The 288,358-nt window shown below is 42.8% G+C and overlaps 3 protein-coding genes across 11 annotated transcripts; 1 reads left to right on the top strand and 2 right to left on the bottom strand.

The window, feature by feature from the left end:
• Positions 1 to 76,755: 76,755 nt before the first annotated feature.
• TEX29 (testis expressed 29) lies at positions 76,756 to 87,548 on the bottom strand. The gene is made up of 6 exons (XM_033104780.1): positions 87,192 to 87,548; positions 84,622 to 84,732; positions 79,281 to 79,350; positions 78,248 to 78,411; positions 77,030 to 77,187; positions 76,756 to 76,830 (listed from the first exon to the last, which is right to left on the bottom strand). The coding sequence occupies exons 1-5, from the start codon at positions 87,247 to 87,249 to the stop codon at positions 77,147 to 77,149; spliced, it is 444 nt and encodes a 147-aa protein (XP_032960671.1). The 5' UTR covers positions 87,250 to 87,548; the 3' UTR covers positions 76,756 to 76,830; positions 77,030 to 77,146.
• A 9,290-nt stretch (positions 87,549 to 96,838) lies between these two features.
• ARHGEF7 (Rho guanine nucleotide exchange factor 7) lies at positions 96,839 to 227,424 on the bottom strand. 9 transcript variants are annotated; one of them, XM_033103994.1, is made up of 22 exons: positions 227,128 to 227,292; positions 197,113 to 197,199; positions 177,424 to 177,508; positions 175,582 to 175,712; positions 168,400 to 168,601; positions 160,631 to 160,719; positions 145,509 to 145,603; positions 145,231 to 145,326; positions 138,483 to 138,605; positions 132,443 to 132,581; positions 131,437 to 131,496; positions 130,606 to 130,752; positions 128,457 to 128,543; positions 126,698 to 126,776; positions 126,363 to 126,502; positions 123,662 to 123,886; positions 120,285 to 120,378; positions 113,908 to 113,997; positions 110,628 to 110,804; positions 102,268 to 102,367; positions 101,871 to 101,925; positions 96,839 to 100,760 (listed from the first exon to the last, which is right to left on the bottom strand). In XM_033103994.1, exons 1-22 carry the CDS (start codon positions 227,290 to 227,292, stop codon positions 100,638 to 100,640), a joined length of 2,589 nt encoding a protein of 862 aa, XP_032959885.1. In that variant the 3' UTR covers positions 96,839 to 100,637. The 9 variants fall into 9 exon arrangements, with proteins under 9 accessions (XP_032959885.1, XP_032959890.1, XP_032959892.1 ...); XM_033104001.1 differs by lacking the exon at positions 227,128 to 227,292 and adding an exon at positions 197,379 to 197,441 and having other exon boundaries at positions 100,638 to 100,760; XM_033103996.1 differs by lacking the exon at positions 110,628 to 110,804 and having other exon boundaries at positions 100,638 to 100,760.
• On the top strand, positions 114,962 to 115,360 carry LOC117021148 (molybdopterin synthase sulfur carrier subunit). Its single transcript, XM_033104004.1, has one exon. It carries the CDS (start codon positions 114,968 to 114,970, stop codon positions 115,232 to 115,234), a length of 267 nt encoding a protein of 88 aa, XP_032959895.1. The 5' UTR covers positions 114,962 to 114,967; the 3' UTR covers positions 115,235 to 115,360.
• Positions 227,425 to 288,358: the final 60,934 nt, after the last annotated feature.

Raw genomic sequence — 288,358 nt, 5'->3', positions numbered from 1 at the left:
GCCACCTGGCCCAAAACATTCGGGAATTAAGGGTAACAAGAGTGGAGGCATCAGGAGAGAGGCTCATTGGCATTTAACCTGCCAAAATCACCATTCCACCATCACTGTCATATGCATGTCTAAATCACCTTAAAATTCAGTGCTACTTGGGGGGAAAGAGTTACTTAACAGTGGAGAAAGCTGGCAGATTTCACCTTAACCAATTGTTCAAGATCAACATTACCAATATTGGAACAAATAGGTAATTTGTGCCTCCTGATATGACATACTGAGGACACAGCATTACTTTATGGTGTTCCGGCCCAAAATGCATAACTGGAATCTAATCATGAGGAAACATCAGACACACCCAAACTGAGGGACGTTCTACAAAATAATTGGCTTGTTCTCTTCAAAAATATCAAGAAAAACAAAGAAAGTTTGAAGCACTGTTCCAGATCTATAGATATGACTCTGGATGAGAAAAAGGATCCTACAGAGGATATGATAAGGACAAGTGACAAAATTTGAATATGTGCTGTCTAATAAGTAATATTATTAATAAAAATTAAATGTGTTGATTTTGAATTACCGTTTACCATGATGGCATGTGTGACACATATACACACAGATTGGAGAACACCATGTAAAGGCAGAGATTGGAGTAATCCATCTACAAACCAAGGAATGCCAAAGATCACCAGCAAACCACCACGAGCTGGGGGGAGAGGCGTGGAATAGAGTCTCCCTCACAGCCTCCGGGGGCTCCAAACCTGCTGACACTTGATCTTGGATTTCTATCCTCCACAACTATGACAAGTGAACATTGTTTGTCATCCATTCAGTCTCTGGTACTTTGTTAATGTAGCACAAGCTAAGACAGTGACAATCAACTGGGAAGATGGAGATGCCTTCAACACAGTCAGGCAGATCTGCTAGGGGCAGATTTGGAGAGGAGTGCATTTGGACAAGAGGAGTTGCGATGGCCATGAATATCCAAGTGGAGTTGTCAACCAGGCAATTGGTTGTACTTGCCTTGGTTTGGGAAAGGCGATTCAAGTTCATGAGTCACTAGCAGGGAGGTGGAATATAGCATCATGGATAGGGTCCCCAAGGGAGCAAGTGTAGGAGGAGGATTCCCGTGGGACACCCCAGCTGCAAGAACATGCAATGAAGGAGAGAGTACAGGTCAACGAGGGCTAGCGGTTCTAATAAATGGTGCCAATGTCTATGGCTTAAGTCAATGAAATTTAGGTTTCATTTACACGCCGTGAGTTGTGAGATTTCTCAGCACTCCTGTGGGGGCTCTGTGGCAACAGGAATTAACTCCCTGCTTCTGTGTCTTGACTTCCTTTCACTCAGCTCTTCCCGCACTGATTCTGTGTGCTTTGGGGCAACTGGCAGTCTGCAGACATCAACCTCAGGTGAGGGGCTGGGCTTTGAAGACCATTCCCTCTTTCATGCCTCTCACCACCTTAATCCGTTCCACCTCACTTCCCACCCCATTCAAGAGAGCCACAGTCACTTGTCAGGCATCCCACCAGCCTCAAATTTGTGCTACTGTCTCCTATGGGGTTCTGAAGGAAAAGAGGGGCGAAGAAACAGCCATCAATCCCGTCTAACCACTCCCCTACAAAAGGTGCCACCACTGGGCCTATCATGTCTTCCCCCCCCCTTTTTCCACCTCCCCCCCACACACACTCTGTTGTTTTTCTCAGTCTAGTTGTATAGGACACACCTTCCTGGCCCATGCTGGTATTATGAGCCTTGTGCTCCCCCCGGGCTGTGGCAGTCGGTCGCCAGTCATCAGTCGGTCACAGTCACTCACTGCAGCTCTCGCCGGCTGACGGCCGTGGCTCATGGCCCACGGCCCGTGGCTCATGGCCCACACCCCGTGGCTCATGGCCCACGGCCCGTGGCTCATGGCCCACACCCCGTGGCTCATGGCCCACAGCCCGTGGCTCATGGCCCACGGCAGTCCACGGCAGCTCACACCGACCTCCGACTGCTGACCTCAGCCCAGCTCCAGGGAGAGCCGTTGTTCACAATCTTAGCTGTAGAGGACGCAGCTCACTGGCCTATGTGGGAATTGAACCGGTGACCTTGTGGTTAGGAACACGGTGCCCAGCCACCGGGCCGGCCTGTCATGTCTTAAGGATCTTTCTTTGCTTATTTGACTGGTCCCTCCTACAGAAGTTGGGAGGGAAAGGAAAGCAAGAACAGTTGCCCAATAGATTGTTTATACACACTTTATACACATTCTCTCCCAATACGCTCACTATACTGGGCTGATAAGCCAAGTCAGTATGAAGGGGGCAGCCAGGCCTCCCACACATGGGATAGGTGGTAGGAGAGGAAGAGTGTCTCAGAAAACCTATTCCCCACACAAATCAAGCACCATGCCACACACAGTGGGCCCCAGAAAACACCTTTTTTTATAACATAAGCCTGAGCTAAGCCATGCGCCTCCCCCAGCGACCTCTTGCAAAATGTCAAAACTTCAGAAACTGAGAATTGCATAATCTCTATGCATAAGGAAAAAGAATCAGAAATCCAGCAAAGTGCCTTCCCCCAGGTGGGAAGTAGATTGAATATTGGAAGAAAGAGGAAAACAAAATATCTGTGTGGAGAGAACATTTTTCCTGAGAACAATTTATCATCAACAGGGGAAGTACAATTTAGAGAAATATGAATAAATGGAGAATTTGTTTATAATTAGCAATTAATATGGGCTCATTATGCTAATCCAAGAGTTAAGAGGAGGCCAGGATTGTCTTTAATGACTTTAAATTGGGTTAATTTGAGGCTGCTAGTTCGTTTCCCATAGAGCAGAACTGCAGTCAGGGGCACACACTGTACAAATCCCATTGGGGGTGGGGAGCCTTCACCTTAATGACAGAAGGACAGAATGGGGATGGGAACACGCTGTCCCATGACTTTGGCCAACACCCTGAGCCCTCCAGAACTAGCACTCAGCCCAGGGCAGAGGAGCCCATAACTGCTTATGGCAACAGCCCCACGGAGCCCCATTGCATGACGGAGGTGGGGAATCGAGGAGCTGGTATACACAAGCCCCTCGACAGGCCTTTCGCTACTGGGTTTTTAAGTGACAGGCACTTGTGTCTGCATGTAAACTTTGTCGTTCTCTGGAAACTGCCTCTCGCAATGTCAGTTTTATTAAAATCATTGGTTTGAATGACTAAAATTTGCAGGTCTCCCAAACACATGTTATAGGTACCTACCAGTCCCATCCATACATCAACAACATGGAGCCTCAGTAAGGGCAGTCTGGATGGAGGACTCTGTTACTGCATCACACAACCATCTTACCATCCCCCACAACAGCCATACAATTATTACCATTTGAAAGATGAGAAAAATGAGGTCCAGCCAAAGTCTCAGCGTTAGTCAGTTCCTAAGCCAGGATGGCCTGGCCCCTTGGCTACTAAGCCTCCCACTGCCTAGAGAGTGATACACACACACACACACACACACACACTATAAATATATACACATTCCCAAGCTCAGAGGCCAGGTGTTCCTGCCATCTTGCCTTCTGACCTATTGACCTAGGAGCTGCTTGCCTGGCCCTGACCCACCGTGTAAATCAGGGAAGTGAGAGTATAGTGTGGGGCTCCAGTTGTGCCCCAGAGCCATCCATCCTGTCCCCAGAGACATGATGGCTACAGCAGGGATAACAGCTTTTCCTTTCGTGAGAAGCAGGAATGCACAGGCTTAGTGACTGGCAACCCCAGGAGGAACAAGAAGGCTGAGTGGTATTGAGAGGGGCACATCCCAGCACCTTCTATTCATGTTCTGAGAACAGGCTTGGGATGAACTGGGGCATCAAAGAAATGAAGGCCAGGTGAGACATGCTCAGTTTGGACTGCCCAAATTTCGGAACATTCAGCTGAATACATCAAATAAGCAGTAGACCTCTAATAAGCAGAGAGGTCTGAAGGTTAGCAAGAAAAGTGAGTCTAGTGCTAACAATTCAGGGTGAACTAAGGCGTAAATCATAGTTGAAGGCATGGGAACATAAAGCAAAATATAAAGAAGGCCAAAGACAGAACCTGGGGAAGAAGACAGTCAAATGTTTTCTATGAACGAGACTTGGAGGCCAACTAGTCTCTAAATAACTTAAAAACCTGACCCTGGTCTTTGTTCTTCATTACTAACATAGATCCTTACATTTGCAATAATACATAAGTGATATTTTTCCTACTCAAATCATAGATTTTGAAAAGGACATTAATGGGAGCAAGGAAAATTGTCATCTTTAAAATGAAAACTTAAAATCTGGGATTGCATTAAATAAAAAGGCAATGGTGTGTAATGATTATATATCCCCTCTCAAATCCATGAGAAAAACAAAATAAAGACTTCAAAGTAAACAGAAAGAGAAGGCATGGACAAAGGCCACCCCCACTGCTCCCTTCCCCCTAGAGCAGAAGTGACACCAAACTACACGCCCATCTCCCCATGGTAATCAGTAATTGCTGTGTGCTGGGAGTTAGGGAAAGAGCCTAAATTTGGAAAATGAAGTAATGATAGCCCCTCAGTATTTAAGGGAAAGGGGGAGCTCTAGCCTGTTAACTCCCATGCCACAAATATTAGATGTCTCATACAAGCCATAGCTAGAGTCACCAACAGTCCCCTTGCTTCTACGTCCAGCAGCCTGTTTACACACTTGATTTGATTCTTAACAGCATTTTGTACTATCCACACTCCCTTCAGCTGTCTGGGTGTTCCTCCTTTGTGACTTTGGTCGGTTTCTTCCTTCTACCCATGGCCTCCATATCAGTGTCCTTGGAACACTTCATGCTCTCCCTGGCTGAGGAAGTCACTCTTGACTCTCCCTCAATCACTCAATCTCCCCCCACACTCAATCAATCACTAAGTCCTGTCAATTTTAGTTTCTAAACATTCCTCAGATCTGATCACTTCTCCCCATCCCAACTATTGCCCTATATTAGATCACCAACATATTTCCTCTGTTTCTGCAGCAGTCTTGTCACTCATATTATCTCCAACCTGGCAGCTCCATTCCACACCTCCCCATCCACCCATTCATGTATGTATGTATGCATCCAGCCAGCCAGCCATCCAGCCAGCCACATATCCACCCATCCTTCCATCAGTACATACATACATACTTATCCATCCATCTATCCATCCATCCATCCCTCCACCCATATACCCACACATCCATCCACCCGCCCGCCCACTCATTCATCCATCATCCATGCTCGCATACACCCATCTGGTGGTCAGACCATGGTCAGTGCGCCCTACCTAGAGAGGTTTGCATCTTTTTCTGCAATAGCTCTTCACTACTCTTAGAGCACAAACCTCCCAATGTGACAATGTCCTCTGTGGTTCGTCCTTGCTTATTCTCCTGACCTCCTGTCTTCCCATCCACCCACTTCCACAGTTGCTCTCTAAGTTCCACGTAAGGAGTTCATCTCATTCCCAAGCAGGTCACCCTCTGAGTCTCTCCCCTCCATCCAGTCCTCAGCACAATCTGTTATAAGCTACTATCTTTACCACCCCCAAGCCCTTAACGTCAGCTACAGGAAGGAAAAGAGGGAGGGAAGGTGGGAGGGAAAGTGGGCGGGGAAGGAAAATAAATCTTAAGATCAGATTGATGATGTCCTTAAATGTAAAACTAGTAGGTAGTTCAAATGAACTACCTAAACCTTGTTTATGTAATTTCAGACATCTAAACTCTATTTTTTCCAATAACCGACAATGTATTACAGTAAGCATATACATGAAAGACTTCCACAGTGCAGTTTTGGTGTTAAAGCACCTATTTGTGGAGCAATTCCAAACATACAGCGAGGACGTTCAGTAAACGTGTCTCCACTAGTTTTTTGCCTAGCCTTGGAAGCTTCCCTGGCCGTGAGGCACGGCACCGTCCAAAAGTACACCTTTGGAGAGGAGTGAATGGACAAATAAAAGCAGTTACATCTGTGCCAGATGCTCTTTTCCATAACACTTCATCCAGGGAACACAATGAAGAGAACGCCTGTTACAGACTGTTTTCTACATTTCCAAAGGGGAACTCATTTCAATGACCTGACTGTGGTGTGACATTAAAATGTGTGGCATGACCACTGGCAGAGTACAGATGAATCAAGCTCCCTTTGGCTCTATCTGACCCAACCTAAACAACGCCCTTACCTCTCTCCCTATTACTGAGCATGCCCTGCAAGGCTGATGTTCTCCACTTCTTTATTAATGCATGTAATGATGACGCCTGAATGTCTAGGAGAACTTATTCCGTTCCTAACTTCACTTCTCTTTTCAAGACTCACTTCAAATTCAGTATTTTCAATAACTCATTTTAATAATTAATGAGATCAAAAATGGCTAACTCATTGAAAACATTATTTCCATCAGCACTAAAGATTCCCCATGGGGTCCAATTCCGTATTTCTAACATGACTCAAAAAGATATTCCCTAAAGACTCACAAAAACATTTCAGCTTCAAGTGGTAGCAAACTGTCTATGAAAAACAAACAAAACTCAACAAAAAGCATGCTCAGGCTTAGTGGTGGTGGTGGTTATAAACTATTTAAATATGCAGAAGTGCGTGAGTCATAAAACCAAGTAAATCACAGAACAACCTCTCCTCCATTGGAGGTGATTTATATGGGGACCTCCATAACTATAGGAGAATGAATATTTTAAAGTACTCTTAAAGTAGTTGATTTTCTAATGACAGCTGTCATTCAGTGGACATTTTCTGTGTTCAGTCCCATTGTATAATTCTTTCAATCATGCTAGTGGGTCATTAAGTTTTCATCCAGCAAAGCCTTGTTGAACATCAGCTGTGTGCCAGGTACTAATCTGGGTGGCACAGTTTTAAAGATGATGAAAAGATCATGACAATCTCTCAAGTTGCTAAGTCTACTAGGGAACACCTAATGAAAACAAGTAATTAAAAGTCTAGTGAGATGCATAACCTAATAGAGATTCATTTCATGAAGTGGTCAGTGGTTGTGGAGGAGGACAGACAGGGAAGCAGTCAGTCACAAAAAAGCTTGGCCTGGAAGTGGCCATTTGGGACACTAGGTATTCATAGGCAGATGGGGAGAGACAGGCATGGACAGAGAAAAAGGAGGAAGGAAGAGGTCTGTTACCTTGGGGAATAATAACTACTGCAATGCAGATAGATCATGGTAGGTAGCATTTGAAAGAACAAAGGAGATGGAGTTGGGAAAGCCAATGGAGAGCTCTTGATATCAACCCAAACAACCCAGCTTGCACCTTCTGGTTAGACACAAAAGAGTTTTCAACGGAGGGGTAAAGTAGGTAGGTTTGCATTGGATAGTCACTCCAGCAGCAGAGTAGAAGACGGACTGCGGTAGGTGAGAAGCACACCAGACCCAGAGAGTCAAATTAGGAGTCCAGTAGAACTGCTACAGCTAGAGAGGAAAAAACATACGGCAGCAGCTGTGAGGAGAGCTACGATAAACATTAAGAACACAGGGAATTGTTGAGATGCAGCTAAACTTGAATTGGCATGGCTTTTTAACAAACAAACCCGTAAAAACAAGGCTTATTGCAAACAGGTTTTTAAAGATAGCTGAAGACAAGATCTTGATACCGCAAAAGAGGGAAAACAAAATAAAGCTCAGTGGAGCCAAAGGTATTGAGTTAATTATCACAAAGTTGACCAATAAAATCTACCTCTGATAACAAAGATAATTTTTAATTAAAATGAACTCTATTTTCTGCAACAAATATTTTAAGAAAAATGGATTTCTAAAACAAATATTTCTCAAGGTTGCATTTCAACAGATTTCAGAACTCGTAAAACAAGACTTTCAATAAATGTAGGTAAGTGCTCTTCTCTTCTTCATAAACAGATTTAGAAACTCAACTTCACGATAGTAAGACATGGAATACACACGGTTGTAACTTGCATTTTTAAAACGACTATTGTGTAAATAATCACCAGCTTCTTCCCTATCCCCCTAACAACATACAATGGCTCTCCCAAGATTAGTTCTCTCTAGGCTACAGTTTTCCACTATTTCAATGAGCCCCATCAAACTCAAATTAAAACTATAACTGCTAACCAGCACTGAATTAGATTCTAGGATTTCAGATATTATGTCCGCAAGAGAATACAAAAACCGAAAGAGAGGGAAGAGTCTAGAATGCCTCTGGCTTGGGTAACCAGGTAAATGGCAGTACCATTAACTGAGAGACTAGAACATTAGTTGGTAAGGGAGTAACAGGTAATCCCTGTTAGGCGCTGGTGTATATTCAAGTGGAGAAGGTAGGTAAGCCATTGTGACATTCAATCTGAAGTTTCAGAAATCTGGCTTAAAGATATCTATTTGGAAGATATTAACCTAGTCGTAGCAACTAAAGACATAGAAGTGAGGAAGTTCGTGGTACACGTAACATGAGAACAGAAGAAGATGGCAAGATTATCCAGGACCTTAAATAAGAGCCTGGAAGGTGGAGAATCATCCCTCAGAGGAGCTGGGAAACAGTAGTGAGAGGGCAGGAGTAGGACCAGAGAGTCATATCACAGAGGACAAGGGAGGAGGAGTTCCAAAGAGGGTGTTGTCAACAGGCTGAAAGGTCTAGGGGGGAACAAACACGAGAATGGGGAAAGTCCCCATCAAATACGGTGATTAGCAGGGTGTTAGTGACAGTAGCAACATACTTACAGCTAAATTCATCAAAATATACTGTCCTGAGGTCATGTTCTAGGTTTCTGAGCAAGTGACCAGAACTAGAGAACAGCAGCTTCAGTTCCGGGCTGCCAGAAGATCTCATGACCATAAGGTTGTACAACAACAAAACAAGTTTCATGGACCTCCCAGTGGCCAAATTCGGAACAACTTGAGTGTCAAAATAATAATACTAATGAATTGCAACTTACTGACTGAAACAAGATTTAAAGAGTCTGTATAGATGTAAATAAATAATAAATAAATGGGGGAGAAGAGGAAGCTCTTCTGATAGAATGCCTATGTCTCTCGGTATGATATGATGATATATGATATACGATAGGATATATATTTTATGTTGTATTATATCATGTATCTATATGTTTTAATATCTAAATAATAGATATAGAAGAAATTAGAAGGTTAAAAAATTACCAACAGATGTTAAAATTAATGGATAAAAGTTGAGGAACAGCATATTTCTAGCCTCAATGTGTATCTTCACAAGTTCCTAATTAAATAGGGCAAAATGTAACTTTACAGTAAAGAAGCCTGATAAACCCCACCTTAACCAAGTGTCAAAGCCAGTGTCACCAAGGTTGGAACAACCAACATCAGTGTCTCCTAAAGGAAGACACAACACGCTTCCGTCACAGCCCCGTCCCAAGTGCAGAGCTTGAATCCAACTGTTGGGAAGCACCACATAAATTTAAATAACGGGCCTGTCCTCTTCAAAAACAAGAGAGTCAATCAAAGTCAAGAATGACTGGGAAAAGCTGAGAAATTGTTCCAAATTGTAAAGCACTAAAGAGATATGATGACTAAATGTAATCCATGATCCTGGATCAAATTCTGGGTGAGAAAAAGAATCGCTATAAAGAATGTTACTGAGTCAATAACATATGACCATTGCCTGCGAATTCGACCAGAGGTTCTAAAACCCTCTCTGTGTCAGACATACGTGAGGGTTTGTCAAAATAAAGCTTTTGGAGCCCCATCACTGGGGTTTCTGATGCAGAAAGGTCTGGGATGGAGCTGAGAATTTGCTTTTCTAACAAGCTCCCAGGAAATGCTGATGCCGGGACCTCACTTGGAGAACCACTAGATTAATTATATGACGAGGTCCGTGTTCAATCTCCCAGTCTTGATAATTAAATTGCACATGTGTGAAAGAATGTTTTGTTCATAGTAAATACACACTGGGGTAGAGGGACTTGACTTAATCTCAACCTCACGTGGTTTGAAAAGTGTGTGTGTGTGGGTGTGTGTGTGTGTGTGTTGAGAGTGCGTGCACAAATAAACAAATGGTGCAAAATGTAAATGATGAGCCTAGCTAAAGGGTATATGGAAGTTTATTAGACTACTTTTGCAGTTTTATTTAAGATTGAAATTATATCAAAGTAAAAATTGGCCCAAATATCTGAAAATAAACCATCATCCCTCTGCAGTGCTTCGCAGTAGGGAAAGCTAACTGCTATTACTGACTCCACTAATGTGGACTCTATCACCTGCAAGGGAGGTAAGAGAATTTGCTTCTGCATCTCACACTCCAGTGCAGATAAAGTGCTCTGTGATAGCTGAGAACTTCAGTGAGACTATAAACCCCAAGTTTGTGAGAAAAGCTGGGTGTGTGCATAAACTAAGAACACTTCAGTATTTAAACAAATATTGCACTACAGAAAATACTGTAAAATCTTAGCAAAAAGCAAGCCTGTCGTGCACTCTTAACTCGGTTCAGTAAGACCTGGCTGGAAGGGCTGATGATGATCGAGAAGCCTCTGTACCGGTGTTCACTGAGGTCATCCCTTCTGGCTAGTGGGTGCCCAGGCCCTCCCTACTGGTTGCTAAGTATTTAGAATATCACCCCAGCACGTAGGTTGCCAATTGTGCGCCCAAGGCAAAAAGCAAAACACTTCCTTTCCAGACATAAAAGTCCAAATAGATAAGCAAAGTTTAGTTCATGACAAGTACCCAAGACCCAGGGTGAGAGTCGGCCGCCCTGTGGAGTCAGGCAGGTCACAGGATCTGAACACAACGACATTTTTCAAAGTCCTTCCTCTGAGGTTCTCTCCATCATTCCTTAAAAGGCACAGGAAGGGACAAACCTGTCATTAACGCCTCTGCATTTTTGTCTCTTTAGGCGGATGCACAGACCAGACTGTTCTGTAATTATTTGGGAAAGAAAGGGATTGCAACTGCCTAAAAGATTCCGTTTCTTCAATAACGCCTTTAACACCCCCAGAGCAGTACATTACAAAGGCCTTCGCACACACAAAGAAAGCATTTCTATAACCATTTACAGCATCACACATCACAATGGCTGCCTCTCCTGATGTGGTACCTGCCAGCAACAGGCAGAAAGAGGGAACTCAGAGGAGCTCGTTTCCATAATGAGAGGCCACTTAGTGCTCTGAGAGCCTGGCAGTTTTAAACCAGTTGGAGTGGACACTTGGGAGTGCAAGTTCTCAGTCTAGCGTCGATTTACACTTTACATTGCACCCCCTTCAAATAATTATGTAACACCATTAATTACCAGCCCTGTTATTTTGCTGGCAATAAACGAGAAGAGAAATACTGCTATTTTTATATGAACAAACTACCTGGTCCCCAGGCCCTGTGGCGGGGTAAATTCTGCCACTTTCTCTCTGCTACTGATATCACAGAGGCACTGAGCAGGCTGAGATGGCTTTTTTATTAAACATGGGGGAAATGTGCAGCAGAAATAGTGGCATATCAAAAATTTGATGTTAACAAAAGCTGTGGGAGAGCGTCCTGGGCTGAAAGCCTGGGCCCAAAGATCCAAATAATTCTCTCATGGGGTCCCTTAACTTCCCAGGAGAGGCATGTGTATGGTTCCAAACATTTTATTGTGCTTGGGGAACGAAGCTTGAGGGCTGTTCTTAAATGGGCCCTCTCCAACATGAGCAGCTCTGTCCTTCAAAATTTAAAGACACCTTTCAACATATTATTTAAGCCCTATTTTTGATACCCACCACAGTTATATGTCACAGGGCAGGTGTTTTTCTCACCTACCCTTTTCTTCAGTTTGATTGATAACAGAAGAGAAAAACTGAGGTTGAAAAATCTTTCCAAAATGCCTCTTTCCTATAATGGGAGGAGAATGCAGGTTTTAGAGAAGTGTGACTTTAGCACACAAAAGAGAGCTGTTGGCTGGGACACGCCACAGTCACTTCAATCAGAAAACCCTGTGGGACCCTAAGAGCAGGTGTTAACCATGATTCCAGCACTTACCGGTGGTGAGACCTCGGGCAAGTTCAGGATCTCACTCAGCCTCGATCTCCTGTCCACAAAATGCAGGTGACAAACAGCACTTTCACCAGTTAGTTGTGTGGATTAAAGGGAATAGCATTTAGCAAAAGGCCAGCAGGACATTAAGCACTCAATAAATGTTAGCTAATTTTTTTTTAACGGGGCAAGGCTGACCATGTATCTCTCCATTCCTGTTGACTTCAACCACATCTCTTTCTACAGCTGTGTAGGTAAAGTATCCTACAGCAATCAGAAGGCCTATCTACCTCTGACAGACTCGCTACTTCCCTGGGTCAGAAAGTCTGAAATCTTAACAACTGAGGCTTCATTTGGGATAAAAGAGTTCTTTTTCAAGTGCCGTTGTAGAGAGAGAGGCACTTCCAGGTTCTGGAGTGGTTGTCTTGGGAGAGGAGGTGCCAGGAAGGACCAACTTCCAGAGAGCAGATCCCCTGCTCTCAAGGCTGATCCCCTCAAGGCTGCAAGGACTTGAGGGAGGGGACCAGCAGAAAGTGCCATCAGCCAGGGAACTGCAGACACACTGCTTCAGGTGACAGGGAACTGGAGGAAGAAGTTTGGGGAGATCGGAGAAAACTGAAGCAAAGTGAGAAGCATCACAGACTGACAGCCCGGTCTCACTCTCTCATCCGTGACCAGCCCTTCCTGTTCCAACTTGTTTCAAGCCTGTAACCCATTCCTCATGTAACTTACACCATTCTATTGAGGTTTGGGGTTCGTTAGTGGAGAACACAACACACACTAATCAGGGACCAGACCTGAGAAATATGTCCAATATGGTAGCCACCAGCCACATGTGACCCATTAAATTTGAATAAATTAAAATTAAAAATTCAGTTCCTCAGTCACACCAGCCACATTTTAAGTGCTCAATAGCCACATGTAACCCATGGCTACTGTGGTGGGCAGCACATGTAAGAACATGTCCATCATCACAGAAAGTTCGATTGGATGGCACAGTTACAGATCCATAAAATGACACAAAACCAAATGGGAAACAATGCCCAGCTGGAGTGATTGGAGGATACAGGGGGAAGGGTAACAGATGGAACAAGATATGGCAGGCAGAATAATGGTTTACTTCGATTTTTCTTTTTTCTTCTTCCTCTTCCTTCTCTCAGGAGTTAGATTTTATGCACAAGTTAATTTCTATAGGGTCAGCAAAATCACGGAACATAAAAACAATCTTTTGAGTGTCTACCACAGGTCAGGTACTTTCATATATAGCTGATTCTCTTTATTTGTGATAATCGCGTTCTATCAAGTTGCCTTGAAAACTGAACTGGTGAACACTACACTATTACCCTTAGGGGAAACGCAGGGTTCTGTTCTCTCGGAGCCTCTGGTCATAGCACATTCATCAACAGATCAACACATAGCCACGTGTTATGTGTGTTTCTTTCTAAAGACACTGATGGCTAACTTTATGTGTCAACTTGACTGGGCCAGGGGTGCCCAGATACTTGGCCAAACACTAATGTGGGTGTGTCTGTGAGGGTTTCCTGATGACATTAGCATTTGAACCAGTGGACTCAGTAAAGCAGATTGCCATCCCCCATGTGGATGTGGTTCATCCAATCAGATGAAGGCCTGAATAGAACAAAAAGGCTGGGTGAGACGAAACTCCTGCCTGGGTTGGGACACTCGTCTTTTCCAGCCTTCAAATGTGAACTGAAGTACCAGCTCTTCCTGGGTCTCCAGCTTGTAAGCACTCAGATGGGAATTTACACGATCGGCTCTCCGGGGTCTCCACTGGCCATCTTGGGACTGCTCAGCCTCCCTAACCACATGCGCCTATTCCTTATAATAAACCTTTACCCATCCCATCAGTTCTGTTTCTCTGGAGAATCCTGACTACTTCAGACACCTTATTTAGTGTCTGATATTGATTCATGAACATGGAACTCACAGCCAACACCACCCTAATGACTTAACGAAGCATTTTTAATACATGTGTTTTCTCTGTAAGGCACCTCAGCCTTCTTATGCTTCAGAACACTGTAACACTATACTTGGAGAATAACTGAAATGACGAAATCACCAACGAAATTCACAAACATGCAAACTATATGGCACTAAACAGACAACAAAAAGGGCATTTGTTCACAGTAGGACCATTCCTATAGCAAACACTCAGTGATGGCAACAGCACATATCTCACCTCACCGATTTGAAATCATTAGTCTCCTGGGTCCTGCTTGTTTACTTTTTTCCTTGGAAAGCAACAAGCAAGAATGCAAGCTAGTAAATATTGATCGGACGCCTACTGTGAGCAGGGTACTGTGCTCAATGCAGTGGCAGACTGCAATCTATTCCAAACGGCTGGCATTTGTCTCAGTGCTCATTTCTGCATGTGAAGGGGAGTTCAAACATTCACTCAAGCCTGGTTGGTGTTCACTGTGACATTCTGAGAACTTGTTACTAATGGTGACCTCTGATGATTTGCATTCAACAAAAGCCATTGTTGCAAACCTGGCTACCTTAGAAAGCTGTAAGATGAATGGTTTGGACTTGGAGGACCCATGTTGACCACATCCAGTTCTACCAGTCTATAGTTGTGTCGCTCTCGAGTGAGGGAGTGAGCTCCTCCCAGCCTGTTCCTTTATATAATGAGGAAATCAAAACCTGCTTCCTAAGGCATTTATTAAGGCATTAGTCCAATAAGTAATCTATGACACAGGCACTAAACTGTTCCCTAAGGCACAGCTGCTTTCTGGGAGAGTGCCAACCCACATATGGAATGCAAGGCTCTTTGGGTCTGCAGAGCCCTGGAGGATAGGTCTGCTGGCTTGAGACTGGGGCCAGAACAGAGCTAATGGGAGTAGCTTTGGATCTGGACTTGCAGCAAGGAGATCAACATTGAGGCTGGACAGAGGAGCCCCTGGCTGTGTGTTTGCTGACAGCCTGGGAGAGAGGTGGCAGAGGGGCGGGAGGGGTCCTGGTCCTAACCTGGACGTCCAGGTGTTTGTGCTTTGCAGCGCAAAGCCCTCATTCTCCACAAACTTTCAGCAGTGTCCACACCCCAAGTGCCTTGTGAGCACTTTGTTTCATAGCCTTTATGGAAGCGAGCTGGTTCTCCTGCTGGACCCATGAGCACCACTGAACCTGGGCCAATGCAATAAAGGTCCTAAGAGTAACTGGACAGGCATCTGCACTGGGGCCCCTCCTAAAAGGCCCCAGAACCAACGTACTTGGAGTTTGGTTCCAGACCACAGCAGAGCACCTCGCAATTAGCCCCACAAGTGGCACACACAAAGGGCGGTCTCAACAGGCACCGGGGCCCAAGTGAGGCTGGGGTCCTTCACTCCTCTGGGGGAACTTCTGTGGCTGAGAGACCCGTCCTGATTCTCAATCACCACACCGAGGTTTGGGGCCCATTTCACGTGTCAGCCCCTTCTATCAGTTGTGACGTGGGTTCTTCTTTATATTCTTAGTTATAAAACTTCTGTGGGGTCAGGAAACCACAGCAGAGACCTGGAATTGGGGGGATGGGATTGGATGGGATACCTTTGTGCCTACACAGAGACCGTGCTGACTTCTGAGTGCCATTTGAAAGTGCTTAGCAGAGTTCCTGGAACATATTAGGTAGACAACCTATTTTATTTGCATTGGTTTGAGTAAAACAAACTCTTAGAAGATCCTCACTGCCTTCAGCTACACATAGGCCACCACAATTCAGGCTCTATGCTGATCCCCATCTCACAAGTTCCCTCACTGAGTAGTACAGACACCACCTTCAGCCCTACATCCCCAGTTCTATTAAGGCCAGGGATATATGAAACACTGGGAAAGCACGTTTGCCAAAAGGATACATGACAAAGTTTAATTCACTCTAAAAAGAGCCTTTGATGCACACACCCAACAGTGAGCAGTCACAGAGGTGCCTGCGAAGCAGCCCAAGCCCGGGAGTCCACAGACCTGCTCCCCTCCACACCTCAGGGTTTCACTCCTTTGCTTGGGTACCTGATACCTCAGCATGTTCAGCCTCCAGAACTTCCGAGCACTCCACCCTTGCTAAGCATTCTGGAATGCCACTGGTGCCCCCGGCTCACTCTGCCTCAGTCTCCCCTCCTCTCTGCCTGAGCAGCCACACTTAGACACAAGGACCAAAAACCCCCTTTCCCTGGCAAAGTCCCTCTTACCTTTATATCCTTTGTCCTCGATTTTCAGAGTGCTTTGCCCAGCATATCCCCTCCGTAATTCATCCTTACATCACAGAAATATTGCTAAGGCCATTGCTAAGGTTAGCTAAGGCCAAGTGCAGAGTCCCAAAATGAAAAAGAATGTCTAGTACTTATCCACAGTTCTTGAGCACCCCTCTCCCTGGTCTGAGTGATGCTGCCAACCCTGACCCCACGCCCCACCGTCACCCTGCATTTTATCCAGAACAGCTGGGTCTCATGAGAATTAGAAATTCTTCATTCCATTAGAAATTGCAGAGCTCCCGTTATAGAAGTTGAGTCATAAATACAAATTGTATGTTTTATGCACGTTAAGTGAATTTCACCATGAGCCTCTGCCAAGTGATGCTGGTGGAGATATATGGGCCACAGTTGGTGGTAACAGCTGTATGTTGTCCCTTCAGGGTGGAGGTCACATGAGGAGAGTGACCCCACTCACCCAGGCTCAGGCCATCACTGGCACCACTCAGATGCAGGGACATGGTCCCCAGAGAAGGAGTCTCTGTCCCTCCTTCCTAGTGACACTTCAGAGCAGAGGGACCAGCTATCTGCGAAACTCACCACCACTGAGTGCAGGAAGATGATAAAATGGATCCCAGCTATTACTGTTACACGGACGTACAATGTGTAACTACACAAACGTACCAGTGCAATGAAGGCAGGCAATGAAGAATCACAGTCCCATTCACATTCCTCTTGAGGACCAGAATAGGAAAAGGGACAAACTGACAGACCAGGTGCGTACTCAGACTCTGGCTGTGGAGCACAGTGCAGGTGTGTCAGGCTCCAGGAGGCACCACTGAGACCTGAGATGCAGGCCAGCCTGCTGATCAAACCCAGACGCACAGAGGTCCATGCTGGCCTCGCCAGCCTCCTTCCCCTGTCTCTTTCCTGTCAGTGTTGGATTGCAAACTGGCCTCATACACAGAGGGCAGAGGAGATGGCAGAGGCAGGCCATTCCAGATAGGTAGGTGGCAGGTAGGTGTAAAAGCAAGGGAACTTAGGCACGAGGCTTGTCATGGGCAGCCCATAAGACAAGCAGACTTCTGCACCTGCCTGCCAGAATCTTAAACGCTGATCGAGAGGCCTTAATTGGGTTCAGTCCTGGCTCCATTCCAGGTGGTCACCAACACATAACTCTCTCAAGGCTGCATCCTGGAAACGGCTCCCCCTGTGGGCATGGTGGACGGAATGCACGTTCCTAGGACAGGGAAGGGGGTGCGGAGCCTGAGTACAGATGCAGCTCGTGGGGTGGTGGTGTCCTTTCAATGACCTCCTCAGACAGTCACAACATCTTTTACCTTCTGCATCCATTCCCTGTGACCTCACTTTCCCCTTATGCAAAAGCAGCTCTATTTGCAAAGGTGTAGTGTACTGATCACACAAATGTATAAGTGACGGCTAAGGCTGAGGCCAAAGGAACAAAGCTCTAAGTGCAGAATTTCAGTTCTCAACAAAAAGGTGAGAGGGATGCTTTTCTTCTGGCTGGGGTTGGGAGAGCTTCTCCCGTTCTTAAACCTGGCCAGGCAGGGAAGCATTCTACCACTCAACAGTATACAGTAAGGTAATATCTGACTTTAAAAAAAAACAAAACAATGAAACTGGTGGTTTTATTTTTGTCACTCAGATTCCAACCTACATTGTTTCTTGTGCCACCTTGTTAATCCTGTTTGAATAAATTTGACCAAATAAATGCCCCATGCTATAGACATAAGTAAACTAACCATATATTTGAGAAGATCTGACAGGAACTTGTCAGAATGCCATCAGCTCCAGGTGATGGACTCTTTCGACATTTGATCATGGGGAGAATCGCCAGGTTTGGGATGGTGGGGTTGGAGGTGGGGTCTCAGAACCTTCCCAGTGCCACCCTCCTCCCAATGCATCCTCCGTTCTCTCCCCATACTCCCTTAGAGTGCCCCGAGACACAGAAAGAGAATCAAGGGCCTGTCCCTTTCTCTGCTTACTCAGCTGACATCAGCTGAGATTGATAAAGCCCAAAACTTATTCTATTCGAATTCACTTCATTATCTTTTTTTTTTTGTTAACTCCCTGTTTTGAAGGGTTGTTGTCTAATGAGCCCTGTGCTGGGTCTTCTCAGCCTGTCCCTCTCTCTGTACTCCTGCCCTCTCCACTTTGTCTGGGCCTGCGAAGCTGCCATCCACAAACTCCGCCATCCAGTTTTCTTGCTTCTGGTTGATTCTTGAGAGTGGGAGACATGTGTAGAAAATTAGAGTATTCCAGAAAAGAGAGAGTGGAGTATGTATTTAGTAAGCCAGGCTGTGGCTGCATTCCTCCACCTAAGACCCAAGTTTCAGAAGGGCAGCCCACAACTGTTCCTTCCAGTGGTCGGTGGGCCTGCGGGCAGAGGCCAGAAGGAAGGGGCTGCCCCATCACTCCCCAGGCCCTCGACCCCTGCCTACTTCTTTACAGAGAATTCTTTTCCTTGAACTCTTTTTTTTACCCCTTTCGAATATGCCATGTGTTTCCTCCTGGGACCCTCTCCTATAAATGTGTGTGATATGTTAGAACAGAAATACCTGAGCTATTTATAAGAATAAATAGACATACATTGGGAGAGTATGCAAATCCTTTTCTATGCAGAGACCAGAGCTCCAGAACGCCCCTTCTTGTTCAGTATTAATGTAAATGCCCTTCTGAGGGGACTTGAAAGTTTCTAAGTATTTATAGTTAAGAGTGTGCAAAAGGGCACACATGGACAACCTGGCACACCAGGAAAGGTTGGAGATCTGGCTTCCACACACCCTCCAGGCCATCTTTCCAATATCCAAGAGACCTGGGTCTCCTCAGTCTCTACCCCTTACGTCAAATACCACCCCAGTGAGGATGGGCCCTGCAGTCCATCCAGCATCGCAGGCCAAGCTCAGAGTGTTGCTCAAAATTCTTAAGGGGCTGCCATTCTCTTTTCTCAGTTACTGGCCCCAGAGCACCTATTTCTCATTTCCTGTGGAAAGCATTTTTTGGAGTCTCCTCAGTTACAGAAGCTGGCTCTTTGAAGGGAAGGAACTGGCTTCTCTGATTGTGCCAGGGCAGCAGGAGCAAAAACCAGACAAGCCTTGTAAAGTGAACACTGATTTCTGGTCAGAGACGAAGAGCACACAGGTGCTAAGGGTACTGCTTTGAAGGGGTTTAGTGTGGGCGAGTACAGTTAGCAACTCTCCGGAGCGCTGCATCCTAAAATAAGGGGAGGTGGATGGGAGGGGCTACCCTGGAGGTCTGGCCTGTGCTGTCGCGTGTTTGGAAGTGACTTAGGACACAAGGCCCTTTACAAAACTAATGGGGAAGATGATGGTTCTTAGAGAATTTTTGCTTTGTATGTAATGCTGCATCCTGAATATAGTTGATCTCCTTCCAAGGGAAGGGTGAAAGGTTTCAAGTTAATTATTTTCTTTTTGTAAAGTCTGTTTGTACCCAGGATAGAAGACAAAATGTTTCGTCCCTTTCAAAACAGAGTAATCTGTGTCCTCCTGAATATCAAATGTTCTGGTGATGATTGTGCGGCTTATTCCTTCAAGATGCTGTTTGTTCTACATCTCAGTTTTAACAATTTGACCATCATAAATCTAAACACTAACTCCATGGTTCCTCTTTACCTGAGTATTTCAGGGAAATGGGCTTTGGAAGTCAGATTTCAACAATTATCATTCAGCTATCCTTCCCTTCTCAAAAATCCAATAAATTCGCAGATTAAGGAATTCATTCATTGTTGAACAGTCAAATTGATTACTGTATTTCAGCAAATCCATGCTATTACAAGAGACATCCCGATTTCAAAAATATTAAAATGTAAAACAGTTCATGTTAGAATCAATGAGATACAGCAATAACAATAGCCAACATTTGAGAGCTTATCATGTGCTAACTGTAATTCTAAGCACTTTACATATATTAGTTCATTTAAACCTCAGCCCAACATCCAAATTGGGAATGAAGAAGTTAAATTGTCACTCTTTGCAGATGACATGATGCTATATAGAGAAAACCCTAAAAACTCCACCAAAAACGTATTAGAAACAATAAATGAATACAGTAAAGTTGCCAGCTACAAAAATCAATGTACAAAAGTCCATTGCATCCCTATATACTCACAGTGAAATCTCAGAAAAAGAAATTAAAAAAACAATTCCTTTTGCAATTGCAACAAAAAGAATAAAATACCTAGGAATAAACTTAACCAAGGATGTGAAAGACCTATATGCTGACAACCATAAGACATTTTTAAAATAAATTGAAGACAAAAACATGGAAAGACATTCCGTGCTCATGGATTGGAAGAATCAACACAGTTAAAATGGCCGTATTACCAAAAATAATATACAGATTTAATGCAATCCCCATCAAAATCCCAATGGCATTTTTTAAAGAAATAGAACAAAAAAAATCATCAAATTTGTATCGAACTACAAAAGACCCCGAATAGCCAAAGCAATCCTAAGAAAAAAGAACAATGCTGGAGGTATCACACTCCCTGACTTTAGCTTGTACTACAGGGCAACAATAATCAAAACAGCATGGTACTGGCACAAAAACAGACACATAGACCTATGGAATAGAACTGAGAACACAGAAATAAAACCATATAAATATGGACAGATAATGTTTGACAAAGAAACAAAAAACACACAATGGAGAAAAGACAACTTCTTCAATAAATGGTGCTGGCAGAATTGGAAAGCCACGTACAATGGAATGAAACTGGGCTGCTATCTGTCACCACGTACCAAAATTAATTCCAAATGGATCAAAGACCTAAGCATAAGACCTGAAACAATAAACTGCATAGAAGAAAACATAGGTACTAAACTTATGGACCTTGGGCTCAAAGAGCATTTTATGAATTTGACTCCAAAGGCAAGGGAGGCAAAAGCTAAAATAAATGAATGGGACTATACCAAATTTAAAACCTTCTGCACAGCAAAAGAAACCATAGACAAAATAAAGAGGCAACCAACTGAATGGGAGAAGATTTTTGCAAACAGCACCTCCAATAAGGGACTAATATCCAAAATATACAAGGAACTCATACAACTCAACAACAACAAAACAAACAACCCAATTGAAAAATGGGCAGAGTACCTGAAGAGACATTTCTCTAAAGAGGACATACAAATCGCAAATAGACATATGAAAAAAATGATCACTAATCATCCGAGAAATGCAAATAAAAACATAATGAGATATCACCTCACCCCAGTTAGAATGGCTATCATCAACAAGACAAATAGTAACAAATGTTGGAGAGGCTGTGGAGAAAAAGGAACCCTCATACACTGTTGGTGGGAATGCAGATTGTTGCAGCCGCTGTGGAAGGCAGTGTGGAGGTTCCTCAAAAAATTACAAATAGAACTACCATATGACCTAGCAATCCCTCTCCTGGGTATCTACCCAAAAAAATCTGAAAACATTTATCCATAAAGACGTGTGCTCCAATGTTCATTGCAGCCTTATTTACGGTGGCCAAGACATGGAAACAATCAAAATGTCCTTCGATAAATGAATGGATAAAGAATTGTGGGATACATACACAATGGAATACTATTCGGTGGTAAGATGAAATAGTACCATTTGTGACAACATGGATGGATCTTGAGATTATAATTCTAAGCAAAATAAGTCAGACAGAAAAAGTAGAGAACCATATGATTTCACTGATATGTGGTATATAAAATTGAAAACAACAAAAGAACAAGACAAATGAAGGAACAAAAACTCATAGACACAGACCATAGTCTAGTGGTTACCAGAGGGTAAGGAGAGAGGGCGGCTCTAGAAGAAGGTAAATGGAGTCTAATATATGGTGATGGAAAGAGAACTGACTCTGGGTGGTGAATACACAATGTGAGATATAATGTATTACAGAATTGTACACCTGAAATCTATGTAACTTTATTAACAATTGTCACCCCAATAAACTTTAATTTAAAAAACAAACAAACAAAAAACCTCAGCCCAAGCCTATGAGTTAGATCATATTATCATATATTAATTTCATAGAAGCAGAAAAGCAGGCTTAGAGAGGTAAAGGTGACAGAGCCTGGACATACCCAGGCATTGGACTCCAGGGTCTCAGGTCCATTGTTTTCCTATCAATTATTCCTGCTACCTACTAAAGGGAAGTTCTCTGTGGGCAGTGTCATGCTTAAATTCCAGCATCTACCATCTTTCCCCAAAAATAAGACCTAACCGGAAAATAAGCCCTAGCATGATTTTTCAGGATGACATCCCCTGAACATAAGCGCTAATGCGTCTTTTGGAGCAAAAATTAATATAAGACCCAGTCTTATTTTGGGAGAAACATGGTAGTTAACATTCAACAAAGTCCAATTGTTTGCTAAATAAAACAAATACCATTTTAAAGATGAACAGCCTTTAATGAGAACAGTACTTGCCAAGAATTATGTAAATAACCATAATATTAAGACCTCATCGCCCAAGAGACATACAGCCCACAGGTTCTATAATCTGACCCATTTTCTGGAGAATTGTACAGCCCAGGGGACCACTGATTACTCCATCCTTAGATCAAGGAAAGAGGGTGTTTCCTGCTCTAGCCACCCCCTGGTCAACCCCACACCAATAAACAGTGACCAAGGGAACGTGCTCACTCAGATTGGACCCCCATTCCACACTAGGGCTGCCAGAGCCTCAGAATTCTCTGTCAGATAGTCCATGCAGGCCCAGGAAGCAGGCTTGCATCCATTTCCCCTACCCATCTTCCTACGGAGGGATTATGACACAGCTGCTTGTGGGGTGTAGACATAGCTGAGATTCATGAGGCAGGAATGGGGTACTTGGCTATGGCTCTGGAACCAATTTGCCTGCAACTACCAGGCTTCTGTGCCAAGTCCCCAAAGGTTCAAATTCTATGTTCAAACCAGGTTATCATGAAGGCACGTTCGTCTAGGTGGGAGGCAGAACCCTATATTTGTTAGCTTGATTTGTAACTGAAAGATTGATATGTGGGCCTCCATTTGTACTTTTGCTTTGGGCCCACACATATTAGGGATGAGAACATAATTCTGCATGCTTTGGAGTTTGTGTGTTGGGTGTGTGTTCCTTGAAAATAGCACTGTGAGAATTTAAATGACCCCAGGGACCAGTGCAAATAACTCCTTTATTTTCAGCTGAAGGACATAAGGCCCAAGAGAAGCAGCTAATGTCAGGAATGGAAAAGATGGGTGGTTTCAAATAACCAACAAATTCAAAAGAAGCAAAATTATACATTTACAAGCAAAGTTAATAAATTACTTTTAAAGAATTAAAATGACCCAAGGTGAAGGGACAGTCATGCTGCCAGACACTGCAAACTGCACTGCTTCTACTTAATGCTCAGTGGTGTCAACTGTGGGCATTGTTAGGTTTCCGTTTATTATTTTTCCTTTAAATTTATGTTTTTAAATCTTTACTTCAAATCTACGGTTGATAGCAAAAATGTTTTCTAGCAGAACTCAACTATAATTATTCAAATAAAACCAACTGGATAGATGATGAATGTTATAAAATGTAACCTTATTATACACTTTCTTTAAAATGAAAGCTACCTGCAATGGAATACTTGAGAAAAGAATGAAAATTAACTCTAATAATAATTCCAACCATTGTCTCCAGAAATAAGCATGCCTGTAAGTCCTTAAACATCAATTCTAAAGGATACCCAAAACACGATGTAGAAAATAACTGTTCATGTTGGAAATACACACTAGATATTTTTAGAATGATAAAAAATAAGAATCCTTTAACTGAATGCTTTCTCCCAGGGGCCAGGAATTTACACGACTTTAATGTAACAAGTATGTCCTAAAACATTCTTTTAACTTAACTTTTCAAAAAGAAAAGAAATGTAATTTTTTGAGAATGTATCGAATACCTTCCAAAGAAAGCCAGCGTCATTTTTTTTTTCCACTTTTAAGATAAAACATCCCGGAAACCTGATGGATGCCATTCTTAATAATATAGACTGAGGCAAAACTAAAACTGGGGTAAACTAGATAATTGTATATTTTCAGGTTTGTCTCTCAGTAACCTGTAATTTTTCAGAAATCGCTGGAGGAAGATTCAGCCATTAAGTTTATGAAATGTATGCTTGGGGTGAGAACACAAAAAATAAAGTGAGATTTGTAAATCTTATGTGTTGGCAGTGTACAAGAAGCAATCATCTGTAAATAAGCTCTGAATTTTCCATAGCAAGGAAATCTTCAAAGTCATGACAGGCTTTGTACCAGATCTTTGACCTTTACCTTTGGAGATGTGATTTGCATAGAGCAGTAAAAAAGCATTTAACTTAAGTCCTGAAAGTTTGAGAGGCGAAGTAGTGCAGATTAAAACAGGGAGAAAAAAAAAAAAAGGAACACCGTAATGCAATTTTTGACAGATTATCTGCATAATGTCCTTTAAAATTGTTAACATTGGCTGCCAGCATTAAACAAAAACTGCTTATTTTGTACCCAATTTTTATATCTAACCTTTTTCTAATGGTCAAAAGTCATTAGTTTTAATCTACATTCTGATTCCTTAAAAAAATAAAAATATGCATTCAAACACCCCTATCACATAGTTAATACACTTCCTTGTCTTGTAGAAAAGCTAGTCTGGCCAAGGTCATCAATCCCAAATCAGCTGGTAAATCAAGGATTAAAAGGTTTAAGTGATGTTAATGGGAGAAGAGAGGTCCACAAAAATAAATAATGAAACGACGTTCACCTGACACAAATTCACGGCATTCGTTTACAGGATCGGGTCACCTTGTGTTAGGCAACAGTAGTAAGATGAGATGAGTCACAATGGAACATTTCAATGTTTTGCTCTGTGAATTTTTACCCCTTTTTTTTTATTCCTCTCTCTCCACTACCTTGAAAGTCAATTCTACATTTAAAATAAAAACCAGTACAGAAAACTAAGTCAGTCAATCTCACCTCTCTCAGAAACTGCCACGATCTGATCCCCTCAGCTATGGTATTCACACCAGGAGAAGCACTCAAGTCCCTCGGTGCTTATCTAAGTCACCTGCGCAGTGTGAGAGGTGAGTGACTGCCTGTGTTCCACGGAAGTGCTGGCTCCTGGGGCAAGCTTGCCGTGGTCGGGAGTCAGCCCCCTCGCTTCATGGAAACCAAAGAAGCTGCGACCACCCACACTGGTCTCAACAGCCAGCAGTCCAGAGCATGAGAGGAGACTTGAGGTGTTGGTGGATACTCGGCCCTAATGGGCCCCCAGGCTGGAGGTCAAAGACTTGGTGTCACCATACAAGGTGAAATGAACACAACACTGTTGTGATGCATGAGCTGGGCTGGTTCTGGTGGAGTTGGCAGAATCTAGAGCAGGGACCTCAACCAGCATGTGGAGGGTTTAATCAAGATCCTCCAAAAAGTTTCTTTTCTTAAGCACACCATTTCAAACACAGGTTGCTGGACCTTACCTGGCAGCTCTCGAGTAAGACCCTGCCTTACTGGCACGTCTGCCCCTCCTCTGGAGTCCCTGAACCAGTCATTTCCACTCACTTCCCTCACCCCATGTGCACTGGGAACCCCAAATCCTCAGAAACAAATGAATGGCTCCTCTTCCAACAGAGACGGACACTCATCTCTGGGGTTTGAGGCCGCCACAGCCCAAGGAGGGAGCACTACACTCTCTTCATCACCACCCGAGGCTGAAACCAGAGCAAGGACAGGAGTGTGGGAGCAGCATGCAGCTGGGGAGTGAGAACTGACCTCAGTGGTCAGCAGAGATGAAGAAAGGGTGCCTTTACACTCTTCTCTGCCATTACAATTTTCATAGGCAACACTATGCATCCAACTTATCTGGTAGAAGACTCGCCTTCCATGGCAACACCCAGTCTTTGATTCCAGTCTGAAGGCCTGCTTGGGTGGAATGTCCACCATGCTCCTAAATACAGCCTGTCATGTGTTCTGGGGCTGATGGAAGGGCCGTGTAGGGACTGGTAGTGAATATGGACGCCATCCCCTGTAGCAGCTTATGCCATGACGTCATTCACTCCTGAGAGTGGCATGAAGAGAAAATAATGCACTTGGTCATCCAAAACAGGGGACAGTAAGCAAAATTTGCTTTTCTCTTTTTTAAATAACTAGAGAGAAAAAAATCAGGCACAAAACCAGAGAGTCCCAAGCACCAATGTTCTCCTTTCCAAACACCTGCCCACTGACGGGGCTCCCCTTTTGGGATTGTTGAATCCCCATAACCACCCAACAGAAACCTTTACTCTTCCCCTCTCTTTACCACACATCTCAGGTACAAAAAACGCAAAGCCAATGCAGGTTAAAACAGGAATTATTAAAAGGAGAACTTTCCATCAAGAGCACCAAATAGTTAATATGAAGAAAATTATCATTTTCAGGTTGAAAATGGGCTGTGATACTTGATCAATGGTTTCCGTAATGAATAAACTGTTTCTTCCACAGTGAAAATACGCCACGAACTTTTCTTTGTCGTTTCCTTTACATGAAGTTGAAAGCTAATTCTTTGACAATTAGCAATCTTTTCTTTCATATCGATTCAACTTTAAGAATAAAGCCACCATGCAATGCAGCTCTGCCAGTGGGAGAAAGTAAGAAGGAACTGTCAGGGGGTTTTTCTGACAAAATATATAATGAAAGCCAAAAGAATCCTGGCTTTTTTCCCAAAAAATGAATGTGAAATAGATTTAAAAATCAAAATTTATTAAGGTGCTCATGATATTGAAAAGCACAGAAGACTAACTGCAGTTGAGTAAAATATATACAATTAGAATCCTCGTTTTGAAAGACTTTAATGAAAGTCATATTTGTTAGAGTTGAAAACACATAGAGAGGTATATTAAGTAAAGCATAAAGCATACACTCATGTAAACTAATTGGATAATGACATATATTACCACAACTGTCAGCTTCCACTGTGCCTTTAAAAGTTTCTTTTGTTAAGCACACAATTTCATTGTTAAAATACCAAAACACCAAAAAAATACCTGTTATACATTAAACCTAGCACACATCCTTGCCACATCTGAGTGAAAATAAGCACTCTGCTATTTTCTCATTTTCTGTTTTCTGGTCGTTTCCATGGGGTATATTCACTGTTTGTTGATTCAGCTTTGCTGAAACTGTCAAAGTTTAGTAGTTTAAAATTGCACACTGTGGTATTCATTTCAATTTCTCCATTCTTCAGTTCTGAACCAAGATTGCAGTTTGCAGAGCCACTAGGCTAAGCCAGAAAACTATCCATTATTTCGTAGGACCCTCACAAAAAAGGTAACCCAGAGTGAAACTACCAAGGGGACAAAAAGGGCCGTTGTCTGCCAAACAATCAAAATCCAGTGAGAATGACATTATTGTAACCAGCGCTAACACTGCCCATGCCAGCCTATACAATTCTCAGACTCAAAAGCTTTTTCCCTTCTTTTTTTTTTTTGCTTGTCCATTGAACTATTTTTAGATCCAAGAAATTAGAACTTAAAAGGCAACCAAAAATGATTCCCAAATGAACATCTAGAGCATTCTATCAGAAGGAACCTCAATGGATGAATTAATGCTTCATTATTCTTACAGCTCTGTTAAATGGTAATAGAACAGCACCTCCAAGGAACATCCCCTTTATCTGGCTGGCCCTGGCCCCCTAGATCTGGGTCCAAGAACACCGCAGCTATTTTCACAATCCAACATAAAGGGGCTGGCACACAATTTGCAATCACCAGAACATAACTTTTTACCAACTTGAGAGAGAACAAAAGTCGCTGTTTCCCAAGTAGCAACAGTCAGTGATGAAACCATAGCTGGCAATTCCAGCCCCACCTAAATCCTAACAGCATGTTACTCCTGTACAGGGGGGTTCCAAGCTGAGTTCAGCAACCACAGATACCACGAGAAGAAACAATCATTCTGCCTCCGGGTCACACAGTATCTTGTACCCAGGTACCACCGATTCCTCAAGGACACCAAGCAGAGCCCCAGGGGCCAGCAGACATGCCCCCTGGGCTCCCACAAAAACGTCCCACACCATCTCAACCACCCTGGCTCCACCTGTGATCCAGATGGAAGTCACAGCAGTTCAGACAACCAGTCACTCCCCCGCCCTCAATGTCCCCCAACTCAGTAAAAAAGCACAGCAAATTGTCCCCCCAACATTCACCCCTCTCCCCATGGAGCCCAAGAATGTCTCCTCCTCCTGCAAGGGAGAGCCAGCAGCCTACCTCCTGTGCCCACATCCAGCTGCCTGTCTGGTCCAGAGCTCTGGGACTCCAGCCCTCTGGGTGCTGAGAGCCAGCTCCTGCGAATCACGAACGTCCTGTGGCAGCAGGCTGGGTCTCCGGCAGCCGCGGCAGCCGTGGCAGTGATGCGCACAGCTTGAGACCATCCACAATTAACCAAATATTGTATGGCAGCAACAAATCAACAACGAAAACCAGAGCGCAAATCAAGCAAAGTACCATTTCAGAGGGATGCTGAAAGCTGAAGTCACCGAATGCTACATTTCTTCTTCAAGATCATTCCAGCCAGCTCCTTCTGCTATTTTTACTGTACCATAATGCACTAGGTCTGGCTTTTACCCTATTGAAAGAACATGAATATATTATTATCCACACAAAAGAGCAGGTTATTGTTTATGAATTACCAGCCTTCCCAGCAACAAAGGCTATTTTCATAAGAAAACTCAATTTCATTTTAGCTCCAATTTGATTACCAGCTGAAGAAAAGAAGCTCTGCTCCTAACCCTCAAAGGATTTTTATTCATACCATTGAATGGGCTTTATTGCTTCCTTTTCAAAACTGACGTAGAAAGCTTTTAGAGTAAAACATTGACAAAAAATTATTGCGCTGCTATTTTGTGCAATAACAGAGCTGAAGAGGGCAATGATTTCTCAGACATCCTTCACTGTACTTCAGAATAGCAAAGGCTGGAATTAATGACAGACCAGAGAGAGGAGGCAAGCTCAGGTCTCACAATGCACGTCAAATCTAAATGATCACTATACATTGAAAAGCCCCCAAAAAAGCCCACAGCTGATTGATTCACGGCTTTCACAAGAAAGACAGGCTTGAAGAGTTTATTGCACCACAATTTACTCGGAATTATCATAAAAATAAATGTAGAAGCTGAATGTCACCCTGGCACGCTCCAAAAACACACACCCAGGGACAAAGTTCATGCAGGCATTGTCACAGCGCACACTCTCGCAGCCAAAGCTGAGGCTGTCAGGGTATCCATGATCAGGGCTTAACTTGCTACTGACATGTTGGGCCAGGCTTGACTTGGGCTCCATGGAGAATTCCACCCCCGACACACACACGCGCGCGCGCAGGAATATTTTTCCATCTTCACAATTTAAAATGGGAAAAATCCACAGCTGGGAACAATGGCCTAGCAGTCCAGAGGCCGAACCTGCTCGCTTCACACCTGAATTGTCCTGGAATTGCCCTGGACAGTGTGTGTCTGTCCCTTTGTTTGTTTGCATTCCCCAAGGAAGCTTAAGTTTGCAAGGACTCAAATGCCCACAAGAAGAGTTTGGAGATAAATGTTTAAATAATACAGGTAGTTGTCATGAAAATGACTTTCTCCACATGCGCAGCACTTCTTTTTTCACTAAACTGTGAGCAATAATGGCTAAGCTAGTGGCATTGCCAAAGGAACCTGCACTTGATATTATGCAAATAAAGTCTACTGTGTAATAACTTGGTGTTCCAGGTGCTCCAACCAATTGCCTGATCACATAGACGCCTCAGGCAAGATGGAACCAACCAAAACTGAAACGATGCTCCTAAAATCTATTAGCCAAGAGGTCAATTCTTCTACTTACTTATATGTATGGCACAATTTGGACTTACAAGTGAAGAATGTGCCATCTTCTATGTTGTATTGGCAAAGCAACATTTATATTTAAAAACAAACCAACGAAAGGCAAAACCACCTCAGCTGGCCATGACATTTTTTAAAGGGTGTTGAATTCAAAAGTGCTGGTGTGTTTGCACTCCTCTGTCATTCAGGTGATTTGAACTTCACTGTTTAATAGCAAACAGAAAGATTTCCAGTTGTAATACATTGTTTTCCACGACTCTCCTCCTTCCCCTGTCCCTGAACGGCCACTGTGCTTTAACCACTAGCACTGTACGTCGACAATGTCAAAGTTGATATTTAAAAAGCCAAACTTCCATCAAGCACTCATATGCTTACAGATTTTAAATGTTCAGCATTGAGTTGACAGCAAAAAGCCAAAAACTAAGGCCTATTGCACTTTCCATTGGGTTTCCTGGCATTCTGCACATACAGTTTATTCAATTAATAATACATAACAGATTCTACAGTCGAATCTTCACAGTAGTCACATTCTATAAAGTTATCGTAAACGCTGAATTAGTAAAGACTAACCATGGCCCCTGGAGAAATACAGGGTTGGGTTCCTGCGAGAATCTGGTCACAACATGTTCATCAACCGATCACTTCATAACTTTTACATGTTTCTGTTTAAAGACACTTTAATATACGGTGTTATTTATTAACATTGAACTCACAGCCAACAGCGAGCACTGTAAGTCACACCTGAAGGAAGTTTATCTAACACACACATTTTTTCCATGAGACATTATCAGAGCCTTTTTGACTTAAGCACACCAGACAGCACTTAAGCACTATGCTTGGATACCATTTTGAACAACAAAATCACCCCCGAGGAAAGCACAGACATTTGAAAAACAAAGCACTAAGACTGCAAAAAAAACATGTTTCTAGTACTAGAACTGAAACAGGAAGAGGAGGTATTGTCTTGTTCCACCTCAGCTTGCAACATGGTCGACTCAAATGTTTTGCCACACTGCCTGTCTTTGAATGACCTCTAAAAAGCTTTACAAGTATTGATGTGGGGTGGCAAATAAATTTTAGCAAATAGGCGAATTTGCAAATACAGAATCCACGAATAATAAGGGTCAACTTTATTCTTTTTTTTACTTAAGGCCATTTGATATTGTGTCTAGAAAGCTGCTATGGGCTGAACTGCGTCCCCAAAAACGTATATGTTATAGCCCTAACCCAATTGTGACTATTTGGAGACAGGTCCTTTAGGAGGTAACTGAGGTTACATGAGGTTATTGGGGCAGGGCCCTCATCAGGAATGCACTGAGAAAAGGAAAAGGCCTTGTGAGGACACAGCAAGAAGAAAGCCGTCTACAAGCAACGAGAGAGCCCACATTAGACACCAACTCTGCCAGCACATCCACCCTCCACAACTGTGAGAAATAAATGTCTGTTGTTTAAGCCACCCAGGGTATGGTATTTTGTTACAGAGGCCCAAGCTAAGACAAAAGCAAAAAATGGAACAGAGATACGGCATTTTAAATCAACCAATAATCGTTAGTTGAACTACTGTTTATCAGCTGGCGTCCACAATGAATAGGACAGGAGCAGATTAGAGGGGGATAGAGATGTGGATCATACCTTGACCTTGGAGAACGCTGGGCCTATGTTTGGAGGAACGGTGACACTCAGGCTGGTATGAAGGAGCAGCGGCTCTGAGAAAAGAAAGAACAGCAGTTCCCCAGGTCAGAGGGAGGTCTGGCTAGAGCGGGAAGCCAGGAGACACGGCTGCAGATAAGGAGTCACTGGGTGTCAGTCAGGCCTGAATACCCACCCGACAGAGTCACTTTTTCAAAATATAGGCCTTGGACCCCTGACTTCACAATTACCTGGGAGTCTATAAGAAATAGAAGTTCCTGGATCCACCTTGTTGGAGGGCCCTGGGAATCTGATCTTCTAACCCACCACCCTAGGGGACCCCTAATCCTCCTTAAGTTAAAAAAAAAAAAAAATGCTGTCACCAGCTGAGCAGATAAAAAGAGTCAACTTACCTAGAGAAGTGACTGGTATTGAACAAACTTGCACAACAGGTAAACTATAGGCCTATAAATGAGGCCCCTCTCAGCAACACCAGCTCATCTCTCACCCGACCCAGGCGCACTGGCGTTTGCAGACGCTCAGCGTTTCTAGTCATTCTCATCTCAGAAAAGTACTCTCTGCTGTGCTTGTTGAAAGCTTAATTGGGAAGGCAGGATGTTCTTAGCCTTTCACAAGGGTTAACTTGGAGGGCAAAGGCAGATACAAAATAGCCAGGCGCTATACTCCCTGATCAATTACTTTATGCTCAAAATAAATACAAAGGAAACAGTGACAATGGAAGAAAACTGTTACAAGTTGCTATGGGTCCAGAGAGCAAAAAAAGAGCAGCTTTTGTCATCAGGCAGACCTGCAATTTGCTTGGGGGCCAATTTGTTCCGCCTCTTGGTTAAACTATGAACTCAAGCACCAGGAGCTCCTCTCATTTGTCTATGATTTGTAGAACCTGGCACACAACAGGTGCTCAGTCAAAGTATTAAAATGAAATGTTTTCAGGCATTCTGGATCAGCTAGAGATCTAATAAAGATAAAAATCCTGAGTATTGCCTCATATGTCGACTAGGGCCAAATGCTAAAAATTAATGTAATTAGAAAAGATGACCATGAGTTCAAATACTACGAGTTTGTTTACCTAAAAAAAAAGAGAGAGATTTGAAAGTATAAGGTCCCGCTTAACATTTTCAAATAGTTTAGAACTCTTTTTGGTCACTTGTTTTTTTTTCCTCCCTCCTCATCCTCCATACATATATAAACCTCCATTCAACTGAAAACTTTCATCTGACGTATAGAATTTGGAAGAAAAGACACAGAAGCTCTGATCAATGAGAAAATTCCTTATCCTGTAAGCAGTTCTTCAACTATTTGAAATCAATAGTCATAGAATTTGGGTTCCAGAAAGTCAAATTGGATCTTTCAGAGGTTCAGAATGTCCTGCTTTTTCTATCCTTATGTTGCATCCCTTCAAACAAAGTCAACTCCCCCGAAACCTAAATTCTGCAACAGATTATAAGTAAGGAGGCTCAGGAGATGGGATAGCCAAATTATCACAAGCAATAAAGTCCCTATAAACCCACCCCTTGAATGGCCCCATTCATCCTAACTGACAGTGAGAGGCATTAATGCCATTATTGGAACATGACATAACAAATCTCTTTCCTCTGAGTCGCCACGTTAGCTTGAGAAGATATTTTCTATAAGTCTGATGGTATCATAGGAGACATACAATAGTCAGTACACATCACAACAGATGAAACTTGTAAAACTTGTTACTCATCCGCTGCTCAAGAAGAATATCCAAAAATTACACCAGGATAAAAATCACTTTTCATTTTTTATTGGTTGTCCAGATTTTATTTTATTCCACTTTATGTTTCAAAATTATGATCTAGATGCTTTAAGTCTGTGATATGATTATGAACTTACTCTCTCTATTCTCCTCTTTTTCTCCCTCCTCCAATTATCGAAAGACAGAGATTCTGGCCTCATATATAATCAGCTCACAAACTCTTACAATAAATGCACATCCGAAAATTAGAATCCAGATGGGTATAAGCCACTTTAGCCTCTATTTCCATATACAAAACAGTAAGAAAAATGAGCCAGATTCAAGCCAGAGTATAAATTTAGGAAATTTCCATTTAAAAATCCTTCTGGATTTTGACAAAAATCGGCTGAACTTGGTCCATTGATGTTGAATCAATGACGGGCTCCAAGTCTTCTCATCCACTGTGGTACCTGGGAACAGGTATGGCTATCCTATGCTCCTCCAACTGTACACCAGTTGTACAGAACTGCAACCTGAAGGGAGAATTCATGCCCTAAAACATGCATTGGATTTATCCTCATTCTACTTTTCCCCCAGAAGATGCATCCAAAGATCCTAGAGAGTGACCTCTGAAGTCTTAGGAAGGAAATGTGTGCTCGATCACCCACTTCCACTCAACCCCTCAGGAACCTTCCTGCTGAATTAAACCCTAGCTTGACCTACTGATGGGTTTCAGGACAAGCATAATTTTAATATGAAGAACACACATGACTTTGGAACTAGCAACACCTGGTATTAACCAGCCATGGAATAGTCAGATGTTTGCCTAGTATGTTCTAATGGCGATTCTCCAACACCAACTGGGTATCGTATAATTCTATGCAATTCTGACACTAACTACACAGAATTTGATTATACCCCAGAGGTTAAGGGCTCAGCCCCACAAGTCTGCCCCAACGTTAGATGCCAGTCTCAAGTTCTGCGTCTCCAGTTCACCAGTATTTCTGTCCAACCAGCTACAAATTTAGGGGTTCCCTCAATCCCCCTTTAGGTTCAATAATCCAGTAGAACAATTCATATAACTCAGGAAAACACTACACTTAGGATTACCGTTTTTTTATGAAGGATACAAATGAATAGCCAAATTAACAGACACACAAGGTGGCAAGGTCTGAGGGAAAGAGAAGGCAAAGAGCTTCCAGGCCCAGTGCCCTCTCAACCCCTCAATGTATTTACCCATCGGGAAGCTCTCAGAATCTCAGGGGTCCAGGGTTTTACATGGAGCTTCGTTACACAGGCATGATGGATTGCACTCAATTTCAGTCTTTCTCCCATCCCTGGAGTTCAGGTTGTGGCGCTGAAAGTCTTAACCCTTCTATTGTCTCATCTATGATTGGGGGGAGGGGGCGGTGAGTGGGGGTTGGGATAGGGAGGAACATGAGTCATCTCGTTCGCATAAATTCAGGTCAAAGAGGCTCACTATGAATAACAAAAGACACTCCTATCACTCAGGAAATTGCTAGGGTTTTAGAAGCTCTGTGCCAGAAACTGGAGCAAAGACCAAATACCACACTAGGGGAGTGTTTTACATGCTTAGGGGAGTAGTTGAGTCCTTAGAATATCTCCCAAGTATACAGTAGATTTGTGGTCTTGTGTGAGCATTCTAACAAGGCTGGCCCAAGCTTGGGGATTTCAGTAACATGACGTCAAGAAAATGAAAAACACAAGTAGCTCAAGTGAATAATTTGGGGTAGGAGCCACTTTGCCTTGTGGGGGGAAGGGGCCATCCTTTTCATTGCCTGTTTTCTCCTAGGTCACAGGCCCTGTCCCATCAGCACTTCCAGACCCAGCTGACCCAGGACTGGTCACCTGTGTCTCAACTCATGCTCCTCCCTCCTCCAGTTCACACCCAAGGGCACAAGAATGAGAACTGGCCTCTGTGATGGGTATGGCGGCAGGAGACCCAGAGTCCCCTCTACATGCAAATACCAGCTAACATGTCTTCATCTTATTGGTCATTCTTGTCATGTAGTGGTCAGAATGGAGTGGAGCTATTTGGAGCTAAGGCCAAATACTTACAGAATAGTAATCCTCACCAATATTGTAGGGTGAGTCCTATAGTGTATTAGTCAAGATTCAATAGGATATAGATATACAGAGACTTAGTATAAAGTATTAGCTCACACGACTATGGAAGCTGAGAGGTCCCACCATCTGCCATCTGCAGGCTGGAGACCCAGGAAGTCTGGTGGTGTGCTGAGGACAGGAGAAGATATTGTCCCAGATCCACAGTCAGGCAGAGAGAGAATTCAACCTTCCACCTGCCTTTGTTCTTTTCAGGCCCTCTACAGATTAGAGGCCCACCCTTCCTGGGGAGGGCAATCCACTTCACTCAGACCTACTGATTCAAATGCTAATCTCATCTAGAAACACCCGCAGAGACAAGCCCTAGAACACTGTCTAACTGGCTAGCTGGTCAGCCCGTGGCCCAGTCGGGCTGACGTGTAAAATCAGCCATGACCCACATGCTATGCTGTGCTGTAAGTGTTTTACATGCCTTAATTCGTCACTCTTCATTGTGGAATAGGTGCTACTATTCCCCTATTTTACGGATAAGACTCTAGGCCCAGAGGGTTAGCTGTGCCACTAAGAAGTGGCTGCTGTGGGATTCCCAAGAGAGCAACCCTACAACTTGCTCTATTCATACACTAGCTTGGAAATTCCTCCTGGGCGTCGGTGCTCCCCTAATGCACCGGACTCTCACCAGCAGGTTAATCTTGAAGGTTAATCTTACTTCACTCTTCTCCCTTCTCCCCAATACCTCCCATTGCCTTTTGTGTTTGCTGGGAACTACCTTAGCCAAGGTGGCTCCTCACACTCGTGAGGTTTCTTGCAGCAGCGCTCAGCAGCCTCCAGAGATGAGAAAAAGGCACAGACCCAGGTGTCATGCTCTACAACCTACACCTGCTCCAGGAGGCCGGTTGCATATCCAGGTATTAATGAGAAGTCTGGCTGCAGACAACTGCCTGGTCTGGGGCTCAGTGAAGGCCCAGATCTCGGTCACTCAGAGTCTCCAGGTGCTTTGCATGGCACTCTCACTCCAAGTAGACGGGACAATAGTCAAGTTCAGTCTCATCAAGACCTCTGTCTGGTAAGTGTGGGAACTAGAGCCAGGGACCGAGACCTTCACTGACTCACACACCAGAACCCACGCCTCCTCTGGACCTGGTGCTCCCTAAGTTGCCTTTAAAGTTTACACCTATTTAAACTGTGCAAACGAAGTGATGCTCTGTATTATCGTGAGCTAAAGGGCACTGGGAGGTGAGGTCTCGTGACCTCAAACACTTTCCCCACCGTCCTCCCAGGGGTGTGCCCCATAAAGTCTTACTGCAGTTAGAACCCTGCACAGTCTGTGCCTGTGTCCCACCTCGGCCTGGTAAGGCTGGTGTTCTTGAGAGCCTATCATGAAGACCAAGTCTGGACAGGAAAGAGTTATGCAAGGTGCTCTGTGGACTGCTGGGGTGGACAGCCAGGTAGGGGGAGGAGCCAGGAAAACCAAGACTCAGAGGGTACTTGGTCACAATGGAGGAGAGGAAGCCGCGATGGCTGAGAGGCAAGGAAGCAGTCTGGGGCAAGCTGAGGTCAGGTCCAGCATCCAGAGATGTCCGCAGGCTTCAGGGGCATGAGACACAGGTCAGTGTCTCTGATGGTGAAGTCTGGTTTGTGCTTCAAGCCAGGGTCACCTGCTTCAACTACGTAAACAGGCCCTGGGCTGGCCAGTCAGGTGCCCCTTTCCCAGAGCATGGTGGATGGGGGCAGAGGCATGGGGCACAGACGAACTGGCCTTGAATCTGGCTCTGTGGCCACTGCATATCCACAAGCCAGGGGTCCTCAACAGCGCCATGATCAGCTGTGGTTCCCTCATGGTTCACCACGTCCACTGTTCCTGCGGTGGAGTCCCAGGGATGTTACTCAACACGTTATCTATTTTTCCTCACCTACTTCAACTAGAACAATTTGAGTGCACAGTCTACTCACCCTTGAGCCTTCCATGTGGAAGAAGCCAAGGGTGGTCCATGTATCAGTGGACCTTCACAGTCCTCCAAAAACGTGAAACGCGATAGGCATGCCCGGGTGACCTCATCTTGCATACACCTGGCCCTGCGGATCCCATCTGAGTTCAGATATCTGGGTACAAATCAATCTGAAAATAGTCAGCTAGTACATCAAGAGTAGCTACTAGCAGTTTTTTTTACTAAGAAAAAAAAAACAAAGCTAGAAAAAGTCTACAGAAGGACTAAAAAACAGGGAAACAAACAAAAAAAAACACTAGGCAAACAGAAGAAGTAAGGATTTGGAAAGAAGAGGCAAAGGGAAATAAAGGTCAGATATAAGAAAACATTGGCATGGCACGGGAGGACAGGGGAAATATGTGAGAGGTGAAGGAGCAGAGAAAGATGGGGAAGCTCAGGGGACTGAGGACCTAGGAGAAGGGTCAGAGGGAAGACAGGACAATGCAGTGTGATGATCTCCTAAGGGATGTAGGCTACCTATATCCCATCAAGCATAGGAGAGGACAGCAGTCCAAAATAAAAACACCTTTTCTTTTAAGAAATCAAAATATTACCACAAAAGTCAAAATCACCCTTGTAAGGCAGGCTTACAATAAGAAAAATCTTGAGTTAATGGTTAGCTAGCAGAGAAATAGCTGAAACAATGTGTTGATGCCAAGTTCATTTTCAACACACACACACACACACACACACACACACACACACACACACAAACACACGGCTTAGGGAAAAAGTACCAGAGTTACTCCTGTGTATCCAAATCAAAGAAAGGAAATAAATATTGCTGAAGGTTTTCTAATGGGGCGGCAAAGCTGTTAGTGAGAGTCAAATGGCAGAAGCACAAAGCCTCTTCACAATCTAGAAAAAGAGTAGCTGTCAGTGGGAGGAATATTCTAGGGGAAAAAAAGGAAGAAAAAGGCAAAGGGAAGGTTGGTTCAAAGGAGGGCTATGGTAAGTGATGGCCTGAAACAAATGTGCATTGTGGAAAGTGTCTTTTAGAATAATAGAGAAGAGGTGGCTTCTACAAAGGCCTCAAAGCAGAGTTAGGGAGAAGCATAGCCAAGCCCTGCCTGCAGAGTGGTTCCAAGATAATTTGGGCAAAACTGGTGTCATAGTGGCTGGGTACCTAGGAAGCTGAATGAAGGACAACTGAGATGGCCAACTGGTGGCTGAGTGGGAGGTGGCTGGACCCCACGTTGTCAGCCTCCCGCAGGAGAGCCTGGGTGTGTTCTCAGGGTGGCAGCTGCTTTCCAGGAGGGGAAGGAACGCAAGAACTCTCGGGGCCTGGGCTCAGGGCTGGGAAGAGGACAATGCTACCACATTCTATTAGCTGCAGAAAACGGCAGGGTCAGCCCAGAGGCAAGGACGCAGAAACAGGCCCAGCTTTTGTGCGAGGAGTGTAATGTGAGCTCTGACAATTAAGTTCGTGAACTTGTTGCAACGATGTTGCTAAACTTTTTTGAGACCAGAGGGATTATTCATTATGAATTTGTACCAACCAGACAAACAGTTAACCAAGTTTACTATTTGGAAGTGCTGAAAAGACTGCGTGAAAAACTTAGACGAAAATGACCTGAACTTTTCGCCAACAATTCATGGTTCTTGCCTCTTGACAATGCACCAGCTCACACGGCACTGTCTGTGAGGGAGTTTTTAGCCAGTAAACAAATCACTGTATTGGAACACCCTCCCTACTCACCTCATCTGGCCCCCAATGACTTTTCTTTACCTGAAGATAAAGGAAATATTGAAAGGAAGACATGTTGATGACATTCAGGACATCAAGGGTAATATGACGACAGCTCTGATGGCCATTCCAGAAAAAGAGTTCCAAAATTGCTTTGAAGGGTGAACTAGGTGCTGGCATTGGTGCATAGTTTCCCAGGCGGAGTACTTCGAAGGTGACCACAGTGATATTCAGCAATGAGGTATGTAGCCCTTTCTCTAGGATGAGTTTGCAAACTTAGTTGTCCGACCTCGTAGAGGGAGGAGAAGGGCCATTTTTGCTATCCACCACAAGGTGCGAGAAACAAATGATGCCACTGCAGCCTCTAGACTTAGTAGGGCCAGAGAGGGGGTGGAGGGCAGGGCCTGATCTGGAGAGCTATGCAATTTTCAATTTAAAATGTTAGAAGGAGTTGGGAGGAAGTGGTTCTTCTGGATATTTTTGCCTGGAGACCAAGAATAAACGCTTAGGCCAGTGGAGTCAATTTTTGTTTAGTGTGGTTAAGTTATTTTTTCTTCTATTTATTTATGAAATCAACTGAGTCTGGGAGTAATTTTCCTCTGTGTTTCCAAATAAGGCTTTAAAAGGTTGTGCCCTGGGCTTTGCATTTTCTTGGCAGAGCTACTGAACACAGCTTTGTAGACCATTGAGGGAGGATGTATTTATATTTAATGCAGTCACATTTGATGGGTATTTGGGTGAAGGTTTTCTAAACAGAAAAAAAGGCCTGGGTGTACAAAAGATCAGAGGAGACACACATAGCAAAGGCTGAGAGAGGCACAAAGGAAGCCTGGCATTCCACGTTTGTTCTTTAAATGCATGAAAGCCATTAGAGCACAAGGAAGGGAGTTAACTGCTCTCTGTTCACCTTAATGAAACCAGAAACTCTCGACAGTGGACAAAGCTATGTTTTTTCTTAGATAAAACAAAATTCTTCTATTGATTTGTTTTACATTTAATCTGAATAGATCAGATGTTTTAAAATGCATTTAATATGATGAAAGAGTCACCATTTCACGTAGAAAACAGGTCACAGGCAGCTGGGATCCTGTTGGCATGCCAGGGAAGCAGTTTTTTATTAGTGTTTTAATGACCCCCAATTAAAGACTATGGCACTTCCCGATTGCCAAGCAAAATGCCAAAAACCAGAGAAGTCCCCAAGTCCCAGAAAATGTACCCACCCGCTGGTGTTGCATGCAGGCATGACGTGTGTGTGCTTTCTTTCCCGTCACTGCTCTGCCCAATTCCATGGCCAGCACGAAGAACACCGTGACAGGTCACCTCAGCGAATGTCACCAAACAACATTTGTTTTTTCTATCAGTTTGGTTCCATGAGGTGACTATCATAAAATTCTATCCGGGCTGGCTGTGTCCGTGTACAGTGTTCTGCCCGGAAACGGAGACTCCACAGCTGGGGAGTTAGCCCAGCATCCCCCCCAGACAGCTCTCAGTGAGCCCACACTCCAGGAAGGGACACTGCGCCTGACCAGCACCCAGTGGATCTGAGTTACCGGGGTCTCTGGCTTCACCAATGACGAGTTGCAGATTGAGTTAGGGGAAGTCATTCTCTGTGTCTGGGTCCACATTCTTGCTAAGATGAGGGGCAGGCAAAGAACGCCCTCTCAATCCCATTATTACTCTGCGGGTTTTCTCCCCTGGCCCTTGATGCCCGTCCCGACTATCCTCTTGTGAAATTATTAGATGCAGTGAAACACTTCATCTCTCAAAGCATTTGTCTTAAACTCCAGAGCTGAAAGGGTTTGTGGACATGGTCGTATCCAACACCCTCTCCCATCTCAGGCAGAAAAAAGGAGGCTCAGAGAGGTGACATGACTTAGTAAAGTGGTCCAGTTCCTCAGACAAGAGCTTGGAAGAGTCTGGCCAGTTGTTTACTCTTCAGTAGAACCCCTGCCCCAGCCGGCATGGGGGTGGGCTTGTCTGACATTTTGGTTTTCCCACAGTGGTTGCCCACATGAAGTGCAGAGCTGTCTCTGGGCACGAAGAGCAGAACCGTCAGACCCTGGCTTATGAAATAGGGATTTTATTGGGAAGTGACCACGGGGGTGAGCCTGAAGCTTAAATAATGTAGGGGGCCAAAGAATCCACAAAATGCAGACCCAAAATCAGGCCTAGGTCTTGGAAGGGGCCTGGAGCATTACGTGTCCTTAGTTTCGTGGTAAATCCATCTCTGTAAGTAGCTCAAGAAGACAGCAAGAGAATTGGACCAGGAGACACATCTGTCATCTGAATATGAAGAGTAATCATCTTTAGATATAAGTCCCTAAACCCTGAGGAAGGAAAGAAAAAATCAGCCCCGACAGCGGGATTGGCCGATGTGTGGCCAGGCAGGCGTTCCCCTGCTGAGCAAACATACAGGCACTTAGAACATCAGACAAGCCCGTCTGGGATGTGATGGGTCAAGACAGAACCTGAACCGCTCCATGCTTGTGTCTGAGCCCAGACAAAACATGAACATGGTCCAAAAGTGGCCCGACAATGACAACACATCCTCCCATCCTGGCTAACATGAGCGATGCTGCTTCTTCACCAATCATAGCTTCAGCTGGCTCTGGATTTCCCTCCTCACTGACCAGATTTACAAAAGTTATTCCTGCTCCCTGACAGGATCCAATCCAGAGCAAAGCATTTCCCTCTGATGAGTACCTCTAACCTCTCTCCCTGAGACACCCCACAATTCCCCACAGTGTGCGCTCTCTGCAAAGAGGACTAACTAACCCAAACTGCTCCACCTCAGGTGCGTCCTGGGGTCTTTGCCGAAAGTACTGATAACTCCGCAACCACTATTGCCAAAGCCAGGAGGGGATACCCTGTCCCTTCCCAATTATAGCCTATGTTCATTTTAGCCTTATCCCACACTCTCAGAATGAAAAGAAAAGAAAAAAGGAAGAGGAGGGGAAGGAATGGGGAGGGGAGGGCGGGGAAGGGAGGGGGAGAAAAAGGGAGGGAAAGGGAGGGGAGGGAGGGGAAAGGAGGGGCGGGAAGGGAAAGAGGAAGGAAGAGTATTTCAAGGGAGGGCGTACAACTGGCCCTGGGCACTGTTCCACCCTATCCACTTCCTGTCCAGCACCACCCACACCCAGAGATGACCCCAGGGCATGCCTCTCCCCACTCTGACAGACAGCCCTGAACTTCCCCCTCAGCCTTGGCACCTTAAGGCCGACCCAATTCTTGTGAACCCACGGTATGACTGGGAAGGCTGCCTGATCCCAGGGCTTTGGGAGACTCCGAGGCTAGCCCCAGCTCCCTGTCCTCTCTACTATCCCTCAGCTGTCAGGCTGCCCACGACCCAATTCTCCCTGCCCAGCCTCTCTGGGTGCGGCTTTACTCAGACCTTCTTCTGGATTTCTCAAGCATGTCTTTCTCACTAGACACCAAGTCCAGTTTCCCTCGGCCACCCCTATCTCAGATCAGCCACAGCAACCAGAACTCCAGCTGAAGTTAGAGCCTGGACGCTCTGCTTGCCTGCACACCTGGGGTGTGTTTCCAACTAGTCTGATTCAGAAGTCAAATAGCAGAGGGGTGTAGAGGGTGCACCTCAGAGACCGCTAAGATTAGAATCGTGAACTGTTGGGAAGTTCCTTAGCCTCTCTGTTCCTTAACGCTCCTATTGGGAAGTGGGTGGTTGCTGTACCTTTTCTCAAGGGCTTGTTGTGTGGATTACATGAAATAATAAAAGGGGAATGCTTAGGACGGGGTCTGGGGTTGAGGAAGCACCCTCAATGTGCTGGTGGTTGGTACTGTTAGGAAGACTATTGCCAGCCATTGTGCGTCCCATCACAGCTACTTGTAAGGAAATAGCTTTGAAGATCACGTAGGGCTGAGGCTTTGTCTTCTGTCTCATCTTTGCCTGATTTTCTCCATAATCTCATCATTGCATTCTTCAGGACTCATCCTGCCCTGTTCAGTTTCTACTGCTCCCAGGGGGCTGTCATGGACAGATTCAGTCCATCCAGATTCTGGACGTCCTGTTTCCAATTTCAATTCTGCCATACGGATGAGCACAATTCATCCTCACTTCTTTATGTCCCAAATTTTCCATCTGTGAAAGAAATGTCATTCCTGCCAAATACCTGTCCTCCCAGAGATGGGGCCAGAATGAAATGTGTCTGCTCCGCAGCGTGACATTTGGGAACGAAAGGAGCCACAGAAGCAGAAAGTATTGTTTGTATGCGCAATGGGTATGGGTTTTTGTTTTTAACAGGATGGATGTAACCTGCAAATACAATGAGAACAGCAGTCTTTTTACTACCATCTCATCCCCATGGGAGAACCCTGGCCCAATTCTAGCCTCTCTCCTCATGAACCCTCCATCCATGACTTAGACTGGGGTATGCCGTCAGTCCCACAGAATAGACGCTGGCGGCAGATCCCCCAGTTGGCTACTCTCATCAATCTTGGCCATGAGACGATATGGATGATACTGAGAACATGGTTGAAAGTGCCTATCCTACTCTCAGCCATCCTTAGTGTCATCTTCACATGGACTCATAGCCCTTACATCATGACATCTCACACAGGCTTCACCTGCACATTCTGAAATTCTAAAACCACTAAACTTTTCTGTTACAAATTCAGTGCGGAGCATATTGCACATTTCCATTCCAGGAGATAGAAAAATTCAGGGTGAGTAACCTTGATTCTCTAGAGATGGAAAGGTATGCGGGGCCAGATCCCACAAGTCCTGGGTTACATTTTCTACAGTTTAAAATGTGCTTGCCAATTTGTCATCTGATTATCCTGAGGTCAATGAAGAATCATTCAAAAACTATCCACTTTTTTTTGTTTTGTTTTGTTTTGATTTTATTGGGGAAGGGGAACAGGACTTTATTGGGGAACAGTGTGTACTTCCAGGCCTGTTTTCCAAGTCAAGTTGTTGTCCTTTCAGTCTTAGTTGTGTCGGGCGCAGCTCAGCTCCAGGTCCAGTTGCCGTTGCTAGTAGCAGGGGCACAGCCCACCATCCCTTGCGGGAGTTGAACCGGCAACCTTGTGGTTGAGAGGATGCACTCCAACCAACTGAGCCATCCAGGAGCTCAGCAGCAGCTCAGCTCAAGGTGCCATGTTCAATCTTAGTTGCAGGGGGCACAGTGCACCATCCCTTGCGGGAGTGAGGAATTGAACTGGCAACCTTGTGGTTGAGAGCCCACTGGCCCATGTGGGAATCAAAACGGCAGCCTTCGGAGTTAGGAGCATGGAGCTCTAACTGCCTGAGCCACCGGGCCGGCCCCTGTTTTGTTTTGTTTTGTTTTGTTTTGTTTTGTTTTGTTTTTTTATGGTTAGACAAATAGACTAACTATTGCCCTGACCTCCCCCACCTTAAGCTCTTTCACGTAGCAACCCACTTCTTGTTATTTCACAAAGTGAATCTAATCAGAAAGAAACAGAGCCCCAAAGTCTCTAATTTTCATGGACACATGTTTGTTATTGGAGGGGCAGATTCAGTGAACATAAACAGCACCAACATCTGCTGAGGGGAGCGCCCCTCATCTTCAGTGGGGTGCACTACAGTGCCACCGAGTAAATGATGGTTGTTGGCCCAGCAGTTAATCCCACAAAAGCAGAGCCTACCACCTTCATTCAGAGGGTGTCTGGGCTACATGAACTTCCATTTCTGAGAGGCGAGGCTCTCCTGCCTGCAGCGGTAGGAGTGAGCAGGAGATTTGTAGTTCGCAATTATTCTAGAAATCACTTTACAAGAAGATAAAGCAGCACATATGGAAAGAGCAGAACGGTTTCCTCCAGCTACGCTGTTCACGATTCTGGATTGAAAACAGGTAACTTTGAGGTACATCCTCCAGTGTGTCTCTGGAATTTACACAACTTGAGCTGGTTTCACTCAGATGAACGCCACACAGCTGGACTGAACTGATGAGAGAAATCAAATAAAGGCAATGAGGAACGAAAGGGGGAAAAGGAAAGGAGAAATCAAGTAGATGAAGAGTAGAAAATGGGAAGGAATGAGAAGTGTATACTCCTTTTGTTATAGCAAATAAAACTCATTCCGCCTAAGAACTTAAATCTGGGGCCCATATAGAAGTTTGAAAAGGGCCCCCTGGCTCTTAGATCAGCAGCAGACTTAGCAGCTCCACTGGAAGCATCTCAGGTCCCTCACCCTGAAGTGCTTTCATGCCTACCTTTCTAGGTTCTTGTCACCCCTTATTATTGATACCTCTTAGTCACAAAAGCATGCTATCTGGCAATGGTGGGAAATAAATCTGTTAATGGATTAAGAATTGAGAGTGTATTTTGTTCCAACCCTCTAAAAATCAATACAGGGAATATAGTAATATCTATTAATGTCATTCATGGTGTATTAAGAGTAGCCTTTTGTTTTGTTTTGGTTTTTTTGTTAGAAGCCCTGTGTTTTATGGGACTTCTGATGGGATTCCCTTACCTGCAAATTAGAGATTATTAATTTTTTTTCCCCGCTTCACACACATTTTACACCTTGCAGGGACTGGGGATGAAAAAGAGAACAAACCATGATTCCTGATCCCAACCAGCTTGGAAAGCAGATGTTGGAAAGCTTATGTCCAGGGCACTATTTTTCACACAAGATATTGCCCTGGAATATAAATAAACAAGAAAGTACATGAGTAAGGGGGAAGGTGAGGGGATTAGAAAACAGTCAGTAACCACAAGATGGCCATGGGGTTTTGAAAATTAATCTGGGGAACGTAATCAATAATGTTGTAAAGATTTTGTAGGGTATCCAATGGACACGTGTCCCATTTGGGGGACCACCTCAGGGAAGATGTAGATGCCTGGTCACTGCACTGTACACCTGAAGCTGAACAATAATGAATGCCAACTATAATATTATATATATATATATATGTATGTATATATAGGTATGTATACACTTACAAGAGGCGGAGTACAGCATTGGGAGTGGAGACAGTGGAAATGGGATGGCTCGGTGCGATGTCAGAGAGATAGTGGATGGGGGGCGGGGGGTCCACAGTGTGAGGGATACAAATGATAAACGTCTAAGTATTACTTTGTCTTGTGCACCTGAAACTAATAATAAAAAAAAATGGACAAGAAAGTACATGAGAGCGAAGCTGCTGAAACAGGGGGGCAGCCAGACCTCCAACTTGGGCAGTGGGGTTCCCCTCCTCTCTCCAACTCCTTTAGGATTTCCTAGGAGCAGTTTGCAAACCACCAGTCTGTTGACAACAGTGCTTTGGAACTGGCATTATTTCTTGTCTTCGTTAGGAATCTCAGCTTTGCCCTCACCAGGTATGTGCTGTCAAAACACCAATCGTCTTCACTGCCCTCGTTTGTAGAATGAGATCGTTGGATTAATCAATCTCCTAGATCCTATGTCTTTCATTTGCAAGTGACTGAAACCTCATCAAATATCTCAAGCAAAAGAAAACAAACAAGCAAGATGGGGGGAGACTTATTGGTTCATGTGCCTAATAAAACCCAATTTAACAAGCATATGACTTTGTTAAATTAATATTTGTTTATGTATATATTAATATTTGTATATATGTATATGTATATTCGTACATATTTGGATTTGTATATATCTGTATATGTATGTTGTTAGATAACATGTAGTTAATACTTAATATTGAAATTGAAAAATTTCCAACTGTAGAACAACCCTGTACCACCAACAACCCAGACTGCAGCAGTTTCTTCTGACTTTGCCCAAGGAGGCACTATATAGATAGAACATACCAGAAGAGAACCCTCACATGACAAGTGTCTTCACCTTGACTCATCTCAGAATGCTCCAGAACGCCTGTCCTATCAAACAAGAATTGCAATTGTAGAGGTTCCCTGGCCATCAGATACCTCTGAACCCCCAGCTCTTACACTGAAAGACCCTCACTCATGACTTTGGGTCTCAGCTTCTCTTGGCCCCAGTCCCAACACTAACCCTACAGGGTGGTCCCCAGAAGCCATCAGAGGTGAGCATGATTGTGCCCAGGCGCTCACACAGGAGTTCTTGCACAGACAACTTGAGTGCCAGGCAGCACCACACACAAGGAAAAGCCCCACTCTGGCTTCCCATACCTGGTCATTGTCACCACCCATGAGGTCAGACCCTGACCCAGCCACAGAGTCAGGGAGAGCGGGGACACAGAGTCAGAGAGAGCGGGGCTGAGTGGCAAACCCACCATCTCCACCATGTGCTACGCTCTTGGTAGTTCAATCCTTTGTAAACGTGAGTTGTGAACTCTTCCTTAGAGGATTATTCTGAGAATGTGAAAGAGCGTGTGTAGTGTGTGTGAAACAGATCACACTCAGTAATTGATGGTACATGGGAGGATGGATCCTTTTCCTCCCAATTCCAGGAAAATGTCTGCTTCAAAACCCTCTCCAAAAGTGGATCTCAGCTCAGCCTCAAATATTTCCCTAAGCCTGTGGGTGTCTGGACTAGCAGCATCAGGATCACCGGGGATCCTGGTAGAAATGCAGGTTCCCCGGGGCCTCCTCAGACCTGCTGAGCGGGTGGGGCCCCACCATCAGGTTTTAGCAAACTCAAGGTGATCTCAAGTTTGAGAACCTCTACACCCCAAGCACCCTCTTATAATTCATACAAATTCTAGGAGCTGGAAGAATGTCTTTCCAAGGGCATCTGCTCTGCTTGTCTGTGGATACCTGTCATTTCTTTCTCTGTCTTCCTGCAGAAACTACAGAAGGCAGCCGTCATCACGAGGCCACAAGCAGGATAAGCAAGGCTCCAAAAAGTCCCTTGCTCACTTTTCATCAGCATGGACCACCTTGGGCCTTGTATCCAAGGAAAGTTTAAACTGTTTATTTACATTTATAAAGCATTCATCTCCATAGTACTTGGCATTGTAAAAGCAACACAATCATACTTGAATGAAAATCTGTTCCTCAATGTTTTAAGCCTCCCTAGGAGTTGGGTCAACATTATTTCATAAATAAAAGATTAATCCGCTTTCCAGAAACCCTCCCAAGAATAGTCAGAGCTGAGATAAACATACTTTGGTTTCTGGATCCACAGCAGTGGGTCCTGCCTGGTGGTGCCCCCGCAGCAGGTGGTATGGGGCCACAAGTTTGCTGGGAACCTTGTCTTTTTGTTAGCTTGGGCAATGCTGTCTATCAGCAAACAACCAGTCAATTATATTCCTGTAGGGAATATTAAACTGCCTCCCTGGTTTTGTCTTCTCCACACACTATATGACAAGAGAGGAAGCAGACAAGGAAAGGCTTCTCCCTGTATCTGCAGCCAGAGACTCGTGAACTGAGGGCTGACATGTTCTCATCTCACTGCAAAGCAGCTGCCCTGTCCCCATGGAGCTGCCTGGGATCCAACACCACCACTGAGCACTCCCACTACCTGGCAGTCACTGTCCCTCAGAGGTACAGGGACTCCTTACTGGGGCCAGGGCCCCCCACCATCTCTGTTGTCCTTATAAAAACTGAGCTCACTACCCTCCTTGCCCTATGAGTGTTGCGGAGAAGCGGTGGGGACCGAGAAACTCAAGCAGCACGCAGAGATCAGGGAGAACACAGCTTTTCCGCAACATTTTTGGTTCCCTGACCGAGAAACCCAACCGCGCTGGCCCCTTGCGCCACCGGTGTGGGGCGAGAGGTGGGCTGCGGGGCGACGAGAAGCCCAAGAAGGGTGTAGGCGCACCTCGCCGATTTTAGCGGACCCCGCACCGGACCTTCCCCAGGTAGCCACAGCCCGTGTTTCCCCAGCTGGACCCGCTGAGAGAGAGAGACCCGGAACAACCAGCCGGATCCTCCCATTGGACCAGGTAAGCCCCGAGCCATTGTCCGAGTCAGTCCTGCCCCATGTGGCAGAAGGGGAGCCTGATCATCTCCCGGTAGGTTCTTATAACCTACCCAGGCAGGGACGTCCTTGGGAGGGTGTCTCCCCGGTATGATTGTGTGAATCCCTGATTGTGTGCCTGATTGTTTGGTTCCACCGCTTTTAGCTACGGAACCTGAGTGGGCTCCACCCTGATTCTCGCGGAGCGTCCTACGGCATAACGGTCATCCACTCCACGGAGTGGCCTGGTCTGGGGCTTATATGGATAGACCTTAGTCAAGATGCTCCTAAGCTCCCGCGAGGGACGCGAGCAGGGCAGCACCTGAGTGAATCCCCCGCCCCACCGTCTGCTATGGGACACTATGGGAGAGAAGCAGAGTAAGCCCACAGTCCTAGACTGCATGTTAAAAATTTTAAGAGGGGTTTTGGTGGAGATTATGGAGTCTGCATGACCCCAGGAAAGTTAAGAACCCTCTGTGAATTGGAATGGCCCACTTTTAGCATCGGCTGGCCGTCAGAGGGGACCCTGGAGCTGGCCATCGTCCAATGCGTCTATATTGTGGTGACCGGCAATCCTGGTCACCTGGATCAGTTTCCATACATCAACTCCTGGTTGGAAACTGCCAGGACCCTTCCACCTTGGGTACGGTTCTGCTCTAGTAAAAAGGGACAGTGCAGGATTCTCATAACACAGGCTCTGAAAAGAACTCCTAACGCCCCTCCGGCAAAGCCCATTCACCAAGGAGACACAAGAAAACTCCACTAAATGTTTGGGGACAGACGTCTGAGTGCCAGAAAAACATTCCTGGAAAGCTGTGCGTCGCTGGGGATCCACTGTGTTTAGGATGCGGACAGGAGTGCCCACCCTGGGACGCAAGCGCAGGCAGCGCTGGCTGGGAGTACGGAGCTCGCAGCAGGGAGTGTGCCCGGGGCAATACTGTCCCTTTCTTTTGCCTCTTCAACACCGAGAGCATTTCTGAGGTGGAAGCTCAGCGGGCATCGGGGTGGAGGGAAAAACCCAAGCCTTAAGGCAGCGACAGGGGTGCTGCTCCCCGGGCGATCCGGGGTCCCTGCTCCCTGCTCGGCCACCTCTGAGAAGGCCAGCGGGCTCCCCGCTGTGGCCACGCCCCACGCGTTCCTGTGCTGCAAACCTAGACAAAGCTGTGGCCTGACTGCTGCCGCAGGCAGGCTCATCCCCAGCTAGGCTTGGAGACCCGGGAGCACACCCAGCAGCCATCCCAGCCGCCCCTGCGCTCTGCGAGCGCAGCCTGGGCCTTGTCCAGTCCCCAAACTACAGTGAAACCAATTTTGTTTGGGTAATGCGAAAGAGAAAAGGAAATAGGGAGAGACACAGGAAAGGCCTTCATGGAACTCAGAGATTTGCTCGGAAGAGCCCCGGCTTTAGGCCTACCCGATATGGAAAAACCTTTCTGCCTATTTATCCATGAAAAAGACAAAACTGCATTGGGGCTCCTAACTCAAACAGTTGGGCCCTAAAAAGACCTATCGCATACCTGTCCAAAAGACTGGACCCAGTCGCTTCTGGATGGCCCCCATGCCTGCGGGCCTTAGCCACTACAGTACTCTTCATCAGGGAAGCTGACAAGCTCACCCTCGGGCAACAACTCACAGTCAAGTTTCCCCATTCTGTAATTACGCTCATAAACTGTCAGGGTCCACAATGGCTCTTCAACGCCAGGCTCACCCAATACCAGGGACTCCCTCTGGAAATCCTCGCATAAGCCTGTAGACTGTTCAAGCCTTAAACCCAGCGACCTTCCGCCCACAGCCGAAGGCGAGCCAGAACACGACTGCCTAGAAGTCATCACTGAGGTTCATGCCACACGGCCTGACCTACAGAACTCCCCTCGGCGGGAGACAGAGGTTACACTCTATACTGATAGCAGCAGTTTTCTACAGGATGGGCTGCATAGAGCTGGCTACACCGTAACTACAGCCTCAGAGATTCTAGAGGCAAAGATACTCCCTGCCGGTGGTCAGCCCAACAGGCCGAACTCTGGGCTCTCATACAGGCACTGCAGCTTTCAAGAGACAAAAAGGTCAATATTTACACAGACTCCAAGTACGCTTTTGCCGCCGTGCACATACATGGGGCCATCTACAAAGAACGTGGCCTCCTCATGTCTGAAGGGAAGACCATCAAAAACAAAGACAAAATCCTACAGCTATTGGAAGCTGTTTGGGCATTGCAGCGCTTAGCTATCATCCACTGCCGAGGGCACCAGAAAGGGAACGATGAGCCAGCTGCTGGCAACTGCCTCACCAATCAAGCCGCGAGGGCAGCCGCCCAGGACACAGACGCAGCCATCAATGCTTCCACCATCCCAGGCTCGCCAAGCCCTACCTACACCGCAGCGGAAGACAGCTGGGCACAGAATGGGGGGACCACCCGACATCCTCAGGGTTGGTGGATACTGCGTGATGGCCGCGTGTTTATCTCGGCCACCCTCGCTCCCCGCATCATCTCAGAACATCACTCTACTTCCCACCTAGGGAAGACTGGACTTTAAGGACTGCTAGCCAAAAACTTCTACATAGCCAGACTCACAGCCTTATGCTGCTCCATCACGGAGCGCGATGCTACCTGTGCTGAGCACAATCCCAAGACCGAATTGTTGGGGATCCCCCACCACCTGGGGTCCAACGGACAGGATCTGCCCCTTTAAGGATATCGAGGTTGACTTCACAGAAATGACCCCTCACCGAGGGACAAAATACCTTCTTGTCTTAGTCTGTACCTTCTCGGGCTGGGTAGAAGCCTTTCCCACCTGAACTGAAAAAGCCAGAGAAGTCACCAAAGTTCCCCTCCGCGAAATCATCCCACGGTATGGGCTTCCCCTCACCATTCACAGCGACAACGGACCAGCCTTTGTCTCAGATGTTCTACAGATTCTGGCCTCGGCCCTCAATGTCTCCTGGAAGCTTCACACGACCTACCAACCTCAGAGATCAGGGAAAGTAGAGTGCATGAACCGTACCCTGAAAGAAACATTGTCTAAGCTATGCCAAGAAACCTCCCTGGGATAGATGGATCTGCTCCCCTTAGCCGTCCTCCGCTCCCGGCATACTAAAGGATGGCTTCTCCCCATTTAAAAGTCTCTATGGCCGGCCTCCCTCGTTACTATCATCCATCTCAGGCAACCTCAGAGTAGTAGGTGACTCCCACCTCCAAGGTCAGCTTATTGCCCTAGGAAAGATCCTTACAGGCCTACACTCACATCTGCTAGAAAGAACTCCTGTCTCATTAGGGACCCCCGTCCATCCCCACCTTCCAAGTGACAGGGTCTGAGTCAAAGATTCAGATATGGACGGGCCCACACACAGTAATCCTTGTCACTCCCACTGCCCTTAAGGTCTCCGATATCACACCGTGGATCCACCATTCTCGCGTCAAGCGAGCAGAATCGGACCAGCCTGCCTGGACCCCACACCTGGTACCTGATGAACCATTGAAGATTACTCTTAAGAAGACCACCTGAATGACAGTTCTCATTTGTGCCCCCCTAACCATTGTCACCTTCTGCCTGCTGACCCTTCTGGCCTCTCTTTTGCTCATCTCGGTGACCCCGCCTGATTGGACCCCCACCCAGAGGGGTCTCCTCCTGTTCGGATTTCTGCTATGGGTTTCTCCTCTGCTCATGCTGACCTGCCTGCGGCCCTCTGGCTCGAGTCTCCTTTGCCTTTTCCCCTTAAGTCTCTCCTCAAAATGTCCCTGCTTCCGGGGGTCTGGAACAAGAGCCTACTTCCAATTCTACATGCTCATGCCCCAGGAATGCTACCGGGGAACCACGCCGACCACCTACACAGAATCCGGCCACACCTATTGGACCGCCACTCTGACTCAGACCTCCTGGTCCCCCTGCAATCTCCTCTCCTGAGGATCTGTCTGCTGGACCTACTTAGCCCAAGCCGGGTCCTCCGATGGCGGTGGAGTCCAGGACACTGCCCTCTGTGACATTGCGGCAACCCGGCTTGTTGCGATAGTTCAGGCTACTCTGCCCCAGCCCCGCTATGGTGGCCTCAATCTAACTTCCCTCCGCAGGCCCACACTCCCAGATACCCAGGGCCTTACCCGGCAGCTCAACACCTTCATTATCTCCGGCCCAACTGGCGGCCTGACCCCTAGCTCCTGCCTCAAACTTAATCTGTTATCTGCCCCCCGGCCTCGCACAGGTCCCTGACCCCCGCTGCTTTACCTTCACTAAGCCACTACCCTACTGTGCCCCTCCCGGCATTTTCCTCTCCTACGAAGGTGGCTTACTTTTCAGATGCCGAGGGGCCAATGACACTGACACTGGCTGCATCCTCACCTTTGTATTCCCCTCCGCCTCTCTGTACACTGACTGGCAGTTCCAGTGGCAGGTCCCCCTTCCCTTCACACCCGTCGGGCAGCTTTCATCCCTTTCCTCATAGGTGCTGGCATCTTTACAGGGGTCGCTGCTGGTGCCTCCAGCCTTGGGACTTCCATCGACTTTTACTACAAACTTTCTCAAGAACTCAATGATGACAGAGCGGGTCGCAGACTCACTCGTGTCACTCCAGACCCAACTCTCCAGCCTGGCGGCGGTCGCCCTCCAGAACCGGCGAGCTCTAGACCTGCTCACGGCCGAAAAAGGTGGGACCTGTCTCTTCCTCCAAGAAGAATGTTGTTACTACGTAAACCAGTCTGGGATCGTCGTCACCAAGGTCCGTGAGCTCCGGGATCGCATACAGCGCCCCCGTGAGGAACTCGCCTCCTGGGGGTTTGGCTCTCAGTCCTGGACTTCCTGGCTCCTCCCTTTGGCGGGTCCCTTACTCTCCATTCTCCTCCTTGCTACCATCGGCCCGGCCCGTGCATCTTCACTGCCCTTGTCTGCTTCATTGAAAACACCGTCTCCCGTCAGACCACCGCCTGCATCCTTGCCCTACGGAGCTATCACCCTCTCAGTTTAAATGATGATCTTTAGGGTTCCCCTTCCGATCATCATCAGGAGGGACATGTCAGAGCAGTTTTTTCCCTGTGAGCACAGCCGTTAGGAGCTTTCCCGTCCCCCTTCCTCCTCTGATATCTTGTAAAAACAGTTTTCCTGCGGACACAGCCCTTAGGGGGTTTTCTGCCAGAGCAGTACATAACGATCACAGCTGTTAGGGACTGACTTCCCGGCACCCCGGCCAGCTTTAACCAATCTCTTAGTGCCACAATAGCAATGGCGTGAATCCCCCCAAACCCGGAAGCCTAACGCTATAAAACAAAACACCCAATCCCAGCGAGTGGTCAGTCTTTTGGGAACGATCCCACTGAGCCCGCCGGCGAAATAAGGCTGTGTTCCCCCTGATCTCTGCGTGCTGCTTGAGTTTCTCGGTCCCCGCCGCTTTTCCGCAACAGGAGGCCCCGAGTCTGACCCCACGGGGTGACCCCCAGAGGGGAGCTCACTGCAGAGCTGCCATGATAGCTGTCTCAGTAGCTATTTCCTCTGCTCATCTCCAGGAGTCCGAAGTGCCACCTCCTTTTCTGTACTAGAACGAGGTGGCCTAGGAACACAGTGGCCCCAGGTTACATCCTCTTCTTCACCAGCTCTGAGAAGCTGGGGTCCTGTAGCACCCCCCCCCCAGAATTCCGAAGTGGACAACGTCCTTTTCCCACGTGCCAAGCCACCCTCACCCAAACTAAAATTGCTCCAACAGAGAGAACATGCTGCTTCTCAAGCCCCCCGGTCCAGCCACACGGATTCCATGCCCGCCTGTGCCAGTCTCATTCCACATGCCTCTAGCTCTTCAAGGAATACGTCGTAAAAGATTATCTTTGCTGCATTCCCAACGCGATGTCCCCTGACAGTGCCAGGTTGGAGGCAGAAGCCGAGACCAGTGCCGTGTGGGTTCTGGTGGTTCACGGCTATGAAAATGCAGCAAAAACAGTACCTTGGAAATTAGGTTTTCTGCTTTTCCTCGCGGTCACTCTCCCCACTGCACCTTTGGAAACGAGGATTAAACACCTCTTCACCACAGATGCCTCCTCTGCTCTTCTCCTGGTTTGGAATTGGGCACCCCGGTTGAGGGTGTCCACAGCCCAGGCCAAGACCCCACCCCCCGGGCCTGGAAAGAGGGTCAGAAACACCAGCAGCAGCACACATCCGGTCTTGTCCAGTTTGCTTTGCTCCCTGAACGGAAGCCCAGTTCTTTCATTAAGAAAAACTTCCCTTAAAAGCAAAAAGCTCCTCTTCACCGGGGCAAACAGAGAAAAGGAACCAGTGAACAGTGCAGGGTTCGCTGCGTCATCCAGCTGACAGCAGGTCTTTCAACCGTGCTCCCCACTTCCCGCTTACCTCTCCTCCCGACCCTCTGCTCATCACAAGTGCCGCTGATGTCCTTCTGCATGTTCCAGTCTGTCCCTGCATCCTGGCGCTCCCACGCGGGCCAGGCCTGGCCCCGAGTGTTGGTCAGTCCTTCACACTCACATGCTCTGCTTCCCCAACACACACTCACACTCATGCACACATACGCATACACACATATACACATTCACACACACACATACTTGTACACATACACACATCCTCTTTCTCATATACATCTAAGAGTTAAGATAAAAGGATCACCTCACACAGTAGAGAATAGATATGGCATCTGTGTCTGCAGTGTCAGGATTGTGGATAGAGAGAATTTGGGAAGCAGGGATGGACAGTCCCTCCAGGTCATGTTGGTTTAAACAGAGGGGAAAAAGTGAGGTTGGAGCCCCCTCTATTCCCTAAGTGAGGGGCATTATGGCTGGAAGAGGAATGAGAAGTAGCCTTTCAGATTCCTGGGTCTATTCTATTCTTATGTGAATGAACTTGTGTGCAGGCAGACCCTGGACGGGATGTGGGGCTGGAATGGAGGTCTGGCAGCAGTACAGACAGGTGTGGACATTCATCAACAGCCACAAGTAGTCATATGTACCCACAGCCCTTGATCTGTGCTACGAAGAAAAGCTGAAGGCCATGACAAGTGGCAAGCAGGGAACCCACCCCAAACTTGGTGTCAGGACTTGGTGGTCCCCTAATTAAACAAGCTGATCTTTATCCTGGGATCAATGGGACATTACTGAAGGTTGGAACCAGAGTGAGGTGTGATCGGCTCTGCATTTGGGAGAGATGTGTCCAGCCACCGTGGGCAATGAAGAAAGGCAGTGGGAGAAATGGAGACTCCACCGGGAGGCTATTTCAACATGCCAGGGAGTGATAGAGGCAGAAGCGCAAGATGGGGAGAAGCAGGGAGACCCAGAGCCATCTGGGGATCCTCTCCCTCCTTTCTTCACTGCAAATCTGAACAGAAGGATCAAATACACATTGTTTCCTAATGAAACTGAGGGCAAATATGTAGGTGTTTCCAGTTCTTCTAAAGTTGAATTTTAGAATCATAACGTTTTAGACATGAAACACCATCTAGAAGTGGTTCTCTACCCAACTGACCAATGTCCCTTTTTTATGACAATACTTAGTAATGACCCCTTTACTGTCTTGAAATGAAAGTTAAAAATATAGCATGTTCCTACAGCTATAATTTAAGAAATATATAATACTATAATATAAATTAAAAAATGAAAGTAATCCACAGTAAGATAACATGTGTACCCAGACCCACGTGTGCTAAAGACATGAAGAAGTTGCACAAGTCTGTGTGTGGAATCACTGTGGATGCACTGACAGCCGTGCAGGAGCCACTCTGCTCCCACTAATGTTCTGCAGTGATGAGTGACAGCTCTTAAATCCCAAACAAAGTACATCTCAATTTCTAACGCAGCTGCATTCTTGGGGAGAAAAAAATGAGTGTATATTAAAAGTGTGCAAAGATGCCTTGTGTGCGTGTGTAAGGTGGGGCTACGTTTTAAGTTCAGCTAATGACCCACTGTTTCTACATGAATGTCTGGCAGGATATTCAAAAGTCATGCGGGATGCAGAGCAAATCTGCTTTTCAACAGTGCTCTACACTTTATCAGAGTTCTGGCCCTGCTGCACTCCACCCACTATATGCCATTTCAGCTCACCCCACAATCTTTAGGACCCCCCCGACATGCCCCCTTCAGTAAGAACGACTGGTGTAGCCCAAGCCTGTCATTGACATGTCAGGACATGGATGTCCAGAAAGTGTGTGGTTTTTCAGGGACATGCAGCTGCTCAGTGGCAGTGCTGAGATTGGAACGCAGATCTGTCTTCCTTCCCAGCTCCTCCCATGAAATGAACCTTCCCGTTCCGCAGTGCTGACATCTCCAGTGGACACATCCGGGAAGAGGAGGAGCTCCCTGGTGGCGAAGGGGAAAATGTCAAGCACTCAAATGTATCACTATTGAACATGATCCTAGAAATACCAAGAGTCAAGTGGATTTCACACAGTAGATTTGGGATTCAAGATTTTTAAAAACATATATATTTTGTTATATTGTGTCTCATTGAAAATAAAATGTGCTCATTGCAAAAACAATGAACAAACGCAAATGTACGTTTGTGTCAACTTGGCTAGACCATGGCGCCCAGGTGTCCAGTCAAAAGTCAGTCAGTTTGGAAGTCTCTATGAAGGTAATTTTTAGATATGATTAATATTGAAATCAGTAGACTTTGAGTAAAGCAGGTCCCCCTCCCTAATGTGGGTGGGCCTCATTCAATCAGTTGAAAGTCTTAAAAGAAAAAGACTGAGGACTCCCAAAGTAGAGGGAATCCTGCCTCCAGATGGATTTTGGAGTTGAACTGCAACATCAGCTCCTCCCTGGGTCTCCAGTCTACCAGCTGCCCTGCAAATTTCATACTTGCCAGTCTCCACAGTCAATCAATCTCTCTTTCTCTCTCTCAGATATATGTGCGTATGTGTGTGTGTACATATATATTTATCTATAAACAAATATACACATACACACACACATTTTACTGGTTCTGTTTCTCCAGAAAACTGGAGAAAATTAGTTTCCTAATCACACACACACACATTTTAATAAAAATAGGATGTTATTGTGCCTATTGAAGTAAAACTTGCTCTATTCATTTGAGAGTAATGTAGATATATTTGCTCATCATGAAAAGTTCTCCCCACCTGGCTCATTTTCAATACTGCATAGAATTCAATTGTATGGATATGCCAGAGCTATTTAACCAAGGCTTTGCTGATTTTGCAGATAAATCTTCTTTCCTATTTCTCTCCAACAATTTCTTTGAATCCCCCTTTCAAAGGTGACTAAGAGAAAGCTAGCCAGGGCCCTGGGTGTGAATTAGCCTCTCCAAGGCTCCTCCCTGCCTAACGCTGAGATCTCAGAGCCCATGGCTACCCTGCCCTTCATTGGCTTCGGAGGTGCAGGAGAGGGCGGGGTGAGGAGACCAGGCCCTCTGTGGGGACCCAACCTCCCATTCACGAAGCGCCTCAGGCCTGCTCCTTGACAGGGCTCCCCAGGTAAGTGGCTGTGCCCCCCAGGCATAGTCTACACCTGGGCTGTGCCCTCACTGATAATGTAATTATCAGGAGAGTCATATTGCTGCACACACAGCATTTTCAACCATTTATCACAATGTTGATCTTTATTTTAAATATAAATCAGGCAATCATTTATGTCTTTTATGCTCTTTGTATTTATTCAAGAATATTTAACTGTAGACAAAAGGTGACTTATTCATTATTCATCCTGAACAAGGCAAGTATGGCAATTTGAAAAGGCTGACATTTGAGCTTTTTGCCAACACTAGCAAAATTATATCCTTCCCATTGTAAATCAATGAAGTAGAATCATTGTGCACAAAGGAATTAAATTGCCTTGTCACTTTAATAAGGCCACCTTATATACAACCTTCAACCAATGCCATTGTGCAGAGAGAGGGTGCACCCTCGTCCTCGGCTGCCTCAGATCTCAGCTGGCTTTCCAATTACATGGGCATCCTCTAGTCCTTCTCTTTCCTGAGAGACCGTGTCAGCATGTCACGGGCACAACTTGCTATCAGTGACATGCACGCCTCAGAGCAAATTAGCATCCCAGCCACAGCCTGGCTTCTGGCATTTTGTAAACTTGTTCATTAGGTCTTCCTCTACTTGGACCCCTCCTTTAGCATTCTGTCTACCGCTTCTTCCACTCACGTATCTCTCTCTCTCTCTCTCTCTCTCTCTCTCTCTCTCTCTCTCTCACAGACACACACAGACACAGACATACACACACACACATCTTGAAAAATACTATTAACTAATTTTTGCTTTCATTGACAAAGGTCCAATTTTTCCAGACAGGAAACATTTTTGTAACAACAAATGACAACCTTTCCAGTTTAAACATATTAAGTAGAGAGTCTAAAAAAAGTGGGGGGCTAGGGGGACAGAAGGGTCGAGGAGCAAGGCAAAAATATAAAATAAAGAAAACTTGTCAGCAGTGTAGAAAGAAGCTTGCAGTTGAACACAAGAGCAGAAATATCCTTTGTCTCGACATTAAATTCATCACAACAGAAAAGATGTGCTCTTCAAGGACAAGTAGAATGGAAAAGGCAATGACAGCAGACACATGAATTTTTGGAAGATGAAAATCAGATAGACGATGGCAACTGACATAGAAAAATAGACAGTGGTGAAATCTGAGTGCCTACAGGGTATAAAAGGCAACAAAAGCTAGCTGAGTCACCACCACAAGACCACCAAAAGGCTCAGGAACTGGAGGCAACTGTGTTTCTCAAAGTAGATATGTGAGAAGGTATTGAGAACGAAGATTTGTTGAAATTCTGATGAGACATATTTAGACCCCCAGATTCCTTTCCCTAGCTTTCAGCCGGGAAACAGACCCCGCTTCATTCCAGCAGAGGACAAGAAGTTCTCTGATTCAGTCTCTGAGGAGGTTGAATCAATAAACTCTAGGATGAAGGACAAGACAAACAGCTGAGTGTGAAGGTGAGATGCCAGCCTGCAAACAGAGACTGAGTACTGGTCGGCGTACCAAACAGTGAGCTGCCAGCATCCCTCCCAGTCAGTTCTCAGAATACCAGCGGCCAGGAGTTGGGCACCATCAACAAGCAGGACAGTTATGTTTGGTAAAACTGACATGGCAAAGAGAGAAGATAATGTATGTTTAGGGGTCTCCCGAACAGAACAGCAGGGTCCCCACACAATCACCTACCAGCCAACAAGCCTCCTCCATGAAAACAGAGCATCCAGACCTACGTCCAGTGTCAAGAAACTCCAGGCACCTGATGCAAGTCCCAGCATAAAATCCAGAGGCAGAAAGGTAGGAAAGAAGAAAAACAGAATTAACTCAGAGGAAATAGAAATAATAAAGGGAACAGAGGAAACTTTTGTTAACAAGTATAATTAACATCAACGAGAGAAGAGATGTTAAGTTTATGAAACAAGAAGAGGATGTGATAAAAGACATATTGTTTAGAAAACAAAAGAGAAAATGTGAGACTTTTTTCAAATCAATTGGAGGAATAAAAATAGAGAAAAGCATTCAGATAATGGAAAACAAAGAAAGACATGGGAGTTCAGAGAGAAAAAGTTGAAGGATTAACCCAGGAATGTTAATATCTGTTGTTAATTAGAATTAAAAAGAAAAGAAAAAAAGCAGAGAAAGGGGTAGTGAGATTGTCCTCATCCCAGAGAGCTGGGGCCTGAATCTCTCCTGGTTTCTGAGTCCCAGGAAATTGCATCCTGGGCTGTGGCTTCTGCACCCCAGGCCAGAGCTAGGCTGTGCTGGGGGCCAATTCTGCACCCTATGAACTCCCTATATGGTGGCCCTGGGCATCCAAACTCCCTGTCTGGGCCTCAAGTGTCCCAAAGCTGGGGTCATGGTGCCACCCCCACACCTAACAAATGAGCAGCAATGTGCCCAGGAAAGGAAAGATTCCCCTGGGAGGGCTGGAGGGCACAGGACTGTTTTCTCTGAGAGGAAGAATTTCCCTTTAGAACCAGGCCAGGTGTGGGGATAGTGGGTCGAGTCACACCTGCTGGATGGATGACCTTACTCCAGGACACAAAATGACCTGCTCTGGTCACCCAGTAGTTCAGACAGATAGGAATCAGAAGATATTATTTAAAGCTAATTAAAGAAAAATAGAGGACACCATAATAAGAGGAAAAAGACTAAAGGCAGTATAAAAGGTATTAGTATAGAGGTAACTGTTAGCATAAAGAAACAAACCTTCTAATTACCAAAAGAAAATTTAAAAGGCAACAAAATATAAAAAAAGAAATAAATAGAATTAATTATATACCATAAAGCACAGAGTAAATACAACATTTAATAATATAACACAGTTGAGATCAAACATAACATTGGAAACTCAAGATTTTCAAATTGGTTCACAAAGTGAAACCCAACCCTATGTATACAAGAGACAATGTGTTTTCCTATTGCTAAATCAGCAAAGAGTTACCAGAACATGCTACTAATAGAAAAGCAGGAATGTGAACAGTCAGTGTAAGGTTCAAGCACAAAAAAAGCACTAACATAGAAAAAACATGGCACTTATGATGCTTAAAGCAAGAATTCATAATGAAGACATCTCTGTTATAAATACCTATGTAGTAACAAATAACACAGTAACCATCTTCATCATGCACAAACTTCAAGAGATGTAATGAAAAGGAAAATTCCATTAAACTACAGGAGATGACATCTACTCTAGAAGAGATACCATCTACTCGAGGTCAAAGGGACAAAACATGAAAAAAGAAGTGGAATACCCAATAAGGTAAATATTATGCTGACATATTAAACTTTACCTCTGAAAATAGAGAAAATAGTCCTGCTCAAAAGCTCATGGACTATTCACAAAAACTTACCACATTTTAGTCACAAATAAAATTTTAATAATAAAATATATACAAATAAAAATACTAAAAAGTTAGAAATTAATTCAGAATCAAAATACCAAAAGGCTCTTTCTCTTGAAAATGAAACAAAACTAACTCTGTATTAAACAGCAACTGACCAAAGACAAAAATACAAATAAAAATAGCAGAATTACTAGAAGTTAATGTGATAAAAATATTATGTGTCAGAAGCTATGAAATACAATTAAAACATTGATCAGGGGAAAGTTTGTAACTTTAAATAATTATACTAATATGATAAAAGAATAAAAATAAAGTAAGTTCCAACTCAAAAAGTTGGAAAAATAACAAGAAAAAGCAGAAGGAAGAACATAATAAGGCTAAAAGCAAATGTAACACAAAATAGAAACTGAATTAATATTTATTAAGTAATATTAAATGGACATAATAGAATAACTAGAGCTATTAAATAAATCAAAATGCTGTTTCTTTTAAAAGATATGAACACTTTCATAATTTGCCTGATCAAGAAACTAATGAAAAAAAGAAATAACCAGGGAAAATAACCATGAAAAAGATGAACATAAGAACTATTTTGTACAACTCTATGCAAATTTATTTAAAAACCTAGATGAAGCGAATAATTTCCTAGGAGAATACACTTTGCTAAAATGCCCAAACAAAGGTAGAAAGCTTAAACAGACTTACTTCCCCAGCCAGAATACAGAAAATTATAAAAGAACTGTCACATAAAAAAGTATCTGACCTAGATGGTTTCACAGGGAATCTACTAAACAAACACAAGGTGATCTTAACATTATATAAACTGTCCCAGAGTATACAAAAAAGGCAACTTCCAAATTCTTTCTTGAAGCAAGTATAACATTGATATCTAAACCACTAAAGAGCACCTAAAAGCAAGCTACAGACCCACATTTCTTATAAATATCAATGCAAAAAATCCTAAATAAAATATTAGCATACAGAATCCAAAAACACATTAAAAAATATTATATCATATCCAAGTAGAATTTATTTTAGGAGTGTAAGATTGAATCAATATTGGAAAATTCATTATATAATTTGCCATACTAATAAAAGCCATAATAAAAAGACTATGATTTTCTCTAGAATACAAAAAAAAAAAAAACCTTCAACAAAATTCAACGATAATTCCTGATAAAAAATACTCAATAAGAGTTCATGGATACTTCTCTAAATACATACACATGTACCTATACGCCAGTCTGCCAATTAAGTTCGTGAATTCATCCTAGAAAAACTGCTATATACCTCATTGCTGAATATCACTACGGTCACCTTCGAAGTACTCCCCTTGGGAAGCTATGCACCAACGCCAGCGCCTACTCCACCCTTCAAAGCAATTCTGGAACTCTTTTTCTGGAATGGCCATCAGAGCTGTCATCGTATTACCCTTGATGGCCTGAATGTCATCAAAATGTCTTCCTTTCAATATTTCCTTTATCTTCGGGTAAACAAAGAAGTCATTGGGGGCCAGATCAGGTGAGTAGGGAGGGTGTTCCAATACAGTGATTTGTTTACTGGCTAAAAACTCCCTCAGACAGTGCCGTGTGAGCTGGTGCATTGTCGTGATGCAAGAGCCATGAATTGTTGGTGAAAAGTTCAAGTTGTCTAATTTTTCCATGCAGCCTTTCAGCACTTTCAAATAGTAAACTCGGTTAACTGTTTGTCCACTTAGTACAAATTCATAATGAATAATCCCTTTGATATCAAAAAAGGTTAGCAACATCATTGCAACAAGTTCGCGAATTTAATTGGCAGAACTCATATACATATACACATATGCACATACATATGCACATTTATACACACACACACACACACACACACACGGGAAGATAAACCTGAAACTAATAAAAAGCTATTACCCTAGAGGCTGGTGGATGGGAAATAAATGAGAGAAATGTGGATGAGAATAAGAATTCTCCGACTATACTTTTTCATATAGTTTTGTCTTTTGAGCATGTAAAAGCTTAATATTCAAAAAGTAAGCCACATATGATGATAAATGGCATACTCTAAAACTGGAAACCCATAGAAACAAATGAAGTTAATGACATGTCAAATTAATAACCACACAAAAAGAAGCATTTATACAAGTAAATTTTTAACTCAGTTCTCTGACTATTCATTCTTCATGTTATATATTCTAAGGACAAAAATTATTGCAAAGAAACCTTGAATTTTTCTTTACAAGTTTGTTGTAAGGAGTGGTGTTGGTATAGTAACTCTGAAATGAGTTTGTGCACACTACTGCATTGAGCAAACAGGTGAAATACACCGGAGGTGCCAAAAAAACGTATACACATGACTTGTATTCCTCTTTTGTTATCGGTGTATATAGAGTATTAGAATTTTAATACAATTTTTTCCTTTCTGAAAACGTGTATACATTTTTTTGGCATCCTCTGTATTAAGCTTCAGAAAACCCAGAGTCTTACTGCAAGAGAAGGGAAATATAAATATGGAACAAGGGACAACCCTGCAGTGCTGGACATGAATTGCAGTATCAGTATAAATATATAACTTCTAGCTCTGTCCACCCAAAGGGCCAGAAGCAATGACACCCCAGTTGCAATTAGCACACCTATTTGGTCTTTGTTTATGAAACCACTCCCCACAGAAAGTATCGAAGGCTCCTTAGAAAATTAGCTCATTCCAGGTCTTAGGCAGAGAAAGTACAGACTGAATTTGGACCATCTTTTGTGTCAGAAAGCAGAGAAGCATTTAAAGATGAATGGTTAATGAGAAAAAGATACAAGAACCTGATTGAAGAGGCTCTTACTGGCCAAACTTGGAACAGTTTGATCAAAAAGAATAATGATAGTAATAGATTATAATACATTGAATTAAAAAGAATAATTGAGTTTATAGTGAATTATTTTTAAAAGACCAGAAAGATAAAGTTATTCTTTACAAAAGAAAGCCAGTTAATAAATGTGGGAGGAATGGTAGAATTAGACTATCACTATTCTGCAACCACAATTGATATAAGCAAAAAACACTGGGTAAAAAGTTACAGGGGAACAGAATATTCATAGAGCTTCAATTTATCATCCCACAGATTTCTTACCAATTACAAAAAGGAAAATGTTCTTACACTAGATAAATCTGGTAGTTACCTTAAACAAATGATTAAATTTAACAAATTGTTATACACTCCTCATGCAATGAAACAGGGAGTACACAGCATCACCAATGTAGCAGTCTTGCCACAATGTTTGATCTGAATCAAATCATGAGGACACAACCAGAAAATCTATATGAATCAAGACAACTCTCCTGGACTCCAGGGTATTGACGGCTTGAAAGGGGACGGGGAAAAAAGGCACGGAAGTTAGACAGACATTATGTCTCTCCATAATGTGTGATCTTTAATTACACCTAGATTGAAAAAGTATGTAAAAGACATTTCGGGGACAACTGGGTAAACTGGAATATGGAGTGTCTCTGATTTGGGGGGGATGAGAATAGTACTGTAAGGTTGGAAAATATTGTTCTTAGCAGATACAGGCTGAAGTACTTTCAAATGATTCAAGACTCACGTGTGAGTGTGGACAGAGAGAGCCGGAGACAGAGACCGAGAGATACAGAGACAGAGAGAGTGTGCACAAAAATGCACCAGTGAATGTTTTAGATAGGAAAAATACATTGAAGGAAAATAGGGGAATGGAGGGTATGAGAGTAAATCATGACCTCCTATGATAGGTAGTCAATACATAATATACAAAACTGATAAATCAAGAACACTGGCGCCAGAAAGGCAAGGTTCAAATCCCATCTCCACCTTTTCCTTACACTGTGTGGGCCACCTACTTAACTTATCTGTGCCTCAGTTTTCTCATAAGGCTCATGATAGTCCCTACCGAGTTGGGTTGTGGAAAAAATTAATAGTTGGAATATGTAAAGCACTTCAAAGAGTGCCTGGAACAAAGGAACCACTGGTGAAACAGCTACTTAAGTAGATCTAAGCTACTTAAGCTATTCAAGGAGATTGTTTAGAAATATGGAGACAAGTACCGGAAGTCGCCATAGAAATAATTAGCAGTGGCTGCCTCAGGGGAACAGGATCTGGGATGGGAAGGAATAGGGCAGGGGACAGCCATTTCTCATTATAAACTACATAGGACCATTTACCTGTTAAACTATGCTCATGTATGAATATGATGGAGTGTAATTCTTAAGAAAGCAGCAGATCAGGAGTACAGGTGCCGCTTCCAACACCATCTGGATAGAAATTAGCTCTGAGATGCAGACACCTCTGTGCTTCTGTTTCTTCCCCTGGAGAATAAAAGGGTGAAAGATCTGAACAACCGGAACACAGCTTAAATGGGTTTTGTTCTGAGAAATAAAACCCCACATCCAATAAAAATTATATAAAAACCTTAAGGTTAAATGGAAAAACAACAGCAACAAAAAAATGTTCTATTGTCTGACCCACCACAGGCTCTATTATAACGCCCAGAGTTGGCTAGTCTGCTCACCCTTCACCTATTGGTGTGGCTCTGTAGAAGTTGGCACCTCTGGCAGCCACTCTACCCTCAGGGTCATCTTTCCCCTTAGCTCCAGGTACCTTCCAGGTCTGACAAGAGCAGGTGTCTCTCTCAAGCTCAACCCACACTGGGATCGAGGAAACTGCAAAATGTCATCATCAAAAGCCAATAAAGTTTGCCCCGCAATCACAAGAACCAAAATAAATACTATTTTTTTCAAATTTAAAAACACACATACACATGTGTTGTAGCATTAGAACTATTTCTACTCTCAATATTTAGTCTTGAGAGTTTCCTGAAGTTACGTGACTAACGACATAGACACACAGAAGAACCACGTGTGGTGACAATGTTCTTAACCACATAACATTGCTAGTTTCAGTTGGAAAATGTTAATGCCGAATGACCTTTTTCTGCAGGGTATTTTAAGGAGACAGAGCAATTTTCTGTAATATGGTTACCATAGTGATTGGTTCTCTAAAAAGGCTGGGGGAGAAATGTCTCTGTAATCAATAGCTACTGCCATAACAAATGGTTTGATAAAGCAACATTTGGGGATTAATTTGAAGCAGACTAGAGAAGTAGATTTTTAAAAAGTCAACCAAAAAAAACACAAAAACAAACCAGAACTCTGCAGTGCTGCACAAGCAGGGTTTTGGTAACTGGCATGGACCTTTGCTCAGGAAGAAAGGGTAGCTGCTCATGGACCCAGGAAAAGACTCACTGAGGCATAAAGGCCCAGCAGGTTCCCAGAAGTGACACTACAGTAGCCGCCTCCCTGAGGACTGAGGACAGAGCCTCCTGCCCCCTCTCTGGCTGACGTTCACGGGAGCTGGTGCCTCAAATTTCAGAATAAAGGAGACACCACTAAAAGGAACCAGGGCTCCTTGGAGAAATGGCTGATCCCAGGGCTGGGGCAGAGAAGGTACCAGAGGAGCCTGAAATATTGTGTGTGTCAGAAAGCAGGAAAATTCTCAAAGAATGATGCCAAAGAGACACAGGAGCTAGCTTCCAGGGGCTGCCTCTGGCCAAACTTGAGAGAATTTAAGCATCAAAATAAATAATGATGGTAACAGATTATAGTCTATTAAACCATTGCACCATGAGTCCATACAGATATGAATGAATGAATGAATGAATGAATGAATGAATGAATGAATAGAATGGGAAGTTTAATGAGGATACTTACACAATTTCAAAGTACCTACACACAAAATATTAATTAAAAAGGAGAAAACAGTAACATATAATGGATAAGCCTGGGAGATGCCATCTTGATCAAGTTACTAAAATTACCATTACCAGCAATGGGGCTACTTAAAAGTGACACCTGATAGATGCAATGATTAGCCCCAGTACCTCCTCTGGAATATTCACCACAAAGATGCGTAGCCTAAATGTATTCATAAGGAAACATCAGACAAACCCAAAGTAAGAAACAGCCTGCTAAGTAACTGATCGATAGTCTTCAAAAGTGACTTTCCATGATAGTCCAGGGAAGCCTGAGGAATGTTCCAGACTGAAGAAGTCTAAAGGGAACTGATAACTAAATAAATGATGTATTGAACCAGACCATTTTGATATAAAGGGTATTATTGGAAGAAATGACAATATTTGAATGGAGGCCACGGACTAGATAGTAGTGAATATCAATGTTAATTTCCTGATATTGATAATTGGATTGTGGTTTTATAAGAGAATATCTTTATTTATTGGAAATACACATTAGAATATTTGGGAGAAGGGCATTATGCAGGCAATTTATTTTGAAATGGTTCAGTGGAGAAAAAGAATTTATACTATAATTTTCAACTTTTCTGGAAGTTGGAGAATGTTTCATAAAATAAAACTTTTTAAAAAGGCAAATTACTAACATCAAAGATACAAGATAGGATACCATTACAGATCCCAAGGACACTAAAAGGATAATAAAGGAATATTATGAATAACTTTATGCCCACAAATTTAATAACTTAGGTGAAATAGACCAATTTCTTGAAACACACAATTTGCCAAAACTCACACAAGAAGAAGTAGACAATTTGAATAACCTATATACACTAAAAAATTAAATCAATAATTAATACCTTCCAAAACAGAAAACACTGAACAGACTGGGTTGACTGGTGAATTCTACCAAAACTTTGAGAAAGAAATTATACCAATTTTCTACAGTCTCTTTCAGAGGATGGAAATAGAGAAAACACTTCCTAACTCATTCGATGAGGCCAGGATTACCCTAATATTAAAACCAGGCAAAGACATTACCAGAAGAGAAAACTACAGACTAATATCTCTCATAAATATAGATGCAAAAATCCTCAATAAAATATTACCAAATTGAACCCAAAAAAGTGTAAAAAGAATTATACACGATGACCAAGTAAGTGGGATTTATCCCAGGTATACAAAGCTGGGTGGTTTAACAACTGAAAATCAATCAATGTAATTAATAATCCATCACATCAACAAGCTAAAACAAACAAAAATCACATGATCTTACCAATAGATGCAGAAAAAGCTTTTGAGAAGACCAAAACCCATTCATGATAAAAACTCTCAGTAAAGTAGGAAAGAGGGGAACTTCCTCAACTTGATAAAGAAAACTACAAAAAGCCTTCAACTAACATCATACTTAATGGTGAGAAACTCAAAGCTTTCCCATTCAAGGCAAAAATGTCCCCTCTCACCACTTCTTGTCAATGGCATACTGGAAGTTTTAGCTAATGCAATAAAACAAGAAAAGGAAATAAAAGTATACAGATTGGGAAAAAACAAAGCTGTCTTTGGTTGCAGATGATATGATAGTCTATATAGAAAATCTAAAAGAATTGACAAAATCACTCCTAGAACTAATAGGCAATTAACTATAGCAAGGTTGCAGGAGACAGTTAATACTTGTACACAAAATTCAATCGTTTTCCCATATATCAGCAATGAACAAATGGAATTTGAAATTAAAAACACAATAAATACCATTTACATTAGTATCCCCCAAAATGAAACACTTAGGTATAAATCTAACAAAATATGTACAAACCTATATGAGGAAAACTAAAAAACTCTGATGGAACAAAATCAAACTAAATAAATGGAGATGTTCATGGATAGGAAGACTGAATATTGTGAAGATCTCAGTTCTTCCCAACTTGACTTCAGTGCAATCCCAATCAAAATCCCAGCAAGTAATTTTGTAGATATTGCCAATCTGATTGTAAAGTTTATATAGAGAGGCAAAAGACCCAAAGTAGCCAACACAATATTGAAGGAGAAGAGCAAAGTTGGAGGACTAACACTACCTAAATTCAAGATTTACTATAGAACTACAGTAATCAAGACAGTGTGGTATTGCTAAAAAGAATAGACAAAAAAATCTATGGAATAGAGAGCCTAAAAATAGACACACGTAAATATAGTCAACTGATCTTTGCCAAAGGAGCAAAGGCAATACAGTGGAGCAAAATAATCTTTTCCACAAATGGTGCTGGAAAAACTGGCATCCACATGCAAAAAGTGAATCTAGATACAGACCTTACATCTTTCACAAAAATTAGCTCAAAATGGATCACAGACCTAAATGTAAAATGCAAAACTATAAAATTATTATTTTCCAAGTTCCTTTTATTAGAACTTCCTTTTATACACGCTTAGCCCCCCAACTCTTGCCCATCATCATACTTGATTTGCTAAACTACAACCCTGCTTAATCCAGTTCTCCATTGTGTCCACACCTGCACCCACAAGGCTGAACGAGCTGATGAAACCTGCAGCTGTCCTGACTAGTCTCACCTTAAATTCACAACCACTTACCTCATGGGTGCTCAGAGCTACTAGTAGGTCCGACCTGTCTCTATCTACTCAGTCCCTACTTTTCTCGGTCCAAGCAGGCAGTTGCTGGGGACACTTGTAAATGCACATTCTTACCTAGTCTGTCTGGTGTGGTCACCAGGGTCCTGCATTTCTAACAAGCTCCCAGATGATGCTGACGCAGCTGGACCCAGGAAACAGTCATAGTTTTCTATTGTTGCCTTAATACATTTGTGGGGACAGAGCCCCAGAAAGCAGTTTCCAGGCTCTCGGCCTCACATAGAAAGGTGCTGGCTCAGGTAGTAAATGGCCAACGACTGTGATCAAATGGCCATCAGCTGTGGCTAGTTGGCCGTCAGCTGTAACCAGTGAGCCCTTGGCCATAAATATAACTGCTGTGGCTACGCTAGCAGAAAATGGGGGCTAGCGAGAGTATGATGGCTGAGCCTGCAAGAGGCGCAGTGAGGGTTGAGAATTGTGCGGCTCCTGTTCCCTGTTTCTCCAACCCAGCCGCCAGCGAGAGTATAGTAGTATGACTTCCCTACCTATGGCTCCGTGGGTGTTCCTTTTTGGCCTAGCCATATCCTGCGTTCTTACGTGGGGAGCGGGAACAGAGACCCTGCAGGCCGCCCCACACGACAAATGGCGCAGCGAGCAAGCAAGGTCCCCTGCACGACATTACCACAGACTGAGTGGCACAATATAACACAAATATGTTATCTTACCGTCCTGCAGGTTAGAAGTGTAATGCAGTCTCACTGGGCCAAGGTCAAGGTGTCATCAGGGCTGCGTTCCTGCTAGAGATTCTGGAGAGCATCTGCCTGTAGCCTTTTTCCAGCTTTTAAAGGTGCCTACATGCCTTGGCACCTGGCCCCTCCTCTGTCTTTGAAGCCTGCGACATGTCATCCCTGTGCGTTCCTCCCCTGGTCACATCTCCCTCTGACTCCCCACCGGGAGAGTGCTCCACTTTTCATGACTCATGTGATTAGTTGGAGCCCACCCAGATAATCTCCCCACCTCAAGGTCTCTAACCGTCATCACATCTGTGAAGTGATTTACATATCCATGGGTTCTGGGGATTAGGAGGTGGACACCTGCGGGCAATTATTCTGCCTGTTTCCTGTCCTCTCTCCCAGCTGAGGATGGTGGTTCACCCTCAGGATCTAGGCAGTTTCACTCTCACCCCTGCAGACCTGGGTGTGCTCTGTGTTTCACATGGATCTCACCTAGAATTTGGCAAATACAGACGCTTCATCAGAGCTGGCTCCCTTATTCATCCAAAAGGGTTGATTATGTGCTGCTCTCAAACCAGCACTCTGCTCTCAGGGCCAGAGAAAGGGCTCCACTCCACCTCAGCCCCCACACCCCCGAGACCTTGTTCCTGCCCTCCTGTGATGCCACAAACAACATCCCAGACCAGGAGGTTCCACACTGAGCGTCCCCATGACCCACGCTCATCCCATGCCTTGACCATTTTCTTAGGTCTCTCTTTCTATTTAAAGGTATCTCCATAGACATGAAAACACAATTGTGCTCATTCGGCTTTCCAGCAACTCTCCAGAAACAGAAAAGCCTCCATGTGAACGGAAGACAAACGCTTCCCAGCACAGAGACTTCTGGTGATCTTTATTCTAAGCACCCACATTTAATTTTTAAACCCTCTCTATGAAGTCAAGATGTTGAGATTCATATTGTAAAATCTATTTGCTTGCAACCTAGAAACAAGCAAAAAGGAAGACTCTAGAAACCATCATGGGAGGGAAGGGAGAGTTTTCAGCCAAAGAAAATGCTCGGACTTTTATTTTTCTTCTTTGTGAAGAATCAGTAGCAGCTTCTGTGTGAATTAGACCCAAAAGTGCCGTGTCCCCATGTGGTGACATGTCAATACACATGTACACAGAGAATTGGGGAACTTGCTGAACTGCCTCAGGCAGTTAAATGTACTGGATCCAAATTAGGACTTATCAGCAAGTTCATTATCTAAAAATAAATCGGCTTTTCTTTGCTTCATCAGAAGATCAGCTTATAGTGTATGTCTTACTTTCAGAATAAAATGTTTTCATTCTTAGACAAGTGAAGACAATGAAAATTATTACATAATCTGCCAGGTACTGCAGCAGCCAATCATGAAAGGGTATTATTGTTCCTCCACAATGAGGGTTGTCTGGTAGTTTCCCCCATTGTAAAGATACAACAGACTTCAACAGTTAAGGACAGAAACAATTCCTGAATTCAGTATGTAAAACTGAAAACATCAATTGCCAGCATCTCAGGTGGGATGCTCTCAGCTAGGACTGCAGGTTTCCTTCAGGTACAGAATGGCTCTGGCACCCCAAGGTCGAAACTTTGGTCCTCTCCCACTTTCTGCATTACCTTGGCTAAGTCCCTTCTTCCTTTTGTTCATTTATAAAACTGAGGTGACAATACCCGGGCCTGTCCCCTCACAGTAGGATGACAGTAAAAAAGAAGGTGGGTCTGTTCTCCTGCAGGGCGAGCACCAGAGCAGATCTTTGCATGAGCATGTAAGTCTACCTCCAGCCCCAGCCAATGGGTGAGATCAGGCTGTAAAATTGCTGCAGTGAGAGAGGGTACAAGGGAGTTTAGCCTAACTGCACAATCTGAGGGACCAGTTTCCATAAGACTGCTCTCACTTCAAGTGCCAGCCACAAGTCAGGGGGTCCCCAGATCACCCACACTTCAGATCAGCTGGCTGCAAATTCAGAGGTCTTCACAACCACCTTCATCTTCCATAATTTGGTGGAACAACTCACAGAACTCAGGGAAGTGCTATAACTATGATTACAGTTTTATACAACAATGGGTGCAAATTGGAACCAGCCAAAGGAAGAGATACATAGGGTGAGCTGAGAGGGTCTCACAGGTGAAGCTCCCATGTGCCAGGCCATATGCCCTTCCTGGCACATGGATGTAGATCACCAAGTAGGGACGCTCAGCCCAGCCTCAGTGTCCAGAGTATTTACTGGGGCTTCATTCTAGAGACATGATTGAGTGAATCGCTGCCCATGTGGTTGAACTCCATCTCCAACCCTCTTCCTTCCCAGAGTTTGGTCTCTCTGGTGTGACCAGCCCCATCCTGAGTCATCTCGTTAGCATAAACTATCTAGGGGCCCACTAAGAGTCACAAAGACCGTCCTATCACATGGGAAACTCCAAGGGCTTAGAGGTTATCTCTCAGGCTTGGGGGACAAAGGCCATACCTCTCTTTGGGCTGAGGACAACTTCTTTATTACACAGGGGTTGTTTCGGTCAAGGTTCTCCAGGAAAAGAACCAACAGGAGACCTACTTACTTACTTACTTACTTATTATAGGAAATTGACTCACACAATTATGGAGGCTACCATGTCCCGTCTGCAGTCAGCACACTGGAGACCCTGGGAGCCGATGGTGTAAGTTCCGGGCTACAGGCTGGCAGTCACAAGATGCAAAAGAGCCCATGTTTCAGTTCAAATCCAAAGGCAAGAAAAAGCTGATGTTACAGTTCAAAGGCCATCAGGCAGGAGGAGTTCCCTCTTATTCAAAGGAGTGTCAGCCTTTTTGTCCTATCCAGGCCTTTGACTGATTGGATGAGGCTCCCCCATACGGGTAGGACAATCTGCTTTACTCCGTCTACCAATTTAAATGTCAATCTCATCCAGAAATGTCTTCATAGAAATGTCTAGAATTAGGTTCAACTAAATATCTGGGCTCCTCTTGGTCCAGTTAAGTTGACAAGTAAAACTAACCATCACTGGGGGCAAATACAAGTGTTTATTATTGTCCCACAGGACAGAATGTACTCAAAATACTGTGCAGTTAGGGAAAGAATGAGAAGGAAATACCATCTAAAATCAAACACTAGCTATGATCATTTGGGGTCATAGGAACAATTTATTTTTAGCTTCTGTGTTTTTCATATTCTTTTCTTGTTGAGCATTATGCGAAGTGAAATAAGTCAGACAGAAAAAGATAAATACCGCATGATCTCACTTGTATGTGGAATGTAAAACAAACAAGCAAACAAATAAAAAAGAGCTCATGAATATAGAGAACATATTGGTGATTGCCTGAGGCATAAGGTGAGGGGGTGGGTGAAATGGGTAAAGGGAGTCAAAAGGCACAAATTTCCAGTTACAAAATGAATAAGTCATGGGAACGTAAAAAGTATTCTTCTGTCCTCTTCGTTTGGTTGTAAGTTCAAAAAAGGCAAGAACTTTGTCTTAACTTTATCCTGTCCATTATGGTATTTTCCATTCACTCCATGCCACATTCTACTGCCAATTTGAATATAAATATTCTATATAATCTTAATAATAATTTTAACTTAATTTAAAAATTAAATTAATTTAAAAATTTAAATTATGGGAAATATTCCAAATTGAAAACATTGCTTCCTCTCTGTATCAGAAACATCTTTCCCACTGAGCACATTGTAATCATTCTTTCCGTGTGTTTTGTGTGATATTGCTTTACAGACTTGAGTATTTAAGGCCAACAATGTAATCCAATCTTGACACCTCTCAGATCTCTGGTGTTCATGTTATGAAAAGAGCATATTAAGGTTCCTGAAGGTGGCCTGTAAGAGCTCACATCACATTCCAGAATTAAATTGACCTTGTTCTTTTCATCAGAGAAAGACAAGAAGAGTAGGCTATTGTTTTCCAAAAGACTCACCCTCCTCAACAAGCCACTTCATTCTTCATGTAGCTGATGTCTCTGTCGAATTTGAGTGAATTTCAAGCAAAGCAATCTGGCAATAAAACACTGCAAGATATTTCCAACCTTCGAGAGGAACCACTGCAGTTCCCAGCCCTAGAGGAGCGTTGAAGCGACCCTTGGAGCTACTGCTGATGTTCGACACTCCAGAATCCAGTGTGAGCAAGGCCCCACTCAATCTGGAGATCTCTGAGGTCAGCTTCACAGCCATGCCACTGTCAAGAAAACATAATCCAGCCAATTTCCTTCTAGTCTAAAGATTTGCAAAACTCTCAGAGACTCACTCCCCAAACACCCAAAAACTGCTATGCACAGTATTTCTTCAAAGTAGCCTCCTTCTCCAATCATTGGATAGCTCTTAAGCATGATCAAGTTCCAACTATCTGTAACTCCTTGGGAAGTGTCTTGCATTCTAACAGGTTTTCTCGGATAATAAGGCTGCAGGCTGTTGTAAGCTCTACCCTTCTTCCTCTCCTACTACCCACAAGGAAAGTTGTGCGTTTCCTTGTTAATAATTCTTTGATCATTATTGTATAAATTCCCACATTACAAACTTCTATATCAGTGTGTACACCTAACCAAATTGTTAACCAAATGGGGGCGAAATCTCTTGCCCCCATATTTATTGATATTTTCTTCTGATACAATGCCAATTTACAAACTACTTTTTTTGGATAAACAAATATGTTTTGCCATCACTTTATAGCTCTTAGTTTGCAAGGTTAAACAAAGCACTTTCTTCACAAAGAACTGACCGTGAAAGTCCACTTATTCTGAAGTATTAGGGAATAATTTTTGGAAACTGGGAAATATAAATCACCTAAGTTGGCATTAGAGTGAATATGCTTCTAGACATTGGAGAGAGGGGATCAACTCTACAGGTAAGTTTGTGTTATGAACTCACAGGTCACAGTCCAAGAAAGGAGAGAGAAATAATCAACATTTAATGCACCAAGCCAAGTTTGATATTTTAATCAGAAATTGAGTAAAAGCAGAGTCAAGGTAAGGACACAGAGGTATATTATTACAGAGGTGACATAGAAGAAAATAAAGACAATTTGGGGGGAAAAGGATATGCAAGATTTTTCTGTCGGTTAATAAGCAAGTGGAACAGAAAAGCCATAAGACCAAGAACTTTCACACAGTGGTTCTGATATGTTTTATAAAAGAGTCTTTTAAAATTTTCTCTTTTTTTATCAGCCTCATCAATATGAAAAGATAGCTCAAGTATACTAATACAATAGTCATAAATGTGCAAAGACTTTTTACTTTTTCTTTTTTTTTTTATTTTTTTTTGCAAAATTAGGTCATACTGAAAACAGAAAAAATGATGCAGGTTAATTAAGGAACCATGAACTACTGCAGGAAGCTCAGTGTCTTGTTAAGGATTTCTTGTTGATTTTTAAAAAATAAAAGATTGTGTGGGTAGAGTGAAAAATCAGAACTCTGTGCCAGGAAACACAAAAGATATATCAAAAGTTTCACAAAATTTTTAAAGGTACAATGGTCATTATTATTTAAAAATATTATTTATTAACCAGAATTATTACATTGAAGACAAAGTTTAAGACTGAAAATTTAAATATTCCCTAACTTCCTTTGCTCCTACTGAATTCTCCAGGGATTTTACAACTAACCTTGGTTATCTCTGTTCTTATAGAGACTGCCTCAATCTATACCTATTGGAAATGCTCATAAGAAAAATTACAACAAAGAAAGTATAGCCTAGAAACATGAATCGTATTTTCATGCATCAGCTTGAGGCAAAAGTCCTGTAAGAGCTGACTGAATCCCAAAATCAGGACTCTCTAGTAAAAAGGTTTCCTATAGTAATCTCATTCAGAGCAAAACCATGTGAGGATTCTAATGAAAGTATTTGAAAAGTTAAAAAAAAAAAACAAAGAAAACCCACAAGATTCTCCCAGACGAGGGACTTCCCTGGGCTGGCTTGCATCACCCTTGGCTCACACTGTCACTCTGGAAACTCCATGCATTCTGCACTGGAAGACGTACTTTGAGGGAAGCTGCTGCAGAGGGTTCCGGGCCTCTCAGAAATGAATGCTGCTTCTCTCCTTAGCACAGCTTACTGCTGGGGAAGTCCTGAACTTCCTGCGACTCTGAGTGCCAATCCCACCCTGTAAAAGTGCAGCCAGAAAAGGGGCCGTCAGTGACAATCGCCTGTAAACGGCCTTCATTCCAGGATCGGTGACAAACAGCGCCATTGAAAATTCAAAGCTTCTAGGTAATGTTCTCCCCCTCCAAAAGCTTTCTCTCTCCTAAGATAAAAATACAGCATTGAATAAAACAACAGGAAACAAGAAGCATTTAAAATACCTTTATTTCTTTTTCTCATTGGGTGGTCATTCCATCACACATTTTAACCGTTATTCACTAGCTGCACCATTTCATTTGGCTACTTATGCTAATCTTCATATTTTCTTTTCATAGTTTTCAATCCTCAATTTCTTCATCATCCATTATTGTCACTGTTGCTGAATATAAAACAAAAATAAGTGGTGTTTTTGAGTGGACTCTCTCAGCAATGTCAAGAAAATGTCATCAAGGTCTGTGAACACCTCTGCATGGCATCCAACTGGCCATGGGTCACTCAAAAATAAATGTGGTAGATGGGTCTGTGCTGCCCTCCTCTCCACTCGTTCCTGGGAGAGAAACAGCTTCCTGAGGAGAGAAGGGTCTCCACCTCTCATAGCTGTAGCCTTACTCTTCAGAAAGCACCCTGAGAACGTGACAGCGTGCCCTGCGGAAAAAGTCTCCTTGCACAGACACAGCGTCGGTTAGGGGCGAGCATGCACAGAGGTTTGGGCAGGCTGCTTCTCCCTGCCTCCTCCTTTTCCCGACTACTCCAGGTAAACCAAGTCTTTGTAACTAATGGATAATAAGAGACCTAAAGAGTGTTCCCATACAAACATCACCTAAGATTGAGCTGATCATTTGGGATATTTCTTTCTCTACCTGGCAAGTTGCTGACTTCGGAAAAGCATCAAGCAACTGCTAAGGCTTCCTAAGAGAGTTACAACATGCAAGCAACTTTGCTTCCTAGAAACCAGAGGCGTTGGAAGACCTAGCTGTGGGTCACATCTCTTTAGCCACAACCACCAGGCTATCAGGGAGCCACAACAGGAAGTGGTGTTATTAGGCACCATTGCCAGGAACCACCTTGATTAAATCTGCAAGTGTCACAGATACACCCCAGCACTACCACTGCTCCTTACGCTTACACACACATGGCCAGCCCAGCTAGAGAGGGTGGATGACAGAGAGGCAAAGAGAGGGGGAGGAAAAAGTAGAAGATGGAAGATGGTATTTATGGAAAGAAATGAGCTTTTAGAGCAGGAAACCCATGCTGAGGGCAGAAACCACCTTACAAACCAGACCCTCCTACTTGGAAAATATAGATTATTGTCCAACTAAGAAAATGTGTAATTTTTGTTGAAGAGCCAATACAGCTGCTGAGTGTCTTTCACAGACAAGATCGCTCCAGGGAATAACGCTGTGCCATGCCCCAAAGCCAGGTCAATCCCCTCGTCTTACTATCCTGCCCTTCAGTCTCCCCGCTCTTCTGTGATGTTTTGGCAGTCGAAACTTTCGATGCCGCCTTCCCACTGGAGGAGGCGGCCTCCTCTTTATCACCGGACTTGGATGACAAAGGTTTTTCTGTAGAGACTCCCTTTTCTCTCCTCTTCTCTTGAACAAGCCTGAGGGGAAGAGCATTTTTATCACAATCAGAGAAATCAAAGATGGAAAACTCTATGGGCCACCCAGTCCTCCACCAGGACGTCACCCCTAAAAACATAGGGTTCATTATCATGAATGTAAAATTTGTCAAGGTAAATGCTTTGCCTTAAGAAGAGTTCCCATTTTAGTTTCTCATATATGCCATGAACAGACCATCCATATGTGGCATCCAGACTCCCAAGGACAGAAACAGGAGTGGGGAAGGTATATGCTGTGTGCAGGTTACAGCCAGGTCAGTCACTCACGATGCCACCTAGCAGCACTCAGAGTAGGAAAATGGTTTCTCTTGTTGCTGGACCAAGTGCTTCAACTAATATCAGTGGCTTTTACTCATGTCACAGGGAGAGGCTTGTGGTGGAAGACTCCCAAGTAAGAACGCTGAAATCCAGTCCTGCCCTTGGGTAGCAGCCAGCTGCCATGGCCTCGCCGGGTGTGCACGTCCTCACCATTGAAACAAGAAGGTGAGACAATGTCCACGACATGACTGTATCACAGGATGGAGGGACATGATCAGCGTGGATTGGGAATGTTGGCCAGGGCTCTGGAGACACAACTGGCGTGGAAGGCCCCTCTTGCTGGTTCTGGGAGGGCTGTGGGGTGAAATGGGACGAGCAGAGCACTGACAGCATTAGGTGCTCATCACGTGCTGGCTGGTGTTATTATCACGCTCTGGAAGATAAGCTAGGTCCTTTGGGCTAGCTGGCTCTCATCCATGGCAGGCGCTCCTTGTTGCCCCGACAACACTGAGCCAAGAAGCGGAGTCCTCCCGAATCTCATTCCTCTCCCATAAAAGTTCTGAATGTGAGTTTAAAAGAACAAAACGACTGACCTGTAAATAATGGTGATGATAAAGGCCCCAGAGATGATCACGATCAAGGCAGAAAACACCTGCACGTAAGCTGAAACACAATTTTCGGTTATCGTCATTTGGACCCAAGTTATTTACAAAAGGGCGGTCCTCCTCCCCCTAAGTCAGGCCCCGGCCCTCCACCCTGCCCCTGCTGCCCTTATCAGGCCCAGCTCAGCCCTGAGCACCAGCCTCTCCACCATCACTTCCCTCCTGGGAGCACTTCCTTCCATGGGATTCAAATCACCCAGAGATGGATGAAGGCTCGCACGAAAGGAACTCAGGGTGGTGGCCATGGCTACCCACATGACACCTGAGGACTATCCCCAGAGGGGAGCCGTGCAGAGATGGCTCCTTCCTCGGTTCTCCAGGAAACAGCAGCACTGGGCCTCCTGCGATCTGGGTACCTCACCCTGCCCCTAACTCCCTGAAAATGGTCCCTCAATACTCAGGTCAGTTACCCCAAAATGAGTATAAGGAAAATGCTTTTTCGATGATAGACAAATGCCATGGGTCTGATCTCAAATTTTGTTGACTGAGTTTTTCTTTATTATCAACTCAATGCCCTGGGTTGCCCCCATTTTCTCTAAACCACCCCCAACTAAAAAGCCAGAGTCTCCAAGGTGATGGTTAGGAGGTGGTGGCCTCTATTCCCATGTTCCCCTGAATAGGAGCATCAGGTGGTATAAATTCCCGGCCCCTCTCCACTCCTGGGGAAGGAGTGGGAAGGAGGAGCTGCGTGTGGCCCACCCCATACCCAGGTCTTCTCCTGGGGGATGCAGCATAGGGTTTGAGAAAGTCCACTTTAAATGATGTTGAATGAATTGAATTGAAATGAACAAATAAAGTTCGTTTTATTAGAAAGAGTGTATTAGGAGCTTTTAAGGGACAAGAAGATGAACCTCGAATTCTTGAATTCCAGGGAATGTGTATTCCTTAGGTGATCTTGTGTCTTGGTTCATGAAATTAATTCAGAATTTATATGTGAGTGAAGTCCTGTTAGAGAGAGACACATATTTAGACAATGTTTTAGTATTCAATTGTCAGAATATCTTCTCTATCTTTATATGTGCAAGTATTTTTGGTCCTTGATGGGAAGCTCCTGGAGGCGGAGACTGAACCTCTGTGATTCTCTCTGTACAGTATCTGGCTAGAACACTATTTGTTAGAAACAATACGTATGGTTTATCCTAAACCATATATGATGATGGATCATTCAGAAATGGCAGGAAAGAAGAAAGCGTTATTTTCTTTAAGGACTATCTTGGGAAATTCTCCCCCAAATATAGTTAAACAAAAGTTTGGAAATCATCTCAGCAAGCCCCGTGAAGAAACTGAAGTCAAACACTTAGAAGAAATGACATGTTACATAATGTACCCTAAGTCAAGACTGAAAAATGAAGGCAAGTCATTCTCTTTGAATTCCCAATTCTTTCTCAAAGATCTAATGCTAATTCCCCAAGTTCATATTCTTAATAATACAGATTATGCCATAACACAATGTGCACTTCAAACCAGCCAATTTAAGTAGTTGGTGAAAGGTTTTCATAACATGGAATTATGTGCACAAAGAACTCATAATACCCTGTCACTGAATACTACAACTTACACAGCACAAAGATTCATTCGCCGTCTTGAATGAGAAAGATGTCAAGGAAATGAAAAATAATTTGAGGGCACAGCGAGAACCCACATGTAGGGCTCACTGCCCAGACTCTTCCCGCAGATGGCCCAACCTCTCAAGCTTGAAAGAAGTCAGAAGTTAAGAAAAAGCCTAGCCCACACAATTTATTTATTAAAATTGGAAGGATATGAGGTGGCCAGTTAGCTCAGTTGGTTAAAGCATGGTGCTATTATACTACCAAGGTTGCTGGTTGGATCCCTGCCTGGGCCACTGTGAGCTGCGCCCTCCTTAAAAAAAAAAAAGAAAGAAAATGGAAGGATGGAAAGAGGATTAATACTTGCCTCTATGCAAAAATGTCATACCCACTTGTAAAACAGTGGGCCCTCTTCAAGTGCAGAAAAATTCTTGAGAGTTTGTGGGGGTTTTTGGGGGTGGCAAGGGATCCTTAAAGACACTAATAGTTAAGTTACTATAAAGAGTAAGACTCATTTTTCAAATGAATGACAGGCATAAGGTGATTATATTAATTTAAGCAATGTTTGTTATACATACGAACATTTACAAAATGGCCAACTCCATTCTGATGAGAAGGTGCTCAGGGGATGAGACAGACGAGGGAGAAAAAGCAGTTTGGATTTGCATTCTCTTGCTAACTGCAATCTTCCATGAATGGCCTATTTCACCACGTCACACTGTTAAGTCTCCATTTCATTGGGATATGAGAAAACTGGGATAATTAATTGCTAAAGACTGTGATCAGTTCTGTGACTTGACTGGGGAATTGAATGTCCTTTACATCTTTATATGTAAAACATTGAAAGAACAAAGTCAATACCTTCGGATTTGAATGTTTTGGGCTTTTAGAAATGGTAAAAGTCTCAGAAAAACTAAGTTGCATAAGTGCTTAGGACACTGGAGTCCTCTAAGAAGCAAAATCCTATGATGGAAATGAAGTAAGCTAGATTGTAACCATCGGCTGCTTTCCAAATAGTAAAATGTATGTGTCAAATCACCAGTAGCACAAAACAGCAACAAAAAGATGACAAGTGCAAAAAATAGCGAATTATGTCCAAATTACCACCCCGTGCCATGAACTTAGCTCAGGAGTACGTGTCATATATCCCAGAGAATGAGCTGCTGGAATGCAGCAATATGATAGGCCATTTAACAGGGGAAGACCTGGGACTCAAAAAAAATGTCAAGTAAGATTCTGGCTAAGGTTGTAGGTTTTATGATGGATTGGTGAAGGATAATTAACTCCTTTATGGAAAAAGCACTATGTCTTACTCCAACTCTCACTACCCTCAGTACAAATGAACTAGATGTCCATTAAAGCCCAGAATTAACTTTCAGGGTGACATCAACAAAAATACATCAGCAAAAATAAAGGAAGTCCTTTAGGATAAAAGGAAAGGACACTAGACAACAAACCCACATGAGCAATAATGTGATAAAATCCAACATACTTCCATGATAAAAACACTTAAGAAACTAGGAAGAGAAGGAAACTTTCTCAACCTGATAAATGGTATCTAGTAAAACCCATATCTGCCATTATACATAATGGTGAAACATTTAAAAACTCCCCCCAAGATCAGGAATAAGATGAGGATATCCACTCACTCTGCTTCTATTCCCCATTGGAGTGGTGGTTCTAGCCAGGGCAACTAGGCAAGACAATGAAATAAAACCATCTAGATTCGTAAGGAAGAAGGAAAACTATTGCTATATGCTAATGATAGATTCTGTATGTATAAAATGCTAAATAATGAAAAAAAAAATGAGCAAAACTAAAAATGAGTCCAAGAAGGTTGCAGGATATAATATCAATATACAAAAATCAATTGTGTTTCTATAGACTAGCAAACTTTCAATTCTCTTGGCTATACCTAGGATTCTATACACAACCTGAAAATGAAATTAAGAAGACAATTCCATTTATAATAACATCAGAAAGAGTAAAATACTTGGGAATAAACTTAATAAAATAAACAGAAGATTGGTACACTAAAAACTACAAAATGTTTAAAGAAACTAAAGAAGACCTAAGTAAATGGAAAGACATCCCCTCTTCATAGATCAGAATACTCAATATTATTAAGATGGCAATACCCCTCAAATTATCTGCAGATTCAATACAATCCCTGTTAAAAATACAAGATAGCTCTTTGCAGAAATTAAAAAACTGATGTTAACATTCTTATGGAAATGCAAAGGACCTGTAATAACCAAACAATCATGAAAAAGAACAAAATTGAAGAACTCAGAGTTCTTAATTTCAATATTTATTACAAAGCTAAAGCAATCAAAACAGTGTGAGAGTTCAGAAATAAACCCTCACATTTATGGGCAATTGATTTTCAACAAGTTTGCCAAGACAATTCAACAAAAAAAAGAATAGTCTTTTCAACAAATGATGCTCAGATACCTGGATAGTACATATAAAACAATGCGGTTGCATCCCTGCCTCACACCATATACAAAACTCAACTCAAAATAGATGAAAGACCTAAACATATGAGCAAAAACTATAAAACTCTAAATGTAAATCTTTGGATTTGGCAATGTTTTCTTAGATATAACCAAAAGCACAAACAACCAAAGAACAAATAGGTAAACTGGACGTCATCAAAACTAAAAACTTTTGTGCTTCAAAGGAGAATGTCAAGGAAGTGAAAAAGTGAACAGACAACCAACAGATTAGGAGAAAGTAGTTGCAAATCATATATTTGAAAAGGGTCTACTATCCAGAATGCAAAGTTCTTACAACTACACAATAAAGACAACTAACCCAATTAAAAATCGGGCAAGGGATTTTAATAGACTTTTCTCCAGAGAACATATACAAATAGTCAACAAGCACATGCAAAGTTGCTCAACATCATTACTCATTAGAGAAATACAAATCAAAACCAAGAGATACAATTCATACCCATTACAAAAGATATAATAAAAAAGAAAGACAACAACAAGTGTTGGTGAGGATATGGAGAAATTGGAATCCTCATACACTGCTGGTTAGACTGTAAAATGGTGCAATCACTTTGGAAAATAGTTTGGCAGTTCCTTAAAAATTCAAAAATAGAGTTAATATATAATCCAGCAATTCCACTCCTAGATAAATAGCCAAGAGAATTGAAAACATATGTTCATAAAAAATGTGCACACGTATGTTCATAGTAGCATTATTCATAATAGCTAAAAAGTAGAAATAATCCAAATTTCCATTAACTGATAAATAGATAAATAAAAGGTGGCATATTCATACAACAGAGTATTATTCAGCCATTAAAGGAATGAAGCACTGACATATGCTACAACATGATGAGCCTTGAAAACATTATGTAGTGAAAGAAGCCAGATACAAGAGGCCACATACTGTATAATTCCATTTATATGAAATGTCCAGAATAGGTAAACCCATAGAGACAGAGCCATGGCTGCCAGGGGATGGAAGGAGAAGGGAATAGAACAACTAAATGGGATAGCAAGTCTATCCCAACTGGGAGTGAAATTTCTCTGCCGGCCTAAATTCCAGCCACAGACCCTCAAAGCCCTCTGCTCCCCCTACTGCAGAGATGTGACTGGGGCACAATACAAAAGGCACATCCAGCACTGGAGACCCAGGGGAAGAAAGCAAGCCATTCCCAGGCCTCCATGGCTTCGTCTATACAGGGCAGGCCTGGCCGGGATACTTACTGGGAACTGCTTTTTCATAGCAGACGCCTTTATAAATGCAGCACCCGAGTTCCTTGCACCGATCTCTGGTGACATTGTAGTCACATATGTCGTACAGAGGAATGTCACACACTGCAAAGCACAGACACACACAGAGCTGTTATTACCAAGAACACAGCCACCCGCTGGAAATTCTACAGAATGGGGACTTGAAGGGGAAACTTCTGGGTTTGTGTTGCGGGTTTTGTCATGTTTTTAACTATGCATCATACAAATCTTACTTTGAAACTGAGATCTGCAATGAATTAGGTTTCTGAACAAAATAATGTCAAGTTAATTACACAGAATAATGCAGGGTCCTGTGATGATGAAGGAGATAAGACATCCCAGCGGAGCCCTCGCCAGGCTCGGCGCTCTACAAAGAAAACAGGAAACAAAGATCTGATACAATGGATATTTAGGAGTTTGGGTTATAATGTGTAATTAATTCACATTTAAGAAGACAGTGAATTATAATTATCAACATGGGCTGAGGATTATTTCAGAATTTAAAAACGGAATCAAAAGGACATAAAGTTTAATGCCAGTTTTGACGAAAAAACAAAAGGAAAAATAAAGAATATGCAGCCACAGGAGGTGGCAAGTGACCGTCTTCAGCACAGTGAGCTACTTAACACCTTGCACACTTTCAGCTCTGACATGATTCTCCTGACTGGCAACAAGCAATCACCCTGCTGACTGGGGTCTCCTGCCACAAGGAGCCCAGCCCACTTTCCTGACCTTCCAGTGAATTCCAGTCTTTTTCCTAGGATTGATTTAATCTTTCAGACTAAGGGATTCCAGAGGAACCCGTCCCTCTCACACGGCCCTCCCTTTCCCAAAACACACCCACCCCATGTTTGCCAAATACTGTCGCCATGGCCTCCCCTGCCAATCAGAGACGCAATGGACCTATGGTGGCCCCTGCTGTTGGAATGCCATTGGCGCCGCAGGAGCACACAGCCAGACACTTTGAGCAGGGCAGGCAGAGGGTGAACGACATCCCACTGTGAACCTCCTGCACCAACGCCCTGTCCTAAAGCTGGATCCTAGAAGCAAGAGCCCGACTTGCCCACCCGGAGGGGCAGAGGGAGGCGGGGCAGCTGGAGGGGCCTGTCCTTGGCACAGCTGAACTAGAGTGGCTCAGAGACTGGTCCCAGGTGGCCTGTGGTCACTGAGCTCTCAGTCACTCTGCACAGTGGCCCTCAGTTTAAGGGAATGGGAACTGTGCTGGATTTTGCTTCCAGTGTGGTCTGGGCTGCAGAGGGTCCCACCTACGTCCCCGTCAGGCAGCGAGAATGAGGAGTGCCGCCGTGCTTGCCTGTGGCTCCCACAGAATTTAGAGTGGATCTGCTGGTGATCCACTGCTCCTTTATGCTCAGGTTGCTCTACATCATCCAGAAAGATCCAGGGGACCAGAGACCACACCGCTGGCAGGCAGAGCGGGGATCCCCACCACTCCTGCTATTTCCACTCTTGTCCCAGGAATGCAGCTCAGTAGTGTCCTTCACATAGTCGAGGGGATGGGGGTTCCCAGAATTGCTCCAGGTAATGGCAACCAGCACGGGCAGGAAATAATTCATTGAGTGCAGCATACGTTTTGTTTACACTGATTGCTCTCTTTAACGTCACTACACAGGTGAGAAAATCTTGGTACGTATTTCCCATTTTGGCTGTCTTAATGGAATATTCTGGAATAGCAGCTGGTCCTCTACCCCCACCTTTGTGGAAGCTCAGTCTCCCCATCACATCGGAGACCCCTGTGGGCCTCTCTTGCCCTCTTCCTCCTCCTCTCCAGTACTGTGTATTTGTCTGGACCTCCCATGATGTCTCAACGCATTGCTAGTTGCCACACAGAAGAGTCTCCCACGTCTCCAACCCTGGCCAGCCCAGGAACCCCCCGAGTCAGTCCCTGTTCCAAGCCAAACAAAAAAACCCAAATTTCTATTCTTTTTCTTCCATTTTTCTTGTCTTTTGTTTCTTACTAAAGTCATGTATGAATAAAAGCTCAGTTGGGAAAAAAATTCAAGTAACATACAAATATGCACAGTGGAAGGGACACTTCCGCCTTCTCACCCAGTCCCCAATGGTCTCGCGTATCTAGAATTTTTCTCTGAGTGGCTATAAGTGACGGCAATCACACTGTATGTACACACTAACCATGTGCCTGGTTAGTATCCAACTTCACATCCCGGGCACCCAGGACAGAAGTGGGGAAAGGTGACTTTTACTGTTGAGAAACATTTTCTTAACGACAAAAGAAATCACTCCTGCCATACAAATTATCAAGTAGCTGAAGTGTATGTTTGGCTCCTCATATGAAAATATCTTTAACCCTATAGCCACCTGGGAAATAGTTAAATATATTTCTTATGCTGAAAACCTCAGTTTCAGCAGCTTTTGTAATAACATTTTAAGAAAACGAAGACTTCACAGTACTTTTCTACATTATTTAAAAAAGACAAATTTCTTTGCCTTCTCTTCTAAACCTCGTAACTAATCCTTAATGCCTTGGGTTGAAACAGGCCCCTACAGTAGTTTTTTCTCATTACCTGCAAATTTCTTCAGGATATGCGAGGGGGACTTTTTGAATTCTGGAGCATATCTCATTGTAGCAGTTGAAAGACAGGGAGGGATCAAGAGAAGCTGGGAGACAGCAGTTAGCACCTCCAGGGCAGCCTGCAGTCTCAGTTCGTGCCAGGAATGCAGGTGGCAGGCGACAGCCGACTGGGTCTCACCTGTCAATCGTGTCCCCAGCTCAGTCCCCCTGCTTCACGTCTCCACTGACACTCCAAGTGGACAACTTTTGAATCAAACAAGAAACCTGGCCACCTCCTCCCTCCAGCTGCTCCTGGTCAGTGAAGTGTGGAGCCAGTGGCAGGCCCGCCCTGCCTGCTGTGATGTCACACAGCCCTGTGATGTCACACAGAGGGCAGAGCTCCAATGCTGGATGTTGTAGGGCACACAGGATGCTCACAGGGCTAGCATGGTGGGAGAACCTGGTGGGAGAACATCAAAAACCTGCCCTCCAGACCCTGCACCCCAGCCCCGTTCCTGTGGGACACCTGCCCCTGTTGCCCAGCCAGGCCCAGCTTTGGAACCAGATGTCTGAGTCCTGCCACTCCCATCCTCACTCCACAGTTCTTGGAGAGTCCACTTTTGCTGGCACTGCTGGGACACAACCGTGAGCACAGCAGATAGAAGTCCCCACCGTCAGGGACTTATATTCCTGTGACAGGAGACAGAACATAAATGTCAGGTCAGACACAGGCTGTGCAGGAAAGGAAAGCAGAGCACACTGATCTAAGGAACGAACATCTGGAGCAAGGAGTGGCTTTCTGTTTTACACAGGGTGAGCAGGTGGCCTCTGAATTAGACGGCCTCTGAGCAGGTCCGGAAGGAAGGGAGGGAGGGGGATATGTGGCCATCCAGGAAACAGGCACAGGCTGAAGGAGCAGCAAGTGCAAAGGCCCTGGGGGAGGCAGGCATGGCAAAGCTGAGAGTCCAGGAGACCAGTGTGGCTACAGCGAAGACAGAGACATCACAGAGACTAAATCATGAGCAAATGTGTAGGTTACTGTTTGGACTTTGGCCTTCCCGCTAAGTGAAATAGGGGAGGATTTTGTGCAGAGGAGAAACTAAATTATATTTTAATGGCATCATCTGGCTGTGTTGAAAATCGACGGTAAGGAGACAAGAGTAAACTCAGAGAATAACATAATGATCCAGGAGGAAAATAAGGGGCGATCAGGGTAGTAACCGGTTGAATGTTCTTTGTACGGCATTTTAGAGTCACTAAGATGGGGTGACAGATTTGTGAGACGAACAAGTAGTGACGAACCCAAGGACTTTGCCTGAGAGGACGCAGAGTGGAGCTGCCGCATTTAATTAAGATGGATACTCAAGTTCAAGTGGCCTGGCCAAGCAGACGTATCACTTGCGGATCTGGCTGGGGTTGAGGACCTGGCGGGGCGTGCACAGCGGGCAGCTGGAATGCAGAGCCATCAGCATGTGGGAGAGCACCCAGGGCAGCCTGCGTTGGAGGGGGAGCCCTGGGCTGGCGGGGCCCGAGAGCCTGCAAACAGGAAAGGGCAGGTGGGAGACGGGGTGTTGGGAAGCACAGCGTGGTGTGGTGTTCCAGAAGGTGAGAGAAGGAAGCATTAGTCTTCGGGAAGAGGACCTGTGCAACCTGGACCAGGTGAGGATGAGAAAGCAAGGCGGCGAGATGGCCCCTGTACTTGTCGGAACAGTGGGATGAAGTGCACGGACACGGGACTTGATCAGGGCTGAGGTTTCTGCAGGAGGTGAGGAGGTTGCGCTAGCAGGACTTACGCTGGGAAGGAGACGTGAGGACAGAGCAGGCGAGGAAGGAGGAATTCGTGAGAGGGGCTGTAGAGAGGAGAGAAGAGAGGAACACCCAGCCCCAATGGGTGGACGGACTCACACCGACGGCGAGAGCGGTGAGCCCACAGCAGGAAGCTGTGGTCGGATGGGACGGTCAGAGTGGAACTTGTGGCAGGGATTGGGTTTTGGTGTGACTGAAAGAGCAGGTGGCTGAGGCCGGGAAAGATCAACGACATGAGCTGCAGGGAGGCCATTGGAAGAGAGGCCTGTGGGGAGGGCAAAGCAGAACCCACCAGGCTGCAGTGAAGCCCAGGGCAAAGGAAACAAGAACTCGAGGACACTGGTGGAATGCCCATGTGGGAGGTGGGAGCCAGGAGATGGCATCAGCGAAAGGGATACTCAGAGCCTGTGGGACTGAAGCACCAACCACGAGAGTGACCTGGAAATCTTGCTTCTGGTGGTGGAACACGCAGGTCCTTCAGTGTCCCTCTACTGCTCTTGTAAGATGGAAGCGGGCTTTGGCCCCCCTTCATTAGCCATGGGACTCAACCCCATGGGGCCTCAACTCTGGTCTGTAACACGAAGGTGACGAAGCATTCTCACTGGCACAGTGATCAATATATGGCTGATGCCAGTAAATGGTACTGCCCCTATTCAAAGGCCTTTGAGGGTCAGGATGGGTTTCCAACAGCCTCCTGGGCCAGCCTGTCATCCACTGTCGGGGAGCTTTGGGCTAGTCAATTGTCCACTGTCCAATGGTGCCCTGGGCTGCACTGTCACCACTGCATATAATTCATGGACCATACACTTCACCCATTTAAAATGTACAATTCCATGGTGTTCAGTGTATTCACATTTTGCAACCATCACCACAATCCATTTTAGAACATTTTCATCAGCCCAGACAGAAACCTTGCACCATTATCAGTGATTCCCCATCTCCTCCCATCATCCATCCCTCCCTAAGCAACCATTCATCGGGCTCCTGTCTCCATGGATTTGTCTCTCTGGACGTTTCATATCAATGGAATCATATAACGTGTTCTTATGTATCGGCTACTTTCACTCACATGTTTTGAAGTTTCGTTCACAAACTAGCATGTGTCAAAACTTCATTCCTTTTATGGCTGAATCATATTCCAATTGCATGGATGGATCATTTTTTATTTATCCATTTATCTGTTGATGGACATTTGGGTTGTTTCTACTCTTCGGCTATTATGAGTAGTGCTGCTATGGCCTTTCACTTACAAGGTTTTGTGTGGATGTGTTTTCACTTCTCCTGGGTACACACCTATGAGTGGAACTTTTGGGTCACGTGGTAACTCAAGGTTAACCTTTTGAGGAACAGCCACATTATTATCCCAAGTGGCTGCACCTGTTTATGTTCCCAAACTAAGGGATTCAGGTTCTCTCTCCTGGGAATTTTAACCTACAGCAGGCACAGACCTGGCAGAATTAGGTTGTTTCATTTCTCAACAAGCTTCCAGAGAATTCAGAAACAGTGAGTAAAGTATGGGCATTTGAAGGCTGGGGTTCACACGAGGAGGCTGAGAAAGCCCTCGGGGAGGAGGGTACTCACGACAGGTGTCCAGAGAGAAGCAAACGAGGACCTGAGATTCCAAAGGATTTATTCAAGTGGAGAAACATGACACGGCAGCTAGGAGGACTGTGTGAGCCACTGCACTGGGGCAGGGAGGTCTGGCTGCCCCTCAGGAGAGGCCGTCACAGTGGTGTTGGTAGGACCAAAAGAAGAAAAAGAAAGAGATGACTCCCCCTCCGCCAACAGGAGGCCACAGGAGGATGTCACTTCACCCCCACCTAGATGGCCAGAACCCGTAGAGGGCCGCCGTTTGGGGAGACCCTCCCAGGTATGTCAGGATGATGGCTGGTACTGCTGGGCCACCCTCCTGGGCCCCCTGAAGCCACTGTTCACTGTGCCCACCCACCAGGCCAGGCCTGTGGGAGATGGATGCTTAACAGTCCACAGGAAGGAGAGCCATTATTAGCCCGAAGTCCTGCTCCTGTGTGATAACCAGCGACTGCACTTACTGGCTTAATTGTAGCAAAGTGCAAGACATTTGCTGTGTGGACTGTGCAGTCTTCCCAGGGGAAAATGTAGGTGGTGGTGTGGGTTTTCTGAAATAGGAAAAGGACCATTGGGATCCATGACAACCTTGCAGGATTCCTTCAATAACTCTTTATTAGCACTATAATGGGATTTAGCTAACAACCTGTAGCAACACTGAGACCCAGTTTCTGGAAGGGCAGGTACCCAGGTCAGAGTCAGGGGATCAGGCCAACACCTAGAGATGCGAGTCCACTTTCCTTACTGTTATGAGTTGAATAGTGACGCCCCCCCTCCCAAAAAAATAAGACATGTTGAAGTCTTCGTCCACAGTACCTGTGAATATGACCTAATTTGGAAATAGGGTCTTTGCAGCTGTCATCAGGTTAAATGAGGTCACACTCAGTTAGGGGGACCTAATCCAATATGACGGGTGTCCTATTAAGAAAACAGAAACACACAGAGAGGCCATGTGAATACACAGACACATGTGAAGACAGCCATGTGCTGATGGACGCAGAGACTGGAGCCACAAGGCCACAGGCCAGGAATACCAGGGAAGGACGCAACCACAGGAGCTGGCAAAGGCAGGCAGGATCACGCCCTAGAGCCTCCGGAGGGAGTACAGCTCTGCCAATGCCTTGGTTTCCGACTGCTGGCCTCAGAACTGGGAGAGAAGGAAGTTCTGCTGTTACAGCTGACCAGTTTTGTTCCGGCAGCCACGGGAAATTAACCCGTGTTAACCATTTTGCTGGGACAATAACGAGAGAAGAAATAGTCTTCAAAATCCTAAGAAACACCTGTCAGATATGCTATAAGAAAAGGCGACTCAAAGCATGCAGATTAAAGGTGGGTCTGGGTCACACCAGGATGTGTGGGCCCTGGTCCCTTCGGGCGCTGTGGGCCACACCTGAGACTGGCACCCCCAGGCCAGCGTGGTCTAAGGCCTGATTCCCGCCCCCCCCCACCCTCCCTTCCGTGTCCTGCCACCAGCCATACATCACAAGACAGCCAGTTACACTTGCACCCAATTCACCAGCCGTAATGTCAAGTGACGGCTGATCACAAGCTATGTCGACAGATGTCATGCGCCGCGGTGACAGAGCGGGACTTCCCTGAGTAATTAATTCCCTCATATTATGAAGCCGCCACCTTTTACTTTTGTAGCATCGCCACATTCAGCAGAGTTGCCACTTGCACACCTCCTTTCAGCTATTAAATGACAACGCCTTTTGTTTACAAATAATATCAAGTTAATTAAATACTGTGTCTGAGGAAGAAATTAAAAAGGCACCCATTTCGGCCCAGGCAGAGCCCAGATGATTAGCATCCAGCAATGTGTTACAGAAAAGGCGTCCTTGCATAATCTGTACAGAAGGTAACTTTTCAGAAGGGCAACACTTCATGCTGCCCTGTGCCGCCGGCAGAGCATCCTAAGAGACTGCAGAGTCTCGCCCTGCGGCCCCCTGGAGAGCTGACAAGCTGACGAGGGAGCCTCCTGGCGGAGCTTCGGTCCCATAGGCTTGGAAACACTCCTCGCTGGTGTGGGCAGGCACACAGGCCTCCTGGCAGGCCTGCCCTCCGCCCACCCGCCCAACCGCCACCCTCACGGTGATAGGGGAGGGAGGTAGGTAGAAACGAGGAGAAACTTAGCCCCCGTTAGAAAGCCCCTTGCTGCCGCTCCTACCTGGGTCGAGACCCCTGGCTGCTGCCCAGCAGGACTCCAGGCTCACACATCAGAGACGTGTTAAGTTACAGAAGAGGAGACACACACTGTCAGGACCATCAATACTGTACTAGCCCAAGAGGATTCCACGCTTATACATACCCTTAATGGATGTGTCTATACATCCCCCCGAATCAAGGGGATGTGTTTACACATGCCCCTAAATAGAAGAAATGCGTTAGAAGAGATGACATCCTGCTTATCAGGGGACCCATCCTATTTGTCACCAGTACCTCACTAGCCCAACAGGATTCCAGGTTTTCACACACCCCAAAGAGATGTGTTTACACCTCCCCGAAAACCAAGGAGTATGTTCACACATGCCCCTAAATCAAAGAAATGCATTGCTAAATGCCAGAGGACTAGGCACCTTGGGAAGAGAGAGGGAGGTGGGGGAGGAAATTCTACCCATAGAAATAAAGCCTTCACGCAACACGAGGTGAGGCTGCTTCCCTCCCTTGGGTCAGCTGGCTCCACGTCTCAGAGTGTATTTTTTTTTACTAATAAACTTCTGCTGTTCTTGCTGCATACATTTGTTTTGTGATTGAAGTCTTTCCTTCAGGAACACAAGAGCTGAGGTTTCAATGTCATTTCTCCCATAACAATGGGAAGGACAATAGCACCACTTAACACATTCCAGCATCAGGTGTGCAGAGCACACAGAGATAATTGTAAAGCTAAAAGAGCTCAAAAGGGGAGATAGACTGAACCCCTTGGCAAGAGTACACACACATCATTTGCAGGTATGTACAGGTGCTCCTGACGACCTGCTCACTCAGTCCTTCACCAGGCAGCTGTGAGCAACTACGGAGGCATGGCAAGTAGGGGCTGGGACTCCCGTAGGGAGGTAAGCAGGTGCCACCCAGACCTCAGGTGGGAAGGCGGGAACCCATAAAATCATCGCAGGCAGGTGTGTGTAAACACCACTGGGAAGGAGGCTGCAATGCTGGGAGGGAGGGAGGGACGCAACAAGAGAGGATGGATACAAAGGCATCAGCCAGCCAGGCACTGGGGACTCAGAGGGCCCCCAAAGGCAGGGCGGAGCAAGGCAGGCTCAGAGAACACACGCGTGAGCACAGTTGGGTGGCAGGGTGAACCAGGAACCCAGGGAGCAGGAGTGGCTGCAGACACAGGTCTGTGTCATTTGGAAGCACAAGCAGTCACCTGATGAGCAGCAGAACAGCAGCGTCTCTTCTCGGGCAGATGAGAGGGGCAGGACCGGAAAGTGTACACAACTCTTGAGAGGTCTGTTGAGGGGAAAACATCAAATTAAAGCAGCTTTATATAAGCATGTTTCAATGCCAATGGATGCCATTTGCTGTGTTTACAAAAAGGAAACCAAGGCTTCCCTGGCACCTGAGGGACCAGCGGCTGGGGCCCACGGGTCTGTCCTCCCAGCACCTGCAGTCACAATGACAGCGCTGTAATAGTCATCGGCTCTAGACCAGACCAGGGGGCCCCACTGGAGCACGTTGCCTGGAATGTTGACTCTTGCAGGGCACTCATCATTCATCATTCCACTTTTTTATGTGCTTGACATTTTCCACGGTAAAAAGTTAAAAAAAGAAAAAAAGAAAAGGAAAAAAAGCAGGGGCCAAGAGAAGGACCTTGTCGAGTGGTTTCGTTCAGGAAAGAGGAGTAACGGGGACTGTGAGGTTCCTGGGAAAGTCAGGAGGTGTCATGATGGGCACTAGCGACGCTGAGGGCTCCCTCTTCTACTAAAACGAGAACGGTTCGGGGTGGCAGGCAGAGGCAGTGGCATACTGGCGGCTTCTTTATTGGAAGCAGTGCAAAATCTGGTGAGAGATGGGTCATATTTGAGAAAGTGAGATTTTTAAGTAGCCACTGAGGAAAACTGGAGACAGAACGACCCCCAAAAAAGCCCTATTTCATCTCATCTTCCCCTTTCCCGCTATTTAAACCATTTTAACACCTTGCAAACTTGGACACATCTGGGAACTGATAACCCTCTACAGTTGCAATGGGTAGCAACTGTTCTGAGTGGAACAGCATGAGCTGAGGACACGCAGGCCAGCTGTTCAGTCTTCTTGCACGTGCTTATCTGGGTACTGAACACTATTCACACACAGAAACGTGGGAGACCTGGGCAGATCAGCCAGCCTGTCTGCCTGAGGCCCGCGTCCTCCTCCCAGGCACCCCGGATTATTCCTCGGCTCTCACAGGACACTGGGTATTTCCCAGATGACACCCTCAGCAGTGTGCCCTCCACCTGGGGCTGGGCACTGGCATTTTCCATCGACACCCAGGAGCTGGGGAGGAAGGCAGCCCACCCATCCCTCCACGTGCTGAAAACCTGTCTTGGAGGACATTGGAGAGGGGAGGGGCAAGGCTAGAGATGAGGTCATGGCGATACTGAGCCTTGTTGTATTTGCTTTATAATTATTGCAGCATGAAAGATACAGCTGATGAGACTGGGGACAAAAACATACATGTCACAGAGACAGATGGGTGTGTGTCACCATAACCTCCTCCCGACGGCATGTTCATTAGTCAATGGCATTGACGTGAAGGTTTCGGGGATGAAGAAAAGGTTTCAGATGGCACGGCATTTACACCTCGGTGCCTCCTTTGAAAAATTACGAATGTGAAATTGTCAGTGCTGTCATTTCCAAAACTTCCAGGAATTTGGAAAACTCTTATCAAAATCTAAAAAACACAGACCATTCCTAGGAGTTAATCATATACCTACACTCACACAGTTGTATATATAAGGTACAATAAAAAAATAGTGAATGTTTAAATTTTTAAAAATTGCTACAGTAAGACACATTGTCATTAATTCCCCTCAAAATACTCCCCCTTGTTTCAAACACTCATCCCATTCTTCTTGCCACTTTCTGAAGCAGCTCTGGAAGTCCTCTTTCGGGTCTTTTGTTGCACTGTCGTGGCTGCCTCGATGTCCTGAATCGATTCAAAATGTTTACCTTTCATGGTCATTTTGACTTTGGGGAAGAGCCAGAAGTCACACGGTGCCAGATCCTGTGACTAAGGTGGATGAGGACACACTGTAATGTTTTTGACAGAAATTGCCGTATACCAGAAGTGATGTGTGACAAAGAGCCTTTCCGTTGGGATCAAGAAATCTGGTGAATGCTGCAGCCGAGTGCCATCCAACAGAAAGGCAGGGATCTTCAATACGGGAAGCGGCACGCCGAATCTTAGTAAACATGTGTCACAAGTTTCAACTTGTTCAGTGTAGTCAGTCGTTGTGAGCTACAGTTGAGAGAAGGTGTGTTTTAAAGTGCGCTGTAAATCATCCTCCATGACAACGCTCCGTGTCACACATCGCTTCTGGTGGCAATTTCTGTCAAAAACATTATGGTGTGTCCTCATCCACCGCATCTGGAACTTCCCCAAAGTCAAAATGATTCAGGACATCGAGACAGCCATGATAGCACAACTAAAGATTCACAAAGGAGGACTTTCAGAACTGCTTTAGAAAGTGGCAAGAACGATGGGATGTATTCGAAGCGAGGGGGAGTATTTTGAGGGGAATTAATGGCAATGTGTCTTTTACTGTAACAATACAGTTTTTAATTTAAACATTCACCTTATTGTTTGATCACACCTCGTACTAGGATATTCAGTGGAGCATTTTTGCAATAGCAATAGCCCCTGCCAAATATCTAAGAAGTGACCAAAATAAACTGTGACCCATTCAATCAAATATTTAGGTAGTTGTCAAAAAAATAAGTCAACCTACATATTCTTATATGAAAAGGCATCTGTGTTAAAAACAAGAGGCAATCCTAGCAGATTATAAAAATTCTGTATTTCTAAAATTTTCAAGTTTTGTTTTTCATATGTAGGTCTTTAATATATCTGGAATTAATTTTTATTTTTGATATAGTATATGGATCTATTATTTTTTCCCACATGGATTTTAAAAAAAGGCAAGTTAGAGAAGTGTGATCTCATTTGAGGAGAACAAATCTCTAACACACACAAATACCACATATTTGCAATTCCCCAATAGAACAAACAATACATAAAGCACATTGCATTGGTTACTTTTGTGGAGAGGGTATTGAGAAGGAGATACCTGCTTTTTATTTTATATCCTTGTGTAGTTTGTATGTTCCTTATGAACAAGTATTTTACAATTAAAGACTAGCAAGAAAAATATGAATGCCTCAACTGCTTCCTTAAGATGAGCCAAATTAGAGGTGTCTAATGTATCACACACTCTATTCACAACGCAATTCAACACAAATGATTTTTTGAATGCCTTCTCACTTTAGCCTGAAATAATGGAAATCCTCTAAACTTTAGACATCAGCTGCATTTGGGTTCTGGGTGGCCAGGCGCCCTGTTCTACAGTCACTCCACCTGGCAGAGGCTACTTCATCCTACTCTCAGCGCCCTTCCAGAGACACCCCATCACCCCACATCTGGCGGGGACTCCAGGCTTCCCGCTTCGGGCTCCCCTGTCCTCGTGGGCACTCTCAATCGGGATGCACCAGCATTCACAGCTGCAGGCGTGGCCTTGACATCTGTCCTCACCACCTCGTAGGCTTGTCTTCTGCAGGGGGGGAGTATTAAGGGACTATGAAAAATGTGAACCACCACACAGATGGAAGCATCAAACCAGACTGGTTTTTCTACGAGATATACATACCATCCTATGTCTCCCTACAATTTGGTAGAAAGATGACAAAATAGTGGTTACTAAGTTATTGAACAGAAAATCATAGTGACTAAGATCAGCTCAATTCCTTAGGTTTAAAGGTTGAAATTCTGAAAGGGAAGGAGACACACCAAGGGAACTGTCCACACTCCCACCGTGGTGGTCTAACTCGTGGCTTGTTTTCTTCCCTATATACTGTTTTCCAGCCGTCTTAACAGGATCTGGAGGGGCCACCTGGAGGGAAGGTCAGGGAAGGACAAGGCTGGTATAGACAAGCCACGTTCGTTGTCACGGCATTCCTGTGAGGACGCACAGTACTCATGAAAACTACTTTCACTTATTCAACCCCGCAACATGCTTGACTGAGCACCTTCCAAAATGAAAGTCATGACTCTACAATGGCAGACAGAGGCCACATCGAACAGTGTCAGCTTTCCCTTTGGTTTCCGTCCCTAAAACTTCCCATTTTCTAATCTTATTTATCTTCAAATATGCCGAAACCCTAGATTTTAAAGGCAAACATGATTATTTTCCAGTGTCAAAAATTCACCCAGCATTAATAAAAAACTGTCAAAATAAAGTGTAAAGGTAACAACACACACACACACACACACACACACACACACACATAAAACACATCATGGAAAATAGTGACATATTTGTAACATAAGGAAAATAACCAGTTTAATAATTACAACAACGTAGCATGAGTAGTCAATGCCAGGGCAGTCTGTGGCGTCTATGTGAAGTGTCCCGACTGCTATGAATGGGGAAATGAAGAAGTGACGGACAGCAGGATGTCCACACGAAGCCAGGTGGCTTTCAACATTCTGGCCGCACTGGCACACGTGGACAGGCAGGCACCGAGAAGCACAACGGACAGAGCTCCAATGCCACATCGTGTGGCACTCAAAGTGCTTCACATCTCAGGACAGGAATGGATTCGTCTCCTCGTCCATCAAAGGGGAGAGTAGAGAAGTAACCGATGAGGCAAACAGTGCCCTTCTACCTACCGCTCCCATCAGTTCCCAACCCTTCAGAAGGTCACACGGAAAAACATAGTCTATTTACAAAATAGTGCAGTTCGGTAAGAATTACTCTCAGACACATTCTCTGCTCCCTAAAAAATTGAGTAAAATATTGGATCCATGGGAAGAAAAGGTAATGCATGACAGAAGCATCTCAACTGTTACCCCATCAGAGACAGGGACAGTAAAAACACAAGTGTTCTCACTTGACGCGTCCATCAACAGTTTAAGGCAGGTTCTGCACGAGACCCGTCCTGGGGTGCTGTCGGCAACACTGCCTGTCACACAGCGGTGGAGAGATCAGGTGATGAATGTTGTTCCTGAGTTAAATTTGCCTAAGACAGCAAATTTCAATACACTCAAATTTGTTTTTCACTGCAATGTCTTATGCATCACCAAAAATACGACTGTAAAAACAGGGTTTACAAAAAAACAATCTTTTCGCATCCTATTACTAATGAACAAAATGCTAAATACAAGAAGTTGGCAATTCTAGTTGAAAGATCAAGTGTAGGCAGGTCAACGCTGGCCCCAAACACACCTGCGGAGTTTGCAGCCACAAGGGCATGGCCCAAGGGACTGCCCTCCAGTGGGAAATGGCCGGGCACAGGGACTGAACAGCGAGGACGGAACCAGGGCCATGGACAACCAGAAAACCAACTCGTTTCATAGGCATCAGAAGATTCCAATGCACTTAAAGGGTCACTTCACCAGTAAACAGATCGCAACTCTGTCACATCTGATGCCAGGTGGGTATTTCTGAGAAGTGTCTAATGCACAATGCTGCGATTTTGGGTTTCTAAAGATATCCCACTTGTTCCAGGAAGACGTTGTCTTGCTTTAAAACCAACCTCTTTAGAAGAGGGGGAAAGGAAAGCACAGTTCCTGTAATACCGTGACCCTACCTCTGAGGCAGAGGGCCAAGCAGGGTGGGCTCCAAGGCTGCGCTTCCCAGAACCCCTGGCCCAGAGCTCAGTGGAGCTAGGGCTAGGATCCACTTCCTCCCGTCTGCTTTACTGCGGGAAGGAGGGAGGGAATGGACCCACATTTAAACTTTCATTGTTAGGTGGAATTTAAGATGTATATTGCTTTATTCTTGCTGAAAGAGAGAAACACTTCTTTTCCCCGTGAGCACTGAGGTAACACCGGCTGTACCCTGCTGGTAAAACAAAGCTCAGGGCTTAGCCTGGCCTGACAAAGCAATCCTACCCGTCCAGGTCGGCTCACGGCAGCACCTCAATTCGCCTTCTGCACTGACAGGTAATAAATAACACATTTTATTTACAGGTTCTAGTGAAGCTTCCTCTTTTGGGGGTAGGACGAAACAGCACACTTTGTCCAAGTGTTTCAACTAGCTGACAGAAGTCTGTACGACTGTTGCAGCTGCAGTGAATACTGATGACCATAGTATCCACACATGCAGACCGGGGTGACGCCTGCTGCTGGACACGTGGCGTGCGGGATTTCCTCAGATCCGTGGCTGGGGCCCAGGCTCACCCTCATTCAGCCAGGGCGCCGTACTGGGGCCCACCACACGTCGGTGACAGCAGCACTGCTTTCCCAGAAGACTTTCAAATGGCAGTGAAGCATCTGTGCAGCTATAAATAAGGTTAGTGAGGCAGACCGAGGTGGGATGTCTTTTTAGAGCACTGCGGGGACTATCGTGGTGAACGGTCGGGCAACTCCCAAGAGCCAGCGGCCACCCTCCACGCCCCCACTTTCCATGCGCGCTGGGACACTTCTAGTTCACGGGACCAGAGGTGAGTGGGAAGGAAATTTGAGCACGAGTATCAGCCCAGATCTAACTATCATGGATATGCATTCAAAATGGAGCATTTACAAGAAACATGTATATATAATATTTATGTATAGTCAATAAAAGCCTGAAAGAGCAGGATTTGTAGTCAGTCACTGCACTTATTGCAAAATGAGGTAATTGAGATGTTACCAGAGTAAGATTAATACAGTTCAGCCCTCAGTGACTACACCTCATGTTTGGATTTCTCAGGAACAGTGTGACCGTTCCTATTCGTGTGATAAAAACTCCAGCTTTTCTATGCACAGAAAGCAAGACGACGTTCATCCAGCCCTGTCCTGTGGTCCTGAATGTCACACCGGCTGGTCATAAGCGCCCAGCGTGGTCTTATAACTGGTCTTTGAACAAAAACCAAGGACGTTCGTTCCTTAGAGGTTGGTCTCGTCCCAAGCAGGGTCGTTCATGTTCTTTAGAACTTTCCTCACCAGCTTTTCTAGGTCTTTGCGGGCTCTCTGTTCTTCCTCCAGAGATTTCTTCATCTTTTTGTTATCCTGTAAATGAAGCAGAGCACATGACATTCACTGCCTTTGGCGTGAAGACGACTTTCTTTTCCCCAGGAGACCTGGCTGAATGAAATCCTGGGCTGGACTCCCCCGTGCTGCAGTCCTGGGTGTACTCAGCACGACGGCCTACATGTCTAAGTAGGCACTTGGGACTCCTGACTGCACAGTTGCTCCTGGAGCCAAGACAAATCACAGACGGAAAAACAGTCCTAGTGTCTCTTACAACTTAAGTCTCTAACTACTGAATGAGAGAATTTCTGTATAACATACCATATAAGGAAATGGCTGAAAACAGCAAAAGGAACAACTTGCATCCCACCTACTCTTTTGTTTGTAATGATCTTCAAGTTACGTAAGAATGAAAGTTAACAGCAACTGAATGAGCACGCAAGTGAGTGAGTAAGCGCCTGCTTCCACAGTGTGCAGTGCAGCCAATCACTCCTCTGCATGGAGAAGACGCATGCACAAAGGTGTGTCCCATTCCAAGGGGGAAGCAGGAACCCGGACGCCCCTGACAGGAAGACAGGTACCTGGAAGCTGCCTCGGACGGCTGAGAGCAGCAGCTCTGCGTGACCCAACCCCGAATCACGCTGTGCTCGGGCTTCTCCTCAGTCTCCCCTCTAACCTCCTCTCTTGCTGGGAAGCACTTACCACTCCCTCCTCGGGGACCAAAGCCATTTGTACAAATGACATACAAATACACAAAACATATACTACATTTAACTGACTTGTGATTTGGCTTCTCACAAAAAAGAGCCACATGTTTGTTATACCAGCAAGTGGCAGATAATAGTCACAGCAGGTATTTACTAAAATTTTTAACTAGACGGATTTTTAGATTTTTTTAAAATAATTATTCTAACACAATTTGAGATGGTTTCTGATGTCAAAAACAGTACAAAGAGTTTAAACAAGTCTCTCTGAAGATTCATTTCTGGTCTATCACATTTACAAAAGACCCAATTATTTGCTCTGCTGGAATTTGGAAAAGCAGGATCTCCTTTCTGTATTATTTTGCTTATGGTCAACCAGCTTCATTTTTCATAGTGTTCTTCTTTCCCCCCATTTAAAAAAACATTAAAAACTGATATGACTCACCTGCCTTAATTCTTGGACTTCATCCTTCAGTGCATAGACAGTATCAACAAGACTCCTGGAATAGAAAACGGAATGAACACCTGAACAAAGACGAGGAATGAAGAGGAGACAGAACTGTTTTACCAGGAGACACGACAACGCCAGGCGAGATAAACACTGGTGCTCTGCCCTACTCACTAGGTATCTAAATTCCTACACGTTAGAACAACTTCTGTATGCAACTTAGAGCCCGGTCAAAGTTCTCCATTCTACGAGGAAACAAAGCAGCGTGGCTGAAGCCATACCCCAGCCCTCCCAGAATTGTTCTGACTCCTGCTCCTCCCCTCCTGCTATCCCAACCCCTCCCCTCCCCTCCACACACCCATATGCCTAATTAAAAAACTGGAATACATCTTACTTTTCTTCTATCACTGTCTGACCATTACTTTTAGTTTCTTCGACTATAATTTTTTCTTCTTCTGGAAGCAAAACTTGTGGAGCAGATTCTTTGCGTGAACCTATTATCATTAAAAAACAACAACAAAAAAACAAAAACCCACAGGTGAATACCATGGCAGGACTAAAAAGGACTATACAACACAACTTAAACATTAATATTAAGTTCCAGGGAGTGTGCATTAAAAAAAAATTACTTGCTAGATAAAATAGGGAGGGGCAACTTTTACCAACTTTCTCTACCTCTATTGAATTCAATCGTTTTCATGCCTAAAGCATTATAGAGGAAAGAAAATTAGCCTTTGTCTAATTTATTAAGCTTCAGTTTCTAAATCTGGATTACAGATATTTAAAAGCCTGAATTTTTTCCACAGATAGAAAATTAAAGGTTCTGATCACAGTGCCCTGGGTATTTTGGAGTATCTATTTTTTAAAAAATAAATATCCAAATCAACCAAACTTTGAGACATATTATTCCAGGAATCTTAGAAAGATGTGTCAGACTTATATAGCACATATACGCTGAGTGTTTATAAATTTAAAACTGGCAATTAAAATATTTAACTCTAGAGTGATATTAAAAATAAAGGTATTATGGCACATGGTTTAAAAAAAGTGAAATTTATTACTTGGTTCTCTTATGAAAACTTTATTCCACATTCCCTGCAATATAAACATTTTGCCAAATGGAAGGAAACTGTTCACAATGTCAGAGAGAAGTTTATGCCATTGAACCAACTCCCAGCACAACAGTTTGCCTAGGACAGTGCCAATAAATATTTGCCACAGAATAGGTACTTTAGATATTAACTGAGAAACCCAAATATTTATTTGAAAAGGTGAGAAAAGAGAATCAAATCTTATTTAAGCACACAAGGAAGAAAATCATCTTTCCTTAAAGAAAATATTATTGTCTTAAAGGTTACATGGCACTACCACACGTATTGATGTTTTTGAAAAATTATTATCAGATGCAAATTTGAGGAAGGATATAGTCTACCAGAGAACACAAACACTTGCAAGTGGTATTGTGATAAAATTAACATTTCTCTATTAAAAAAATATACTTGGGATGTTTACTATATGCTAATCCATCATGGAGATGGCAGCTCAACTTGCTTGATCTTGTTTTTTCTGGTTTATCTTTAACTTCCTTCCTCAAACTTCATGAAATTATAAGATGGCATTTGTGCACCCTCGTATCATGGGTATGTTCAGCATAATACCAATGTTTCAACAGTTTGATTTTAAAGAATAGTTTCACGAGCATTTTACTATAAGCTTTTACTCCTCTGAATGGAACAAGATTAACAATTACTATCAAAGCTTGAGGAGAAAAGGGCTAATAAAATGTTACGGACATCCATGGAGTGCCTCCATCATTTCCACGGCAGCACGCTACAGGGAAAGGGACGGGGTTAACCAGCCACGGGGCCGTGGCCAAGTCTGTCCCTGCTGCCGTTTGGATACCTGCAACACCTGCTCTGTCCCAGTCTCACAGCCTGGGGAGGGTATCAAATACAAGCACGCTGGGAAACCGTTACGTGCGGAACTGAACCAAATGAAGATGCTGACCTCCTTTGTTATCTCAGGTGCAAGAAAATTAACCTCTGGGTAGGCAATACAATTCTATGTTACACAGCACAAGCCTCAACATACATACATCCATCCATCCATCCATACATACATATTTTTATGCCAATAAAGGGAAGGGCCTTTATGTGTACTGAGAATAACCTTAGTATTATCATCACATGTGGTCCTTGGAATTTTGTCACAGCCGAAATGAGCTGGTGTACAGGCATGAGTGTGTACACAGATCTGTCAAGTACTAGTTCAAGACAAGCCTCAGCTAGTGGTTGTGTCCACACCGTGCTGTACACCTTGGGCCAGCAGGTCTTGTCACTAATGTGTTGCGGGAGGTACCCCACTGAGGCCACACTCCACTTAGTCACACAGTGACTTGCACAGCCAGGAAATTACTTTTCAGACAGAGGGTAATATCCTTCAAGACATGGTCCCAGAGAGGGACACATTTTTAGACATCATTATGCCTCCCCAGAGTACTGCCTGCTCTAGGTGTCATGGCACTGCGAGGGGCTGCGGGCATGTCTTCTTCTGGGCTTTTCTGGGTTGATGGGGAATGCTACCGGGATCTCTGGGCTGCCTGGGAAAACACTGCTTACAAGGGCTATTGGTATGTGCAACAAACTATCAAGAAAGCACAGGGATGCGACTATGTTTCCCCAAAAATAAGACCTAACTGGAAAATAAGCCCTAGCATGATTTTTCAGGATGACGTCCCCTGAACATAAGCCCTAATGCACCTTTTGGAGCAAAAATTAATATAAGATCCGGTCTTATTTTCGGGGAATCACGGTAGCTAGGTTAAAAATTCTGCAGGCTGAGGAAAATCCTGTCCTTCAGATACAAACACAAATGTTACCCACATTTTTCTAAGAATAGTTAATTCTTGTGCTATTTTCCTGGGAAAACAGAAAAGGATTCATAAAGATTCAGATGTGTATATCACATGTGTAGAAAACAAATGGCTTTACTTAATTTGAGCTGTGAAGAGAAGCAAACTGATGACATCAGACAATTTAGTGAGCTCCTAAGTTTTCCCACTGTTATCCGCTTTGAGCTCAAACAGTTGTTGACTGTGTTGTGTAGTCAAATCAAAAAAGTTATCCACTGCGCATCTGTCACATTCAGTTTGTAATACATTCTTCAAATGGGTTAATGAAACTGAAAATATTTTTATTTTAACAGCACTTGAGGGAATATTAAATTCTATGCATTTCAATTACGTTGGCATCTTTTCAGCTTCCTGGGCAACCTATTTACATGATGTTTCCAGCGTGAATATGTGCAAATGACATATAAAATAGAATCACAAGGGATGTCTACTTTGTAAAGAAATGGGTCAGATAGCAGTCCACGGTTCTGCAGCGGGGCGGAGGCCACCTGAACTCATGCTCACACCCCGTCGGCGGGGCTGTCTGTCTTCCACAAACTCTGGCCCGTCACTTAACCACGGAGCCTCAACTTCATGACTCGTAAAACAGAGGAACAAAACTAACCATCTCTGCAGAGATGTTCCAAGGATTCATTTAAAAGTTACATTTTATAAATATCTTTACCAGATGACCTCATAAAGATAAAAAAGCCTTAAATTCCATGATATAACATCACTAAATCAGAGAAACTAAAACCTATAAGACTGGTACAACAGTTGCACATGCATGACATGGTTCTTATTTTTGCAAATACACTTACAGCACACAAGAATTTAACAATATATTATAAAAATGTTAAGTTTGAGAATATTATAGACAGAATGTATTAACTGCTTGAATCCTAAAACATGCCAATGTGAAAAACGCCGTTTATGGATTCGATGGTGAGCCAGGAGGTTTGTAAATGAAGATTATTTAGTTCCTGCATAGAAATCCATGGGATTCTAATAATCTGTCTAGTTTCAATATAACATTTCTAAAATGACTGAAAAAAATGTTAAATCTTTCAACAAAACAACAAAGGAATGGTCTCCAGTCATGTTTAAAAATAAGTTGACTACTTCTATAAGTACAAAGTTTTAGAAAGTAAACAGATTTAACTAGTTATCTCAAAGATTACAGAAGTATTTTTAGAGGTACCACAGTACGTTTTCAACTACTTAGTTTGGAAAAACAATTTAACAGCGGAACTCCCAGAAACTATTCTATCGTTTTATTTAAAATCCTCTAAAAGCAGCTGAGACACAGATGAACAGATAGGTTCATGAGGAATGAACTAAGATCTGTGTTTCCCAAACTTGGACAAAGTTTTGTGTTTCCAGGAGATAAGTAGGGTTCTGCAACACAATTTGGGAAAATGCTAAATGCTATAGCCACTTCTTAGAGAGTCACAGTGCACCTGTAGCATTTTTAAGGTTTTCAGAAGGTAGCATTTTTAAGGTTTTCAGAAGGTTTGCAGTAAAAATATCCGTTGAACTTTATTTCAGCATTTCCTAAATTTGTCTGAGTGTTGAACTTTTTTCCCCAGCATCAATATTAACTTTTTGCAGTTTTCTGGATAATATTTTGAAGAATGCTAGACTAGCCTATAATCCTATCTACAAATACATACACATAAATGCTGGTTTGTTTTGCTATTGATGCTCATTGTAGAGGTGAGTACAGTGAAACAATAACTTATACTTAGCACAAATCCAGCATTTCTCAAACCTGAGGACTCCCAGAATGGGTCTGCAGAGGCTTGGGATCCAGCCACTAATGACCCTGACAAAGAGGCAATGACGTTTCCACATTGCCATCAGCAGGGGTCACTCTGCACCACGCAGCTGGAGAGACAGCAGGCCCCTGGGGGTACCACAGAAGTGTGATCCAGAAGCTGAGACACGCGTAGAACCCTGACTCTAACACACTCACAGACCCCCAGAGGACTGTGGGCCTTAGTTTGAGAAACACAGATTGACTGAACATTTCCACGTTACAGACAGATGACTCGGCCCGGCAGCAACAGGAGGGCTCCCACACCAGGGCACCGCTGTCCTTTGGTGCTTGATTGGACTTGGCGGTTGGAACGCCACTGCCGTGCCTGATCTGACAACACACGACTCTGTCAAATCCAGGGCACACGTGGTGTGTGTGTACAGATGAGTGAGTTGGCTTCCACCAAAAGCCTAGAAACAGTTTGTCAGTAGATATCTGCTTATCTGGCCAGCAGTCACTATATTTGTAGCAAAACTCACGACTTCTTAAATTCATAATCTTTCTAAAATCTGTAATTATACTCAACTGAAACTGAAATAACTTTCAGAATAAAGCAAAACATTACATTTCAGAAAATCTACTGAATAAAATCTCTTCAAAAGGCCACTTTGCTATTTATGGCTATGATAAGATTCTAATTTATTTCTTTTAGGAAAAGAAAATGTGAGGTTTCTCTTTAGAGAGTGATTTGCATTTGTTTATCATTTGCACCTGTACTGGCACAGGCAGTTCTTTTCCTTTCCTTTTATTTTGTTTTTCCTAGTCAGCTTGCCATGCACTTTATAGAAAAATCAAAACTGACTTTAGTCTAAATAAAAACCTATTAAAGTTGGGCTCCACCCCCATTTATGCACACACACATACCAAAAAAGAACAAAACAAAACAAAACACGAGAATGCTTCACTCTGAAGACAAAACTCCCAGTGATTGAAAACGTGTTCATAAAATTAGAGGGAAATAAATGAAATAAAAATGTACAAGGAGTGACCTTGTATTGCTTAGAACATATTTAACCTAAGAAAGTGCAAGCTTTTCTATCAAGGCAGATAGAAAGTGTTCTATCACCCAGCCTTCCTTTGGAAGACAACGTTCAGGAGAACAGCCAAATCATAGTAAACTGCAAACTATGCTACTCCCCCGCCCCCGTGTAACAAATATTAAAAGCCACAGGCTAGCAAATGCAAAATTTATTTCAACTGTACATAACAGATGTCTTTTTTATATAAAACAAACACTTCATTGCCATATGCAACCACAAACAATTATATGCATACTGTACAATACAATGCAACATTCAGGTATACATCCAACGAGGCTTCAAGTGGCAGTCATCCACTAAAAATGGCTTTCCCATTCACAGATAAAAAGCACAATATATAAATTTTTTCCAGGTCTTATACCACTATATACACATTACTGTGTTTTGGCAATTTTATGCAAAACACTATATAGCTTATATACTTGTGGCAAGTGTTAATTCAATGGGGACACCATTTAGGCCATTTACAAAGGGCCTGGTAATGGCTTTAACCTACCTTCTAGTTCAGATTCTTCATCCTTCCATTATAATACTAACTGTACACACAGATATTACAGAATTGCATAAACATAAAATACTATTTCAGCATGACTAAATTCCACAGAAGTAGAAACACAGCCCTTTGGACGCCATATCACCACTGCCACACAAGAACTGTTTTCAGGCCGGTGGCACTAATACTTCCAACCAGGTCACAAGAGCTAATGGTGCCAGACATTCAAAACAAATCCAACAAACAAAATGCCAGGTTGTTATTCTGCAGTGATCTTAGCATCAACAAAAATCATCATCAAAATGGCTTTAACTGGTGCAAAAAGGAATGATGGGAAAGTGTCAAAATTTTGGTGTATAGAAAATGAAAATGTCTCATTAAGACAACCCAAATGATACTTGGTGTTAAAGGAAAATCCAAGTGCAGCAACTGTACTCAATGCTGTGGTATATACAGCACATGACATAGGAAACCCAAGTTTACTAAGGCATGGCAAAGGCACCTAAGCCAATGCACCAATTATTATAGTTTCAAAGCAAACAAAAAGATGTTCTATTATTACTATCAGAAAAGGTAACGACTCTACGTAATATAAAACAAAATCACTGCTAAATTCCTTGCATGGTACTGAGTAAGTATATGAACTTTGTAGTTAAATTTCTCCAAAACTTCCACTTGTTATTTGGCTGAACATACATAAACGCCATCTCTACCGTGGGTTAATACTGGGCCATGACTAATGTTAAAAGACTGCTCTTCAACTTTCTCATTTATACTAATGCATACAAAACTATGAAATCTCCGGATGGCATAAAGCTTGGCAACAGACAGCTATGTGGTGTTATCAGTTTTCCTAATGGCCTCGCTGCATGCAGTCCTGAAGCTGTCTGACATTCTAAGCAATACGCTACAGCAGGAGTTCACTAGCACCTCCGGGCTTGTGAGCCACGGGACCCAGCTGCCAGGAAACAATGGCGCAGCGCATCAGAGTGTCTCTGTGCAAACAAGATCAGAACACTGAATACATGGGTTTGGCGAAGGAGGTGTGGTGAGAGAAGAGAGAATTCACAGCCACTTGGAATTACAGCCACCCTGAAGAAAGGAAAAAATGTTATTCCCAGTTTATTATGGCATCTTGTTTTCTGAAGCTGGTTTCAATGAATACTTAAAACACAACCTTAAGGTTCCATTTTAACACCAAATATAGCATGCATGGGAGAGAACACAGTTCTTCCCCGCTAGCAAATGACCAGATGTGGATTTGGATGCTACAACTGAATGCAACACTTTACATTCAGTTCATTTTGAAGCAGAAATTAGTCTGAGTGAGGCCAGTGAAATCTCCTTACAACAAATCCCAGCAAAGTGGGGGAGTTCCCCCCAATCTGAGATTTTCTTATAAGTGAGTTACATGGCAACTGAATGAAGTCTTCAATAGACTCAGATATGCCCATTACAATCAAGAAGGAGGATTACGCAGAAGGGGGTTGCTGTAAATGGAGTTTCACTGCAGCGAGTTGCTGAAAACAAACAATGTGTCCATTGCAGGCAGCATCATATGGATGTCAGGGTGCAGCCAGGCTGTGACTGAAGCCAAAGCACTCGCCTTGCTAAGTATACCAAACGTCTCTCTCTGAAAGCAGTCGAACCCCTACTTTCAGAGGCTGAATGCTTCAGTTTGGACTTTAAACCTTCAGTGGAGTGATTGCGAAGTGCCATTTAAGAAAAATTACTCCAATTAAGGAAAGTTTGGTATGATAATGAGTGTCTGAGCTCTGACAGTAAGTAACCTGGCCTTCAGAGAGAACTCCCACCCCACAGAGGGGGGCACAGAGAAGACCGTATGTGGTACAGAGCTGTGGGGGTGCAGACAGCTCTTCTGTGCTCCCGCCAAGGCCCAAGGCCCACACCTACACATGGCTCATGTCACCAAGCGCCCTGAGGAGCCTGCAGAACACGGCTGTCTGAACTGGACTCAGTACTTTTGTTGCATGTTATTTTCTTATCTCTCCACAACTACTTGATCAGCGTGTCCATCATACATAAAAATGTTAGATCCCTACATATAAGGCCAGAGTCTCCTCCGTGCTGCTGGCACTTAAAACACAAACCTGCATGGTTTCAGTATAAAATATAAAAGTGTTCATACAGCTGTATCCAAAAATAAATGAGACAGTTGCTACACTGAGAATAAAAAATCCAAACCATTTGGAGCTATAAAACCACCACTACCCATTGAGAAAAGAACCCTCGGGTGTAGGCTGTGTGAATATACCATCTCTTTCAACAGTCAGTAACTTCAGTGGATACTCGAATTGGTAATTAAGCCTCCACAAAATACAATGGGAAATATCAGAAACGCTCTCAAAAGTTGTTAAAATATCACATAAAAGAGACAAGGAACAGCAAGAAAACATCTAAGAAAAGCAGGCTGCGATACAACAAGCATTTGTTAAGAAAAGCTCAGAAGTGCATTAGTTCTGGTGAGAGATATATGAGCAACAGCTCTTACGAGATGTAGAACCCATTCTGTAACTATGGGCTGTCCATATACTGTCATAGTCAGAGTCTTCCGAGAGGTCTGAAGGCTCCAAACGAGAAAGGCTACTGCGACGACCCAAGGAGTCTAGACTTGATTGGTCATCATCAGCCAAGACGTGATTATGCATCAGGTCAGTGCCTTGCCATGCTAAGACGGGGGGTGGGATGGAGTGACAGGTGTGACAGGCAAAGGTGGGATGAGGAGGAGGACGGACAGGAAGAGCCACAACCAAAAACATGAAAACAAAAGCAAAAGGTGATGGGAAGAGAAGGAAAAGAGAAAATATTGTTAAAAACGGCAATAATGTTCATTTCTCCTTATTTATGGCTGGGTTTTAATAACAAACTTAGTACAACCCTTAGAATAAAACCAGATCAATTATTATTTAAATAAGCCTAAATCACGATATTGTTTCCAAATCGTTCCTTTTGAAAGATACTGCTAGTAAGCCCTCACTTACATCTTTTACAAATTAAGCCCATGCCCACAAACGAATTCTATAAACATTTGACAAGTAACCAATTCTATTCCACATTCTGTTAACAAATAATCTCATTTAGGACATTATTTGTAAAAGGAACAATTTATGTGGTTAATTAAAAATCGCTTCCCATTCATTAAGTGGGTATTGAATGCAAAATAGTTTCAAAGGATTTTTGACTTACTTCTTCAGCTATCTCTTTGCCAGACTATAAATCACCAGAAGTCATCTTAATGATGGGGGGTCTAAAAAAACTTACCTTACCAAACTATAACCACTGTAAAAATTTCAGAATGGAGAAAGGGATTAAATAGGGTCCACTTCCCTCTCATTTCCCATTTCCCATCACCCCACATCTCCACTCCTTAGAGCGCTCACCAGAGCTCAGCCAGTAGATATGGAGAAAGTGGGAAGCCATGTCTGTTCAAATGTTATCAACCCTGATGGCAGACCCCTTTACTGGCAGGAAGAGAGACGTGAACTGGTAATGCCACTATGTTAAAAAAAAAAAGGACAACAGAAAAAAGTAGGTACAAAATGGTAGCAGAAATAAGCCATGAGTTTTCGGCAACTGTATGCAATGGTACAGGCCAGGCGGCCGTGCAAGAGACATGCAGGCTGGAATGGGCCAGGGGCGGAGGATGCTGGAAGGATACTCAGTGGGAACCAAGGGCCCCTCCGTGATGGGGAGTGGCACAGCAACCACTGGTTCCATCCTGCTCCTGCTTCTGATCAAAGTTAATTTCATTCCCAATCCATAACAAGAACAAGCAGTGGACTAGCTTGGCTTTCTTCAACTAAATCCCTACAGTCTATGAAGGTCATTATCTCTTTGAGATAGAAATCAATACCAAAGATGTTTGGTTTATAAAGTCTTCTTGGCATCTAAATGGATACTGAACAGAGCTGAATTTTAGGTAGATACATTATCCTGTTTCACTAAACATTTAATATGAAGAGCTGCTTTCAGTCTGATTCCACTTCTAAGTTTATTAAGGACATCACCTTTACAGCATAAAAGATCAATTTCTGACTTGTTCTTAAGAATGTTAGGTTTAAGGCCGTATATGATTGTATATATGAGGCCCCAGAGTGCTCAGCTCATAGTATCGGTTAAAAAAAATTACTGTATTGTCCGAAGCTTTTCTTGCACAGCAGAAATGGAAACACATAATACAGACAATGTGATACGAAAAGATCTGCACCAACTATGGGCCATTCCTTTCAGGCAGCCAGAAGCAGCGAGGCCACAGCACATCACAAGGAGGGCACTGTCCTTGGATGAAGAAATGCAGCTCTCATAAAAATACACACAAAGCTCATACTACCGGCTCTGTTAACCTGACACTGCCAGGTTAAAATTTTATTTCAAACAACTGAAGTTGAGATAAGAAATTTTTTTAAATCCCACATTCAAAACCCAAAAAACTATGGCCACATTTTACAGCCTATTACTTAAAAATACAATCACTTATCAAATACATGAAACTACAATATCTTAAATGACAATAATCTGTATTCGCAAATTATTGCTTGACTTTATGCATACTCATTCTACATTCCATTTTTCTCCTACTCTGCTGACTAGTCACTACAAAAGGCATTTTCACCAGAGTACAAAGAAGTGTTAGTGTGGGATATATAAAATACTGGCCATAGGGAAGTTTCTAGATTATCTGCAGATTCCACCAGGGGTTTAAGCCTGTACGCCCTATCTTCATCTTTAACAAAAGCTAAAGCAGTTGAAATTCCTTTTCCCACCTTTTCTTTCTGTGGTTTTTCTTCCCCAGCATTAGTTTAAAAACAGGATAGGACACAGATTCAAACCACCATATTGCAGGTGGTAAAAATGAAGTTGACGTAAGTGATTTGCCAAACGTCAGGGTGGAAAGGGAACCCAAAACACAAAATCTAATAGAAACCAGTTTTTATGCCAGAAAGAATATGTAAGTCATCCAGTTCTCAAAAATAAATAAATAAATAAATAAAAAGAAAATAAAAAAAAGCCCACCTAAGAAACAACAGCACAAAATAATGACACCCTGTGATGCCTGTGGCCCTGCCCGGCCCCAGCAAAGGGAAACTCAGCCCTTTCTTCTGAACAAACCACACGCACTACTCCACCCGCCCCACAGTGCTGCACTCCACTCAAATGCTGGAGAAGTTAAAAAAAAAAAACCCCCACAAAAAAACCCCTTTTTATTGTTCATATAATAGATTAAGATTTTTCATTTAAGACATTACACATAACATGCAGGTAAATTCAGTGGTACTGAAATCTACCTAATAAATTAATTGGTGTCTACTTCCAAAAATTTTAAAAAATGCCATCATTTAAAATAAACGGGGGACTCAAAGCCTTGCTCTAAGTTTATTTTCTGACAACTCTAAGAAGGAAAAAAAATTAATATATAAAATCCCACTACCACACTAATAGTTTGGACAGTTTAAATAAGTGAATTGACTGAATCTTCTGCTGATGTCTAAACACATCTTCTCTAAGCAAAAGAAAGCTTTATAAATTCTGGCAGTACCTTACACGTAAAGGTTTCCCAATAGAACGTATTCTAGGAATCAGTTGTTTTACTGACAGCTCAGACCCTTTTCAATGATTCAGGGACATCAGGCTCAAGTTGTTCTAAACCTGGCCAGGCCACCAAAGCATCACGTCGAGAAGCCATGCACAGGGCGGGCCCAAAGCGGTTTCCTTCAGACTGTGATGTCAAACAAAACGAACCACAATTCACAGTACATTACTGTGAAACTTACTTGAATTGAGTGTTTGCCGTGTTTTGGCGCTTGTGCAGTAAGCTTCGATGACTTTCAGAATCTGCGCATCTTCTTCCAAAGCAGCTGTGCCTGTCAAGAGACACACAACACAACGCGTCATGACTGAGCTAAAAATGATGAGCACAACACGTCACCATCTAAAAATACCTAGTACAATTAACTAGATTAAGGTGAAGTCATCAACTCAACCAAGAATGACAATCAAGACAATCTCTTATTTTCTTGTCGGACAATTGTTTTCCAATATTTATGAAATAGTTACATTCAAAGGGATTTTAGTTTTTCAGAAAGTATTTTTTACCTGCAACATATCTGGCAAAGGGGCAATACCCTAAATATATACAACCTGTCTTCCTAATCCATAAGGAAAACAGTAGCCCCCATCCTGAAATGGAAAAAAGAGCAAGAACTAGGAACAAGCAATTCACACAAAAAGAAAATTTTGTTACAGTTAGTAACAAAAGATATTCAATCACACCAAGAAATTAAATGAAAATTAAAGTATCAGGTTTTCACATAGCAGCCTGGCAAAAATAAAACAGCCTGATAATTCTCCATATCAATGTGGACAGCAGAAAGGAAAAGTCTTCCCTCCACCCACAGCTGGTAGGAATGAAGACAAGTAAAACCCTCCGGAGAGGCTCCCTGACCATATTGATCAAAGGCTTTGAAAAGAACATTTCCTCTGATCCACAAATTCCTACTAGAGATTTCATCTAAGAAACATATAAGGCACAACCTAAAGCTTGAAGGTGTCATTCCAGAGCTCTTCCTGAAACTATGCACTATTCCAGATACTGGTTTCATACTCAAGAGAGAACAGGCACAGACAACAGAATCTTCCAGACTAACAGCGTCCAATGGTGTTAATACTGGGCACTGAGCCTCACACCCAGCTTACTTCATATGATCCTATGACTAAACTGTTTCTCTGTATGTTTTTCTGTATTTTCTGTATTTTTTAAGATATTACTTGGATACATTTTAAAAGGTTCACCCTACTGTAGTTAAAAAAAAAAAAAAGTGGAGCTCCGGAAGGATGGTTCTGCGGTGCCAGGTTGAAGTGTTGTATTTTGCAAAAAGCGCTGAAATAACAGGAATTTGTTCCGAGACCATTTCTGTGCCACAGGAAATAAAAGCATTGCAGCTGTGGAATGAGATAGAAACACGACATCCCATATTGGCTGACGTCAGAAATCAGGTGATATTTGCTGTTCGTCAAGAATATGTCGAGCTTGGAGATCAGCTCCTCCTGCTTCAATCAGGAGACGAAGTTGCCATTATCCCCCCCATTAGTGGAGGGTAGTGCTTTTGAGCCACTTGAGAAAGATATGAATGAAGTTGAAGAGAAACCTAAAGATATCATAAAATTCACTGCTGAGAAACTTTCAGTAGATGAAGTCTCACAGTTGGTGACTTCTCCACTCTGTGGTGCAATATCCCTGTTTGTAGGGACTACACGAAATAATTTTGAAGGGAAAAAAGTCATTAGCTTAGAATATGAAGCATATCTACTAATGGCAGAAAATGAAATCAGAAAAATTTGTAGTGACCTTAGGCAGAAACGGCCAGTCAGACACATAGCGGTGTTCCATAGACTTGGCTTAGTTCCAGTGTCAGAAGCAAGCATTGTCATTGCTGTATCGTCAGCGCACAGGGCGGCATCCCTCGAAGCTGTGAGTTATGCCATTGATACTTTAAAAGCCAAGGTACCCACATGGAAAAAGGAAATGTATGAAGAATCATCGTCATCTTGGAAAAGAAACAAAGAATGCTTTTGGGCAACAAGTGAGTAAATCACTTAGGTTTTTAGTCTGCATTTTAAGTTTGGTAACCTTATCTTTGATTACATTTTGATTTTTTTCTCCGGAAGTTAAGATAGTTTACTGAAGCACGATTTCTTATGTTATACCGGTGAGACAAGGAGGAGGAAAAACAGCAAAGTAAGTGGGTGTCTAACACTGGAACTAGAGATAGAGGAAAGCCTTTAATAAAAAAAATGGAATAATAATTTAAACGTGAGGAAAGATGCTTGTGGCAGCCCTTCTATTCTATGCCTAAGTGCTAATTGTAACTCGACTCACTGACGTGTGGCCCCTCCTCCCTGACTTTGTCTCAGCACCTGTCCCCCCCCCCCGACCCCCACCTGCATATCCAGTGATGTCACTTATTGGGCAAGCATTATGGGAATGTTGGCAGAACTGGAAAGTATAAAAAGTCATTATCAGACAGTCATGATATGATATATTTTTAGAATTGATATATTTAAAAGATAAGCCAAATAAAAACATGATTTAAAAAGTTAAAAAAAAAAAAAAGGTGGAAAAAATGGAAGGCTGAAATATTTGTAAGTTACACAGTAAAGCCTCAATGTCATTTTACGATAGTCAGGCCGAGACATATACAAGACCAGCCAAATATTTCTTACTGAAAAATAAATTTCAGTATCAAGAGTTTAAGAGCAACTGAGAAACTGACTCAGATTTCACTAACTGGAACCAGTCATTTAACTGGTTTCCCATAATTAGTTCCTCCTTTAGGAGTATAAAAATAACAACGTTTAACTAACTTAATTTCAGGACTTGTTGCAAGGTAACTTCCAGGGGCAGGCCGTTCCCTCTTAGCCAACAGGAGAATGATCTGTCCAGCTGATGCAACTGGATCGCTCTTTTCAGACGTGGGTAAGCGCACTGGCATCATCCTAAGTGCAGAGAAAGCATTATGACGCCAGAAAGGGCACCAGCTTCCCCAGGATGTAGTGTTAGCCATCACTGAGGTACCATCTTTCATTATAAAGGTTGAGAAGGTAAATTAACGATAGCACAGCACACATTTTCTATGGAGCACAGACTGCTCCATGAACTAGAAAAATTTCTAGGATTCTGAATGTAACAAAAGCTAAAATAGCTAATGAACTGACAATGTGATTTTTTTTTTTTTTTTTTTATTGGGGGAACAGTGTGTACTTCCAGGACTTTTTTTCCAAGTCAAGTTGTTGTCCTTTCAATCTTAGTTGTGGAGGGTGCTGTTCAGCTTCAAGTTGTTGTCCTTCCAATCTTAGTTGTGGAGGACACAGCTCAGCGCCAGGTGCAGTTGCCATTGCTAGTTGCAGGGGGCACAGCCCACCATCCCTTGCAGGAGTCGAACCGGCAACCTTGTGGTTGAGAAGACACGCTTCAATCAACTGAGCCATCCGGGAGCTCAGCGGCCGCTCAGCTCAAGGTGCTGTGTTCAATTTTAGTTGCAGGGGGCACAGCGCACCATCCCTTGTGGGACTCAAGGAATCGAACTGGCAACCTTGTGGTTGAGAGCCCATGCTCCAACCAACTGAGCCATCCAGGGGGCAGCTCAGCTCAAGGTGCCCTGTTCAATCTTAGTTGCAGGGGGTGGAGCCCACCATCCCATGAGGGACTCGAGGAGTTGAACTGGCAACCTTGTGGTTGAGAGCCCACTGGCCCATGTGGGAATCGAACCGGCAGCCTTCGGAGTTAGGAGCACGGAGCTCTAACTGCCTGAGCCACCGGGCCGGCCCTACAATGTGACCTTAAAGCTGTCAAGTTTACTAAGTACTTTCTATGCACAGGCACTAGTAACACAGAGGTCACACAGATAAAATTTCTCCTCCAATTCACACGAAAACCCTTGGTTCTCTTATTACGTCCTGGTCTCTCCTTCAAAGTTCCCTGTGCTAGCTCCTTATTTCCCTCATTTCCTAAGACTCAGACTCTCTCTTTCTTCTTCTGTGTCTATCACTCGCACAGCTTGAGAAACCATCTAAGCACAGAGAACTACTCTGAAATTCTCACCACCTGCCCAGACATTCCACTGGGCTTCAGAATCTTGTTAACTTGCTGCCCCATCGCAGTACCTGTATCTCGTCCTTCAGGTATTCAGGCCCAAAGCCTTGCTCTCACACACCTGAGTCCAATCCAACAGCACCTCCGCGGGCTTGTGTCTCTCAACCATGGCACTACTGACATTTGGGGTCAGATACATTAAGTCCTCAATGCTGTTGATAGGTTCTGTGACTTTAAATGAAAACGACGTATCCGAAACCAGTTTTACCACGGGCTGCCTGATATAAACAAGAGTTAAGTTCCTCTGGCATCTCATCAATGGTAATGATTCGAGGACCTGCTGTAATTCTTCGCTGTAGGGCTGTCTTGTGTGTTGTAGGGTGTTTAGCAGCATCCCTGACCTTTACCTAGTTGTGACAACCAAAAATGTCTCCAAACATCACCACGTGTCCCCTGGGGGGGGAGGGGCAGGGATACCCCGAGTAGAGAACCACTGCTATAGGCTCCATTTTCAAAGAAATCTGAAATGTGAACTCTGCACACGCTTTACCTCTACGTTGTCATCCCATGGCCCAGGCCACCGTCGTCACGCTCACCTGGACTGCTGCATAGCCTCCTACCTGGTCTGCCTGTTCTCACCTCTGCCCCATCTGTTCTCAAAACACAGTGACCACTGGTCCTATTAAAACCCAAGTCCCATTAAGTCCTATGTTCACAACTGGACTGTGGCTGCCCATTCACTCCAAGCATCTTTCATTACCTCCCTGTCACCTGAGCCCCAGGGGCTCCTTGCTGTCCGTTGAATATACCACCACCACAGAGGTTCCTACCCCAGGGGCTCTGGAGCCAGTGCCTGGAAAGCTCTCCCCCAGACATCTGCTCGGCTGGCTTCTTCAACCCCTGCAAGTTGCTTATTCAGACACTGCCCCCTCACCCACCCATGCCTCCCCAACCACCCTGTTTAAAATACCACCCCCAACCCGCATCTCCCTCCCTGCACTTCACACCCACACACTACCGTCTGCCTATTTGGTTTCCCATCTGTATCTTTCCACTAAACGGAGCTGTACGGGGACCTGGTTTTCATTTGTTTACTGTCGTGCACCTGCACACAGAAGGTGCTGAGTAATTCTGTGAAGGGAGTGGGTCCTTATCTGCCGCCCCAATGCCCAGCACAGCGCCTTCATAGACGGTGCTCGACAAAGGCCTGGAGATGAAGGGGCCGCCGCACATGCCCCGTCACAGCCAAGTGCAGCGCAGGTGTTCGGTCCCACATCCGAGCTCCTCACTACAGGGCATGGCCTATCACTCCATTTCATTAGCTCCTGGAGTGCGGCACTGCTTCACACGCTCAAAATGAGGCCAATGACCGCCACGGTGGCACAATGCGCGGTACCCACCGTAGTGCACGTCAGGGGTCGGGGGCAGAGCGAGAGCTCATGCACAGAGCGGCCTCTAGGCCTGTCACTGCACTCGCTTCTTCCAGCTTCTTAGCATCCCCATACTAAGGATGGGGGGTCCCACAATGACGAGGGGCAATGCAGGCTGCCAGCCTCCGTGGATCACACGCAGCCCCTGCACCAAGCTGCCCCTTTCCTCTAGGAGATGTCATGTTCCCAGGAGTCTTCTTTTGGAGACGAGTCCCTGACGGGTCCCAAATGGGTAGGTGGAAATGAGGAGCGACGCTTCAAGACACCAGGAAGACCTGCGGCAGATCCCAGGGTACATGGAGGTGCAGAGGCGGGAGGCCGAGCAGGGCCGGAGGGACCCAGGAGCCGGAGGCAGAGCCCTTTCACACAGACCCCACAACTTCCTTCAGGCTGCTCCCAGGTGGGCCATCTCCTCCTCCTCAAGGCTCTCCTGCACTGCCAGACAGCCCCCAACCATGGGTGCACACGGAACCTTTCCTGCCTGTGACACTGGGAAACGGACCCAACACTGGAAAGCAGCACACAAGCATGAGAGCGCGTGCTGAGTTGCTCCCATCGCTCGCTCCTGGAAACAGCTTATTCATAAGCTGTCCACTGAACATCTCCTGTGTGTGAAGCTCTCCCTATGAGAAGCTGAGAAATCCAGAACTAAATTTCATATTGCCTCTGGCATTGCACAAGTTTACAGTAGAGGTTGTCTAAGCACACAGCTCTGGGGGAAACGAGCCCTACAGCGATTGACCAGTGTGGGGTGTGACCCCGACATATGGGAACCACAGGGCAAAGGGGGATGGGAAGAGCAGGTGGTCCCAGGTCACCTGCTGTACCCCTGGCCTGGGTGCCCCGATGAAGTGAGCAGCACAGAGGCCGAGACAGTCAACAATTCCATCCAGGGGAAAACCACGCATGTGCTTCATCACTGGCGCCAGGTAACTCTCCCACTCGTGGATGTCTACACTGAAGTGGCTTGTGCTCTACTGTTGCTCAAACCCTTCCGTGTAGAAGTGACACTAAGGCTCAGACCCCAGCTTGTGTTTGAAGTCTGTGAAAAGCCATCTCCCTGCCCCGTGAACGCTGTACCTGTGTGAGACAGACCTGGGTCCTCACCCACATGTGCACATGTACTCACTTTTCCTCAGTGCAAACTCTTCATCCGAAGGCTTCCGCTCAGGTTTGCGCTTCGGTAGCAGTTTTTTCATGGTCTTGGGACTTTTACTAAGATCCTAAGGAAAGAAAAAGGGGGAAAAGAGGGTGACAATTTCCACAGTGATTTTTATTGGCGTATCAGTAAGGGTCGCTGTGAAAGTGTGAAATATTGCATTACAGCCACTCACTGTTAAGAGCTGCCTAGTTCTCTCATACTTTTGATTTTTCTTTGCCATCTGCTGAGCATTAATTTAAAATCAATAGGGCACCGTCTGATAAAAACCCTCATATTACTTAGACCCACCAGCACTGGGACACACACAGAAGAGGTGATACAGATTTGCAGGCAGGCTGACAGCTTCTGGAGAAGAGAGAAAGGACAGCTGGCGACACGTGCACAGATCCATGCATGCTGCTAATTCTGGAGCAGACCCGTCTGCTGCAGCTAACTAGAAAGCGATGAGGAAACGAAGGCTATTTTTAAAGGGAAAGGGTAAAGGATGATTCTTTTAGGAAAATATTTGAAACCTCAAGGGAGAAGAGAAGGGAGTAGGATCAGCCTATCAGCCTTGAGCGCAGATGCATACAAAAGACAGAGCACTGGCTCGTTCTCTATGGCGTGTTCACACTATTTCAGAGCTATGTTCAGTGTAATGGTCTGCCTCTTACCTCTGTCACACAACTTCTAAAAGCTGTGCAGAAGATGAAGGTGGGAAACTGAGAGCAGGATGAAGTCCAAGAGAGTGGGTACGGTTTCCATTGTCAAGCACGTAGTAAACATCAGTACTAAAAAAGGCTAACTTCTGCATCACTTAAATTACAGAAAACATTTGTGCATCTTATAATGAGAAACCAAGATTCAAAAGGGGGTATGTGCTATGGGATGAATCAGAATGGAAGCACACGAGGAACAAAGGTTGATTTTTGAAGGTCTCTCTTTAAAATATTTTCTGTAAAAATAAATACTTAAAAAGCTCTTAGGAACGCAGCAGAAATCAGTTCCCCAAGAAATGAACACAGCATGTGTCCTGTGGCTTCTCTAATTCAAGCGCAGAGAGAGGAGGCCCGGGCAGTGCCCCACACACGGCACCACACACACGTGCAGAGGGCACACGTCCACACACACGGTGCCCCGACTCCTGAACCTGGGCAGAGATGGCTGCCCCATTTTGTGCCACTCTCACTTTGTAAGAACACTTTTCACCAAGTGTTTTGAGGTGCTCAGTAATACTGGACAATACGTAACGTGTGAAACCTTTTCTCCAACACGGGCTCCAGTCCAGCAGAGCAACTGCAGCCATTTACCAAAAACAGATGCCCCTGTTCGGCCACGCCTCTTCCCTTACCCTCTCTGCTCCTTTGCTTAACTCTTTACCCCGATTTTCCTCCCCAGTAATGAAATCTCCACCAGGGCTTGCCTGCACCACCTGTACACACTAAAGTAGGAAATCCAAAACACCGACATTTTTTAAGTAGCTGCTCATGATAAAATTTCTGACTTGGGCATATGATCACAAGCAAGACTATCTGTCATAAAAAAACAAAATTCATTAAGAACAAAAAATGTAAAGGAATAATCACTATTTATGTGTACTTTTCCATGTGCTTTAAAATACTTAGGGCTTTTGATAGCATAGTGCAGTGTCGGGTGGTTGCTAGACTTTTCATGGTGATCATTTTAGGTATAAATACTGAATAACTATGGTGTACACTTGAAACTAATATGATATTGTATGTTAGCCATATTGTTAATAAGTCTTAAGTAAATAAGTAAATGCATATATACATACATAAAATGGGACAAAACAGTAACAGACTCATAGATACAAAGAACTGATGGTTTCTAGATGGGAGGGAGTCAGGAGGGGTTTGGGTGAAAAAGGTGAAGCATTAAGAAATACAAATTGGTAGTTACAAAATAATCACGGGGACGTAAAGTAAAGCATAGGGAATGTACATAGTCGGCAATGCTGCAACAACAATGTATGGTGCCAGATGGGTACTAGACTAGTCAGGGGATCACTGCATAACTTACATAAATGTCTAACCACTATGCTGTACACCTGAAACTAATATAAAATAATACTAAATGTCAACTGTAAGTGAAAAAAAAAACGTTTTTAAGAAAAAAAATACATAGGGCTACCAGCAAGGATGGAGGGAGGGTCTGCTCCAGATGCTTTGACAAACATGGCTCTTGGCTGGACGTAGAGACTGGGACCAGGCACCAGTGCTTCACTATGCGCACATCCACAGCCATGAGAAGCATACGCACACTCATAACCATGTTCACTCATGCTCACTCACGATAACCACTCACACTTGCGTTCACACAATGACCATAATCACACTCATGATAACCATACCCACACACAACCACACTCACGCATAACCATGCTCGTGTGCTCACAGAATAACCCTGTTCATGCTCACTCGTGATAACTAGTCGCACTCATGCTAATACAATAACCACACTCACTCATAACCATACTCACTCTTGCATGCACACACGGTTACCATGCTCACAGTCACGATGACCATATTCCCAACTCACTCAAGATCAGTCATGATAATCACACTCATCATTTTAACTATCAGTTTCCTCAAGCACTAGTAATTATTAGAACATATTTCTCAAGACACTTCCTTTCCTCATCGAAGCAGGTTTAGAGTATAAAACCTAGCATGAAACTGTAGGAAACTGTGAACATTTATGGGTAGAAATCATATATTAACTGTACACGACACATATAAAAACAGTGGGTTAGAATGGAAAAGAGCAGAGTGCACGGTGATTTCTTAAACAAAGAGTAGAGCTGTCAAACTTTTCATTTTTATTTGTAAACGTTTTCTTCTCAGATAGCTTCTGGTAACACAATGTAGGGTTCCTGGGCAAGATCTCAAACTTGAAAAAGGCTCATAAGGCAAAGCAGAAGAACATGCAGAAACAAAGTGAGAGCCATCACGACCTGGAAGTTCAGTATTATTTCAGGCTCAGCTCGAGGCCCACAGGGAGCCCATCTGAAGCCTTCCAATCCCTCAGCCTCCAGGTGGCAGCAACAAGGCAGGACCACAGTGAGCACAGAAAGGCCCCTCTGGGAAGGGCAGAGAAAAGGTCCAATGCTTCACGAGCCCCCCCATGAGGGTTCTCAAGGACCTCCCAGACCCCCAAAGTAGCAGAAGGGCATGACAAAAGAATAAAGGCACACCCTTCACAGTTCTGAAGAAGCCGATCTGTATTTTTTTGGTCAGATAGAAATGCGTGACTTTCTGTATTTCTGAATTTCTGGAACAAAGTACAGAATGACCAACCGAACACATCCCACTGCGAAGTCACGCTCGCTTTCACATGGACCTCACCTCCTTGTAGCAGAGAGCAGCCGAGGGCCGGAGGGGAGGTGCGGGTCGCAGACAGCTCAGGCTCCAGGGCTTGGGGGTTTTCGGAGGCTCCAGGGGCCCCCAACTGATGGTGGTATGTGGGGTGCCGTGGTGGGAGGGGTGGGGCAGCGTGTGATAGGCTGGTGTCAGTGGCACAGGCTTGCTGTCCGCATGCTTGCTGGATGGAGTGATCGAATGGGAGGGGAGCTGCCCAGGGAAAAGAGCAAGAAAGAACAAAATCAGAACCTGCACCATCAAAGGAACCTCGACCAAATACACTTAATTCTACACTGATTTTGAAAAGCAGACCAAGTGAAGTAACCCCCAGGGTATCATTTCTCTTGCTTCTCTGACTGCAAGCGGTTGGTTTTGGGATGCCTGGGCCAACCACAGAGCTCCTCCCAAGGTTCTGCTTCAGGCCAGAGCCAGAGCTGGATCAGGAGGCAGCAGGACGTGGGGGTCTGAGAGCTGGACTCTCCACCACCACTTTTACTCCATGGAGTAACATTTACAAAGAGGTATTTCATTGAGTATAGATATCAGAATTTTATAAAAGAGTAGGCATTCCCCTTATGGGGGAGGGCAATCCTGCCCAGTCAAGTATTACTCACTGTCTGGTGATTTAGGGGTGGGCAAAGCTAGGACCTGACCCCGTTTTTGTTTTTGTTTTTTAGAAAAGGACAGAGTCAGGCCCATTCCTGTTGATAGCTGCTTTTGAGTTAAAAAAGAAAAAAAACAACTGCAACAGAGACCATATTGTCTGTAAAGCTGAAAGTACTTACTATCTATTTCTTTACACAAAAATTTTGCCAACCCCTGGGATCAAACAAGTTATTTTCTCAGGAAAAAAATCAGCTTTAATCAAAACAAAGTTATGGAAATCTAATTCGTCTGACAATGTTATTAATGGGATCTACATTCCTGGAAAACCCATCACACTGACAATTAGAGGAGAAAATGTTACATAAATTCAGTTAATTCAAAATTAGCCAATGACCTCAAATTAGCCCAAAGCAGTAAGGTGTGCCTAACAGGAGAAAAGAGCTGAATGGTTCTGTGAGCGGGAAACCTGAGTGAGATCATCATTACCAAGAACTGCACAACATTTTAAACACATGCTTAAAATAAGGAAACCCTGGCACCAGCTGACGGCACAGTATTCAAGAACAGAAGCAATCAGCTTTCTGCAATAACCACATGGTGGGTGCTGTGTGTCTTGTAATATGCTGCATGACAACTACAGAAAAAGTTTTTCAAACGAAATAATTCACAAAAGGAGAAAACTATGCAAAACATCCCTTCTAGCAAAAATGTCACAGTAATATTTGGTGTTTTTCCTTACTTGAAAAAGTCAAAAGAGGTATGCTTTATGCTAAAATTAGAATATGATTCCAGCTGGATACAGCCAGGTCACAGGAGAATACACAATTCCCCCCAAAGAAACTCCCTAAGAAGAATGCACAACATTTCAAAAGCCTGTGTGTGAGCAACAGTGCCCTCCACACGGTGGGGACGTGCAACTCCCTGATGATGGGGGCCCTCCCTTGCCACTGGGTGACATGAAAAGGAACATGAGAGGCCAGGGTCCAAATATAGAGCACGCTTTTATTTGATATAAAATTTTATAATGTTTAGTTTCAGGCTGTTACTGACATTTGGAATGAAAAGCACATCCGTTTTTCTTTATAAACACACAAGTACATACACGTCTTTGGAATAAATTTAGTCCTATGAAAGTTAAGCATGTTTAGTATTTTTAAAGTATGGAGAAGTTTCAAACGGCTGAGCCATTCAAAGTGAAACATCAGCTAAAGCAAGTGAGTAGTTTTAGCTTCCAACCTGTTGAGAGAATTCGAGTAAGATGATACTGTGATCACGATGTTACCCTTTCTAAGCTAAAACTTTAATGCTAAGAATAACAAAAGCGGAAGTGAACAATGTGACAGGAAAAGTCCTAATAAAAATCATAAAAACCTAACAAGGATGTGAGAAAAACCTACCAACTGGAAATGCTATGTAATAGTTAAGTCATTTGTAAAAAGCTGTGCCTGGTTCTTCAATATTGTTTGATAAAGATGGTAAATGTTAAACGATTCACTATCTTAAGCAACAAACACCAATAAAGAGAAGTTTTAAACACTGACACTTTGGCTGATCTATTTTGAAATGTTTAAGTATCTAAAAAGTCAAAGACCTGTTGAGCTTTTCTAAGCACGAGACTAATCGATTTAAAATAAAAACAATGAAACAAAAATTACACATTAATGCCTTCAGTATGAATCTCGTCCTTTCCATCACCATAAATATTTGTTTTTGTTCTTTGATGAAACAGAATAAATATAGTTAAAATTCTCGGGAAAAAGCATCTATGGAGCAAAGGCCCTTGAGGTCTCCGTTGAAAAGCCCCCCTAAGTTGGTCCTCGAGGCCAACTCTGAGCACAGAAGCAGCCTCCTACCTGAGGCTGAACTGTGTGAGGAAGCACAACTTAGGGCTGTTTCACTAGCGTGATCACTGTGAAGCGATTCACTATTTGATGGAAACAAGAAAACTTTTGCAGAGAAATACCAGACAAGTATCATGCATTCTTGATCCAGATATTGATTATGTTTTAATTTACTTGATCACTTGCTGGTAAGTCAACCAAAAGCTACCCCTGGAGTTTAGAAGTATCGGGGTCCTTACGGTATGAGACGGCACAGAATGAGGTTTAATAGGGGGGTTGCCGACAGATGTCACTTTTGTTTGCTTCTGTAGATGGTCCACCCATTCATGGAGATCCTGCTGGTTGTTGCATGACACCAATATCCGCTCAATCATGCTCCCTAGAAGAGATGAAAAAAACAGGCTGAAATGGGAAAACAGGTAGAAAGCACACACATGCACATGCGCACACCCAGAGTACAATTTCACAACGCTTAAGCCGCAGCCCTCTGAAAGAGTCCACACAAATTTGCACACAAATGGCAAGCTGTCTCATCACCGTGACAGACAGCTTTCACAAAGTTTGTGCCCGTCACCTGATATTTCAAATGCATTCCTATGATTTTCGCTGTCTTCAAGCTTTGTGATTGTCATTCCTGTCGTTGGTAGCTTTCCCTAAAAAAGACACACCCCACAAAAAAAAAAGTTAGTGCTTTTGTAGTAAAGAAGGTACCATTATTAAAGTAAATATTAAATGATTTTAGAAATGGCAGAACTGCATTTGTAAACCACAAAAGCTCTTTTGTTTGTACCAGATGCACATATAATTCAAAAACCTCTATCTCAAATAAGAAATCGTAATACTATAATCAAGAAATTGAGCCAGCAAATGGGTACAGAGCAGCAAACTAAAACAAAAATAAATCCCATCTTACAAGTTACTCTAAACATACACATAAGGACACAAAAACATTACACTTTATGATTAAAACAAAAAATAAGAGTCTACGGTAGCTATTTTCAATGATGTGTTTGTGGAAAGGAAGACTGATTTGCCTCAGAGAAATGCAGAGGAAGTTCCATGCTTGAAGACAAAATAAGGGGGGAAAATTGGAGCAAGAGGAACAGTACAACAGTTATTCTTGGTTGTCCAGCAGATGGGGAGTCAGCCAGTACTTGTGCAGACGCTGCACAAAATACAGACAACAGCAGCCAACCTGCCCGTTCTGAAACGGAGGACCCTGGAACCGAAGTGGAAAATGTTGATGGAGATACCAAAAAGGGGCTGCAAACGGCCTTGCAGGACATTTGGTTCTGTCCAAAATGTCCACCGAGACATTCGGTTCACGCCAAAAGGTACCTGATATTTGGTCCTGTCGAAAACGTCCAACCTTAAGAAAACATCATCCCCAGGTTCAAACAGCCCGTGACATTTATTTTTAATGTTGGATTACAGGATTAAAACATAAAAACTACAATCAGGCTTTCCTGGTCCAATGATTGTGTTGTGGCTATATTGCCAGTGACAATCCTTCTTGCCTCAGTAGCCTAGCTGATCACGGCGCCTGGGGTTAGGTAGACGGGTCAGCGTGGACCAAATGTCTCCATGGATACACCATGGTACCCAGTGGCCAACCAAGTCTGTCAGTGTTTGGGGCCAAGCTGCGAAGAAGCAGGGCTCTCTCGGTACCTCCGACAGTGGCAGTTCCCAGCAAGGTGAGGCGCAAGTGCTGCCCTGCAGAGGACACTGGCAATGTTACAGAGAGGAGAGCTCCTGATACCTGTTGGGCAGAAGGCCAGAGCTGCTGCTGAACATCCTACAGCACAGGACTGGAATGATCCAGTCCAGCAGGGCAGCAGAGCCCAGGCGGGGGGATATTAGACAGTCCCTGGGCCTTCTGTGGTCAGATGAATGCTGTGGTCAGAACGCCGCATACTGCACACTTCTTTCCGAGAGTCAGAGTATACAAAAGTATATCAGTTGCTTTGAGAAGTCCTACAGAAATAAAGCTGTCTGACTGTATTTAACCTAGCAAAGCAACACCAGTGGATAGAACATTTTGGTTGTTGATGGATTTAATGCTTTTTAATGTCCCTCAAAGCCAGAAATAAATCTTGACGATACACAGACTGCGTCACAGCACTCAGGAAATTGTGCAGAGCGGGAAAACAGGATATACTTGTGGCCTGAGCGGCTATATGTGCGTATTTCAATGTATAACACTGTACACACAACACTACACACAACACATGAACAGATACATGTAGTATTTAATGCAAAAATTCAAAATATTCCTGGAAATGATTCTTAGATCCAAAATAAACAATGAAATATAAATTTAAAATGTGTTTTACCTGATAGATAAAGCCACTCATCCTAGGACTGGCAGACAACATTAGCAAAATATTCGGGAAAAGTAGAAGGTATCTTTCATTCTTGTCCTAATATAAAAGAACAGAGAAACCTAAATAATTTTTTTAAAAATATATACTTAAAGATGTGAGAATAAATATTTATATTAGGCTTTATGAAACATTAGACTTTCTTTATTTCTGGCTTAGGTATTTCTCTTTACCAAATTTTATTAGCTAAATTAAATGGAAACAAAATTACAGTGAATTCTTAGACCCACAAGTAGCCCATGTAACACCTTTTTTAAAAATGTGGTTAAGGAGTTCAGCTCTGTCACTAACTCTTTTTAATTAGTCTAAAATTTTCTTTTTGTGATTGAGAGAAAATAGAAGAACTTGTAAAAGTTTAGTGGAGTGGGGGGTAACAGGTGGACCCTTCACGCTAAAAGATAGGCCGGATAAAATGTTAAAATCAATTTTGGTCTCTTAATAACTTCTGGCACTTCCTTAAAACTCCTGATACATCAATTCAGTGTTGTTTGTATCCATGCCATAAACTTTATCTAGTTTACATGAAAGAGTTAAAAACCATTATTTATGTATTATTAAAACTCATTCGCTTCAATAAGGTGAAGAGAGACCAGAACTGAAGGACAAAAATTCCCAACCTCAAAGGAGACTCAAAAAGAGAAACAAACGCACATAGCCCTTATCACAAGCTGCCGTTGCCCACTGCCCACAAAAGTGAAATAACGTTAGGAAGCAGTGTCCCCAAGCAGACTCCTCAGAACATTAGCCATTTCCAAAGTGCCTTGAAAAGGAGGTTCTATATCTTAAAGAAGTTGTTGAAAACTACTTATTATATTCCCCTCTTGAAGATGCATAACATACACTGAATATTCAGAGCACAGGTTCTGAGAAGCCCTGTCAAAAAGCAATCTTTGCAACTGATTACAACCTTTTCAGTCATGATCATTATTTGAGCAGCACCTATTCATGTTTTGTAGATCTAGTATTACAAAGAAAACACTTTGGGAAATGCTTCCATAGATTTTTAAATAAAAATTGAAAGTGCATAAATTAAAAACAATCTGGAAAATATGAGTTTTTTGATCCAGGTAGTCTATTAAAGAGTCATGATTTCTAATGGTACCCAAATTTGTACCTTAGAGGGGTCATATATCTTTTTTAAATTTTATAGGCAAAAAAGGATATATATTAAAGTGTAAGTTTCAGTTTTCTTACTGCCCTAAGAATTTCATGTTTGATATGGGTCATTAGCATATTTTGATCATGTTAATTATTTTTTTTACAGGTAGAATAAAATTCAAAAAGAGGTACTAGCTTAGTGACCCAATGAACATACAACTCATGTAAATACTGAAACACAAACTGCTCAATTTTCACTGTGAGGGGATATCACAAGAATCTGGTTTAATCTCACTTAAACCTGTAAGATAACTGTGATTCTCATAAGCAAATGCCAATTAGTATACATAATAGAAAAGTATGAGGACCTAACCATTGAAAACACATTTCCTAGAATGGCAGTGTTAGTACTGAGCCCGTGCCCAGACAGACACATACTTCTATGGTAGACATTTGTAAAACTGGACTCCGAATGAGGGAACTGAAGTCCTGACTGGGCACCATCTTTCAGTTGATACAGATTTTGATCATAACTGATCTTGGCTAAACCTAAACTGCTCAAGTAGTACACAATCAGCTAACGCTCTCTAATACACTGGAAGCCACATTTATATTTGGCAAAGGACAAAAGGTAGACAATAAATTATGATATAAAATAGTTCCATTAAATACTGTCATCATTTAATATTCCTTTATAATCTTGTATTACATGACCATGAAAATACAACATTCTAAAGTATCTACAATCTTGACTATCACTGAGGAAACGTAAAAAGCATTTAGAAAACATATATTTAATACAAATTATGTACAGCTCTTAACTCAATTTTTATCCAAGGCATTTTAATGGTTTCAGGGAAAACAATTGAGAGACTGAAATAAGAACAGGTTAGTCCAGGAGTACATGGCTGGTGTCCCTTTCATGTGTGTCTTGCAACATAGTTCCTATCTACTCTCCGCATAGTGGAACAGAAACCATCATGGCACACACATGCTGCAGTACCTCACTTCCGGCACACTGAATCATGACCTGGGACATGTAAATGACGTTGCCCAGGGTCTTAATGTCATCTCCCTCCCAGCTTCGGATAGCTTCTGTCAGGATCTGCAGCTCCAGCTCTTTCCTTTTCCGTACGTCTTGACACTGGGCCTGAGAGAAACAGAAGAACACTGTTGTGACAGACAGAAACTTCCAAAATTGTCATATTGCTTCATATGTTACTTCTTTTCTTAAGACAGATAATCTACTGAACGATTTATTTAATTCACAAATATGAAATAAAGTCAAGAGAGGAAAAACACACAACCGCTTTGGAATTAGAAATGCTGTTTTAGAAAAATATGGCAGATCTTGCCAATTTTAGAAGAAATGTAGCCTGGATAAGAAAAATATTTTCTGATTTTATTAGTGTCTGCCAACATAGAAGACTGAGAAGAGAGGGGAAAAAAGAGTATCACGCTATAAATAAGGAACATATTTCAGAAACATTGACAATGTAACAACAGATAAAATGGAACCACCAGTATGCCATTTCACACTCTAGCACTAATAGGTTTAAATCATTTTTAAGTAGCTATAGCATCAATTACATGGTGCCTTTTAAAAATTTAAACAATTACTATTTCATTTTTCTGGTGTCCACAGCCCAGTAAAGCATGAGAATTTACTAGCCAAGAAATTACTATATATTTATTTTTATTCCATTAAACTCAAATTATACTTCACAATTTTTCTAATATCATCTCGCTTTTTTAGGGAATAAACAATTTTTTCTACATTCACTTGCCATGATAATGTCTGAGAAAAATCTCCATAATGTGCTTAACTACTTACTGAAAGGTTTTTGAAGGCAGTCATGGATTTTTGAATATCTTGTCTATCTGGATGATAATCCTTTGAATAAAAGAAACATACCATTAGCTTTATCATAAAGAAAAGTTTTTTTCTTAAAAAGGCACTATGTAGACTAGCTTGGCTCTTCCAATAATTTTCAACTTGAAACGTGTCCTATTTTTTCCAGCATTAAAGTGTCACTTCTTATTTTTTAAGGGAATCATGGAGCCAGTAGCCTTAGGGGAAACGATAACTTGGAAGAGAGAAGTCGAGAGCAGGAGTGAGGAAATCACTGTCTGCTGTGGCGAATGAAGATGGCACACACCATGCCTCTCCTTACGCACAGCCTCTGCTACTCAGGCAGAACGGCAGAGGTGAGCAGCTGTGAGAAGAACGGATGGCCTGCCCTTTATACAAAAAGTTCACTATAACCCCTAGACAAGACAATCACTTGAACCCAAATTTCTGCCAGGCCCACGGCCTATTATTCAGAAATAAGATAAATACAGCTCATTAATTAAATGATGCTCTCACTATATTACCCTACAACTTATGCACTTAATACAGAGGGTGTCAAAAATATATATACACATTTTAAGAAAGGAAACCTGTATTAAAATTGCAATGATATATACCGATAACAAAAGATAAACACAAGTCACGTGTATACATGACTTGTAGACCCTATATTTGGCACCCCCGATATCTGTAGCTGAACATTCCTGATATGACACCACAATGCTATTAGCATTTTCTACATTTTGGGACTTCTATCAGCAGCAGTGGGTGAGAGTGGAGATAAAGGAGCAAATGCTTTTGTATAGAGCTGGGATAAGGATAAGGGGGGAAAAAACAATATGTAACAAAATCATTCTGAAAATCCACTGAATTAAAAACCCTTGGTAAACTCTTTTGGTTGGTTCTGGCCTCTAAAATAAGTCATTAATTATAATTTCTTTGACAGCGGCTAATGAACTCTAAGTGGCAGACACGTGACAAGCAGTACCTCCATGTGCCTCTCGAGCTCCTTGAGCAGCGTGGGGTACTTATCCAGGCGCATGAACGGTTTGCTGAGGCCGGTGGTCAACACGAGAATCCCGGGGCTGCTGGCACCTTTCATCTCCATGAACTCTCCCAGCTCCTCACTGAGCAACAAGCAGCCACGCAATGAAAGAGGACACCACTGTTAGAGTGCAGCCTGGTGACGTGCTCTCATCCCCACTGGCTCTCACCAGGATTATGAAATATAATGGAGTATCTTTGATACTTCGAAGGCTACAGCTTTTCCAGCCGAACGTGTGCTGGTGATTTCAATATGCCACACAAGGAACCCCCAAAAGGTCCATGTTATTTCTCTCATTATAGACAAAAACAACTGTGCATAATATAGAATACATGTGGTTTCCTATGCAGTTCCACTCATAAAAGGCCATTGCAGCAAATGAATTTCATATAGAAATGTTCAATTGTAGGCATGCATTCTTAGACCTAGAATAGATTTCAATTATCTGGAAACTTCGAGATGGCAAAAAGCATAAGAAGCAAAAGATGCTTTAAAATTACAACAAACTGAATCAGGGCGTTAACACTCCAGATGCTTCTCAGTCCACCAAACACCCCCTGAACGGCGACCATACCCTAAAGCATTCTGTGGGAGAAACAAGCCATGTTTCCCAACCTTCAGAGTGTACAATGTAGCACAATAAAATAGTACTTATTTAGGATTTAGAATTTCAAAAGCATTTTCACATCACCATTTCATTTAATCCTCACAACAAGGAAAAAAGGAAATTATCCCCATTTATAGTTGGGGAAACTTACGGATTTTTTCAAAATTAAAGAAGTTCATTATTTTACCACTCCTCTTTCACCATCCACTTCATTATTCACGACCCCTTTACAACCACCAACGCCCTCCTGAGGCCTGTGCCGTCATGCACACTGTGTGTGCCCTGAGTTCCAATCAGCAGCCGCGCGAGTCAGCCTCCGCCACTGACGCACTCATGACTCACATCATGGCTGAAACGCTATGTTTCTGTGTGTCTACTGCAGGACAGATGACGTCTGGGGTCCATGTGAGGACCTAGGTCTGTGTCCTCGCTGGTGCTGCACCTGTCATTCCAGACATCAGGAACTGAGGGATGGAACAGCTGGGAGACAAGGGGCACCTGCTCAGGTCACCCACAGGGAAGAGCAGGGTCACCTCTGAGTCCCATGTCACCTCTGGGAGGAGCACTATAGATGACGTCTTAATATATAAAAACCCTTCAGAACAACTGAATGTATGAGTCCCGTGCAGGTCGTCTGAATCTGCCGCCAGGGACCCAGCCACTGCCTCACCTCCTCCATCTCCCCTTTCCCCCCGCACCACCCAGCTATACTTGGCACCCTGCCCAAGATTCTTGGTACCACCAGCCACACTGACGTTCCTGGTAAAAATATATATGATATTTAGGCTAAACTATTGAAAACTGCTACCTCAAAAGTGGTGAATGTAACAGTTTCCTATAGTTCAACCTACAACGACCTCACGTGGAGAGGCTGCGAGAACAGCCCTGGTGGCCGCGCTCTCCACCTCTCATCCCGTCCTCCACTGGTTTCACACTGACCCTGCTACTGCATCTAAGGGGGAAACCATCTTCCTTAACTACACCAACTTAGAAATAGAAGGTTCCAGATAGCAGGTTGAAAACGAATGACTCACAAGGAAATTAGCCTCACATTTCTTAAGCATGTAAGACCTCTTTCTAAGAGTACTTCTACCTAAATTCAGGTTTATGAACACTCAGGTGGCCTGCATTTGAAATCAGAGTGTAAAAAATACAGTAATGATTTTGCTAATAGTACCTACTATCTAATTACTTACATCTCTACATACATATGCATACACACCTATTTTTTAAAATCAGCCATTTAAATGAACAAATACACACACATTTAGGAGATATTATCAAAATCAAAGCAAATTACAAAAAAGGGGAAATTCACATAATCCTAGTTATAAAAACATAACACATATAATAAACATGTTTTCATTTCTGTAAGAAATAAGACTTCATGATTTTCTTCCTGTAAGACAACCATCATGGTGAAGCAATTTCAAGTATGTTACTACAGAAGCTGTCAAACTACTTCTAGGGGTGGGGTGGGGTGGGGTGGGGTGGGGTGGTGTGTGTGTGTGTGTGTGTGTGTGTGTGTGTGTGTGTGTTGCTTTCATAAGTAACACACAATTCGGCATCTCCGGAGATGTGCCTTTGTGCTTTTTCAGAAAGGTTTTCTCAGGGAAATTACAGGGCTGGGATTGCTGACACCAGGAACAGTGGTCTTTTCGAGCCTTGCTGTGGGGGAGTCCAGTGTGTGCCCAGAGACTGTGGTGATTTCAAAGCCATGAGCAGTATCCTCGAGTACCTGTTTGAAGTTACCCATTTTATCATGATTTCGCCTTTTCCCTTCCTCAGCCTCCTCCCCCACCTCCCTCCAGCCTCTCTCCTCTGCTCAGCTCAGGCAGAAGTGAGAGCGGCAGGCAGGAGAACCGTCAGGAAGGAGGACAGAGAGAAGGGAGCAGTGCTAGTGGACAAGCTCTCTGTGCCGGGCATCAGAGCAGAGGCTTCTGTATATGATTCTCATAAACATCACCCGGGCCTGCGACCCCGCTGTTACTATGCGTGTTTACAGGTGACGCCCAGTGAAGGCCACTGCCTGCGTCCTCACAGCTGGCGGACGGCTGAGCCCCAGGGGCCCCGGAACCTGGGGGAACACACCGTGTCTGGTCTAGCCCCTCCAACCACACTAACACTGCTTTGTCTTTCACACTCACCGTGCCCCCCCCCAACTCCTATAAATCCTTCCTCCGAAACGCTCATCTCCTGAAACGACTCCAGCTGTCAATTCCTAAAGCATGACTAGAGTAAAATGATGGCTTTAAAGAGGAGCGATTTATATTTTACCAGCATTTCTCTAGGTGTTGAACAAATGATTAAATACAGTCCCACAAAAATAAAATTTTTTTTTGTGGTACTAGAAATATATTTTAACTCCTTTAAATATAATCCACACAGGGCCTTTTCTACCACAAGAAAAAGCACAGAGAAGTCTATTCAAATCATTTTTGATATTTCAGGGTTATATCTGAAATTCCCTAACTACAGTTATAGCCGAGAAAAATGAACAAAACTAAGCAAGGCATCCTCATCACTGCCCCCCCGCGCCCCCCGCCAAAGTCCCTACAACTTAAAACATAAGTGAAAATTTTTTGCAGGCAAAAAATTTAATATTCACATGACGTTCTTGTCAGAACATGTACAGTTAAGAAAGGAAACAGAACTTTATGAATCTTTACAGGTCACTATTTTTTTAGGCTTTTTTAAAACACAGTACCATAATAAAACAAAACTGCTGGTTACAGCTATTTTGACGAAACAAAGGCTCTTTCAGCTTAATTTCTACTGATTCTAGCAATCCTTACACAGTGTATCTCCTCTGTATTTACTGAAATGACACTGTGGGCTGCAAGAGAGCAACAAAAGGAACACACATAAAGGGAACTATCATGTAGCCAAGCAAAAGTAACAAAGTACTGAAAAAAACAGAACTCATTTTACAGACTAAATCATGAAACCCCTAATTCATTCAACATAGGCAACCATGAACATATAATGTCTATGACCATGAGAATGCAAAAGGTACATATCAGCCATAATTCTAGAACTGGTGGTTCGGTAAATGCATTTACAAGATTCACACTCAGAATTTAAACTAACACAATACAAGGATCATAAGACTGCAAATAAGACTTTAAAACTTCAGAGCACTACACTTAAATCAATCCTTAAAAAATATATTCAAACATAAACATAGATTAAGCTACCCATCAGTGTGACAGTTTCAAGACTTCAACAAATGTAGGGAAGCAGGAAAGAGGTCACAAGTTAAGACCCCACAATCAAAAGTGGTGAACACTGACAGAAGCTACCAGCCTTCCTCATCTCAATTCAGAGACTTACGCTTCAGAAGTGGGGTCTGCCTTGGGGACAGAGTGGGGACTCTCGCTGCTCAGAGACCTCAGGAGGGCACACAGGCAGTGCATCCTGCCACGTCCCCTCTCAAGGCTCACACTCCCCAAGCATGACCTCAGTGCACACCCACTCCCAGCTCTGAGACAGGCCACACACCACAAGGAGGAAGAAGTTTCCCCACTCAGAAATGTAACTGTATTCTTTCCCTGTTATTGTGGGAAAATGCTACTTACATTTCAGCTCTGACACAGTCATTAAAGTAACAGTACAGAAGAGAAGATAAACAGCACAGACTTGCAAGCATTTCCCTTCAATGGAAACTTTATTATTTTAGGAAACTTTAACAGTCTGAGTTGCTTTAAATGTCATCTTCAGGACAGATCCTCACTTCCAGGGGAGAAATATTTAGTTAGAATCTTTCCCTAAAATTGTTCACCCCCTGTCCCATACCTCCAACCCAATCCTAGAGGATCGACCCCCCCAAAAAATGGGGAGAGCAAAAATAAAAAAAGCTGTATAATTTTGCCCTAACATTCTATTTGCTTTCTGTTTCTCTCTCCCATTGCTGCATCAATAATTCTTACAAAAAATTTTCAGAAATACCAATTTAATCCTTGCATTTCACTTTTGTGGAAATTTCATTTAATTTGTAGTCCCAGGAGTTGACAGCAAAGATCATAACTGAATACACGCTTCATGGTTTTAGGAAGGTGCATGCTAACAAAGCAGACCCTCCTAGAAAGGCGGGGTGGGGGTGGGGGGGCATCCTTTGGGTTTTTCGTTCCTATTGGACACTGTATAACCCTAATCTTCCTTCTTTTCATCACCATGTCAAAGACTGCTGCTTCATTTCTGGACTAGAAATGCTTTAATATGGAGGTTAAACAAATTTTTAATCCTTTAATATTTAAGTGCACAGTAAAAACAGTAAATGCCCAGTCTTCATTTTTTTTTTTTTTGACAGAAGATTGAGACAACAACGTAAGTAGCATTTATCGTGTTCACTCAGCTCTGATCAGTTTATACATGTGTTGCTTAATGTTTACGATAACGTTACAACACGGGCACTTTCACTGAAACGAGGAGACCCAGGCCCACCAGCTTTTGAAAGCAAGTAGCTGGGGCTCAAACCAGGTCTGACTGACCCAGGGGCCCCGCCACCACTTCCACACAATCGAGCCACATTCACAGGGACACCACACCTGAGCCGCAATCTAATCTCTAAACAGCTCAGCAGTGCTTGTTTACCAAAAGAATTGCTAAGTTTTAAACTGAAATATTTAGTTAAAAATTGAAATTAAATACTAGAATTAGAAGCACAGTAGCATTTATCTTAAAGCTACTAAAACTATTTTTCCATTTATGATTTAACATTTTTTTGAACTGTTTTCAAAAGAAACTGTAAACATTCTTCTAAAACACTTACTAATAAAAATGTGTGCCTTGTTCAGAAGCAGAAACGGAGCCTCTGCGCTCCGAGACATCTGCTAATGCCTGCAATATTCCTTCGTCGTCTTCCAATTCTCAGGAAACACACATGGCCTTCCTTGTCTTAACAAAGGAGCAGAAAATCTGTACATTGTTTCACTTGTTTTCATTTTGTTTCAGGTTGAAAAGCTAAAGCTAATGGTTTCCAATTTGATGTTCTACCTATAAAACCCAATCCTAATTTTAAATGGGACATTTTCTCTTACATCAAATCTAATTCAGTCTCATGTATTTCCAGATTTATGATCTGAGAAATATGATTCCGGTAGCCCAGATTTAACTTGCAGCTACATTCTAGAATACTTACCAGCTCCTTCAACCCACTGTCCAAAGGGCTCTAGGCTGATGGGGAGACTCCAAAAAAACATCTACAAAAAAGGCTACTTGGCATTTCAAAGACTTTGTATCAGTACTTTTCAGGCACTAATTTTGAGAATGAAAATAAAATTTTCACTGTTGAATAATCAAGTGAATATTAGCACTGTTTTGGAGGATATTCCAACAAGTCCTTTTCTTTCAGGTAAGACGTCTCAGTGAACCCACCTGTGCTCCGTGAGAACGTTCACTGCAGATGGGTGATTGGCACAATACGTAAGGTACAAGGTTTTCATTTGTGGCATCAGATTTAGAAAGCAGCCTCCAACTCTCTGCTGAGCTTCAGGCAACCTGGAGACAAGCAACACAGAGGAAATAACCCTAAATTTTACAGACAAACGGAAAATTGCTAAGTAGTGAACACAGAGTATTTTGAGTTAAGAAAGACCTCCTTGTATACCACCTGTATGGAAACAAAATACACAAATCTCAGAATATATCTGTTCATACCCGCATACAGCAGGGAGAAAATACCTACCTTGAAAGCCACTCTGCTACAAAACCGTGAACTAACCCCACCCTTTTCTCTCCAGCATCCAGATACCAGGACGTGTGCACAGAGGACCTACAAACCCACACGGTCAGGCTTCTTTGGGCGGTGAGAAAAACAGACGTCATGAAGCCTTCCATTTTGCATAAAACAAGAATTATAAAATGTGGCTGTTTGGTTAGTAAGGTTTTCTACCCACGTAGATGAAGACAAGCACACACACAAATACAAAAGCCACCTTTCCCTTCGGGTGAAGGAGCCCCCTCCTCCCCAAACCCACACGATCATGCCAGTTACCATGCTTCCTTAGAAGGCATAAGCTCACGAGAAGAAAAAGAACAGAAAAAGAGAATCAGAATCAACTTCGGAAGGGGGAACGCAGATGATGAACAGTCATGACTGGGCAGGCAAATCCAACCCCCAGACCACAGCTGAGCCCCAGCACTAAGGCCTTTGGGCGGTGGGACCACAAACCCAGGTGTGGGAAGGTCTGCGAGGCAACAAGACATTGTCTCCCTGGGTCGGGAGGTTCCTGCCTGGGGTACCAGCAGCGCCTGGGGGCGGGGGTCCTCGCACTGAACACAGGGTGTGAGAGGACATTGATAATCCTCCCTGCACCCCAACTATGGTCTGCCCACCAGAACCCAAGAGAACCGACAGGAAGGATTACACCCTCTGAGGCAGGAAACCAGAAGAGCCTTCTCTTCTCCCTAGCGAATCTGACCCAGAGAAAAAGTGACCCAAAAGGAGTAACACAAGGGGTTCTCCAACAAAACAACAGTCAGCAAGTATTCAACGCACGGTCAGCACTTCCACTCAAGTGTTTTAGTGCACCAATCCTAATTATAAGACACAGAAGCCTCACCAAACACGTCTAACAAGAACGACAGAGGACAAAATGTGCAGAGGTATGAAGGGTGAAAAGAAATATGATAGTTACTCTTCAGGGAACAGAAAAATATTCAGAAGAATTATACTTAATCCTGAGAGGAATAACAGAAGACACTGTATCCGTAAAATAGTATGTGTGGGGGGATGCTTTTAAAATAAGAACATTCAGGACAAAAAAACAAAAGCTTTTGAAAATTAAAATGACAGCACAATTTAAAGTCAGTAGGAAATCTGAGAAATGAAGTTCTGATCTCTCTCAGAGTAATGGGAACGAAAGAGAAGATCAGAAGACCAGGGTAAGCAGTTTCACATCAGGACAAAAGTTCCAGATACAGAAAACAAACAAGATACATAGAAGTAAATCGGAGAAAGGATCACAAAACTCAGCCGACTAAAAGAGTGTCCAGATGGAAAGAGTCCAAGTACCAGCCCCAGGGATGCAAAGAGACCCAAACCAAACACATCGGAGCCAATGTTCAGAGTTCTAGAAACAAAGACAATGACAGCTTTGAGGGAAAAACAAGTTTCCAATGAAGAATCAGGAATTCGAATGGCCTGGGACTTCACAACACTGAACCCTGAAACAATGGATGAAAACAACTTCCTACACTTCTGTCTCCATCTGAGTCATAATTAAGTATGAACACAGATGAACTGCTGTCCATGCACAGTTTCCTCAGGACGTTCCCAGGAAACGAGGGACTAAGCGACAACACAGAGGAGGTGGACAGAGGGATGATGGTCAGGGGAGACCCCGCGCCCGCACAACAGGGCTAGAGATGAAAACCAAAGGCTCCACAACGTAACATTAGTAAGTACCTCATGTATGTGAATACATTAAAACAAATGAACACAAACCAGCAGTAAATCAGTGCCAGGTAGAGAGAAAGAAGCAAGCAAACAAATGCAGACAACTACCATCACTGTTACACCAGGACAGGCACAGCCGTCCTGGCACAGAACGTGGCTCAGCTGTCAATACGCGCTGCAGTAACCCGCCGGCCCCGTGGTAACCAGCCGGCCCCGCAGTAACCTGCTAGCCCTGAAGGGGCATGTGCTTCTGAGCAGGGCATTTACTGTTCATTCATCCTTATCTGAAGTCAAAGTCAGCTAGACTCTGCACGGCTAGCACCCTTTTCCAAGTGTGCTGACACCCCGAATAGCCTTCAGGGATTAGCCACCGTTCTCTCTGCAGGACAGTCACGGACAAACAAATGAACTCCAATGATTTATTCAGACACTGGAAACAGAATTAGAAAGAGAAAGAAATCCTCTCTACCTTAAAAGTGACTGCAATCTTTTGGGGGAACATGACACAAGAATATAAAGTTTACATAACAACATAGTTAATAAACAGCACATAAGACAGTTGCTGATGGCTCCGTTTTATGAGACACATCATTGGCCAGCCCACAGGGACGTGCACACCCCTCTGGGAGAAGGAGCCAGGCCAGCCTCCTTTCTCAGTCACCACACACCAGCAAGGACGCTGCACCAGAAGCACGTGTGGCCACCTGCTCTCTGTCAGGACCCAGACACCTAAGACACATCTTTTTTGAGACTATCACACACTAACACGTGAGCAGGTGAGGTTCACCCTCAGGGACACAGTGACAGAGGAGGAGCCGGCTTCTAGAATGAGAGCACGCCAGCAAGGAAACGCCAACGCCTGGCTGAGGGGACTGCAGGTAACGAATGATGGGGTGCCCAAGTTTTATGAACAGGAAAAGAATACTGTCAGAGATGAGCACATGAAAATGACTGAATGATTATGGTGGCGTAAATACCGCTCAGTGTTGTGCCATGTACTATATTATGACTTCATTTCCCACCTGGTCCAGTACCACAGCCTGGTACATTCAAAGAAGAATGTACCTAAAATCTAGATCGATGGATTTTCATTTTTTGTATTTCATCCACTGATTAAAATTGTCATATTTTTGTATGGCTTATGCATGGACAATTATTTCATTACACAGGTTTTGTTTCTTTTTCTGGTCCCACTGAGCATGGCCCCAGAGTTTTATACCTCAACCTAATTCTGTAAGAATTCGTCACCACATGAATGGCTTTACAGTTTATAAAGCCCTCATGATCCGTATTCACCACATGGTACCAGCAGAGCTCAGGAAAGTTACATGAGTCATCCTAAGAGGGAGCCCAGGTCATGTGTCAACACATCCCACATCCCACACGTAACACCATTGAGATCACGGAATTAACGGAACAAACAAGCAAAACACACAAAGACCATCAATCCAAGAATATGACTGAAGAATTAAAACAGTAGATGTCCATTTTGGTTCTCTTGTGCTTCCAGAGGCTGTAGCTCAGAGTATGATCACATGTAGGCGAGGCACCGGCACGGTGTCAAGGCCAGGTGTGAAGGAACAAGTGGTGCCTGGGGCTGCTCATGTCAGCCACGTCAGGCAGCCGATAACGGGTGGGTGTTGCCATGGTGTAACACAGGGGAGGTGTTATCAATGATGCATAATATCAGGGAGGGTGTTATCAACGATCTGATGGGGGGGTGTTATCAGTGGACTGGTAACAGTTGTGTTGATACAAACAATCCAGTCTTTGCTATAAGAGCAACAGCAAAAGGTAAAGGGGGACACCGAAAGTTTTCTCCTTTTTCAGAGTGAAAAATGAGTGAATCCCAGGAAAAAACTTTTACAAAGTCATAAAACTGCTTAACAATTTTTTCCCATAATACATTTATTCTTGTTGCTATTTCTAGCTAGAGAAAAGGTTCACCATTCACTAACTACAGATTTCAGAGAGGAGAGTGAGACCAACATGAAGGTGATCTCTGTGCACCTGGGTGTAACTACGAGCGGGATGAACCTCACCACACTTGGCCGTTCTCTACGACGCCCCCAGTCTGCCCATGAGCCACAGGCAACTTCAAGAGATGAGACTACGCAAGCAGCCTCAGGCTCCCACTCAGGGGGCTCTCGGGGGACGGTACCCATGGAGATCACAGCCACACAGACACCAGAGCTGCAGGTCCTCAAGGGGTAACTCAACCTCTCTGTGCCCTGATTTTCTCACCTTTTTAAACGTTAATACAGCAAGCTGCATGAGCATGTTTTAAGGGAGCCTACAGCTTGCCTTGTTTTGAATTGTGAGCACAGACAAGTAGTACAGAAAACACACTTCCAAGGAGCCTGCACGGCTGAGGGCAGAGCCATGACTTGAGTGGGTTCTTTACCCTAGGAGTAAAGAACCCACTCAAGGAGGTTCCATTTCTGGCTGTAGCCAAGTGATTCCTATCAAACTGACTCTCCTGCAGATAAAACAAAGAAACTTTGAATAAAATATAAAATGGACTACCTGAAGGCACCAGACAGCCATCAGAAGTAGACAGATTGTGGAAGAGGGCTGGCATTTGGAGAAGGGGCACAGAGCATGTCTCCTGTTTTCTCTGCTTTTAGGCCAGTGTTATGTGGGACAGCTAAACCCCAAGAGAAAACTACAGGGCTTCATTCAACCTGAGCTTCTGGGAAGTTGGCGGGGTGGTGTGGGGGGTGGGGATAACCAGGAACAAGAGTTGGAGAATGCAACCCTGAACTCTGTCTTAGTTTTCAGAGATTTGGACAGAATTCAGAAAATTCTGAATTCTGAGATTTGGGCAGAATATTCATGATATAAAAAGAGAAGGGAAATGGTTGGTAAGGAAAGCTGGTCTCAAAACACTCCATTTTACCATGAAAAATCCAACACCTCCTATCCGTGTACCATAACCTCAAGGAATTTGACCAAAATAATACCTAAGTCATACCAAATTCAGATACAACATTAAGGACTGAAGCCTGACTAGAAATTTGACTTAAAACATTATTACTTTACCACCCTGAACTTCAGTTTTTAAATCCCACGTTTCCTTGAAAATAAGACCTAGCCAGACAATCAGCTCTAATGCGTCTTTTGGAGCAAAAATTAATATAAGAACCAGTCTATATTATATCATATTACATTATATTATATTATGCTATATTATATTATACCCGGTCTTATACTATATTATGTAAGACCCAGTATTTATTATATTATATTACATTATATTAGACCCGGTCTTACGTTATAGAAAAATAAGACCGGGTCTTACATTAATTTTTGCTCCAGAAGACGCATTAGAGCTGATTGTCCAGCTAGGTCTTATTTTCGAGGAAACGGTCTATACTGTGAGTAGTATCTGCCCTATTTTACAGAGCTGACATGAGGCTCACAAGAGGTATTGCAAAATGATATAAATATCAGTTTATTTAGTCTACATGATCTACAGGCAGTGGGAAAAGCAGAAGCAAGCATTTACTGCCATGTTCTGCACAGCAGGGCTGGCCTCTTGCATAGACCCCAAATTGCTGGCAAATGACCTTCATTCACCAAAATGAAAGCACAGTGATTCTCAAACTACTCTTTTCATGGTCACATAAGTAATGTCACTTTATGCAAACCAAAAACAGTGCAAAAGGAAAAACAGTATGAATTTCTGTTTGAAAGACAGTATTTAGTTACACGGGCATTCAGCTTTCCTTGCCACACCTTCCAATAGGAAATACCTTGATGAAAACTTGAAGCCAAAGTTAAGGGGCCAAACCTTCTTTCAGCATGGCAAACTGTTACCAACTTAAAGAGCTGCTAGCACAGAAGGCAGGCCACCTCTCACCACTTGCAAGATTGAGGAAGACCCATGCAAAAAACTGGAAGGAAAATCAGAGGCCAAGCAGAATCCCAGAGAAAAAGGTTTTCTGTCCTTCTGGTGGCTACAAAATTAAAGATAATGCAAAAAATGTGTCACCTTCCTTTATCAAGCCCACAAGTAAACAACAAATATCATCTGGTGGAGTAAAATCTCACAGCTTTTCATGTGCATTATGATTTTAAGTCATCTAACACCTAGCAAGCACTTAATAAATATCCGTTAATGTCTGATGTTAACAAAGAACATAAAATAGTCACAGAGAAAAAACCTGATGGCCGATCATCCAGAATATGCCTTCCTCCCCACCCCCACCAAAAATAAAAATCTTGGAAAAGTGACAAAACGAAGTCCTTTATACATCAGAACAGCATGTTACGTATGTGGTGCTTTACAATTTCTCCACTTCCTGACAGCCTGGGAAGACGTGGCCTTCAGGGTAGGGGCACACTGCCTCCCCAGGTGGCACGCAAGCAGCACGGAGGACCTAAGCCATTGGTGCCTCCACACTCTCTCACATGCTATTCTCTCCTCTTCTCCAGGGTTCTTCATCCCCGACTTTCCGCCTCCCCCAACATCTGAAAACTCACCACTCACATGAAGCCCTTCTCCTTTCTCTGAATAGTCAGTAGATCCTTCCTTCAAATACAACTACTATAAAATTTAGGTAGTCTAAAACAGCTTTTATTATGAAAGTTGGTATACCCAAAAGATTCAAAATAACCTAGTTTCCGTCTTTAGAAATGTAAATTCCAGAATTATGTTAAACTTGGTCCTGTAAATACCAGTTATACCAATCTGAATTTTGTAAATTTTGGCATCTTACTTACTTGGTGCACTCTTCTAAAGACTGTACAAGCATTTGCTGGAAAGAACATATTTCTTCAAGATTTCCCATTAAATACGAAGTATTTGCTGAACTTAACCTAGAGCCAAGAAAAATGACAGTAAAAATATGTAACCAGTTTTACTTATATTCCTTTCCTCTCCCATCCCAATGCCCTATTAAAGTCTTAACCTAATAAACAAATTGCTTATGTCTAAGGCAATTGTTCCAGTATTTCACCCTCTATTTTCTACAGTTAACACAATTTATCATCTAACTTACTTCTCACTGGTCTGCAATGGCCGTAGATAGTTTGAAAGCACAGTCTGAAGTTCTTTAGAATATTCATTTTCTGTTTCCAAAATATTCTGTAGCACCTACAATAAACGATGAATAAGTGTTATTTGACATTAAGATTTATAAGCTTTGGAAAGTTCATTACCATTGTTCAATTCACACTGGTGCTTCTACGTAATACCAATGAGTTTAACATCACCAATCCCTGTGATTAACTTCTAAATCCACGTAATAACTGTTAGTAAGTCTATACCGCTGACTTCATCTTACCGCCAAGCACATGTGACACAGGTATACCTAGAATGAGGCTAGAATGAATTCCATCATCAGATAATTAATGGCAGGTCTATTTAGATAAAAAGGAGGAACCACTCATAATTACAAAAGCACAGATGCATGGATGAATCTCCAAACACTGTGTTGTCCAAAAGAAGCCATTCACAAAAAGTACATCCTGCATATTCCATTTATAACAAGTCTAAGAACAGGCAAAACTAATCTACAATGGCAGAAATCAACGGGGGAAGGGGTGTGGGAGTAACAATGGGAAAAGGGGCATGAGATAAACTTCTGGGGTGATGGACATGGTCTATATTGTGACTTGGATGGTTGATACACAGATACATATATACTTGTCAAAACTCACTGAACTATACCCTTAAAATCGATGCATTTTAACACATGTAAAGTATATTTCAACTTTTAAAAACATGAAATTTTCTCTTTAGATTGCATCTAGCAAGCCTAAATCAATTTCTGGGAACTACAGACCTTCATTAGAGAATCCGATAGTCTCAGATCATCCTACACACATTTATTAAAAATTAAAGTTCCTCCAGCGTAAGACAAGCACTACACAGCCACTACAGGCATACCTCATTTTATTGTACTTCACTTTACTGCACGACTCGCTCTACTGTGGTGGTTTGGACCCAAACCCACAGTATCTCCGAGGTATGCCTGTACTTTATTTAAAGACAACAGAATAATTATAAATCAACCTTAAAAATAAATGTTTCCTGATATTCTATACTAGTGTAGCAAGTTTAGCAAAAATAACAACTCCTAAAAACTGAGAGATAAACATAAAGTGCAAAAGAGCTGAACTAAAACATGAGTCTCTTTCCATCAGTCATCGCCAAGAACAACTGCTCCTCCCAGGCCAGGCGAGAAGGCGCCAGGTCTGCAGGGGGAGCCGGGATGCACAGGCAGGCCTGAAACTAATTACCCGTGCTTACTATACTCCCGGCACTGAGCAGGGCGCTCTACACACAGGACCTCTAATCCTCACAAAACCTTCTCCTTTTACAGAGGAAAAGACATGAAGGAACTTATCCAAAATCAAACAGCTAGTGAACAACAGAGCCAGAATGTGAGGCTAGCTAGTCCTCTCCGACATTGCACTACCCAATACTGTCTTCTCCAGCTACCAGACTAAGGATAGGAGTCAGGGCTTCTATGGCACCTGACAGGAGTAAAGTGGATAAAGTGAAATCCCTTCTTCAACTACCTTTTTCATCCCACTGTGTCAGAGAACCAGCACGCTCTTTAATCACAAAATTACATTGCATGTGTTTTCTGAGGATTTACTACATGTATTAACATGTGCTATGTCTTCCAAAACTAACCAATTACCCCAAATTAATCATACAAAAGAAATCGCACAAAATAAAGCTATCAAACACAGTTTTGATTTTTGATAACCAAAATGCATGTTTAAACATTTAAGAAAACATTTAAGCTAAAAACTTAGATTACAGCATTAATAAAAGCAACATGGATTATTCTGTTCACTACTGTTTTCTGTGTACTAGGGGAGAGAGTCCAGTCATTCAGGAGTAAATGCAAACCTGATTAAGTAACTTACATACTACACTATTTAAGTTGAAGAGAGTCAGAGGTTCTTTCACTGTGACACTGAACACTGGCTTTGCCCTGAATGGGTCTATTCATGGCAGACTGGTGGAGTCAGAGGGAGGAGGGGCCACTCCAGAGTTCATTCCTTTGTGGGGGAATCTGGGTGCTGATCCTATGATTACAATGTCTTCCTTCGAAGAAATACGCAGCAGACACAAATGTCAAAGGGCTGGTGGACAGAGGACACAGTGTGACGCCAACCCCTGCATCATCAGAGAACTGTACTGTAAACCAGATCTCATCCTTCAAAAACAACGCAAAGTCAACAAAGTATAATGGGTTCTTGAACTAAAAATAAAAATAAAACATCACAGGTATATAATATGAAGAGTCCTCTTTTAATTTTAAAATGAAGGTTAAACTATACGATTTCATGTCTAATTACAAATATTAGGAACTATTAGCAGCACTGGTTAGAGCATGCTTGAAAACTCCAACACCTATTTTATAAAACAGAAACGACAGTTCCTAGGTACCGTGAAAGGAAAACTGTGAGAAAGCATCCCTAGTATGATGGAAGAATAAAACGGCGTTTTGTCAATGGGAGCATTAACATGGCATGCAGGTATAAAAGCTTCCGGTAAGAATGTACCAAACACAATCCTCTGCCAAAAAGCTATGTTTATTAAGGCAGTTCAATTGCTTCATTTCAACTAGAATTGTAAACATTACCTGCAAATAAGTGCTAAAGACAAATTCTATAATCTCCCATGTAAACAATCCAAGTTACACTTAGCTTTTCCACCAACGCTGGGCAGGACCGAGACGTGGCTACCTCAGTCCTGCTGAGGCGGGCTGTCCACTCTGCCAGCAGGTCACGCGGCCCCTCCCTAAGCCCCCGAGCCCATGTATGTACTCCACTCATCACCTTTCTGCCCTTTCTTGACTTCTGCACACTCTGGCTGCTGCAGGACCCCATGAGACCTCACAACCCGGCTGCCAGAGCTCCATCACACGGAGGCTGGGTACCAGAGAAACGCACGCAGTTTCCACAGGACAGGCAGCCTTTACTCCACAGCCAGAAAGAGGGAACGACCCAGGCTGAGCTCCGCCAGCCGAGCTCTCCCTGAGGCATGAGGCGTGGAGAACCAAGTCCAATCAAACAATGGTGCCACACAGGAGGAGGACATCAGGCCAGCCACACACACAATCCCTGAGCTGTCAGCCATCACAGCAAAGCCAGACAAAGGACAACTGATTTCATTACCTTGCAGACACACAGAAACTCATTTTATTATTACCAGCATTAGGGAGTGCTTGGTATCACTGATTTTACAAATGAGTTACAACTTTCAGTGCAAATCTTGGTAGCCATTGTGTTTTATATTGAAAATGAATAATATCTGGTAATTTTTAAAGATCTGACCCAGATGAAAGATTATCATCATCATCATAAACTGAAGTCTAATTTTAAAATCACGATCCTGGTTCACAAGCACAGCAGGACACTAAAGAATGACACAGCTGTTCTAACCCCACTCCCACCCACTTTACCAGCCCCTCCCACACCAGGAGGAAAAAAAATCATTGCACATTTCCTTTCAACCCAGTCTATTTAAACTGTATTTAGTACTTAAAATTTCCAAACAAATGATAATACTTGAGCCGCTAATAAACTATCAGCCTCTAGAGAAAGGAGAGGAAGAAAGGGAAAGGCAGTGCTGCTGGAGGAAGCAATTCCGACAGCCCCTCCTGGCTCCACAAATCCAGAAGCCAGAAGGACGCAGAGGAGCGACCCCACTCCCACCCCCACCGGCAATAACTGATTGAATGTAGCTTGCTGATCTTGCATGTTCTGAATACTTGATAACATTAACTCTCAAAAAAGAGTTGCAGGGGCCATGTAAAAGTTTGTTTTATGCTACTGTACCTCCTGAAAGTTGTTGTCATAGTATTTCTAAATTGGGGGATTCACAAGGTCTTGGGATGTACTTCTTCCAAACACTAATGGCTTACTATACAATGGCTACTACAGCAAAAGCTGCAGGGCCACATCATGCATTCACCACAGGACGCTGGCCTGAGCAAGCAGCCTGATGGCAACCACTGCACCATGATGTGTGAAGAGCACAAACCTGGGCACAAATCCTCGTTCTGCCACGTCCTACCTGGGACTGCACTTGTCTACGGGTCTGTCTCCCTTTTTTACAAAAAGGGATTTTATGGGATTGATAGATTCTTAAGTGTCAGCCCTTTGACTTTAGGAAGGAATCTTATGAACCACCTAGTATAGCCTTCTAACTTGGAATCCTATTTGGAGCTACTTCTTACACAACTCCATTAGTCAGGAGATAATTATTTTACAAGACAGCCCTTCCCACGATCAAACAATTCAGTTCTTCATTCATTCACCAAATGCTTAGCTCCTACTCTGTGCCAGGCTTCTGCTACCACCTGAAAACGTTCATGCAGATCTTGAACTATATAAAATAAGGAAATTGTATGGAAACAATGGGAGCAAAATTTGTCAGAGACTTCACCAGGCCCCTCATTGTCGATCAGAAAAGTGGGTGGGATGTAAGAAAGGAGGGCAACAGGTCCATGGAAAGCCACGGGGAACAAAGCTGTGTACTGCTCTATACTCCCAGGTGCACGTGAAAGGAAATAATGGACCTTTATCCACACACAGGCCCAGGCAGAAACATCAGATGTCACAGGATTGAAAAGCAATCTTCGTGAAGGTGGAGAGAAGCAAAAGGACAAGTCAAAGGTAAAAGCAGCAGAGCTGGGGCTGAGCTCAGGCTGCTTACTGTAACAGAGGACGTCAGGTCAAGAGGCTCAGGACTCCCCCTGGCCCAGCATGCAGAGGTCCCAGGCACAGTGGGGAAAGGCAGGCACCCCACTGCTCTGCAGCACAGGAAAGGTTCCTGGATGTCTGCTACAGCATTTTACGAAAGATGCACATCTCTTTTGGACATTAAAACTAGTGATTTCTACCTATCATATCATATTTGCAATGTTTCAAAGGCAAAAGCTACCCTGCCTTTTCATGACATTGGCATAAATGAAAGGAGAAATATTTGCTCTTCCCATAAAGAGTACTGATGTAATGCACTCAGTAAAAGTGAAAGTGTCCCCAAAAACCTGAAAACCACAGACTATCACTGAACATATAAGGTCATAAGGAACTTCCTAGATCGACATATTTAAGAAACCTCATTCTCTGATGATGACTGAGGAAACTCCCGATCCCCTAAAAAGAGTGACTCCATACCTTTCACTCTCTAGGGATGGGCAACTAGCTTGTACCAAAGAAATGCTTTCTCTGATCTCTATCAGGAAAGATGTCTGTTATCATCCCAGCGGTGCAGTTAACGTTCTTACATTGTCAAAATCCAGCAAGCTCGGGCATGTCACAAACGACACCCTCGCCCTGGACTACAGCTCTCCGGGTAATCCTCACATGGGCTGCCTGTTTGCAAACAGAACGGTATGGTGGCCTCAATGATGCCTAACATCCCAAATGCTCCTAAATACTCTTCCTCATAACCTCAAAAACATCTTAAAGGTCAAGTACTTCGCCAGATAACTGTAAGACCTCTGCTAATCCTCTTAACAATACTACCAGGCCAAGACCAGCAATAGCAACTTAATTTTACAATGGAGTAACTATCGAGGCAACTGAGGCTTCAGCCAGGCCAGCCCCCCAACAGGGCACACAGACACTACACACAGAGCCTGAACCCCCTGCCCTGTCACCTAAAGCCAGACACTCCTGACCGTTCATGACCTAATACACTGAAAACAGACTGATTTCAAACAGTTTTCACATTTGAAAATAAAGGTAACAGTGGTGCCTGGCTCTGTCACAAGAACTAATCAACTATTCATAAAGTAGCTGGATTTTTTTTCTTCCTGCCACTGTCACTCTCCAAGTCTGAGGCCCCAGTGCCCCCATCGGTGGTCCCTGATGCCCTGCTTCCATCTCCAACACAGTCTGGACTCGGGGGCCAAAGTCATCTTCCAAAATCATTACCACTTGCATTATCAAGCAATAAAATTCTGCCACCCAGAAGAAACCATTTTCTAGCACACTCCCTTCTATCTTTCATGACATTTTTTACATAATTAAACTACATTACCTATATAATTTTGTATTCTGCTTATTGCACTTAACATGAAAACATATTTTACATTTTTAATAATTATAAATGGATGTACTACTGTTTACTTAGCCATTCTTATACTGCTATGTATTTAGGTTGCTTGCAATTTATTACTATAACAAATAATCCTATGAAAATACCTTTGCACAAACATCTTTAAATATATTTCAGGTAATTTCTCTGGGATGGATTTAAGAAGTTTAATTACTAGATTAAAGGACTTGAGCATTTTCAGAATCTATATACACCTATTACTTTTGAGAAATCCTACATGGATTTACATTTCTACCCTTATTAGAACTGAAGATTCTCTTTAAATCTCTGCTCACTGGACATATGTAATACCGCTATCAAATTTTTTATGGTAAGCTTAACTATCCTGTCAGAGTGTATGGACTAAATGTTTTGTCCTTCAGAAATGTATGCACTGAAGTTGAAATCCCCAATGTGATGGTATCAGGTGGTGGGGCCTTTGGAAGTAATTAGCTCATAAGGGCAGAGCCCTCACGAATGCGGTTAGTGTCGTAATGGAGGGCTGAAGAGACCAGAGCTTGTTCTCTCCACCATGTGAGGATGGGCAGAAGGCAGCCCTCTGTACACCGAGAAAAGGGGCTTTGAACCTAACCATGCTGGCACCTTAATCTTGGGTTGTTAGCGTCCAGAATTGTGAAAACTAAATGTCTGTTTAATCTACCCAATCTATGGTCTTTTGTTATAGCAGCCTGAACTAAGACACAATCATCAGTATTTGCCGTTTTATATTGCTCACATCATTTCCTATTTATCTATTGATCTTAATGTATTTGTCTTAATGAGCTCTTCAGACATTAAAAATAATCTTGTGTTGTTATAATTGTTGCAAATAATGTTCCAATTAACTTGTAATTGGAAATTTGGTTAATATTGTTTGAGGGCAAATAATTCACTAAACTTTTATGTAGCCTAGTCAATTTTAGTATTTTCCTTCATGTTTACATTCACTGTTTTTAACTTCTAAAAAGCCTCCCCCCCACCCCAGCTCCAATGCATTATTAACCAGCCATATACAGACCCATTGGCAAAGAATGGAAGTCTGGTGAAGCGCAATACTTGAGCAATCTTTGGCTAAATACTGAACTCTACTGCCCTGAGTGTGAATACTAGGAAGCCAAGTTTAAAATGCCAAAAAAAAAAAAGGTTTTTGTAAGAAAATGAACAGTGCCTATCAGTGACTGCGGGGGCAGACAAACCACAGAGTCAATGGAAGATACTAAACAAAAGAACAGCAACAGTAACAAATCCTGGGGACCCAAGAATTCAGAATCTGGAGTTGCTACAATCTATCTCCTAAAATGTCCAATTTTCAATGAAAAATTACAAGATATGCACATGTGGCCCACACAACCCAAGAAACCGGGGCACTCATTGGAAACTGTCTCTGAGGGGGCCCTGATGTTGAACTTAGCAGAAAGAAGCCCCAGAACAGCTATCATATGTCCATAGAAGGACTTCCAGTTTCAGGTCTCATATGGAAGGAGCTTGGATATCATCATTCCATCCTAACAAGTAAAAAGTCTGAGCAGACTGAAAAATCAACAACTCTCTTCTTTGGTCCATAAGAAAGGGGAGGACCACAGCAAACCAGTGTCCCGAAGACTACAGGCATATGCAGGGAGCCATGACTACCAGACCAGAGCAGAGACACGTGAGCAGAAGCCCCGGTAGGAGCCAGTGCTGAGGTTGGAGAACCTGAACTGTGATTGATAAATGGCTGGAGCTTAGTGTACACAACTCTGAGAGTTAAAAAGCCCAGGGGCAACCAGTCACAGGGAGGGCCCCCACAATATTGGGAAATTTATCTCCAGGAGCTCAACCAAGTTCCCAAAATAAATATCAGAGAAAAATGTCCTGGGGCTTCCAGCAGAGGGAGGGGAATAGGAACCATTCTGTCATACACAAAGCCTGCCCTCAGGGGAGACTAGTTAACCAGAGTCTAACTGACTGGGGGAAGGGAAACACCCAACTCCAGCTGGCTTTAGCCATGATGTCCCACCTAAGGGGGGGAGGAAAAAAAATCTGAGAAACCCTTGTTAACAGTCCAGAGGCACACGTCCACTACAAGACTGAGATGTAATAATCCTAGGACTATGGAACACTTCTGTTTCCTCACATCTCACCACCAAATTACTAAAGGCCTGTTTGTAGCAGTTCCTTTTACCCAGTACACCATGTCTGGCTATCAATAGAAATTATAAGGCACACCAAAGGCAAAAATACACAATTTGAAGAGACGTAAGCTTCAGAAGCAGGCATGGCAGGATGCTGGATAAGTCCAACAAATGGGGGATTTAAAGCAACTATGCTTAATATGCTAAGGGCCCTAGTAGATAAAGGGAACAGCCTGCAAGAACAGATGGACAATGTAAACAGAGATGGAAATCCTAAGAACCAAAGAGAAAAGCTAGTTAAAACAACGAGATACCACTACACACCTATTAGAATGGCCAAAATCCCGAACACTGACAACGCCAAATGCTGGTGAGGACGTGGGGCAGCAGGAACTCTCAGTCACCGCTGGTGGGAACACAAATGGTGCAGCTACTGTGGAAGCTCGTCAGTTTCTTACAAAACTAAATATACTCTTAACATATGTTCCAGCAGTAGTACTCCTTGGTATGTTCCTAAGAGTTAACAGCTTATATCCACACAAAAATCTGCACACAGATGTTTATAGCAGCTTCACTCATAACTGCCAAAACTTGGAAGTAACCAAGATGCCCTTCAGTAGGTGATGGATAAATAAACCGTGGTCCATCCAGACAATTTAATATTATTCAGTACTAAAAAGAAATGAGCTATGAAGCCAAGAAAATACATGGAAGAACTTTAAATGCATATTCCTAAGAGAAAGAAGCCGATTTAGAAAGCTACAATGTGTATGATCCCAAGTATATAACATTCCTAAAAAAGCAAAACTATCAATGCAGCAAAAGATCAGTGGTTGCCAAGGGTGGGAGTGAGAGGAATGAATAAAGCACAGAGAATTTTTAGGGCATTGAAAACATTCTGTATAATATTATATGTCATTACACAGGTAACCCCCATATAACATGGTTGTTAGGTTCCTAAAAACTGCCGTGTTATGCGAGTCCGTGTTTTATGAAACAAAGAACTAGTACAAAAAAGGGGTTTAGGTTCCAAAAATTAAAAAAAAACATACTGTTATGTTTTTATAATTAAGAGAAATATCTTTATTAAAGTAATTTTCACCAAAAGAATAACATTAATATGTATTAAATAATGTTTCATTCATCACTACTAAGCTTTTATGACGACGTTCAGTGTTATTCGGAGATTTCCCTAATTTCAAATGAGATTATCTTTTGCTCCTAAAATATCTTACTATGCTCCGTGTGGCTCGGGGGTCTCTCTAATTCTCAAACCACGTTAGCGAGAAACCATGTTCTAGGATGCTGTGTTGTATGACAGTTTTCCCAAATTCTCGAACCGTGTTACAGAAGTGCCGTGTTACGTGGGGGTTACCTGTACATTTATCCAAACCCATAGAGTGTACACCACCAAGAATGAATGCTAAAATAAACTATAAACTTTGGGTGGTTATGATGTGTCAACGTAGGTTCATCCTTGGTAAAAAATACACCTTTCTGGTGAGTGACGCGGATAATGGGGGAGGGTATGCACGTGTAGGGGCAGCGGGTATTTGGAAAACCTCTGTATCTTCTTCTCAATTTCACTGTAAGCCTAAAACTGCTCTAAAATAAAGTCTTCTTTTTAAAATGTTCAAGTAACTAAAGAAAACTATGCTTAAAGAACAAAAGGAAAGTGTAAAAACAATGACTCAGATGCAGTCTATTTGACTATAAAAATAATCAAACGGAAATTATGAATTGAAAGGTAAGACAAATGAAAAATTCACTAGACAGACTCATCAACAGATCTGAGCTAGAAAAAGAAATAATCAGCAAACATAAAAAGAGATCAATAGAGACTGTTCAATCAGAAGAACAAAAATTAAAAATGAAGAAAAATGAACGGCGTCTTAGAGACCTGTGGGACACCATCCTGCTTACCAACATGTGCGCAATGGGAGTCCCAGGAGAGGAGAGACAAACAGATGACTGTTCCATAATAACAATCATAAATCACTAAGAACCACTTTTTACTTCCCCGTGGTTTTTGGTTTGTCTTGACCATCAGACAAACCGCAGCAGAAGATACATATCCATCCCCAATCATGCTTATCTCCTCATTCTGTCTTAATTTCAAAATGTTTGTACCTGCACCTGTAACACTCTCCTCACTACTGTCCACTGATCCCAAGCTGCGACTTAAGTCTTTCATCTAACTGTATTTTGAGACATCAGCCCACACTGGTCTTACGTCTTGGAGAAACTTATCTTCCAGTGGAGTTAAAAATACCTATATCTCAGTAGTTTCCTGTGAAAATGAAACTACAAAATGAAATATGAAAATGACTAACATTATCTACAATATTTTGTTCTGTGTGCTATATTCTGTCCTGTATTTTACTTTTCTATACAATTCAAAAATATGGAATTCAAGAAAGCTGAAACTGATTCCTGGCTTAGTCACTAATCACTGTGTCACCTTGGACAAGTTCTTTAACCTCTAGAGCTGTTTTCTCTACTTTGAATCGACAGTGCTATACTAAAAGATGATTTTCTATGAATTCTATGAATTTATGTCCGTAACAACTACAACTGGAACATTCGTTATTTACTAATGTAGCTTTATATAAACAACAATTGAGATGTGATTTTGAGGTCAAGGTGTTTTCCCATCTTTCTGAATGAAAGAGTTAGCTGGTTCATCTTTGAACAGCACAGGTGATATAAAGGCTAGTCTCCTTATATAAGCACATTTAAAGAAGAAGATCTAAAAAAGCACTGATTATGCTTCAATCAGAAGAGGATTGTAGAATATAAAAAGTAAAGGAAAACAACCAACCAGGATTTCTAGACAAGTATGGTTTTACAAAATATCTAAGGGAAGAAAGATTACTGGAAATATTAGAGAAATGCTGCTGGTACCAATTTAGAAGCTGCTAACTTATTTCCTTCTAATACACTTATTTAAACATGTATTGGTACCCCCTTATCTGCAGGGCACACATTCCAAGCAAGACCCCCAGAGGATGCCTAAAACCACGGATAGTACTGAACCCTCTGTTTACTATGTTTTTTCCTACACGTACAAACCTATGATAAAGTTTAATTGATAAATTAGGCACATTAAGAGATTAGCAACAATAATGAATAAAATACAATAGTTTGAGGTACAACAGCAAAATTAGCACAAATTTCTCCCTCGTTCTTGACAATTACACAAATAGAAGATTTGTTCTTACCATAGACTGTAGCAACCTCAGCATATGATTGTTTTTCTTTCTTTATTAAGTCAAGAACTTTTACATTTTCACTTAAAGAAAGCACTTTCAAGCTTCTCTTTGTCAGCATCATTCTTGCACTTTGGTGCGCCATTATTAAATAAGAGTTCCTTGAACACAAGCACTGCGTCGATCTGAAAACTGAGACAGCTACTAAGTGACTAAAAGGTGTCACGTGAATCACAAAGGATGATTCACGTCCTGAGCAGGGCAGAGCAAGACGGCAAGAGATTTCATCACGATATTCAGATGGGCGTGCAATTTAAAACTTATAATTTTTTTTTTTTAAAGATTTTATTGGGGTAGGGGAACAGGACTTTTATTGGGAAACAGTGTGTACCTCCAGGACTTTTTTTCCAAGTCAAGTTGTTGTCTTTTCAGTCTTAGTTGTGGAGGGTGCAGCTCACCTCCAGGTCCAGTTGCCATTGCTAGTTGCAGGGGGCGCTGCCCACCATCCCTTGCAGGACTCGAGGAGTTGAACCGGCAACCTTGTGGTTAAGAGCCCAATGGCCCATGTGGGAATCGAACCGGCAGCCTTCGGAGTTAGGAGCACAGAGCTCCAACTGCCTGAGCCACCGCGCTGGCCCCAAAACTTACAAATATTTTATTTCTGAAATTTTCCATGTAGTATTTGCAGACTGCAGTTGACCGTGGGTAACTGAAACCACAGAAAGCGAAACTGCAGAAAAGAAAGGACTACTTTAAACTCTAATAAAAGATAAGTGGCTCTCTCTTTGGAACATCACTGTGGATTATGATTGTATTATTCATCCTGTGAATCCTTCCCCAATCTCTCACATAAGAATGCAAGAGAAAAAGGCAGCTCCACAAGTTAAAAAGTTTTCCTACTAAGAAGCCCTGAAAACCATAAAAAAGACTTTCGCTGTATCTTTTTGTGGCTATGTGCAAAAAACCACTCATATAACATGTTATATACTAAAAAGCCAGGAAGTGAGTAAAGCCACATCCCAGGAACAAACACCCAACAAGCACGAGAAGGACTGAAGAGGATGTGGAGCGCTGAGCACAACCAGGAAAGGAGGGGGCCCCTCCAAGTCGGGTACATCCTGACAGGCAACAGAGTTGGGGTAGAAGTCAGAGTCCAGAGGAAATGGATGAGGATTGGTGAAAAGAACAGAAGAAATCAGGGAAGCAGAATGGGACTCAAATGAAGTATTTCCCAGGAAGAGAAGATCCGGAGTTGACCAATACAAGGAAAAGGAGTCCAAGAATGCTAGTGTGGTGCTTTCAGCGGCATCATCCCCGAGAGACCAGTGAAAGGACACAGCAGATGAGAGAAAACAATTAATTGCACTAGAACATAGGGAGAAATTTCGGCCGTATCTGTTCACTGCTATATGCCCAATGCCTTTAACAGGGCCTGTCACAGAGAGGGCGCCTAATAAATACTTGTTAAATGAATGAATTTTCCCCAGGCTAACTTGTCCTGTAAGATTTGGGGTCTAATGAAAGGTAAACGCTTAGGAGAAAGCTGAATATGCAGACTCACAGCAAAGGCTGCAGCAATAGGTCAAATGCCTCATATTCAAATGTGTCAGTTTTTCACAATTTCTTAATCAAAGTACCAAAAAATGAAACACTCATGAAAAAAGGGCTACTTCAAAAAAAACACTAAGCAGTTGCTATTTCTCTTAAAAAATTCAAAGGTCGAGGTGACCGGATGGATGGCTCAGTTAGTTAGAGCACAGTGCTCATAACACCAACGTCGCCAGTTCGATTCCCACATGAGCCAGTCAGCTGCGCCCTCCACAGCTAGAGTGAAAACAAGGACATGACTTGGAGCTGATGGATCCTGGAAAAACACACTGTTACCCAATATTCCTCAATAAAAATTAAAAAAAAAATTCAAAGGTCTCATAGCCTCAGATTTATATCTCCTGATCAAGAAAAGATTAAAAGTGGGGGGGGTGGAAATAACTAAGTAAATACACACTTTCCACTGAATTAAAAAAAATCCATGTTTAGAAAGTTTATTTTGCTGGTTTATCATACCAAGTAGATATATAATAGCAATGCAAAATTTTATCCAAATAAAGAATATAATTTTCTATTTTCTGTATAATATGCAGCTGTGCAGGGACAAAGGTTTGGATTAGATATTAGATTTAATATCAGATATTTTTAGGCTCACAAACTGCTCGTGCTAAGTTTCAATATGCAGCAAGTTATAGGATTCTGTAATACTTATATTTACTATTTATGTCTAACACTCTCCTCTAATTTCATGCTATTTTTATATATTTACATACATACGAGGTATGACAAGTTCGCAAACTCATCCTAGAAAAAGTGCTACATACCTCACTGCTGAATATCACTACCGTCACCTTCGAAGTACTCCCCTCGGGAAGCTATGCACCAATGCCAGCGCCTAGTCCACCCTTCAGAGCAACTGTGGAACTCTTTTTCTGGAATGGCCATCAGAGTTGTCATCGTATTACCCTTGATGTCCTGAATGTTATCAAAATGTCTTCCTTTCAATATTTCCTTTATCTTTGGGTAAAGAAAAAAATCACTGGGGGCCAGGTCAGGTGAGTAGGGAGGGTGGTCCAATGCAGTTATTTGTTTACTGGCTAAAACCTCCCTCACAGTGCAGTGTGAGCTGGTGCATTGTCGTGATGCGAGAGCCAGGGATTGTTGGTGAAAAGTTCAGGTCATTTTCGTCTTTTTCGCGCAGCCTTTTCAGCACTTCCAAAGAGTAAACTTCGTTAACTGTTTGTCCAGTTGGTACAAATCCATAATGAATAATCCCTCTGCTATCAAAAAAGATTAGCAACATCATTTTGACTCTTGCTTTGGACTGACGGAACTTTTTTGGTCGAGAATTGGCTGACTTCCACTGTGCACTTTGACGCTTTGTTTCAGGGTCCAGTTGGTACACCCATGTTTCATCACCAGTGATAACATGACCTAAAACATCGTCTTGCCTCTCCAAAAGGTTTTGGCAAACTTCGACTCTCCTTTGCTTTTGCTCATCGGTGAGCTCCTTCAGCACATTTTTGCACATACCTTTCTCATGCCAAGATTTTCAGTTACGATTTTCCATCGATGTTTACTTGGTCTGCTATATTTCTCACAGTCTGCTGACGATTTTGACGCACAATTCGATGAATATTTGCAATATTTTCGTCTGCTTTGCTCGTCACTGGCCGCCCTAACCTCTCTTCATCAGTGACATGTTCTCTCAGAAAAATGTTTAATCCATTTGTACACTGCTGTTTTCTTCATGGCATTAGCCATATAAATTTGGACAAACATGTCCCCAATTTCACTTCTACTTTTGCCAAGTTTAACAAGAAATTTAATGTTTGTTCATTGCTCTAATTCAAGCCTGGACATTCTCGTGACACCACACAAAAACATGCAACAACAATAATGAACGCCACTCAGCAAGACACCGCCACACGTCGACACAAACACAATTGTGAGACACTGACATACGAAGGTTATGAAACCTTAAGAAGTTTGTACAGTGCTGCCAATGTAAGCACACGATGGCAAGTTCACGAACTTAATTGTCATACCTCATGTAAGTATTTACACACACGCGCGCACAAATCTCAGGAAAGACTAGATTAAGATGTATTCTACATCGCTGAGTTTTGGAGACATTCAAAAAGCAATTTATTCTTTAAAAATGTTTTGTAGTCACTCACCACATTGTAATAGCTTTTGTTAATGGCAGTCGTGTCAAATCCTTTGGGAGGACTCTTCAGGGTTCCGGATTTGGGAGACACCGGCTTTTCTGAAATAAAAATGTAATGTAGTTTTACTGATCAACACTAGAGACGACCAAATGCACCAGCCGCTTCTCACAACCCAACACGACTGGGCCAGCAACCTCAGCTGAAATAACCAAAAGGGGAAAACTGAACAGAAGGCCTGCACACAGCAAGGGAGGGATCACGGTACCTGCACCTCTTTCTCCTGCTCAAGCCCCCGAGGCCAGGGAGCTGGCGACCTTCACAGCTGTGCATCATGTGGGCCATTCTCCCAGTTCAGGCTAAAAATCAGACAGATTATGCTCCACTGTTGTCATTAAAGAATACTCAATTGTAAGCTACACATCTAGCTTAGAAGTGTAGTAAAGAAAAAATATTACTCAAACAGAATCAGTGAAAGCGTTGGCAGATTATGTGACAAAATTAAAACAGTAAGACCGACAGTCTAGACTATATTTTAGGGATTCTGATCACTCAGAATGCAAAAGTCTCTCTAAACAATAGGATCTGGCTCAAGGCAATAGACAAAGGAGAAGGAAAACTACCCCAAGCAGGGACAAAAGCAAGAAAAACCACCCTGCCTTAAGAACTTCCACAGCAGGGACAACAAAGGAAGCAGTCATGAATACTGCAAGGATTCAAATATTTTTAAATTGCATGGCTTTCATTCAATATCCATTCAAGAGATATTTAGCAAGCATAACAGGTACTGAAGAAGTGCTTGCTGAAACATGGTGGAGGTGGGGTGGTGGTGGTGGTAGAGGTGTTTTGTGTGTGTGTGTGTGTGTGTGTGTGTGTGTGTGTGAATCTGGTTCTATGGGGAGCGCTATGTCTGTCGATCACTAGTTCTGTGTATGAGTATGTCTGTCTATCATTGGTTCTATGGGGTGGGTGTGTCTGTATCATTGGTTCTGTGTGGTGGGTCTGTCTGACAGCTAAAAAGTAGTACAATGAACTGATATTGAATAGTGGGGAAACAGTGAGAGAACACAATTTGGTGCTATATTTCCTGGGGCCAACTGAAGCAACAGGTCTTCCCTTTCTTGCAATAAACTAAGATTCAACAATCACAGGCTTTTTTTCCTGCCTCTTTTTGGAATAATGAGAGTTCTTACTATTCCTCATTTTCCTCTCCTACTTGTTTAAAAGTTACATATCCACTGTTCTCTGTTCTCATGGGTACCCCTTTATCCGTGAGTGTTTATGACCTCACAAAGCCTAGAGTTAATCCTTACAGCCTGCCTCCTTCAGAGGACTCTTAATCCTCACAACAACTCCTAATTCTAACTCCCTTTTCCTACCTTCCATATTACGGTTGTCACCTGATTTATACATCCCCCACACTGGTCATGTCATTCACTCATTCTAAATGGGTTAATCTCTGTGTTCACCAATTTGTTTGCTGCCAGTGTTCTCAATCCTATAGGTTTTAATTGTTTTGTTATATGTCTTCCTAGCTCTTTTAGTTAAGGTGTACATAATGTATGTAGTTGTTACGCCTCTATGTCTTTTTAATTCTGTAAGAGTCCCCTCTCTTTTTTATTAAAGCCAGCAGAGAGGACGATCACCTTCTCGATCGTCTAGTCTACCTAATTTTCTATTCGGGAAACCTCAGGAAAGCTTTAGACGCTTTGATGATTTTTTCACTATTATTTTCCTAGTTCCTACAACAATGGTCACTCAAGTTAATATTTACCAAATGGATGTGGGTTGTGGTTTTAGAACCAAGTGCAATCATGACAACCTTTACATTGCAGTATGGAAAACATAGCTGACCAAAGGAAGAACCAAAGAGGAGTGAAAGGTCAAGCAAGGTAAAGACCATATATTACAAAGTGGGGCGCATCAAGAGATTACTGCCAAGAGTACATGAGAGTCAAAGACTCAAGTGTATTATTCAACATCACCAATAAAGGGAACCAACAGGAGAACAAAATAGTAATATACAGAAAAAGCTTGCAAGGAGAGAGGGCAGGGGAAGGCAAGGAGTCAGGAGATAAAATCAACAGAGAAGTTGCAGCATACAGAAAGAAGGCAGCTCAGGAGAGGGTCCTCCTGGAGTAAGGGCCTGGAGGTAGGGGAGGAGCACATAAGCTCTTCTGTCCTACTTGTTTGTTTTCACATTCTTGTATTACTTTAACGTGGTACTTAAAAACAAAACAAAAACTTTTTAACAAAAAAATACCTAATACTGAGAGACTATCGAGTCTTACCCCGAAACTACTACACACCAGTTGACCTATGGGATGTGTCTTTGAAACTGAGGCTGTTTAACCACCATCCCTAGGATATGGCCACGCTCACAGAATACCCCCCACAGCACCCAGTGACATGGGTGTTTGGGTGAGTGCTCGTTTATGACGGTAATCCGGAGGAACATTCACTCCTACATTCCAGACAAAATTCCAAACCGCCTCATCCCAGATCCCTCTGTACATTATGCAAGGTTCCCCACACATGCCTCAGAGGTGCAAATCTTACATTTTATGCTCTTCCCATCTATTGAAAATTCTGCATCTGGAAGACAGAGTATGGAGAGGCCCATCTTGTAATGAAGCCACATCCTGGGTTCTTTCCAAAACCTAACATCATGCGCACACATACACACGCACATGTGCGCGCACACGCCCAAAGCTATTCTACACCAGAGAGAAGTGAGGACTAGAAAACACTATTTCCAGCGATACAAAGGAGAAACAAGGTTCTGTGTTGCCTTTGTCCCTTTCCCTGCAAATGGTTATTTATAGCAAACATTGTGCTTTCACAGCTAAATAACTGTGTCCAACAGCTTGCACCTTGTCACTTTTTGATGTCAAAAATAAACTGTTCAAAGTGACAAACTTAGGAAGTGGCAGTGTATGACCATTCATTAAAGATGTGTGGCTCAGGGGCCGGCCCGGTGGCTCAGGCGGTTGGAGCTCCGTGCTCCTAACTCCTAAGGCTGCCGGTTCGATTCCCACATGGGCCAGTGGGCTCTCAACCACAAGGTTGTCAGTTCAATTCCTCGAGTCCCGCAAGGGATGGTGGGCAGTGCCCCCTGCAACTAGAAAACAGCAATTGGACCTGGAGCTGAGCTGCGCCCTCCACAACTAAGACTGAAAGGACAACAACTTGAAGCTGAACGGTACCCTCCACAACTAAGATTGAAAGGACAACGATTTGACGTGGAAAAAAGTCCTGAAAGTACACACTGTTCTGCAATAGAGTCCTGTTCCCCTTCCCCAATAAAATCTTTTTAAAAAAAAAAAAAAAAGATGCGTGGATCAGCAATTACATTTACGTTCTGACATCACTGCCAAGCATAGGTTATTATTACTCATCATCTCAAGCTGACCAGCACTTCAGTTTTACAAGAAGTGCCTTTACTGTACACAGATAATGAGCTGCCTGGAAATGAGAGACATTAAACTCATCACTTCAGAAACAATCATTTGAAAGACACCTGGCGAATGTGTCCGCACCCCCGGAACTGGGCTTGTGAGGCTACGGAACACAGTTTGTTCACCCGGCTGCCTCGGCCCTCAGTGGTATCCCCACCAACCGCACGCGCCTTATCACGCAGCCCACTAAGGACTGAGCGCCCCCACGTTTACTTAATGACAGCAGCAACCAGCGTCTCACTCCTAGAGCCAGCCTTGTGCCTCTCTGTCCTTCCCTCTCCCTTGAACTTAAGAAACTATCGTGTGTGTAAAACATATATATCTACATATATGAAATACAGTAGAAAGCCAGGGGTTTTTACAAATAAAAAAAAATGTACATAGGAAGTAAATGCTAAGTAACAATGATATAACTTCCATAAAATAGTAGATTCGGGAAGCATATACAGTGCGTTTGCAGCAAGTGTTAGAAACATCCTTATGCAGACTCTTGGAAGATATGTCTTTAAAGAGGAACAATTTCAAATAAGAAGCCACACAGAGGTCAAAGGCACAAATCCATGAGGCTCGACCACAACACTGCCGTCTCTCACCACAAGAGGGCAAACAATCACAGCTACTTATACTTCCCCAAGAAGTGGGAGAGAGAAACCAGACATGCTTGAGAACTTACCTGGAAACACGCAGCCCAAAAGATTTTAAATGTAGACCTCAGTTTTGTTTATTCAGTAAAAATATTTGTAAATCAAATCAAAACTTAATGCAGAAGAGCAACTCACAACTTAAAGGACGTCAGTGTTTTTGTTTCACGAGGAAGTGATCCTAACACAATGACCAGTTACAGGCGCCTATATGTTTGGGACCTGGCACATTTTGCTTGCAGAAAATGAAGCATTAATTACACCGTAAATTACACTGCTTACATTAAACACACTCTTCAAAAAAGGAAACCTATTCCAAAATCAGAAAGCCACATAAAACTACTGAAAAAAATGAAACACTAAATGCCACTGTGATCCTAGAGTTTTATTCTCAACTGTTATAAAGTGATATGATCAAAAAGTGGTTTCACGTCTTTCTGTCTCAAATGCCGACATTTAACATCAGACGGGGATAGATTTCCTTAGAATATACTGAGGTAATCTGAGAACACTAAGGATAGGAAGTTATTCCCAAGAGTTATGCCTTTGGTTCAACTGTCAGATAAGAATAATTAACATAACAGATCACCAATATGAGCAAATCTTTTTCCTTATACTTTAAAAAATAAACAGAAAAAAAAAAAGAAAATTTCCAAAGTTACTTGGGTACAAAAACTTGGGAGACCATGTGACACCCACAAAGAGCTCTCTGACAACAATGAAGTTATGTACCCTTGTTTAAAGGGGTGTATCTGTCTGTCTCTCACACACCCGCGGAAACACGGGATAAGACACAAAAACAGAATTTCAGACTGAACAAAGTGCTGCAGTCATCCCTGATGTACGCACTTATAAGTAGGTTATGGCTGGTTCTTCTTAGAGCGGCTTCGATCCTCACCAGCTCTCAAGCCCCACACACTACTCCAAAAATGGGACCTGAGAGCAAGAAGTCCCCACTACATTGCTGTACTTTAAAAGGGTTAACTGTGCAATGAAATGAATTACAGCTGACCCTTGAACAACATAGTTTTGAACTGCAGTGGTCCACTTTACACGGATTTTTTTTCCAACAAATACTGTAAATATATTTTCTTTAACATTTTTCTCTAGTTTACTTTACTATAAGAATATAGTATAAAATACCTATAACATACAAAATATGTATGTTAATAGACAGTTTATGTTACCAGTAAGGCTTCCAGTCACCAGTTAAGTTTTTGGGGAGTCAAAAGTTAATATGCAACTTTTCAATGGTGCACGAGTCGGTTCCCCTAACCCCAGAAGTTGTTCAAGGGTAAACTGTACTACAAACAGACGACACGGATGACATTCAAATCCATTTGAAAATAACACCCAGAAGTCACCTGAAGAGAAGATTGAGACCCACAAACTCTATCTTTTCAGAGTAATTTGCAAAGGTTAACTTTGAAAATTCCATGAAGAGAAATACCTGAAAAGTAAAAATTCATTCATTTGCACTCTTACTATGGTGACTCAAAAATCAGACCAGAATTCCCATTTAAATGAGTCATTCTCAGCAGAATTCAAGGAAGCCCTGTTTCAACAGACATCGGCCCGATCAGCGGGCTCCACTCCCGTTAGCGTAGCCCTTACCAGCACTGACCTCCTGATGGCGTGCCCATTACCCGCTCAGTGACCTCCTGATGGTGTGCCTATTACCTGCTGTGTGACCTCCTGATGGCATACCCCATTATGAGCACTGTGACCTCTGGATGATGTGTCCATTACCAGCTCAGTGACCACCTCGCCCTCACTGGTAAAAGGAAAGAGCACCTCATCCTTTCCCACCCTTCTTGACTCCAGCATCCTCATGGAAAGGGCCAAAGTGCTGCTCTTTCGTCCCCAGAAGTATGAATCATGGGAATTCGGGACTAGCCATGAGCTTTCTCAGGGCCTGGACTCAGCCTGCCCCAGCCGTCAGGCTCGAGGGCCAGCGCTAGCGCTGCCCAGCTGTCCCAGGGACTGACCAAGTCACTACTGAAGTCCAACCAAGTCACAGACGAAGCCACATTTCCTACCAGCTGTTCTGTAAAGTCAAGATGACATGTCCATCCAGGTCAACCTGATACTACTACTACGCTCTCAGCTGGTTCTACACTTGGACAGGTTAAAAGATTATTTATTTGTATGCTATGCCCTGAATATCCCATCAACACTTGTCTTCTGGGGCTGTGGTAAGGAATGAGGACTGCATGAATGAAGTCACAGATAAAAAGCACTTTATGTGATAACCACAACATAATGAGCAGCCAAAAAAATCTTAACTATTATCAATTTTATTATAGTAATAATGAAAAAATACTGTTTTTATTATCAACAACCACAGAAAAATAGCAAGAATGAAATACTACTCCACACCCATTACAATGGCTATTATCAAAAACAAAAAAAACAAGTGTTGGCAACAGTGTGTAGAAATTAAAATCCTTTTGCATTTGTGGTGGGAATACAAAGTGGTGCAGCTGCTATGAGAACAGTTTGGTGGTTCCTCAAAATTTAACATAGAATTACCACGAGCCAGCAATTCCACTCCTAGATATACACCTGAAGGAACTGAAAGTAAGGATTCAAACACATACCTGCCCACCCATGTTCACAGCAACATTATTCAAAATAGCCAAAACATAGAAGTGACCCATATGTGCCACCACAGATGAATGGATCAACAAGATGTGGTTGTGAAACAGAACGTATATATATTATATATATATACATATATATATATATATATATATATGTATATATATATAGTGGTTCCCAGTTCGGGGGAGCAGAGCTACAATCCTTATAATTTTTTAAGTGCTGAGAAGACGGAGCATCTTTTGTTCTACTGAGGAGACTCTGGGTGGCTAGTCTCTAGAATGACTCAGCCATGATTAGAAGCTTGGAATTTTCAACCCTACCCCCTTTTCTCAGGAAAGGGAGAGGGGCTGAAGTGTGAGTTAATGGTCAAGCATCCCTACGTGCTGAAACCTCCATAGATCAAATATATGGTGATGGAAGGAGAACTGACTCTGGGTGGTGAACACACAGTGGGATTTATAGATGATGTAACACAGAATTGTACACCTGAAATCTATGTAACTTTACTAACAATTCTCACCCCAATAAACTTTAATTAAAAAAAAAAGAAACCTCCATAAAAACCCCAATAGCACGGGTTCAGAAAGCTCCCAGGTCGGTGAACACCTCTACGGGCCAGGAGGCTGGTACAGCCAGGAGGCTGGTACAGCCCCAACAACATGGGAACAGAGGCTCCTCCCTCAGGACGTCCCAGACCTCACCCTACGTGCCTCTTCATCTAGCTGTTCATCAGTATCCTGTATTATGTAAGAAGCCAGTAAACGTTAACTAGTGTTTGCCTGAGTTCTACGAGCCATTCTAGCAAATTATCAAACCCAAGAGAGGTCATGAGAACCCCAATGTATACCCAATTGGTCAGAAGAAACCCAACTGGGGGGAGGTATGTAAAGTAAAAAATCACTTCCATTGAACAACAAAAAATAAAAAAATAGGGAAGAATTTGAATACTAAGCTCATAGTCACTTACACAAGTTCAACTGGATAAAAAAACTTAGTATCTATTGAATACATCCATTTCTTTCTGTTCCTTCTCCCCTGAAGGTAAAGCATCAGTCCGTTCTGGCAGCTGGCCACTTACCGCTCGGCTTGATCTCTCGCACGTAGTTGCTGGGGAACCAGCCGGTCCTGCCGTTGTGGGTGCCCTCCCACCAGCCCCCTTCCTCCACTCGAGTGACATGTATGACGTCTCCTTTCGTAAAGGAAAGCTCATCTTCATTTGTCTGCTGGAAGTTAAACTTTGCTCTTACTACCAGTTGATTGTTGCTATTATCAGTCATGTCCTAAAACAGGGAGAGGAGAAGAAACATTTCTTGAAGTATAGTCTATGTCATTATAAAATAATTCGATTATATTTTACTATTATAAATATAGCCTAACTGTCCCAAACAGCAGAAGAATGTTCAAATTTGGGAAATTTAAGTTTCCTCTCTCCTGAAGTGCACCTTGGCCAGCACCACCACCACCACCTGTTCCAGTCCCAGAGGAAACCCTCTCAATAGCCTGAAAGGTCTTATTCCTGCCATTGTCATGCCTACATAAACATACATACATTCGTATGGAATTATATTGTACATACTTCTCTACAATTTACAAAAAGTCAATAAACTGTGGTCATTTTTTCAGCACTACCTAAAATTACTTTAGTGTTAACTAACTGTGTAATATTGTACTGCATGGCTATGCCATTAATTTCTTAACCAAGTCTCTATTACTGAATTTACGACTATTTCTAGTGTTTTTCTACTGCAAAACAAGGCTGCATGAAAATTATTTGCACATCTATCTTTGAACACACCTGTAAATAAGCCTGTATGTTAAATTCAGATCAGAAAACATGGATGACACATTTTAAATTTTAGTATCTATTTCTAAGTTATCCTCTAAAAAAGTTCTGCAAACTTTCACCAAGCTACTTTCCCACCAATAGTATCTAAGAGTTATTTCTTCAAACATTCACCAACACTGGATACTGCCAGACATTTTTATTTTTGCCAACTGATGGGAAGAAATGGTACTTCATTTTAGTTTGGATTTTTCTCAGAAATTAGGCATAATTTGCAGATCTCTGAAAAGTCAGACGAGGAAGGCAGACTGGCTAGAATTTCTTTTTACCTCCATCTATCCCAGACTGGGTGCTGGAGAGGCTTGCACCCCAGAAACATCAACAGGAGTAAACAAAAAGACATCCCCAAGAAAAGCATGCTCTCCTATCAAAGGACCAGGAAAGGGGCAGCAGACACTGACAGCGCGGGTAAGCCCGCTCAGCCTTCACCCGGGTGTCCATGGGGACATAGAACAGAAAATCTCGGAAAAGAAGCAGAACTTATAAAATTTACTCAAACTGACAGTGAAAGAAAATGACGAGAGCTCAAGGGACTTGTGGAAAATAACACAGATCTGAGACTAGTATCACCAGTGTTGGAGGAGAAAGAGGGCAACAATGAAAAATGGTACAGAAACATGGTTGAAAATGTCCCAAATTTGGCAAAAGACACAAACATACAGATTCACGAAGCTGAATGAACCCCAAACAAGATAAGCCTAAAGAAATCAAGACCGAGTCACTTCATAATTAAATTTCAGAAAACTAAAGACAAAAAAAAAATCTTAGTATCACGACAAAAAAAGACATCTGCAGAGATGTGAGATCTTAAAAACTTTATGTCCCATGCACCCTTTCTCAAGAAGTTAGTGAAAGTTGAGCTCCTCCAAAACAGGGGAATTACCCAAGAGCAAAATGATGATGGAGAGAAAGAGGCAGAGGAGACGACTCGGGTCACAGGGACGAGGATGAAGGAAACTCCGAGACGGCAGCTGGCAACCGTCTCGGTGACACCAAGTGACTCAAGAAGACTGAGTTCCTTAGAAAGAGGAAAGTGAAAAATCTTAACACGTCTGAATATACAAGAAGAGACTCTTAGAAGCAAAAGAATAAGACCGCAATCTGCAAAAGGTGCACAGAAAACTCAATGAGGCAACAATGACTAATTCCAGAAAACAAAATGCTGTTAGGAAGGAAACACAGCACAGCACACCACGGCTCTGTTGTGAGTTGGGCGGTACTAACGTTACACTAAACACTGACCCAAGCGAAGCCATGACGGAGCTCGTGAGGAAGAAGACGCAGGAAGCGGTCATGCGGGTCCGGGGCCCTATTCTCCCTCTTCCACTGTGTGAAGTCCACAGTGATAACACTTCAAGTTTAAAAAAGAAAACCTAGTATAATATAGGCATTTTATTTAGAGACACACAGGCAAATATCTAAAGAATCAAGGGGAAAAAATGGAAAATGGTTGTCTCTAGCGATTTTTCCAGAATAGCAAGTCTTGGAGAATTAATTGGCTGACTCTTTAAACTAGGTGCATGTATCACTGAACAAAAAGATAAAAGCACAAACACAGTGATAAGGCAGATCTTCAAGAGCTGATATAATTCCTAAAACATTTAATGCTTATTTATCTATTTAAATGTACGTTTATACAATAATATAATAAATACGTATTTAACAATTCCAATACATTAAATCTTTCTCTAATATAGTAAACATTTAGTGCATACTTAGTATTTAATACTTAGCATATTCAATACAGAAATATCTCTCCAACATTTGGCAAGGAAACTTGGCTGACCACTGTCACCTCAAACACGACGCTTGCTGGCACACCTGAATGGTGAGGGTAGGATAAGCTCACCAGTCTGAGTGAAGCTCACATTTGGAAAAGCAGCACATGCTGTCCTTGCTCTGGCGCAGTGAAAGCTTATCGGGCTTACTATGCCGTATCAGGTTTTCTCTTTCTGCAAACCACTGTCCTCACTCATTAGTTGTCTACTATGATCTTCATTACGTTCTCCTTTCTGTGACTTGTCCTGGCTCCGTGTAGAACATGCACACAGCCAATCCTGGTGACAAATTCCCAGAACAGAATACGACACGTAACAAACAAACTCGCAGAGCAGGCCCCTAAGGAGGTCACACTGCCCCTGGGGTGACCCTCCTGCCAGGGCATCCACCTCAGCTCAGCAACCAGCGCCGACGTCCCTCTGCACACAAGTGCCGCCTGAACCTAAGCCAAGGCGCAGTGGCATCTTGTGAGACCTTATAAGTGGGATAAACTACATTCTCCCTACTACGCGCACTAATCCTCTACACTCAAGGCACAGGCCAGGCAAGCACCGCTGACGCTTTCTCTACTTCACACACAGACACTCCACAAAGGAAAGGACAGAGAGGAGTTTGAGAGGAGAGGTGGAAAGAAAGGCACAGAGCACAGGCAGCCAGTCTAGATCCATTTAAAATTTCTGATTCCACAAATTTCCATTCATTCAGCACTTACTACACTGAAGGATATACACATTTTTACGATACTGCTTTAAGAGGGCTGTTTAGAGGGCAAGATGCCAAAGACAGGCTGAAAAGAGGGTGTGCTATGAAGAGTTGCACTCCCTCCAATGACTCTACAACACAACGGCTGCGTAAGGAGCGCTCTGGTCACTGTCACTAGTGTCACAGGAAGCTGGGAAGGATGTATTTAATCGCTATCGTATTACTCTGGAATTTTTTCCTTCCCTTTTTAAAAAGCTCTCGTGAAACTATACCCTGTCATCTATCTGGACTCAACGTGACACTCCACAACAGTCTAACACGTAACAGGCTGAGCAAAAGAAGCCAGTCGTAAAATGAGTATATGCTATGGCATTCCATTTACGTAAAATACAAAACAGGTTAAAACTCATCTTGACTATTAGAGATCAGGACAGCAGACAGAACAAAGGCAGGCAGCGCCAGTCAAGTGCTTACACAGGAACGTTCAACTTGTAAAAACTCAATGAGCTGTTTGCTTGGGATACACACTTTTCTGTATGCATGTTACATGTCAAGAAACCTTAGTGATGGGAGGAAATGGAAGAAGGAAAAAGTGAGCCCCATCCCCAGTGGGGCACACGCGTGGTACCTCCTCTGTAAACAGTAATCTGCACCCCCAGTTTGTTCTTAAAGGCTCTTTCTGATTCCTACAGTCAGAGCACCACCCATCAGCACCACGCATCTGTAACTTAATCAAGTACTTGACTTTATCCGATGTTCTGAAATTATCCTAATAATCCAAAACCAGGATATCCTGTTGTGCGGCCTCCACACAAACTCTACCCTTTCCTCCATTCCCTAGAAGTACCTATATGTTATATAACCTCATTTGTAGTAGAAGAAAAGCTTGTCAAGGAGGGGAAGACTCAGCTTCTACTTCAATGGTTACTATTTCCCAGTGCTGTGAGCTTGTGTAAATATCTTAACTTCTCCAAGCTTCAGTTTCCTCATAACGTATTTCATCAAATATAAGATGCCAGAAATTAGACAATGCCCCATAGTTTTATATTCCACCAAATTATTATGATATACCATCAACTGTAAGACACAGGCTACTTTCAGACATGCTAACACTTTTTTTAAAGGTCTCAGAATTGATTAAATGTGGTATTTTGTTTATGGTACAGAGAAACTGAAAAGATTTTTTTCAGTTAATGCATTTTAATACACTGTCTTACTTGCCTTGCAAATACATTTTGTGAACTCAGTAACCAGTGCTGGCCCTAGTCTCAGGGGACCACAGGGAGAGGAAAAGCTTTAAGAGCTCCAGTATAGTCTCCCATAAGTCAAGGATGATGGGAACAACCACCTCAAAAATATTCCCCCGAACTCTAAGGAAAACTTGGGGAGCCCCATGTTGTACTTAATAAGAGTCAACAGATGAAGCAGGGACATAAGGAATCCCAGAAGCATTCAATAGAAGTTATTTAAGAACAAAAAAGGAGAAAGTCAACCTTAAATGGGAGAAAAACTATGACCCAAGTCAACAATCTGGGTCTCCCCCTCTCTAATTCAGTTATGGAGTTTCTTTCTGGGGGGGTGAAAGGAACATCACAGAGCGCAGGGTCCCATAAAGAGCTCAACTAAGCGCAGAATATTGGAAAGAGGGTAAGAAGAAATCACCCCAAGAAAGGAATAATCAGAAAGCAACTGGGAAGTGCCATAGTAAAGAAGTTAAAAGTTCCATTTCAGTGCAAAGAAAACACGAGAACTATTCAAATCTGCTTCCGTCACCAGGCAGGAAATCTGTCCTCGAATAGAGAGATGATGAATTCACAGACACAGAAGCAAGATTATGCAGACAACCTGAAGCACCAAGGTGGTAGTCAGGCAAGATAGTCTTAAACAGAAATGCGAGCAAATACAAAAGGCCCCTGAAAATACTAATCCTTGCTCTGGGGATGGTATCGCCTTACACAATTTCAAAGCTAGGCTCAATTTTAATGAGATCACAAAATTAATGTTCCATAAACTACAAGTTGTTTTCTTAGCTTAATTTTTTTTATTATGGAAAATTTCTAACACAAAAGTACAGAATGATAGGTATACCTCCATGTACCCATCACCCATCTTTAAACAAACATCTTGCCACTCTTGTTTCATTATAAATTATTTTTAATCCAAGAAAATTACCTCGAAGTACTATTAATAACACACACAGAAAAATCTAAGAGCAAATAGTTATTCTTCCCCAGCATGGTAATACAAGTCTTGCCAAGTTCATTTCACTAGCAGCTAACCATGTCTACCAATCACAGACACAAAAATAGGTGAGATGGCTGAGGTCTTTTCATTTCTGGTGTAACTTAAAAAAATTTCTCTAGCTAATGAAAAATTAACCCTATACTTACTGTGACCTCAGTAACATTCATTATCAACATTACATTTCACTTTAATTTAAATTCTACATTTGCAATCCAGTCCTCATTTACACAAAAACGAAAAGATGAAAATTGCCACAGGTCAATGGGTGAGACAGCAAATATTTCTTTACCCAAAGTTTGCTTAATACACTTTGCTCATGTATTTAATAAAGCTAATTAAAAATATTTTTCAAGTGTTCTGTGTTTTTTTTTCTTAATTTGGAATCCTAACACTCCCACTACTCTACAAAATTCCTCTACCATTAAACCCTACCCCTCATGGGGTCGCTGTGAGGGTTATTTGAGTTAGTCCAGACAAATCACCCAGAACAATGTCTGACACAGAGAAAAATAACTCAATGCCTGTTGTACACAAAATCAGAAACAGGGTAAAGGGACTTTTCTAAGAGGAAGAACAGTCAAAAAATAAAGAGCAGAGTTAGCCTGAGTTCAAAAAGTTCAGGAATACGTAAAAGCTACAATGCTCCTGTAGCTTTCAGTTCTTAACACTGCTTGGTGAACTTGAATCTACTTCGTCCTACAAAATATACCTCTAACCAAAATAATTTTTATTTCTTTAGGATTACCGTTAGCTTATTTAACAACATTCCCTTCCAGAGAGAAAGCTGTGGTCCCCTACAAACTTTAGAAGAATTGGCTTCTCTTCAGACTCATGTGAGAAGATCATTTATGTTTCTAACGTAAAATCATTTACTGAAACGTTGCAAGAAAGCAAAGTCACATCATTTGCTAATCAAACTAAGTGCCAATCACCCGTTAGCTCCAAAGGGGGCTCAACGTGTTTTCACAATGACAGAGCTGCCCATCCTGGTCAGCTGATGTGATGGCCTTTTTCCACACTTCTTCCATTCAGTACCAAACTTAATCCTTCCCCAGTTTCTCATTTCCAATTTCACTGTTAATCCTATGTTCTTTTGCTCAGAGCCTGTATCCCGGTGATTTATAAGTGGATTTTTCTTCACTTTCCAAGATGACTGGTAATCTAAGTTCCTTCCCTACCACATTACTAGCCATTACGAGGAAGTCCCTCTTTCATATACTGCATCCTGACTCAGTAAAGCATTCTAAGTAATGCTTTTATAAAGAGAAAACCCACCTTTAGGTTTCTTTAGCTTTTAGCCATTTCTTCTTTATACAGCTAAGTATTTTTACAAATACATATTTTTTATTCCCACAGTTCTGTACATGTGTGCACAGATGAGAAAATACTATCTATGCACGTGACCAGGGAAATATTTTAAAGCACACACCTCTGTAAATAAACAGATTTATGAATCTTAAAATGTAACCCCCAAAATACACAAGTTTCTCAAAAGCAGTCATTAAGCATTCTATCTGGATAATTTGATGAGAAGCAAATGCCAAACCTGAGTAAAGGAGCAATGGTGTGAAGTCAAACCACCCTTTGCTCTGCAACTCTGTTAATAGGCACGTGTGTCGTTCCCGACGCTCCTACACACAACTCACTTCCCCGACACATTCCAACTGCAGTAACTAACTCTCTCAAACTTACCAAACTTCGATACTGGCCCTGGAACAATTTTGAAGTCCGACTGTGTGAAGGCTGGGATCCCAGGGAGTCGAAAGACTTGATCCGATGAGATGAGGGCCGAGCACACACGGAGTCACTTCCCAGCCCAATATCTGCAAAGGTCGTACACAGAGAAGAGGGAGCTGAAATGCCTGCACCCCCACTCCACACCAGACTCTAAACTGGGGCAGCCCCCAAGGGACGCTCCGCAAACCCCAACAAAGCAAGCCATTTACGCAGCAAACAAAGCGCAGATTCTGTCGGCTACAGAAATGACTTGCAAACATTCCCCAATCACCTTTCCAGAAATTAACTGGAGACCACCACGACTTATCAGTTCTTGGCTAATATAACTTTTGAATTTGTGAAATGTTCTGTAACTGTTTTTAATAGTTTCCCTTCATCTGGAAAAAACAGCATCTCAAATTCCAACACTTAGCGGCGCACCTCCCAGAAATCATTCCCAATCCATCTCCACCGCACGCCCACGGCTCCAGCATCACTCCTCACGTGGGAAGCAGCAAGGATTATTTGGCAACAAAAGGAAAAGACTCTTACTTAAAACCAAAACAAATCCTCTTGTAGTTTTCAGCCCGAGACCTTTCTGAGGATTATTCCCTCAAAATGAAGGTCGCCCATGCTTTCCTCGCCTCACAGAGTTGTTGAAAGGATCAAAGGAAACAGGTACTAAAAGGCTTACTTGGTTCTCTCTCTGGAATCTCTTCGTTATTAGACACTCCACTTAGGCCAACAAGTAAATGTTAGCACCCACTTCTCAGAAGTAATTTGACTTTTCTTAAAAATGAGGCCATGAGAAGTTTCCTGAGGAAATCGCTGTTCTGTGATGCATGTGCCTGAGATTCCCTAACGCTACGTGGCAGCCCCTGGATGGCCCTCAGCAAACCTGCGCTATGAGGAGGCAGCGGGGTGGCCCCTGAGCACGGGGACCCCCAGCCAGGACTGCAGCTCCCCCTGGACACACTAAAGGGAGTACCCCGCATCTGAAGAGCCAGGACAAAATGGAAAGAGACCACAACAAAAAAAGCTTAAGAGGTTACTGATCAAAAGAGACATATCAAAGTCTAACTTTCCCCCATAAATCTGAAACTAAAATCTGTAAACAGAAAAATAAAAGTGACTTTTATGAAAACAGAAGAGCCACTAAGTCCACGCAGCTCTGCAGGACAGAACTTCTCAGGGCTCACAGGACGGGCGTAGCCTCCCTCAGAGGGATTTGCACAGGACCTTCCTTTGTCCTCCGAGGTCTGGGAGCTCACAGAGGGGCACGCGTGTCCCCACCTCCACTCCCCGTCTCCAGGAGATGTGCCACTCGGAATGCTGTAAACTGAGTGCCCTGATGCCCTCGTCACCTCAGCAAACCTGGCCCAAGGAGGTGTTTACTTTAAAGGCCAATTCACTGGCAACGTCACTGCCATGGTCACACCTCACAAAGTCAGTAGATCTGCTAATATGAGTTTTAATCAGCATAAACTTAATAAAAATCCAGAGGAAGGTGTTTCTAGCTCCAAGACAGCCCATGAGTGTAGCTATATGAACGAGACATTTCTCCTCTGTGATACTTTCAGGTAGAAATCGCTCTGCCCACAGAAAGGAAAACACCTGATATCTACCTGGGACCTAAAGAAGAAGATGTTGTTCCAGTGAGAAATTTTTAAAAATCACAGCAAAAGTAACAACTAAAATTTTAATGCAATGGAAGCTTATTTTCTGAATGCATAATGCTCATTTTGCTGCTAAGAGAAAAGCAAATGTGTTTGCCCTTTTATCTTCCCACCCCCTCAAGTTCAATAAAAAAGGTCTTACCTGCTGTTACTTTATTTAGAGTCACTAAGGAACTGAGGACCTTGTTAAAATTCTGCCCCTGATACAAATCATTTGCATCAAATGTCTGAAAGGAAAAATTAAACAAGCAAAATTAGTAGTCTTATATTGGGTGCAGGATAAACGAAGTCTTCGCAGCAATATAAGTCCCACACGTAGGATTTACAAACGAAATCCTAAAGATGCAGCAAACCTGAAAAAGCAGGACCAGTGAGCTCAGTTTACAATCTGGGGCTGGAAGATCCAGAATAGCCTTATTTAGGCGTCCCTTAATCCTGGACCTGAGACCAACTCCCCACCCTCCCTCATAACCTACGGGGGAGCCCTTCCCAGGTTAGGGAGCTGATTCTGTGAGCGCTCAGTGAATAAATGCTGAGGTGGTTTCACAATCCTTCTTCTTAGATTAAGGCCGAGGCCGCAGGGCAGGCACACTACCGACAGATTTCCTCTCCTAGTCAGTCAATTCCAAAGCTAACAGCAGCAAAAGAGAAACGCAGACATCAGAACAGATATGAGCAAAAGAAGGGGAAGACAGGAGATACAGATTCCAGAACGAGGCCAGGTAGTTGGAGGGAGGGGGGGATAAGACACCTCCACCCTCAGGGCAGAGGGCTGAGCCAGAGCAGGGATGCCTAAGCTGCATTTTCTCCCATCTCCACTGCCTCGACACTGGGGGAGAGATGGAGTGGGTCCCAGCACACGCATGCACAAAGGAGCTGAAAAATCAAGTACATTAGCTTGCTTAGATACCTGACAGCTAGTCCACAGTGTGTGTGTACACACACATATCAAAACACATAGATCTCATTCCCAAATACCATCTGAAGACTACATATAGCTTTTGATCACCAAATACTCCCCACAAAAAAAAGAAATTTTAATAGCCAAATCATCCACAACTCTATGCCAAAAAAACTATGAAAAAATTTCTTTTAAAGATGCAAATAACAGAAAGATATAATTTTAGATACCAAAACGTAAATTATGTTAACAAACTTCAAAGTTTCTCTCACTGGGACAAAAATGAAGAAACAGGACTAGTCATCAGGAATGAGTATCAGCAGAGAAGGGCCCCGACTTCCTCTCCCAGTTGTCTGCCACCTCTCCTCTCATTTAGTCAGTTCCTGCATCTCACAGGTCCTGCCAGGAACCCCACTCCTTCCTGCCTCCCAGCCCCTACCCCCTTGCCCAGCTAACTCTTACTCATCTGACTTCTAGCCTTGCTTCCTTCACCAGACTCAGTTAGGCCCCCTAACCTGGCTCTGCCAGCACATCCATCACAAAGACAATTTTATGTTCAACATGTATATGCCACCCTACACTGAAAAATCTACAAAAGCAGATTTTATAACACCCAACATCTAGCAAAATGGTCAGCACACAGTAAAAACTCAAATGTCCGTTGAATGGATAAATGCACCAATCCATCCACCCATCCACCATTTAGCTGCACTAAATGTGACGTTCACACAAAGAGAAGCCAAGAAGAGCTATTCCAAATCTGAATAACTATTGTCCTCTTCCTCAAAAACCGTCTTCAGTTAATGATTTCCTGTCTTTAATTTCTGAAATAATGAGTAAAAATTGTCATGATGTATGTTTAAACATGAATAAACAAAAAAGAGAAAATCCGTAAGTTGAAAAACTTGAAGAAAGGAGGCCATCAAATCACTGAGTCAACAAAGGAGGTGAAAATACAGCTCACTTTCCTAAAAGCTGAAAGAGCAAACTAAATGGGCCCACAAGACACAAAAGATATGACTGCATCTAAGCATCTGTATACAGTTACTGGTGCCATTTCTCATAGAGCTGAAGTACAAAATAAAGCTGACTTCACGATGCCAGATCCTTCCTGTAAAAAGTGGTACCCCCTACAATAGTCTTAAAAATCACTTCATAAAGCAGAATTTCATTCATTTGTTGTGCTATTATTTAAGAAGAAATTCAAAGTCAAATGAGAGCATCATCTAGGCTGACATACAGTTTTTTAATGAGTTAGTTAAATTTGTTTTAAAGAATTAGAAGTATTAATCTCACTAGGCCTCCGTTTCCTTGTATATATTAATAGAACATGCAAGTTCCCTCGCTTGTAAAATGCTGGAGTCGGTGATCTACATGTCTTTCAGCTCTGAAGTTCTAACTCTAGAAATTGGAAAAATTAAAACTGTGGCATTCTACAAAAAGAAATATACATAAAATGGCTACTAACCTTCATTGTGGAGAGGCAGCGAGTCACAAAACCCAGAAAAACAGGATGTTGAAAACTGAAGTTTCCTGTTATTCCAGAACTATATATCTTTCTTACTTGGATACCAGGAAGCGTCTGGTTGGCTAAAACTGCCCACCAATAGGATTCAATGTGATGTCAGAACTTAAGTGAATTCACATATACCCCACACTTCTTAACAGGAAACTACACAATGAAATGAGACAAATGCTTGCCACTGAGAGGGGAAAAAAGGCATATTCTGAGTCAATTAAAATGTTTTGACTAAAGTGCTTCTCCAGAGAAAGATAAGAGAGTATGTCCTGAAATAGAAATCTATTCAATTAAATGCAAAACTAGGAAAATCTTAGGGTACAGAGAAAGTTTGTGCTATGAGAACAAGAGGGAAGTCTCATTAGAACTGTTATAGAAATAACTCTGCAAAGTAAGTCAGCCTATATGTGAGAGCCCGGACATTTAGCACACGAAATTGTCCCGTGGGGCCCTCGGTGATAAGAGCCCTTCCAGCCTGGCCCACCACGTGACCTCTCCACCACTGCTCTAAAAGCAGCACACACTCACACACGGCAGGAGGGAAGGAAACAAACACTGTGGTCCCTTTTCTTCAGGAGGTATTGGGACAGTGGTTCTCAGGAGCGGCTGCATATTAGAATCTCCTGGAACTTTAGAAAACCAACATACTCATGTCCCAGAGTAACTGAATTAGAATCTCTGTGGAATGGACCCAGAATGAACATGTTAAAGCTCTCCAGGTGGTCCTGCAGCCCAGGTGAGAAGCACCTCCCTAGAGAGATACGGAAGGTATCCCGAATCCCCTCCCGAGGCAGGCGCACACCACACTTGTCCCTTATAAGCACAATGAAGAGGGAACACTCAGTAACCCACAGATCTTAGAATATATCCAGTTGGAAAAGTGTATTACCAAAAACTCACCCTCACTTTTTTTTTTAACTTTTTATTTTGAAATCATTTCAGGCTTACAGAAAAGCAAAAATTATACAAAAAAAAACCAACCCATATACCTTTCACTCAGAGTCCCCAAAAGTAAATCTGTAACCACGTTTGCTTTATTATTACATAGGTGCGCATATATATCTCCGATTCAGGATAGAGGTCTTTGGCAGATGCACCGCAGTGCTTATTATCAGAGGGCAACTGATAACAAGTGTTCCAATAACTGAGGATTTTAACCTTGGCCAATTGATTAAGGTGGTATCAGCCAGGTTTCTCTACTGTAAAGTTACTATTTTATCTTTGAAATTAGTAAATACAACTTGGGTAGACATTTTGAGGCTATAGAAAAATATGCTATTTCTCATTAAAATTTCAGCCATGATATATTTAACATAATACTTCATAAGACTCTGGTGCTTCTTGCCTGAAACAATTATTGGAATGGTGGCAGCCAAATGGTGACTTTTCTCATTTCATCGATCATTCCAAAAGTACATGTACTAGTTTTCTGTAAGAGGGAAGTTTCCCTTCTCTACCATTTTTTAAATCAACTTATTTATTTCATTATGGATTCATAGATTCTCATTTAATCTGAGTCACATAATCCATTATAGTTATTTTTTTGAAGCTCAAATTATTCCAGATTTGGCCAGTGGGAGCTGGTTCTTGTGTCCCCATGATTCATTGAGCGCTTCCTTACTTTCAGACTCAGCAAAATTTCCCCAGATCACTTTCGTATGTCCTGGCTGCAACCGTAGAATCAGTCATCTTTCTCAGTAACTGTCACCCTCGCTTTTACATTTAAGTGAATTAAATGTGCAGTAGAATAATCCAATATTTTCAAAAAAAATTATCTTACCAGTTTTCCACAAAAAAATTCATATTAAACATTTGTTTATTTTTAATATTTTACTTTTAATAGAAACAACACTTCATAATTAAATACAACAAGTACAAACCATATAGAACCCAGGATAAGATAGGCCCAGAGTATCCAAAGTGGGACATAAAAATACCTTCTAAGAACTCTCTAGTCTCTCCCGGGGGAAGAGAGGTAGGGCTGAGGGAAGGAAACAAGGCGCGAGGTGGGAAGGAGGCCGCCCGTCCTGTGAGGACAGGTAACCCTCCTGAATTTGAAGGCTGCCCCCTGCTGGTTCCAGCCGTACACACCTTCCCAAAGCCCTCTGGGCCTCAGGTTTCTCATAAAATGGGAATAAGGAACAGGCAGGATGATGAGATGACGATGACGATGATGAGAGGAAGCAGCAGTGTGCAAATCCCTCACGTGGAAAAGGAACAAGATTGAAAAAGACTCTGAATCTTGTACACCAAGTCTTAAGCTCTCTTGTAAAAACTGACCCATCGATAACTCCATTCTACCAAGGAAAATTTTTATTTCCTAAGCTACAAAACAAAATTACCAAGAAAAAAATAGCTTCCTCAGCAACTGTAGGTGCTCAAAACCAGAGACATCTTAGAGACCGTCCAGAGACGGGCCCACAAGCACCCACAGCAGGCACCGCACACACTGCCACACGCACACTCTCTGGTGCCAACCTCCACGGACGCTCAGCAGCAAGATGCCAGCTCCCACTCCCACAGGACACAGCCTTCCTCCTCAAAACACTACATTTCCCACGCCGAATTCCCACCCGTGAAGCTGCTGCTTCTGACACAGACCCCTGCTCCCACAGGCACCTTTCAGCGTGGACAGTGTGGACTCTTTCGCCACCCCGAGGCTGGGGAGGGGAAATACAGCCGCCAGCAGCCGGCACTCAGGTCTGCTCAAGGCGGTGGGCGTGGGGAGCTGCCCCGGCTGCTCAGAGTGGGAAGCGCAGCTGACCTCACCTGAGCCCATTTTTAAATACAGTGTGAACAACGCACAATCACAAAATGCCAGCAGCGCTGTCAGCGAAGATGGGGTGTCAGGAGAAGGTTGTAGCTTTCTCTACCAACCTCTTCACCAAAAAGAAGCAGGAAATAAAACTATTTTAAAGGAAAAGAGTGTTCTAAAATTCAGGTTAATGGCAGCGTACAGCACAAGTACAATCACAGGCAGAGATGTTTTACAAGAAACATGCAAGTACAGACGAGACAGAAAAAACTAATAACTTCCTTTGTAAGGGAAAAGTACTAAGTACCAAAAAGATTCCAGCCAAGAATGCATCCTTCTCCTTGAATCAAGCAAACAGGGCACTGCTGTCATCTTCCTAAAAGCGCCAGCATACTGGTACTTTTCTCCTCAGAGGCCTGGCTAACCCTCTCACACGGGCCGGGCGGGAGCACAGGGCATCACTGCTAGTCCCCGCCTGCAAAACTCAACGCAGTGGCCAAGGAATATCTCCAGGGCAAAAAGACAGTAGAAGCTCTTAGGTGTGGCCTCTGCTTTTTCCTCCAGTTTCTCTCACAAGCACATACCTCCTAGTCCTCTATTGGGGGAAACCTCGGAATCATACAATCCAGACAGAGGGTTAGATTTCTCTTTATAAACAAAAAAGAGCACATCCCTGACCCAGCTGACACTAAACCTACGAAGACTCCAGGTTGGTTTTTTCCAACAAGAGCTAGTCCTGGATATCATCTCATACGTGGTACAATTTGAAGAGAAACTTTAAGTAAAATTAAAAGAAGACCTACTGATGCAAGAGGGCTCTGAACACAGAAGCAGCAGTCAAGACGAGAAAGAAAACGAGCCGACTGGACGTGGCAGTGGCTGCAGGACCCACAGGACTCACCGGCCACACTGGGTCACTTTGCTAGAACAAGAGCTCTGTCAGAACTGAGTCCAGGGCAGCGGCATAAACCAGGGCCACGCCAGGCAAGGCAGGCGGTATGGCCGCCCAGGTCTATGGTTTCCCAGTGCACGCTGGGAGGAAGGCAGTGAGAGGTGACACCAAGCACGGGCCTGCCACGGGCTAAGCGGCCTGTGAGCACCGGCCCCGGGGACAGGTCACTACAAGCCCGGGCACCATTCTCCTCACCTGGAAAGGGCAAGAAACTCCACCAGCTGACCTTTCCAGGTACCTCTGACACGGTGTACTGTTTACAGAACGACTGCCGATTTCGAGCAAAGGGGAACCAGGGTCAAGAGATGCCGCCGAAGAGAAAATGTGGGGGAGCGAAGGTGAGGGGGGGTTCAGGGGCTGGCCTTCCTGACGTGCTTTTGTAAAGGCTAAAGGAGGGCAAACAGAGAACAGCGATTTATAACTCCATGAAAGGTAAGGCACCCTCTGTACTAGTGCTGCATCCCCTAGGACCAGTTTCCAGAGAGAAGAGGCCCCAGATGGCTGGGCAAGGGACAAAAGAGCTGCAACTAGGCCTGGCGCGACAAGGAGACCAGCAGGCTCATGGCAGCGCTCTCCCAGAGGACACTTCTGAAGGTCTGGGAGGACCCCCTTCCTAGTGGGCCGGGGCCTGCCCTCAGAAGAGGCCAGGGGCTGCGGAGAGCCCCAGTTCGGGGCACTGTGCTGGATGCTGCCACCACAGGAAGTGTCAACCTTGGCCCTGAGAAGGAAAGACAGCACCTGCTGTAAGACTTCAGAAAGGCTTTCTCAAAGGCGACAACTGCTGTGGTCTTAGCAGATTTGCAGACACTCAGCTGTAGACAAAGGGTAGAGAGAAAGGTGCACCGTCTGTATCAGGACACCGGCTGGCCCTCAAAGGCTCTGTCCCCGGCCCCGTGTCCCTCCCCCATCTGTCCAGCACAGGCCGAGTAAACAGCTCCTCAGAGCACCCCACCACCCTGACCACTAACGCCCCATAAAATATTGTCAATGACACATCACTGAAAGGGCTAAAACTGATTGTCAAACTTGGCAATCTGGCCCAGACTCAACTTCCCAGCCTTAACTTTTACTAGTCCTTTAAAAAATCTTACTATATTTCAATATATTCCTTATTTATATTACATTTACTATCAAGTTTAGTTCCTAAATTAACGCCTGAAATAAGGAGGGCTTCCCTGTACACAAGGAAGGTGGAGCTGTGTCACACACATTGACCAACAGTCACCAGTGCCCAGCTGGCAGGGCGACGCTGGCAAGGTGACCCATGTACACACGTGAAAGCTCCCAAATGTGTAAACCTCTAGCCGGGCAGAGGACGTCTGTGGTTTAGCAGAAAGAGGCACCATGGTTTTAAAGAAAGCCTTAACCAATGGAATATGGTTGTAAAATAAAGAGGTCTCAAAGGCACAAGTTATAAGAGCTGATGCTCATCCAATCTAGAATTTTCACGTTCATTCATCACTATTTTCCAACTTCCTCATCTAACTCAAGGTCACTGCAGCTGACTGTTTTCTGCTATCTTCCATTCCCAGGGTCCCCCACTGCCACGCCTTTCAGGGGGCTCCAGATGAGATGTGAGTGCCATGAGCTGCACCAGCTTGGGCGGGATGACACATGCAGGCTGCATGCAGAAGCTTCCGGAGCCCTGGAGGGTTTCAGCCAAGCTCCCTACTCTTTTCCTTTAAATGATCAGCACGCCATATTCTGTTCATGAGAGGGGACTCATCAGTGCAGCCCACCCCAGGGAAGGGGGCCACGGCCCTGCCTTTAGGTGGGAGGAGGATCTGAAAACGTGAGGACAAGGCTTGAAACCCACCAGCGTGGCCGCCCGCTCTGGGAGTCCCACCTTCACACGCCTCGCTTTTCTCTTCAAATTGAGTTGCACACCTTGTATGTGGGTACATCAGATAGCACAGCCGTTCAGCAGAGCGCCGCCACACCTGACGGAGTGGAACAGGGCTCCCCAGGGAACCTGAGGTCGCCCGAACCTCAGTGAGCCCTGGACGGCCCCACCCCACCCTGCATCCCGGAGTCGGCCTCACCTTGTCTTCCAAATTCAGACAGCACGGGACATCAGGAGTGTATCCTCCATATGTCACATGAGAAAAACAGAAAAGCAAACTTGACATCACGGAATAGGTTGCGTTATACCTCACATAACGAAGATCTGTTAGCCAGGAACCTTCCAACTGCAAGCAAGTGAAACCAAACTCAAGCTGGCATAAACAAACACAAATTACTGATTCGCATAACTAACACGTCAGGAACGGCTATGCAAGAGCCACAGGCACAGAAATGGAAAGCTGAAGGCCCTCTTTACTCTGCCGTCTTCAGCGTGGGCTGCAATTGCTCGGCTGTTCTTCCGTACGGCAACTCCTGTGCCCACGGCCCACGCCCGCAGCTGCACCTGCCTGACTCCAGCCACGCGGCCACGAGGCAGAGCAGCAAGGAGAGCTGTGCAGCCCCCAGTGACAACGTGGCAACCCGCACACACGGACTCGCAGCACGAGGGGGAGGCAGCCCATACAGCACCACAACCAGGCAGACGCAGACCAGTGGGATGGGTGCAGGATGACAGCAGCCACGAGTGTTACCACAGCCGCTTCCTCACACAGCCTCCCCACGATCACAGCAGCAATCACAGAAACAGACAGCACCAACCGCCATGGCCTCCGAGCCACCTGGCCATACTGATGCCAATGCAGACGACGCCCACCTAAACGGTGTCACTGGCTGGTAACACCCCGAGATACACCCTAGAAGAAAACACCAAGGAATGTGGAGGAAGAAGTCTTCTTCCCACCATCTCTACACTAATGGAAAGACCCCCTGCAGCATAAGGCCAGCTAAGCACTTTCTCAACTCCTGAAACTTGAATATTCCAAATGCAACGCGACAGGTCAGCTCTTCCAATGAGTTTATAGGAGGCTATTTTTGACACAAGAAATTGTCACTTTTGGCACAGTTCTAGAGTGTGGTTCGTGAAGTTTAAAAATATAATTTTGTTCTATCACATTGTCAAATGGAATTTGTGATTTTAGAACAAGATGAGTAAAAATAAATCTTAAGTAAGTTGTGCTATTTAAGTTTAATGCATATGGTCCATATTGTTGAGGATACATGAAAAAAAGAGATTCACCAGTAAATTTTCACCTTCTTGGCTTCTGTAGATTTTGTACTTAATTCCACCTACTCTCACACCCCAGGAATAAAATTAAAGTTTGATGGTGGATTCTACCAATATATGTAGCACTTTCACCCAACATGCCCCCAAGTTTTTTCATTTTAAAGTGAGAAATCATATTCAATTTTGTGTATCAACACCCAAAACACAAGGACAGGGATCACATACAAAACAGAAATACTGGCCAAATATTTTACGTAGTTTCCAAGAAGGGCTGCGGGAGAAGGGAAGACAAAGTCCTGAGAAGAGAGGCAAGACAACTGAGCAAAGAAAGCGTTGGTACGTCTTCGTCCAACAGAAATCGCCAGGGAGGCTGAAGCACAGGCAGCAGGAAGAGGAAGGATGGAGCATCAGCCAAGAACGAGGCCCTGGGTGCTGGAAACTTCATGCCAATCTTCTTTTACAAACAGGTGTGGGGAGGAGAGGCAGACTGGCTAAGGGTTTCAGACCCGAGAAACAACATGATGATGGGCTCTCTGGGTTTTCTTTTTGCTTCAAATGCCCCAGACTACGTGATAGAGCAGGGGTGTCCAAACTTTTTTCAACGTTTTTCACCAAGGGCCATACGCGGTAAAATACACAAACATCCAGGCCACTCACTCGAGGTGAAGTACGTATTGCCTCACCTGGTTTATTTAAGTAAACTAAACATATTTTTGGAATTTGCTGCGGGCCAATTAACAATGGATTGCGGGCCGCAGTTTGGACACCCCTGTGCTAGAGAAACCTGCAGCCCAGACACACCAAAGGTTGCAGACAAAAACAGCCCTGAGAAAAGCTTGCTCTCTGGCCAGAGCACCAGGAAAGGGGCAGCCCAACACACAGGAAACTTCTAGACAACACCACCACAGGAATCAGGGCCCACCCTACCCATTAACAAAATGTCCCTCCTGCCACCATGCCCACTACACCCAGTGGAGTCACACTGAGTTCCTCATCTTTCATACAGGAGTAAAATTCAAAATGATAAATCAAGTAATACAGGTTTCTGACATAGTATTTAATTTATAAAAGTAACTACTGAAAAATTAGGAATCACCAAACAATGCAATTAGTTAAAATTAGGATAGAGAGGTGTTGGGAGGGAGGTGGAAGGCAGGGCAAGTGTACTAAATCCTTTCCTTTCATGGGGATCTAAATGAAGGAAGCCACAGTGGTACGCAGAGAAGGAAGTGGATTAGAAGAGAATTTTATAGGTAAAAATCCAAAGGCCTTTACAAGTACTTTATAAACTATTCGATGCTATGCAAATATAACTTTCACCATATGACATGAAAAGTTCAAAGGAAGTTTGAGTGACCAGAAAAGTCAGGACAGCAGATGGTGTTTGACAAGAGACTTGAGGGTAGGTGCTGCCGGAACATCCAGATATTCAGTCACTTTCAGAAAGAAAGAAAAACAAGCTTATGGACAAATATTTTCATTCAGAACATCTTTGTTTAAAAAAACACAAAAAAACAAACAACAAAAAATACAAGAGCCAATACTTCTATCTAAATGCCATAAAACGCTACAGCTTTGCTTGCCCTTCTCTGTGTCATTTCTGGTTTCCAGGACATATACCTTGTGTACTTATTTCAGTAAGTACCATTTAATAAAGCCTGCTATCACGACCACAATGACACAATGCGACCACAGTGTGACTGCCGGCATGCTGCATCTGCAGGCCTCTCTACCATTTACTGGTCTTAGTTCTACCTTGTAGGGCTATACCAGTGGTACCTCGGCTTTCCAACGTAATCCGTTCCGGAAGAACATTCGAGTTCTGTAACGTTAGAGAACAGCCGACAGCTAGGCCTCAGGATCTTGCACTCAGCGGAAACCGTGTGACATGTTCGACTTCCGAGGCATGTTCGTGTTCAAAAACCGAAGGATTTACTTCTGGGTTTACGGCGTTCATAAACCGAAATGGTCGTCAACGGAGACGTTTGAAAACCGAGGTACTACTATACTTGAGACCCAAGTTCTATTAACTTAAAAAAAAAAACCGCTTTCTAAAATGTCTGGGCAGCTGTCTAGGCTAAGCATTCCCTTCCAAGCCTATTACAATAATCGCCAAGATACAACCACTGTACGCCACCATCCCCTTGTTGCAGCTGATCTTTCCTTTTAAATTCAGAAGTGCTGGAATCTCCATAAACCTGGATTCAAACACCAACTGCCTCTCCCAAATGCTGGCTGTCGGGCGCATTTCCGGACCCCTCGCCATCCCCGTTCCTGCGCAGCGCACTGCCCGTGGCTGTTCTGGTACCGGCGGCACGGGGTGTGCCGACATGAAGCACTTTCCGGCATGACCCAGGGGAATACAGAAGATCACTTGTGCAGAATTCTTGCCTAAAATGTTTAAGCCAAATCAGAGCGTGTCCAGACTGTGGGACACTCTGCATGATAACAACCCTACATTCTTCAAAACGTCAAAGTCATAAATGATAAAGGTGGAAAACTGCTCTGGAAATGGCGGAGCCTAACAAGACATGAGAAGCCAAATGCAATGCATAACCCTTCTCTGGAGTCTACATTTAAAAGAAAAAATAAATAAAAGCTACAACGGTCCTTGGAGACCCATGGGCAAGTGTGAATACAGACTGTATCTGAGATGGTATTACTAGAACATAAAAGGTCTTGGTTAAGTAGGAGAATGTCCTCATGTTAAATGTACACGCTGAGCATTCAGAGGCAAGCATCATGAGGTCTACCACACGGCTTAAATGGCTGACGAAATAAAAATGTGTCAAAACACTCTGAGAGAACAAGGGGGCCAAAGTGTCCATACCACAATCTAAGTGAAGGCACAGGGCATTTACACTAGTTTTCCAACCTTCGTTCAAGTTTTTCAAAATAAAGAAGGGCGGGGGACATATTATAAGGCTCTCCCTAGCAGCCCCTCACCGCGCCAGCCTCGCTTTTAAGTAGAAAATGAAAGTGTTGCACCCATCATCCACAGGCCTTTCTTATAAACAAGGACGCGGGTGAACAGTCCTGATTGGCCCCATGTCACTTCTTTAAGACATCAATAGTTGCCACACGGCTCTCCCTCAGATGCCCATCACAGCTGGACTGGGCTGGTTTTGCAGTGAGAAGGCTGGAGTCAAGTGTACTTCCCTCTCTGCCCTTCCTAAAATGGGCAGGATTCTGGGCTCTTGAAGCCTGAGAGCATCACGTGGTTCCCTCTCGCAGCCAGCTCTCTCCTGAGGACACCACACCCTAATTTTCATGACCTAGCTAGGTCAACGGCAAACATCAAACCAATGAAATCAGAAACTCTCCAAAGGGGACCCTGGAATCAGTATTTCACAAGCTCCACACTCTGCAACCCAAGAGGATAATACCTGTTCTATCCTGTGAGTCTCCCCGGAAGACCAAGTGCACACACTCCACTGGCATCAGAGTCAAGTGGGAAATATTCATAGTCACAGGAAGAAATATCGTATCACTTCTCAAGGAACAGCTAGTTTCTCTAAGCAATCAGAAAAAACACCCAATACAAAGTAATATAAATTAGGTCAGATATACATATTCTTAATAGAAAGTTATTTTTTAAAATATACTAACTGCAGATTTCACATCTAAATACGATCTGAAAGGCCTTGGGTTTTGTTTTGCTTTGTAGTCATTCACAGGAACCTGTCCTCACAGGTTCCTAGAACTTAAAGGAACTCCTCAGGGATACAAGTACCCCTAAAAAAAAAAGGGAGAAGAAGGAAATTCCCCTTCCTATAAGACCAACTGGGATTTTCTTGTATTTGTTTTTAAATGAAAATAAGAAAGTAATGACTAAAAGATAAAGAAGCCTGTTATACCAGACTTTAAAAAGGTGAGAAATAGGAAGAGAGGAAATGAGACCAAAAGGCAAAACACTGACTGACTAGAATTTTCTATGGACAGAGACATTAGGCAGTCACACTACATCAGGATTCTCAAGACCACACATGCACGTGAGTTCCAGATTCACACTGTTCCCGCTCATCAGTCATGACGGACATTATCTCATTTTTCACAAGGCCTTACTGGAAAAGAGGAACATGGACCCTTGATAAAGCATTTTCCTCACCAGCTGGCCAACACTGGACATCCTCGTTGAACTGCAAAATGAAAAATGCACATGTGACCTAGTAATATTCAAAATAATGCATGTTTCACACACAAAAACACACTTCTTTCCCCTATTCTGGGCCAATGACGATACATACACCTGAGGCTAGTGACAGGCGATCCCAGGGACACCCACATGCATGTGGTCAGCTAAGCAGCCCCACAAGCCGGCACAGAGCGGCAGCAGCGCCCAAAGTGACCGCGGCAAGCACAGCACTGGCTGCAGAGTCGAGCACCGGGCAGGCCCGGCCTCCTCAGTGAGCACGGGCCTCCCTACACTCCGCTCACACGGGCAACATGGATCCAACGCCCGATGCATCTCACCTCGATCAGATGTCTCTACCTGAGCTGTTTTCAAAACCACCAACAGGCTATGACCATTTGCAATAGGAGCAAAAATCTGGGCCCCTTCTAGAGTAGAGACAAAGGGTTGATAACAGAGTCACACGTGGGTTTCTTCCATACACACATGACTCCCTCCCCCAGATTCTCCTACGGTCTCCCACAATAGGGACTGAGGAAACGTCATGTCCCTGTCTAAGGAGTCTGAGAAAGTTCTGGACATTTTGCTGACACATCACTCCCAACAAAGGCTACACAGAGCTTCTGCTCCACTGTTGCGCTGTGGGACACACTCACTTTCTCTTATACCAGAGCTACAGAAATTTGCCAAATAGTTTCCTAACCAGGCTCAAGGCCCTTTCCAATTCTAGAACTCTGTGAGGCTTCCTAGAAAAGAGGAACTGCCAGGCCCCCAGGGTGCCTCCCGCTGTGCTCCACCAAAGGTAAGCCAGCAGCTAGAAGAGCCAGGACCAGTCACAACTCATCAGCTACACAGCACAGCTAGTTGTCCAGCCTCTCCATCTGACCCGCGTTCATTAGGATCAGCAGCTGCCGACTTCATAAATGAGAAAAAAAGCTAGTTGTTCAGTTATACTTTAACAAGTAGTAGTTCATAAAGCAAGGCCTTGAAAGAATAAAACAAAAATTTAAGGAGTGATGAGAAAGAAGAGTAGAGATGTGAATGGGGCGGGAGGTAGGGAGGAAAGGCTCAATCGTAAGGGAACAGATGGGACGCGACAAACACGCTGAGCCCCTTTACCACTGGTCTGGGTGGGGCACCCCACGGGGTTTTTACCAATTCGAAAAATACCTACTTAGTGCCTATTAAGTGAGAGTCACCAAAAACTTGAATATCAAACAAAGACAGAGATCCCCGCCCTCAAGGATCTTATAAGCAGACCAGGGAAACACAGGTCAAGTAATGACTCTATGATGAACGTGCCAGACAAAGGCAAAGGGCCTTAACAGTGTGAAAGACCTTGGCAGTAGCAGCAGAGACGAGGTTGGCAGGCTTGAACGAGAACCACGCATATGACACCTCAAGAAGGGGCTCCTGGCACAAAGACAGGACAGGCATCCGGACGGCCTCCACGTAGATTCAGGCACAGCCCGACTCCCCGTTTCCACCTGGCCCCACCACTCAGTAGCTCAGTGACCACGGCTCTGTTCCTGAACCTCTCTTGCTCAGTTTCTCTTCTAAGGTCAGATTAGTTACAAGGTTTAAACGAGTTAATATACGTGAAGCCATCAAAACAGCACCTAGCAAAGAACATGTGCCACTATTTGTAAAACAAGCCAGTTAACATATACTACCAGGACATCTCAAACAGTTTGACATGACTGGAATGGAAAAGTCCAAGAGGGCGGGGAGAAGTGGGCAGGGGTCCGGTCATATAAAGTCCCACCCACCATTATGGCAAGGCCCCTGGACGGACAGGATGGCAGGGCACTGGGCTGGAGGCCACATGGGCCATCTGCCATCTCACAGGTGGCAGCACTACTTGGGGAGTCACAGAGCAGATGGAATCAATACCAAAGTAAAGACCATAAAGGCTACTGACTGTGAAATAACAAAAGCACAAGCTCAGTAATATTTTTATGTTAACTACGTGTTGAAAGAACATTATGGATACACTGGATTAAAGAGAACGCATTGCTAAAATTAACTTCATGTTTCTATTTAGTTTTTTAGTGTAGTTACTAGAAATTTTTAAATTACAAATGTGGCTGGCATTGTATTTCCATTGGCTAGTGCTGATCTAGACAGTGCCAAAGATCTGAAATGGAGGGGAAGGTCTAGTTATCGACACTGGAAAAGCAGCCGGGATACAAAGGTGACTAACTGCTCACCCTCCAAAACAGTCTAGCAAAGAATTAAGATATAAGACAGAGTCAACTGTGACACTTTTTGCCAGGAAAAATTAAAATAGAATTATAATATCTGAGTAGAATTTTACTTTCTGTACTTTTAAGTACCTACAAGATGTCCATTTCCTCTCTTACATGACCCTTTTTTAATGGTGTCGTTTATCTCAACTTCCTTAAAAGGCAAGTTCTGGTAAAGATACGAATAAACTGACGTCAAGAGTTTATTCCGTAAGTCAGCCAATAAATACTATGTCATTACCTGCCACTTCCAGCTTACCACTGAGTCAATAATACAGAAGATAACTAGCTAAGAAGAAAGACTGCTACGTGGCACCTCAAATGCAAAGCTGTAGTAAAAGGCTTAAATATCTGTCTGAATCTACAATGAAGGTAACACTTGGATGGGGCATCCCATCCCTACAGAAAAGACTATGAATATGCTTTTGTCTTTATTTAAATTAATGCTTAAACCTGCATCAAGTTTTAAGTTTCTACATAAGCATTTTTAACTATTTTAAAAGTATTTTCAAATACTCTTTTGGATGAAAGCTCAACCATAACATTGGCTAAAAATCTAGTAGAGAACTGCGCATTAAGGCAAAAAAGCATAGCAAATAAAAGTTTGTCCTTCAGAAATACACAGGTAAAATGAGCTTTTTAGAACCAGCAAGGCAATTTCTTTTCCAAAACCTCACTCTAACTCACTACATCAGTCCAACTGATTATTAGACTGGAGATCCCACCTGAACACCTTTCCAAATTCTCTCAACTTTAAAGAGAAAATGAAAACCTCATCATTCACACACAAAAGGAAATCAGCAGCTTTGCAAACAGTCTCAAGATGAGCTTCCAGCCAGAGTTCCCATTTGTACAGAGCAGCTCCAGAATTCCTCTGGCCAGTGCCCAGCCAGAGGTTACTTGTGAGAAAGCTGGAAGGTTAACTGTGCAAATGTCTGGGGTTTTCAACTTTTATTTCCGATTTCTAGCAGCTTTTCTTTTACATCCTCTTTCCAAAGTCAATGCAGGAAATCTTGAGCACCTCACATTTGCCTTAGTTTACCACATACCCAGAAATGTGGGCTCTGTCAACAATATAAGAAAGAAAAGCCAAATGTTTATTTGACGAGGTTTCCATCTTCCTGAGGGAAAAAGACAACACAACAGGTACAGTCAGTCACAGGATTGCAAAGGTGTGCTCTCATTGCTACTCAATTTACTACTCACCTTGCCACTGGGCAAAGGCGAAGTGATAAAAATGTCTCTGGAGACAGCTTGGCAATGAAGTGTTCAAAAGTTTTTAAAGACCCTACTTTGACCTAACAGTGCCCCATCAGGGAATTTCTCCTTAAAAGATAATCAATGATGAAGGACTTTGTTCAGAAATATCCATCTGTACAGTTCATTATTTACAACAGTGAAAACTTAGAGCCTCTGCATCCAAAAATGGGAATTACCACCAAGAACTATGAGACAGCCTTTAAAAATAAGTAGACAAATACTTAAAATGAGACAACAGTCACACTATATTATATTACAAAACATTATGTATACTATGAAATCATGGACATTTTAAAAGTATGTTTACATATGTGCATATGAGGAAAAAAGACTTAAAAATATACAGTAATTTTAACACTCGTTATCCCTAAATGTTGCATATGATTTTTCATTTTTTCCTTACATATCTCTATTCCCTGAATTTTATATAATAAATATGAATTACTGGCTAAAGTTTTTTTTTCCCTAAATACACAGCAATGTGGTTCAAACTGCAAAAAAGAATAACTAATAATAGCTACTATCTAGTTAGCACCTAGAACATGTGAGGCACTGTCTTAACAATGGATGCAAACTGTACCAATATTCCTTTAAAATTAAAACTCCTTTCATAATCAGAACCTGATTTTCTACAGCTAATTAAGATGTATATGCATTAAAATAACTAATAAAGTAATTATGATGTTCAGTTCCTCTTCCTTTAAAAAAGAATCTTAGAGTAGGAGTGGCCGGTTAGCTCAACTGGTTAGTGTGTGGTGCTGGTAGCACCAAGGTTGCCAGTTCAATCCCTGAATGGGCCACTGTGAGTTGCACCCCCCCTAAAAAAACGGGGGAAAAGAAAAAGTACCCTAAAAAAAACTTAGGTTAATTTAAAGTGGTGATAAAAAAGGATATACATGTACCAAAAATGGATAGTCTGTTACAAACAATTCAGTGTAAACTAACCCCTGGAAAAAAGCACCTTGACATTTATAACTATAAAACAAAAGCTAATCTAGAATTCAAGCTATCAGTTTTAAGTTCTGTGTTTATGATTTCAATGGGTTTCTTGTTAGTCTTTCAGAACTTTGTGAAAATGAAATGTGTAAAACCCAGAATGCATTTCAAAAAGTGCCAAGGTCCTTCCCTCTTCACGCCCTTTCTACATGTTTTTCTTTCACTTCACTGGGAAAGGGCAAGGCTGTCTTTTAGGGAACAACTGACATTGAAAGAATGCTAACAAAATCTGTCTTTATTTTAAGTTTAATGGAAAAAATATTTATTCTTTAAAAATAGCATAAAATAAGTCATAATTTATTTTTTACTTAAAAAAATGTATTTGCTATCAACTACAACTTCAAGCTCACCAATTACAAATATTTACTGAAGGCCTACTATGTGCCAAACATTGTTCTAGACGTTTGGAATATGTTAGTGAACAAGCTCTCTTCTAAAACATCTTTAAACTTTAATTACAAAAAAAAGTCGCTACATGAAATTTCAACACAACCTTTCGAAAACTAAGGATGAGTGTTAAAACCTTTTAACACTCAACTTTCTTTAAAAGTACACAGAAATTGTCAGATTATAATCTTAATGTGCAAATTGAGTTTCAAATTTATTATAATAAAAGTAGCTAGTTTGAAGAGCATAATAAAATCCCACAACAAAGTTAAGATAAAAGCAAAAATTGCTACAGGCGAAGCATATTATCACAGTCCAATAAGGAAGTCCAATAATAAAATAACAAAGCCCATCCAGCAAAGGAAAAGACCCTTGTTGAAACCATGTCTAAGCCTCCTGAAAAGCCCCTTGGTTTTTGGCATCTCCACTAAGCCTTTTCACTTATCTCCTCACAGACATCAAATACTACCAACAATAAAACATCTCAGAGTTTATAATCATTCGTAATAACAGTACTTTCATCTCTAGGAATTCCTACGTGTCTAATTTTAATTAATAGATAAGCTTTGGTTATAACCTTTCCTCATCCATTAGATGACGTAGTTTTTTATCCTAAGAGACTGTCCTTCTGGGACAGAAAACCTTTATGAGACTATTTTATATAACAGTTTCCGTCAGAGACGCTTTCATATATTGTTATCTAGGAACTTAGCATAACTCACTTCTCAGATAAGGAAACAAAGGCTAAGAGTGGTAAAGTAGCAAGGAGACAGAAAAGGCAAGATTTAAACCCAACTGATTACAGCCACATCAACCTATAATTCCCAAGTGAAAGTACAGCTACATTTCTGGATCTAAAGCACTACCCCAAGATTAAAAGAAATCACGTATGTTAAAATAAGATGAAAAAGAAGATTCCAGAGAGCTGCCACTGAAAGATTATTTGGTATTGTGACAAAACCTTAAACAACATGGAAAAGACACAGTCCAGTGCGCTCCCCAAGGCACAGATTAGTATGTCTCTAAACTAAACATCAAATGCTAGGGTGAAAACCACCTAATTTCTAGCCCAAAGAAAGGGGGGGGGGGAGAAATGAGGCTGGGAGGATGTGGGGACCCTTTTACTTCAGCCCGGCTTTGCCTTATCACCTTCTGAAGATTCTGACCCAGACGTGGATGCGGGTCCTCGGGGAACCCCTAAAAGCAGAGTTGAAGCTGAGGCAGGCGCTAAGGAATCAGATCGCACGTATGACAAACGGTTGTCGAAGATGGGTATCATCTGCACCACGAGCTATTGGAACCACTTTTCCTCACTGCAAAGAGGGCGAAGTTTGGAGCGCCAGGGTGAGCGCGTTCACACCGTGGGGCAGGCCCGCCACCGGGTCTCTGGGCTCCGCTGCTCCGCGCCGTTACCCCAGCGCGACCGCCCCGCCTCGCTTAGTGGCCCCTCGAGCCCCTGCCACGACCGTTGCCCCCGCCGACCCAGCGGTCCCGCGCTCCTACCGCCCCTCTTCCCGACACCCTGCGCCGCCAGCCCCGCGTCCCGGCCCGCTTACCTCCAGGCGCAGGGAGGCCCCGCAGCCTCGCAAGAACTCTCGAATGTTGCTCAGGCACTCGCTCTCGCACCGGGGCTCCGGATAGACCTGCAACACAGAGCACAGGCGCTGAGCGAGGGCGGGGAGGCCGCGGACGCGCCCGGAGGCGAACCCGCAGCGGCCCCGGCGGGACGCCCCGGAGGGCGAATCCCGGCGGCGAACCCGGCGGTCCGGGGCGCCCCCGTCCGCCCCGGCGCTTGCCCGCCTGAGCCGCCGTCTCTCCTCACCCTCTTTCCTGCCTCCGGGATGCACCAATCTCAGCCCCCTTCCCTCACCAGGAAGTGGACAGGCGCCGGAAATGGCGTATTCAGACCGCGCCCCGGACAGCCCCCTGCGCGACCTTTTCCGGTCCTCAGCCCCGCAGACGCAGCCCACCTGTCCACCTGCGAGGCCTCCTCCTCTTAGCACTTGGTCCTCATCCTGCATCTCCGCCCAGCTAGCCCCACGCTCTTCCTCCCCGCACCTGGCTCTTATCTTCAGACGCGGCCCACCTGGCCCGGCCCACGCGCGCCCTCCTCCTGGCACCTGGTGCCGCGCCAGGGCACAGACAGCCTACCCCACCCAGAAGGGCCCGGGTGAGCTCTGCCTCTGTGGCCTGAGCAACCCCAGAAGCTGGAAAGCACCTTGTGTTTCAATTCTTCCCTGCCCATGCTCGGGGATGGTGGAGCTCGCATTCTAATACAATGATTTAAAATAATTAGCAACATAAATTATGCATGCATGCTGGTATTAAAGTGCAATGGTTTTTTTCCCCCAAATACAGACCATGTGCTTCATGAATGATTAACCTAAATGGCCAGCGGTAAGTCATCTGGGGAGACATTGTAGCGAATACAGCCTCTACCACAGGTGAAGCTCAGCAAGGGAGGGCTCCTGCAGGCTGCCTGGTACTTGGTCCAAGATAGAACTGTGAGGGCTACATGTGTAAGGAGTTATTGACAGCTTCCCAAGGCAAGAAACATTAAGGACACCAGGAACAGTACCAATTACACAGAACAATCAAGGGAGAAGCCTGAGACATCAGAAGATCCTTTCGTTGTGTTGTCCTGAACTGCATATGAAGACGATGTTTTGGCAGTTACACTAAAGCATCATCCAGAATTCTAGTATTTTGAGGACATTCAAGGCATTTTTGTCTTGTCTTCTAGGGGGAAAGCTGGACATTCCATGTGGCCTCTCTCAGGAATACTGTGGTTTCATTTCAAAGTGCTCAGTTCTTTTACAAAACAAAACCAGGGTGTACAGAGGTGTGAAGAGGAAGGAAATCAGACTTTTTTTCCTACAATTTAAAAATTCTTCGAAGAAAGTGCCAATATATTTCCCTCCAAATTAAACAGATTTGTTTCAGGGTTATTTTGTAAACTTAAGAGTGGAACAGCAAAACCAAAGCTGCCTCCTAGTCTATTTTGCTTCTCTACCTAAAAGAATTGTGAAAAACTATATACCAAATATGTAGTTAACATCTAAAGTCTTCATAATGTTAAATAGTTGCAAAGTGTTAATTTATGACATCTTAATAATGACATTTTAAAACTATTAAACATTTTTAGGCAAGGGAAGTGAAAGCTAAAATAAATGAATGGACTATATCAAACTAAAAAGCTTCTGCACAGCAAAGGAAACCATTGACAAAATAAAGAGGCAACCAAATGAATGGGAGAAGATATTTACAAACAACACCTCTGATAAGGGTCTAATAACCAAAATATATAAGGAACTCATACAACTCAACAACAAAAACACAAACAATCCAATTAAAAAATGGGCAGAGGACCTGAAAATACATTTCTCCAAAGAGGACATACAAATGGCCAATAGACATATGAAAAGATGCTCAACATCACAAATCATCAGAGAAATGCAAATAAAAACTACAATGAGATATCACCACACACTGGTTAGAATGGCTATCATCAACAAGACAATAAGTGTTGGAGAGGCTGTGGAGAAAAAGGAACCTTCATATACTGTTGGTGGGAATGCAGACTGGTACAGCCTCTATGGAAGGCAGTGTGGAGGTTCCTTAAAAAATTAAGAATAGGATTACCATATGACCCAGCAATCCCTCTCCTGAGTAGCTACCCCAAAAAATCTGAAAACATCAATAAAGATATATTTGCCCCAATATTCATTTCAGCTTCATTTACAGTGGCCAAGACATGGAAACAACCAAAGTGTCCTTTGATAGATGACTGGATAAAGATGTGGCATATATACACAATGGAATACTACTTTGCCATAAGATGAAATAGTGCCATTTGTGACAACATGGATGGATCTTGAGGTTATTATGCTAAGTGAAATAAGACAGAAAAAGTCGAAAACCATGATTTCACTGATATGTGGGATATAAAACTGAAAGCAACAAAGGAACAAGATAAAGAAACAAAAACTCGTAGACACAGACAATAGTTTATGGTTACCAGATGGTAAGGGGAAGGGGGGTGTTAGATGAGGGTAAATGGGGTCAAATACGGAGGGTGCCAAAAAGATGTATACACATTTTAAGAAAGGAAAATTATATTAAAATTGTAATACTCAATATATACTTATAATAAAAGATGAATACAAGTCACACTTCTGCAATTACAAGAGGTCCTCGAAGTGGTTACCATCTGCGTCCAGACACTTCTACTGCTCGAGCAATAATGACCAAAGTGTCCACTTGTATACATTTTTTTGGCACCGTGGTATATGGTGATGGAAGGAGAACTGACTGGGTGGTGAATACACAATGTGATATATAGATGATGTATTATAAAATTGTACACTTGAAACCTATGTAATTTTACTAACCAGTAAATTTTAATTGAAAAAAGATTAATTGACGAGCTCAAGAATTAGATCAAAGGATGTTGCTCAGAAAAAAACAGATTTATACTGCATTATAAATCATTTAGATTAATATCTCATCTAAAACAAAATCAGTATTTTTAAAGGAAAATATAAAACATTCTTTTTAAAATATATATACAATAGACTCTAAATACAATAGAGATATAGTACCCATTATCCATCTAAAGCTCTTCCTTAAAAGTCAGAAATTTCACATTAATTTTTTTATTTTAACTCATTTCTACTCCACTTCCCTCACAAAAGTATACTCTAAAGTAATAAATATTTGTGCTTAAAAATGTTTCTGATCACTATCTGTTTTTGCAAGAGATGCATATAAATACCGTCAATCCTCATTCACTGATTCTGTATTTGCAAATTTGTCAACTTATAAAATGTATGCCTAACCACAAAATCAGTGCTTACAACATTTTCTCAGTCATTTATGGACATGTGTGCCTAGCAACAAAAAGTTTGAATTGTCTTACACATTTCCAGCTGAAGAACAAGACCATGCTCTGCCATCTTGTTTTAGCTCATAATGTAAGTAACTATCCTTTTTGCAGTCTACTACTGCCACTTTTTTGGTTTTTTTGTTGGTAATATCACTGTTTTAAATGGCCCCCAAGCGTAATGCTAAAGCACTGTCCAGTGTTCTAAGCCCAAGAAGTCTGTAATGTGCCTTACAGAGAAAATACGTGTTAGATAAGCTTTGTTCAGGCCTGAGTTATAGTGCAGTTGGCCGTGAATTCAATGCTATGAATCAACAATATAGTATAGCCAGAAAAAGGAAGAGGAGATTCACTGCTCTGTACGTGAGGCTGCTTTGGAAAGTGCTAAATAACATCTATAGTGCGTGATGCAGCTATGGAAAAGCAGCTAAATGTGTGGATTCATGAGATGACAACTGATAAAAAGAGCATAGTGGACAGCGTTATTGTGAGGCTGAGGCCAAAGAAAGTCGTGGTCATGTTACCCAGGGTCAAAAGAATGTCAAACCCTTCGCAGCTAGTGCAGGCTAGTTTGCACGTTTCAAAAGGCGATAGATACCACATGAAAAATATTAAGCTTGCAGGCAAGGCAGGTTCTGTAGATCAGGAGGCTGCAGAAGTATTTTTAAAATACCTGCTAAGCATTATACATGAAAAGGGTTATATGGAAGAGCAGGTTTTCAATGCTGATGAGAGTGGTTTGTTTTACCAAATGTTGGCAAACGAACCTATGTAATGCAAATGGCCACCAAAGCTCCTGCATTTAAATCATTCAAAGACCATGCAACTTTGCTATCACGTGCCAATGCCAAATGCAAACCTCTAATGGTACACAGAGCACAAAACCCACGAGCACTTAAGAGGGAAAAACCTGAACGGTATGCCAGTCCATTGGAGGTGGGATGAAAAAGCATGGATGGCGCCTGAAATATTCCGGGACTGGTTCCACAACTGCTTCATCCCAGAAGCTGAACACCATCTCCATGGCAAAAACCTTGCATTTAGGGTTTTGTTAATTTTGGATAATGGCGCGGTTCATTGTCACAAAGAACTTGAAAATGCCCACCCCAACATAGAAGTTCTCTTCATGCCCCCAAACACTGCATCTCTCATCCAACCCCTCAATCAGGACATAATAAAAGCTTTCAAAGCACATTACACCAGGGAGTTTTACAGCAATGCTTTCAAGGCTCTTGATGCCAACAAGGAAACCACCATGAAGGACTACTGGAAGTTACTCACTCTTCTCAATGCTACTGATTAGCTTGGTACAGCCTGGGACAGCATCAAGCAGGCTACTTCCAATAACTGTTGAGGAAATATTTGGCCAGACTGCATGAAAAATTTTGAAGGCTTTGAAGGTGTTACAGAAAATATAAAGAACAGTATCAAAAATACCAGGGATGCCAAAAAAATGTACACAAATGGACATTTTGGTCAACATTGCTCAAGCAGTAGTTTGCCATAATCAGAAGTGTCTGGATGTTGATGGGAACCACTTGAGCACCTCTTGTAATTGCAGAAGTCGAACATGACTTGTATTCATCTTTTTTTATCAGTATATATTGAGTATTACAATTTTAATACAGTTTTCCTTTCTTAAAATGTGTATACACTTTTTTGGCACCCTCTATAATGCATATCGCACAGCGAATAAGTGGAGAAGGTTTCAGTGACATGAAGGACGGAGATGTGGAGGAACTTTTGACAGAAACAGCAGTAGAACCCACCAACAAAGACCTGGAGGCGCTGGCAAAGCCTGGCATTGGAGGCAGCGATGACCAGGATGGTGATGAAAGTCAGCCTAAGACTCCAAGAACTGTGCCTCTCACAACAACCAAAATATCACAACGTAATTCTGCCTTCGAAAAGAATTTTCAATGACATGGAAGAGTGTGACCCTTTGCTTGAACGTAGCCTCACATTGAAGCGCCTAACCTCCGCTGCATTTGTTCCTAACGCTGAGACAAAGATTTGAGGCAAAAAGCCAAGCAGACAAAGCTGAAACAATTTTTCAAGACAGTCTGGGAGGGAAAGTTGCTGACACCATCAAGTCGTGAAAACCAAACTCCTGAGGAAGAGCTGCCAGATCTGACACGCCACCCTCACTGATGTCTTCCTCTTCTGCCAAGTAAGTTACCCTACTTTCTCTTGGTTTTCATGGGACAAACCAAGGTCAAGAGGCTTAACCACACAGTCCATGCTCTGCTCCATCTCCAATCCCACGGTTCTATCAACAGTAAGGCATTAGTTAGTGTGTTCATAAAATTGTAAATGTTTGATCTCTGCCTAAAGCTTTTTTGAGGGCTTTCTTGCACTACCGCACAATACAGTGTACATTTATTGTATGCGTGTGAGCACTGTATGTGGACACTGTGTGTATTACTGAGCAGAAGACTTCAGCTAGGACAGTCACATTACAGACGACTATGTCGCATAATGCTGTAATTGAAAAAGTGTTTTATTATACAGAAATACTGCATGTAAGTATTTGTAAGAAATATATGTCAAATAAGCTGCCTTTAAACAGAAATACACCTTATTTGGTTGATGAAATGTTGTGACCAGATTCTCAAAGAAAACTAACCCTGTATTTTCCCAGAAATGATGGTTCAATTGTTACTCATTCAGTGTTTGGAGTAATTTTATAGAACACAACGACCACAAATAATGAGAATCGACTCTAAGCCATAAAGATCTAATTATTACGATGTTTCTTCTAAATTGAATTAACACAACTATTATGAGTACACAAACAATGGAAACAGTAGATTTTTGATGCAAATTGTTAAATATAAAATACAATTTTTTTTGAAATGTATATCTTAATGAGATGTATAGGGTTTTTAAAATTAGTTCATTTATCTATGGATGAATCACATATTGCTAGAAAGCGATATGGTCCAGCATCAATTCTGTTCCTATCTTGGGATTTTTTTACGCCAACACTGAGAAAATTTGTTCATAAAAATAAGTACAGGTGCCCCCAACTTTTCAAAATTTCAAAAATTTGCTTTACACTACTTCGCTTTTATGAAAGACCTGCATTAGTACCTGTTTTTGCTAACCAAAAGAAATCTCAAGAGGATTTTTGCTTGTACAAAAGAATAAAAGGGCAAGAAGCAAAATTAGCATTCAGTGTTTGTTTTGCAGCAAGCTATTATAGAGGCAGCTCAAACCCCAACAAGCAAGAGTGGCAACACCAAGCTCCTTCCCTGAAACTACACTCAGCATCAAGCCATCATAGCTTTGAACTGTGTTTGTGAGCATCTGGGCTTTATCTTGATTTATTTTGTGCATCTGTTAGCAAGATATTTACTAAGCTAATTGCTTCTTCACTTTACACCATTTCAGCTTACAAAAAGTTGTACAGGAATGCTCTAATTTCGGATAGCAGAAGAAACCTGTATGTGGAAATGAAAGGACTTTTATGATGTAACTTGATTCTTTGAAGCCTTCTGAGTTACACAGCCAAAGTCCAGATATAATCTATCATAAATAAAAAAAATTTAAATCACCAGTTAACAGCTTCAATAGGGTCTCCTGCAATTCTGTGGAAGCTAAGAAGTAGAAACCCCTGAACTGCAAAATTCCAGTCATTAGAGTTATTCACTTCTCAACACCATGGATATTTCTAATTGTCCCTTTGTTCCAAGGCTTGAAGGTTTTCCTCTTATAGCAGGGTACCTCAGGAAGACAACACATGGGTGAATGGCCTGACCTTTTATGTGCATTGGGAGAAAGGCCATTGTGAAAGGGGAGGTGGGACAGCGGAACCAGCATGACGCCTTCCTGGATCACAAGCACCTTCTGAAACTAGTCAATTTTAGGTAAGTGCATATGCAAGTTGAGGATCAGGAAATAGATTCCCTTAAAAGTATCCCATGCCTTCAAAAGTCATCATGTACATAGGTGCGTGTAGCTTGCTGGTTCAAAGAACACTGTACCTAGAACTACATACCTGTTTGTAAAACTATAATGTAAAAGAGTCAGAACTTTATAGTAAGTAGTCCCTGACTGTGTATCTTACATGCTAACCTTGGACAAGTCACTTGGCCCCTCTGAGTCTATGCCCTGATTCCTAGTTTGGGGCTAATATGTTCAGCCTTTCTCACAGAGCTGTTGGGATGATCAGTGGATAATAAATTAATTCAACAATATTAGCCCTAGACTCCCTGCCAGATCATGTGATAAGCACCATGAATGCAAAGAGTGAGACAAAATGCTGCCCTCAGTGAGGCAGGGAAGACTTGCATACAACATGGCAAATACAGCCACACAGATATACACTCAGGACCATGGAAGTACAGAGAAAAGAAACAAATTCTACAGACACAGGGCAGGGACAAAGGCTTAATCAACCCAAAAGGTGACATCTGAGTTGGGGCTGAAAGAATGAAGAGGCAGATGGTACTGCATTTTCAAAGGTGTGACATTCAAGAAGTCCATGGTGTTTTAAAGGATGGTGAGCTGTCAAGGGCAACTGAGGTCAAGGGTGAAACTGCAATGGAAAAAAATATTATACATTTGAGATATGATGGTACAGAAGAAGATATTTAATGTCTCCCTTCTTATTTCACTAAAGAAGCTACATGAATGATAAGTGAGCACATGAAAAAGTGTTCAACATCATTAGTCATCAGGGAAATACAAATTAAAACCACAGATAACAGTACATACCGAGCAGAATGGATAAGATAGTAAAGGCTAACAATATCGAGTGTTGGCAAGGATGGAAAGCAATTGGAATGCCCATACGTGACTGTTGGGAGTGTAAAATTGTACACCTGGAAAACTGGCAGTTTCTTGCAAAGTTAAACATACCTAAACCCCAGCAATTCCTCTCTTAGGTATTTATCCAAGAGAGATGAAAGCATATGTCCATAAAAAGTATGTTCCTAACTTTATTTATAATCACCAAAGGCGAGCTCTCCTCAGTGCACTCTCCAAAGTGGAGAACTCCAGCGTCAAATGACCAACTGCCCAGTTCACTTCCAGAAGTCCTTTCCCAAGTTCTCCACGTTAATAAACTTCAGGCTTTTCCATCAAGAACTCTAATCAGGCAGAGGCATGGGCGGTCCCAAAATCATTGCAATTTTCCTTTGAAATATGGCTTTTGTACTTAATATTGGATAAAGGTTGTGTGATGCTCTGAGAATTTGCTACCGCTTACAACTGAGGATACAGAGACTCAGGAGAGATGGCATGTCCAAAATTACGTAGCCTGTGTACTTCACCAACCTGCTCTGTGCTCCAGGAGGCTAACTTGTGAGGACTGCAACAACCAGGCTTCCCTGCGTATTGGCTCCTGGTGGGATTCAGCCAACCGCTGGCCCCAGCAGGAACCAGGCCAGCAGCCACGCTGCTACCGTAGCAGCTGCCTGACGTAGCCACAGCAGCGTGCTGGAGCTGCTCACGAGACCTGACTGCCTCCCACCCAAACTCTGCGTTCGGTAACATCACATTGGGAGCTTAGAAGTGGCCGCGGTGGAAGTGTTTACACCACAGAAATCAGCAAACACTACAAAGCAGGGCTCCTCACCACAGAGAGCCATTGTTAAGCCTTTACCAACACACCACTGGCTGTATTCCCCAACTGACGGCCACAGCTCCTGTCAGGAGCCTTTTCCTGCCGCTGCAGCTCTCGCTAGCATCAGGAACCCACTCCCCCACTTTTCCATTCAGGCCTAGGGGAAGCAGTGGCTTCCCAGGATGCTTCCACATCATTATGGGTTGTCCTTACCCCTGCCCACACTCTGTAAATAGCCTCTTCATTAAACCATTCACCAACCACCTCTGTTTAGCACGCTGTTTTCTGCTGGGGCCCAAAGCTAGTGAGCTTCCTCGTAGGACAGCTCAAAATAGACCACAGTGTCACAGCAAAAGATGAGAAATAATTTAGAGAAAGGATTAAATCAATTATAGTGCTTCTATAAAACAGACCATACGGCCTTTAAAAACAGGCATTTTTATATAATGATATGTTACAATCTCCTAGTTAACAATAAGTGAGGAAAAGATACATAGGTAACAGTATGCACAACATACTACCTTTTGTGTGAAGAGAAAAGGCAAGAAGAAAATTGTGCACAGTTGTTTAGAAATGCTTCGACTATCTCTGGAAGCACATGCCAGACCCTTTTCACAGGGGTTGCTTGCCTCCAGGAAAAGGAAATGGGGCCTGGAGGACAGGGGAAGAAGGAAACTTACTTTTCACTCTACTTTTTGTACCCTTTCAATTTTGTACCACACGTATTATTAAAAACATTTGTAAAAGAAGAAGAACAATTTAGTGTTCTCCTCAAGCCAAGCTGCCTTCCCCATTACAAAACAGTCCTTACCAAGCCCAGCTGTCATTGTTGGGGTCTTTGCAGGGTAAATCCCCACCGTTCCGTGACAAGATGCAATGCTCTGTTTAAAATTCTAAGTTCACCTTCTGAAAGTCTAATTAGCACTTATTGGTTCATCTGATTTTTAATTGTCTGGTAGCCACTGCTTCATTCTAACTAGATTGCAGCCATCTCCTGGTCAGGGATCATGGTCTTCCATGGCGCTCTGTGCGTATTCTACAGTGATGTTTAGTGGAGTGAACGCATGGGTCGGTAGAGCTCACTCGGCGGTCTACGGGGCCGCGCTTCCTCCACATCCATTGGAAAAGAGATGAAGCACCCAGCAGAAATCTCAAGGATTTGGTTGCTCAATATCTTCCAAAAATGCACAGCGTAGAATCACAAGTAGTTTACTGAAAGAAATGTAAGCCTTTCATAAAGTATATTTTTCTTTTGCTTTCTTTCCTTCTTCCACATTGCCCAAAGCCCACCGTATGGACAGTGTAGTCATCGGGGAAAAATACAATGGCTTCCATTAGTATGGAACTAGCCAAGCTACAAAGGGCAATAAGAAATAAGAACGTACAAAATCTACAGTTCCCAAACTAAATTCAGATGTCCACGCCATGGGAAACGTCATGGCAAGGCTGCACGGCTTAAATTAACTCATGTGTCCCTGGAGGCTTGGTTCCCACAAGCTCCAAAAGCACATTTTAAGTCCTTCAGAAATGGTGGCAACCATCCCAAATTCATGCCAATGCCAAAAATGGATTTTTTAAAATGTGAGCATAAAACGTTCATCTGAAAACCTAAAATAAACTTCTCCACTGAAGTTGTATTTTGTTGCCCCAATAAGGTTGGATGAAAACAGGCAGGTGTCTATTGAGGGAGAGCAATCTCAGAAAAAGCACATGCCCTGTCCGGCTGGGATCCAGACACCAGGAAGGCAGAGGTGCACGGTGGGGGAGGGCATTGTTAAGGTCATTACATTCCTTAAGCAGATGCCACTTCTTATGCCTTTGAAGGATCTTGACACAAGAAAGCAGAAGAGTATACATTCGTAAGACAACTCAAATTGGGCCTTGTGGTCAAATTTTCTTACCTGAAGTTTTCACCTCTTCATATGGAATAATCATCTTTTTCCCCTCTTTCACATGCTTGTGCCCTAATGAAACTAGCCCATAAATTATGGCACACTGTCTTGTAAATCTGAGCCACGGCCCACCCTCTTCTTAAACTCCATTTCTATGTGGTTTCTGATCCTTTGGCATGCTGAACACATTTCAGAATGTTTGGTGGTGTCTTTCTGTTGTCCATCAGTAGAGAAGCCTAGGGGGAAGGCTTGAGGTCTTCTTGAGGTGGACAGGTGCTAAAACATTAACAATGGGTACTTGCTGTTTATCCTCACAGTATCAGTGTGGCCAGTAGGGCGGAGACCCTGCAAGGAGGAGAGGAGACACTCGGCTCTCCACAAGGGATGCTGGTGGCAGCATGTCTCGCAGGTCTCACAACCTGATGGTCCTACCTTTGACCAAGCCACCTCAGCTTAGAATGTCAACTCCTGCCCTGCAGCCGCTGGCGGTATTCCACTGTTTAAATTTGTGTTCTCAGATGTCTCAGAGGGCTTTGCGCTTGCCCTGCCATCCTCCATTTGTTTCACCTTAGCTATTCATGCTTGCTTCCGGACCCCCCTCTCCATGCCTGTCCCACACATAAGGAAACGGAAGGGCCACAGTGGGAGCTACAGAGCAGCGTACTGCCTTGTGCAGGAGTCTCCCGCCTAAAGAATTGGTCTTTCATGTTTAAACTGCCCGAGAAGCTGCATTGAAGGCATGTTAAAGCCTCCGAGCCAGGGAAGTGGCCATTGACCACCTGGGAAAAAATTCTATTTTAATGCACATGATAGCGTGTGGGAGTTTTGAAGGTATGCAGAGAGGGCTGGCTGAGTTGGGAGAGAGTCTGGGAAGCAAAAGGGAGCCTTCACCAGAGGAGGAAACCTGAATAAGGGAATAAAAGCAGCTGAGGACATTCACTGGCAAGCACGCCTCTATAAATAGCAGCTGAGAACCTCCCTAGAGGGAAAGGCAAGGGGAAGGAGTCTACCGCAGCTTAGACTACTCACACTGTAAAAGCCTCTTGCATGAAAGAACTCAGCTGCCAGTTGAGACTTTCATATTAACTGTAATAAAAAGGTGATAAAAAGATCGCTCTCTCTCAAAACTCTTAAGTATCAGCAGAGTATGGGCTGAAATAAATAAGGTCATAGCTGTGAATAAGATGTGTAGTGGTCTGTATTGGGGAAATATGTTTTCAAAAATCACTTAGAAAAACTGACCATTAAAGATAAGGCTGCCAGTGTACGAAGTTGGACAATTGAGTTTGTGAACTGATCCTAGAAAAAGTGCTACATACCTCATTGCTAAATATCACTTCGAAGTACTCCCCTTGGGAAGCTATGCACCAACGCCAGCGCCTAGTCCACCCTTCAAAGCAATTCTGGAACTCTTTTTCTGGAAGGGCCATCAGAGCTGTCGTCATATTACCCTTGATGTCCTGAATGTCATCAAAATGTCTTTCTTTCAATATTTCCTTTATCTTCGGGTAAAGAAAGAAGTCATTGGGGGTCAGATCAGGTGAGTAGCGAGGGTGTTCCAATACAGTTATTTGTTTACTGGCTAAAAACTCCCTCACAGACAGTGCTGTGTGAGCTGATGCATTGTCGTGATGCAAGAGCCATGAATTGTTGGCGAAAAGTTCAGGTCGTCTAACTTTTCCTTGCAGCCTTTTCAGCACTTCCAAATAGTAACTTGGTTATCTGTTTTTCTAGTTGGTACAAATTCATAATGAACAATCCCTCTGATATCAAAAAAGGTCAGCAACGTCAGTGCACAGATTTGCAAACTTAATTGTCAGACCTGATATACTCAGGAATTGTATTTCTTCTATAATACTATAACTGGAATATCTCACTTTATATTTATAATTTGCCTGTCACATCACTCCTTTGCTCAAAACCTTTGAAAGTGCCCCATCTTTTCACTCAGAGTAAGACAAAGTCCTTTAAGAGCATGAAAAGACAGGCCACAGACTGGGAGAAAATATTTGCAACACACACATTCAATCAAGGACTTGTATCAAAATATACAAAGAACTCTTAAACCTCAACAATAAGAAAACAGACAACCCAATTTAAAAATGGGTAAAACACCTGAGCAGACACCTCACCAAAGAAGATATACAAATGGTAACTAAGCACATGAAAAGATGCTCCACATCACATATCATTAGGGAAATGCAAACTAAAATAATGAGATACCATCACACACCATCAGAATGATATCACTGACAACACTGATACCACCAAATGCTGACGAGGATGTGGAGCAACAGGAACTCCCATTCATTGCTGGTGGGAATGCAAAATGGTACAGCCACCTTGGAAGACACTTTAGCTATTTCTTAACAAACAAAACATCCTCTTGCCATAAGGTCTAGTAATCACCTTCCTTGAGTAAAACTGCTTTACCCAATGAGTTGAAAACTTACATCCATGCAAAACCTGCACGCAAATATTTATAGCAGTTTTATTCATAATTGCCAAAAACTGGAAGTAATCAAGACGTCCTTCCATAGGTTAATGAATAAACAAAACTGTGGTACAGCCAGACAACAGAAGGTCATTCAGTGCTAAAAAGAAATGAGCCGTTAAGCCACAAAAAGACATAGACGAAAATTAAACGCATATTGCTAAGTGAAAGAAGCCAATCTGAAAATGCTCCATACTGTGTGATTCCAACTATGTGATATTCAGAGAAGACAAAACCACGGAGACAGTAAAAAGATCAGTGGTTACCAGGGGCTAAGGGGTAGAGTGTGAGATGAACAGGCAAAGCACAGAGGATTTTTAGGGCAGTGAAACTATCCTGTATGATACTGTAATGACGGACACATGTCATTATTCACTTGTCCAAACCTACAAAATGTACAACACAATGTGCACTATGGACTTCAGTTAATATATCAGTATTGGTTCAACAGTTGTAACAAGTGTACCACACTAATGCAAGATATTAATAGGATAAAGCAAGGGATGGTGGAGAAGGGTTAAATGGGAATTCTCTGTATTTTCTGCTCAATTTTTCTGGAAACTAAAGCTGCTCTAAAAATAAAGTCTATTAATTTTTTTAAAAAGTCAAAGTCCTCACGATGGCTGAGCAGGATTTGCACATTTTAATCCTTTGTTCCCTCCATGATCTTATCAGCCAACTACCACCATGTTTCTCCGAAAATAAGACCGGGTCTTGTATTAATTTTTGCTCCAAAAGACACATTAGGGCTTATGTTCAGGGGATGTCATCCTGAAAAATCACGCTAGGACTTATTTTCTGGTTCGGTCTTATTTTCGGGGAAACACAGTACTATTCCCCAAACTCACACTGGCTCTGCTGGTCCCAGTCTTGCCAGACAGGCTTCCTACCTCAGGACCTTTGCACAAACATTCCCTCTGCCTGAAATCCTCTTCTCCCAGATAGTCACATCATGCCTACCCATTTGCTCAGATCTATCCAGTCTTTGTTCAAATGCTACTTCTCCGTAATGCCTACCTTAACTCCTGGGTGTAGAATTGCAACATCACCCTAATTGCTGTTACTTCCCATCCCCCTTTCCCTGCTCTGTTTCTCTCCATACGACTTACCTCTGTCTAACTTACTATAACCTACTTGAGTACTATGTATATTTACTCCCTGAACTATGAAATATATGCTGCATGCACAGAGTAGTCTGTTTGGATGATACCTATACAAGCACTTAATATTTGTTCTATACAAGCACTTAATATTTGTTCAGTGCATCAATGAATTAATTAACGGCCTGTGCCTCTGACACTAAGTACCATGAATTACTTGATTATAGCTACCAAAAGTCAAGTTGAGTGATGCTGACATAGCACCTAAAACCAAAAAGTCATATAATTGGTCTAATATGAGAATTGAATATTTGAGACTGGAACTGTCCTGAAAAAAACTTGGAAATACAATCACCATAGGTGAAATGAAAGATGCTCTTGGGTTTTACCGTAAATTTTTAACCCCTTTCTGTCGCGACTGACAGATGCATCCCGTTACTGCCGGCTCTGCCTGAGGCTGGCTGCCCAGCTGTTGCCCAGCTCTCCCCAGGACTGCCCACATTCAGTGTCCAGGGCTCCGTTTTCACTTTGTGTGTATCAGGGCATCGGTTAGCCAGGTGCTGCCGAGAGCCAGCACTCTGGTTTCAGCTCTCATCTATCACTAAGGAAAATCGCTGGCTCCAAATTGGTTTCCCCCTAACCAGCTGGCCTGCTCCCTCAGGCCTCTTCAGGCTCCTGTCGGCTGACACTTTATGCAGCCGTCCACAAGATCTGCATGTTTAATAAGCTTGCCTTATATTCATTTCCTACGTTTCACAAAGGGGCTAAAAGAAGCTAATGAAGACCTCATGTGATTCTGACATTTCAGAGATGAGCGACAGTGAGACACAGAAAAAAGGATGAGAGGGAGTGAATAATGGCGACTGCCCAAACCGCACTTATGTTATTGTTTTTGTTATTGCACATGTCACCTGCTTTGTCTCATGATAGCCTCAGGGAGAGTGAATACAGCCCTTAGCAACTTCCTTGATTCCTTCAGTCTGTTTTCTGTGTTATTCAAATTGAGCAAATTCCATTGATGGGTCCTCAAGTTCACTGGTTCTATCTTCTGTCATCTTCACTCACTTTTGAACCCATCCAGTGAGTTTTATTTCAGTTATTCTACTTTTCAGTCCTATAATTTCCATTTGTTTCTTTTTTATAAGTCCTCTGCTGAGATGTTCTATTTTATTCATTCACTTCAAGAGAATTTGTAATTGCTCTTTGAAGCCTTTTTATGATGGCTGCTTGAAAACCTTTGTCAGGTGATTCCAACAACATGACTGGAAAGAGAAATAAATGGTCACTAATGGTCACCTCAATGATGAGATCTAGAAAAGGAATCATCCAGAAAAGGAGCTTCCTGTGACCAGACTTGGGGTGGAGAAGGTTGTCAAAAATTGTCACTGTTTTCTCCATATTCAATAACAAAATGAATTCTTAATTGGCTATGGAATTGAAAAGCACAAGTTGGAATGAAATCAAGGCACGTGTCCTTGGTGTTGGTGGAAGGCCGCAGATTCCCCCAGACCTTCAGAGAACAAGGGGCCCCCGTTTAAGGACCACAGACCCACCACCCCTTAGACACAGCGTGAGAATTAATCACAGCTCAGCTGAAGGCCATAGCTAAGCTGCCTGGTTTTGATCTGCCATTCCACACTCTCCCCAGAGGTGATTCCCTAATCCCACAACCCAACAACATGGGCGATTTACCTTTTCCTTAAAAGCCTTGTGTTAAAGAGAAACCCTTACCTAGAAGTGTCTCCATATCTTTTGGTAGCTTTTAGTGACCCATCATCTTATTTAGCCACAGTTCCTCCCAACCTTAATTTGAATATTTCAAGGATCTCTCCTTAAGTTCCTCAATTTAGGTACTACCGTGTTTCCCCCAAAAATAAGACCTAGCCAGACAATCAGCTCTAATGCATCTTTTGGAGCAAAAATTAATACAAGACCGGGTATAATATAATATAATATAATATAATATAATATAATACCTGGTATAATATAATATAATACGGGGTCTTATATTAATTTTTGCTCCAAATGATGCATTAGAGCTGATTGTCCGGCTAGGTCTTATTTTCGGGGAAACACAGTACATTCATCAAATCTCAAATAAACAAACGTCCTGAGCTTAGTCTCAAGAGATTGTTTCTCTCTGTTTTATACAAGAATTTTCTAGAGGCACAGAAACAGGTGAGGAATCCCATTTTTCTGATAAATTCCAAGTGCCGCTTCCAACCCAAGGCAGGATTTCTTTCAACCTCTCTACCTCCACGTTTCAAGGCTCCAATAGCCCCTAGGGAAGCAGTATGAGGTCTCTCTGTCTTGACCTAAAAGGCACTGCAGGCATACCTCGTTCCATTGTACTTTGCTTTACTGCCCTTTATAGATATTGTGATTTTTATATATTGAAACTTTATGGCAACCCTGCATCAAGCAAGTGTACTGGCACCAAAAAGAGTTATAACTCACTGAAGGCTCTGATGATGACTAGCATTTTTTATCAATAAAGAATTTGAATTAAGGTATGTACATTGTTGTTTAGACATAATCCTATTATTGCACACTTAATTGACTACAGTATAGTGTAAATATACTTTTTATATGCACTGGGAAACCAAAACATTCGTGTGACTCGCTTTATTGTGCTATTTGCTTTATTACCGCGGTCTGGAACTAAACCTGCAACATCTCTGAGGTCTGCCTGTACTTAGAAAACTTCTCAAGCTTCCGGGGGCAGTAACCCAGGTAGGCAAGCAGCCAGTGCTCACCTACGGAAAAGCCCCCAGCTGATCACACCTTAGTCTCCTGTTCTTACAGGGCTATGAATGCCATCTGGATAGTCCAGGTTATAGCACCGCTGGGCTCATGAGCTCAGTGGGCTGCCCGTGGTTCTCAGATGTGATCCTCTGGACCAGCAGCACCAACATGACCTGAGAATTTGCTAGAAATTCAAATTCTCAATCCCCACTCAGACTGACTGAATCAGGAACTCTGGGGTGGAGCCTGGCAATCTATTTTCACAAACCGTCAGGTAACTCTTGACGCACACGCAAATGTAAGACCCACACAACCACTTAAAACCAAAGGTACAAGACAATGGAAAGCCCATCGTTACTTGAAAATAACTTGAAATGCATACACTACTACTAAGTCTGATGTCAGTGATATCACTAACATTTTTTACATATGACGGACAAAAATTAATGTCGGGCAGATGTGCCACCTCCAGCTATAAGAGAAGGAAAACCAACCCAACCCTGCAGTCTCCAGTCTGTAGGCTCCTCAGTGTGTGTATGTGTGTGATACTTCCTTCTCTCAACATCCCTACCCCTTCTCGCACTAACGCGTTCCCCGTCATCCTCTCCAAGGAAAAGGACTAAGGAGAAAAAAATAAGTAGCGGGCTTACTTCTCCCACACACAGTGACAGAACTGAACAGTGTGTGGTTTATTGCTTTGAATTGGAAAAATAATATCCAAACCTAAACATTGCTTTCATGTATTGCGGTTATTTAGGAACAATATTCCCAATAAACACCACTTGATTTACTTTTATTTACTATGATATGTAACAAATTGTGAGCATTTTCTAAATGAGAAAGCAAATCCCAGGAATGACACATGTATATTCATAAAATTATAATCTAAATGGTCCTCAACTTGAACCTGAACTTTTATACTTTACCTCCCAGTATTGCCTTACCTACATCAGATGGGGAGTTTCAAATGTCAACGGCAAAAATAGAGACACAGCAGAGAAGGTTAGTTTTTAGCAGTGTCGCCAGCTTTACCACAAAAGCTGTTCATTGTAAAATGAATCAAAGGAGGAAGATTAAACAACCTGATATTAATACATTTAAGATAAGTTGGAAATCTCAGAAGTGTTCAGAGTGACAACTGTTTAGCCTCCACACAACACTCATTGGTCATAAACAAACATGTTAAAACATGTAGGAAGTGAAAGAGAAAAATACCATAGATATGCTTCCCTGAAACTATTTAAAGGAATACAATTTTCTAGAGTCTCCCTTATCAAGGAAAAATAGCTGAAAGTTAACTTCCTCTTAACAAAATTTCCAAGAGAACCGACAAGCATCCTGTCCTGCTCAGTCCCCTGCACAATCACTACAAATACTCACACCTCCACATCCAGTGGGCTCTCAATGCGCTCCCAGCCATCCAAACACTTGTTGAATCAACCCACTTTCTCACACGCCACCCTCTACTTCCAACATTTTCTACTCCCCTCAAACCTCCATCCTCAAAGCTCCCCCAGTTTGAACAGACCTCGTTCCCCGGCCCCTCTCTATCCTAAACCCACCCTCACCCTACCTGGGCCCCCACCCTCATGACTTCCCACGGGCGCCCCTAAGGTAACTAATGACTAGGGAGACCATTCAGCCAGGCTTTCCCAGGATAGTCCAGTGCATGCCTGTTGTCCTAGAACAATTTATTAATTTATTAAATAGTGCCATCTTTCCCTGAGAGCACGTTGCCAAAGCTTTTTGGTTTTCTGAAACACACACTCCTGGCCATCCTCTCCCACTGATTTCCAGTCACCAGACTCTCTCCTGACTTAATCAGCCCTCAATCCCCTTCCTTAGCCCCTTCAGTCTCATCAGCACCGCTTAGACATCCATTTTGCAAGTTCCACAAAGCCCTCTCGTGTTCTCACTCTATAATTTCCCCATAAGAAATCTCACAATTCCTACACTTCAGTTCACATCTCTGTAGTATGACTCCCAAACTTCTATTCCAGCCCAGGTGTCCTGAGCTCCAATCCAACACACTCAGCACTGAATTCATTCATAATCATCTGTACCAATCCTAGGCCCCATCTGCCAAGTGTAAACCAGGTTCCGCTGCTACACACTTTTAGAAATCTGTTCCTTGCTCTCACAGTACATACATCAATTTGTAAAACAGTCAGTTCATATAATTTCGTCACTGTTATTCTCCCCCACCAGACAGTATCCAAGTCTATTTTTCCTGACAATTACATCTCCAGTGCCTAACATAATTCCTGAAACAGAGTAGGTGCCCAATAAAGATGAGAAAATAAACAAATAAATGAGCTCTCTGGCAATTCATCTAAGTATCTAAGTATACTGTTTACCTTTGTACATTAAAATTCTACATGTGCTTTCTGGATTCACAATTGGGTTCAAAAGTAAGGGACTGGCAGTGAAATGAATTAAAGCCACATTACATATGAAAACACTTAATTATGCACAGGGTGAATACTGTCATATAACTCATACTGAGATATAATTGATGTACAATCAAGTGCTCATAATTAAAGTGTACAATCTGATGAGTTTTGACACGTGAACACTTGTGAAACCATCACCAGAATCAAGACAATGAACACACCCGTCACCCCCAAAGGGCTCCTGGTGCCCTAAGCAAGCACTGATCTACTTTCTGTCACTATAGATTGCACTGCATTTTCTAGAATTTCACGTAAGTAGAATCATACAGTTTGTACTTTTTGGTTAGCTTCTTCTACTCTGCATAATTTTCACCCATTTCCTTTCATCCATGGAAGTAGTATTCCATGGATATACCATACTTCGTTTATCCCTGCACCAGTTGGAAAACACCTGGGTCGTGTTCAGATTGTGGTTATTAAAAACAAAGTTGCTATAAACACTTGTGCAAAAAACTTAGTACGGACACGTCCTTTCCATTTTCTTGGGTAAATACCTAGAAACGGAATGGCTGAATCATTTGGGAGATGTATGTTTAATATTTTAAGAAACTGACTACCTGGTTTCTTAAGCAGTTGTACAATTTTACATTCCTGTCAGCAGCAGATGAGAGTTCCAATTCCCCAACATCCTCACCAGCACGTAGGCTTTTTATTTCAGCTGTTCTAATAGGTGCAGAGTGGTAGCTCGGGGTGGTTTTAATTTAAGTTTCCCTAACGACTACCAACGTTGAGTATCTTTTCATGTGCTTGGCATCTGTGTATCTTCTTTGGTGAAATGTCTACTCAAAGCATTTTGTCCATTTTTTTAAATTGGGTGTTTGCTTCTTTATTACTGAGTCTTGAGCTTCCTTATATATTCTGGATACAAGTCCTTAATTATTCGGTAGAATTCACCAGTGAGGCCATCTGACTTGGAATTTTCTTTATGAGAAGCTTCTGAACTACAAATTTAAATTCTGTGATAGATAGAGGGCTATTCAGATCATCCATTTCTTCTTGAATGAGCTTTGGTAATCCGTGTCTTCCATGGAAATTGTACTTCATCTAAATTATAGAATTTATTGGTATAAAAATGTTCATAATATACCATTACTATCCTTTTAATATCTGTAGAGTCTATAGCGATTCTTCATATCGGTCATTTGTGTCTTCTCTCCTTTTTCCCTGATCAGTCTAAGAGGTTTACCAATTTTATTGATTTTTCTCAGAGACCCAACAGAAAATTACTAGAGAAAATCAACAAAGCCAATTATTGACTTCCTCTAGTAATTCTGTTTTCTACTTCACTGATTCCTAGTCTGTTCTTCATTATTCTCTTTTTTACGTACTTTGGGTTGGATTTGCCCTTATTTTTCTAGCTTCTTAAGGTTGTCCATTACCGACAACAAAAGACTTAATTATATGCAGGGTGAGTCCTCTCTCACTCCCAGAATATTGTTTTAACAATTCATAAACAGTATGCTTACGACTCACACCCAACAAAATACTGTTACTGGTATTTATTTGAAGAGCCGCCCTTAGATTGTTGACGTGGCAGTTACTCAAGATTCAATCTAAGTAAATGTACTCTGTTGGAGGTACAACAAATTAATTCTTAGTCTTCTCCATTTGTCATCAGTTGATAACGTCTACAAGACAGTCAATTCCAGTCTCTTGTCACTTAAAAGTAAGGCTTCTATGGAACTTTCTAGAAGTTTAACTTTTGCCACAAGTCTGTTAAGAATTTGACTACATTCTATTTATAGAGCTTGTTTTCAAAAGAAACAAAAATGCATTAACAAATAGGAAAACTATGACCAGAAAATTTCATGTTTCCATGAGAAAAAAATCTGTTACCAGCACCAACGTTTTACAAGATTCATTGCACAAACACAGGTCTTGAACAAGGCACTTTCTTCAGCACCAAAGAAAAGATCGCAATAAGGTTACTAGAGAAATAAAGGCCTGCAGTAAGATTCCATGTGTTTTGAAAGTCTCTTCCTCCTCCTGGAGCGCCAACAACAGAGGCAATTAGCACCAGGACAATTCCTTTGAAACTCCTAATTTTCCATCAAAATCACTGCAACATTCTTCCTTAAAGTGAATGACAAAGTTATAATCTTTTGGCATGTGTTCAGAAAGCAATAGGCTTTTTCAGAAAAATCTGTATTCCTGACAAAAGACTTCTGAATAATTTGCTAACTGCAGATGGATACTTAAAAATCTCTTATGAACTTAAACTATTTTAAGGACAGGGAATAGGTGGAAAAGCATCTTCTTGGCATAAAATCTTAGTAGTGAGACACTCAGAATTGAGGGGAAAAGGCCATCCCAGGCCAGGGTATTTGTAAATAACCCCAAACTTGACTGTTTTAAGGAAGGTGTTGCTAACAAAAATCATACTGCCAGAACAAAACTTCAATGCAAGAAACTGCAAATTCAAAGCAAACTTGAAACTGTGAGTTCCTGTTTTCGATTAAAGCAATTTAACATAAACTGGCAGAGGCTTAAATTTCTTTCACATACACTTTTTTTTTGGTTATGAATTATATACAGCTTCTTTGGAGAAAAGATAGGCTTATCAGTCCCTTTAAAAAAAAAAGCTGTTCCAACTGTAATAATAAAAGTTATACACAAAATTCCACTTCTACTCTCCATTCTTGTACCCATTATGTATTGGCACAGTAAAGCTACATAACAAACAGCCACACAACCTCAGTGGCAGACGAAAGCAAGCATCTCTCTTTGTGCATGAAGAGAAGGGTTATCTGGGTGGTCCTTCTGGTCTCTACTGGGCTTGCTCATGCCGTGGTCAACTCTGGTTCAGTGGCAGCCCTGCCATCTTGGCTGGGGTTGGGGTTGGTGGGCTGTAGGTGGGTCCCAGAGGCTGCAGCAGGGACAGCAGAGCTCTCTGCCATGGCGTCTTGCATCCTTTAGTATCAGGCCCTGCACTTGTCTTCAGGGTGGAGGTAGACTTGAGAGAGTTCAGAAACATGCAAGGCCCCCTGAGGCCGAGTTAGGAACTAGTACCTGTCACTTCTGCCACATTCCATTGGCAAGTTCAGATTCAAGAAGTAAGAAAACAGGCTCCACCTCTGGATGGGAGGAGCTGCAATGTCACCCTACAAGGGTCATGGCTGCAGGGAGGGGTGGTGAATTCAGGCCACTGCTACCACAACCCTTCTCTAATTTGCTTTGTGCCTGAGGAGGCTGACCTCTACGAAGACTTACTTCGCTGCATCACTACCCCAGAGCCATCCTCTAGCACAGCCCTGGAGACACCCTTCACTTAGACTGCAATGTGAATGACTCTCCCTAGACTGTGCAGTGCACAACTTACACAACCGTACGCAACTTTCTCAGTTAACCCATCTGTAAAATTACGAGTTTGGACTGGATGACCTCTTGAGAATTCCTTCTCACTGAGAATTCACAGGTGCTTCTACTTAAGACCCTGTGGTTTCTCTTATAACCTGCTTAAAAAGGGGACATAGAACGCATGCATGTGTGTGCATTCATTTCTGTGTATATGATGGAATATACTAGCATGCACATAAAATGAACCCAGTAAGTACATGTGTTGCTGTGCATATGATGTGTACACCAGCATGCATATAGTAGGAACCAAATAAATGCATTAAATAGATTTAAATAATTTAAACAGGTATGTTGGAAATGTATCTTCACAGCCCATGTAAACCTTCTTACCCCTTCTCCCTGGCGTTTAGAGTCTCCTGGCAGACTCAGCACTAGCCTGCAGAAACAAAGCTGAGGATTTGTTTCTGGTTCATAAATCTTAAAAACTCAGAGCTAACGTTAGAAATATAAAAACATCAGGAAATAAATTCTCCTAACCTAACTTCGTAGAACTGATGGAGGGAAAAGTGAGAAGTCGTACATGGAACACAGGGCCCAGTGCCCACCCCGCCATGCCCTCCCTCCTCAGACACAGGCTGTCCAGGCCCTCACTGCCCATCTGTGACTCCTGGCCCTTCTCAAGCATGAAACTCTATATACATGAAACCTGAGACCACCCCAAGCCTGGCCCTCTGGCCCCTCTGAGCCAGCAGCTGTGTGCGCTCAGCAGCTGCGTGGGGACCTGGCGCTAAACAGAGGACTCTGGAAGCCAAACTCAGTGGTCCTACCAACCCAGACAATGGTGGTCTGTCAGAGTGGGACGGGAGGGGCCACCAGCCCCCTAAAGCAGCAAGAATCTGCTCTGCTGTTAGAATAAAAAAGTATTCCTGGGTTTGGAGGGCCTTGACATTCAAGTCCTGGGTTAGATTTTTCCTGGACATCACAGTGAAAGTTTTCAGTGTCGAGCCATAAAATAATAGTAACTACCATGCACTGAGCACCTACCTACTTTGTGCCCAGCCTTACATGAAACCCTTCACATCTATTCATCTACCCTCATACTGACCCTATTGCCCCAACAGGCCATCCCCTCCAGGTAAGTATCGTTAACTTCGTTTTTAGGAGGAAGAAATTGAGATTCAGAGAAGTCAGGCAGGTTTCCCAAGGTCACACAGCAAATGGATAACTCTAGAGCACGTGCTAGCACCACCCCACCTTACAGTGGCTCCAATAGGGACCAGCAGGTCTTGGGGACCACTGAACCTCCCAAACCTCGGTGTTGCCCAGGGGAGAGTTGAGTCCCAGAGGAATGGTATGCCTCTGCTGCCTTCCACTGACAGTGACAGATGCATGGGCGACTCCAGCTGCCACATGACTCCAATCCAAAAGGCTAGAGATGCCCCCACCAAACAAGAACAGCTCTCCCACCACCCTTCCTGTGGCCCCGAGCCCCCTTCAGGTTTTACCTTTTACAGTGAGCAGTTGGTTCTGCAGGAAGAAGGAATTCATTAAATACAGACATACACAGTACTTTAATTTTAAGTTCAGTGTATACATATACATGTGTGTCTATGTGTGAACTTATATATTATATTGTTTTAAATCTCAGTATAGATGGACACCCAGTAAACTGAGTCAGATGGCCCAGGAGCCACAGTGAGCGTTATCAGATGACAGAGCTAGAACTTAAACAAAGTCCTTGGGGGTGTCCTTCCATGGGAATGAACGAGAAGGCTCAAAGCGAGCTTTCCTGAGGCCGTCCTCCAAGGATGGTGCTCCCTAGAGCTGTATGTTCTCTCCAGTTGTCTCTGAGTTCCTGTCCAGCCAGGGAGGAGCACAGCTCACACCGACAGCTGCCTGCACCCCACTCCGGACAGTCTTCACTGTGCCCCTTCCCCCTGGGATCCCTGCGGACCGGCAGTCTGAGCTGCGCGATCTAGCCCTGGACCCTGTTCTGTCCACGGTGGCCCCTCACATTGTCTGTCTGGCTTCCTGACCTGCCTTGTTAATTCCTGAAGGCAGTAACTACCTATCTGCCCCTGATTTAGCGCAGGTGGGGAGGCCAGCAGGAACTAAACTAGTGGCAGTTTTATCACTACCTGAAAGGTCTCGGGCTCTGGCAGCAGGCTGACCTGACTTGGAATCTTCTGCTTCCATGCGCCCGCTGGGTGGTCGGGGCACAGCAAACTGCTGTGCCTCAGTGTCATCTGTGAAATGGGTGTGACATGAGATGATGTGGGGACAGCAGTTTAGCATGGTCCTGCAACTCAAGGTCCCCATTTTTTTTTTCTTGAAAAGAGATCTACATAAAGGCAGGCAGTGCTTCAAGACATGGGAAGGCTATGCCGGGTGTTATTTCTATTAATAGAATGAGGTCCTGGGACAGCACAAACGCGGGATTCCTCCAGAGTTCACAGCGGCAGCTGCCTCTGATGAAGGCCATCTTGTGATCCTCTCCCCCAGCGCCCTGCAAACCCATGTCAGATGTGCGTGTGAGTGTGCAAATGTGTGAGCGCGTGTGCATGTGTGTGATGCCAACAAAAACACTACAGCATGTCTGGTGTGGCTCTCAGGAAATCACTTGAGGCATTCCCGACTTAAATTGAATTTAGGTCTGTTTGCTTTACGTTGAATGAGCCAGCACATGCAGTTACAGCTGCCCTCCTCTCTGGGTCTAAAATCCAAAACAAGAATCAACCATGGTCCAGGGTTGAGACAGTACTTTAAAGTCACGTGCTTCAAAAGCAGATGTTTATTACTGCAAAATTAAACGTTTGGAAACCTTAAGTAGTTTCATTAGAAGCAACTTGATATAACCAATAATTCAGTTTGCAAGGTTTAAGCCTCCTTAAAAACACAGTAGAACATAACACGTTTTATAACTAGAACTTTCTCTATGAGTGCTTCACCAGCCGATCAATAAGGATTTATGAACAGCTACAGGGCACAGGCCTTCCAAATCTGAGTGAGACTTCATCACCCCACCACGTTGCCATCACTGACCACATCCTTAGGGCAAAGGAGCCTAGGAAAAGGCAAATTTCTCACAGTGGGCACTGAGAACTACTGTCCAGCAGCTACTGAGCCTTCATTTCTCTTCCCACCCCATCCCCAACTGTTCCCAGAATCCTAGGACTGCTCAAAAAGCGAGTGGTGAATCAATCAGGAAACAGCATTGTCCTTTTCCTATGCTCAATCAGAATTCACTGCTCTCTGCACTGTGGAAGGCCACCTAGGGCTGGCACATCAGTTTGGGGAAGTACAAACCGTATTCTAAACCACGTGTCAGAAAAATCATCAGAGGCTGGGCAGCTCAAATGCAGTCTCCTTGGACTTCTTAATCCCTCTGTTCTTTTCATCTACACCTGACTTTATGACTTTTGATTTCCTTCTGCTTCATGTGGTTCTTGTTTTTATAATAGTTGTGTTTTCTCCTATAACAAAAACCCCTAAGAACCCGTGGTTTAGTCTTTTTATCGCCCATAGCACCTGGCACCTGCAGGTAAGCAAGTACTTAATAAATTGACTTGGTTCAAATTTATTATACAACCTGTTATAGGGTGAATTGTGTCTCCCAGAAAGATATGTTGGAGTCCTTACCTCCAATACTTAAGAATGTGACCTTATTTGGAAACAAGATCACTGCAAATGTAATTAGTTAAGATGAGGTCATCCTGGGGTAGGGTGGGTCTAATCTAATGAGTGGTGTCTTATAAAAGAGGGAGGTTTGGACACAGAGAAGAGACCACAGGGGAACACTGGAGCTGTGCTGACAAAAGCCAAGGAACGATTAGAAGCCGTAAGAGGCCTAGACACATCCTCCCCTAGCGCCCGCAGACAAAGCACAGTCCTGCCCACACCTTGACCTTGGACATCTGCCTTCAGAACTGTGGGAGAATGAAGTTCTGTTGTTTAAACCACCCTGTCTGTGGTACGGCAGGCCCAGGACATTAATCCACAGCCCAACAGCTTAAACCAGTTTAAACTCACGCCCACCTACACACCCAGGACATCTAGCAAGACCAGAAAGGTAGCATCTGACTTTCAATTACATTCCACAAAAATTGACTGATGGAGTGTCTCCTGTGCAGCCCTTTATGGATTACTGTGTGTTCTGTTATCCTGCACATACAGAGAAAGAACCAGGTTCTTTGCCTTTTCATGGTGAACCAAGCAACTTCATTGGCTGCATTTACAAGTCTAATTAAAGCAGCATTTCATGACTTCCATTATTTTCATGTATTTTGTTAATCTAACAGTAATATTCCATCCTCTGAAACTTCTGTATCTTGACTTCACTCCCAGTGATTAAATAGGCTAGGGATGTTTAAAGTGTTAACTCATGAGCTCAGTGCCGATAGGTCTCACTGGATCCTGTGGCCTTGTGTGTTTCCCACCACAGGAGGACTGAGGGAAGCAAGTAGTGAGGGCAGGTCAGCAAAACATTCTGGCCATTACCAGAGAAAAATCAAACTATGGGATCCCCATACACGAAGATCTGGGAAACCTTGTAATCCCCACTTTTCTCTCCCCTGCAGCAGAAAACATCATGAGTAATAAATAATGAAACGTGTGTCTTGTCTGATCTGCTCATGTAAAGTTTATAGTCCCCTCTTTTCCCTGTGCAACTTTCCACCCTAAAGAAAAGCAGAACTATATGAAGGAGAACCTGAACAGAAAACTTTTTTTAAATGAGCAGAACAATCTGAACCGAAATGAATTTCCTCTTAGTTCTCCACCCTTTTACTGGCTCTAAAACACAACAAATGAGCATGATGCAAGGAACATATTAGGGCATGTTTTCCTAATAAAAGGCATATGGGAAATCTGAGCCACCCTAAAACTTTTCTTAATTATGCACTATTCCCAGTCTAATGGTTCAAAATTTTTAATTATGAATTTGCAAATGTTAAATTGCAGGCTGCTTACATCCCATTAACCAGTTGTCAGTGTGTTCATGAGGCAAACAGGAGTAAAGTTAAGATCCTTTCAATTTCATATGAATATTCTGTTCAGTTTCCAAATGCTCCTTTTTAAGGAAAAACGTCCTCAGACTAACATTCCCACATTCCAGGGAAAGCTGTTCCGCGTGTGCTTTGTGGCATACATTATTTGCTGTGCATGCAAACATCCAAAAGCTCAAATAAATAACTCTTCTTAGGAAATGGAAAAAGCTCATGAAACTTCTGAAACCCAAGGTTTCAGAGGCAGAGCGAATGGCTAATATTTTACTCCAAAAACCTACCTTTGAACCACAGAGAATGAGTAGCTGACTATAATTTGCTACTCTGATGTTAAACTTTCATTGTGATAGTCTCAGTCTAAAACAAACCAATTGGGGCCTACGGGGAATAAAAGAATAGCTTCAATAGAAGAAATTTCCAAATGACAATAGTTCTAGAATATGTTGGGTTTTCTTCAAACTAAACATTTTATTCATTCCTCTCTTTGTTGTTCTAGAGATGAAAGGCATGCTACAGTGTTCTAAGAAAATCTTCCTAGAATTTAAAAGAAAATGATTATTGAAGTTTGCCAATCAATATTAATGTAGTTAATAGGCCTATAACACGCATTGATAGTTTTTATCTAGACAGCATATGAAGTTTCACTCTTAGAATGGAATGGTATTTTATGTAAGCCTATTTTGATAAACTTAGCATGCATTTTCAATGCTTTTCAAACATCTGTCTTTTATTACCAGAGATTCTGATATCCAGATGACAACAAAATATTTTGAGTGCCTTGAAAGTTAGATCCTGCTCCTTATTCCTGTCTTAAATCATAATTTTATTGTGACATCAGGTTCATTTACAAGCAACATTTTTATTTTCAGGACAGGCAGGAAGTTATTCACCCTACAGTGCAGATTATGTTTTCATAAACACGTTCCAAGTAAGAAAAATAACTAAAACTACTATGTATGCAAAATTCATATTAATAAACTCTTTTCTGACCTTTAAAATGTAGCACCAGGACATGTGCAAACTTATAAAATCAAACAGTTTAATTTTTAAAGTCACTTAATATTTTTATTAGCAAATTTTTATTGTGCATTAGGGCCAATATGCCCATTTAAAAAACAAAATAGTTTTTTCCTAATCATGGTGTTACTTTAATTTCTACATTTAACACCTTTTAAGTAATTGTTTACCTTAAGATTATGTATTGGGGGGGAAAGGGAAAAGATTGTAGTGTTTGTCAGATATAGAGAATGTATCCTTTTTAAAAGCGCTTCTCTCCCCTCGCCCCTGCTTTGTCAGCTGTGGGAGAGGAAAGCAAACTTTAATCACTCACAGAGATGCGGGTCAAGGTTCACACTCCAGCCCCGGGGAAACCACCAGTCACGAAGAAAAGAAGCAGGATCTGTAGGGCTAGGGATTCTGTTCAAAATCAGGTAGGAACCTGAAAATGAAATCTAGAATTTTAAGCCAGCTTGAAGAATGCCAGGGCTTTCCAACCCCGCATTTGCAATCCTCTGGGTTTAGAGACCTGAGGGATTCTTTCGTGGGGAGGGCAGTAAATCATTTCACAACCCAGCCCTCAGCTATTTATGAATGCATCTTTAAAAAATGCACAGCAATTGGTCAACTAAACGGAGGACGAAACTCCCATACGATACCACCAACAAAAGCTGTTCAAACAAAGCCTCCGAGGAAGCTGTGCGCGGTGCTGAAGCACGGTTTTCTGATCGGGTCACGGAGAGGGGCGACTCCACCTTAGGGCAGAGCAGAGCGCTCCCCTTCCCTCCGGGCCTCCCCGGGGTCGTTCCCCTAGAACGCAGCCCCGACCCCCGCCCCAGCCCGCACCGCACACAATGGCGCCCCAAGCTCCCGCCACTGGGTCCTCGCGCCGCCAGCGCGCCCCTCGCGCGAGCCACGTTCCCGGGTCTGCGCACAAAGGAGGCGCGTGGGCTACCCCGCGCCCCGCGCTCTCCCATCCCCGCGCGGCCACCAGGTGCGGATGCGAGCCGCCCAGCGCCCGCGCGTCTCCGCGCATCCCGGGCCGCGGCGCAGGCAAGGCGGGGAGCAAGGCCTCCCACTTCCCGGGGCTCCCACCGCCGGGGCCTGTCTGCCGTGGGGGCGCGGGCCAGGGGCACTCACTTTCTCGATGGTCCCGGGCAGCAGGCGCTCCAGCAGCCTGCAGAGGACCACCCCATCCTTCAGAGACGCCTGCAGGAAGCCCTCCGGGTCCGAGATGGTTTTCTTGGGCGACTCCAGCACCCCCAAGGTAATGAGCCACGTAACGGTCTGCTCCGCGGAATTCATAGCGGCGGCGCGCCGGCCTCCCCGCGCCGCGAGCCCGTCTCCGCGCGGTTCACCGCGGAGCGGCCGCTGCCGGGCCGGTTGCGCTCACCGCCCCCTCCTCCTGCTCGCCCATGGAGAGGCCGGCGACGGCGATTGGCTCGGGCGGCGCCGCGGTCCGGCCGGCTCGCGCTCCCTCGCGTGCGTCCTGGCCGACTGTCAAGTGCCTTTTCATTACATGCACATGAACCTGCGGCGGCCGCCCGGCGCCGCCCCCGCCGCCGCCTCCCGGCTCCCAGCCGCTGCCGCCGATGACATCACTGCAAAAAAGAAGAAAAGACGCCGCGCTGGAACGGCCCGGCCCCCCGGCCGCACACGCACCCCCACGCTTAGTCCCCGCGGTGGTACTCCCTCCACCCCCCAGGCCCGGCAGTGCGCGCGTGTCCGCACCTGCGCGCCTGGCAGTGGACTCCCGCCCCAAGGGCCTGGTGACCTCCAGGAGGCGACAGCCCGCCTGCCAGAGAGGGCTCGCGGGGACTCCCAGTCCGCGGGCGGCGCGCGCTCTTAACCGTTTGCGCCCTGCGGGGCCCATGCGCAACCCCCTCCAGAGGTGAGAGCCTAGCAAGACTCCTCTCCTTGCCCTGTCCTTTCCGCCGCCCTCTCCCCTCCTGGAAGGACTCGGAACCGTTTATTTATATTCTTAACTCATAAATGTTTAAATTATTAAATGCTTCCCAGAATGCTCTTTTTATTTTTGCCAGTTTTATTTCAAGGGGTGGGGGAGTGCTTCTCTCCACTACCTTGTAAGCCAATAATTACAGAACACAAATGATAATTATATCTGTAACCAGATGGGTCTAATTTGAAGAGGAATTGATTTTCCAGGCGCTGCTACGATCCTCGGGGGCGGGGGGGCGTGGATGCCCCAAACAGCGTGGCCGGTGTCACGCGTGCCCCCTGCTGGGAGGCCTGTTTCCGAGCAAGTGACCTCACTCGCTGGGGGGCAGTCGGCCCCACTCTCCAGGACCAGAAAGAAACCTCAGAGCTGCTCCACTTTAAATTGATGGTGATGTTTCAAACGCTGGTAGGAAGGTCAAGAAAACAGCAGAGCCTAAACTGTATCTGTACAGATGAACTGGAAGGAAGGACTGTGCAAACAGCTCAGTCAAAACAGGCCACTTGGCCAGATCACATTTGGGCAAGAGATGCTGTGAAGACGTGCAGGGTTGGACCTAAAGTACTAAGACAACCAAATGATGCACAATGAACAAGCTTTTTCAAACAACCAAGGACACTGACACGTTTATATGTTAACCAAGGAAGAGAGCCTCATCTTAAAAGAAGCAGGTTTTAGGTGTACATGTATGTCTGTTTTCTCCATCCAGTCTCTGAGTGCTTTCCCTGTGACAGTTTAAAACAGCATTAGCACTCACCTACAGAGAGCTACTATGTGCCACATATATTAGTAGAGTAAATGACATAGACTTAGAAACCATATAAAGATTTTTAAAAAAGAGGCTTAACTCTCCTCTTCTTCACCTTCTTCCAGAATACTTTTATTGTAATCATGAATTGCATTTATTACCAGCTTTAAGTGCTTAAATTTTTCCAAATGCAAACACAAAGTAATTCAAAGAGCACTATGAATTCTGGAATATGAGGGTGGAATATTTGGTTGTAACAGCAACCACTTCCTGGGCGCCCTGTGCCTCTGCCCAGTGCTCTCTCCCTGCATTCTATCACACCATCATTAGCACAGTTCTCATTGTCCCCATTTTACTGGGGTGGAGATGGACTCAAACGTGGGCTCTGTGACTCCAGGACCAACACACCTCACCTGTTTTCTAGACCACTTCCCCTACACGCTTTCTAGGAAACCGCAATCAACAGCTCGATCAAGTTTTGTGTTCAGAGACTCTATCAAGGGAAGGGTATGGACCCAAGAGTTGTCCACTGAGTCTCCTGTTTACTCTCATTACTGCTGAATTGGAGACATAATTTAGAATACAGTCATTACAATTTCAAATTTCATTATAATCTAGTAAAAAAGAGTAACATTCAACTTGACTCAATCAAATGGTCCTACAGAAAGACAGCTCTAGGCAGTGACCTTGGGTGACCAATGAACCTGGCAGCCAATTATTGTCAGATAATAACTGTAATAACTGCCACCTATAACTGGCCTTAGAAGTCCCTGAATGTTTAAATGCTTTATAGCTACTAGTGGCATTCTTTTACCTTGGATGTACATTAATTTCAAAAATGTTTGTTTGGAGCATGCTAGAAGTAACATTGTTCAAAGCTAGGTGTTTTAGGTATTTAATTGAGCTGTTTTAGTATCCAAGGTGGACATTTGGTTAAACTTAATATTTTTCCAAGTTCCTATTATAGGGGACATGTGCTATGGAGGAGAACTCATTGTTCTATTGGGTTGTCAATGTCAGCTCAGGCACATGTCCTTCAGTTCCCTCATTTCCCAAGAGAGGATTTCAGCCTCACACCCAGCTCGACTGCCTGTTCATTCCTGATCCCAGGCATTGTTAGGGGTACACCCACAAACCATTACCCAAAATTCAGCTGAACTGGGCTAACTTGATTTGTTAGCTTGTGGGTACTTGGATGATGGTGTTACAAAGATGTTAAAATCTACCCCAACCTAAAGCCAGACAGGCAGATAACTATTTACCTAGAAATGTGTAGCAATCACTGTCTGTAAAATTAATTTTATTGATTTGGACCATTATCTAGATTGAACAATTCAGTAAGAAGCAGTTATGTGAAGTCCATTGTATCTATTGTATGTTAAGGCACTCGTTTTATCAAACTGTATCTTATTTATTTGGCATAAATATGGTCACATACAAAAAATTAAAGATGTAAGGCAGGAAACAATAGCTTAAAAACATATATGGCTGAAAAATTACTCAGGCTCGGAAGACATTTTACCAATATAGTATATTATGAAACATAACGTCGGTGAAGCCCTTATCTTAGTTTGGATTCCCACAGAAGCAGATCCTGGCCAACAACTTGGGAGCAAGTAGTTTATTTAAGAAGTAATCCCATGATGGACAAATGAAGAAGGGGAGAAAGGGAAACAAGAGGGGGAGAAAAGTGAATCAAAGGTGTATAAATGAGCAACTGGGGCTCAGATCCCCTGGGGAGCCTCGAGAAACAGTGGAGCAGGTCTCAGAATTTTCTGACCAGAGGATGGGCAGGCTAAAATTTATGCCTCGACTCCCATCTCCTGAGATTGAGGGTCTTCCCCAGGGCAATGACTTCTAATACAGCAGAGCCTAAAGTTGCAGAGCAGGAGGCACAAATACCCTAAGTGGATCAATGGGAGTGATGGTAAGAGAGGCCAATGGTATTTCCACCCATTGATGCCTGGATGCTCCTTTTTAGCTACGTGGGGGCACAACACGATATAAAAGCCATTGGTTCAGTGTATGTGCCACATCCTAACTCTGCAGGAAGTCACCCCCAAGCTGGTTTCCTGCAAGTATCCATCCAGTGAGATGAATTGCTTCTGCCTCCAGGACTGTAGGGCTCTCATGTAATCACCTTGCCAACAAGTGGCTGGTTTTACCTCATCAGTGGGTTAGAATCAGCCTCTGCTGTGGGTAGTTAGGTCAGCCTTCATGAGAAGGAAGCCACAGCGTGGTTTTTTGCACTCCTCCATCCCCACCGCCATGACGGACTGACTATGGCCGGTTGTGCAGGGCCCTGTGTTGGTAAGCAAAGCCTGGGCTGGCTTCACTTGGCTACAGACACCATCTGTGTGCCTGGTTGCTGAGTGTCCCTTCTTCAGTGATACTCTGAAGATTGATGTGGGACTCAAGACCCACACGCCCGTGTCTGTACCCACAGTTTCCTCCACAGCTCCTCCACCACTTCCCTGCAACCATTGATCCCATCTTGCCCCTTCCAGGCACCCAAACAAGGAGCCCAGACACCCACGACTGTGCCCAAGCATCTGTACCCAAAGGAGATGACCAGCAAACTGCTCCAAGCTTTGCCAGTCAGAGGGCATCTCCTCACCATTGTCCTTTAGCACCACCCTGGAGTTGGGCTGTAGTGTGACGGCAGTCCAGATTCATTCACACCAAATTATCAACCAAATCCATTTGTAAACCAGGCCCATTCTCTCTCTGTCATCTGGGCATAGTAAAGATTCCACAATGTCACAAGCGTGAACTGAGGAGTATTGGGAATCCAATCAAGAGAGACAGGTGATTTGGAGCTCTGGGCCACTTGTGTCCATAGTTTCCTGTGCTTTCAGAACGTCCATGGCCATGCCAAATGCACCGTCCCTGATTGGTGGATGGCTGTTGTGCCAGCTCTACCTGATCATTTGGTGCTCCTCCCTGGTGGCTGACTTTCAACTCTTCTTTGACACTTTGTTTTAAGTTAGATTGTGTAAACAGCATAAGCTGTAGTTTATTTTTTATGCCTCTTTGATAGTGTCTGTGTTTTTTTAAATAGGAAAATAAGTCCATTCGGATTTAGTGTACTGCCTGATTCACTTTATCTTTTCCTATCCCTTTAAATAAATTATGTGTTTTATATTGTTGTAAACCTACTTTTTATAAAGCAACAGACATTTGAAGATTAAACTATTCCAATATTAAATCCTAATGACACTATAACAGCCAGGGCTTGTTGGAAAACAAAGTGTTTTACAAATCTGTTTTATCCTCCATGTGAATTTAGCTCAAAGATACCAATGACTGTCATCCTCAGTGCTCTTGACTGGATACTACATAAAATAATGGAGACAAGAATAGACGACTGGGCAAGAGGACTTTTTTGATCTGTTGTCAAGTCTGAAATGAACATTAATCTTAAAAGAGGGTAGTGTTTTGATTTTTCTTTTAAAACACCCATTGATATTTTTACCTATATTCCATGCAAAGCCTTAAAAAAATTTCTGTTGGAGAAGTACTTTTTGAAAAAGAACAGAAGCAGATACCAACAAATAACTATTTGGTGACATAATTAGTTGCCTGCCATATTTTATCCTGGGGTAGCAAAATCAATGTTACATGAAAATTTTTTGCTTTGTAAATGGCTTCATCCATTTGAATGTAATGTCGACTTCCAAAGAGAAAGATTTTTAATTGCCCCATTTTCTGACCTTTTGACTTATTCCAGAAAAAAAAAGTACATCAAACAAATTATGGGTTTGACTGATTGGAACCCAATTTTTAGAAGCCACAAATAATTGATAATGGAAAATTCCCTTAGGGAACAGGGCCTTGTGTGATCATCCAAGTACCAAATTTCATTAAGATTCTGCCTGGACAGTGAGCAAGTTAGCCCGGGGTGAAGAAGCCTTGCTCCCCATGGAACAATTTCTGATGGAGATGGTTCTTTTAGCTCAAGGAAACTGAGTAGAGATGAAAGTGACAAAGTGAAATATGGGTTTAAAAAAGACTTAAGAAAAGAAGGGCTGGAATGATGAGACTAGTAAAAAGTAATTAAAAGGATTAAGGAAGAATGTGGAAAGAATGGAAAGATAGAGAAATTAGGCTAAGCAGAGATGGTTCTAATAACATGTGCGTGTGGGATTACCAAATAATTTCAGTGTACATAAAAATGATATGGCAGGAAAATGTGAGGATAAAGAAACAGGTCAAATGAAGAAAAAGTAATATACACATGTTTTCATAGCAGCATTATCTATAAATGTGGGAAACTGAAAAATATTCTTATCATTGGGAAAGAGCTTGGTAAATTTAAGTAGTAGCTTTACGTATCATCGTGAAATCGGTGAGATGGTAAATATGATGAGTGTGAAATAAGACTATAATATAAAATAAAGCCAGAATTATTTATGTGGTGACTATCATTGAACACCAGTAAAAGGGCAGAAGGGACCATGACTAAGCTGCTGAGAACAGCGAGGAATTTTGATTCTTAACCCTGTGCAGGTGCTTTCTTAGTTATTTCCAAGACAGTGCAGTGTTTCCCACAGTGTGATGGTGACTATCTGGAACACGCAAACGCAGAGCTGAATTACATCATTCCCTAAAAAGGGATCCTACCTGTTGTGGCACTACTACCTCCCTACGACACCCCATTCTGTCGCACTGGGACTGAGATCCTGCATATCTCAGTTCTCCCTCATCGGCTGCTCCCGGGTAAGTCTCCCAGAGGTGGGGACGCCCAGAGGGGCTGGAAGGCGGGACATAAGGAGGTGAGACTCCTTCCTGTTTGGCTGCTGCTCCTGCCACTCCTCCACCTGGCAGGAGCTGCTTGCATAGGTCATCAGTCTATCCCCTTACACTCGTAGCAGCAAGCACTCTGCAGCCTTCTGGAAGCTCCAGCACCATGGGACAGGCTCCGTCTCCAGAGGTCTGAGCCCCAGAATCCTGGCAGCATCCCCTGAGCCCCTGAACTGCCCGCAGAGGTCTGCCAGTTCTGTCAGATCTGCCCTCAGTTTTCAGTTCTGGTAGGGAGAGAAACTAGTTCTCTCCCTAGTTTCTGCCAGCCCTGGCAGGCAGCTGCCTCCAGCGAGACCACCCCATGCAACCTCAGCACCCTGTTCCCTTGGTGGTCCTCTGATACCCCACATTCAACAACAATTCCTTAGACTAAATTCTATCTGTGCAAACAACCAGTTGGCTTCTGTTCTCCTGGGGGGACCCTGGCTGACACAGGAACCGGAAAAGTGGAACATCTGTGAGAGATGGTTTAGATGCAAAGAGCCGAGGCAACTTTTTGACTGAAATTACACAGGAGTCAGGACTATGTGGATGGGATGATTAGCCCATTAGAATAATCAAAACGAAGAAATGAGAGAGCAGCTGTATTGATAAAGAGAAATGCTCACAGACCCCGCACTCTAAAGTAAGGTACTAGGGGCAATTTGAAGCAAGGGTTCTGTCAGTTCCCCCCTCATCATTCACTTCCAGGATAAACAAAAGGAGACTGGGAATTTGGCTGAGAGGGAGCCTCATTTGGAAGGAATGCTGATGCTCTTTCTAGTCTCACCTTAGAGGGGAAGGCATGTGCTTCACACCGAGCACAGAGGAGACCTGGGGGACCCACTCAGAGCTTCACTCGCTCCCTGGGTTGGTGGGGTGCAGCGACAGGTTCCCCAGCTCCCTGTGGCTGCCTTGGGAACAGCTGGTGCTCTGAGTGTGGTGGGACAGGGAGCTTTTGTGTTTCCCTGGGGCTGGGCGAGGACCCTGCATCCAGACTTGAGTACTCCTAAAAGGGTCACTTCTGAAGCAGACCTCTAGAGAGATGAGGTGACACCAAAAGCATGGTTTGGGGTATTCCCTGATGTTCAGGGGCCAGTTGCCAATGTTCCCTGCATAGCAGGGAACTGAAAGCAGAGGGTCCCCGCAGGGTCCTCTCTGAAGGACCTATAAGCACCCCCACATGGCAGAAGATGCCAAATTCTACCTGTAAGTAGGAACTTTACTGTCCTCACTGCTCTCCCTTCCTCTCTGTGCCCAGAGGAGCAAGGGGCAGCATAGTGATTGGGGTGGAGTGAATTTCCAGGAGGGAAATAGCAAGAAGCCGAACGGCCCCACTTGGGCTGGGGGAGGAGAGAAGTTAAAATTGAATGAGAAATGGAAGGCTTCATATTAGAATGGACTGGGATTTTTTTATACCAAAAAAAAAAAGTGATTCTTTGTTAATAACCTGACAACCCCAGAAAAGCTGTGGCTTCTGCCCTAGATCTCCTCCAGCATGTTTCTGGGATGCTCACAAAGAAAGGGGCATCAGGGCTGTTTAAAGAGGCCGTGGAGAGAAAGAATAAAAGCACTTTCTGTTTTCAACCTACTGAGGCTAGCTTATTAATAAACTGGAGACACTTTTCTATGAAAAAAGAATGTTCTAACAACATGGGGAAATTGGCCTGAAGTTACAACCTGGAACCCAAGGAGCAAGAAGCTGTCTTTGACTCTGGGACTGACAGGGGAGGGCGTGGCCCGGCCGACAGACCTCAGCCTCTGGCAGCGTGTGGGGCAGCGCCGGGCACTGGGCTGTCAGAGCTTGCTGGCACTGGCTGTGAGGGTTCTCCACTTAACGCTGCTTGTGCTGAGGCAGTGCTGTCTGGGCTTCCCTTGCAGCCCTCCCAAGAGGGGGACACTTGTGCTGGTAAGAAGACTTGAATGGCTAGTCCCCACAACCGTTACATTTTTCTAATTCAGTTCATAATTTGGTATTCTGAGTTTAGACCTTTCGCAGGTGTGGTTCACGTGAACCCACCCATTCCTACACATGGCCAAATTCTAGTTTCCCGTCCTACAAAGTTTGGGTCCAGGATTCAAACAATGTTTCAACAGAGAAATCACCACCTTGATCCGAAAATGCCCCATGTCCTCTTGTTTCCCTCCAAATCAGTTCAGTGTTGACATGTGTCTGTGGGTGGCCCATAAGCCAAACCGCGTGCTTGTGGCCGGGGGAGTGGCGGGGAACACTCAGCCCTTCCCTGTCTGCACTGGCCTGTCAGCTGTTTGCCAATTAACCAGGGACAGCACCGCAGAATCTGTCACCATAAACTCTGACGGGCAACCTCTCTCCACTTTCCACTACTAGGCTGGTGATTTTGGAGGGCAGGGTGGCTAGTGAGGATGAGGGCCTTGGAGGGAAATAAGGAGGGAACAAATGTTTCAACACAGACCCAGGCACAAGAGAACCTATTTTCAGTCATATCAATGTCTTATTTTATTCTGTATGTCACAATTACCACAGCTTCTGAATAAACTGATGGGATGGATCAAAGTATTGGCTTGACCTACTCATCAGCTCAATGACTTTTTTCTGTTATGCCAAAAAAAAGAAAAGCTCAAGCTATATGAACAATTTCCATAACAAGGATATACCAAAATTAGGATGTGTACACCCATTTTTACATAAGGAATTTATTAGTAATCCAGGTGTCCAAAACCCAGACTGACAGAGTAAGAATTCAAATTCATTTTCATTGGCACATTAAAATTATTTTCCATGGGCCTGTATATATTACATCTTAATTTTCAGTGTTCTGTCTTCAAGCTAATATTTACTATTACAAAACAATAGAAGCATTCAACACAGGTGCATTTACAGCCGTCCTGAGATGGAGAGCCACCCAGGTCAGCTATTTGAGAATACAATGGAACACTCATATCCCTGATGATGAGCTGTGCAACTAAAGTATTTGATACCCACTTTGTTACACTCCCAAAATACAACCACCAAACCAGTTATAAACCGGGGTTTAGAGCAGTGGTTTTCATATATTTTTACTCATGAAAAACGACTACAGCCTTGAATATTTTTAATTTGAAACTAACAGTTGTGATTGCAAGTTAAAATAGTTGCAAAGGATGTAATTTTCAGTGTGTTATAAACACTGCCTTAAAAATAACTCCCATCACTTCATTAACGGTATCCCCAATGAAAGATATATATACAATAAAAATTTCACACCCACCATTATCCACTTAAAAATGCACTAACACATTCTTTAAGTCTGTAATTTTACATTTTTTCCTTAAAATTATATTTTTAATATACTTTCTCTGCAGAATTTATCTTAATGTAATATAGTTTTATATTAGAAGGACTTTTACTAATCATGCCAGCATACTTCTCTGCAGAAAAAATACATATAAATAGAAATATATATTTTTAAATGTGACCATAAAGCTGTATGTGCCAAAAATATTTATTCTAGATTGTGTTATCATTATAATTTTCATCAGTTAGCAATTGATCAAAACAATGCAGCCTATCAATTTTTACAACAAAATGTTGTAAACAAATAATTCTGGAAATTATTGCTTTAATGAGATGGGTGGAGCTATTTTACTTTTTTCAGTTAGTTTACATGTCCGTGTATAAATATTTCTTAATACTAGTTCAGCATTCGTTGCTGAACATTTCTCCTTTACTCTCAAAATTTGACCTTGGGTTAATTTTCTAGCTCTGTTCCCCTGAAAGCTTTATAAAGTTGTTACCCTGTGTCACCAGGTAGCAATTGCTTCTGATGAAAATGACTGCTGATCAGTGCCTTGCACCTATGAATGGTGGGAGGCCATAGTGTGGTGACACTTCTAACTGGGCATGTCCCTGTCCTGTGTATTGTAAGACCTAACATTCCATGTGCCACCTTGACATCTTTGAGCCTCACAGAGCCCCAGTGACCTAACCACAAGTTCTCTACTATCACTAGATATGCTCCCCACTCAGCAAGAAAGGCTCCCCACTCGCCTAGTTCCCCATCAGCTGGATCAGCTGCATCCCACCTGGTCTTTGACCTAATGGGTTTCACCTCCCTACCAGCCCATGAAATAATTCAACAAGGCAATCATATCCTCGTGTGGAAACCAGGGGGTGCCCTCCCCCCTCTTGTTAAAGCCTGCTTCTGCTAATGGGCTGGATCTGGGGGTTACGGGGGCAGCAGTTCCGTCCCATGGCTACAGATCACCTCCCAACATCCAAGCTGGGAATTCTGCAAACATGGCTGTGGGCACAAGTGGATGGGGACCAGCAACTGAGGAGTATGATTTATCCTGGAAAATTAGCCTAAAGGCCCGATGAGTCATCAGTGCTGTTGGACTTATTCATCGTGTTCCACCTTCCCAAGCCAGAAGGGTAGGGCAGGAGCCGCTGGGACTAAGAAGTGGTGAGCCTGTTCAGAAGTCTGGGCAGATGTATTTGCCTCTGCTTAGAGAACATCTAGAAATCTCAAAGAAAGATGGTATGCATAAGAAATTTTTATCTCCAGAAGTCCAGAAAAGAAAGGCATTGTTCGTTTGCATCAAAGAAGAGTGAATTTAATGGTTCTGCTCACTTTGGAAGTGTTTCTAACTCCTCGACACTCATGAAGTGCACTGGGCTCGAGCAGGACATGCAGCCTCCACATTGTATTTTCCTGTGTCCACACCTTGCTTGGGCGGAGTGATCTAAAGAAAAGGCAAAAACAGTCCCACTGCCTTATGCACTATTAACCTCTTCGCTTTCTCCTTCCCACATCTTCATTACTTTCTGATTTCATTTTCAAACCACACTGAAAAGATTTCAGCATTAGTAACACTCAGATCACCTCTGGATAGGTTAGATGGGACAGGAATGTTGCAGAGCTTTGAGAAGACACCTCCGTGGTTCGAGGAAGAGCTGATTCTGCTCTGGGAAGTTAGATTACCTCTGTCCATCCCAATATTAATGCTCAGTTAGGATTTGGGAATTAATCACTGCAGCAATTTAAATGTAATATAAGCTTAATATGTGTACAAATAAAGAATTTTGTCCACAATACCTTTCATTGATCAAGAAGAGACTTCCCGGGGTGACCGGATGGCTTAGTTGGTTAGTGCGTGAGCTCTGAGCAACGGGGTTGCCAGTTCGATTCCCACATGAGCCAGTGAGCTGCGCCCTCCACAACTAGATTGAAGACAACAAGCTGCCGCTGAGATCCCAGAAGGGCAGCTGGATGGCTCAGTTGGTTAGAGCAGGAGCTCTCAACAAGGTTGCAGGTTCAATTCCCTCTATGGGATGGTGGGCTACGCCCCCTGCAACTAAAGATTGAAAACAGCGACTTGACTTGGAGCTGATGGGCCCTGGAGAAACACACTGTCCCCCAATATCCCCCAATAAAATTTATTTAAAAAAAAAGAAGAGACTCCTCTAAGAGACCTCTCTGAGAAATGTCTTAAGATTTCCTTTAGAATACCCCATTACCCAAATACATATTCTGAATGCTTGTCATTTACACAGTTCTTGTATCTTCATTATTCTTTCCCTAGCATCTGATTAAAGTTATATTTGAAGAGCTATATCTGAAGTACCATAATAATTTCATACAATAAAAAATAGGTTTATGATATCAAATATTGGAGAGAATGTGGAGCATCAAAAACTCTTATATGTGACTGATGGGAGTGTAAATTGGTATAATCTTTCCAGAAATCTCTTTGACAGTATCTCCTAAAGTTGATATATGCATACCTTATAACTTGGAAATTCTACTCCTAAATATCTATCTATCTATACATATATATACCAGAGACATGTACAAGAATGTTTATAACAACATCACCCGTAATAGTCCTGAACTGGGAACAGCCCAAATACCTGCCAGCATGGATAAATACACGGGGTATATTCATACAATGACATATGCTACATACGACACCATGTAATATTACTTCACTCAGGACGTGGACAATCTCATGAACATAATATTGAGCAAAAGAATCCAGACACACTGTATAATTCAGTAATGTAAAGTTTAAAAACAGTAAAACTAATCTCTAATGAAACAAGTCAGAAGAGTATTTACTCTGTGGGGGAATAATGATTGGGAAGAGATATGGGAGAAACTTCTGGTAATATTCTATATCTTGCCCCAAGGGGTGGTCCCACAGATGTATTGCCTTTGTAAAACTTCTTCCAGCTGCACATTTACGATTTGTAAATTTTTCTGTACGTATGCTATGCTTCAATTTAAATGTTGACTTAAAAATAGTATATCTATATCCTTTAAAGTTTATTTGAAGACATTTAGAAAAATTAGTTTTGAGACTAAAGAATACATAAGTAAAATTAATGAGAGTGATAAAAATTCTATAAGATTCAAGTTGTTGATTAAATATTTATTTTTAATAAATGAGCTCAAATTTGAGATCTTGTGATTTATCAATGAGCAGATTGTAATAAAACTGTTGATTCACACCCCCTATTGGCCATCAACAGTAAATGCAGCGTAGAATCAATAAATGAAATTAGATCAATGATTGCTCGCTCTACCATGCATTTTCATTCATAGGAGTTACAAACCGGCATTAAAGTTTAGTAGAAAAAGTGAAAACGAGGCTGGACTTTTAATCATTGTACCTGGTAAGTGAACAGAGCTGTAACAACTGAAGCTTTGTTTCAGAACATCTGTCATTTAACAATCTGGGTGCTCAAGGGACCAAACCACTCTGTTCCCCACGCTGGTGCTCAATGTACAGAGTCACTTGAGAAGGAAGCAGCATGAACAAGAGCCCATGGCTGTACTCCGCTTTATTCTGCAGTCCACTTCAGCATTAGGATGCTCAATGCAAAACAGATGCCCCTGAGAAAGTGCAGCCATCTGACTGCAGTGGGGCCGTCAGAGGGAATCAAGGTGTCTCTGGAATAAATTTGGATTCTCCCACATCACAACTTGCTAAAAGGCCCTGATGCAGGCTTAATATTGTTTTTCCAACATCTGGACTCTGGATATTCCTTCATTGGTAACCATTTCAGCAGCTCCAAGGGTTTGGTAATTAACTCCAACACCTTCAAACCATCAGGACAGTGTGTAGAGCTTTAACTCATATTTCCACATAAGGGCTTGATAATCGTGGCAGCTTTCAACCAGTAAAACGAACCGTTGATTCCTTCATATTGATGATTTGGCACTCTGGTTTAAAGCTGCTATTTGATTTTTGCTCTGTGGCCCTTATTGCCAGATGCCCATGAAGGAGTGAAGGTGGCATCCCAGGGACCTCTCCTGGAGCTTCTAGAGGAATCTGCCCGTCCAGGTGTGTGCCTCACTCTGCACCTTGACTATGAGCCCCTCCCTTCCTAATTGGCTGCCAAATGCTCTTTGTCTAGACTGGCCTCTGGATTCCCTCAACGTTTGTCCCCATCCCTTTTGAAATTTTCTGTTGATGTGGAAATAGATGAGGGTAGACATTTCCCCCTTCTCCCCAGCATAATTTCTAATATATGGCACAGAAAAGGAAACATTGAATAATATTGAATACTAGAAAGATAAACAGAGAGGTGAAAGGCAGATGGTTTACATGTTGAACTGAAGAATGTTAAACCTTTATTTTTAGTTTAAAATTTTTACAATTGTGGGAAAACATACATAATATTCAATTGACTATCTTGAGTGTACAGTTTTATGGTGTTAAATGTATTCACTTTGTTGTGCAACCAACAGAGCTGTTTCATCTTGCAAAACTGAAACTCTGTCCCATTAAACAATTCCCCACTCCCACTCCCGCAGCCCCTGGAACTCGAATTCCAGACGAGTCGAATGTGACTACTTTCTGGCTCTGGATCTGACAACTCTTAGTAGGACCTCATATAAATGGAGTCCTACAGGATTGTCTTATCATGACTAGCTTATTGTTATATGTTTATTTTAAACAAGAAAGACTTGGTGGAATTTTTAATAAACTCTGCCTATTTCTGTATAACTTGTTTCATAAATTCCTCCCCTGTTCTCTCTGTGATATGTTTTCTCTTCCTCTCTGCTTAAATCCTTTATTCTACTATTTCTTTCTACCTCTTGCTTTTGGTGCATTTTATTCTCCCTTTCCTGTTTTTTCCTCTTTCTTCCCATAACATAGCTGGAAGGAAACTTTAAAGAATGAATGTTTAGCAGAGTGACTTGTTGAGAATCAGAGAAGTAGAAGTACTGGTGCTTTCACTCTGCCACTCAACTGGAAGCACGCAGACGTGCTTCTCTTACCCCAAGGGGGCAGTAATCTCCCATGCTTTGAAGGAAAAAGACTGAGATTGGGGCTGCCTTGAAGAAAGTGAAAAACGCTCACCAAGGCCACTACATGTTTTTATTTTCTGAGAAGGCAAGGTAAATGTGACTAGGTTTCAGGGGCTCTCTGGGGACTGCGAAGGAGGAAGGGGTCCTGGGTCAACACTTGGCCAGGTGGGAAAAGGGAAACTTCCAGAAGGTGGGTGAGAAGTGGCCGTTGAGAGGGGCCAGCGGCCAGCTTGGTCCTGAGGGAAGGCAGGGGCTTCCCCAAGGGGAGGTCTCTACTGGAGAGGTCAGTATCCATGGGCACATGGGGGTACCAGGTGGCAAGGCTGTGCCACATAGTGACCAGACCAAGGAAGAGAGGCAGAGGCTAGTGGAGTCTGCAGTCTAGAGATACTGTGAGCCTCCAGGGTCCTTGCACAACCCAAGGGAGGGATAAGGAGCCTGCACGATGTATGTTATGGGCTGAATTGTATCACCCGAAAGGATATATTCACATCTTAACACCCAATACATGTGTGTGACCCTTTTTGGAATGAGGGTCTTTGCAGATGTCGTTAGTTAAGATGAGGTCATACTGGAGTGGGCGGGACCTTAATCTAGTACGACTGGTGTAGAAAGTGAATTCAGTTACCCCCATCTTGTATGTGTTTTGAGGTTTAAATTCTATTCCCAACAAAAATAAAGCTAAACAAAATAAAGCTAACAAAAATAAAGGCTGTTTAGAGGAATATTTTAAATAACAAAGTAGAGAAGATACATATATAGAGAGAGAGTTTCAGGTTTGTCTTGCCATGCTTTGCATTTTTTCACCTCATATTTCTATTTTATATAAGCAAGTTATGACAATGACTTAGCATTTTCTTGTGAGCGACAGATATGATTTTCTATTTTATAGATTCAACTATTATACGAGTATGAGCAACAGTAGCCGAGGTGGTGACTGAACTATTTGTCTTGTCTATTATTAAGTAACAACTTAACAAATCTTTCTGGAGCACCTACTATGTGTCATGCACTGTTCCAAGAGCTGGGAACAAAATGATGAATGAGGTAGACGCCATCTGTGCCCTCGCAGAACTCAGGTTTTACTCACATCGCATCTCACGCTTCCCTTTTTCAGTTCTCGTTTGTCTTTTCTTATTTCCTATGTAAACTGAATACTTTAAAAACTAATGATATTATATCATATTTTATGTAATCTTGGGCAAGTTATTACTTCTCTGGTTTTCAACTTATCATAACACAAAAGTTGGCTACATGCTCTCTTATTTTGCCTGTAGAATCAAGAACATCTGAGAGATTTTCTTCCCTAAACATTAATTTCATATTTGATTTATAATGAAGTTGCATGAATACTTATAGGTGATCAGAAAAGTATATGTATAATATGCAAATAGATAAAATGTGATGGTTTCCATTTTATGGAGCAAGAAATGTTAAACTTGCCATCTTGCAGTTTATAATTTCTGTTTACTCTTTGCAAAGCAATAAGATGAAACAAGAGAACACAAACTTGGTCTACCCTGTGCCGTTGCAAGAGATGTTCAAACTGGGGTGAGTCATTGTTATATAGACTATGTCCTAAAAATATGGGGCAACATCCCCGCATCAAGATAGAGGGAGACAGGAAATAGGGAAAATGGAAAACCAAGTGAAGTAGTATCTTCAGAATCTTTTCTCAGCAAATAGTTGAGAAAGAGAACTAAATGTTCTAAGATGACCTAATTTAACCAGGGTGGTTTTGGGACTTGGTAAAGCATCCTAAAACATGAATGAGAGGGTAGTGATCCAAAGGCGTGGGAGTGAGGGCAGCAGCTGTGACAACTGCAGCTTATGAAAGTTCGCCTCGCCGCAGACCTGGGCCACAGAGGCTGCGGGAGACACTTCCATTGCATGTGGCCTCATTGAAAGTGACACCAAGATTTGACAAGCCAAGGCAGAACCAAAGCCAGGACAAACGATCCGAACTAAATTACCAGTTAGCTGTAAGTAAAACTAGTCACAGCAGATCCCTGTGCTCTTGACATTTTCAAAAATAAATTATCTTCTATTCTATAGTATGTACATGGCATTGTACTGGGTCCACCCAGTTACTATGTTTACTCCAATGATGCGACCCAAAACTTGGGAGATACCCAGAGGGTGCAGGAACTCACTGGGCCAAGAGGGACCTCAGCTAAAACTCCATTGACCGCATGATATCCATAGGCCCCTACTCCCACTGGTACCCAGAGTGACACTTGGGGTTTCCTGGAATTAGTGTCAGTTCAGAGCCAGTGTCCAGCAGTCCCCAATATGTCTGATTGTTTTCATTTCCCCAATGCACAGTCATGCTGGTAAGAGGTCATATTCTGGGAAGGATGGGAGAAGGATTAACAGTATCAATACTTGGCAGTTGGCCAGGGTTCTTCCTCACAGAGACCTGTCCTCCCCTTCATTCACGGAGTTCCGGGTCTGTGAACTAGCTCAAGTCTGGGAATTAATTAAGGGGCCATGACTCCAACTTGGCCACTGCCCTCCAACACCCCAATTACTCCAACTTCATTTAGGTTTCCCATGTGAGGTCTGGCCTTCAGAGAAGAGTGATCACAGAGCGCTTACAAGAGGCTATGGCTCCTTTCACAGATTTATTTCCCCGCTGTAATGCAAGGTTTGTCTTCTGGACCCTCCCAGGGTGAGACGTTCTTACATGGTGAACCCACTCTAATGTTCCAAACTCCCTAAGCCTTTAAATATTTTCTTCTAGAACATACCAGGGCAATTCTGGCATTTTGACTTCATTTGGTACAGGCCACTGTTTGGTCCATGTTTTAGCCAAGCAAACCAACCAACCAGACCTTTCTGATCTCTCAAACTAAAATACTGAACCCACAATCTCTACTTAGTGGGCCTATATCAATAAATTTGGCCTGATCCAATGTTATATTCCTTCCATCATTGTCCTACAGCCTTAACATTCATTCCCACACAAATTCCCCAAATTTCTGTCTATATAAATTGGAAAAACTATCCAGTTCTTTTGGAGCGTAGCACACTCCTCTTGGGTCACACTGAACCTCACCATTTGGTGCCTGCTGGGACTTGAGTCAAGTTATAGGTCTAGAAGCAAAGAAGGATGGTGGTGTTGGTGCCCCCAGCCTCATTGGGATCTGGCCATACATTTCCTTTCCAGTTCTCAGGATTCCACGAGAATGGATAATTTTAATACAGTGTGATAAGGGCCACAGCAGCGTAGACACAGTTGCTTCTGGAGCACAGAAAGGGATACCTCACCTACTTTGCATAGAGACACCTTCTCGAGAAGTGATTCCTGAACTGGGTTTTAATGAATGATTGGACTTAGGGAAATGGGGGGGTAAGCATCTAGATAGAGAATAGAAATCAAAAAGGCAGAGCCTGGTGTGTGTCTAGGGAGGTGATGGAACAAACGAGTGTTCTTACCATTGCTGAAGTTTAAAGAGCAAGGAATGTTGAACAGGGCAAACTCAGTAAACATTTTAGGTAACAGTATTTTCAGAATTTAGTTGTTGATTGATGTGGAGTTAAAGGAAGAGGAAATGAAGCGTGAATCCCACAATTAAGGTTTGGGTAGCTTAGAGAACGATCAAGTCAGTAGCTCGGATGGAAAATAAAGAGCAGGCATAGGACTGGCAGTAGATGGCATCAGATATTTGAAGACTTAATTTTTCTGGTCATATTTGTTTACTTGAATAACTCAGTCTTATTTGTTTACTGATGTATAATTTACATACATATACCAATTTTACATATATAATTTGATGAGTTTCAATAGCTGTGCAGTCATATAACCACCACTACATTTATATAATAGAACATTTTCATCACCCTAAACAGTTCTTTGTGCCTCTTTGCAGACTTTTCATCATATTTTTCTAGAATGTTCCAGAAACTAGACATAATGAGGAATATTTTACTGAAGGCATTGGTAAGGTTGCACATCATTTTCATTCATGCATTCATCAGACATTCCCTGGATGCTTACTCTGCATCGGGGTATCTCATTAGGATGGGGGATAAGGGATTAGAGTCTTCACCCAGAGGGGTCGTCTTATATATTGAGATTGACTTCAGTGTAACCTTCCATTAAAAGAAAGGATGCCAAAGCTAAAAAGCAAACTGGAGAAATATTGCTGTCTCTTCTCCCTTTTTGGTGGGTACCTAACATGCTGGCCTTGATGTTTTCCCAGCTGTACTCTTGCTATTCTCTTGATTGATCCTCTACCTGGATACTGCCACGTGAGGCATCCAGGCAAACATTCCTTTCCAGGACTGATCCTCAAGACACTCAAGGCAACAGAACCTCAGCTGCCTCTGAACCTCTGAGCGGTAATGCAGCCACAGGTAACAAATTCTCCCTGGGTGGGGCTCAAACTTGATATCCTTTTCAATCCCGGGCACCTGACACTCTTGCTCACTCCTGAGAGTCATCCTGCTCACTACACTGACTCCCTGGGACCTGACTCTCCTCTCTCCCAGCCCATCCTGAGTCCCATCATGCCCCCTGACCAAGGATGCAAAATGTATGACAATATTAGTAGGTAGAATCCAAATGCCTAGTGAGCAGATGGGTTTGGGGGGTATAAGGGATAGAAATGTATAATTGTAAAGTTTCTTTGAGCAACTAGGTAGGGTAAAAGGGAATTGGAAGGGAGGGCAGATTAGGGGTGGGGGAAGAGGGAGTAGATAACATGTCCCGTACTGAGCATACAACATTCAGTATGGGGTATACTATGTTTGAAGTCCCTGTGGAATGAAGATGGGGAAATGTTAGATTGGAAGTCGGATACACCACTCTGGGAGTTGAGAAAATTGTGATTAGAGACCCCTGGATGAAAAGGTGGTATTTCAAGGTATTTGGTTAGTAGGCTCATTGAAGGTGTGTAGAGTAAGGAAAGAAAAGCATTGCAGGTGGAACCACGGGAAGCCTCCAACATTTAAAAGATGAGCAAAAGTAAGGAATGTCATGGAAGTCAGAGGAGGAGAGAATTTCAAGGAGTGGCTAGCAGTGTAAAATACAGGAAAGAGTTGAAGTAGAATGCGGAGGGGGAAATATTCAATTGGATTTATGAATTAAATTATTAGTATTTACGAGGAGTGGTTTCAAATTCCATGGCACACCAGAAGTCACAGTTCATGAGGTTGAGATGTGAATGGCAAGTGAGGAAGAGGAGAGTACACGTGACTTTCAATAAGTTCGGTGGTGAAGAGAGGTGAGATATAAGACAAGATAGTGATTTTACCTACCTTACAGATTACATACTCAAAGATAAGACAGAAGTGATACTGTAATTTATAATAAGATTTCATACATAGACTTCATCTTTGTCCCAGTTTCCTGGCACACAGCTCCTACCACCCTTGGAATCTCCTGAGTGATGTGTCTTTGTAGTATGATAATGAGATGACTGGTGGTGGGGGCTCCTGGATAGCCTCCCGTGGGGGCTGATTGCCACTGAAACCAACAATGTATTTGAGAGTTGGAACTTTCACACAGACACACCCCATCTCCAGGAGGGAAAATAAGTTGGATAAATCGCTAATAGCCAATTATTTAATCAATTAGGCCTACATACTGAAGCCTCCCTAAAAATCCCTAAAGCATGGGGTTCAGAGAGCTTCTGGGTAGCTGAACACCTGGAAGTGCTGGAGGGTGTTGCTCCCAGAGAGGGCATGGCATTTCTGCACCCCTACCCTCATAACTATGCATCTTAAACTTACAGCTTCCAAAACTTGAGACAATAAATTTCTGTTGTTTGAAGCCACCCAGTGTGTGGTACTTTGCTAGTCCACCTCAGGGAAAAGTGTTTTTATTATGGCCACTGTTTATCGAGTGCTTTCTGTATCAACCACTGCGCTAAGCTTTTACATAGGTTATTACATTTAATCTTCCTAAAACCCCAGGGGGAGGTACTAATGTTATCCCTGCTTAACAGAGGAGAAATAAGAGGGTCTCAGAGGGGCAATGTAACTTGCCCAAAGTCACACAGCTAGTGAGGTGTGGACCAAGATGTGAGTCCTGGGGTGCCAGAGTAATGCTCTGCCATTTCTCCTGCATGACAGCACCACAGACCAAATGGTTGTTGCACTGTTCCAAAACTATTTTACATTGTGAAGCCCTTTGAAGCTTATAGAAAAGTTGCAGGAATAGTACAAAGAGCTCCTACTGACCCTTCACCCAAGACTGCCGTCCAGGTTTCTTTTATCTGTTGCCCTATCATTGTTTACAACAAAAGACCCAAAGTAGGATCGGTAATTATGCCTCTCTAATCTCTTCCATCTAGAACATCCTTCATTTTCTTTGATTCTCGTGACCTTGACATTTTGGAACATTGTCGGCAGTTCATTTTGTACAACGGCCCAAAAGCTGGACTTGTCCCCCACTGCCTCATGATCAGACTCTAAGTGAAGCATCTTGGACAGGAAAATCACAGAAGTGATTTTCTTGCATTTCATCAGGTGGCACGTGATGTCCATCTGTCCCATTACTGATGGTATTAATATCGACCACTTGATCAGGATGGTATCTACCACTTTCTCTACTGCAGGCCTTGCAGTAGAGAAGCTTTTTCATCCTTTCTAATTTAATAATTATTTTGTGGAGAGATCCTTTGAGAGTACGTAAATATTCCATAACTTATGCTGACCCACTGGTTTATAAATGATGATTTCTTTATTCCATTATTCCTGCTACTTCGAGCGTTTCCTCCTTCCCCATTGATGTATGTATTCATTTATTTATATCATTCAAACCAAAATTTCTAAAAGGTTAAAACATATTGAACAAATTTGAAAATGGAATGAATTATTCATTGGTTATTTAGATTTTTCTAATTGTTTGACTAGAATTGATTAGTGTCCCTACAAAATTTCATCTGAGAAAGCCTGGCCCAAATGTTGTTGATTTCACATATTTCTGTTCCCCTCATTATCTTCAGTCACCCACCCATTATTGGTAATATAGTTCAACTTATTGGTAATGTAGAAATAAAAATATGAGCAAGATAATGTCACACAAATAGTCACCAGTGGGTATTTTAAACCAGTGTTAAAATGGGAGGATGATCTTATTCTATTCCCTAGGGAAATAGGATATTTAAAGCTGTAGAATTTACTGAGAGTGGTTTCTTTTTTGACTAAATCATAAAGTTAATATCTATAAATAGAAAAACCCATTAGACTGGCATCTAACAAATAGCAAAAGTACACGTCTTTCTTTGAGATAGTATATTATTCATACACTGTCATGAAAGCACTTATAAAATATTTAGAAAACTTTTGTTGTTGTTATTCTGTACCATTATTCCTGTTTGGCTTAGAGTTAATGGGATCTTGTAAACATTCCCTATAACGTTTCGCTTTTGACCAGAAGTTTAGCAGCTTTTATAAATTCAATTCTTTTTGGAAGCTTTTATACCACTATTTGTAGACAAGGGTAAGATGCGTAAAACTGAATAGAATTGATTAGGACTTCCTATTTCAGCCAAAAATTATTTCAGCATAAATAGTGAAGCAGATTTTTGCCAGGTAATGGAGACATTTCAACCCTGTGATCTAAACACACATAAATCTCAGCCAAGGTCAGGCATCTAAATTCCCAAGTTGTTTTATATTCTCATTTCCCTCTCTGAAAATCTCAAGGTTTGAATGGGAATGTCAATCATCACTTAACAGGGATGTCGATACCAGCTAATAAGCTGTGGTTTTCCTTTCAATGTGTCTCCAAGGAATTCTGGAAGCAAATAGGTATGAAGAGGATTCAGGCCTGTGGAAATGTCACCCAGGCTGTGGCACTTCTTCAGCTCCATGCCTATTATCAGGGCTGCCCTCAATTTCTTCTTCCACGTCCTATCACGCCAAGATAAAGCAACACCAGTACGCGCAGGCAGAAAATACACCCTGACTTCCTCTGATCAGAGAGAGCCCTGGAAATTCAATGTGCAGTGGAGTCTAGTGGACTACGGTATGTCAAATTTAAATCAAGCTCAGGCCTGTCTGCCTTTTTGTGAGCTCCGCCCAGCTGCTGGGCGGCCCCACAGCTGCCTTGTTAAGCAGGTCAGGGTGTAGCCAGGTAGACTCCACAGATGTGCTATCCAGGTGGGAAACCTGTGCAAAGATCTTCACCTGGAAGACAGGACAGTGAGGTCTGCATCAGTCCCCTTTAGAGAGATTGAATTTACAGAGGTTTCAAAGGTCTGATTTGGCAAGATGTTCACCATATCTGAATGCCGAGTGCTTCCATTTGAAGGGTTGTTACATGCATAGAAACAAACCAGAGGTAGGTTTCCTAAGATTTAGGGCCACATACCAGGTGGGCTACAAGTATGTCAGGGCCGAGGAAAGATTTTGTTTGAACTACAGTGTTTTTAATTTCTTTTAAATTGGTTTGGCTTAAAAATAGAAAACGTTCACATAAAACATGGATTTCTGATTTGTGTTGGACAAAAGGAGCCATCTGGCAACACTGTCACCAAGAGCTGCCCCTATGAATCCCTGCTCTCCCCAAGTGCCTGGGCCACCCTCTCCCCGAACGTCTCTGGTCCTTAGAGCCATTTGCATTTGCAACCCCTTGTCTACAAGGCTTTGTTATCGTCTCTTAAATTGACAATATCAAAACTTACATATTGGAGATAACAAATACAGTAATATAACAATTAAAACAATAAAACGAAACCCAGAGTAAATGTTAACACTGCAAAGGAACTTATTCCCAGGTGGAAACCAAGAGCAGAAAAAGTCTTTCCATGTGGACAGGTTGCTTTTGTAAAACCCTTTACTTACATGTTCACATAAGGGAGCTTATTAGGTAGATAAGAAATAAATAGGAGTGGTACTCAAGTTTATAGAAGGTAATAATTGGACATCTCTCATGGGCCCCCTCTCTTCTCCACTTGAGTGTGTACACACGATCAACATTTGTAGATGTCTAACAGAGCCTTTCCTAATACATCACACATGTCCTTCTTTTAATCATTGTTTTTAAACTGAGAGAAGGAACACACTGTTTCAGCTACATTTCAAGTTGAAACCAAACATAGGAGGTGTTTGGGCTTTATAAAAACACTGGTGTAATGCAGGGTCTGTGCTCCTGCTCCCCGCACAAGAACGCAGAATATAGTGAGGCCAAAAAGGAACACCCATGGGGCAATAAATAGGGGAGTCATACCACTATATTCTCGCTGGCGGCGGAGTTGGAGACACAGGAAGCAGGAGCCACATGGTCCGCTGTTCACTTCTCTGCCAACCAACCAAGCAATCCCCTAGCATAGCCACGGCAGTTATACTAGTGGCTAATAGCTAACCAGTAACAGCTGATGGCCAACTAGTCACAGCTGATGGCCATCTGCTACCCGAGTCAGCACCTTTCCATGTGAGGTTGGGAGCCTGGCAACTGCTCTCCTAGCTCTGTCCCCACAACTGGTAGTACAATGTTATTGAATTTTTAAATTTGCTAGAAAACTTTTTGCCAGAAAATTCTTGCGTGTTGAATACCTTAAGTAAAAAATCATAAGCTCATTTTACCATTGTGGGCTGGAATTTATTACTTACTAATATATGTTCAATGAGATTATATAACTCTCCATCTGATTCTACATATGTAATGTTTCACGTGCTGGATATCTATGGATAAAAGTATTACAAATTACCAATGTAAATAATCGTATTAAAATAATAATAGATAAATCTATATAAACATTGATGGTAACTCCTTAGGATAACTTCCTAGTAGTGGATATTATGGATCAAAGACTTTATTACAGTATTGCCACATTGTTCTTCAAAAAGGAGTGTGTTGATATACTCTCACTGGTGTGTGAATCCCACACTGACAAATAATATATGTTACGTGATATTTGCTAATTTGATTGGGAAAAATATAATATTTTAATTTCATTAATTTGATTACTTGTGAGAATAATTTTTTTTTCCATAGGCTTTTTGGATATTTATTTTCTATGGTGTGTGTGTGTGTGTGTGTGTGTGTGTGTGTGTGTTGCCTGTTCATGTCCTTTGCTCAGTTTTTTACTGGTACATTTTTCTTTTCTTTTTTTTTTTTTTTTTTTTTTTTTTTTTTTTTTTTTTTTTTTTTTTTTTATATATTCTTTTTTATTTATTGGGGTGACAATTGTTAGTAGAATTACATAGATTTCAGTTGTGCAATTCTGAATCACATCATCCATAAATCACACTGTGTGTTCACCACCCAGAGTCAGCTCCCCTTCCATCACCGTACATTTGATCCCCCTCACCCTCATCCCCCACCCCCCAACCCCCTTACGCTCTGGTAACCACCAAATTACGTTCCCCAGATTAATTTTCAAACCCCGTGGCCATCCTGTGGTCACCGACTGCCCTCCAATCCCCTCACCTTCCCCCCCACCCCCCACTCCCCCCGCCCATCTAGCAACCCTCAGTTTTTCCTCATTGTCTCCCAAACAGTTTCTGATTAGTTCATTCACTTATTCTTTTCTTTAGAATCCGCAAATAAGTGAGATCATATGGAACTTATCTTTCTCTGTCTGACTTATTTCACTTAACATAATGTTCTCTAGATCCATCCATGTTGTTGCAAATGGTAAGATTTCTTTCTTCCTTATGGCTGCATAATACTCCATTGTATAAATGTACCACAGTTTCTTAATCCAGTCATCTACCGATGGGCATTTTGGTTGTTTCCATGTCTTAGCTATTGTGTATAGTGCTGCAATAAACATAGGAGTGCATAGAGATTTTTGAATTGAAGTTCTGGATTTCTCCGGATAGATACCTAGGAGTGGAATTACTGGATCATAAGGTAGTTCCATTTTCAGAATTTTGAGATACCTCCATACTGTTTTCCATAGCGGCTGCACCAGTCTGCAATCCCACCAACAGTGCACAAGCGTTCCCTTTTCTCCACATCCGCGCCAGCACTTGTTGTTTGTTGATTTATTGATGATAGCCATTCTGACTGGGGTGAGGTGGTATCTCATTGTGGTTTTTATTTGCATTTCTCTGATGGTTAGCGAGGTTGAGCATTTCTTCATATGTCTGTTTGCCATCTGTATGTCCTTTTCAGAAAAATGTCTCTTCAAGTCCTCTGCCCATTTTTTAATTGGATCGTTTGTTTTTTTGGAGTTGGGTTGAGTAAGTTTTCCATAGATTTGTGATATTAATCCCTTATCAGATATATCACTGGCAAATATCTTTTCCCATTCAGTAGGATCCCTTTTTGTTTTATTGATGGTTTCCTTTGCTGTGAAAAAACTTTTTAGTTTGATATAATCCCACATGTTTATTCTTTCTCTTAGTTCCCTCGCGCGAGGGTGTATATCAGTAAAAATCTTACTCCGGGTAATGTCTGAGAAGTTTCTTCCTATGTTTTCTTCTAGGTATTTTATGGTTTCAGACCTTACATTTAAGTCTTTAAGCCATTTTGAATTTATTTTTGTATATGGTGTAAGGAGGTGGTCCAACTTCATTTTTTTGCATGTGTCTGTCCAGGTTTCCCAGCACCATTTATTGAATAGACTGTCATTACTCCATCGTACATTCTTGCTTCCATTGTCGTAGATTAAATGGCCATATAGGCGTGGATTTATTTCTGGACTCTCTATTCTGTTCCATTGATCTATGTGTCTGTTTTTATGCCAGTACCATGCTGTTTTGATTACTGTAGCCTTGTAGTATAATCTGAAGTCAGGTATTGTTATACCTCCCACTTTGTTCTTATTTCTCAAGATTGCCTTTGCTATTCGGGGTCTTTTATGGTCCCATATAAATTTTAGGATTATATGTTCTATTTCTGTGAAAAACGACGTTGGCAGTTTGATAGGAATTGCATTGAATATGTATATTGCCTTAGGCAGTATGGACATTTTAACTATATTAATTCTTCCTATCCATGAACATGATATGTGTTTCCATCTATTTATATCTTCCTTCATTCCTTTCATCAGTGTCTTATAATTTTCTGAGTATAGATCTTTTACTTCTTTGGTTAAATTTATTCCCAGGTATTTTATAGTCTTTGGAGCGATTGTAAATGGGATTGTTTTTTTAATTTCTCCTTCTGATGTTTTATTATTGGTATATACAAATGCAACTGATTTCTCAATATTAATTTTGTATCCTGCCACTTTACTAAATTCATCTATCAGCTCTAATAGCTTCTTGGTGGAGTCTTTAGGGTTCTCTATATATAGTATCATATCATCTGCATACAATGATAACTTTACTTCCTCCTTACCAATCTGGATGCCTTTTATTTCTTTTTCTTGTCTGATTGCTGTGGCAAGAACTTCCAGAACTATGTTGAATAGAAGCGGAGATAATGGGCATCCTTGCCTTGTTCCTGATCTTAGGGGGAATGGTTTTAGCTTTTCCCCATTGAGTATGATGTTAGCTGTGGGTTTGTCATATATGGCCTTTATTATGTTGAGATAAGATCCCTCTATTCCCACTTTCTTAAGGGTTTTTATCATAAATGGCTGTTGGATTTTATCAAATGCTTTTTCTGCATCTATTGATATGATCATGTGATTTTTATTTTTCATTTTGTTAATGTGGTGTATCACATTAATAGATTTGCGGATGTTGAACCACCCCTGCATACCAGGGATGAATCCCACTTGATCGTGGTGAATGATCTTTTTAATGTATTGCTGAATTCTGTTTGCTAATATTTTGTTGAGGATTTTTGCATCTATGTTCATTAAAGATATCGGCCTGTAGTTTTCTTTTTTTGTGGTGTCTTTGTCTAATTTTGGGATCAGGGTGATTGTGGCTTCGTAAAAAGTGTTTGGGAGTCTTCCCTCCTTCTGGATTTTTTGGAAGAGCTTGAGGAGAATTGGTGATAATTCTTTTTTGAACGCTTTGTAAAATTCACCTGTAAAGCCATCTGGTCCAGGGCTTTTGTTTGTTGGGAGACTGTTGATTACTGATTCAATTTCCGTGGTGGTAATCAGTCTATTCAGGTTTTCTGTTTCTTCTTGAGTTAGCCTTGGAAGGTTGTACGCCTCTAGAAAATTGTCCATTTCTTCCAAATTGTCAAATTTGTTGGCATATAGTTGCTCATAGTAACTTCTTAAAACTCTTTGTATTTCTGCAGTGTCCGTTGTCACTTCTCCTCTTTCGTTTCTGATTTTATTAATTTGGGTCCTCTCTCTCTTTTTTTTAGTGAGTCTGGCTAATGGTTTGTCGATTTTGTTTATCTTCTCTAAGAACCAACTCTTGGATTCATTGATCTTTTGTATTGTTTTTCTGGTTTCTATTTCATTTAATTCTGCTCTGATCTTTATTATCTCCTTCCTTGTGTTCCCTTTGGGCTTATTTTGCTGTTCTTTTTCCAGATCCCTTAAATGTGAAGATAAACTGTTGATTAGTGATGTTTCTTGTTTCTTTAGGTAGGCCTGCAAAGCTATGAATTTCCCTCTTAGGACTGCTTTCGCGGCATCCCAAAGATTTTGGGTCGTCGTGTTTTCATTTTCATTTATCTCGAAATATCTTTTGATTTCTTCCTTGATCTCCTGCTTGACCCATTCATTATTTAGTAATAAGTTATTCAGCCTCCATGAATTGGTGTGTCTTCCCGTTTTTTTCCTGTAGTTCATTTCTAATTTCATAGCATTGTGATCAGAGAAGACAATTGGTATGATTTCAATTTTCTTAAATTTATCAAGACTTGTTTTGTGGCCTAACATATGATCTATCTTGGAAAATGTTCCATGTGCGCTTGAGAAGAAAGTGTATTTTGCAGCATTGGGGTGAAATGTTCTGAAAATATCGATTAAATCCAAGTGGTCCAATGTATCATTTAAGGCTGTTGTTTCCATATTGATTTTCTGTCTGGAAGACCTGTCCCTTGTGGTCAGAGGTGTGTTGAAGTCCCCGACTATAATAGTGTTACTGTTGATCTCTGCCTTTATGTCAGTCAGTACCTGTTTTATATATTTAGGTGCTCCTATGTTGGGTGCATAGATGTTTACTAGGGTTATGTCCTCTTGTCGGATCGATCCCTTTATTATTATATAGTGCCCATCTTTATCTTTTAGTATGTTCTTCATTTTAAAGTCTATTTTGTCAGAAATAAGTATTGCAACTCCAGATTTTTTCTCGTTTCCATTTGCATGAAATATCTTACTCCAACCCTTCACTTTCAGCCTGTGTGTGTCTTTTGTTCTGAGGTGAGTCTCTTGTATACAGCATATACAAGGGTCTTGCTGTCTTATCCAGTCAGCCACCCTATGTCTTTTGATTGGAGCATTTAATCCATTTACATTTAAAGTGATTATTGATAGGTACATAGATATTGCCATTTTTAAATTTGTAGTTAGGTTTTTTTGATCTTTCTTCTATTTACAGAAGACCTTTTAGTATTTCTTGCAATGCTGGCTTGGTGGTAATAAATTCCTTTAGCTTATTTTTTTCTGGAAAGCTCTTTATCTCTCCATCAACTTTAAATGATAGCCTTGCTGGATAAAGCAATCTAGGTTGTAGGCCTTTGTTTTCCATCACTTTAAGTATCTCCTGCCACTCCCTCCTGGCCTTCAATGTTTCTGTAGAAAAATCATTTGATAGTCTTATGGGAGTTCCCTTGTATGTAACCCTCCGTCTTTCTCTTGCTGCTTTTAGGATTCTCTCTTTGTCTTTAAGCTTTGCCATTTTAACTATAATGTGTCTTGGTGTGGACCTGTTTGGGTTAATCCTGGTTGGAACTCTCTGCACTTCCTGGACTTGTATGTTGGTTTCCTTCATCAGGTTGGGGAAGTTTTCAGACATTATTACTTCAAATATGTTCTCAATCCCTTGCTTGCTCTCTTCACCTTCTGGTATTCCTATGATGCGCATGTTGTTGCGCTTGATGTTATCCCAGAGGTCTCTTAGGCCATCTTCATTGTTTTTTATTCTTTTTTCTTTTTGTTGTTCCGTTTGGGTGATCTCTGCTACCTTGTCTTCTAAGTCGCTGATTCGATCCTCTGCTTCATCTAGCCTGCTGGTAATTCCTTCAAGTGAGTTCTTAATTTCGGTAATTGTGTTCTTTAGTTCCAACTGGTTTTTCGTTATGATTTCTACATCCTTCTTTATGTTTTCTCTAAGCTCGTTTGTTATGATTTCTACATCCTTCTTTATGTCTTCTCTAAGCTCCTTAAACATTCTTATCACCAGTGTTCTGAACTCTGTCTCTGAGAGGTTGGTTACGTCTGCTTCATTTGGTTCCAGTTGTGGAAGCTTCTTCTGTTCTTTTATTTGGGACGTGTATCTTTGTTTCCCCATTCTGGCTGACTGTGTTTATTTTGATATATTAGGTAGATCCCCTAGAGTTCTTAGTTCTTGCTAGGTTATCTTGTGTAGTATGTGTCCTTTATATTTGACTCGCACCACGTCGTCCTCCTCTGCGTGTGCTCCAAAGGTGAGTCTTGTGTTGTGTACACTGTCCCGTTCAAGAAGATCTTTAATTGCTTCCCGCTAATGAGCAGGTGGGGTCAACTCCTGGGCTGACCTGCCGTGAGACTTGGCTCTGCCCCCCGCAGGGCACTCTGCTGCGTGAGGGTTGACCACCCCAATGTGGTTTGGCCTCTATGGGCTCCAGAGCCTGCCGAGAACCCCCTCTAGGTATGTGACCTGCAGGTCAACCCCGGCTGCACTCAGATTTGGTCTGGAGTTGGCCCCCAGATATGCCGAGTCCCGTGCCACCCAAGCTGGGCCCCGGCAGGGAAGTCCCAGAACAAGGCAAATCACCAAGCACAGCAGCAATGACAACAGCAAAGAAGAAAAGAAAAAAAAAAAAAAAAAAAAAAACAAACAAACAAAAAAAAAACAGCCGATAACCCCCGCTCGACACAGGCAAAGATATCAAAGATACAAGATAAAGCAAAACAAAACCAAGCAAAGCAAAACAAAGCAAAACAAAAAGCAGCGACCGTCTCGGCCTGAGCCCATCAAGCAATGACCAGGTTGTCCTCTGCTGTACCAAAGAGCCCCCTGCTTATTGCGCAGGCAGAGCCGGTCACCTGGTGCTCAGAGAGACTTTGGGACTGCAGACTTAAAAGCGTGGGCCTGAGGGGTCTGGATGATAGTCTCCACAAAGTCAGTGCAGCCATTTTTCTTTTCTATTGATCTTTATGTATTAATTATATTGTCCTTTCCCAATAAATTTAATTAAATACAAAACAAATTATACTCTTTGTCGTTATCCTTCCAGTCTGTTGTTTGTTTTTAAATATCATTTATGCAATAAATTCTTTCTTACATCTAGACATGTTATGGAGTCTACTTTTGCATGTATGCATAAATAACTTATCTTTAATAATTTCTATTATAATCCTTTCATGTTCCTCAATCATGTTCTTCACTATTTAATTATATAGATTTTTTAAAATTATGAGTTACACTTGGATTTTTTGTGCTTATTCAGTTGAATTTAATAGATATTTTCTTCACTCCTTGTACTCTGAGACTAGAACTGCCAGTAGCTGGAGGTACAGAGAGAAATAATAATCCAGGAGAGAGGGCTAATCCAAGAGAGAGAATAATCTTGGAGAAAAGATAATTGAGGAAAGAAGACAAATCCAAGAGAAAAGATAATCCAGGAGAGAGGGCTAATCCAGGAGAGAGGGCTAATCCAGGTTTCGTCCTTGAGGGAGAAGGAGAGACAGAGGAGTAAAGAAATACAATCTTATGAAAATGAGAAGCATTAAGATATAAAACATACAGCCACATAAGTGATTTTGTGATCAAATGTAAACATTATGGAACCTCTCACTAATGTTTGAATCATATAAAAAATGCCCCCTTAATATTAACAAAGCTCATAGTTTTAAATTATTTTAAAACTTTATGAAACCCATTCCTGGATGCTAGACGGTCCCTTTATCAATCGGCTCCTCTCTCATTTCCGGGCACCTCTCTTAAGACAACACGCGCACGTTAGTTGGCGTCTCGCTTCCTACCAGCTCAGGGTAAGGAAAAGATTTGATAGAAACCAGGGAACACTTTGCAAACAACGTTGCGCTGCCTGAGTTTTTCGTTTTTATTTTTTCTACCAAAATAAATCACCTTCAGGATGCCAATAACATAATATTGGAGCTAGATTCTTACAGTGAAAACCCCTATATCAACTCTAAGCGTGGATTTATAAACTTGCGAATAGTTTGGAATCAGAATCGTAACTCTAATAAAAATTGTGACTCAATATAACGACTCACGATTCACGGGGAAAACAGTTGCACGGAACAGATTGTTGGAAATGATTCCCAGACCACAGCACCCTCTGAAGATCAGTTAATGAGGCCCCTCACACGCGGAGTTGCGTGTAGGGTACACCCTCCCTCTTCCCGGTCCGTTGAGGAGGCAGCCAGAGACTCAGCAGTGAGCAGCCCGGGGCCACTGCAAGGCAAGGCTTTGAAGAGGGGCTGTGTCAGCACTAGAGTCTACACCCAACCGCCCACGAAGGGTCACTTGATGCGCGCTCATGTTGGCTGAGGAAGTTCTGTCTCACAAGCAAGACCACAGCTCCTTGAGGTTTTACAGGGAGAACAGTTCTCTCTCTCTCTCTCTCTCTCTCTCTCTCTCTCTCTCTCTCTCTCTCTCTCTGTCTCTCTGTCTCTCTCTCTCACATGCACCACGCATGCACGCACACACACACACACACCCACACACACACTCACACTCACAGACAGACACTCTCTCCCTCCCTCCCTCCCTCCTTACATTTAGTTTCCTAGGGTTGCCATAACAAATTGGGTGTCTTAAAACAATATAGACTTACTCTCTCACAGTTCTGAAGGCCAGAAGTCTGAAATGGAGGTGTCGGCTGGGCCACACTCCTCGCACAGGCTCTAGGGAAACACCCTGTTTTGCCTCCTGCAGCTCCTGGTGGCCCCAGGCATTCCTTGGTAGGTCAATATCACTCCAGCCTCTGCCTTTATCTTCACGTGGTCATCTTCTCTCTGTGTCTCCTCTTCTTAGAAGGACATCAGTCATTGGAGTTTGAGCTCGCCCTAAATCCAAATGATTTCATCTCAAGCTCTTTTGCAAAGATGCAGTTTCCAAATAAGGGCACATTCTGAGATTCTGAGTGGATGAAAATTTTGGGGGGACACGATTCAACCCACTATAGCTTATAAAATAGAAACTACTGCTTTCATAAGATGTTGGGGGAAAAATTTCTGCTTTCTCCCTCCCCTTTGGATATTCCTCCCCATAAAAGAAGGAGTAAGATTGAAAAATTCCCAGATCATGAATGTTCTAGACTCTCTTGGTCTGAGGGATCTGCCTTTCTTCAGACACGTGCATTCATCTCTCCCTCATCAGGAAACCTACTAGGCTGACTCTATGGCTGTCTGGCTTGTGACTCAATGGACAATTTCTATTTGGGGCAAGGGAATGTTGTAGGAAGCCTAGATTGCGGCTCAGTTTCAAGTCCTGGCCTCACGTCTCGCTTGACCACTAATACAGTTCTCATCTGAGCACGCCCTTCAAATAGTTTGGGACCCAGAAGTGGGGAAGGGTGTAACTGAGCAGCCTCCTATCATGAAAAGACATGGGGCAGTTTCAGCTATTCACAGTTGTCCCAGCAGATGGGAGGCTGTAGCACCAAATAGAGAATTCCAGAAGCCCAGCAGGCCTGCGCTTGCCATCAAACGATCTTCCCTGGGAGCAAGTCCCTAAGGATCAGATTAGCTTGGAAACAGAACCAAGACAGAAGCCCATCCTACATATCATTGTTTTCCTGGCAGTTCCCAGGTTGTTCTCTCCCAAATCCCATTGAGGGAGTGGGGGAGGGGCAAGGTTGAGTAGGGATCAGTTAGGCCCAGCTGAGAACAGCTTGGGGGTGGAGGGGACAAAGTGCAGCTACCACTTCTCCCTTGACACTCTCCAGTCCTCCCCTCCTCTGCCCATCAGACCAAGGCCTATGACGTGGAACCAGTCCCTAGTCAGGCCTATTAGAAGCTACACCTCCCAAGTGAAGCAGTCGCTCTCATCCATTAGTTTTGATAAAAAATAAGAGTTGCAGGAAAATCTAGGTCCTTAGGCAATCAGGTGCTCTTCCGCCCACCTGACCACGGCTTGGGTGCTGAGATCTCACGACTCTGCGAGGGGAGCCAAAGTTTTAAAATAAACATAACATGTGACGGGACATTTCAGCTGGTTGGGAAGAAGACTCTGGTTTTGAGGTCACTGGTTCAGATCAGGACTGAGGACAGCTGAGCCCGTGATGCATGGCCATCTGAATCTCTCAGAGGACCTGAGTTAACACGTCAGGGAGCTGGGATTTCTGCCTGCTTCCTGTTGGACAGGTGTCTCCATCACAACTCACTGGCCACAACAGAAAGGCCAAAACTGAAAATGGGAACCATCTCATCCTTTCAAATGGGGCCAGCGCCTGTCATTATCTAGCATGAAGTGGCATTACTGCAGGATTTGTCATTCAGCAAACAGTCTCTCATGAGAGAAACAACTGTTAATGAAGAACAAATCTATTTTAAGAGTGCAAGAATGAATCACGGATGGCAACAGCATTTATAGTAAGAGTGGCCACCTACATGAATATTCTCATTACGTTGTCAGTGTCAACATAAGAAACAACCAAACCTGTAGAGAATTTTCACGAGTTTATTTGAGCCAAACTGACGACAATTGCCAGGAAGCAAAATCTCAACGGATTGAGAAACTGCTCCAGAGAATGGCAGTTTTACAGCTTATTTTACATGGTAGAATCAAAGGAGATGTAAGTGGGGGTGTTACATGATATCCATTGATGGTAGATTAGGGAGGTGGGAGAAAGCAAAGCGGGGAAATCTCTGAGATTGGATAAAAAGTAGAACAAAGAGACACATACTTCTTTTACATTGGAGGGTACAGGATAGTTACCATTTACAGCACATAGAGATGGTATGCGGGCAACCAGATAACAACGAGGGGTTCTGTGGTCTCATGATCTGGTGAGAGATTGTGCCCTGAGGGGTCTGGAAAAGGGGGATTACTCTGACATTTCAAAGGTATGTTGTCTTAGATGCAAAAAGACAATAGACAGGCTCATTTAAGGTAAAGATTGACCTTTGTTAAGGAAGCTGCTGGCCTAAGATGTGACTACCCACCATGATTTATTTTTATGTTCAAACCATCCTATGTGGTTACTTTCCATCTCTGAGTTTATAAGGCGCACCATGGAGGCCTCTCCTAAGCTTGTCCAGTTCAACACGTGACCCCTTTTTCATCCACATTAGAGAAGTGTGACTTCATTGTAAGACAGTTAAGACTTAGTTACAAGGTAGCCAATTCTGAGAAAGCCATGCAAGGTGCAGAGAATTGGCGAGGGCATGTAAGCACTTGATACATGTCATGCTTGACATTGGTGAAGGGTGAGCAATGGCCCAGGAAACAAAACAGCGGCTTGTGTGATGACTCTGGCCAACCTTTGATGATTTCATAGCAGGCGATAGCACAAGTTCACCTGCATTCCTGAAGCACACACTGATCATCTGGGGAGGCAGCCCAGAGCATTTTGTGTTCATTCTGGATTAAAACCGATGCCAGAATTTAAAAACTGAGCAATCAAGAAATGACTAGAGATATAAAATTAAACCGTCTTTAAAAATTAAGCCTATTGTCAAAGGTGATTGATTTAATCATTTGGTCTATTCAATGATTCACTCTAGAGTTGTGTAATTTCTGTTCGTTTCCAAATGCCAAAATCAGTTGCTTTATTAATGAGCAGGTCTTTGTCTTACAGCCATGTTGTCATTAGTGTACAGGGAGAGAGGGGCAAGGTGTAAAGTATTTAGGAGCAGCATCAGCAAAATGGCCTCAACTGTACAGAGGCATCGTTTGAGGGCACTTGAGAAATCCTTCTGAGGCTAGGGTTGAGATCTCAAAGTAGTCCAGGTGGGTGTTGAACCAACTCATTTTTCTAACCTGCGACAAATAGGGAAAGGAAAAAGTTAAGAATGACCTTAGGGACCACGCCTAGCAATACCATCTGTCCCCAACTCCACTGGCCCTACATGTCTTCCTGGATGCCTGGGCTCCTGGGCATGTGTTAGGAGACCTGGTGGCCACAGAAGTCTTGGTCAACCCTGTGGTGTAAGAGCCAGGCAAGAAAGAAGGACTGCGTCATGTAGGGTCTCATGCGGGGTCTCAGTTCCCGCTCCCCACACAAGAATGCAGGATATGGTGAGGCCAAACAGGAACACCCATGGAGCCATGGATAGGGGAGTCACACCACTATATTCTCACTGGCGGCTGGGTTGGAGACACAGGAAGCAGGAGCCACACTATCCGCAAACTGCTGTCCACTTCTCTGCAATCCGCAACCTGCACTCTGCGGTACTAACTGCAATCCACGCTTGCCAGCCACCATCTCCTTGTTAGCCCCCATTTGCTGCTAGCGTAGCCACAGCAGTTATACCAGTGGCCAATGGCTCACTGGTTACAGCTGATGGCCAACTAGTCACAGCTGATGGCCATCCAATCACAGTTGATGGCCATTTACTACCTGAGCCAGCACCTTCCAACGTGAGGCTGAGAGCCTGGAAACTGCACTCCTGGCTCTGTCTCCACAGCCTGTACAGGCGACTGAGAACCCTTTCAGCAGCATCTGTTCAGCTGGACATGGCTTCTCTGCACACCACCATTCATTCCCAATCACCCCAATGCAATTTGATTTCACAAAGGGAGCAAGTCCACAGAGACCTTGACCAAGAACACATGGAGGTTTTTCCTGGAAACAGTAGTGGGTGGTGTGGGGGCAGGATGGAATGACCGTCCCAACAGCTGAATGCAGCTGACCCTTCGGCAGCTGCTGCACTGGGCTTGCACGCCAGGGGGACAGTGCTGAGAAGCCAGCAGTAGGAATTGATGGTACCCACCATGGAAATATGGGCCAAAGGCACAGAGACTGGATACAGGTGTGCAGCCTTCAAACCTCAGAGCACAAGAGGACTTGGAAACAACTGAGGCTCTAGCCCGAACCTCATGCAGAAAAAATACATGCTAAGCTATCATAATGGGCACAGAATGGCAAAGCAATTATTTTCTAGGTCAGTGCAAGGTAGAAGCCGGCAGAGCAGGCTTGAAAAGCATTTTGTCAAAAAAAATGAAGAGCCGTCATGGGAAACAGTTGGACGACCAGAGGCACAGGGGTAAGGGGTTGGGGGGAGCTGGAGAAGATATATTAAACCAATGAGAAAAGGGAAATAGCAGGAACCAGTGGCGTTAACATAAATACAAATCTGAAAAATATACCACCTGAGTCTGTCCCACAAGAGGCCTCTGTTCTCACAGAACATATTGTTTTGCACATCGTTACACATTGTATAACTTAGCAATAGACTTAATAGCAATATCTGTTTCAGAATGTACTATTTTCTTTATTCTTCAAGCACCAAATCCAGATTCTAAAAAATCTGGGACTGTCTATTGAAATGCCCCACTGTTTATTAAACTCATTTTACAAAGGATAATGTAGTGTTTTCCTTTTACTGTGAAGCACGAATGTCCGGAATTTTTTTTTAAATGCTCTCTTGCACATGGTTTAGTTGCAGGTTGTTGTAATGCGGGAATTCTGGTCCTGCTCCCCGCACGCAGGATACGCAGGATACGGTGAGGACAAAAAAGGAACACCCACGGAGCCATAGATAGGGAGTCATACCACTATATTCTCGCTGGCAGCTGGGTTGGAGACACAAGAATCAGGAGCCACACGATCCGCAACCTGCCACCGCTTCTCTGCCAACCCACCCACCCCCTAGCGTAGCCCCGGCAGTTATGTTAGTGGCTAACGGCTAACGGGTAACAGCTGACGGCCACCCAGCCACAGCGGATGGCCATTTAATACGCGAGCCAGCACCCCTCTGTGTGAGGCCGAGAGCCTGGAGACTGCTCTATGGGACTCTGTCCCCACAGTCGTAATGTCCAAAAAACGGCCCCAACAATGTCTCCCATTCCACAGGCTTTTTCTTCCTTTATTCTTTTTCTTTTATTTTTTTAACAATGTGAACTTGATGCTTCTTTTATCAAGCCAGCAGTTTCTCTACTTGAATCTGGGCAGAAGTTGCCAGTCTTGACCGACAGTGTGAGTGAATTGATGTTGTGTGACCTCTGAGGCTAGATGACACGATCTAACCTCATGTATTTCAGTGTCATGTATTTCAACCTGGCTCTTTTGAGACACTTGCTCTGGGAACCCAGCAGCCATGCTGTGAGGGAGCCCAAACTAGCCACAGTGTGTTTTAAATTTATCAAAATTCCTTTGCATCCAGCCTGTGTCTCACCTTTATTTATGCCATAATTTTTTTTGTAGAGATGTGGGTGTAGTAATTATTTCCCCAATAACAAGGATTATTTTCTATTTTTCCCAGAGTTACTTAATAATTTCAGACCATCTCCAGCTACACTTCTGCAAGTTGAAGTCAATTAGAGACATATGAAAGGAAAAGAATTTGGCCTGGTCTGATCTCTACAGCTTGACAACAGGAGAAAGAATCGGTAATTTTTAAAGTTAGCTTTATTTTATTTTATTTTTTTAATTGGGGAACAGTGTGTTTTTTTCCCAGGGCCCATCAGCTTCAAGGCAAGTCACCGTCCTTCAGTCTAGTTGTGGAGGGCGCAGCTCAGCTTCAAATCCAGTCGCCGTTTTCAATCTTTAGTTGCAGGGGGCGCAGCCCACCATCCCATGCAGGAATTGAACCCGCAACCTTATTGAGAGCTCGCGCTGTAACCAACTGAGCCATCCGGCGGCCCCTAAATTTAGCTTTTTAATCAAATTTTAATCATATAAGCAACACAAGTGCATTTTAAAGCAATCCCCCAAAACTAAAACACAACAGATAAAGCTAACATTCCCCTTGAACACATGTACCTCGTCTGTCTGTCCCTGGTCCTGCTTCCTCATGAGTAACTCTCTTATCTGTTTGATACAGTTTCAGGTCTTTTATGCATTTACGTGCATGTGTTCTTATAGAAATTAATGTGTTTAAACTATGTAGTGTTGTGTGGGGTTTTTCTTCTAGCACACAAACTTAATGATAATATAGAAATCGTTCTGCAATGTCCCTTTTTATTTATTTTTAACTGCACACGCTAACTCCTTACATCCCCTGGGGCCTTTATTGCTTTTAGCAGCACTTCCTGCTATTTAGAGGGTTAGGGTTTTAAATGTCTTCGTATTTTATATGATGGAGTTTGTGCTTCTGTTTCTTGTTCTCCTTTCAGCTTTGGGGCCATTTCTAGGTGGTTCAGAGGAAATACCTAACTTTATTACCTTTCCCCCAAACCAGCCATGTTTTGTATATTTTCTGTCGGGTGTGCTAGGGTTATATCCCTCATATAATATAGTTTTTGCTGAAATGTGAAGAATATTTTTTATCACTTTTTTAAAAATTTATTAAGGTAATTGGGTGACATTGGTTAATAACATTATGTAAGTTTCAAGTGTACATTTCTATAATACATCATCTGTATATCGCATTGTGTGTTTACCACCCGAAGTCTAGTCTCCCTCTGTCACCATAAATTTGACCCCCTTTACCCTCTGCATCCTCTCCCCACCACCCTTCCCTCTGGTAACCACCCTTCTGTTGTCTGTGACTGCGTTTGTTTTGTTTGTTCATTTGTTGCTTTCTGTTCTATATCCCACATATGAATGATTATCACATCTTATAGCTGGTTATTACTAACATATAGAAAAGCTATTTACTTGATTTTATTAATCTTACATCCATCATCTTGCTAAACTTGGGGTTCACGGTTAACACTAAAAGAGGTCTGACGATTAAATAGTGGTAATCTTATGGAATGTATTATTACGCTAATGTGGAATTCATCAATGTTATTTTCCTGATTTTGATAGGTATTTTATAGTTGTGTGAAAGTTATTGTTTGTAAAAAAAAATACATTCTGAAGTATTTGGGGGTGATGGAGTATTATGACTTCAACTTATTCTTAAATGGTTCAGGGAAAAAAATGTTTTATTGTACTGTTTTTATGTAGGTTTGAGGGTTTTTTTTAAGTTTACTTAAAAAATACTTGGAGATGCTTGCTGCTAAGGAAGTGAAAACTTAAACAGAAGATAGGAATGAAAGCGTTTAGCCAAGGTTTTTTAATACATGTAGTAGCTGTGATGTTGTCCAGTTCAAGAAAAGTGGAAACATCTGGCAAGGAGGCTGGTTTAACTCAGTCTATACAAAGCCTGTTGAAGTCGGGGAGTGATGGTACCAGGACAGCCATGTGTGTGCTCATCCCACTGTAAAGCCTCCCACGAAGCTGTCGGCTCCAATAGGTGTGGCTTCTCATCTCATCCTTTCACGACACCCTTTTCCACTTGACTTTTCTGGAAATTTTAATCCCATAATCAACTGCCAAGTAAGATTATCATGTCTTAGTCTCAGTTCAATTTTTTAAAAAACAATTTACAAATGCTCTTGCAGGGCAGGTGCTGGACAAGTCACTGGTATAGCCCCTTCCAATTCTGTGATTCTGCATATAAAAATTAGGTGATGAGCAGAGAGTGTCTTGGGGACATTAATTCTGTTCAGCTGCTTCCCCTCCTCCGTCCACCTGCTCTGAGCCAGGAGCTGGGAAGAAAACTTCACACTTAAACCAACTCAGCTTTCCGGGCAGTGGATTTAAAGGAAACCTTTAAATAGTAGCAGATGTTGCTTTCTCAAGGAAGTTTCTGGGAATATGTCTACTTAGCTTAAGTAATACTTTGAGATTTTCTTTAAGAATACTCTATTAAGAAATATCGAACATTAGCTTCAAAAATCAGTTTAGTCACATATTTAGAATTGTATGTCTTTCATACACATTAAGAAACTGAATATACCAATGGACAATAGCCAGAACATATATAAAAATAGAACTTTGATCTGCAGCCTGCGACAGCCTGACCAGGAAACCAACCCCTTCTGTATGGTAAACACCCAGGAAGCAGCCTTCCGTAAGTCAGACACACAGGAGCCAGGTGGCTATCACGAGTGGCAATCCAGGAAGCTAAACCATAACTCTGGAACAATCAGCCTCAAATGGCCAGAACTTGATCTATAACTGACAGCTTCCCTAACTTTTGTCCCTGCTTACAATTTAGGAAACAACCAGAGAAAGCCGCATGTGCTTCCATGGGACACTTGCTTCTGGTTGGCAGCTGTAGCCTCTCCCAGCCAGCAGCCTCCTCCGGCAGGGCACACGTGAGCCGTCCTTTTTGTTCACTATAAGCGTTGTTTTCCTCTGCCTGCTTTAACTGTCTGCCCAACCTAAGCTGACTCCGTAGCATAGTGATCTCTGATGAAACAGCCTTTGCTTTTTTCATTTGGGTGGTGTTCATTAATACCCCACTATTTTAAGATATTTTAACACACACATTATCCCACTTAACCCTCACACAACCCTGAAGGAAGGTTGGAGCAGGCAACCCTCTGTGACCTTAAAGACATGAAACTTCAAAGGACCCTCCTGAAGTTGCTCAAGGTCAGGGTGTGGTCTTCGGTCTCCAGGCTGGTAAGGATCTAGTGTTGTCTCTGGTGATTAAATTCTGCCTTTCCAGGTAGAGAGGGGAGAGGGGACACCTTTATGAACACATGTCCTGCTTTTAGGCAAAGCAGGGAGGACAGAGCTTTTCTTGTATCTGTTTCTCAATTGCTTCCAGCTCAAAATAATCCTGATGCCAGAGTGGCGTATTTGGGGATGGCAGGTTCTGCTACCCTTCAACATGCAATGACTGAGTTTATCATTGCTATCTTTAGAAGGAAACAATAAATGTACATTTTAAATTTTCCCAATTTCAATTTTAATGTAATAAATGTGAATACTTATAACCTGCACAAACAGAAGTTGAATGCTACCTTAAGTCCCAAGGGTACTAAACAGTCCAGCAACCAAAAAAATCTGAAACCACTGCTTGAGGACAAAACTACCTTTTCTCCTTGAAAAAAGCAAAAGGTTTTATATCCCTCATATAGTATAGTATAGGAGCACACAGATGCATTTCTCATTACTGTTGCTGCTAGTGTGGCTTCAATCACTCATATTTTATAAAGTAAACTGATGGGTGAGATTAATCAGTATCCCCTGAGATTAAACACACTGTGGATAGGAAGGGCATGACAAATCTTCAGGACTGTCTGTCACACATAAGCACTTTTGCAGACTAGCAGAGCTTTTCATACAACTTCCTAAAGTCACACATATCCCTTTTTAATGTAGCAAAATTGAACATATTCATTAACACAACTCAAAGATATAGCCTTTCTAGCACTTAAAAATAAGCCAAAGTATGTAAAATTATGCTTAGTGATTGAGGAATAGAGTGAAGGAATAAAATGGAGTCAAGCCACCAAATTACTAAAATCAATCCGGAGGCATGAGGAAACGCTTTTCTTGTTTTAACTAGCCTGGGAACTTAAACTTTTGAACTTTCCAATTCTGTGTCAGGGCCTGAATATACAAACTGCCAGATAACCCTCTGATTGCCCACTGGAGGACTAAGAAAAAAATGTTCATGTATCCAGACCACCTGACACCCCTTATCCAGACCACCAGTCATCTAAAGGATTACCATCTTGGATCAATCCAGAGGCTAAGAATGCAGGACTGACTGTTCTCAAGAATGCACTTTTTACTATAAGAACTCTTAACTTTTCTTTCTTCTTCAGAACACGTCTGGGTTTTTGCCTAGCTGTGTTTCCAGTTTGCAAAGTCTAAGACCCTTGAGTAAACCTTTATTTATTTCTATCCAAAGCCCCCAGACCCTTTTTGAATTCATTCGACATGATCCATGTTTCAATATTCTATCTTACTTAAAAAGCATCTAGGTATCCAAAAATTATTCATTAATTAATGCAGTTTGAAATCATTTAGAGAGCTTAAGTTATCTAAAGGTCTTGGAAATTATCTTCAAGCTGACAATATAAAACATAATTACTGTTAAAATAAAAAGTTCATCAGAATAATACCTCAATTTACTTAAACACAAATTTATATTTTTCATAATCTGAAACATTACAGAGGGGCACCATTAGCTTACTTGATGGGTAAACCAGTTTTAGTTTAAGAAAAGCAAACCAAAGTAGTGAATCATTTTACTTAACATCAATAAACAAGGAACAGTTTTTTAAAAACTGTTTTCAGATTAAATTAGTCTTACTTGCTAAGGATTTGCCTAATTTGTATACGTAGATTCTTAAAACATTTCTGAGTTAGATTTTACATGAATAATATTTTTTTAAATAGCACATTTAAATAATGCTTTAAATTCAATTACGTTTAATTTCCTTATTTTCTCAGAATTTTAGGACTATTCATTTTATGTAAGTGCTTACTTACATCTGTAAGCCAGTAAGACAGAGCTCCTTTAATTTAAGAAACTTTATAATCTGACTGATTAATACCCTCCACAGATAGGAAAACATTACACACTCCCAAAAGAAGTAAAGTCCTTTCTGAATTACAGACAAATCATCTTAGAAATACATTAAGAGCTCCTAGATTCAGACATGAGAAGTTACAAAGAATTCAAAATTCTATAGTCATTTAAAAAATTACTCTAGTCACATTTTATAGTCATTTCTAACTATAAATTACTGTCATATTATAGCCATAAAAGGCTGAAATAAATTTGTAAATAGATGCAAAACTGGCAGTACTGGTTGCTATTCCCAGAGTGATAACCAACTGCATTACACTGGATACAATTTACATTTACGGTCAATAAAGTTTTGTATTTCTATCAGTTTTCTACAATTTATAGAGTTGTAAGGTAGTTTTCTTGCTTTTTTGTTTGTTTGTTTTTGTTTTTGTTTAAGTGTCTGGTTGGTTGGGTTTTTTTGCCCATTTCAAAATCCTTCACAATTTCTCCCTACAGCTTTATAAGAATCTGAAATGTGCCAAGGAGTCTAATCTGTCCTTTAAATCTCTGCTTAAATGCCACATCCTGGAGGACAGCTTCCCAGAACAACCAGTCTTCAGTAGGGTTTGCCTAAGGTCCTCACTCATACTTGCGTTTCTTCTCTTTTTAGCACTTATAATTTGTGATCATGTTTTTATTGGGGTCATGTTTAAAGTCTGTGCATCTCACAGAGCAGAGATAATTTCTCTTTTATTCACCACTGTATCCCCAGCATCTAGCATAATGTCTGTTCATGGTAGGTACTCGTAAATATTAGTTGAATTAATACATAAGAGAAAGAGAGAGAGCTAGAGAAGCAGGGAACAGCTTTCTGAAAGCTGGACTCACTCCATGTCTTTTATTAAATGGATGTGAGGGCCATAACAGGTGCTACAGAAGCAGTCCTTCCTTTCTCTCTCCCACCTCAAATTAGCTCCCAGAGTTCTCAGGGTACCCTCCAGGGCTTGGAGGTTGACCATTTGTCCTAAAATTCCTTTAGAGTATCTTTCAGGGCCACTGAGGGTGTTCGTGAAAGAGCAGGTCTAATGGTCTACCTCAGCCTCCTAAAGAGGTGTGAGCAGAGGCCCCACATGGGTTCTGCCTGTGTGCTCAGCTTTGTAGTCTTCACAGTGCCTCCTCTTGAGCCTAGCTCTTACGCTAAAAGGCCAGGGGAGAGATGAGAAAAGTGAGGCCAGGAGTCTGACGGGCTCAGAGACTCAGAAGTCAGGCCTTCTTGGTACAACAGGAGTTATCCTGGATGGTTAACCCTGTGCCAGGCACCTAACACCTGTCATCTTGCTTAAATCTTCCAAAGGCTCCACAAGGCAGGAATTTTCATCATTTTACAGACAGGAAAAGTGAGGCAAAGGGAAGTCCCAGTCAGTGGGGAAAAGAGAAAGGATATGGGACCAAGATGGTAAATAAATTCCAGGGCCTGAGCCTTTGGCTGCCAGGTTGTGCTTCTTCCCGCTGCACTAATATAGCCTGTGCTTCCAACTTTCACCGCTCCACCACTACCAGGTTTCAGACCAGAGACCAGAGATGCAATAGAAGTCAGGACCCTGGTCAGAAAAGACAGTTCTGTTTGCTGGACAGTGGCTACTTCAGAGACTTAGCACCGTAACACTCTCCACTTACACAGCCAGGAAGCCAACAAGGAGAATAAGGTGACAGGCAGAGCTGTGCCGGCCTGGATGACTTCACAGCAAATTGTGCACCTGTTCTCACAGATACGCAGAGGGGTAAAAGAGTGAGGAATAGAGAAGCATCTCCTCCTTCCAACTTCTTGACAGGATGCAGTCTCAGAAGAAAACACCCCTACAGAGGACCTGTAGTGGAGGCCCACAGCAGAGGGCGAGCCCTGGGGTCCTGGTCACTCAGGATGGCCATCATCTGCTCTTCCTACAAACAACTGGCAGGCCATAAGTGGATTAAGGCAGAATTAAAGTATTATATTTTTTCTCCCAAATATGACTAGATGTTTAGAATTATTAATAGGTGTGGAATGGATTGGCTAAAAAGCATATAAAAGTAGGAAGTCTAAGTTTAATTTTTTAAAAGATGTGTAAAAATGTATATCTCTTTTAAAATGTATTAATTCTTTTCCTTCAAAGCACAGCTTTAAAAAAAAAAAAAGAAAAACTATAGTAATAGCTTTACAGAGCTTTTTAAAGCCTAGGAGTAGAGTTTTAAAGAAGCAATTTTCATTCAAATGTTATATAATCATCTATTTAATAGCTCTCTTTAAAATTTCTATTCCACTTATTATTCCAAGTTAATGGTCTAAAAGTTAAATTTAGTTATAAATTTTCTATTAAAAAAAAAATCTCAATTCATCAGAGACAAGAGAAAAAGACTATATTCCTTCTCATGAATCTATTTAAAAGAGTGGCTTGTCATCCTAGCTAATTACCCATATATTCCTACTCATGAATTGTCATCCTAGCTAATTCATCTATTCATTCAACCAGGAAATATTATGGAGTCACCTACTGCATTATTATCTTCATTTTCTGGATGAAGAAGTGACCTTTCTAGGGCCATGCCAGGGGTATCTGCCACCAAAGATGATTTGTACCCTGTGGCAGACTCTCCCATCTCAACCATCCAGTGTGGCCCCCTCCACTCAATCAAAGCTTTCCTGATTCTGGTTAATGAGATCTTACTTTGTTAAAGGGGTCTGAAATAAATTCTTCCAAGGCCTCATCTCCCCACCACCCCTAGGCTGCCCTGACCCACTGTGGTCCACGTCTCCATCTTCCAGCCCCACTCCTCTATTCGGAGGTGAGACCTGCAGCCTGTCAGGACTGTCCTGGCTCCATAGAGTGTCCCCCTTCTCAGAAGCTCCTCTGTAACCCACAGACCTGGCCTAATCACTTGATGGCTCTTAAGTTCAGATGGAGTTTTAGTCCCTAAAGTACAATTTTCTAGGGTGGTTTCTACTGAGGGTTAATCTCTGGAGAAAACTTCAAATAAAATCAAAGCAGGCTCCAAGGTCAAAAAACTTTGGATAATTTCTCTTGGAGATGCATATTATACCATCATTCCTGGGAAGTCTGCATAGATAAAACTGTTTCAAATTTCTGATCTCATGAATTTTTAAACTAAAATTAAATTTATATCCTAAGAAGTTCTGACCTTCACCATGGATTCCTTTCAGCATAGCCAAGACTCCTGATATCCCCTTTTATTTGAAAGGGACTCTACACACAAAGAAATCAGATGTGAATATCAGATAACTAAAAGAACAGGTTGTGCAAGCACTGAGTGGTGGTATTCCCGCTGCACTGAAAGTTGCACACGGTCTAATTTCTTGGTTTCACTGATAAAATAATTCATATACTGAAACACGTTAAATCAAACTCTATCAACTCCTGCCTGCAAATCTGGCAAGTTAACTGTGTCTCCGCAGATTATTCAAGAAAGAACCAATACATGTGAAAGATAATTACTTCTAATTTTCTAAGTTCTCACTTAAGCAACATAATAAAAGCAGACTTATGTGACTTGATATGACATTTTTACAAAAACATTTACCTCCAACATCTGACTCGTAATATATAAATATTTACAATGAAAAATTAGGCAAGGAAAAAGGAAATCTTGAATACCCAAGTCCATTTCTTTCTAATGTTCATCAGATTTTGAAAATAAAATACTTCATTAACTTTCTAGTCATTTATATTTACGCACTGCTTCAGCTAACAGTTTCAAAAAAATCTAAGTTTAAGGATGTTAGTGTTCTACAGCACTCCTGCTTTTTCTAAAATTCTAATTTTATTAAATTCTAATTGTAAAAGTGTAAACCTGGAAAGAAGAGAGAAAAGAATGAACTATGTAACATAATGCATTAAGTTACAAAAATTTTCACGCTGGTAAACTTTTTATAACCTTGAATACCAAGATAATAAAATGCTCTCTATTTTTCTATGTATTCCAACTTAATTGGTATTACCAAAAAAGGCTTCTGAAGAGAGTGCTAAAAAATAGTGACGACATCAGCACCTTAACTTAAGAATATATCATTGCCCTACTTTTTGCTAAAACAAACAAAAAAAAAACCTGATTTTTTTTTTTTAAGTGGAAAATATAAATTACATCATGGAGAGTTTTAGAACTAAGCCTCAGGAAGGTATGTGTTATCTTTTAAACATGAAGCCTTTACAAAATAAATGTAAATAGTGCAAACCAGCCTGTTTAACTTAGTGCTATTACAAATATTTTCAACTCCAATGTGTAAAAACATGACTTTGATTCTACTAGATGCCATGCATTGAAACACTGATATATTTATGGGCAACAATAGTGGATAAAACAGCATGCCAGTTACCTTGAGAATTTAGATGTGAATGTTTATGTCAAGTAATGCAATTTATAGCATTTGCAGCTCCTTAAGAGGCTAGGAAACGAACGCTTCAAGTGTGGGACCTGCACTGTCCTCTGGTACACAATCCCCTAAAAAGAAACAAAAGAATAAAATAGTCATTTCAGAAAGGTATCATCCACAAAACATATCCCCCCACCTCATTTTAAACTCTTTCGGGGTTGTCTTTCCTTCCAAATCAAGTCTTTCCTAAACACCCACCATGACAAGTGTCCTGGGTGATGAGAACTGCTCCAAGAACCCGAGAGTTTACCCACCTAATGGAACCCATATCAGGAAGAGTCGTCCATTTATACAAATACAAATTAGCAACCAATAAATTTTATTTAAAACAATTAACCAGTAGATTTTTCCTTTCGACTCTTAAGTTCTACACGAATAAGGAAAACAGCAAAGCAACGAATATTAAAACATCCTATTCTTTTCATTTTGAATATAAAACTCATTGTTACACTTTTCGTCTTTCATACAAGTTATGAAAGAGTACTTAATGATAAAGCCCTGACTGGCGAACCAATTAAGAACATAAAAAATGGATACATGTTCTACACCAGCACTTAGTTAGGGTCCCAATGTCCTTGGGCATGTCAGGCTGCAGTCACCCTCCTAACGGCCAGGCAGAGTGCAGCTCTCTCACCTCCTTACAGGTGTATAGACCACATGTTGAGATGCCTGATGCAGAAGGATAACATTTAATGGCATGAAATCATCTTCTTTAATTACTTCAATTTAAAAATAGTACAGATTTGAAAACAGTACAGATCTATCTACTCTACACAGTATGATCTTATTTCATGAAAAATGTTATAGACCTAGTAAAAAGAAGGGCATATAAAAATACCAGTGGAGATGATCTGTGACATGATGGGACTGTTGGTAAATTTAAATTTTTTCTTCTGTATTTCTCTGACATTCTAAAATTTCCAAAATGCACAGTATCTTCAAATCAGGAGGAAAAGTTATTTTAAATCAAGTGAGTGAAGCACCAGTAATTGAACTCACAGTACCAGTAAAGATTTTTTTAATTAACATGATTTTCTCAGTATTGAAATGAATAAGCCAAGAGCAGCCAAGTATAACATTTTTTTTTCTTTCACACAAGTCTATTTCCAAGGGTAAATATTTAAGGAATCTAATATTTAAAGGAAGCTGCAATTGCAAAGACATTGAGATCAAAACAGTGATGACATGGATTTAAATTGTTTAGAAACGGAGTAACAAACCTTAACTTTAAAATATCAGGAGTCCATCTACCCAGGCGTCTCTTTAGCAACTCTCGTAGCTGAAACTTCATGCAAAATTTAGGTATCGTTTTCTGATATTCAGTAGACTCGCTCTTTCATCTAAGGCACTTTTAGCACATCATCCTATCTAAGTTGGATCACCAACTCAGTGATCTTAGAAGTAACAGGAAATTGCCTCTGAATAGATCTAGTAGTCTCTTTGTTTTCTATGTTTAACTTTAAAGTTTCATTAAAACGTGACTCCAAAAATAGCCTTTCAGTATTTTTTGTTTCTTTTTTTTTTTTTGGCCTCTTGTTCATTTCTCTGTAACTATCTAACACTGTCTACATGATATGAGAGTGAAGAGAAAAACAAGTTAACATAAAATTAGTGGCTGGTACAGAGGTCAATATTGTGATCACCCTACGTTTAAAATGACTTCCTGGAAATCTAGGATGGTAACATGGGACCATAAACACCACCACACTTAGCTACACAGCATGTCATCCTATAGGACTTTATTAGCATTATAGTAAAACAGACATCTTCAGCATATCCATCCTAGAAAACAACCTGTGACATAAAATGTTAATTAAATTTATCAAAATTTGTTTTGCATACAACCACTTAATTCCGTTATGTATCTATCTGTTCAGCAGGCAAACCATTTGTAGTATGAGTTGAGGAATGCTGGAAGACTTCGCTTTCCCCATTACTTCCTAGGACAGTTCAAAGCATCACTCTTTGCTCTTAGTTGATGTAAATCCAAAAATTATCATTCCAGCACTCCCCACAGAAAGACAATTCTTAAGGTCCCATCTCTAGGACACCATCATTTAAACAGAAAACACCTTACAAGGGGCAATGGGGAATGTATCTCTTTCATCTTTTCCCTTTAGCCTAAAATAATCGAAGTGCCAGAGACGCAGAACCTGACTGGAGAAGAACAAGACAAAGATGAGAAAAAAAGCAAGACAGCAGTGCAATGTCCTCCATGTTTGGGACAATAGGACAGGTGTTGAGGGCAACAGGGCAGCAAAGATCTTGCTCATGGACTAACACTCAGCATGTCAAGACTTGATTTTACTAAAATATGCTATATATGAACAAACCTTCACATAAGAACACTGGCACCTATCTATAACCAAACAAATAGTTAAAGAAATCTACTAAAATTACTAAAATATTCTGTAGGACATTACTAAAATATTCTGTAGGAAACAGGACTTGAATAGATAAACTCATCCATTCAATAATGTTTAAGTGCCTTCTATAGTCAAGGCCCAGAGTTGGGGGCCAGAAGAATAACAAACTTATCTAACACAGAACTTACTCTCAAGGAGCTCTCAGGAGATGCAGTAAATGCATGAATCACGGCAACCAGATGAGGTGATGGGTAGTGTGAAAGCTAAATTAATCCATAGGGGAACCCAATTCCAAATAGGAAGTCACTCATTCATTCAACAAATAACTTACCTAATGCCTATATTGTTCTGTACCCTCAGTGGGATACAGCAGTAAACAATTCAGAAACAGTTCCTATCCTGGGAGGCTTCTATTGAGTGGGAAGAGAAACAGCACATAAACAAATAAAGACATAATAGATGCACTTAGCACTACTGGTAATAAAGTGAACAGGGTGGAGAAAACATGGAGAGAGTGGGAGGAAGCCATCTTAGGTTGGGGAATTCATCCAGTCAGTCTCCTTTATAAGGATGCATGAATAAATGTCAAAACGTTATGGCCACAGGGAAGAGATTTCTATATTTATTTTCAATTAATATGTCTCATCTTTGGAGAACATTTAAAATTATTAAATTATAAATTGATGCTATTTTTTAAAATGGTGACTTCTTTGGTTTGCATTTAATTCTTAAATCTATAACTAACAACTGCTTTGAGGAACAAACAAATCTGGTTAAAATGAGGTTATCATCACTTTAGCATATAATTAAATGATTTCTGATAGAAACCAAAACATTTTATAAATGCAGCATGAATACTCTAAAAGGTTATTCAACCACCATGCTAAGCCTCATTGTTCTATAATTTGCCACTGAACGGATTAGATTAATTGCATGTACCATTTTCATCTGCTCTTCACTTAAACAGAAGAGCTAGTTTCTAGACAACACACTAATTTATCCTGGTAGTTGGAGTGCAGCCATATTTTTACCACTATGAACAATAAGAAAATTTAATTTTTAAAAGATAAAAAAGAAACCTCAGACAATTCTGTCTTCTTTAGAAGTTATGAAAGCATCACTTTATCTGAGGGTGAAGTAGCATGCAATTTCTTCACCAGCAAACATTGAGTAGCAAACACCAAGAGGAATGGGTACATCTTAGAATTTAATTAATCCCGTGAAAAATATATAGTCATAGAGTACAAATCAAGGTCAGAATATAATTGCAATATGCTTTTATTTTATTGATGCATTTTCCACTCAAGATTCTTCCATTTTCACTATTATGTCAAACACAGAAAGAACCGAGGGAAAAAAATAAAACATAATTGTACCATGATTTCTCATTAACTGTTGGACAAATGCCAAGGTCTCCCTACTATAAACAAAATGAAGAGGGTAATTTTGTTAGCAAGCAACTTCGTTTCTAAGAACCAGATCCATTAATACAGACCATGAAAGCCCCCAACTTCAACCTGTCAATCCCGCAGGCAAATACCAAGAGATCCACACCTAGAGAAGCTCCAATGGCTCTGGACCAGAGGAATGGGTGAAAAGGGAAATAATCAGGTACCCTGATAAATGACAATACTTCAGTGTGGGGCGTAAAAGCACCAAAACAGTAAAATATTTATAAGGTGAACTTTTAAATTTCAATAATTCTCAGCCAAAGTATAAAAGGAACAAATTAATAAGACTGTTGAATGGATCCACAGAGACAGATATTCCCAAAAGCAGTCCCTGAATTATCTCTAGTTTGCTGACCTTCCAATTCAAGGCTGGAGAGTTTCAGGGCATTATTAGAGCATTTAAGTAAACATCTGAAGCAAGTCTGAACATTTTTTAATTTGAAAGCAGTAGTGCCTCATTCTAATTTTCCCCATCTTCTGTGCCCCAATCCTTTATAGCTCTGGCAAGTTTATTCTAAAGTCTCTCCCCACCCTCTCCTCTACTTAATACTGAGCTAACTCATTCTCACCCACAACAGGCATGATTTGTTTACTTCAATCAATTTATAGGGTAAGAAGCTCTGTTACACACACACACACACACACACACACTCACACCACCACTACCACCACCACCACCACGACCACCAACACGTAAAGATATGGCTTCTCTAGATATTTTAGTAACAAATGAGAGAAAATATGGTTTTCTTATATAATATTGCTTTTTCTTCTAAAAATAATTAGAAACTTTCCCCCAAAACATTGAAAATACTTTCTACACAATCGTTCAGGATATCTGTAAGTTCTTATAGCCCTCTATTTTCACCTGCCTTTGCATTTCATGATACAGATAAACAAAATAAAAGTTGGACACCAGTCTCTGGTTGGTTGGACACCAGTTGGGCACCACTGGGCTAAGGGATCATATCTTTTTAACAGTTAAAAGTTAAACTGCAACCAGTGGGCCCAGCGGCAGATCTTAATGATGCCACTCCTGAAAGAGCAAAGCTCAGAGGCCACCTAGGAGCTTTTGTTTCAAATAAAAAGAGCAAAAACTCATCCTTGGGCTGCAAATCAGCCAAGCCCAGAGGCAGCTAAGGCAGGACTCTGAGTACACTCAGCAGCAGGAGAGGCAGAGAAAAGCTTTAGTGGAAACAGAGAAACAGGTGAACTTGGGCATTTGAAAGAGCTTCCTGGAAGGACAATAGCAACAAAGCTACTTTACACCTAAAGTGAGCTCTGAGTAGCCATCAGCAAAGAGAGCCTAAAGCAGGAAATTTACTGAGGAGGAGCAAGGCTGGGTCACAGAGAAAGAAGGTCCAAGAACCTCGCCAAGGGCAGAGATGGTTCCCAGTCCCACATCTGACCTGTATTCCACCAATTCTGAGGCACGAAAACTAGAGATGGACGTTCACATTTTCTGATAACTACAGAAAACTAGCTCTAATCCATGGTGTCAGGACCAGTTTGACTTTCCTTGTAGGTTTTGTTCTAATCGCGGGGTTCTTAACTTGGGGTCCATGGCACAAAATACAGAGGGGTCTGTGAACTTGGAAGGAAGGTAATTACACTTTTATTTGCACTATCCTCTATCTGAAATGTAGTGTTTCTTTTGATTATAAAAGCAAATAACAAACCACAGTTAGTGTGACTTTGTCACCAATAAAATTCTACCTTGAAATAGCCACTAATCCTTATTATTTCATGTATTAATAAAAATGCACATATGTTACCAATTTGATGTTAAGTTTGGAAAACACTGGCTAGAGTAAGATTAGAGTTCTGTACTACAGAATTTCTCAGTCTGTGATATTGCAAAGTGTGAGGAGTGTGAATATTTGAAGGTGAGGTTTGGTATGCAGAGCGGGTGTGGAATAAGGGAGCACACCAAATTCTTCTCCTTTTCATCACCTTCAATCTTCCAGACAAACTGCAGATGTCCCACTCGAGTCTGGTTGATAGTGCAGGGGATCAGAGGATGGGCGCATCAGGGGTCCTCAAGCTTTGCTGCGTATCACAAACACCATGGGCTTTGGGAACCCTCATGCGTTCATCACAGTCCACGTTAAAACTCCCACAGGTTCCCAAGTGCGATCAAAGGGACACGCAGATTGAGAACCACCAGGCTCTACTTAAGCACAGCGACTGGGTAGATAAAGATGTGGTGTGTACACACACACTAACACACACACACACACACACACACACAATGGGCTATTACTCAGCAATAAAAAAGAATGAAATCTTGCAATTTGCAACAACATGGATGGACCTAGAGGGTATAATACTAAGCAAATTAAGTCAGACAAATACAGTATAATTTCATTTATATGTGGAATCTAAAAAACCAAAACAAATGAATAAACAACAACAACAACAGAAACAGACCTATATAGATATAGAGAACAACCTGATGATTGCCAAAGGGGAGTGGGGAAGAGGGGACGGGTGAAATTAAAAACAAAACCCAAAAAACAAAGATGTACTGCTTGTCTTCAACCACAACAAAAAAAGTAGGTGTCCCCAAGGGCGGGTAAGAAGGGCCACTGGCCACAACTGCATGGTGACCTCCATGCTAGACCTAGGTCCCTTCCTGCTTTTTAAAGCATCAGCATAACAAGTCCCTGCAATTAATCTGTAAAGCACCAGTACTTTAGATTGGTGTAGCTGCTATGGAAGGCAGTGTGGAGGTTCCTCAAAAAATTAAGAATAGAATTACCATATGGCCCAGCAATCCCTCTCCTGGTATCTATCCAAAAAAATCTGAAAACGTATCTGTAAAGATATATGTACTATGATGTTCATTGCAGCATTATTTACAGTAGCCAAGATATGGAAACAACCAAAGTGTCGTTCTATATATGATTGGATAAAGAAGATGTGACATACATACACAATGGAACACTATTATGCCATAAGATTAAATAGTGTCATTTGCGACAACATGTATGGATCTTGAGATTATTATACTAAGCAAAATAAGTCAGACAGAAAAAGTCAAGAACCATATGATTTCACTCATGTGTGGGATATAAAACTGAAAGCAACAAAGGAACAAGACAAAGAAACAAAACCTCATAGATACAGACAATAGTTGAGTGGTTACCAGAGAGTAAGCGGGGAGAGGGTTGGTAGATAAGGGTAAAAGGGATCAAATATATGGTGATGGAAGGAGAACTGATTCTGAGTGGTGAGCACACAATGTGATACATAGATGATATATTATAGAATTCTACACTTGAAATCTATGTAATTTTACTAACTATTGTCACCCCAGTAAATTAAAAAACAACAACAAAAAAAACCAATACTCTGGATCAGTAGTCAGAAAAGCACAGCATTTGAGTCCAATTTGGCCCACTGCTTGTCTCTGTAAATAAAGTTTGTCTGGAGGACACACATGCCCATTTGGTTTACAAATTGTCTGTCTGTAGCTGCTTTTGCACTATACCAGCAGAATTGAGTGGTTGTGACAGAGACTATATAGCCCACAAGGCCTAAAATATTTACCATCTGGCCCTTGACAAAAAGTTAGCAGACCTGTTCTAGACTATCATGTGGTATTCTTCCCAAGGAGTTTTGGGGCTCTAATGATTTATTTTCTGTCAGGAGGCCTAGATACTTTCCCAAATATTAGAAAACATGACCTCTGTAAGCCTGAAGACTTAACTGAATCCAAAGAAATATAATGTTCTTGCATAGTATAGTTAAGAGGCCTCATTGATTTGAACCCCAGCTCTACCACTTACTGTTGTGTGGCTTTGGGTAAGGTATTTCACTTATATGTTAAATGGGGATGATAACTTATCACATAGAGTTATTATGAGAAATTAAGGGAGTTATACATTTGAAGCACTTATAAAAGTCCCTGGCATATAGAAAGCCCTCGGTAAGTGTTAGCTACTACAAAAGAACAACAACAACAACAACAAGCACCAGAACTTTGTGATTCCGACACAATGAATTGTTCCCAGTAACGCTATTTAAAGCTTTCTGAAGACAAAAATAAGAAGACAATTATACAGATTGCAGAGACCAGAGAAAGAGGAGCAAGAGAAAGAGAAGTTAAGAGAGCCAACAATAATATAACATAAACAGCTCAGCAAACACTAGTGCAACGTCCCAGCCAATAGAACGTTCAACACCTGAAAACATTCACACGCCTGATTAAACACTGACAACACACACCACAAGGGAAGATTATAAGTTGTACTATGTCTTTGCAAGAAGCAGCATACTAACCACTGTTTGCATACTTCTCTAATTACATTCTTTTAATTCCTTTATTCAGAAAACAGTTTACATTATAATAGCCAGCTCTCTTCTATTTTTAAAATAACTGGTTATATGTATATTGCCAAATTATGGGTCCACATGCTATTTTCATAAGTGAAAATAACTACAAATGTGCTTTAAAAATGACCTTTAAATGGGGAATTTGGTGACATACAGACATACTGTCTAATGGTTGAAGAGTAGCAGAATGTCACCGAAAAAATATGCCACTTAGATAGGATTGCTTTGAGCTGAATGCAGTCAAGAATAATAGATGCAGGAAGAACTCTGTGCTCTCTCCTTAACCACCTAAGAGCAGGGCATGAATGTCCCTTTGTGAAGATGACTCCCTTCCCCATACCAGAAAAAGGAAGCGCTCTTACCACTGGAGATGGAAAGGCAATACTGAGAGTGTGCATAAACATAACTTTCTAAAATACTCCTTTTCTTCCATTAGCTCCCCCATGTATTTCCTAGTTGCTTCCTCACAGTTATTCTCCCTTGAAGTCCAAACCCCTTTTCCTTTGTTAAAATGGCATGTAAGCCCCTGAGTCAAACTTCTTCGAGTGTCACTTCTCTTCTGTCGAATTCCATCATGTAAATGTTGATAAAAATTGCATGTTTTTTCTTCTGTTAATCTGTCTTTTGATAGTTTAATTTGTAGATCTCTGGACCCAAAGAGGGTTGAGGAAAAGTTTTTCCTCCCCAACAGTTTTAGCAACAAGGCTGGGCTGGGCTGGGACTTGCCACTCACTCCTGAGGCTGTAGCTGAGGTCTTGGCACATCTGAAAAAGCCAGCAAGGTAAGAATTCCTACCAAGTCAGCCTCCTGGATTTCTGCTCAGCGTCTGGTCAAGTGAGGGTGCAAAGAGCCACTCCTGTCTTTTCCTTTCCAAATTTGGAGGAAGAGAGGAACACAGTATAATAAATAGTTCTTTGACTATTATGACTCTTACGAATTTGGGTTTGAGTACTCTTGTTATTGATCTTTTCCCTTCCAGGGGTAGCCGTTGTTTTCCTTTGTCTCTGACCTTTGTGTCATTTGTCATAAAAGAGAGACTCATAGGGAGGAACATAGGCCAGGTCCTATATGCCTGTGGTTGCAGGCAGCCTCCCTGCACAGTTCTCACCAGACCAGCAGCCATTTGGATAAACTTTGCTGTGAGTCACCAATAAAAACAACGGATAAGATTCTCGTTCCATCCTGTTTTATGTCCTGCGAGCTTGGCTTGGATCCCTGAAGACAAAAGGACGCCAAGAAGAATCCTAATAAAAAAGGCCTTACTAAGTTTCCCTGAGTTTACTACACTTACCTCATATTCCTTGACCTTTCGGATTCTTCCATGACTGTCCATTCTCCATCAAACCTAGCATTAAAATACTCAGGTCTGTTTTTTTTTTTTTCAGATCTTCATTTCCTTATGAAGGTTTCTGTTTCACGTAAAATTGACCTTAAGTAAATTTGTAAGATTTCCTCCCGTTAATCTGTCCTTGTCAATTTAATATTCAGATCCAGCTAAGGGCTGTAACAGGGTGGATAAAACCTTTTTCCTCCCTTAAAAGAGCCAGAGTAATCACTAGAACAGAAGTCCTGCAGCCCAGCACTTCCCAAACTTTATCGTGCACATATATTTCCTGGGGATGTGGTGAAAATGCAGATTCTGATTCAAAAGATGTGAGCCGGGCCTTTGCATCTCTAACAAGCTTCCAGGTGATGTTGTGGAAATAGATAATGGATCTGCAGGACTGAAGAAAGAGCCAGAGCAGGAAACGGAAGTGAGTAGCGGAGACATTCATTACGTCAAGGCCCCAGTCAGGCTCCTCCTCCTTCACAGGCAGCAAACTCTGACCGTGACTCTCTCCCATCCCATCCACACAGGGCAGGACCCAGCTCACTTCCTGCTGTGTTCTCAGGTCCCTGGACATTCCACAGTATCCTGGAGACCAAGGTGGGGGGAGCAGAGGGGCTTCCGGAGAAGGTACCCCTCCTTCAACTGGAGGGAACATGGCAGTGGATAGAGAAGTGACCCTCTTTGTCCTGCTGCTGTGCTGCTGGCAAGAAGCTGAGCTCCAGCCAATAAACATGACTTCAGGTACAGTTACAGTGAATTAGTGTGGCAGGTAGAAAACATGCTCCTCCCTGGGGCCTGAGTCAGGCAGGAAAGGGCCTTCTTCTCCCACAGGTCCCACCCCTTCTGAATTTACCATTTATTCCTGGGGGAATGGAGTAAATTGAAACCCTTTTTAAAATCCAGAACTTAATGGGAGAGTAGCATACATTATATAGTTCAACTTTTTGTTATGGAAATTTACTAACTTACCTAAAAGTAGAGGAATAGTATAAAGAACCTCCATCACTGGTTTCAATTATATACATTTTGCTATCTTGTTTTTTGGTACACACACACACACACACACATTTGTTATTGGGAGTCTTATCGTGTCATGAAAACATTTTCTTGCTAAGATAAGGGCAGTTTTCTTTTACATGCTTACAATGTCTTTGAACACTAGCAAGAGTAACACAACTCCTGTACAGCACTGACTACGGGCTGATACCCAGCCCGTATCCAAATCTCTCCCAGGGTCTCAGAATGTCCTCGTGCAGGTGGTTGGATTCAGTCAAGACCCGAGCAGGGCCCATGTGCCTTTGGCTCCGGCCCTTTTGTCCTGACCACTTACGTGTTGAGACACAGGTCAGTGGACAGGGGACGGCCTTCTGGGGATGTGACTCACTGGTAGAGGGGTCAGAAGGTGGCAGAAAGGGGAGGCTTCCGTGACCCCCTCTTCCTGCCAGGAAGATGCATGCTCAGACTATCTGCTTCCCCCTCCACCTTCCTCACAGGTCTCCAAAGATGGAAGCTCAAGGAAAAGGGCCTGAAAGTGTCCCCTCGCCGCAGCTTCCGAGGTTGGGCAAACAGGCCCTAAAGAGTCACGCACAGGGTTCCTGCAGCTCTCCTGAGAGCAGGACACAGGGGTCCTGGCCCCGAGCCTGGCAGCAGTGTGCTCCCTCCGGCCCATGCTGGCCTGGAGTTAACTGGGGGACAGTCCAGCCTGACCTTGGTCTGGGTGAGAAGGCAGGCGGTCCGCTGGGCCTGACAATGTCATGAGAGAAGCTCACATTTCTAGCTTCCTTTTCCTAAGGAAACTTAGTTTTGGGGCACTGTCATGCGGGGTGGCATGCGGGGTCTCTGGTCTCACTCCCCACATAAGAACACAGGACATGGTGAGGCCAAAAAGGAACCCCCACGGAGCCATAGATAGGGAGTCATACCACTATAGTCTTGCTGGCGGCTGGGTTGGAGAAACAGGAAGCAGGAGCCACACTATCCGCTACCTGCCGTCCGCTTCTCTCTGCCAACCAACCTCACTTGCTAGCTGCAATCCGCCGTGCTAGCTGCAATCCACTCTTGCTGGGTCAGCCACCATCTTCTTGCTAGCCCCCATTTGCTGCTAGCATAGCCACGGCAGTTATATTAGTGGCCAGTGGCCAGCTGACGGTCAACTAGCCACAGCTGATGGCCATCCAATCACACTTGATGGCCATTTACTACCTGAGCCAGCACCTTCCCACGTGAGGTCAAGAGCCTGGAAAATGCACTCATGGCTCTGTCCCCACAGTGGCCAATGGGCAGGAGGTGCCAGTGACGCAGGAAATGGATGAAGTCTCCAAGACCCATGCAAGAGTACCTTTTTCACTTGCTGGGAAGGGAAACCAAGGCAGGCCTGTTGCTCTCTCCCTGATGTAAGGCCTCCAAGCTGCAGAGAGAACAGGCAAGAAAGTGCTGAGCGGGATGGAGACCTCTCATCCTCTGCAAACATTATGAACCTTTGATTAGCCCATCTGCATAAAGATGTTTTTTACAAAATGTTGTAGGTAGGCAGATTGCCTCTGGCTACTTATTAATGGAAGTAGGTTGCTGTGTGTGCACGCATATCCCTGAATGTATACGCACGAGTGTCAGCATGTCTGGGAAATAGGTACATAACGGGAAAACCACAGGACCGGTAAGACAAGGTGTCATGCAGGGTGGCCTGCGGAGTCTCTGGTCCTGCTCCCCACATAAGAACGCAGGATATGGTGAGCCCAAAAAGGAACACCCACGGAGCAATAGGTAGGGGAGTCATACTATTATAGTCTCGCTGGCGGCTGGGTTGGAGACAGAGGAGGCAGGAACCACACTATCTGCAGCCTGCCATCCACTTGTCTCTGCCAAATAATCTCACTTGCTAGCAGTCCGCTTCTCTGCAATCTGCAACCCACACTCCGCCGCTTGCTGGCTCAGCCACCATCTTCTTGCTAGCCCCCATTTGCTGCTAGCGTAGCCACAGCAGTTATATTAGTGACCAATGGCTCACTGGTTACATATGACGGCCAACTAGCCACAGTTGATGGCCATTTACTACCTGAGTGAGCACCTTTCCACGTGAGGCCGAGAGCCCGGATACTTTATTCCTTGCTCTGTCCCCACAAAAGGACAATGCGAGCATTTAAAACCGTTTCCACTCTGAAATCATTTTAGACTTACTAAAATCTGCAGAAAGCAGTACAAAGAGTTTCCTGTGTTCCCTTTACCTAGCACTCCCCAGTGTTGGCATGTTACATGACTCAAGTACAATTACTAAAACCAGCACATTCACAGTGACGCAATACTGTCACATGGCCTACACACCTGATTCAAATTTTGCCCATTATCTTACTAATGCTTTCTTTTTTTTGCCTCATTCAAATTTTGCCCATTATCTTACTAATGCTTTCTTTTTTTTGCCTCTGGGATCCATCCAGGATTCCACTTTGCATTTACCTGTCATGTCACTTTAGTCTCCTCCAACCTTGGGTGTTGCCTAATGGGTCTTTGTCTCTCAAGACCTTGAAGAGTATTGGCTGGTTACTTTGTAGAATCTCTTTCAATTTGAGTTTGTCTGAATGACTATCTTCAGGTTATACAGTATTTTTGGCAAAAATGTTAAAAAAGGGATGCTATGCCTTATCCATGGGGATGGGCTTGATGTAGACATATCTCATTACCTTGATCTGTTTACCTTGATCTGTTCACTTCAAAGTGGTGCATACTAGGTTTCTCCATAATCAAGTATATGTATTTTTTCATTTGTAAATGATTAGTATCTTGTAACTTTCAGACTATGAAAATATCTTATTTCTCATCATATTTTCACCTACTAATTTGCTTCCATTGCTTTTCACCTTCAAAAATTGACTGTAGTAGTTGCCAAAATGTGATGTTCTATTTCTATCATTCTTTCAACATTTATTAGTAAGAATTCTACCCTACAGAAGAGTTGTAACTTCTTCTCTCTTGGTTTACTTGTTTATTCTGGGAGAGGGAAGAAGCAAAACCCTCTTCCTCAGAGAGAAGAATAGCAAATGCTCACACTCTCAGGAGTCAGGCAAAGATCTGCTGCCGTTGGAGGAGTTAGAGAATTAAAACCCTTTACCTCGAAAAAACGAACTATTTTATTGGGCTCAGGACTCTACACTAATACTATAGAAGTTGTTTTATAGGTTCCTTGAGATTTTTATGTGTAAACAATCATACTGACAAATAAGGACGATTTTACTTCTTCCTTTTTGACATTTATGCCTGTTGTTACTTTTTCTTGCCTTATTGCACTGGCCAGGTCCTGCAGTAAGATTTAAATAGAAGTGGTAAAAGTAAGTATCCTTGGCTTCTTCCAGACCGCAGT

This window comes from Rhinolophus ferrumequinum, chromosome 4 (genome assembly GCF_004115265.2).
Source record: "Rhinolophus ferrumequinum isolate MPI-CBG mRhiFer1 chromosome 4, mRhiFer1_v1.p, whole genome shotgun sequence".
NCBI lineage: Eukaryota > Metazoa > Chordata > Mammalia > Chiroptera > Rhinolophidae > Rhinolophus > Rhinolophus ferrumequinum.
This window is presented reverse-complemented; position numbering and strand designations above follow the sequence as displayed.

Bases quoted from the DNA above. Each gene is read 5' to 3' on its own strand.
- TEX29 (XM_033104780.1), bottom strand. From the start codon at position 87,249: ATGAGATATGCTCCAGAATTCAAAAAGTCCCCCTCGCATATCCTGAAG. The intron at 79,351-84,621 runs GTAAGTATCCCG...ATTGTGTTTCAG, and splicing joins CTATGAAAAAGCAGTTCCCA to CTTACGTGCAGGTGTTTTCT. The intron at 77,188-78,247 runs GTAAGACGAGGG...TTTTATATTCAG, and splicing joins GGAGACTGAAGGGCAGGATA to CAACAGTGACAATAATGGAT.
- ARHGEF7 (XM_033103994.1), bottom strand. From the start codon at position 227,292: ATGAATTCCGCGGAGCAGACCGTTACGTGGCTCATTACCTTGGGGGTG. The intron at 131,497-132,442 runs GTACTGCTTGTC...TTTTATTCAAAG, and splicing joins AGCTCGAGAGGCACATGGAG to GATTATCATCCAGATAGACA. The intron at 101,926-102,267 runs GTAAGATGTATT...TTTCTATTCCAG, and splicing joins CAGACAGTGATAGAAGAAAA to GAGTCTTGTTGATACTGTCT.
- LOC117021148 (XM_033104004.1), top strand. From the start codon at position 114,968: ATGGTTCTGCGGTGCCAGGTTGAAGTGTTGTATTTTGCAAAAAGCGCT.